The sequence below is a fragment of the Phacochoerus africanus genome, chromosome 15, assembly GCF_016906955.1.
Source record: "Phacochoerus africanus isolate WHEZ1 chromosome 15, ROS_Pafr_v1, whole genome shotgun sequence".
Taxonomy (NCBI): Eukaryota; Metazoa; Chordata; class Mammalia; order Artiodactyla; family Suidae; genus Phacochoerus; species Phacochoerus africanus.
Genome location: NC_062558.1, coordinates 3376436 through 3664793, shown reverse-complemented (window position 1 = coordinate 3664793; position 288358 = coordinate 3376436). Strand labels below are relative to the sequence as shown.

At 40.9% G+C, this 288358-nt stretch overlaps 1 protein-coding gene across 3 annotated transcripts; it reads right to left on the bottom strand.

Moving 5' to 3' along the window:
* Positions 1-63994: 63994 nt before the first annotated feature.
* Positions 63995-264472, bottom strand: LOC125116656 (contactin-associated protein-like 3). 3 transcript variants are annotated; one of them, XM_047762091.1, is made up of 24 exons: positions 264265-264472; positions 228089-228199; positions 214018-214211; positions 173813-173960; positions 159878-160081; positions 158995-159170; positions 157349-157492; positions 153090-153351; positions 146416-146562; positions 138167-138338; positions 127351-127457; positions 123521-123640; positions 108059-108256; positions 104483-104639; positions 98121-98248; positions 89357-89527; positions 87904-88122; positions 84769-85008; positions 83537-83767; positions 82131-82264; positions 80656-80743; positions 69419-69649; positions 69108-69179; positions 63995-65674 (listed from the first exon to the last, which is right to left on the bottom strand). In XM_047762091.1, exons 1-24 carry the CDS (start codon positions 264347-264349, stop codon positions 65481-65483), a joined length of 3933 nt encoding a protein of 1310 aa, XP_047618047.1. In that variant the 5' UTR covers positions 264350-264472; the 3' UTR covers positions 63995-65480. The 3 variants fall into 3 exon arrangements, with proteins under 3 accessions (XP_047618047.1, XP_047618045.1, XP_047618046.1); XM_047762089.1 differs by lacking the exon at positions 69108-69179 and having other exon boundaries at positions 69419-69652; XM_047762090.1 differs by lacking the exon at positions 69108-69179.
* Positions 264473-288358: the final 23886 nt, after the last annotated feature.

Sequence of the window (288358 nt, the reverse complement as noted above, 5' to 3'; positions counted from 1 at the left end):
GAGCCATGACAGGAACTCCCTAGGGTTCAATTCTTTAAAAATCTCTCTCTCCTTAACTAAGACTCTACAGCTGCCTCCTTCCTATTTCAGCCTTTATATGCTCCTTTTTAAGGAATTGTTTAGGCCTTTTCGTACAGTGCTTTTTCATACCACCCATGGTAGACAGACATCCTTTAAATGTATTCTTATGCATACTCTGCTTCAGATTTAAATATCCACGACATCAAACCCCACCTAAGTGATGACAGTCTGACAAAGGTAAGGCAGATCTATAAACCTGGTCTATGACAGCTACAGAAGTAGCCTATTAATTTATCTTTCCGTTTTCTAGGATTCAGTGCAAAGAGGAAGGGGTCCTAGCCACTAGGCTAACCTATGAGGTGATCAGATCCCCAGATGTGGTACCAGGTTCTTGGTTCGTTCTCAAATAAATACTGTCCACAAAGGCCTCACAGAGTAGACCCTGAGGATGATGCCAAGCAATATTTTAAACAGCAAAAAGGTGTATTCATGGAGTTGCTCCTTGAAAAACCCCTCAAAGGTAAATGATGATAATAATGCAAAAGTGTGTTTCAGAAAAAGCTCTTCTCAGAGTTTCCCCTGTGGCTCAGCAGGTTAAGAACCTGACGGAGCGTTCTTTGAGCATGGCGGTTTGATCACTGGCCTCACTCAGTGGGTTAGGGATCTGGTGTTGCCAAAAGCTGAGACATGGTTGCAGATGTGGCTCAGATCCAGTGTTGCCATGGCTATGCACCAAGCCTGCAGCTGCAGCTCTGATTCCCTAGTTGGGGAACTTCCAGCAGGTGCATCTGTAAAAAGAGAAAAAAAAAAAAAAAAAGCTGTTCTCTGCTGGGGCAAAAGTGTGGTTTATACCTTGTTTACTTCATTCTGATAAAAGTGGCATTTAGGCTCACACTTTATCCAGCTAAATAAAAAAATAAATAAGTAGATCTAGAGAAAGTGAGGCATTAAGACTTCTGGAGACCAATCCTGAACCATCATTTTTCTTCAGTCAACTTTAATTTCGCTCAACAACAACAACAAAAGTGAGTTCAGAGTCAAGGGCCCTGAAAACAACTCGGCGTGGTGGAGGGGCCCATGTGACTCATCAGGTGGCCTATTCAGAGACAGACTCAGCTGGCTCTTATAAGAGGTGAATACCAGACAGGACTCAGACCCGGGCATGAGAGGCCTCTGAGAATCTGAAGGCAGAGCCAAGATTTTGTGCAAAAAAATAGTAAGCACAGAGTTGCTTCCCAGCAGTGTCACATGGGTGATTGGGAAGAGCAAGTTATGTGCCATAGAGCACAGCTGCCGTGTCCGTCTGACGAGAGGTGTATGAGTACAGGCAAACAAATGTACTTTTAGTTATGAGAATTTTTCATAAAACTTTATGGAAGCAATGAAACTTCTAGGTATATTGAGAATTAAATGCATGGAATCATTGCCTACATCAGACTTTAAATTTCAGAGGTCATAAAACACACCCACACACATAAGTAGACAGGACACACATACACAAAAGAAACAGAGCACTGCCAATTTTTTTGACCAAATAAGGCCAGAGAAGGCCTTTAAACACAAACACATGCCTCTATTTTTTAAATTTAATTCAATTTCATTTTTATTGAAGTGTAATTGATATACAAGATTATATTTGTTTCATCGTAGAGCATGGTGATTTTATCTTTTCATACATGATGGAAAGATCACCACCATAAGCCCTCTGTTACCATCCAAAGTTATAATATTATAATAATATTATAATATTATTGGGAGTTCCCATTGTGGCTCAGCAAAAACGAACCCGACTAGACTCCATGAGGATTCAGTTTCAATCCCTGGCCCCACTCAGTGGGTTAAGGATCTGGTGTTGCTGTGAGCTGTGGTGTAGTTTATAGATATGGCTCGGATCCCGCATTGCTGTGGCTGTGGCTGTGGCTGTGGCTGTGGCTGGCAGCTATAGCTCCAATTAGATCCCTAGCCTGGAAACTTCCACATGCCACGAGTATGGCCCTAAAGAGTTAAAAAAAAAGTATATAATATTATTGACTTTATTCTCTATGCTGGACATTGCACACTTGTGACTTATGTATTTTATAGCTGAACGCTTAAGCCTCTTAATACTTTTCACCTATTTCAACCCTCCCACCCATCCCTATTGCTACAACAACCACTAGTTTGTTCACTATCTACTAGTCTGTTTCTGTTTTGTTTTTTAATTATTTTTATTTTTATTTTATTTTGTCTTTTTAGGGCCACACCCACAGCACATGGAGGTTCCCAAGCTAGGGGTTGAATTGGAGCCCTAGCTGCCAGCCTACACCACGGCTCACGGCAATGCCAGATCTTTAACCCCCTGAGTGAAGCCAGGGATCAAACCTAAGTCCTCATGGATACTAGTCGGATTCATTTCCCCTGAGCCACGACGGGAACTCGTTTTGTTTTTTTAGATTCCTTATGTAAGTGAGGTCATGTGGTATTTTTCTTTGACTTATTTCACTCAGCCTGATACCCTCAAGATCCATCCATGTTGACATAAAAGGCAAGATTTCATTCATGCTAAGTTTGTTATGTATGAGTATATACACATATATATATATATGTACATATACTACATTTTCCTTTTTATTTTTCTTTGGCCACACCTGAGGCATGTGGAACCTGCACCACAACACTGACCCAGACTGCTGGAGTGACAGTGCCTGATCCTTAACTTTCTGCACTACAAGGCAACTCCTGTATCACCTTTTCTTTATCCATTTTTATTATCTATTGATGAACACTAAAGTTTCTTCCATAGCTTGGCTATCTTGAGTAATGCTGCTATGAGCTTTGGGAAGCATCTATCTTTTTGAATTAGTGTTTTTGTTTTCTGCAGCTAAGTATCCAGAAGTGGAATTGCTGGATCATATGATGATTCTCTTTTTAACAAACCTCCATATTGTTTTCCACCCTGGCTGTACCAATTTTACATTCCCACCAACAGGGCACAGCATTTTCTTTTCTCCACATCTTAGCCAATGCTTTTTATTTCTGCCTTTCTGTTAGTCATTCTAACAAGTGTAAGGTCATATACCAGTTGATTAGTGAAGATGAGCATCTTTGCCTGGGCTGCTGTCTACTTATACATTTTTGGAAATATATCTATTCAAGTTCTTTTCTCATTTTACTTTTTTTAAAATTTTATTTCGCTTGGAAAATAGGAATTTATTTTCTCATTGTTGGAAGTCCAAGACTGGAGACTGTCCAGGGCCCCCTCACACGTTTACCTATATACAACCCAGAAAGGAAGAGCAGAGACTATGCTGGACCACTTTGGAGGTGGTGGGGCATTACAGAAAAAAAAACTCCCTGCCTCTTTAAAAGGGAGATTAATCTACATACTACAACACAATAAAAAGTATAATTTTATTACAACCTGGGGTGAATTTGGAAAAGAACGCCAGTATTATCAATATAAATTCCAGACCGATCTTGATTGTGGTTGTGATTTCAGGGCAGTATCCATATGTCAACACCGATCAAGTTGTACATTTTACATATGTGCACTGTATTATCACATGTCAATTAAACCCCAATAAAACTATCAGAAACTAATCTCCGTCCTATTAAATCATCTGTAGAATTTGGGTTCATGGAATAGCCATAATATTTCTGAGGGTATTATGTTCTTGTCTGTATAGTAGAATAACGGTAATATATTGTGACTTGATTAAAACTTTATATATTTCAAACTATGCGTACCAGAATTTTTCTCCAAATTAGACAATTCTCTTCTTTCCAAAGTCAATGAGTAAGGCTTTTAAACTTTTTGTGCTGGAGTCAATAAGTATCATCACATCTCAAAGTGCTTTCATAGTATTTAAATTTATTTTCTGTTTAGGTACTTAAAAGTAGTTATGGAGTTCCCACTGTGGCACAGTGGGTTAAGAACCCAACTGCAGTGGCTCGAGTCACTTCAGAAGCAAGGGTTTGATCTCCAGCCCAGTGCAGTGGATTAAGGATCTGGCGTCACCACAGCTGTTGCATAGCTATCAGCTGCAGCTCAGGTTTAATCCCTAGCCGGGGAACTTCCATGTGCCATGAGTGCAGTCAAAAAAAAAAAAATTAGTTATTATTTCAAAATCAATAATAAGTTACAGAATAAGAAACAACACATTATCCAAATTCTGAGCAGAATCAAATTTCCCTCATTCCCTGGACTTATCCTGCAGCTACCGAGGCTCATGGTGACTTTAACTGGTTGACCTGAATAACTGATTAGCAGCTGGTTGCTCATTTAACAAATATTTAACAAACAGCAGTTATGGACAAGAGATTACAGCAGCAGAGCTGAAAACAGATCACTCTCTATTCTCCTTGATGATTCAGACATTAAAATGTAATCACACTAGTCCACATCTAAAGCTTGGAAGCCACCACTCCATCCTAGCAACAAATAAAAGTCTGGACAAACTACAAAATCAAAAACTCTTCTTGGATCTGTGAGAGGAGGACATGGGGCAGACTGCTGGCCCAAGACTGGTGAGACAGATAAATGCCAAAAAAAAAAAAAAACCCTGATACCTAGGTATATCATTTTCAAACTTCAGAAAATAAAAGATAAAGCAAAAATCCTGCAAGAAGCTAGAGGGGACACAATCACCTTACCTATAGAGGAACAAAGATAAGAAATATATCCAACTTCTCCTCAGAATCCATGCAAACAAGAAGAAAATGGAGTGAATAAAACCACTAAGAGAATAAAACCACCAACCTATAAGAACTCTTGACCCAGTGAAATAATCCTTTAACAGTGAAGGAAATAAAAAAAAAAAAGTGAAGGAAGTAACAAAGCCTTTTTCCAGACCAACAAAAATTGAGGGAATTTGTTGTGAGTAGACCTGCCTTGAAAAAAATATTAAAAGCAATTATTTAGGAGTTCCTGTCATGGCACAGCAGAAACGAAACCGACTTGGAACCATGAGGTTGTGGGCTCTATCCCTGGCCTCGCTCAGTGGGTTAAGGATCCGGTGTTGCTGTGGCTGTGGCGTTGCTGTGGCTGTGGCGTAGACCAGCAGCTAGAGCTCCAATTAGACCCCTAGCCTGGGAACCTCCATATGTCATGGGTGCGGCCCTAAAAAAGCAAAAGACAAAATAAATAAATAAATAAAATAAAGACCATTGAAGAATAAGGAATAAATGAAAGTAAAAATTATAGTGTTCTTTTTCCTAACTGATCAAACAGATACCAGTTTATTCAAAATAGTAATGCCAATGGGATGTTCAAATTTGTATGTTTATGGATATATATATATATATATACACACACACACATTTATATAAGTGAAATAAATAAAAGCAAGGATGCAGGGGATGGGAGGCAGGAGTTAAGGTTACTTTTTTGTTATAAGGTACTCACACTATGGTATAAATGTTATTTGTGAGTGCATTTGCATTAGCTCTAAATGCATCTTTTAAATTCTAAAAAAATGTAACATTCACTAAAATAAGGAAAAAATAATCTGACATGCTAAGAAAGGAGAGAAAATGGAAAAAGAAAGTGTGCAATTAAAACCTTAAAAGGCAGAGTAAGTTATGCCAACTGTTATCAAGGAAAAATACTTCAATAGTCAAGGGATTTTCTCTGAAGGTAGCTCAGACTAAATTATCCAGGCAGCCAGAGAAGAGCACGTCTGGAAGAGAAAGCTTGCTGGTAAAAATTTGGGGGTAAAAGTTTTGGTGGAATTTCAGGAAATAAAAGAGCAAATCCTGATAGATAAGAACTATAAGGTTTGTAGAAGCGTGATCGCTTAGTTGTCTCTGAAATCCTGCCATTTTTTTCTTCTCCATATAAGAAGCATGTGCATTTTATACACAAGTGGTTGTAACTTCGTTTGTCCTAAATCGCTGCCTGTTCGTCCTCAATACAGAGTGAGCTAGTAGATGTTACACAGTCGTCATTCCAAGACATGATTTGAATTAATAACTGGAGTTCTTAATAGTTAATAACTGAAGATAGAAAAGCACTTCATTGCCAGTTAGAGCTTCTGAGACTTAACGAATGAATTTCTAAAACTGCACCGTTGGAGTTCCCGTCGTGGCGCAGTGGCTCACGAATCCGACTAGGAACCATGAGGTTGCGGGTTCGGTCCCTGCCCTTGCTCAGTGGGTTAACGATCCGGCGTTGCCGTGAGCTGTGGTGTAGGTTGCAGACGCGGCTCGGATCCCGCGTTGCTGTGGCTCTGGCGTAGGCCGGTGGCTACAGCTCCATTCAACCCCTAGCCTGGGAACCTCCATATGCCGCGGGAGCGGCCCAAGAAATAGCAACAACAACAACAAAAGACAAAAAATAAAATAAAATAAAAAAAATAAAAAATAAAACTGCACCATACTTTACTCCTTCCTAGTAAATCTCTAAATAATTCTCTGGCTTACGGACACCCTGCTGTTACTTCCTCTATTTACAGCTGGCTGGCTGCACACTTCTTTAAAATGTCTTTCACTCATCTGATTCTTGAGTTATACTTATATCACTTCTTTCTTAAAAAAAACAAAAAAAAAAGTAGGAAAAAAGTGGAAATTGGTGATGGGTGAAATGTAAAGGGATCAGGATATGAGCTGGCTTTGGATTGCTCAGGAAGGTCTGATAAGCTTCCTTCAATTTGAGGGACCAGAAATGTGGGATACTGTCACACATTATAACTTCACAGGAAACACTAATGGAGCCAGTTTTGCTGGGGACAGCTTGACTCCATTGTTGTGGGCTGGACATTCAGCATTCTCTCTGCCAGTTCAAGGAAGAGCAGAACTCATGTATGAATGTGAAATTGCCTGCACGCCTAAACTGCTTTGACAGTTCAGTTTGAAAGCTGAATTGTTCAAAAACCGAATTCAGTCGTGAAGATTTGTTTCAGTGACAAGAACCCAAATAACGCATGTGAATGATTTTTTAGTAAAAGATTGAGTGGATTATATTTATATATTTTTTTCCCTAAAAAAGTCAATTTGAAAAGCAAAAATAAATAAATATATAAACAAAAAATAAAAAAGTCAATTTGATAAAATAAACTATAAAGAATATCTGAAATCTCTTTAACTTTAATATGAAATTTTTTTTTTTCTTTTTTATGGGTGCTCCTGTGGCATATGGAAGTTCCCAGGCGAGGGGTTGAATTGGAGCTGCAGCTGCAGGCCTATGCCCCAACCACAGCCACACCAGATCTGAGCCACATCTGCTACAGCAATGTCGGATCCTTAACCCACTGAGCGAGACCAGGGTTTGAACCTGCATCATCACAGACACTATGTCTGCTGAGCCGCAACGAGAACTGTAGAAGTTTTTTTTTTAATCGTCTGGCTTATGACTTTTTAAATCACAAGTGTTTTAGATAGTGTTTCGAAGAAAACATTTATTTCAGTTCGAGTTCTGTTTAAAAGGCTCCGCTAGCTTGGAATCTATCAAATGGGTTTTGAAGTTGCTTCAGACTAACAGACACAGGGCACAGGGCATGACAACAGCAATGAGGGGGTATGACTGAAGTGTTTCCTTTTTGGCCTCAGTCAAAGCCAAGGCTGACAGCTGCTCTGTCAAAAATCGAAATATTAGGATAAGAGTTTACAAACTCATCCTCTTCCAAGAGCACAGGCAGAAATATAAATGCAAAGACCCAACAGAACAGACTTACAGAAAATTTATCTTTTAGCAACAGATTATGCACTGTGTTAGCACAAGCTACAGCAATAATCAGGGCAGGATTTGTTACACTAAAGATTTCTTGTCTCCTAAATTAATGTATTGAAGGACATTTGTACGCATTATCTATTCCTGAGTAACAAATTGCCACAAATGCATAGGCTTAAGACAACGCATTTTTTGTTTTTTTCATCTCTTCGTTTCTGTTTGGCAGGAGTCTGAGCACAGCTTAGCGAGGCCCTCTGTGAGGCTGCAGTGAAGATGTGGGGCCAGGCATGTGGTCTCACCTGAATTCTGGACTGGGGAAGGCTCCTCTTTTGAGCTCTCTCAATTCGTTGGCAGAATTCATTCCTTGCAGTTATAGGAATTAAGAGCCCCAGTTTCTGGCTGACTGTCAGGTGTGAGGCCTTGGCTGGAGGTTGCTTCTGTTCCTTGGCATGTGGGTTCTCCAGCGAAACCGCCTGCTTCGTCGAAAACAGCAGGGGAGAGAGTGTGAGTCTGTTAGTGAGATGGTTTGCATCATATGCAGTGTAATTATATCAGTAATCACATATTCCCATCCCCTTTACCATATTCCATCAGAAGCAAGTCACACGCCTCCATCTCACTTAAGTGGGGAAGGGAGTTACACAATGAAACACCAGGAAGAGGAATTGTAGAAGCCACCTTTAGAGTAAAAACCAAAAAGGATTTTTTTAAGGGTAAGCATAGTCACTATTAAGATACATTAATCATGTAGAGTTACGCTGGTCAATATCTAGAGCTGTGCTGTCGAATACATTAAGCACTAGCTACATGTTACTGCCGACATTTAAATTTAACATAGACTCAGTTATCTGGCCGCACTAGTCACAGTTCAAGGGCTCACTAGCCAGGATCATGTTCAACAACATAGATCAAAAACATTTCCATCATCGTGGAAAGTCCTGTTGAGAAGCAGTGATATAGAGTGACTTTCAAGCTAGTTGCTTTGTTCATGACTGTTGATACATGACATTGGTTTCCACTAATTACAAAAATTCTTATTTTTTATGGAATATAATGCAGTTGTTTTTTGGGATTCAGAATAAAATTTTCTCCCTAATTTTGACATATAATTAAATCTAAAATGTTAAATATATTTTTAGTCAAACAAGATACTGCCAGCTGTGTATGGTTGATGTGTAGATAAAATCAATGTACATTTTATTTTATTTTTTTATTTATTTTATTTTATTTTTGTCTTTTTAGGGCCTCACCCACAGCATATGGAGGTTACCAGGCTAGGGGTCAAATCAGAGTTGTAGCTGCCAGCCTACGCCACAGCCAAGCGGGATCCAAGCCACACCTACAACCTACACCACAGCTCACAGCAACACTGGATCCTTAATCCACTGGGCAAGGCCAGGGATCGAACCCACGTCTTCATGGTTACTAGTTGGGTTCATTAACCGCTGATCCACAACAGGAACTCCTAAATGTACATTTTATGATGTTATAATTCCAAATAGATGAAGTTTAGTTCTCTTGATTTTCTATTCGTAGTGCAAATATATATAAACATATATTCAAAAATGTTCTTCTCACTCTCTCCCTCCTGTCCTCCTTTCCTCCTTCCTTTTCTTCCTTTCTTTTTGTCCTCCACCTCTACCTACAAAATATGTGTACAAGGCCTATGATAGGCCAGGTACTATTGTAGGTGTTCAGGACCTACCTGCACACAATGGGTGCATTCTAGTAACAATGACATACTCTCTTAAAAATAAACTCTTTTTTTATGGCCTCACCCATGGCATATGGAAGTTCCAAGGCCAGGGACTGAGTCTGAACTGCAGCTACAACCTACACCACAGCTGCAGCAACACTGGATCCTTTAACCCACTGACCCAGGCCAGGAATTGAACCCACATCTCTGCAGTCACTCAAGCCTCTGTGGTCAGATTCTTAATTGCCACAGTAACAACTACAAAAGTCAACTTTTTTGATAAAAGAATATGATAGGAGTTAGTTAATGAAACATAACAAAATGAAATTCCTTTTTTTTCCCCCTATGGCTTTGAGCTTGTCAGACATGCATGTCCAGCCTACGGGGTGACATCCTTCAGGGTTTTTTTGTTTTGTTTCTTTTTTTTTAGTGCCTCACATGCAGCATATCAAGTTTCCCAGGCTAGGGGTCTAATCGGAGCTGTAGCCACCGGCCTACGCCAGAGCCACAGCAACGCGGGATCCGAGCCGCATCTTGCAACCTACACCACAGCTCAAGGCAGCGCCAGATCCTTATCCCACTGGGCGAGGCCAGGGATTGAACCCACATCCTCTTGGATACTAGTCATAGGGGTTGTTTCTACTGAGCTGGGATGGGAACTCCCATAATTTCCATTTTTAATATGTTACCTGCAGCTAATGTAAATGCCCATCTGTTCCTCCCTGCTTACTCTGCAAACACCTCATCTGACTCAGTTCTGTGACCTCGGGGACCTCCTCCATCCTGTCACCTGTTCACTGTGTTTGAGGGCTTTTGTGTATGCAGATGAGCCAGTGGGATGAATGAGTACTGGTGCTGAGTAGACAGGGTTCCACCCCCTGAGCCTGAGCACCTTACTGAGCACCACATACAGCAGAAGGACAGGTGTGCTGCAGAGATGTAGTCACATCATTGGTTCCCATGAGTTTACTGTGCAGGAAACGTCTAGGACAGCTCTCCGTGTTCTGATTGCGTCCTGTACTTAACGCCGACTATTTCAGACCCAAGGGTAGAATAACAATGTGTGTTAAGACAGTTCCCACCACCAAGCAGTCACTTTCCTAACTTCCCAGTGTGATGTGTGATTGTGTAAGTTGATGTATTGAACACATTGAGGGTCTTTCTAGATATAAATGGTGCCTCTCGCTCCTTCTTCCTTTAACCTTCTCTACGTTTCAGTTTACTGAGGTTCAACCCTCCCACATCGATGGCCAGTGACCAGTGCCACAGCCTCGAGGCCCCATGTGAAAGGCTCCCCCTAGATCTGCTTCTGGCCACAGAGCCGTTGCCTCCCTTCATTTCAAAATTTCTGGGCCCCATTTTCCTGGATCATCGTAAAATAATTAACATGCTAATGACACAAAATAAACTGAATGGATAAGTCAGTGGTAACTAATAGCTTAAATGTCTACTCCTCTCAGAGAGTATTTGTGCTGTAGCAGCTGTCAGTCACTCTACTTCCAAATGCATTGTGCTGGGATTTTAGGCAGTATTGCAACTCTAGTCCATCTAATAATACTAACCGTGCAAACATCAAGCAGATCCACCACACAGACTCAGCTAACACATACTGTCAAAATCCCCCTGAAATAAAATGAGCTATTTTCCATAACGTCCATGAAGTTTGTGATGGGCTGTACTCACAAGATAAAAAGGTTACTGTTCAATGAATGCCAGTGTAAAGGATCAGAATTATAATGGAGTCTTTTTAAAAATCCACACTGAGTATTTATCTCTCAAATATTCACTTGCCTTGACATACCTCATAACTGACTGTAAGGCAAAGTATAAGAGGGTAATTGCTTGAGAAATAATTTAAGGAAAAATATGAAAGAAGTTCTGTTATCAGGGAAAAGGCTATTTGACAATTGGATTTGAGGAATCAGATATTTTTAATAAGCCCTTTATTCTATCACATTTGAAACATCTAGAAAAAATGTATCAGAGAAACCTAATTGCCCATGATCTGTATGTTTAGCCTTAGAAACTATCCTAATACAATGTGTTCCTTATATTTTGCTAAAATCAGAATATACATAGGGCTATTCATTCCCCAGAATAAACATTCATTGACTTAAATCAGCTATAAATCATCACTAGAGTTGACAACAGGTCAAATGTTAAGTGATTCAGTGACAGCAAATATGCTCTGATTCAAATGAATCATTTAGTTACATAATGATAGATCTGTTGTTCATAAATAAATTTCTATTGATGGATACAGCTGCCAAATGTAATTCAGCTGAAGTATTGTATAGAAACAAATGTATTTTCATTGATAAACTTATACTAGAATAATCAAAGTTAAGATAGACGATGGTTTCAAAGTTTGATTTTACTACATGTTTTAGAATATATATTTTATATACTATATATTATAATAAATATACATTCTGTATATATGTACATACTATATACATATATATTTATCTATAAAATTATATATGTAATATATACTGCTAACATAATTTTTTCAAAATATTTGCCCTAAATTTTGGAACACTAGTGTTCCATAAACGTCATTCAATATTGATTGAATGAATAAATTTCCAACTAGATTTAATTTGATACCAATACTAAAAAAATACTAATTCGATACCTTTATTTGACATCAATACTAAAAAGAGAGTACAAAAATGTAAACTTTCCATCTTTTATAGATGCAGATACAAAAAGTTTAAATAAAATATTGGCAAATCTGACTCAGGAATATATTAAAAGAATAACAATTGTCATTAAATGAGTTTTAGTCTAATAGTGTCAGGATTTTTCTAACACCTAGTGACCTAGCCGCAATTGAGTATAAATCATTGTGTTCTATTTTCCATGGCACTACCATGAAAAACTAAGCAATGCTCACCCCAACTCTCTCACCCTTTTGCCAACCCTCCCTCCTGTGGACTTTTCAGAACACAAGATAAATAAGCAATGAGATAACATGGCCTTTGAATCTACTTGGCCTCAATTTTGGAGACATCATGGAACTGTGGCAAACAGGGTAGTCTATTTTCCGTAAAGAGGGGAGCCACTGCTCAGAACAGTGCATTGTTGGCCTTGAGAAATGTTTATTTAGTTATCAAATAAATAGGACTATCATATTTAATAATAAATATAAAATTGGAGTTCCCATTGTGGCTCAGTGGAAATGAATCTGACTAGCACCCATGAGGATGCAGGTTCAATCCCTGGCCTGGCTCAGTGGGTTAAGGATCCGGCATTGCCATGAGCTGTGGTGCAGACGCAGCTCAGATCTGGTGTTCCTGTGGCTGTGGTGTAGGCCAGAGGCTGTAGATCCAATATGACCCCTAGCCTGGGAACCTCCATATGCTGCAGGTGCAGCCCTAAAAAGACAAAAGATAAAAAAAAAGGCAAATAATAATAATGATAAATATAAAATAATAAAACTAAGCCATATTTATTCATCAAATAAATATGATATTCACTGAGTGATTACCATAAAGTCAGTCACTGTCAAGATGTTGGGTAAACACTAATCGAAATAAAATTCTTGCTGCCTTGGAGCGAACCTTCCAGTGGAGAAGCTGGATGGTGAGTAGACACACAAGAAATGTCAGACGTCTACAGGTGCACAGGGGAGAGCCATGGGGGACGACAGCGCTGGGCTGAGCTTGCCATGGTTTTAAAAGACAGTTGGGGAAAACTTAATGGTAGGATAACCTTTGAGCAAAAGGGAGAACGAAGTGGGGGCATTGTACTTAGGATTTAGAATCAGTGCCTATTCAAGAAAGGCATAGAGTCCCAGTTTTTAGATTAAGTCTGCAAATACTTCGTTGGGCAAAGAATTTAAAAGCTATGCCTGGACAGAATTTATCACTCACACCACCATTTTCTAATTCCCCCCATAGTGAAGAAAAACCCACACTAAGGCTGGAGCCTGTGGGCTGTGAGCTTGTTCATCAGCAGCTCAGAGCTCTGACTCTCCAGAGCTCTTTGATTCTGAGTCTTTAGTAAAGTCATTACTCCGTCCATCTCTTCCTCTCAAAACTAACCGGATGAAAGCCTGCAATCATATTGTGCTAGGATTGTGTAACTAACAAGTATAATAAAAAAGGAATAGAAAAGGTGATTTTTAAAAAGGCATGGTAGAATGGATATCATCAAAAAGATCACAAATAACAAGTATTAGCAAGGACGTCAAGAAAAGGGAACACTTGTGCGCTTTTGGTGGGAATATAAATTTGTGTAGCCACAATGGCAAACAGCAAACAGTATGGAGGTCCCTTAAAAAATTAAAAACAGGAGTTCCCATCGTGGCGCAGTGGTTAACGAATCCAACTAGGAACCATGAGGTTGCGGGTTCGATCCCTACCCTTGCTCAGTGGGTTAAGGATCCGGCGTTGCCATGAGCTGTGGTGTAGGTCGCAGACGCAGCTCAATCCCGTGTTGCTGTGGCTCTGGTGTAGGCCGGTGGCTACAGCTCCGATTAGACCCCTAGCCTAGGAACACCATGTGCCGCGGGAGTGGCCCTAGGAAAGGTAAAAAACAAAAGAAAAAAAAATTAAAAACAAAACTACTATATGATCCAGCAATTTCACTTCTAGGTATTTTATCTGGTGAAAACCAAAACACTAGCTCAGCAAGAGATTTCTAACCCCATGTTAATTGCATTAACATTATTCACAATAGCCAAGATATGGAAACAACCTATCTGTGGATGGACGAATGGATGAAGAAATGTGGCATAGACATACAAGGAAATGTTACTTGTCCATAAAAAAGGATGAATTCTTGCCATTTACAACAGGATAAACAGGCCTCGAGGACATTTTGCTAAGTAAAATAAGTCAGACAGATAGACAAATACTGTTTTATCTCACTTATATGTGCAATCTAAAAGTAAACTAGGAGTTCCCGTTGTGATGCAGTGGAAACAAATCCAATTAGTATCCATGAGGATGCAGGTTCCATCCCTGGCCTCAATTAGTGGCTTGGCGATCTGGCATTGCCATGAGCTGTGGTGTAGGTCGCAGAGGCAGCTCAGATACGGCATTGCTGTGGCTGTGGTGTAGGCTGGCAGCTGTAGTTCCAATTTGATCCCTGGCCTGGGAACCTCCGTGTGCCATGGGTTCAGCCCTAAGGGAAAAAAAAAGGTAAACTAAACAAAACAACAACAACAACAAAAACGATTGCTTGTAGCTAGAAGCAGGGGCCGGGGTGGTAGGAAAATGGGTAAAAGTGGTCAAAGTTACAAAGTTTCAGTAATAAAATAAATATGTCATGGGGATGTAGTATAGAGCATGACGACTAAGGTGAAAATACTGCAAAAAGGAGGCATAATCTTCTTAGCAGAAATATTTACTTTGTTACTGAATGGAAAAGGGGATAAATCTCAAAGCAGTGTCCACATGTCTTCTAGCTCATCTGATAGACAAACTCCTCCTCTCACCCAGGGTTCCAAACCCTTTGAAGTGGAAAATGGAGAGAGAAGCTGGCATCAAAAGAACAGGCCAGTTAGGAAAAGGATGCTTTGGGTGAGACTAGAAAGACAGAAACATGAACTTCCCCGTGTTCTTATTCTTCTAAAGATCATGGCCAGTTCTTCCCAACAGCATCTGTCCTTGGCTGCTGCCCAATGTAAGATTCCATCCCAAAGGCCTGTCGTCCCCTCTCCTGACAGCATTAGACAGAAGAGCAGAAACCAATTTCCCTGGGACATTCCTGCCATGGCTCAGCGGTTAACAAACCCGACTAGTATCCATGAAGACAGGTTCGACTCCTGACTTCCCTCAATGATGAAGGATCCAGCATTGCTGTGTGCTGTAGTGTAGGCTGCAAACTCAGCTGAGATCCTACGTGGCTGTGGCTGTGGTATAGGCTGGCAGCTACAGCTCCGATTCGACCCCTAGCTTGGGAACCTCCATATGCTGTGGGTGCAGCCCTAAAAAAAAAAAAAAAAAAGAAGAAGAAGAAGAAAGAAAGAAAAGAAAAAGAAAAGAAATCAGTTTCTTTGGATGAGCCCATCATTACCTCATTTCACAATATGTCCCCACCAGGTTACTCTGAGCCAAAAGACCAAAGTCAGCAAATGCATTATCAGGCACATTTTAAAAATTTTTATTTATCTACCTATTTATTTATTTATTTATTTTTGCTTCTTAGAGCCACACCTGCGGCATATGGAAGTTCCCAGGCTAGGGGTTGAATCAGAGCTGTAGCCGCCGGCCTACACCACAGCCACAGCAACACCAGATCCTTAACCCACTGAATGAGGCCAGGGGTTGAACCTGCAACCCCATGGTTCCTAGTCGGATTGGTTAACCACTGAGCCACGACAGGAACTCCAGTTTTTTTCTATATAATAGCAAATAAAATACTTCCCCAGGGAAAAGTTTGATCATACCAAAGAAGATACAGTGCCTACTTAACTGACTCATCTTGGACAGTGTATTTAATTTCCCTCTGCCTCTGGGTCCTCATTTATAAAAATAGGAAACAAATATAAAACAATAGCCCACCCCATAGAATTATTATTAAGATAAGCAAACTGAAATACCTAATGTGTTTAGAACAACACCTAGGATATCTAGGCAACATCTCAGGAATCTTTACTATTCTTGGCAATTATATCTGTCCTCACATTGGAAGATAGAAGACCTCATACTGGCCTTGCCGTTTCTCTCACATGCCTACAGAAATCTAGAGAAGCTATCTGTTCATTGAGTCATGGATTTTTCATTTAGACAGGCTGATGTAAGTCATAGTGCCAGGGAACTGAAACCCTCCAGTTGGCAGAAAGGAGCAAGCATCTATAGGATGCTTTTATGAAGGCACAGGGCTGAAGGGTTAGGGAAGGCTGCTCTGAGACATGGCTGCTAAGCCAAGATCTGAGGGATAAGGAGGCTTTAATCCTGGAGAGGAGTGAATGGATGGCAGTTGGTGGAGAATTTTAAACCGAAAAGTTAACAGAGCATAGTTCTTATAGAGGAAGGGACGGAGAGTGGCTGAAGACTAGAAGGTGGCCCATGAGACTGAGATGCAAACTGAGGGTTCTGGAGAGGCACAAAACCCAGCCCCAGAGCACAGTGAACTGGTGGTCCATTGGCTATGAAGAGCTCTCAGAAGTGCCTCTGAGTTAGGGCACGTGTACATATTCTGTAGAGGTAAGAGGTTAGCTGAGCTGGGTGTTGGCTGTAAGACTTAATGAAAGAGGAAATCTGAGAAAGCAAGGTCTTAACTAAACAGAAAAAAAGAAATAGTGTATCTATTCCAAATCCTGACCATCAGGCACCAGGCAGGAAGCCAGTGCTCTGATATCTATTTATACAATGTATGCGTTATCATTTACATTGGTAAATTAAGTGATATGTTTGCCTTATTTCAAATCACTTAGTTTTATATTAGAGTGATATACTCATACCGCTTTGCTTATCAAACCAGAAAATTCATCATGCAAAGTCCATTTTTCATAGCACGTCTAAATCCTTTTCTCCAGGCAACCAGTCTGGTCCATGTTAATGCAATTCCTTTAAACATCACTGCCAAACTAGAAAATCAGAGCATGCCTTCAGGTGACATTGAGCACATCATGGTAATGTCTTTCTAAGATTATTTGTTTTTCACAAAGTTCAAAAACTTAATCCAAAAAATGTGTGTTATAGGACACTAAAGATGCTTATCTAAAATTGAACATAACAGTTGTCTATTTATCCAGTATGAAAGCCCAGGTTCTTTCCTTAAACAACTCTTGAATTTAAAAAAAAAGTGAGGGTTTAAGTTTCATATCAGATCCTGATATTAAATGTATTATGAATGTTGACACAGAGAATTGACTTTGTTCCATAATATCTCCAGGTGCAGGAATATGAATTTAAGGAAACAGGTGTTGGTAAGTTGGCATTTGGCATTTCTGAATTTTCCATATTTTCATTTTTCTGGAACTAACTTTCCAATACATCAAATTACTTTCTAATTAAAATTATAACCTAGATTATAAGTAATTGGTTCTGAGTTACAAATCTTCAGAATAAATCAACCCAGAACCAATGCTTTTATCCATAACAAATTCTTTATTTTTGCTTATTCACGAAGAAAAATTAATTAGGTATTAATTCCCATGGAACAATCATTAGAGAATGAGAAACATACCTAAAACATTAGTATGCAAAGAACATCCTAAACATTAGGAGGCAGACATTTTCCCCAGCATACTTCTTTCATCACTATGAGTGAGATAGGGTCTTAGGTATAAAGCAAGGAGAATGTTTTGTGTAAATTTATATTATTTTTATATTTTTTATTTTTTGCTTTTTAGGGCCACACCCATGGCATTGTAGAGGTTCCCAGGCTAGGGGTCCGATCAGAGCTGCAGCTGCAAGCCTACACCACCGCCACAGCAATGCCGGATCCTTCACCCCCTGAATGAAGCCAAAGATGGAACCTGCAACCTCATAGTTCCTAGTCGGATTTGTTTCCACTGCGCCACGATGGGAACGCCCTGTTTTGTGTAAATTTAAATGCAGCTATATTTCAAAATAATACAAATGTCTGCAGAAATACATGACAAATGGAATGACAGGGCAACAAAAGACATGCAAATTTCATTATATGCCCTGTATTCATAGCAGGGTATTGACATAAATATATCTAGAGTATGAATTTTTGATTATTTGGATATTGAGAGGTTAGGAAGAAATGTTCATTTTTTTTCTGTGATCCTAATGAAGTTGCTAAATACGAAATTATTGAAATTTCTGCAGTTTCCATTCAACAAATGAGAGAGAGGATTATAGGATAGATAGATAGAGAGAGAGAGAGATAGATAGAGAGATAGATAGGGAGATAGATAGGTAGATAGATAGATAGAGAGATAGATAGATAGAGAGATAGATAGATAGATAGATAGATAGATAGATAGATAGAGAGATAGATAGAGAGATAGAGAGATAGAGAGATAGAGAGATAGATAGATAGATAGATAGATAGATAGATAGATAGATAGATAGATAGATAGATAGATAGATAGATGATAGATAGATAGATAGAGAGATAGATAGATAAATGATGGACACATAGAGATTCCCTTTGGATGTGCATAGTCATCTTCGTCAAAGGTACGAAATGAAACTCTGTCGGCTAGCGCCACCTTGAACCAAGATCAATATACTGCTGGCCTGCGTTATTCTCCTTCCAACAGAGTGACCAACACAAGGCAAGGCAAAATGGGTAAGGGGCATCTGCAGTGCCCTTCAGAAGCTTTCCACGGCAACGCCGCTACTCAGCACGACTCACTTGTGAAAGATGCCTCCTCGGAGCCTACAAATCATCTTGGTGTATTGCTGTAGCTTTCTCTTCTTTTGAATGACCTAATGCCCTTTTTCGCAGTGGTCCCTCCCCTACAGATATCTCTCTGAGAGGATGTGCAGCAGGGATAGGTACCCTCCATATCTCTGGGTCCTCACTGGCCCCACAGTCCAGAGGGCCAGCAGGCGGGGAGACAGCCCCAGCCGTGGTCCACATGCATCTCCTCCACAGACACAGGCAGTCATGGACCTCAGCATTGTCTTCCTCAAGGCTCACCATGATGGGGCCTCTAAGAAGCAGGGTCGCCTGACAACCACTGCCATCAACTGCTCAGATCATAACACTGTCAACCTTCCTGGTGGCGGCTGACAATGTTCTGACCACCTGTGGGCCTGGAAACTGGTCATCTGAGCCTCTGCCCTGGTCAGGGTGAACTCCCGTCACTCTACGCCGCGTTACCATGGCATTTTCTTCCTATGTTTTCTTTCTCCTCACCCATCCCCATTCTTGTGCTTATTTAGACGTAAATTTACTTTTGAAGCGTGTGTTGTTTTGTGCATTTGTTTTGAAAAGCACTGAGTTGTATACAAGCCTCATTTAAAAAAAAAAAAGGTTTTGGATTGTGTTTTTAGGATTCATTTGCTTATTATTTCATACCCATAATTATTCCTTCAGCTATACTTGGTGGCATGCCAGAGTGTTGAGGGGCCCACCTGGGCTCCCTTCCTGGCCAGTTCAGTGGTGGTGACAATTCATTTAACCTCTCTGTACCAGTGGGTCTCTCCTTATAACACAGGAAGATACAGTGTTTTTAATGAGCTAATACGGGATTGTTACATTACCTGTATTATAATGTACACATGTATTATAATATTGTAATATACGTAAGATGCATATACATAATATACTAATAATATACATATATGCAGTGCCCACTCTATATTAAACATGGCGTACTTACTAGCAATTATCATTTCTTCTTTATTCTCTACAGAACCTATTTTACTTATTAACTCTGCTATTGAGTTGGCCCAAGGCTTCTCTGCAAAAAAAGAAGGGAGTGATGAAAATCTTTGTTATGTCTTCTGTGGGCCTTGAGACATAAATGCTGGGCTTCTATACTCAGCTGTGAGATTCTGGGATAGCGGAGTTGTTAAATACTCAGAGAACCTGACCAACTGATAACCTGTCCAGAGAGGCTGGACGAGGTCAGAGATTCATCAGCCATGCGTGGCAGTCCTTACCGCCCCACGTTCTTACCAACGTGTAACATTATTTGGCATTAATTACACTTTTACTTCCATTAAGATGGGGATGATTATTTGTAAATTTGGTCATTTTTCATATGCTTAATTTTCTCTTGAGTGCACCCTTCTATAAAATGCCTATTTATATGTTGTGCATCTTTTGGATTTTTCTGGTTAATGTGTAGGAATTCTTGGTATTAATCAGGTACTAGTTTTTGTCATGGAACAAGTTCTCTTGATCTAACACCTTTAAGTTTATTCAGCATGCCTTTCACTAAATAGGAGCTACAATTCTAATTACATTTTTTGATTCTGTTTAACCAGCGCATTGCGATCCTAATTCATGAATCTTTCCCCACCCAATACCATAAGGTTATGTTACCATGGTGTTTTCTTTACTTATTGTTCAGTTTTATTTGTACATTAAAAGTTTTAATAATTTTAAATTATGTTGGTGTATGTCTTGAGAGCTGCTGAAAGCTTCTAGCCACTACTAGTCACATTGTTTTTTCTCTAAAATGTTTAGAAAACATTTGTTTTTTCTTTTAAATTTTTTCTGAAAAGTTAATTTTGCACGTGTGGAAATTCAATCTTATCACTCTTGCTTTAGATTATTAAAAATCAACATACTTTACTTCTCTTCTGAAAACTCTTCAATTGCTAACAATGTCAGTGACGATAAAATCTGTACTCCCTACTGCGAACTTTAAGGTCACAGCATAAAAACCTCTGATCTTGTCGCCTACCATCTTCCTTATTGACGGGATACTCAAGTCTATTATCTGGTAAATATTTAATAAACACTCATGTAAAGATGAACAAATATAATGCTACGCTTTTCCTTCAGTTTCAGCTTTCCTCATTCTTATGGATGTATCAATTGAATATACAAAAACACGTCCTGATGTCCATGAACTAGGGTTGAACATATTTTGTTCTAGCTTGAAATGCACATCTGGTCTGATGCTTTAGTCTTGGTCCCTCCAGAGCACAACTGTGCTAAAGGGCAGATATTCCAGGGACGTATACCTCTTGCATAATAAGGATCGTGATCCTTTGGATCAGACACCCCTTTATAGGACAGGTGTACGTTTATACTTTCACATTTTTTTTTTTGTCTTTTTGCCATTTCTTGAGCCGCCCCACGGCACATGGAGGTTCCCAGGCCAGGGGTCGAATGGAAGCCGGAGCCGCCGGCTGACACCACAACCACAGCAACTCGGGATCCGAGCCGCCTTCTCGACCTACACCACAGCTCACGGCAACGCCAGACCCTCAACCCACTGAGCAAGGCCAGGGATCGAACCCGCAACCTCATGGTTCCTAGTCGGATTCGTTAACCACTGAGCCACGATGGGAACTCCAATACTTTTACACTTTTTAATCCAACCTGCACAAAGTTGCTAACTTTGGATTTTCTGTTTACCTAACTTGTGGAGGCTGAGATGACACATCAATTTTAGACAAGTAAAGTAATATGAGTTCATTTAGGGACTTCACTGTACAGCTGATGCCACTAAGATGCCACATATTCCTCAAAACGTGAGAAAAGTTTCTTAAGGTAGAACCTGAATTACTACCTTCTTGGAGTTCCTATTGTTAAATTTCACAATTGCCCTATTTCCTTCCAAGTCTGGGCTATAACATTTAATTAAATTGAGATGATTAAATTACATTAAACATCAAATAGTTTTCATTCAGATTATCTGCTGAGTTGGAAATAAAGTCTTTTCTACCCCACAGGTCATCAGAAAAAAGCAGAGGCATTTTTTTAAAATTAAAGACATTGATCTTTTATTCTTTTTCCTTAGGGGCATACCTGTGGCATATGGATGTTCCCAGGCTCAGGGTCAAATCAGAGCTGCAGCTGCCAGTTTACACCACAGACACAGCAACACTAGATCCAGGCCACATCTGTGACCTACGCTGCAGCTCACAGTAACACCAGATCCTCAACGCAATGAAGGATCAGACCCGCACCCTCGCAGACACTGTCGGGTTCTTAGCTCACTGAGCCATAATGGGAACTCTGACATTTTCCTTTTTACTTGTTTTTCTTTCCAGGATGCTTCTCGGAATTTGAAAAAAAAAAAAAAATTCAAGAAGTGTTATTTATCTTTATTGTTATATAATTAAATTCTGAAGATGTTTTGAAAAAACATAAAAATAATTAAGTGAAAGTTGTTATCACCACATCAAATTGGAGGAAGTGTGCACATTATCACACAATTGTTAAGCAATTAGTGGCTCAACCTAAGATCAATGCTTTCTTGAAAAATATAATTATACATCCAAATTATCATTTTCACTGCAAATTGGTTCCATGCTTATAAAGTATGGTTAATATCATAGTAATAAAAGTGATCAGTAATATATGGTGACAAGACCGATTCTGTGTGTTTATTTCCCTTGTCAAGTCAACCAGTAGTAACACTTCACTTTTTTTTTTTTTTGCACCACGTATGCATGTATGTATGTATGTATGTATTTTGCTTTTTAGGGCCACACCCAATGCATGTGGAGGTTCCCAGGCTAGGGGTCCAGTTGGAGCTGCAGCTGCCAGCCTACACCACAGCCACAGCAACATCAGATCCGAGCCACCTCTGCGACTTACACGACAGCTCACAGCAATGCCGGATCCTTAACCCACTGAATGAGGCCACGGACGGAACCTGAAACCTCATGGTTCCCAGTCGGATTTGTTTCCTCTGTGCCACAATAGGAACTCCTATTTACTTATTTTTTATTCAAGGGTATAATCAACCACATCTTAGTTATATCTGAATTCTTTTTGTTGTTGTCATTGTTGCTATTTCTTGGGCCGCTCCCGCGGCATATGGAGGTTCCCAGGCTAGGGGTCGAATCAGAGCTGCAGCCACCGGCCTACGCCAGAGCTACAGCAACGCGGGATCCGAGCCGCGTCTGCAACCTACACCACAGCTCACGGCAATGCCGGATCCTTAACCCACTGAGCAAGGGTAGGGACCGAACCCGCAACCTCATGGTTCCTAGTCGGATTCGTTAACCACTGGCCACAACGGGAACTCCTGAATTCTTATATATTCAGTCTCACTTACATTGAGTTAGAATCATCTGAAATTTATTCTCATATATGTTCATGTTTAATAATTGCCATGTTATTTTAAGACATGGCGATTTTCAAACATGTTATGTGATATGAAATAGTCTACATAGAAAAAGATCTTAACCGCAGGATAAATATTTATTTTTACATCATCCACAGAAAAACAGTTACTAAGAAGTTTTTAATCAAAAATCTAAAATTTTCTCCTTCCTTATTATTCCCTAATTTAGAATATGCATTAATATTTATACTGGCTTCATAAAACAACATATAGTCACATGCATTTAACATCTATTTAAAATGAGTCATTTCAGGAGTTCCCATTGTGGTGCAGTGGTTAACGAATCCGACTAGGAACCATGAGGTTGTGGGTTCAATCCCTGGCCTTGCTCAGTGGGTTAAGGATCCAGCATTGCTGTGAGCTGTGGTGTAGGTCGCAGATGCAGCTTGGATCCTGTGTTGCTGTGGCCCTGGCGTAGGCCGGTGGCTATGGCTCCGATTAGACCCCTAGCCTGGGAATCTCCATATGCCGTGGAAGCGGCCCTAGAAAAGGCAAAAAGACAAAAAAAAAAAGTCATTTCAAATTAAAATGAAAATTCATCAAAACAAATGAGTGGCACTAAAAAAAGGACAAAATTTATTTTCCTTATCTTGAATTTATAAAAATATTAAAGCCTTGAAGCAGGAGTTCCTGTCGTGGCTCAACAGAAACGAATCTGACTAGTATCCATGAGGACTCAGGTTCAGTCCCTGGCCTCGTTCAGTGGGTTAAGAATCCAGCGTTGTCTTGAACTGTGATGTAGGTCACAGACATGGCTCAGATCCTGCGTTGCTGAGGCTGTGGTGTAGGCCCCTGGCCTGGGGACTCTCTACGCCGCAGGTGTGGCCCTAAAACAACAACAACAACAAAAAAGGCTTGCAGCATATCCTGAAGTTTAATTTGAATTTCATTAAATGAAACAACTGTGCTATAAATAGAAATTACACGGTGTTGTTCAACAAACATGGTTGATCTCAAAAGGCATTTGGATATAGGTTTTTTCTTGGCCATTTCAATATTTATACACTACATTGGCTTTATTGATGTGAGACAAATACTCTTTATCCTCTTTTCTGAAACACATCTGTCCAGTTATGCACAAGTATATTTTATACATTGATTGATGAACACAGCCACTTTTGTTTACCTATAACTGTAAGGACTCACAACTAGAGTTTATATCGAGAGAATACACCAACTTAGGAAGTCATTATATCTAAGAGGAAGTACTTTATCTCCTATATAGGATAATTTCCTTTGTTCCAGGATAATTATTTTTTTATAAAAACGTAAAACATTGTTCTCCTAGAAATACAAAATGAGCGCGTGGCAGAGACTTTATTTAGTTCATTAATTAATAAGGGAGCCAGCGAGATATAATAACCAATTGGAAAAAGAACTAAAGAGCAGACAATGTAAGGAATATTAAGAATGCTGAAAGGAATTTGCTCAGTAATTGTAAAACTGGTGCCTCTACAGGAAGGGAAGGAAAATCAATGGCATTTCTACCAGACAATTCACTTGGGTGTCTATGAACAAGAATCATTTGCATTGCTATAAGTTATCTATAAGGCCCAGAGGGCATAATAGCTCAAAAGAATGAAAGAAGGAGATAACTCCAAAGGAGGTACTGTCAGGACACCCAATTCAAAGTCATTTACAATTTTCCTGACAGCTTGCTCTTGTAACTGTTAATCATCATGTTAATATAAACAAATTACATTGTCTGGCTGCTTAAAGAGGTGATTCGATTCCTAAGAAAAATATCACTCAAGTAAGTATGTTTTTTAAAAAGCCATGTCAGAAATACAAATATAAAGTTCTTTCAAAGAAATGCACATTCACTCATACAACTCAATAGCAAGAATACCCAAACAATCTGATTAAAAAGTGATCTGAATAGACTTCTTTCTGAAGAAGACATATAAATGGTCAGCAAGTAGATGAAAGGATGCTCAACGTCATTAGTCGTCAAGGGAATTCAAAACTACAGTGAGAGTAACCCCACGTCTATTAGTATAGCTGTTATCAAAAAGGCAAGAGATAGGAGTTCCCGTCGTGGCGCAGTGGTTAACGAATCCGACTAGGAACCATGAGGTTGCAGGTTCGATCCCTGCCCTTGCTCGTGGGTTAAGGATCCGGCGTTGCCGTGAGCTGTGGTGTAGGTCGCAGATGCGGCTCGGATCCCATGTTGCTGTGGCTCTGGCGTAGGCCGGTGGCTACAGCTCCGATTAGACCCCTAGCCTGGGAACCTCCATATGCCTCGGGAAGCGGCCCTAGAAAAGGCAAAAAGGCAAAAAGACAAAAAAAAAAAAAAGATAAGAGATAATAAGTATTGGTGAGGATGTGGGGAAAAGAGAACACTTGTGCACTGTTGCTGGGAACGTAAATTGGTATCGGCTACTATGGCAAATAGTTTGGAGGTTTCTCAAAGATGAAGACCAGAACCACCATATGACCTAGCAATTCTACTTCTGGGTGTTTATCTGAAGAAAATGAGAACACTGACTCAAAAAGATATCTACACCCAGGAGTTCCCCTCATGGCTGAGCAGTTAACCAACCTGACTAGTATCCATAAGGATTCGGGTTCGATCCCCGGCCTCGCTCAGTGGGTTAAGGATCCCGGGTTGCCCTGAGCTGTGGTGTAGGTCACAGACATGGCTCAGATCTGGCGTTGCTGTGGCTGTGGCGTAGACTGGCCGCTACAGCTCCGATTAGACCCCTAGGCTGGGAACCTGCATATGCTACAGGTGCGGCCCTAGAAAAGACAAAAAGACAAACACACACACAAAAAAACAGAACAGATATCTACACCCCTATATTAATTACAGTATTATTAACAATAGCCAGGATACAGAGTTCCCATCGTGGCACAGTGCTTAACGAATCTGACTAGGAACCATGAGGTTGCAGGTTCAATTCCTGGCCTTGCTCAGTGGGTTAAGGATCCAGCATTGCCGTGAGCTGTGGTGTAGGTTGCAGACACGGCTCGGATCCCACATTGCTGTGGCTCTGGCGTAGGCCAGTGGCTACAGCTCCGATTACACCCCTAGTCTGGGAACCTCCATACAAAGGCAAAAAAAAAAAAAAAAAAGCCAAGATGTGGAAGTAACCTAAGTGTTCATCAGCGGATGAATGGACAAAAAAATGTGATGTAATATATATATATTCCTATATAGTCATATAGATAGCATGTAAATATATTAAATAGAATATTTTCCAACCATAAAAAGAATGAAATCTCTCCATGTGTAGTAACAGGAGTAGATCTTGATGTCTTAGGCTAAGTGAAGTAAATCTGACAGAGAACGTCAAATACCATATGCTCTCACTTATATTTGGAATGCAAGAAAAAGAGCTCAAAGACACAGATTGGCAGTTGTCACAGGCTTTCTAATTTCAGCAGCTTGTTGTCCCTACGTGAAACGAAGGAACTTTCCTGAGCTGGAGGGAAAGTACACAGGTAGGAAATCTGTTGGGGTTACATTAGAGTAACAGGGAGAGGTTCTCAGGTATTTATTTTCTAAAATTCTTTCATTACCAAGATCATGGACATCAGAGATCATCTGAAGCTTGATGTCATCATCAGTGGTTTGGCACATTAACATCCACCAGACCTGGTCTGGATATCTTGGGAAAGTGGTCTCCTCAAATGCCATCTGCTTCAATTCTGGGAAATTTTTACTTTCAGGTCACCAGATGATGTACAGTGTTTGGTGCTTTCTTTAGGTGTGTCGTATGAAACCAAGCGTCTAGTCCCTGGAGTTTGGTAGCAAAGGGTTGGTTAGTGATACCTGAGAGGGCTCTTTCCAACAAGAGGTTGGAAAGGGTCTTTTTGGAGGTGTCTTTTCCGATGGACGAAATATCTAGGTTGCAAGGTATGATGCTTTCACCTTCTGAAATCACCCTGTGAAAAGATTGCTCTACCAAAACATGGTTATTTTTAACAGAGGCAACTGGCCTTTGCAATAATGGAGCATCTCTTCTTTTTATCAATTATGAGTCTAAAGAAGCAGAAGCCAAGGGCATTGGGTTGTCCTGTGACTATCTCAAAGGTGAGAGTTTGTGAGTTCCATAATGGGTGGATCTGAGATTAGAAGATCCAACAACAATGCTTCTGGCCAAGGTATTTGGAGGGCCTTTGGCTCAATTGGCAATTGAGTCTTAATAATGCCATTAGTGTGTTCAACTAAACCAGAGAATGGAGAATGAGAAGCACAGTGAAAGTGTTGCAAAACCTGCCAAATAGCACAGACTTGTTAAAGCACCTGGCCAGTACAATGAGTTCCTTGATCACTCAGAAGTTTAAGTGGTGTTCCTCAGGCAGGGATAATCTTTTCCAAAAAGGACTTTAGCTACAGAAGAGGCAGTAGACTGTCTGCAAGGGAAGGCTTCACTCTAGTGTGAAAGCAAGGAGTTCCAGTTGTGGCTCAATGGTAACAAACCCGACCAGTATCCATGAGCACACAGGTTCAATCCCTGGCCTTGCTCAGTGGGTAAAGGATCTGGCGTTGCTTTGAGCGGCGGTGTAAGTCAAAGATGTGGCTTGGAACTGGCATTGCTAAGGCTGTGGCATAGCCTGGCAGCTGCAGCTCCAATTCAACCCCTAGCCTGGGAACTTCCACATGCCTCAGGTAAGGCCCTAAAAAGACCTAAAACAAAAACAAACAAATAAAAAAAGAAAACATACAGATAATAGATATTTATAGCCACAAAAGAGAAGTTGTATGATATCCATCTGCCAAATTTCTAGGGGTCTAATGGTTCATTAGGCAGTTTAAAATATCCGAGAGCAGTACAAAAAGTTTTCCCTGGGTTGTATTTTGGACAAGTGGAACAAGTGAGATAGGCATTTATTCTGGCCTTGGTAACGTTTCCCTACCAAGGTAGATTCACAAATGCCATCAATTTATCACTAGACCAATGGTTTAATGCACGTGCAGTGGTGAGGAGTGGACATAGAGTCTCTGGTAGGACTAAGCTGTTTTTTGGCTGGAACCAGAGCTTTTTTCTTTCTTTCTTTCTTTTTTAATCAAACCAATAATCGCTGAATTTCCAATATTGTTTTTCCTTTTTCAAGGCCAATTGGGCTTCCAGAGCCAGTCTGTTAAAGTTATCAGTTGGGGAAACAACCTTTTGGGCCAAGAGAGAGATTGGCTGCCAAACTGCACTGCCCCAGCCGGATCATATAATATGTTATCAAGCTGGTCTTCTGGTTGTAATGCTAGACAACTTTCAGAATTTTGCCAATTATCAGTTTTCATTGAATGCTGAGCCTGGCCTTTATGATAAGCCTATGATCATCTGATATGAGAAACCAAGTTATTACTTAATGTTAAAAGAACAGATCCTGAGAAGTTGAGGGAAAGGGAGTAGGGAGAGTTTCAGAGAAAAGTCTGATGGGCATTCCTTTGTGGTGCAGTGGGTTGAGGACCCAGCATTGTCACGGCAACGACCTTTTTTTTTTTTTCTTTTTTAGGACTGCAACTGCGGCATATGGAAGTTCCCAGGCCAGTAGTCCAATCTGAGCTACAGCTGCCAACCTAAGCCACGGCTGCAGTAACATGGGATCCAAGCAGCATTTGCGACCTACACCATAGCTCACGGCAACACTGGATCCTTAACCCACTGAATGAGGCCAGGGATCGAACCTGTGTCTTCATGGATACGAGTCAGATTCATTTCCACTGAGCCACGACGGGAAATCCCCACTTCAACAACTTGAGTTGCGCTGCTGTGGCACAGGTTCATCCCTGGCCTGGGAATTTCCACATGCCAAGGGTGTGGCCAAAAAAAGAAACGAAACGAAACAAAACACATGGTGCTGGAGGAGAGCCTTAGACAGAGACATCGAGGAAGAGGAGCAGAAGCCTTCAGAAGCCATTTTATCTTTAATTATATGTAATCTTAAAATCTTATTTTGCAGAGAGGCAATTTTAGGCTTGATAACTTTTGAAAGGCTTTTTTGAAGGCATTGAAACAGGCATTCCATTCAGTTTGGGAAATTTGAGAGCTAAGGTTATTCAATTTGGTTTTTCAAAAAAGTAAGTTTAGGGATTTCAGAAGTTCCTCACAAAGACCTTTGATATTCTAAATCACCTTCGGTTAGGCTGGCCCATTTAGTTAGAAATGGATGGGAGGGAGGACTGTGAATTTCAAATATAAAAATCGGTCACGATCCCTGAAGGGGGCACACCCTCAAACTATTTATATTACTAGAATTTCACTTTTCAGAAGTTTTTTTCTCTAGAGTAAGAGAATAATTTTCAAGCAGCCTAAACAGCTCAAATAGCCCCAAAAGCCTTCAGGCCTAATACCAGTCAGTTTTCAAGGGAACAGTCTGATCCCAGAGGAGCCAGGCTGAAACTGCTCAGCACGGTTCCAATCAAATAGCCCCTGTTCCAAAGGGAACTGGCCCTAAGGCTGAACTGGCACAGTTCAGTAGAATAGCCCCTGTTCCCAAAGGAGTGGATTGAACTCCAGCCAGCTCCTGGAGGAACAGCCCATATTCCGAAAAGAATGGCCTGAAAGCTAGGCAGGTCCAGTTGGAATGACCCGATTTCAAAAATAAGGTCAAAGTACCAAATGAGTGCTCACAGATAGAGTAGGGCCTTAACCAGAGAGGAGAAAAAAAAAAAAAAAAACCATTAAAACATCCCAAATAAAACCCAGAGAGCTGCGAAATGCAGAGGGCAGAAGCTTGGATCCAGGAAAAAGGCTCAATGTGGGTACAGCACTTATTTGCTCACTGGCCTTGGAGTCTTTGAGGGTCTTCTCTGGATTCCTGTATGGGCCACCAAAATGTTTATCTATGACAAACCGACTTCCAGTTATTTTTCCAGGAAAAAAAAAAAAACAACTTAGGATCAACAAAGAGTTGCAGTTTGGGTTTGCAACCATTGCAAGCCATATGCAAGTCCCCAACAAAAATTAAGAAGGGGGGAAAGGAAGTTGGGAGGCTATAGTAAACAGAGTGCATTGGAGAAATTGAGAGTTCAAGGTCTGGTGGCTGAGGTGTGACCCTCTTTCACTGGCTGAGCTCTCGCAAGGCAAGAAGAGGAAGTATTTCTTCCTCCTGTTGGGCTCTACTTCATTGTAGGGTGTGAGAGCTCTCCCTTCTGGTCTCCAACTTTATTTTAATTGAGGTTTCGTTTTACTCATTTTTCACATTTTGCCTGGAGCTTTTTTTTTTAGCTGCACCCAGGGCAAGCAAAAATTCCTGGGCCAGGGATCAAACCAGAGCCATGTCAGTGAGAATGCTGAATGCCCAACTACTAGGCCACCAGGGAATCCCTGAAACTTTTGATTTTTTTCCTACTCTAAAGAGTTTTAGAGTTCCCGTTGTGGCTCAGTGGTTAACAAATCCGACTCAGAACCATGAGGTTGTGGGTTGGATCTCTGGCCTCGCTCAGTGGGTTAAGGATGTGGCGTTGCCGTGAGGTGTGGTGTAGGTCGCAGACATGGCTCAGATCCTGCGTTGCTGTGGCTGTGGTGTAGGCTGGCAGCAACATCTCTGATTAGACCCCTAGCCTGGGAACCTCCATATGCCACGGGTGTGGCCCTAGAAAAGACAAAAAGACAAAAAAAAGAGGGAGAGAGAGTTTCCATTCTGCTGCTGACTTTGAGTCTCTGCCGAGCACGAGTGTGGGTGGCTGACCTCCTTGAGCAAGCAAGCAAGCACTGAATAAATAGCTTTTTGTTGTTCTCACTGAGGTGATGAATCTGAGAGGAGTTTAAGAGACTTGTTTAGGTGTCTGCTTCTCTTTACCAGATGGCTTTCCTCTGTGCTGTCTGGGGCCATGTCTATTTACCTTGGCATTGTTAATGCTTCCCACATGCTAAGGCAGTGCTAAATAAATTTTTCTGAGTGATTGAATACACACAGGATGGAGAATCCAGAACTCTGTTTTCTTAAATCTTTTGGTTCCTGCACTAAAAGTAAAGAGACAATTGCCATTGGCCTGTTCTATCTAATGGAGGTAAAAGAAGATGAAAAGAAGAAGGAAGTAGAGAAGAGAAACTTTTGCTCCGAGAATGGAACAAATGGGAGGGGGCAATTACTGGGACTATTGCTGGAAGGGGGCGGGTGCTTTCCAGGGTGAGAGTGAGAGTGAGCTCTTGTCTAACACTCTGCAGTGAACTATCCAAGGAGATGAACATATTGGCAAAGCAAAAGCCCGAATCGGGAAGGGGTGCTCTGATGGAGAGCAGCAGGGTAAAGGAAACCAGGAGAATTGCTCTGCCTCCTGGCCCACAGTGTCAGGTTTTACGGTAATGAGGTTAGTTTTCAGGTTATCTCTGGCTGATCATCCTGCTCATGCTCATATCTGGCCCGACTCAGGGTCTTTCCCAGTAATGCACACATCTCAGTCTAGATGGATTCCAGCAGGAGGGTTTCTGGGAGGTTGGCGGGACAAATTATGGGCTGGTGTCTCTTCCCTCCTGTTGGCCCCTCCTGAATTCTCCTGGTTGTTTTTTCTGAGGCAGCACTGTGTTTCTTATCAGGATTTCCTGTTGTGAGACAACTCAAGCAAGCCATTATTATCGTGGCTGGTCGAGGTGGGCTGTTTCAGTCATTGGTTCCCTAACGTGATTGTGACTTTTTCTAGCTGGGCTACAGCTGAGGCAGATCCTAGTTTTATAGAGCCAGAAGCTTAAGCAGTTTGAGGTCCTCTGTGAGGCAGACAACAGAGATTTAGGTGCAAGCCTTGGAACAGGTTGGCACACATGGGAGCCTCAAGCGCAAGCTTCCCTAGCATCCAGGCGAATCTGTCTCTGGACCTGTTGATGGCAAAGGCGAACGGTGAAACTACAGTGTCCTTCCCAGCTGCCAACTTCAGTGTTAACTGTTACAATTTTAAGTTGAGTCAAACTCAGTTTAACTGAACTGAGGCATATTAAAACATTAAAAACTTTATTTGTGCAAATATCGATTTGAATCGGGCAGCATCCAATTTAGCAGACAAGAGAGCTGCTGCCAAGAGCGGTACACAATAGAAGACTTTTAAAGGCAGAAGAAAGTGGAAGCAAGGAATTTATAATAGACAAAAAAGCAGGTTGGCTATTGCAAGGTTATTTTCTTTAGGGGCTGGCAGAGGGCTGTGGGGCAGATGACCTAACTAGTACTGGCTAGGCAGTTCCTGATTGATTGGCTTAAGATTCCCTTTTGGGGAGAGCTAAAACTGTAATTAAGCTAAGTCTTGGTTTAGTGAGATGGGGCTTAGCATAAGCAACTCCATTTTGAGTCTGTTGTGGTTTTTTGTTTGTTTGTTTTTGTTTTTTGTCTTTTTGCCATTTCTTGGGCCGTTCCCAGGCTAGGGGTCGAAGCAGAGCTGTAGCTGCCGGCCTATGCCACAGCCACAGCAACGCCGCAGCAATGTGGGATCTGAGCCACGTCTGCGACCCACACCACAGCTCACGGCAATGCTGGATCCTTAACCCACTGAGCAAGGCCAGGGATCGAACCTGCAACCTCATGGTTCCTAGTCGGATTCATTAACCACTGAGCCACGATGAGAACTCCTTGAGTCTGTTGTGTTTTTAATGGAACACGGAGTGGCAATCCAGGATCCTGGTGAAAAAAATCTCTTCAGGTACAAGAGAAGCAGCCATACCATGAGCAGATGGCAATAAACCATTTGTTGGGCTCACTGGACTCCATTTCCAATGCTATATTTAGATTTAAACTCCCATAGTGCTTTTTTAAACAAAATTTTTTTTAGTAATCTGGACTGCTCATTATACTTTACAAAATGTCTTGCCAGGCAATATTCATAACTGTTCATGTGTTATCTCAAGTACAGAATATTCATCTGTGGTTTGGAGAGGAATATTAGAATAGAAAAAAGCATTGGGAAATTAATTTAAGCTCCTGTAAATCCCAATTCCTAACTTGTAATTGTTCTAGCCAGTCTTTTTAGTGTTTCTTCACCATTTATAATGAAAATTCTAGAGCTCAGCTGCAAGGTTGTCACTGCTTTGGGAGAGGTTTGCTTTTTCTTTGCATCAACTGGGTTGTTTAATTACAGTTTAAATAAAGCTCACAAACACAATTCTTTGGTCTGATAAAGGGATGGACATGAAGCCAGAATGCACGAAAAATAGAAAGAAGATGCCTTGTTTTGTTTACGGTTTTACCTCTTTTCATAATTGCTTAAGTCATAGTTATGAAAAATACAATCTAGGGGACTAGTAGAAATTAAGTTTACCCATTTCTGCATTAAACCTTTAAGCTGCAATGACTGAGATAAGGTTTCCTTTATTTTATTTCTATTTCCTTTTTTTTTGTTTTGTTGTTTTTTTTAGGGCTGTACCTGCCACATATGGAAGTTCCCAGGCTAGGGGACAAATCGGAGCTGTAGATGCCAGCTATACCACAGCCACAGCAACACCAAATCTGAGGCACGTCTTTGACCTACACCACAGCTCAAGTCAATGCTGGATCCTTAAACCACTGAGCCAGGCCAGGGATTGAACCAGAATCCTCATGAATGCTAGTAGGTTTTGTTGCTGCTGAGCCAAGTTGGGAACTCCTTTTTTTTTCTTTTTTTTTTTTTGCTTTAAGTTTTTTCATACCAGATTTTTTCACAATAACAAGTAAAAATAAAATAAAATAAAATAAACTAGAACTACTATGCTTATAATGAAGAGAAATTTCCCAAAGTCGTAATTTTCTACTCTCAGTTTTTCCAGCCAGATGTACCCATTATGGTAAAAATTTGTGCTTCATTGGAAAATTATGAGTTGTTGCGAGCTCAGCCTTCCAGGCAATGTGACTGATCCTGTGCTTACTCTGACCCTTTTATTGCCACTCAGCTATTTATCAATTCTTAAAGTTTTAGATATTATCACAATACTAAATTATTCTTGTCTATAGACAGGCAAATAAACTTTTTAAGGTGGAGGTTCAATGGATTGCCACATCGCAGTGAAGGGGAACAAAATATAGCACCCCCAAATATCCCTCTTTGGCATAAGTTCTATTTTGAGCTGATTATTTTCAAGAAACTGCAGACAGAAGAAAAGCTCTGAAAACTGAGTGAAAGTTACCCCTTTGTAAAAGGTATTTACCTTTATAAAGAAGATCTTTTCTATAAGAGGAAATGGCTCAATCTCCAGAAACTCTTACCCTGGCAGAAGGCTAGGACTTAAATCTGCATGACAACCATGCCCTCGTTTACTCTGCTTTTCCAGAAAACCTCCCTACTTGGCCTCCCCTCCCCAACATCACTTCTCTACCTTTAGTTGAAGATGACGTTTTAGGTGGTGGCTTGGACCATGTTGGGAAGTTACCTGTTCTGGACATCAACCATGTGTACACGTATTTTTAAATTTCTGGCTTTATTTTTTAATTTTTTTGTGGGGGGTGGGGTGGGGTGAAGGTGGGTGGGAGGAGATTTCAGGCAAGAACCTAGAAGAGTGGAAGGAAAATTATTATTTTTTTTTCTTCCCTAAAATGGAAAAGCCAGTTTCGCCTCCACTAGAATATTTATTTCAATATTCCTAACGCATAAAATGTTCATTTTGGAATTCTCCTTTGCACAAGTTGTCACATCGTCCTACTTTATTCTAACACATATTTATTTTGTGTTTTTACAAGATACATGATTTTGCCTTTTTTGCTTTTTTTTTGAAGATTGCCCTTTAAAACCGACACTGAGCAGGACCTTGGAGAAAACGTCAGGGTACCAAAGCCTTTCTGTGTCCCCCATTTCTTTGAAGGAGAAAGGCTTCAAAGGCCTCCCCTGAGTTCCAAAGGGCAGAGTCAGACATGATAGCGAGGGATGGAATGCAGAAACAAAGGAGGAGCATCAAGAAACAATAGTACAGTGATAAAGTACCTGCTTCCCCCTCAAGGAATACACACAACAATATCTTCAATTGTTCAAAGAAACTAAAGCCCAAACCATTGGAGGATGCTAACTTCACCTTTCTGTTCACAGCCCTGTTACCTCACTACCAGCCAATCAGAAGAACGTCACAGACCCTGCAGCCTTCCCCCCAAATTGTGTCCATAGAAACTCTCCCCAGACCCGTTGGAAGTTTGTTCAAGTCCTTTGAGCAAGTGCTGCCTGAATTGGGCCTCTGTCCGCCCGGTGCCGAATTGAAACACAGAGATAAGAGTTTTGGGTGAAAGAGAAAAACATAGCTTTACTGCTTTGCCAGGCAAAGGAGGGTCACAGCAGACTAATGCCCTAAAGACTGTGCCCCCCATTAGAAAGAATCAGGAGGAGTTTTATAGCAAAAAGGAGAAAAACAGGTTTTCGGGATAAGAATCAGCATTGGGGCAAATATGCATTCTTCTTTCTTTGGGGGACTCTTAGTCATCAAAGCTGGAGTCAGGAGATCTCTGTACGTTCATGACAGTGGCCTTCTGGGTTGTTGCCTAGAATAACCATACTGAAGAAAAGGGCGTAGTGATCAGAGATTATAACAAACGAGGAAAGTTCCTGAAAAACATCATGTGCTAATAATCTTTAACCCACAGGCAATTATACTCAAGGTGCCTAATCTTTAGCTTAAGGGTGATTGTGTTTAGGGTGAAATCAACGCAGGGAGAAGGACAAGGAAGGACTCTAAGCTGTTCAATTTTAAAGTATTCATTTCTAGGAGTTCCCGTCGTGGCACAGTGGTTAACGAATCCGACTAGAAACCACGAGGTTGCGGGTTCGCTCTCTGGCCTTGCTCAGTGGGTTGAGGATCTGGCATTGTCTGGACCTGTGGTGTAGGTTGCAGACTCGGCTATGGCGTCACTGTGGCTGTGGTGTAGGTCGGTGGCTACAGCTCCAATTGGACCCCAAGCCTGGGAACCTCCATATGCCACGGGTGCAGCCCCAGAAAAGACAAAAAAATAAAAAATTTAAAAATAAATACATAAATAAATAAAGTATTCATTTCTAAAAGAAGCATAAAGAATCTAACTTTTCTCTTAGGTGTGTAAGATGCCTGTGATAGGGATGGAGTAGGCAGAGGTAGTTGTAGAAGTCCCAATAAAGGATCTTGGACAGAGAGGGAAACCTAGGGGATGCTGGGAGATCACTGTAAGTTAATAAATTGCTCAAAAATCCATCAGAACCAGGCAGAATGAATTACTAGTGGAGAAATAAGCATTGCCTGGGGTTGTTGGGGGTGGGGGGGGTGAGGCCTGCATTCAGATTCAGACCCAGGGCAGGAGTGTGAGGACCTTCCTTCTGCGGATTTGAATACACTCCTCACCAGACACCAAGGAGGAGCTGCTACTCCCAGGAAGGAGGAGGCGGGCTTTTCCAACTCCCACTCCCCTTGGAGGATAAACCCCTAGCCCACTGGATCCTCAGGGCAGAGCTTCCTTGCCTGCCCGCTTGCATCACTCACAAATGCCCTACCCTAATACATCTATTTCTTGCCTATCACTTTGTCTCTCGCTGAATTCCTTCTGCACAGAGGCATGGAGAACCTGAACCTCAGTGAGTCCAGACACAGGGTGAATGATTCTAATTTAAACCCTTGGGATCAAGTTCCAATCTGGATTTAGGCTGGGTTTGAGTCCCAGCACCTGGGTTCAAGTCCCAGTGTGTGTTCTGGCTGGGTTCAGGTCTTTAATATGGTCAGTTTCACCTATATTATTATGTATATCCCTTGAGAGGGAACCAGGATGCTGCCCCAAGGCTGTGCTATTGTTGCTTGACTCTTTCTTCCTTCCCAGATCAGCAACTGTCTGAGCCTGTCCCTAGGAACTCAGGGAAGCTCATGGTGGCTGAATGAGGCCCATTTGCTAAGAATAAGAAATGGGGGACACAGAAAGGCTTTTGCACCCAGGAGCCCCACAAGGCTGTGATCAGTTTCACAAGGAGCACCTTGTTCTCCTTGCATGGCCTTTGCAATATAGTGGTTTGTTTGGCCTCACTGTGCATCAAGCACACAAATTTGTTTTCCACAACCAGACCGTGTTTGTCATATACTGTTTAGGTCTACGATTGATTACACATATAGCTTAAAATAATTTGTTTCTTTCACTATTTCATGCTTTTTTTTTTTTTCTTTAGATGGTATTTAATCTCTCCTAATGTTTGATATTTTAGTTCTTCTTTTTTTTTTTTTTTTTTGGTCTTTTTAGGGCTGCACATGTGGCATATGGCCGATCCCAGGCTAGGGGTCGAATTGGAGCCATAGCTGCCAGCCTATGCCACCACCACAGCAATGCAGGATCCGAGGCTTCTCTGTGGCCTAGCTTGTGGCAGTACCAGATCCTTAACCCACTGAGAGAGGCCAGGGATCAAACCCAAATCTTCATGGATACTATTTGGGTTTTTGATCCCCTGAGCCAGAATGGGAACTCCCTATTTTCTTTTTACTTTATTAGCCAGACTTAACCAAACTGAAGGATAAGGCCATGATTTTCTAGATTGCCAAGTCTGTCCAAGAATTTAGACAGAGCCCAAGGGACACACCCCCCGAATCACTTTGTTAGCAAAAACTATCAAATGTGGCTCCAGGAGGCCACCATGAATAACAAAAATGCTCTCAACACTCAGTAAAGTATTAGGGTTTAGAGGTGAGGTGGGGAGTTCTCTTGAGGTGCAGCAGGTTAAGGATCCAGAGTTGTCACTGCAGAACCGCCGTGGCTCAGGTTTGATCCCTGGCCGGGGGACCTCCCAAGTGTCTGGGGACCAGCCCTCTCCTCCCCCCAAAAGGGGGTTAGCTGGGAAGGAACACCATACCTCTCTTTGAGAGAAGCCAAATTCCTTACTGCACATTAAAACTGTTTATTTTTTATAACTTTAGATAATGAATATATCTGTTTTTCTCACCTCGAATCCTCTGGAGTCCCAGAACACGAGATGGAAAAGAACACTTGTAATTCCTTTCTTCTCTTTTTATCTCTCCATACATTCCAATTTCTTTCAGCTATATCTTAGATTTTAGTTAAAGTCTTTAAAACCTATTTTATAAGCATAGGGTATTTTTTTTTTCTGATCTAAACCAATTTATTAGTATTACAGCTGCATGTAAGCCTTCTTTCCTATAGAACGTCATCAAATACTTCTATGTCAATCCAAGGTCATGATTTCCAGGCTACTCAGAGAAAAATGCTTCTAGCACTAAAGTAAATTGGATTTTCTCATCTTCTACTACTTACTCAAAATTATGCTTCATTTTAATTTGCATCACATTTGGACCACTATTTTATTTTTCAGATTTTTTTTCCTCTGGAGTTGGTAATTGTTATTGTTTTTCTGTTGGTGACAAAGGTTACGGTGACTTCAACACATCATCAAAATCATTCAGCTTCTCCGCCCCATTTTCCGCTGTATATTATTGCTTTTTGTTGTTGTTGTTGTTCTTTTAAAGGCACTTTCGACGGAGGGCCCTGCTCATCTTTAAGTACCTCTGTTGTTTCAAAATTTTATGAGGATGTTGGGATATCAAGACAACAACAATCAGACGTGGGAATTTTTCCGTTCATTCCTCTGGGAGGAGATAGGGAAGGGTAGAGGGTCATTTGTGGTTAGCACAATTTCTCAGTTCACAAAAAGAGTGGGAATTCCTCAACTTTATGGGTATCCAGAGTATAAGTCTTTGCTAGGTTTAACATTGTCATTGCTATTGACTGAAATAAAAACACACAACATGAGAGCTGTGAGTTTCAGTTTAATTGCGGGATTTCCTGAGGACAATATCCCAGGAGACAGCCTCTCAGGTAACTGAAGAACAGCTCCAAAGGGATGAGGGGGAGGTCAGCCTAGGTATGGTTTTGGAGAAGGGGGTATGTGCCATCAAGCACACATCTCTGTAGAAGGTTGCTGCTAGTCACAGGGCACAGGTATCTTAGTTAAAGAGCTTAGTGTTTTGCTAAGTATAGGAAGCTGCAAGGAACTGAGTTCATAAAATGTTCTCCTGAAAATATCAAAGGCCTATTCTGCCACTTTTCCCAGAGCACAGCGCCTCATCCCTGATCTTCATCCTGAACTCCTTTCCCGATGTACCGAAGGTCAGTGACTGCGGTTGATAATGACTCATCCTTGCAGAGCTGGCTGGCTAGTGTCACGCCTTAGTTGGCACCTCTTATATTGGTCTCATATTTTCCAGTTTGGCCTTTTATTGTTTTTTGTTTTTTTTTTGAAAATGAGAGGACTTAGGCAATTAATCAACTTTATCTTCCATGTTAACTAGTGAATTCATGTTAAAGTTTTTTTTCCTGAGAAATAGAATGTACACACACACACACACACACACACGTATAACTAGGTCACTTTGCTGTACATCAGAAATTGACAGGACTTTGTAAATCAACTATAATAGAAAAAATAAAATAGTTGGAGTTTCCATTGTGACTCAGTGGAAACGAATCTGACTAGGAACCATGAGGTTTCGGGTTCGATCTCTGGCCTCACTCAGTGGGTTAAGGATCTGGTGTTGCTCTGGCTGGGGTGGTGTAGGTCGCAGACGTGGCTCAGATCCTGCATTGCTGTGGTTGTGGTGTAGGCTGGTGGCTACGGCTCCAATTGGACCCCTAGCCTGGGAACCTCCAAATGCCTTGGGTGTGGCCCTAAAAAGAAAAAGAAAGAAAGAAAGAAAGAAAGAAAGAAAGAAAGAAAGAAAGAAAGAAAGAAAGAAAGAAAGAAAGAAAAAAAGAAAGAAGAAAAATATTAAATAAGTAAATAAAAAGAAAAATATTTTCCAAGTGCAATTTTAATTTCTAATTATTTTCATTTTTCATATCTTGTATGGTAAGGGTTTTATAGATGCCATGGTTCCTTGAATCAATTTGGGGACACGCATTAGAATTTTTAATAACACAATTCTCTGTGTTGCTTCAATTATTGATCTTTCCTTAGGGAATTTGGGGTTTTTTTTCCCCCTACCTTTGTATTTCCCTTTCATATTTTCTGCATATATCTGATAATCTCTGGTTATACATTTATATATTTTAATCAAGGACTGGATATCAAATTGACTAGAGAGGTACTGAAGATACATTTGCCCAGAGCCTCATAAGATTGATATGCTGGAGAGGGCTGATGCAGATAATGGGAAGACATGGTCCCTAAACCCCCTACAGAGTTGCCACTAAGTGATTATAAGACAGATGGCCAGGGTTCCTTGCTGTGCTGAAGGGAAACTGTTTCCCCAAGAATCCTTTCTCCTAGTTATTAATCTGCCTGGAAACCCTGTTAATAGAGGTCGGACATAGCCATAATAAGGCTTGCTTTCACTTCTCTGAGATATGACTTCTTAGGAAGCACTGCACCTGAAAACCAAGACTATTTACCCAGCCCACTTACTGCCTATATTAACATGGTTTCACTACTCCACTGCCTTCAACAATGTAGTTCCAAGAAACTCTTGACCAGGGTGATAAAAGTTGCAATGAGCTCTATTTTCATCTCAAGAACTTGCTGAATCACCCACTGACCCACTGCAACTGACACTGACAGCACTAATGGCTGGAATCTAGCCAAAACACAGCCTGGGACTTGAACCTACATGCTGAGACTCGAACCCAGCCAAAACCAAGGTTGGAACTTGAACCCATGTGCTGGGACTCAAACCCAGCCTAACCCCAGATTGGGACTTAAACCCAGGTGCTGGGACTCAAACCCAGCCTAAATCCAGATTGGAACTTGATCCCAAGGGTTTAAATTAGAATCATTCACCCTGTGTCTGGACTCACTGAGGTTCAGGTTCTCCATGCCTCTGTGCAGAAGGAATTCAGCGAGAGACAAAGTGATAGGCAAGAAATAGATGTATTAGGGTAGGGCATTTGTGAGTGATGCAAGCGGGCAGGCAAGGAAGCTCTGCCCTGAGGATCCAGTGGGCTAGGGGTTTATCCTCCAAGGGGAGTGGGAGTTGGAAAAGCCCGCCTCTTCCTTCCTGGGAGTAGAGCTCCTCCTTGGTGTCTGGTGAGGAGTGTATTCAAATCCGCAGAGGGGAGGTCCTCACACTCCTGCCCTGGGTCTGAATCTGGATGCAGGCCTCATCCCCCCCCACCCCCAACAACCCCAGGCAATGCTTATTTCTCCACTAGTCAATTCATTCTGCCTGGTTCTGATGGATTTTTGAGCAATTTATTAACTTACGGTGATCTCCCAGCATCCCCTAGGTTTCCCTCTCTACCCAAGATCCTTTATTGGGACTTCTACAACTACCTCTGCCTACTCCATCCCTATCACAACTGTGCTGCAAATTCTGGATGCAGGTGCCCTCTAGGTCACATTCATCACTGTGCTGCCTTTTATGCTGTGGAAACTTCCAGGGATTTCATCAACTGCTCTGGACCTGCTGATCATGTGTGTGTTGTCGCTAACAGTTTAGCTTCTCTTGGCCTAACCCAGATTTCTGATGACTGGTAATAATATTATTCAAGTGTTGCAAGAGTTTTCCTAAAAAGTCTCATTAATCCGGATTGCATTCAATAGGCATACTATAAATTATTTATAAGAATGGCTAATATTTGGGAGCTTAATTAGAAATTACAGTCCTTTACAACCCACACTCCAGGAGTAGAGAAAGAATTTAAGATGTTGGAATACAAATCATTCATTAGAAAGTAAAGTAGGCCAAGCTGTAATTAACACAGCCAATTGAGTGCATTCCATAACTCATGACCCAGTCCAATAGCTAACAAGGGCAGTTATGCTATTTAGAAATGTATATGTTATCTCCTAAATCTGAGTTTATTGTTTAGCTACTGCTTTCCCTGACCCAAATAATTCAAATTTGATAGTGCTCTGTAAGTAAAAAATAGCACTAAACAGAAACTATAAAAAAAAAAACTCATTAATTCATAAATTCCCACACTTTTTGAAGCCTGACTAATAAGGAAACACTTTAAACTTTGTTATACCGACATAAAGAATGAGTCTATCAACAACAAAAAGTGTATTTTATTTACTGCATCAAAGATGATATTGCAGAAGGAGTGGAGAGCACAACACAACGTAGTGGGAAGACCCTGAGCTCATCTCCTTCCGTGGGCACAGCAAAACTACAACTATTTACCAAAAATTATCGATGAGAACAACCTGAAGACTAGCAGAAGGAAACCGTAGAAAGGAGGAGCTACAACCAGATGGGTAGGAGGGGCAGATACACAATAAGTTGAGATCCATAACCCCAGGTAGGCAACAAATTGGAGAATAATTCTATTGCAAAGGTTCTCCCCAAAGAGTAAAGGCTCCAAACAGGAGAACCCTCCAGGCCTAGTACTGGTTTGTTCTGAGGGCGATCATCTTCGCCTGCCCACCTCTTGGCTTTGGCATTGCTGTTTGCACAGCTTCCAAGGGCTTTCACCAGCTCTCTGGCCAGATGGAGTGAGGAGAATCTCTGCCCTGGGGCTATGACTCAGCGTCTTGCTTGGGTAGGAGCAAACCAAGCTCCAGGGCTGCCAAAAAAAAAAAAAAAAAAAAACCCTAGTTTGAGGACACAAAGCAGGCAGATCCACACCCGCATGAGTTCTCTGGCCAGAGCCCGCCACCATGTTGTTCCTGCAGATCAGCAAAGCCATTTGTTGGGATTACTACGTGGGCACTGAAGATATGGACTCAGTTGACCAAGATCCATGTGCTGGTTGTTGTAAACCCCTCCCCTCCTTTTCTGTCATAGTGAGAGTCCTGGTGGTTGAGTGCTACAGATGCCCTGCAATTCCAGAGACCAGGGTAAGGACTCCCGGGGAGCAACCCATAATCCTGGGGGTGCTGGTTATCTGCCCCAGGCTTTGGTTTTCCATTAGAGGAAAAACAGGCTCAGGAGAAAACACCCCTCCTAGGGGTGCTGCCCTGTCCTGTGAGGGGAAATGCAGGCAGTGTTCCTCTTAAATTTCTTTTCTTTTTTTTTTTTTTTTTTGTCTTGCAATGCCAGATCCTTAACCCCCTGAGCAAGGCCAGGGATCGAACCCACAACCTCATGGTTCCTAGTCAGGTTCGTTAACCACTGCGCCATGAAGGGAACTCCCCTCTTAACTTTCTAACATGGTCTGCCCTGATCTCTGTGTTGCAGGGCAGGGGGTGCTTCAGCTGCATTCCCAGGTTCTAGGATTCTCTCAGTCATATCTTGCTCGTGAATCGTTGTTAGCTGATCTTCTTGCAAAGAGGGAGTAAAATCAGGAGTGACCTCTGTATCCATCTTGGTGACATCACTCCTCCTGGCAGTTATTAAAGATCACTTTCCAAAAAGGAGAAAATCCTGACTCTCATAGCCATATAAAATAAACACGCCTTAACAATTCTGTTTAAGGAGTTCCCATTGTGGCTCAGCACACCAAGAACCCAACGTAGTATCCGTGAGGATGTGGGTTCGATCTCGGGCCTTGCTCAGTAGGTTAAGGATCTGGCCTTGCCACAAGCTGTGGCATAGGTTGCAGATGCTGCTCAGATCTGCTGTTGCTGCAGCTGTGGTGTAGGCCAGCAGCTGTAGCTCTGATTTGACCCTTGGCCCGATAACATCCATATGTCGCAGGTGCAGCCATTAAAAAAAAGTTTTTGTTTGTTTAGTTCGTTAATTAAATGAAAGAACCAAGCAGAAGGCACAAATGGAGGCCAAAATGTTTTTTCGTAAAGGGTCCAATAGAACTCATTCGCACATCTCTAAACAAGAATTATTCTGCGTTGGTGACAATTACCTACAACTTGCGAGTTTGTAAAATAGCATCTGTAAAGTCAGCATCAGATTATTCAGAAAGTTGTATCATGCAGGCAGTGAGCACTTTCCCGGTGAGATACACATTTTCCCTACACAGCCCACATCAGAGAAATGCTCATGAGTGAACCTAATTAGGATACCATGTGGAATCCGATGCCCTCTGTACTGCCTTTCCTCCTATATCCCTCAGCTGAGGTCTCAGCAGGTGGCCAGTGCAGCAGTGAGCAGGTGTGATGTTGAGTGGATCTTGTCTGCCAGCCCACCGTGCTTTCAAGATGACAGGCTGGTGCCTGCAGGGTATGAAGCCATCCACAGAGACCCTCCAAAATCTATGAAAATCTCCTGGGGTTCCTTTAGATTACAGATGTTTGAGCAATCCCAGATGGCACATGAGAAGAGCTTTTGCTTGTAGGTCTGGTCACTGCTATGGAAGAAAATTCTCATTCTCTTCAATATCAATCTCTCGAAGGAAGGCACCATGCAGTTCCTCTCAGCAAAATATCCTCATGCTGAATAAAGAAAGCTACAGATAGGATTTCAGTGTGCAGAGGCCAGCAGTAGCAATGTACCCACGTGTATGCACAGTATAGCTATAAACTCTGCAGAAGATCAGGTAGGAGGTGTCCACAGGCATGCAGACCACATGATGGCCTTACAATGCAAAGTCATTTCATTCCCCCAAGAGCTTATCGCCGATGTCAAGTCCCACATTCGGAAGACATATTATAAGATTAAAAAACATCAGAATAGGAGTTCCCGTTGTGTCTCAGTGGTTTAAGAACCCGATGTTGTCTCTGTGAAGATGCAAGTTCAATCCCTGGCCTTGCTCAGTGGGATAATGATCTGGTGTGGCTGTGGCTGTGGCATATGCTTGCAACTGCAGCTTCAATTTGATGCCTAGCCTGGGAACTTCCATATGCCATAGGCATGGACTTAAAACATTTATTAACTCATTAATACCAAAAATAAAAAAAACCCTAGAAACTCAGAATAATTAACACATGTTCTGTAGAGAAAAAGGGTTAAGATTGTGCTTTACTTACTCTCCAGTCCTGAGTTGCTAATTATTCTGCACATGTTAAAACCAAGAAATAGAAGAGATGCATGACAGCATGCCTTTGTCTGGATACCTACTGTGTTTTTAGAAGAAAATAAAATAATGTTCGACTGATGATTAGGAAAGTTTCTGAAAGTCTTCCAACAGAAGAGCTTTGTTCTAAATAAGCAGTGTTTTGTGACCAGGAAATTGATCACACAAACCTAGGTTTAAACGATTTTAAACCCAGTATATAAACGAGTCCAACTCAATACTATTGAGGTCTAAAAATGTAAAGTGGCCATTCCTTTGATGGTGGTCAGGGTCACAGCCACATGGACACAATCTGATTTGCAAGAGAAAAATGGTGATTATAAAGCATATTTGACAGACCTAATTTAAAATGTAAATTCCCTACAGGTGACTGTGAGACACTGAGTTGGAGGGAAGGGAACCAAAGCAACTTTCTCCTGTATATGAGCAAAAAGAAATGAATTGGCATCATTTCAAAAACAAAGGGCAGGAGATATTTTTACACAGTGGATGGGCAGCTTTGCATTACCAAAGACCTGCCCCCTTTTGCCTCTCCCTCCCTGACTTGGATAACTAAGGATCCATCAGAAAAAAATGCAGATAGGAGTTCCTATTGTGCTTCTGTGGGTTAAGAACCTGACCAGTGTCCATGGGGATCTGACTTCAATCCCTGGCCTCACTCAGTGTGTTAAGGATCCAGCGCTAACGTAAGCTGCAGCACAGCAGCATCACAGATCGGCTCGAATCTGGCATTGCTGTGGCCGGGATGTAGGCCAGCAGCCTCGGATCTGATTTGACTCCTGGCCTGGGAACTTCCATATGCTGCAAGTGTGACCCTAAAAAGAAAAAAAAAAAACGCATATAGACCTCAGTTCCAGCTCCCTTCTCCCTTTCAGGGTGACATGGACTTATAAAATCACCAGCAGCATAAAGATTCTAAAGAATTCTTGCAGAACAGATGACAGTAAGAAAAGGACACCAGGTATTTTGAAAGAGAACATAGGCAAAACATTCTCTAATATCAACCTTACAAATGTTTTCTCAGGTCAAGTCTCTCAAAGCAACAAAAGTAAAAGCAAAAATAAACCAGTGGGACCTAATCAAACTGACAAGCTTTTGCACAGCAAAGGAAACCATAAAAAAAAAAAAAGACAACTTATAGAATGGGAGAAAATAGTTTCAAATGATGCACTGACAAGGGCTTAATCTCTAAAATATACAAACAACTTATACAACTCAACAGCAAAAAAGCCAACAACCCACTTGAAAAATGGGGAAAAATGGGCAAAAGACCTCAATAGACATTTCAACAAAGAAGATATACAGATGGCCAACAAGCACATGAAAAAATGCTCCACATCCCTGATTATTAGAGAAATGCGAATCAAAACTACTCTGAGGTACCACCTCACACATATCAGAATGGCCATCATTAATAAGTCCACAAATAACAAATGCTGGAGGGGATGTGAAGAAAAGGGAACCCTCCTGCACTGTTGGTGGCAATGTAAGCTGGTACAACCACTATGGAAAACAGTAAGGAGGTACCTCAGAAAACTATACATAGAAGTACCATATGACCCAGCAATATACCCAGACAAAACTTTCCTTGATAAAGACACATGCACCCGCATGTTCACTGCAGCACTATTCACAATAGCTAAGACATGGAAACAACCTAAATGTCCATCAGCAGATCAATGGATTAAGAAGATGTGGTATATATACACAATGGAATATGACTCAGCCATAAACAAGAACAAAATAATGCCATTTGCAGCAACATGGTTGGAACCAGAGACTCTCATACTAAGTGAAGTTAAGTTAGAAAGAGAAAGATAAATACCATATGATTTCACTTATATCTGGAATCTAACATAGGGCACAAAAGTACCTTTCCACAGAAAAGAAAATCATGGACATGGAGAACAGACTTGTGGTTGCCAAGAGGGAGGAGGAGGGAGTGGGAGGGACTGAGAATTTGGGGTTAACAGATGCAAACTATAGCCCTTGGAATGGATAAGCAATGAGATCCTACTGTGTAGCACTGGGAACTATGGCTGGTCACTTGTGATGGAGCATGATAATGTGAGAAAAAGGAATATATACATGTATGTGCGACTGGGTCACCTTGCTGTGCAGCAGAAAATTGCCAGACCACTGTAAATCAGCTATAATGGAAAAAATAAAAATCATTATAAAAAAAGAATTGTATAAATAAAGATGGAAGTAATTATTGGAGGTTGTCAAGCTTCCTGGTCTGCTTTCTGGTTCTTTTTCCACATTTCTGCTCATCCTCCTGTGCTTCATTTCAGATGGTTTCCATATCTCTTAAGCAACATTATTGTCATATGGGTTTTCAGTAGTTTGGTGAGCATAGGATCCTTCCAGATCATGCCCTGGAAAGCCCACCCTGGACACCATAGGGATCTTTCAGCAACCTGGGGTTTTAATAGCCACTAACCTGGATCGATATGTTATGAATGCATAGAATTATTGCTATTTTAAAAAAATCATACCTGCTGTAATGCCTTGAATTCAAGCTATGTTCCACTGTATTTTGTCTGCATCCTTCATTCAGCCTAAAACTATCTCTTGATTCTACTACTACAATGAACTATAATTGCCTATTTCTGTTTCCCCGTATAGTTCTTCAAGAATTGAACTCCCACCAAATACAAATTTATTAAGATATGTGCTTGAGGGTATAAAGTAATGAATTCTATTTCACAGACTCTGCTCATTTACCTCTAAAAATATTCTTTGAACGAGAACATGAATCGTTCCTAGAGTAAAGATCAGGAGTAACCCTAATATATAATATAATCTGTGCTGAATCAGATGCCAGTTGATGTTAACTAACAGGTAATATGAAAGGCCAAAGATATCATAAAATTAAACCCAACAGAGGAAATGCACTTTTCCTATTAATTAGGAAAACATCAATCTTTTCAATGGTAGTGGCAGAGCATTTTTATCAAGATCACAAATGGTCAGAAACCAGAACAAAAGCAGCTTGGGAAAGTACTGCAGGAGGATTACTGACCCTGTCCAACCACAAAACACAGTGGAACCCACGTTTCCTAAGCACTAGACTGAGGACTTTGGCAAACGGCTCACCCAGGAACAAAATCGCAAAATACCAGCCAGCTATTTCAATTCAACTCTTTTTGAACTCTGAACATTAACCAAGGCTCGGAACAAACTGAAAACCGCCTATCCAACAGAAACCACTACCCTTGGGTAAGATAATGATATTTGGAAAGTTTTAACTCCCATCCTCCCCATTCCCTCTCCCCAGCTCAGTGCCATGATAGTCATTGACGATGGAGAGGATTGATCTATGGAGCTTCATTTAGAGCATCCTCAAAGGCACAATTAATTTTTTTCTCTAAATGTTCAGCTTTATGGAAAATCTCTATGTCTAGGCATTTGAGACTATTTGGTTAAAGTCAGAGCTTAGATCAAAAAGGAGAGGGAAGGAAAGGAGAATATGTCCTATCCTCAGCATATTTCCAAAACTAGAATAATCTTTTAGAAATATTGCAGCTGCTGAAGTCCATCATTTGGTTGAGGCCTACAAAAGCCTAAAGGTTTAAAAGAACTTTTAAAGGAGGTTCTGGAAAAGATGATACTAGTAAGAACTATTAAAAATGCCATATATTCCTGGGTATCTAAAAAGGTGGTTATAGGTACAATACTATCTGCATGCTCATTAGAGACCTGGAAAAGGAGAAAAAATAGTCACTCGACATTGAGACACTGCACAACCAGGATGTGAAAGCTGAGGCAGCCTTGTAAGCTACTTGAAGTTTGAAGATAAGCCTTCTCCCATAGATACCCTTGGCAAAGAGTGGAACACATACAAATAAGGAATTTAAGGAAATCTTGTATATCTTTGACTGACCAATAAATTATACTAACCAGAAGATGCCCCAAGGAATCTAATAGGGCCACACCCACGGCATATGGAAGTTCCCAGGCTAGGGGTCCAATCGGAGCTGTAGCCACTGGCCTACTCCACAGCCACAGCAATAATAGATCCAAGCCACATATGTGATCTACACCAGAGCTCATGGCAACGCCAGATCCTTAACACACTGAGCGAGGCCAAGGATCAAACCCTCACATCCTTATGGATGCTAGTTGTGTTTGTTAACTGCTGAGCCATGATAGGAACTCCCAAAAACTTTTAAAAAGTGAGATGAGAACTCAGTGGCCACACAGTCCAGGGACTATAGAATCTGGATAATTAGCCCAGAAAAGTATCTAGATAAATAAGCATTAATGAGAGAAACAATAACAATAACAACAGAAACCTTGCACCAATAAGAAATTTAGGGACTAATAAAGGGTCTGATACTAGACTCATTACAAAATATTACCTACAAGTTGAGTTTAAAACAAAAATTTATGGGATATGTAAATAAACCGGTAAACAATCAGCAACAGAAAGTCTCCTGATATGACCTAGTTGTTGGAACTAATAGATAGAAATTTTCAATCAGCTATTATAAATATATCCAAAGAATATAAACCAAGCAAACCACATCTAAAGGATTGAAGGAAATTATGATAATGTCTCAAAAAGTTGAGAACTCAATAAGGAAACAAATTATAAATAATAATGAATGGAAATTCTCACTACAATTAATAACTCACTAGAAAAATTTAATAATGGATTTGAACTGGAAGCAGAAAGAATTATTGAATTTAAAGATAGGTCAAGTGAGGAGTTCCCTTCGTGGCACACTGGTTAAGGAATCCGACTAGGAACCATAGGTTGCGGGTTCGATCCCTGGCCTTGTTCAGTGGGTTAAGGATCCGGTGTTGCTGTGAGCTGTGGTGTAGGTTGCAGACGCAGCTTGGATCCTGCATTGCTGTGGCTCTGGCATAGGCTGGCAGCTACAGCTCCGATTTGACCCCTGGCCTGGGAACCTCCATATGCTGTGGGAGCAGCCCAAGAAATGGCAAAAAGACCAAAAAAAAAAAAAAGATAGGTCAAGTGAGATTATTCAGTCTAAGGAGCTGAAAGAAGAAAGAATGAATGAAAATGAACAGAGCCTCGAAGAGATTTGGGATCCCATTAAGTATACCAATCTTTGTGTAATAAGAATTCTAGCAAGAGAAAAAAAAAGGTACAGAAAAAAATTATTAAAGAAATAATGACTAAACACTCATTAAATTTTATTTAAAAAAAATCTATAAATCCAAGAAGCTTAACAAATTCCAAATAGAATAAACGCTAAAAGATTTACACATAGGCATAGAATAGTTAAATTTATTTGTTCAAAACTGCTTATTGAAGCTTTTTAATGATAGCTGACTTGAGAGACGCGATTAAGATGGTGGAATAGAAGGATTGAAGCTCAACTTCTCCCTAAAAACAACAAAATTTACAACCAAATGCTGAGCAATCTTCAACCAAATGAACTGGAAACTTTCAAAAAGATATCCTACTCCAGAAGAAAAAGAGGAGGCCACATCAAGAGGTAGGAGGGGCAATTATGTCATATAAGCAACCCCACACCTCCTGGGTGGGAAACCCTATGGACTGGAAAGTAACCATTTCACAAAGACTCGCTAACAGGAGTGAGGGTTCTGAGCCCCACATCAAACTCCCAAGCATGGGAATCTAGCACTGGGAGAAAGAGCCCCCAGAGCATCTGGCATTGAAGGCCAGTGGGGCTTGTGCACAGGAGCTACAATTACAGCAATGGACAGATCATCCAGACAGAAAATCAATAAGGAAACACAGGCCCTGAATGAAGCATTAAACCAGATGGACTTAATAGATATTTATAGGACATTCCATCCAAAAGCAACAGAACACACATTCTTCTCTAAGATTGATCACATCCTGGGTTACAAATCAAACCTTGGTAACTTTAAAAAAATTGAAATCATATTGAGCATCTTTTCTGATCTCAACACTATATGACTGGAAATCAACAAGAAAAAAACAGCAAAAAACACAAACATGTGGAGACTCAACAACATGCTACTAAACAACCAATGGCTCCCTGAAGAAATCAAAGAGGAAATTAAAAAATACCTAGAAGCAAATGACAACAAAGATACGACACTCCAAAACCTATGGGATGCAGCAAAAGCTGTTCTAAGAGGAGAGTTTAGAGCAGTACAAGCCACCTCAGGAAACAAGAAAAAGCCCAAATAAACAAGCTAACTTTACATCTAAAGCAGCTTGAGAGAGAGAACAGACAAGACCTAAAGTTAGTAGAAGGAAAGAAATCATAAAGATCAGAGCAGAAATCAATGAAATAGAAACAAAGACCATAGAAAAGATCAATGAAACGAAAAGGTGGTTCTTTGAAAAGATCAACAAAATTGATAAACCCCTAGCCAGACTTATCAAGCAAAAAAGAGAGAGGACTCAAATCAATACAATTAGAAATGAAAAAGGAGAAGTAACAGCGGACATTCCAGAAATACAAAGGATCATAAGAGACTACTATATGCAACTATATGCCAATAAAATGGAAAACCTAGAAGAAATGGACAAATTTTTAAAGTACAATCTTCCAAGACTAAACCAAGACGAAATAGAAAAGATGAATGGACCCATCACAAGAACTGAAATGGAAACTGGGATTAAAATGCTTCCAACAAACAAAAGTCCAGGACCAGATAGCTTCACAGGCAAATTCTATCAAACATTTAGAGAAGAGCTAACACCTCTCCTTCTCAAATTATTCCAAAAAATTGCAGAGGAAGGGATACTCCCAAACTCATTTTATGAGGCCACCATCACCCTGATACCAAAACCAGACAAAGATACCACAAAAAAAGAAAACTACAGGCGAATTTCACTGATGAACATAGATACAAAAATCCTCAACAAAATACTAGCAAACTGCATCCAACAATACATAAAAAGGATTGTACATCATGATCAAGTGGGATTTATCCCAGGGATGCAGGTGTTCTTTAATATCCACAAATCCACCAGTGTGATACACCACATTAACAACCTGAAGAATAAAAACCATATGATCCTCTCAATAGATGCAGAAAAAGCCTTTGACAAAATCCAACACTTATTTCTGATTAAAAACCCTTCCAAAAATGGGTATAGAGGGAACCTATCTCGACACAATAAAGGCCATATATGACAAACCCACAGCGAACATCATACTCAATGATGAAAAGCTGAAGGAATTCCCACTGAGATCAGGAACAAGACAAGGATGTCTGCTCTTGCCACTACTATTTAACATAGTTTTGGAAGTCCTAGCCATGGCAATCAGAGAAGTAAAAGAGATAAGAGGAATCCAAATTGGAAAGGAAGAAGTAAAACTATCACTATTTGCAGATGACATGATCCTATACCTAGAGAATCCTAAAGACTCTACCAGAAAACTGTTAGAGCTCATCCATGAATTTGGTGAAGTCACAGGATACAAAATTAATACACAGAAATTGACTGCATTTCTATATACTAATAATGAAAGATCAGAAAGAGAAATTAGGGTAGCAATCCCATTTACCATCACATCCAAAAGAATAAAATGACCTACCCAAAGAGAAAAAAGACCTGTGCTCTGAAAACTATAAGACACTGATGAAAGAAATCAAAGATGACACAAATAGATGGAAAGATATACCATGCTCGTGCATTGGAAGAGTTAATATGATCAAAATGACTATACTACCCAAGGCAATCTACAGATTCAATGCAATCCCTATCCAATTACCAAGGACATTTTTCACAGAACTTGAACAAAATATTTTCAAGTTTGTTTGGAAGCACAAAAGACCCAGAATAGCCAAAGACATCCTGAAAAAGAAAAATGGAGCTGGAGGAATCAGGCTCCCGGACTTCAGACTATACTACAAAACAGCAATCATCAAAACTGCATGGTACTGGCACAAAGACAGAAATATAGATCAGTGGAACAGGATAGAAAGCCCAGAATTAAACCCACACACCTACAGCCAAGTCATCTATGACCAAGGAGGCAAGAATAGGCAATGGAGAAAGGACAGCTTGTTCAATAAGTGGTGCTGGGCAAACTGGACAGCCACATGGAAAACAATGAAATTAGAACACTCCCTAACACCATACACAAAAATAAACTCAAAATGGATGAAAGACCTAGGTATAAGACCAGACACTATCAAACTCCTAGAGGAAAACACAGGCCAAACCCTCTCTGACATAAACAACAGCAACATCTTCTCAGATCCACCTCTTAGAGTATTGACAATAAAAACAAAAATAAACAAATGGGACCTAATCAAACTTCAAAGTTTCTGCACAGCAAAGAAAACCCTAAACAAAATGAAAAGACAATCCACAGAATGGGAGAACATCTTTGCAAGTGAATCAGCTGACAAGGGATTCATCTCCAAAATTTATGAACATCTTCTACAGCTCCATACCAAAAAAAACGAAAACTCCATCAAAAAAATGGGCAGAAGATCTAAACAGACAGTTCACCAAAGAAGACATACAGATGGGCAAAAAACACATGAAAAGATGTTCAACATCACTCATTATTAGGGAAATGCAAATCAAAACCACCATGAGATACCACCTTAAACCAGCCAGAATGGCCATCATCAAAAAGTCTGCAAACAGTAAGTGCTGGAGAGGGTGTGGAGAAAAAGGAACCCTAGTACACTGTTGGTGGGATTGTAAATTGGTGCAACCACTGTGGAAAGCAGTATGGAGATTCCTCAGGAAACTAAACATAGAACTACCATTTGACCCAGCAATCCCACTCCTGGGCATCTATCCAGAGAAAACCACGACTCGCAAAGACACATGTACTCCGATGTTCATTGCAGCACTATTTTCACTAGCCAAGACATGCAAACAACCTAAATGTCCATCAACAGAGGAGTGGATCCAGAAGATGTGGTACATATACACAATGGAATATTACTCAGCCATTAAAAGGAATGAAATACCGGCATTTTTAGCAACATGGATGGACCTAGAAATTGTCATGCTAAGTGAAGTCAGTCAGACAATGAGACACCAACAAATGCTTTCACTGATATGTGAAATCTGAAAAAAGGGCACAATGAACTTCTTTCAGAACAGATACTGACTCACAGACTTTGAAAAACTAATGGTTTCCAAAGGTTAGGGGGTGGGAGGATGTGCTTGGGTTGTGGGGTGGAATTCCTATAAAATTGGATTGTGATGATCATTGTACAACTATAAATGTAATAAATTCATTGAGTAATAAAAAAGGGGGGAAAATGATAGCTAATTTGACATCTTTGTCAGATAATTCTAACATCTCTGCCACTTTGGTCTTGGGATCCATTGATTGTTTTTTCTCATTATTTGGGTTCTTCCCTCATTCTTGGTATGATGAATGATTTTGTACTGAAACTGAATATTTTGGGTGCTGTATTATAAGAATCTGGATCTTCGTTATACCTCCTGTTTTAGCTTATTTGAACACTGGTCCTGTAGAGGAATTGAATACTAGCTGAGTTCTGCCAGTGGAGTAGAAGTGCTACCACTTGGCCTCATTTGACCCCCCATGAGAGATCCTTGTTACTTGTAGGTAGGGAAAGGTGTTTTGACTCAGCACGAGGGCCTCTATGATAACTCCCTGGATGGGACAGAGAGAAGTGTCCTGTAACTTCCCCTCTATGGCCTCCAACAACACTGCTAGGAGGGAAGGTTGACCTTGTTACCACAGGCGGGTAGGAAAAGTCCTATCAACCTGGCCTTTTCTTCCATACCCCTGTAAAGACACATTATTGCTGCTTGGTGATGGTGAAAATCCAGTCCCCCATGTGCTTTCCATGACACCATGTGGTGGAGATAAGAATCCTGAATGCTTCACCCTCCTCCTTCTTGGATATAATGATGGTAGTAAGTATCATTACAATGGGGTAATTCATTATAGCTCTATGAGGATGGAAGTCTAGGATCCCCATTTGACCTTTGATAGCATGTGTGAAAATGAGACTACGGGTTTTCTGTGATGATGTCTGGAGTAGAACAGTTATTGTCTAAAAGTTTTTTACTTTGTAGGCTGCCCCTTTCTGGGCCCTTTGGCTAGAAAGAGCAGGCTTTCGTGTGTGTGTGTGTGTGTGTGTGTGTGTGTGTGTGTGTGTGTTTTAATTGCAGTAAAAAAAAAAAAAACCCACACAACATAAAATTTCCTATCATAACCATTTTTATGTGTCCCACTCAGATTCAGTAGTGTTGGGAAACAGATATCCAGAACTTTTCATCTTGCAAAATTGAAACTTGGTACCCATCAAACAACTCCCTATGTCGCTCCCCCCAAGCCCATGGTAGCCACTATTCTAATTTCTGTTTCTATGTATTTGAATACTTTTGATATCTCATATACATGCAAGAATACAGTATTCGTCTTTTTGTGACTGGCTTATATCATTTAGCATAATGTCCTCAAGATTTATCCATGTTGTAACATATGACAGAATCTTGCAATGACACCAAGCTTTTGAAAAGATTAAGAAATTTGACACATTTTTAGCTAGATTAAGAAAAAAAACCAGAGGCCTCAAATAAATAAAATCAGAAATGAAAGCGAGAACATCACAACCAATGCCAAACATAAAAAAGAATATAAGAGGACACCACAAAAAGTTGCACGCCAACAAATTGGGTACCATAGAAGAAATGGAATGATTCCTAGAAGTCATAATTTACCAAGACTGAACCATGATGAACTAGAGATTCTACACAGACCAATAATAGTAAGGAGACTAAATCAGTAATCAAAAACCTCTCAAACAAGAAAAGCTCAGGACCAGATGGCATTGTTGGAGAATTCTACCAAACAATTAAAGAAGAATTACCACTAATCCTTTTGAAACTCTTTCAAAAAATCGACAGGAGGGAACACTTCCAAGCTCAATCCACAAGGCCAGTGTTAGTGTGATACCAACGCCAAAGAAAGAAACTACAAGAGAAGAAAATTACAGACAAATATCCCTGACGACCCTCAACAAAATATTAGCAACCAGAATTCAACAGTATATTCAGAGGATTATACACCTTGACCAGGGAAATTTTATTCCTGGAATACCAGAATGATTTAACATATGAAAATCAATTAGTATAATATATATTATCAGGATGAAGGACAAAAATCACATGATCAAAAATCACATGCAAAAAAAAAGCACTGACAAGATTCAGCAACCTTTCCTTGGCTACAGCCTTCAGCCAGCTTCCATCTAAACCTGTCTTAAATTATTTTTGTCTGGCTTCACTGTCATGAATATGCCTCTTTGCCCTGAAATACTTTGTGTTACATCGGAAATAATTGTTCTTTGAATAAGTATAGAAACTGAGTCCACCAGGACTTAGAATTTTTGTGAAAAGATTTTTGACTACTGATGTCTTGGGTCCTCCTTGTGCTTGGGACATTTTATCTAAGAGGAAGGGGTCACACAGCCCCAAGCCCTCTGTAACACCCAATGCTCAGGTGGGCAGAGAGACTCAGATAGCCTTTGCAGAAATGCCATGGGTGACTCTCGGCTCCTGAGCCCTTTAAGGCCTTAAAAAAAGAATTGCTGGATAGTTAGAGTTGTTAGTGGCCACCTGTCTACACCTAAATACAAAGGGCTCAACCCAGAATATTGAGATAATTTTCTCCCAACTGTGCTCTCTTGCCTCACTGCTGGTGTTCTAATTTTTTTTATTTTTATTTTTTTAGCTGCTCTGTGGGATATGGAGTTCCCAGGCCAGGGATCAGATCCAAGCCATAGTTGCAACTTATGTCACAGCTGCGGCAATGTCAGATCCTTAACCCACTGTACCAGGGGATGGAAATTGTGTCCTAGTGCTCCCAAGATGCTGCCCATCTCACTGTGTCACAGCAGGAACTCCACCATGGGTCTTCCAAACCAGAGTCTCTCTTTTCCAATCACGTCCTTACTCTCCTCCCTAACAATATTTGAACCTAGAACAAATTAGGTTGAACCATGTGTAATTACCATGTTATTAATATTAATAGCTTATCTGAATATTAATAGATTCACCATCTTTTATATTTTTCTTCTTAGGGCTGCATCTGCAGCATATGAAATTCCTGAGCTAGAAGGCAAGTCAGAACTACCACTGCAGGCCTATGCCACAGTCATGGCAACACCAGGTATGAGCTGCACCTGCTACCTATCCCCCAGCTTATGGGAAAGCTGGATCCTTAACCCACTGAGGCCAGGGATCAAACCCACATCCTCACAGAGACAGCGTTGGGTTCTTAACCTACTAAGCCACAATAGGAACTCTCATTCACCATCTTATTGACGTATGTTATTCAGTCTCTTTAAAAATCCTATGAGAACATCAGTATTATTGTTATTATTATGTCTATTCAATTCTTACTCCAGGGAGTTCCCATAGTAGCGCAGTGGAAATGAAACCGACTAGGAACCATGAGGTTGTGGGTTCGATCCCTGGCCTCGCTCAGTGGGTTAAGGATCCGGTGTTGCCGTGAGCTGTGGTGTAGGTCACAGACATGGCTTGGATCTGGTGGCGTTGTGGCTGTGGTATAGGCTGGCAGAAACAGCTCCAATTAGACCCCTAGCCTGGGAACCTCCATATGCTGCGGGTGCAGCCCTAAAAGGACAAGAGACAAAAAAAAAAATCTTACTTCAGTTTATCCACATATTAAACTCTTGTGCACTTCATTCCTTCTTGCATCTCACACCCTCCAACTGCTAGGAATGCCTTCATTGTGCATATGTTACACATCCTTTGGTGCCACCACATGAGATTAGTTAAATTTAAAGTAAAGAACATTAAACAAAAGTAAAATTCAGTCCCTCAGTCAGAGTAGCCACATATCACGTGCTCAAAAGCCACCTGTGGCTGGTAATTACTTTTCTGTCCTCATAGACATTTCTACTGGGCAGTGCTGCTTTGAAATTTCCTTAATGAGACTCAATGGGACAGATTTGCTCATTTTTTTGTTTATCCAAAATATCTCTACTTTGCCCTCCTTTTTCAAAATCTTCTGAGTATAGAATTCTAGGTTGAATACATGCATTTGCATAGAAGAGAAAGGCTGGTGCTTCTAAAATCATGCAGCTTAAAAATGTGATCCTGGTGTATAGCCCCAGGATGTGGGAGGCCAACAGGGGACCCTCACATGTCCCTGCTCCTTTAACTGAGCTTCTCCTGAGGTGAAGGACCACATCTGGTACTTCTATTACTTCTCTATACTCATAGGTATAATGGCCCAAATGTGCCCAGCATGGAGATAAAATGGCTATTAACTAGTTACTTTCAGTGGAGGCAATTTCTTCCATGGGGCCTAAAATATTTTGAATCGACAGCTTATTTGGAAAAAATTGCCAAATAATGATTTTAATTTCCATTTCATCTTACTTAATATATATGAGATCCTCAAAGTATCAATTGACTCAACCGAAGCAGTAAATTAGAATAGCACGTACTGTGGGCTAAGGGCTGTGCTAAGCCCTTCACATGGATTGGCTGAGTTAGCTTTTTGTTAGAAAAATGTATGAGCATAGTTAGACTTAAACGGAGACTATTACTTTGAATTCATTACCTTCTAGGATTCTTTCCAACCTTGTCTATATAAAGTGGCTTCATAATCCCCCTTTCCAGCAGAATGCATGAGAGAGAATCTCTCGTACCCTGCTGTTTCTATTTGCATTCCCAATCCTTTACTAAATGGAAAGAGGACTCCTTGAGGGTAGCTAATGTCACATCTTCAAACAGAGAAAAGCAAGATGTTAGGGAACATCAAGTTCCTAACAGAAAGAAAGAATTGTTAAAAAAAAAAAAAAGTCTGGAATAATTCTGGAAGAACAAGGGAGTCAGATGACACCATTTGACTCAATTTGATCAGCCAAGAGAGAATACCAATTATCATAGTAATTATAGATCTTTGAAACAAGTTGAGACTGTGAAGATCCATTAAGTGAAAGCTTAATGTAATGGAGATAAAGTACAGTTGTTATTCGAAATTATTTTAGAAATAATTCTAATTAGAATTAGATTACTTATAAATGAATTTTCTGCTTAATTTAGTTTGTCTCTGTATTCTTATAGGCTTATGTGTAAACGGGGAAAAAGACTGAATAAATGGAATTATGGTGAGTTTTTTAAAAGAGTAACTTCTGTCCCCAAAACACAAAAATCACATAAAATATCCAAATAGATATCCAGTCAAATAGCATGGCAAAATAATGAATTCATAGTCTATTCACGGAACATGGAAGATGAAGCCTGTTCATGTCCCGGCCAAGATTTCTTGGCTGGCGGCTGAAAGCTTGGCCCCTGGCTGGTCTGAGAGGTTGTACTTTTATTCTAGGTGGAGCAAACTGTTAAATTCCCTAGAAGTATGAAGATAAGTATGGCAAAGTAGAAACATTGAAAACAACACAAATAAACATAAATCACACTATCGATGGTTTTGTAATAAGTTGGGCATAAATTTTACAAAAAGTTTTGTAACCAACTTCCTAATATGAGTGTTCTTTTTTCTGTTTTTAAGACTGTTTCAAAAAATTCAGGAGAAACTGACATATTAAGCATTCTAGCTAATAAATTTTAAGGTAATTTGATGATGATTTTAGTTAGCCTGAGTGTATTTATAAAGCTAACTTTTTAAAAGTAAATTTATGTATAAAGCTAACATTTCCAAGCTAATTTGTATATTGTGGAAGTATGTAGATGTTCAAAAAAATTCCATTTGATAGATTCATACATGCTTAAAATATTGAGCATTAAAGAAAACAACAGTATTTCTATATACACATTAACATTCTAGGAAACATTCAAAATACAAATCTGGCACCAGTACGTATAATGGCGTGTGTGTGTGTGTGTGTGTGTGTGTGTGTATGTGTGTGTGTGTGTGTGCATGTGTCTATGTGTGTGAGTGTGTGTGTGTGTGTGTGTGTGTGTGTGTTTTCCTAGGCAGGAGAATTTGAATTCCGCATTTTTTGAACATATAAATCATATCTTCAAAGATTGAAACAAAAGCGAAATGTAGCCATAGATTATATTTCTTACTGCAGAAAATGGGAACAAGTCAACTGTTGGACATGTCTGGACTTGCATTCCACTGTGTCTGTCAGTAATTATCATTGTGACACTTATCTAAACCACCAAGGCCGCTGTGCTGTGCTGCAGGTGTCTGATCTGTAAAGAAGGGGATAATTACATGTATCTTATCTCACTGGTTTAAGAATTAAAGTCAAAGATTAGTGAGGCAGGAGTTCCCCTTGTGGCGCAGCAGAAAAGAATCCTACTAGTAACCAGGAGGTTACAGGTTCAACCCCTGGCCTTGCTCTGTGGGTTAAGGATCCAGCCTTGCTGTGAGCTGTGGTGTAGGTCGCAGAGGCGGCCACGTTACTGTGGCTGTGGGAAAGATGGCAAATGTGGCTCTGATTCAACCCCTAGCCTGGGAAACTCCATTTGCCTGGATGTGGCCCTAAAATATATATTCGTGAAGCAAAGTACTATTTTAAGAAATTCCTTACATGTTAGGTAGATTATAAAATTTCATCTTTTTCAAGTATTTTTTATTGAGGAATAGTGGATTCACATTGTTGTATTAGTTTCAGGTGTATAGCAAAGTGATTCAGTTATTCATATTTTTTTCAGATTATTTTCCCTTATAGGTTATTATAAAATATTGAGTATATCTCCCTGTGCCGTACAGCAGAGCCTTGTTGTGATCTGTTATATATATCGTACCGTGTTTATGTTAATCCCAAACTCCTAATTTTGTTTTTCAAATCTAAGGGCGAGTTTAGGAGCATTTGTATTTACACGGTAAATGATAAACTCTGAATCCAGCCTCTCATCCTTTTACCACCAATAATGACACAATAAAGTGAATATGTATCATTTTTCAGTCGTAATCAAAGAAAAGCAAATGTATTGCATTCCTGATAATTCTGTGGCAGGTTTCATAGGAAGCAGCACTTTTAGTTTATTTTCCCAGCAATATGATTTATGTATGATAAATCCTGCCACACATCTTGGTAACACATGCCTATCTTCCTAAAACACCACCCAAACTTCTACTCACACCACATATTAGTAGCTGATATTCTGATGAAACGTTCAGCAGTAACTTTAGCAGGAGCTGCACCCATGAGGACTTGTGTAGAAAAACAAGGCTCAAGCAATCTGACTTATCTATTAAATTTAACTAATAAACAGTGGAGAAGCAACTCAGACTCACTTAGAAGGCCTATATAGGGAAACGACTGGATGGCGGGATATTTAGTGCTCCTGCCAATAGACAATCTCCGTGATTCTGAGATTAAGAATTTTTTTTAAAAATAAAAATGTGATTTTTCCTCTCCAAACTTAAACCTGCTAAACCAGTGGCTCTGAATACTTCATTCTCTCAAAAAGTAGTGATAGTCATAAACAGGCTTGGGTAGCCCAAAGATCTATCGATAATAACATTTCTTATTCAGCTGAAGTAGTAAGTTGTTTCCAAGGTGCACAAAATCTGCGAATGTCCCTCAACCTGGAAATGTGTCCCTAGGCTCTGGTGGGGCTGTGGGTACATGTATACCAATCCCCTTCCCTCTCCACTTTATGTGCAGCCTATTTCATGTCTATCACTTCCTTTGTCATTCTTTCTTCCACATTGCCACTCCTCAGGATCCAGACTTGGAAAAAGGAAATGAGACCGCCAGGAATCATTGAAGGCACTCCTTCAACATTTGAGGGAGGAGTTGCCAATGTGGCTCAGTGGAAACGAAGCTGACTAGGATCCATGAGGACACAGGTTCGATCCCTGACCTCGCTCAGTGGGTTAAGGATCTGGCGTTGCTGTGGCTGTGGTATAGGCCGGCAACTACATTCACGATTCAGCCCCTAGCCTGGGAACCTCCATGTGCCGCAGGAGTGGCCCTAGAAAAGGCAAAAAGACAAAAAAAAAAATTAAGGGACTCCTTAAACATTTTACTTATTTATTCATGTCTTTTTTTAAAAGGTCACATCTGGAAGTTCCCAGGACAGGGGTCAAATAGGAGCTGTAGCCATCAGCCTAAGTAAGCCACAGCCACAGCAAAGCCAGATCTAAAACCCATGTGCAGCCTGCACCACAGCTCAAGGCAATGCCAGATCCTTAACCCACTGAGCAAGGCCAGGGATGGAACCTGCATCCTCATGGATACCAGTCAGGTTCATTACTGTTGAGCCACCCCGTTTTTATTTTTTTTGTCTTTTTTAGGACCCCACCCACAGCATATGGAAGTTCCCAGAAAAGGGGTTGAATCAGAGCTGTAGCTACCAGCCTACACCACAGCTCACAGCAACACCGGTTCCTTAACCCACTAAGCGGGGCACCGGGGGTAAAATCCTTGTCCTCATGGATACTAGTCTTCCTTACTGCTGAGCCACAGGAGGAACTCTGTCCTTAAACATTTTTAATATGTGATTTGCAAAACAGTAGATTAAGCAACCCAATAAACATGCTTTTACCTATGTGCATTTCATCCCCTTTGTTTAAAGAACAGTTTGATAATCCAGTTGCATAGTCTGATCTAATTTCTACTAGATGAAAAACTGCTACAATCATATTTGTCTCCTTTCAAGGCAAGGACCCTGAACTTCATATTTTAAAAATCTATTGAACCCAATTATCTATCAAATGTTCTATAGGAAAGAAAGTGGAAAAAAAAATGGAGAAGTAGTGGTTATTTAGGCAAACAGAAATTATGTGCCCCAAGATGGTTTTCCACCTTATCAAATGATACTGAGGAGGTAGCTGGGGGAAGGGTTCACTTAATGCGGTCGACAGAAATCCCTAACAGCTCGTCCCAATAATGTGTGTTAATTATATGCTATTTCTTTTCTTTTCGAAAATAAAACTTGAGGAATTATTATCTTTGAACTTTTATTTGGTAAAAGGATGCTATTTGCAACAGGAATATGTATTTAATTAGTGCTCTAGAAACCCAACTCTCTAGGGAAAATCATGTTTATCCACTTTTAAGTAGATAGGAAACATTCAGCAAATAACTAACTGATAAACGACTGTTCTCTGGCAAAGCTTTAAGTGTCTGTATTTATAGGTATTTTAACTTAGAGTAATCAGTAAATATCAACAGCTTTGTGCTTCACTTGTAGGAAATTTAAATCCCATCATAAATAATATTAACCGTTCATAGTATTTCCTATACATACAGTAGAGACAAAGTAATTACACACCAATCCAGAATGTATACATTTGCACATTTTTTAATATTTTACGGGAAAACCAATATTATTGCATAATTCAAATTTCATTCAACTTCTCTTAAAAATATTTTCCTAATTTCATTCCAAAGAGTTATTTTATTAACAAACCAGCAGGAAAAGTTTACAAATCAGTCAGGGAAAGTGGATGGTGCATCACTGAGACTTGGTAAAAATATTCTTCATTTTACCTTTAGAAAAGAGAGCAGTGGCTATCACTACCTATAAATCTGTAAAATCTTAGCTACCAAAGTGATGCATTCTTTTGGGACATAAGATGATCACTTATTAAAGGTGCAGTGATTCAATGATGTTTACACTCAGTTGTGCATTTAGTGGAGCCCATAACTTTTGCGTTGAATCTTTCCCCAAACTGCACAGACCTTTGGGAAAAACTACATGTATCATTTATCTGAGTAGGTCCTTCATATATTGCTATATTGAGATCCTAAACTTTTTCTCATCCTCACTCATTTGAAGAAACAACAGTATAGATACATTATGATAGCAGATGGCTTTAAAGTGGCCTCTATGATCTCAGCCTGCTGGCTCAAGTCCTTCTATAATCCCTCCCCTTGGATATAGGTGGGACCTGTGATTGTTTCTAACCAAAAGATTAGAGCAAATAATGACAGGATGTCATGCCCATGATCACATACATTATGTAAGATTCCCTCTTGCCAGCAGCCTTGCTCTAGAATTTCTCTCTCCTCTGGTAGCCTTGAGAAGCAAGCTTCCATAAATCCTCCAGCACTAAGGAATGGAAGGCTATCAATAATCATGGGAGCAAGGAGGCCAAACACTCCCCAGCTGAGTTTCCAGATGAGAACACGGCCCTGGCAGACACCAGATAGCAATCTTGCAGAAGTCTCAGTGAACCCATGCCCAGTTCCAGTCCCACAGAAACTGTGAGATAGAAAATGTGCATTGTATTAAGTCCCTTAATTCCTGGTCATTTGGAACACCTTCTAGAAAATGAATACAAAACCATATGAAAAAAAATTTTCAAAAAGTAATATAGAGGGTATCTTTTCCCATTCTTTGAAAAAAAAAAAAACATAGCAAAGTAGGTATACACTCAAAGGTAAGAGGCAGATTAAATGCATATAATGCCAAGTGGTCTCACTGTGGTGGAAGCAAGTACCTGGCAGACACATGGAGGGTGGGATGTGGAGAGGGCAGCATATGTTTATTAGAATTGGCTTTTCAGAGCAAGTGGTGACTTTGTGCAATCACCTAACGATCACTGCCACAAAAGTTCTTGAATCAATTCCATGATTAATATGATTTTTTTTTGTTCTCTTAATATTCAAATATACCCTACTTAAAATGGACTAGTTAATCTTGGGTGCTCTCTATGAGAAACTGATCTCAAGATCCTAAAATTGTGACTGGAATGACAGATTTAGTTCAGATCACATAACCTGTAGCTTCCCTTAGCATAAGCATCCCTCTGCTGATAGTCCAAACAGTACCTAGGCAAGAGGGTACCTCAGAGAAGTTTCGCCTAGATGAGCTCAACATTTAGAAATGAAAATGGAGCGATTTCGTTCAAAATGGGACGTCTTCCCTAATAAATGAACAGTCACAGGAAATCAAAGGTTTGTTGTTTTAACAGTCAGATAAAAAAACCCACAGAACTACAAAGAAAAGCAACCTAATCCCCCATATATACAGGAAATAAATTTAGGATTATATTTCATTCAGATATGGATGGAGGATACATTTTAAATGTTAAATTCGGAGTTTATACATGGGCAGTTAGAAAAGAGACATTTTTGTGAGATCAGTCATACCATTTACAAAGAGTATAATGACAAATTACAAAGACAAATATGCAAATTATTCCAGACTGAAATCCTTTTCACATTTTTTCACCTATGAATTTTCTTTTCTGTGACTGAACTTCATACTAGAATTTCATAGCTGACATTCCACGCTCATTTTCTCACTAAAAAATATCAAAACTGATTTAAAAGAGACAAATAGTAAAAAACAATCAGGCAAAAAATTGGGTTTTTTTTTTAGGTTTCTAATGCATGTTTGGCCACTGAGTGCTGGTTCACGGGAATATGGAAATGTAGCTGAAGGTCATCTGAGAAGCACGTCCTGGTTTATAAATGCCAGTGGTGGATTGATAAAGGAAGCATAACGGAGGTTCCCATGTAACATAAAACATTGGCATCCAACTTTGACTTTTATAAACTTTCACGTTGAATTTTTAAGAGAGTAGGGCCATAGCTCAGATCCTTGTTCTCACTTAAATCCCAAAGTAATTATGCAAAATACATTTCAATTTCAGAAGATCAGGTCAGAACAGTCAGAAACTGCCAGACTGTGATTAATGAGCACACCTAAGTCACTGTTACATAAATAGATCAAGAAGGAGCACTGAGCAGAGCCTCCAGCAACCATGCTGAGCAAGCTCACAGGGCTGCACACCAACCGTCTCTCCCAGGAGGTGGAGAAGGGAATTTCATCCACTGGGAGCCGCTGGCTTAGCAAGAAAGTCACATCATCATCATAGTAATAAGTAAGCCACCACTGCTGATCAGAAGAAATATTCTTTCTGGCTTTCATTCACTGTACTTTGCATGTTGAGCTCACTTTTCAGAGCAGTCTCAGCGTTGTCTCCAGTTTGGGGAATATTTGACTCATTTTTTTGGTACAGCCATCTCTGTTGATAAACACGTATAGCAATAGCAGTAATGCAGAGCAAGATAAATATCACAACTGCTATCACACCTAGAGAGAAAGGGAAGTCCAAAGTCAGATTATCAACTGCAAATGTCAGCCTAACAAGAATTTACTCGAGCATTATTTATCATCAGAAAATTTGGAACCAAGTGGTATTATAACCTTAAATTTACTTTTAAATCCAGAAAACTTGAGACACAGTAGTTTTATTCTTTAATCCTAAGGACATATCGTGACTGAATCTTAATTAATGCCTTCACACTTAAATGCAGAAACACAAATGGGGCCTCTTAGGTCATGTCCACACTTCATGCTAATGAGCATGCAGGGTTTTATTATTTTAAAAGTATAAAGTGTATAGCCCCATCGCAGAATAATTAAATGCTTACGTGTGAGCATTTTAACGAAAAGTTTATTACATTTTAATACAGGTCTATCATTGCACTACAGTATCTATATACTGTGGTTATTTATAGTGATATGTGATACGTAGTATCTGTATCTGTGGTTGTATTTGTATGAGACCAAGTCTTAAGCGATTGCTGCCTCTGTGGGGTCCACACCCCTTGTGTGAACCTCTTATGACCTGCTTTAACCTGGGCTGGATAGGATCAGATTCTCTTGGTAGGAGGCCCAGGTATCAGCATTATTTTAAAAGCTCCTCAGCTTGTTTTAATGCACCTTGGGGGTTGAAACTGTCAGGCTAAGCCATAGAAATGCTTACTCAAGCTATATCACGTTAGCAAAGAATGAATATCTAACCCATTCTGAAACAAATAGGCAAAGAGAAGCAGTCCCTAGTGAGTATAGTTTTAAGACGATTGACATAGGTAATATATCCAATTAACAAATGTTAGCAAACACATGTTACTGCTGAGCTATGTAAATCAAAATTTGTATTGTTGAAATGCGACGTTCTTCATTATGCTCTGGGACAGACATAAGCAAGTGTAATGGAGCCCGGCAAACTCAAAGCATGGTTGAGCATAACTGGTCACAGAGATTCCTGAGCACATGCTTTCAGGAACCCAGACCCCTCCTAAACTGGGAGGAGGTAGCATATGTATTATTTTGCAAATATTCTTAAATATTCATAGGTAGAACATTCGTTACTTTCAATATATTTTGGATCTCACTTGGGAACAAACAACAGAGCTACATTAATTATTTTTGAGTTATAGGATTTTGCTTTAAGACCTATATCATATCCAATTTTGGTGTCAAAGGGCAGGAACTCTCAATAGCAGTGATCAGGCCACTTGATTATATGATGACTATCACCATTACACTGACCCACCTACGCATCCAGGATTTTCTGTATATGACTGATCCACTTGTTTGTTTGTTTGTTTGTTTGTTTTGGCTAGGCCCATGACATGTGGGAGTCCGCAAGCCAGAGATGGACTGTCAAAGCAGTGACAAGCCCCTTGCAGTAACAACACTGGATCCTTAACCCACTGTGCCACAAGAGAATTCTGTGATTGGTCACTTGAACTCTAGCTTGTTTTTGTTTGGTGAGGTTTGATGGGATCCTAGGATAACCCCCTATCCGAAGGGAGTGAGGTAATTTGAATAATGCATCTGATGCCTTCCAGAGCCTTCATATCAGCAATGCCAGTGTAAATGTGTTTTTGACAGGTGCTCCTGGTTTGCCTGTGTCTTTATGTACACATCTGTCTTTTTCTCTGGCCATCCATCTGCCCATCTGTAATATAGATCCCTTGGCAAGAAACCCTGTGTGATGTAGGGTTTACCAAGTTTGAATATTTTTAAGTTAATTCTCCTTTCCTGTAACACTGCCTTTGTTTGCAAGAAGAGAAAATAATAATGCAAAATGCAGAACACAGAGAAATCCACCTGTTGGGATAATCTTTTAAATGGAGGAAATATTTTACATAAGGGTGCAGTCTGTGAGCAGTTAGAAAAAAGTCCAATTTCTGAAATAATACTGGAAGTCTACATACTTGGTAGCTGACAAACCATGTAGCAACCAGCCACCACAGACGGAAGACAGGTTCAAGTGAATTGTGGGATCCAGTAAACTGAGTCATTCTGTCCCTAAGACCTTTGGCTCTCATTCTCCATCCCATGTTTTAGGAACCAAACAAGATTTCCTAGGGGAATGACACTGGAGCAATTTACTTTGTACATCTTGCTGATGATATTTGGCAAAAGCAATAAAACTCCAAAGACCACATCTTTGTTCTATCATCAATTTCATTATTACCTTTGCTCTCTCTAATTAAAGGGCACCAATGATGGCATTTTGCAAAATTTTGAACTTGGATTCCTATTTTGTCAATATTAATCACATTTAAGTTGATTTACTTTCACTTAGCTTTGATGTTATAGCAAAGTCTTCTCATTAAAAATAAATTAGAATGATTTAGGATGAAGACTTAATTTAAATTTTAACAGAAAAGTTATTCCTTTTAGATATGCATTACAAATAACACATATGAGTTTTGTTCTTGGAGTTGTAAAATGGAGGTCATATTCCTTACTCATTATAAAAATAAAAACAGTTGAAATAAAAATGGAAACATTAACATTCTCACACAGGTTTGGTCAGCACTTTAAAATGTCTGAATACTTTCCCAACTGCCTGGAAAAAAATGGGTGTCTGGATGAATTCAGGCGAAATGAACAGATCCTATATGAGCAAGTTTGCAGGGGTGGTGAACAGTGGACACCCAGTCCTATCACCCAGCTCTAGGACTGATTGCCTCCTTTGGGGCTACCAAAAAGTGGAAAGTAGTTTACTGCTACTCACCGAGCAGAATTTGCAAATGACTCACATTTCAAAAATCTAATTAAACAAATTAAAACATTTTTTGAATGATAAGAAGGGAGAATTGAATATTAACTTTTTGAGTCAGACCTGGATAAATTTTGTTTCAGAGGACGTACTGTCAGATATTTAAGATGCAATTACTTTTACTTCTTCAAATATACATGTAGATACATATATAAAAACTGATTTATTTAATGGGTGGATATATATGTACATCCATAAATAAGTTAAGCCTGATAGCAGACACAGTTTTACATCTTTATGTTTAGGAAAATGACATTTTGCATGTGTAGGTGCTTCTCCCAATACGTTTTTTCAGTTTTTTTTCAAAATGTTTTGGCCTAATGGACTGAGAGGTCCATGGCTATTTTAAATTGAAGAAGTAGAGTAAATGCATCTTGAATATGTGTGTATCCTGAGAGATACTAGTGGCCATTTTCAAATGAAAAGCCTCTTATTATTGTGTAGTTTGGCTATCATCCTTTAAAAAGTGTTCCAGTGGAGCCATGGGTTCCTGCTCCCAACATCTTCAAAGGAGCTGAATTGGGTACAATTACATCAAGAACATGAGCAAACGCATGTGGCCTGTCATCGACCTCGCAATCAGCATGGATTCTCATGGATGGGTTTTGGATTTGCTAACAGTGACACCAACGCCAAGGACGAGGTCCTCTGTGGCCCTGTTACCTCCGATGACCGCGGAGTCACTTCTGTCCACATTAACTAAGGGTTCTCCCTCATCTGTCGGTCCAGAACGACCTACAGTAGAAAAAGGGAGAATGACAGAGAGAAAAGAAGGACGTTTGAGAAATCCACAGACATTTGAAAGAAGAGCAGACAGTGCAGGGATAAAAACGAACTTGAAACGAAAAGCACAGAATGGAAAGACCAGGGAATGGAAAGGTTGAACGAACAGAGGGCTTTTGGAAACCTCGTGGATGGAGAAGTGGTGGAAGAACGCGGGCGACGAGCGCGACCACGGGCAGAGGGCCACGCACCTGCACCGCCTGCGAGCGGGCGGGTGGCTTCCCGCGCTGGGGCTCCCGGCCCTGTCCCCTCCGCGCAGCGGGACGCCACGGCCAAGTGTCCTCGGATGGTGACCGGAACAGGGCCGCCCGGGAGCAGCGCCGCCTTCAGCGGGGCAGCGGGGCCAAAGCGCACAGCAGAGAGGCAGCCAGTGAAGCCGCTCACGCCGGCCCGTAGCGTATCCGGGTCCGCGCCTGGGGGCTCTGCTGGCAAAGAAGCAGGACACACCGTTAGGGGTGACAGACGAGGATGCAGGAAGAGCCTGCCATCCGCAGGGCAATGGTGAACCGATGAGCTGAACCTCCTTCCGAACCCTTAGTTCCCCCTTCCTTAGGCAAGACAGCCAGAGCTGGTACCTGCGGTTGATGCCCTGCAGGTGCTCACTCTGCATGTGAGCCAATTTAAGCTTCCTTGGATGCAGTCAAGGGTACAGACGAATGAAATCCTCTGCCACTGCATTTTTCAAAAAAATTTTTAACAGGATTTGTGGCCAATAATCTAGGTGGTTACAGTGAAATGTCTCCTGGGTTGGGGGAACAGCAGCGTTCTGGGAACCCCTTCTGCAGTTACCTGTTTAATCCGGCTGACGTTTTTGAGCCTCTCAATGACCAACCTCCCTGTTCCTCACTTCACAAAGATGGTCTCTGTCCCCGTTCTGTAAATCGAGGCTTGCCCCCACCAACCCCATCTTGATCCCCTCCCTCTCCCCAAACTGACAGAGGTTGGTTATTCAGACTGAAGAAGAGCAACAACTGACACAGAAAAGCAAGACATCAATTCGTTCATTTCAGCGATGATAACATCCTGCAGTGAGTGCATTTGCTCAGTGGGCATGAAATCTGACACAGGGTCCTTAGTTGTAGATTTGATGTTGAAACGTGTCAGTCAGGGAAGCCTCCATGTTCCCCACGCAGGAAACCATGTCAATAGGAGGCCCCTTTGGCATCTGCTGTCAAACTTCCTCCCACTTCACCCTGTGTGTAGACAGGCTCATTGCCTCTTTTTCTAACAATCATAAAGAGCTACCAAGAATTTACCATATGGCTCCCATAGGCTGGGCATTGTGCTAAGTGATGTACAGAGGTTATTTTTTTAATGCTCAAAACATAGCACTGTGGGTACTTTTATTCCTACTTGAAGTTAATAACATGGTTTAGTAAATTAAAGTCACTCAAGAAGGGGAGACTTGGATCCTGGCTGGTTGTAGTAATCCCTTTTTCACCAGGATACTGTCTCTTATGTTGATACCTTTTGGATAGGCTCATAAATGCTCACAAGTAAACCAGGGTCATTATATCATTACTATATTATATGTATTATTATATCATGATATTATACTTTCTTCCTTAATGAATGCACATGCCTTCCATGGAATAAGTGTTCTGGCTGGCAAAATAGCCATCTTTAAGTCCACCCTGAGAATCTCTGCTCTGACCCAGTTCGTTGTGAAGCTGCAGTCACACTCTTAGAGGACAACCTATATTTCTTTCGAGTTTGAGTTTTTCAGGGGCACTGCTTTTTTGTCTCCCTTTCCTGATAATCTAAATAATAATAAATAGTTATGACTGGACATGTATCATCTGGTACATACACGCTAGATGCTGTGAAAAATAAAGGTGGTGGTGTTATAAAAATTAAAAAAGAATGAGGATTTAGAGCAGGATTTGCCTGGTGCTTCAGTTACAGAAGGTCTGTCTCCTTGGATCATCTGCCTCTCTCACGCAACACATGGAAAGCTCCTAGAGGGCAGTATCCCTGTCTTCTGCACTTAGCTTAGTGTCTGTTACACAGGATACATGCAATATAGATTTTGTAACCAAAGAATACTTTCAGTCTCATTACTACCCTTCTGTGGACAGTGTGCCTGTTGAACTTTATTTTATTTTATTTTATGTTTTTGGCCATGTGCACGGCATGTGGAAGTTCCCAGACCAGGGATCGAACCCACACCACAGTAGTGACTCAAGCCATAGCAGTGACGATACCAGATGCTTAACGGCTAGGCCACCAGGAACTCCCCAGATTTTTGAAAATGTGGCATTCTCAAAGTGTGAGCTGAGAAATTCAGAGAACCTACCTTGTGTTAAAAGAGTACTCGAATTGGCTCCAACTAAGAATGCACATGCATAGTTGGCTGTCATCTTATGCCACTGAGTTTTGCTGAATGTCACGGTAACTGAACACATACTTATTGTCGCTAAAATTAACCAACATGCCCTGTAGCTTCTATTTGAAGGGGGGCAAAATATGCCACCCACAAGGATGCCACTTTGGCAGAAGGATTAGTTACTTGAAAAACAGCAAGGAGAAGAAGGACACTGACCTCATTTTGTTCCTGAAAGCAGGAGATAAAACTCCCATGAAAAAGCTGCCTTCTCTGTACCAGGAGGAAAAATACATTTTTATGACCAGAGATGGGGAATCCAGCCCAGAGAAATCTGCACATACAAACTTTGTTAAAATAACCCCTATCTTCCTTAAGTTTCCTCCTGCATTTAACTTACTTTTTCACAACGACTGCTCTTTGTTCAGCCTATACTATAAATACTTGGGCCCATCTGCTTCTTGGGTTTTTATTTTCCTATAGGGGCTCCCATGTACATTTAAAAATCTCTGTTTTTCTCCTATTAATCCTTTTTATTTTAATTTAAGACCCTAAGGGAGGAGAGGTCAAGTTTTCCCTCCCCTACAAATTCATGGGGTGAATTTTTTTTTTGTCTTTTTTTTTGAGGGGGGACACTCGCAGCACATGGAGGTTCCCAGGCTACTGGTCGAATCAGAGCTGCAGCTGCTGGCCCATGCCACAGTCACAGCCACAGCCACAGCAATTCAGGATCCAAGCCAATTCTGTGACCTACACCACAGCTCATGGCAATGACAGGTCCTTAACCCACTGAGTGAGGCCAGGGATGGAACCTGTGTCCTCTGTTTCCGCTGAGCCACAACGGGAACTCTTGGGGTGAATTTCTTGAACCTTATTAACTTTTTTCCTACTAAACTTCATCTCTTTCTTTCAGCCTGTCATTCCTGAAGGCCAAATATTTTATATCCTTCTTTCTTGTGACATGGAAAAGAGCTTTACCTTCAGGAAAAAAATAGCCTGACTTTGTGATTTTTACCACATGTGTTGGGAGTTGCTTGGGCTTACAAAAATTCTGTTCATGGTTTCAAAGTTGCAAAAGTAAATGTTTGTTATGTAAAAGACCTCTAAAAACAACTAAAGTTGGGGGCATGCATTTGCATTCCTATAATCATAATAAACATCTTTCTGACATATACACCTATCTTGGCCAAGTTGATTATATGAGACATCAAAGAGCTTTATGCATGAGGAATTTCAGGTAGATTCTTAAGTACACTGAAGAAAAATGAGCTTAAAGCAACCTAACTGAAGGATTATCAATTAAAAGCGTACTTTAAAAACAGCATTACTTTTTAAATTTTGCATTCAGACATTTGTGTAATAACCTATATGGGAAAAGAATCTGAAAAGGAACAGATATATGTGTATGTATAATGGATTTACTTTGTTGTACACCTGGAACTAACACAACTTTCTGAGTTAACTATCCTCCAATAAAATTCATTTTTAAAAATAAATAAATTTTTAAAAAAGAAAGGCACCCTGTATACTTGAGAGAATATCAAGAAGAAATAAAATGGGAAACACTGCAGTGGTAACATAGGACTTTTGCAAGGCTAAAATACTGGGGAAAAAATTGAAGGTAAAATAAATTTTTGGCTGTTGGAGACTTGTGGTTGCCAAGCAGGAGGGGGAGGGAGTGGGATGGACTGGGAGCTTGGGGTTAATCGAAGCAAACTATTGCCTTTGGAGTGGATGAGCAATGAGATCCTGCTGTATAACACGGGAACTACATCCAGTCACTTATGATGGAACATGATGGAGGATAATGTGAGAAAAAGAATATGTGTGTGTGTATATATATATATATATATATATGTATATATATATATATATGTGTGTGTGTGTGTGTGTGTTTGTGTGACTGGGTCACTTTGCTGTATAGTAGAAAATTAACAGAACACTGTAAACCAGCTATAATGGAAAAAATAAAAATCTTTTAAAAAATAAAAATAATTTAAAATTCTTGGCTCACAAATGCCACACACACACAAAAAAATTTGCTGTTGGGCAAAAAGAGGTACTAGATAATACTCATTTTCCTTGTTAAAGTCTGACATGAGCACTACTAAGCAAAGCTAATAGAAGGAATCTAGGGCAGACGTTTATCGCAATGAATTAGACCAATTTTGCGGAATTTATTATTTAAAGATAACCTAGCTTTAAAGGTCATCTTCATGTCTGTAGATAGCAGTATTACTAAAGAGAGAAAAATCAGTAGTATATTGTATTGCATCATATTTTCTTATAGTTCAAGAGTCTATATTTCATATTTATACATATATGTGGGTTTGTGGGTGTGAATGTGAATGGGTGGCTTTGTATGTACCCAAATAGTCTATCATTAATGTGTAGCTCTAACTACATTATGCACATAGGTGTGGGTATAAGTCTACATTGGAAGGTTTGGTGCTCACAGTTTCCTGTCACTTTTCCATTCCGAGGTCATGGTTTTGACTCATTTTTTCACTGCAGTAATTCTCTAATACTTTCTTCAGAGGGGATGCTTGGTTAATATGTAATCTCAATCCTTCCTTGTTTCCCAAAATGTCTTTTTAACCTTGTCAGATTAATTATATATTAAATGCTTGCAAGCATTCTTCTTAGCAGTATAACTACATATCATTCTATCATTTTAATCCTATTGTTGTAAATGAGAAATAGGATGCTGATGCCAATATCATTATTTTTCGTTGTAGCAACTTCTGTCTAGAAAGTCTGGAAGATGTTCCCCTTTGGTTTTGTAATTCAGTGATTTTCCCACAATTTCCCCAGATCTTTCTTTTCTCATCAGAATCCATGAATGCTTTTTCTTTTTCTTTTGAGGACCACACCAGTGGCACATGGAAGTTCCTAGGCTAGGGGTTGAATTGGAGCTGCATCTGCCAGCCTACGCCACAGCCACGGCAATGCCAGATCCAAGCTGCATCTTCTAAGGCCACAACTTGTGGCAACACCGGATCCTTAACCCTCTGAGGGAGGCCAGGAATCGAACCTGCATTCTCACAGACACTGTGTTGTGTTCTTACCCCAATGAGCCACAACAGGAACTCCTTAATGAATGCTTTAAATCTGCAGCTCGGGTTTTCCTTTAGCTCAGAGAAAAAAAAAATTTTTTTAATATGTAATTATTATCTTTGTTTCTCCAGTTATTAGCATTAAGTTTCCTAGATCTAACTTCCAAATCCTTTTTATTTTCCCTCCTAATTTCTATCTCGTAATCTTTTTGCTCTGTGGTTTGAGACATTTCATCTACATGATACTCCATGCCACTACTTAAGGATAATCACCGATGATTCTCTAATTCTCTCCTTTGGATCACCCACTGAAATTGTGAAAGTCGTATTTATTGTAATTCCCTGAGTTTGTGTTTGTGTCTGTGCCTGTGATTTTATTAAAATCTCCTTGAGTGCCAAGTTTCATCCTAGTTGTTTTCTGCCTTCAAGAGCTCTGTTTTAATGAGGGGAATTTTATTTGTTGATGTTTTCTTCTCCCCCGCAACCCCTCGCCCCAGTTCTTGCGTTTAGATTTCCTTAGAAGTGGCATAATTATTTACCTATTTATTTATTGGTACTGCTTATTGGGACTCCATGGTTGGGCATTTTCTATGATATAAAGGATATATATTTTCAATTCTTTTGAGTATATATCTAGGGGTGGACTTTCCGGGTCATTTGGTAACTATGTTTAATGTTTTAAGGACCTGCCAAACTTTTTCTAGAGCAGCTGAACAGTTTTACATTCTCACCAGCAATTCACAGGAGTTCCAATTTCTCCATATCCTCTATAACACTTGTTACTGTCTGTCTGTTTTTGGTCACAGCCATCCTATTGGATATAAAATATCTTTTGGTTTTGATCTGCAATTCCGTGATGAATACTGATTTTGAACATCTTCTCTTGGTTGTCATTTGTGTATCTTCTTTGAAGAAATGTCTACTCAGATTCTTTGGCCATTTTTAAGTTATTCATTTTATTGTTTAGTTGTAAGAGTTCTTTATATATTCTCTATAAATGTCCCTTATCAGATACATAACTGGCAAATATTTTCCTCATTTTCTGGGTTGTCTTTTCACTGTCTTCATAGCGTCCTTTGAATTACAGAGGCTTTTAACTTTTGATGTGGTCCAATTTATTTTTCTTTGCTGCTTGTGCTTTTGAGAATCCATGATCTAACCCAAGACTTTTGAGAAACATTTTCTAAGAAACCGTTGCCTAATCAATGGTCACAAAGAGTTTCAATTTTGTTTCTTTCTTCTTCTTCTTTTTTTTTTTTTTTTTTTGGTCTTTTTGGGGCTGCACCTGTGACATACGGAGGTTCCCAGGCTAGGGTTCTAATCAGAGCTACAGCTGATGGCCTACACCACAGCCACAGCAACACCAGATCCGAGACACATCTGCGACCTATACCACAGTTCAGGGCAACACTGGATCCTTAACCTTCTGAGCAAGGCCAGGGATCGAACCTGAAAGCTCATGGTTCCTAGTTGGATTCGTTTCTGCTGCACCACAATAGGAACTCCTATGTTTCGTTTTAAGAGTTTTATTTTAGCTCCCACATTTAGGTCTATCCTCCATTTTGAATTAATTTTTGTATATGGTGACTTTTAAGCTTGTGGATATCCAATTGGGCCAGCACCATTTGTTGAAGAGATTATTTTTTCTCCACTGAATGGCCTGACACCAGTGTTAAAAAGCAACTGACCATAAATATACTTTACATTTTGACTCTTAATCTATTCAATCTATTCCAATCTATGTCTATCTTTATGCCAATATTACATAGTCATGATTACTTACTGGGGCTTTGTACTAAGTTTTGAAATCATGAAGGGTGAGACTGCCAACTTTGCTCTTCTTTTCAAGATTGTTTTGTCTATTTGGAGCCTGTTCCATTTCCATATGCATCTTGAGATCGGCTTGTTAATTTTTGTAAAAAAAGGCCATTTGAATTTGATAGGAATTGTGCTGAATCTATAGATCAGCTTTGGGAGCATTGCCATCTTAGCACCATGGAGTCTTTCAATTCATGAACAGAGATGTCTTTCCATTTATGTAGGTCTTCCATAATTGCTGCCCACAGTATTTTGTGGTTTTCGGTGTACGTCTTGCACTTCTCTTGTTAACGTTACTATAGAAGTATTTGGTTCTTTTTGATACTTTTGTAAATAGAATTCATTCTTCATGTATTCTCATATTGCTCATCGCTAGTTTATGCAAATATAATAAATTACTGTGCGTTCATCTTGTATCCTTGCCAAAACTGTTTATTAGATCTAATAGCATTTATTCATGGATATCTTATGAAATCATGTCCTTTATAAATATAGGTAACTTTCCTTTTTTTAATCTGGATACTTTTTATTCTTTTCTTTGCTTATTAATATCTCCAGTTTAAACCTGCTCTAAAATCTTGAACGAAAATGGTGAAAGTAGGCATCCTTATCTTGCAGCTGATCTTAGGGGATGACTTCTATTATTTCACCATGAAGTGTGATATTAGCTTTGGGTTTTTGGCAGATGCTCTTTTCCACATGAGGAAGTTTCTTTTCATTCCTGATTTGTTCAGTGTTTTTATTATGAATGCATGTCGGATTTTTTCCAAATGCTTTTTCTGTGTCTACTGGGATGATCATGTGGTTTTTGTCCATTAGTCTATTTTTAAAAAAACTTCACTGAAGTATAGCTTATTTACAATGTTGTGTTGATTTCTGCTCTACAGCAAAGTGATTCAGTTATACTTTTTCATATTCTTTTCCATTATGGTTTATCACAGGATACTAAATATAGTTCTTTGTGCTACTAAGTAGGGCCTTGTTGTTTATCCATCCTATATATAATAGTTTGCATCTGCTAAGCCCAAACTCCCAACTTACCTTTATTCCATCAATATGGTGTATTACATTGATTTTTACCTGGACGACCTTTAAATTCCTGGGATAAATCTTACTTGGTCAGGGCATATAATAATTTTTATATGTTATTGGATTAGATCTGCTAATGTTTTGTTGTGATTTTTTGCATTTACATTCATATTCCTGAAATTCTATAAACTTTTTGTGTCTTCTATGTAAATTTCTTCTAAGTGAGATAAATTCTGAGGCATAGCATAGAAAATACTAATATATGTCACATAAGTCAATGGAGTTTTTAATACCAAAATTCTAGTCTCTCCATGCAGATCTCAGTAGATAATTTCCATAAATAATTCACTACTCAGTTCTCATATATGGAGCTTCATTTCAACATATAATCCTTTAATGGATTTCTTTTCCCAAACAAATAATTAGCCTACTAAGGTTTATTCACATGACTGTATTGATTTGAACTATATTCAACCCATTGTATTCTCCAAGCAGAAAGAAACATCTTTAGTCTGCATACTTCTAAAACAGATTTTTTTGTTTTGTTTTCATATTTTAGGTTTGTTATTTTGATTTTTTTTAAATGCACAAAACCTAAAACCAACAGACTACCAATTATAGAAAAGTCTTTAGAAAAATAAAAGTTAGCAAAAATTGGGGCACCTTCCTTGGTGGTTGTATTTTAAATCTCTCAGACCTTGGACCTATAAACCTTATCAGAGGTAAAACTACATAGAACATGAGAAATCTAAATATTTACATGTAAAGTGGGATTACACTGAAATTATTTTATAGTAACTGGAAAAACTTAACCTGAGTGATCATCATTAATAAGATCATTGAAGAATGGGAAGAATAAGAGCATGTTAATTGGAAGACGATGTTGAAACTTTTTTCAAAGCACATTAGGATAAATAATAATAATGATTAATTAGATTGGTCACGGACTCTATTTTATTGCTTATATTTTATATTATAGCACAAATACTTTGAGGGCAGGTACAGTAGCCGATGAAGTTTCAGCACATATGAGGGACCACCAAATTTTTTTTTTTCTTTTTTGGCCACACGTACATTACATGGAAGTTCCTGGGCTAGGGATCAAATCTGAGCCAGAGCTGTGACCTACGTCACAGCTACAACAATGCCAGATCATTAACCCACTGAGCCATAGCTGAAACTCTAGGCACCACCAAAAATTTTGGAATGAATGGATAACTCAGTGAGTTAAAATAGCTAACAAGAAATAGGTACTGGATAACTTGCTATAGTTTGGGACAACTCTCTTTGGAAAATTAAAGGTTACTTTTTGGCCAATCTATTGGTCTATTTTCCTATAAGTTAGTAAAGGGAAGTTCTCCTTATTCTCCCCAAATCTGAATAGAATATTGTAGTCCTCTTACACTCAGTAACTGATCTGAAAGTGGCAGCAGAACTAAAACAGAAGCCATCCTAAAATAAAGCTATCCAAAACATGAAAAGTTTTATTAGTCTTTGATCAAGAGACATACCTCTAGGTACAGAAGAAATGAATATTTATAATTGTATTGGATTCAATTGCTTCAGACTATAAACTTCATTGCTGAATTTCAACTTTAATTTTTATGGCCTGAGAGAGATGCTTTTGAACATATCATTCTTAAAATAAAAACATTAATATCTTCAATTCCGTGCTATTGTCCTCTGTAGAGTAACTCAAAAGAAAATTTAAAAATCGATATAATAAAATTATTTTACTTTTTAATTAAAACAATCCCCTTCATATATAATGTAGTGATTAAATCAGTTTCCACAATCTACTGCCTATGCCTTTATAGATCATAAAGTCGAAGCTAAATGTCTTTAAGAGATCCCTTTGTCAATTTCACACTTATAGACGGCAACTTTCTACTTTGGTCTTGTGAAGTTGTGTGTGGTCTGTGTTTGTTTTGTTTATTGATCACATCTGATCTCAAGGCTGGGGAAAGAATGCAAAAAGACATCTATTCTGGCCATGGAGCAGGGATCAGCTAGAACCATCCCTCTACTCACAGACTGCGCCCACTCTACAGAAGTACAGCTCTCATTCTGCTCAAACCAAGGATCACTTGGGCCAGAGAGCAGAGCACCCTTGGAGGGCACTAGAATTCATAACATTTCCTCTGTCTGAAAAATAAGAAGTTATCATTTCACTGCCCATCATCTGTTTGAATGATAGTGACCTAAAGACATGATAGTTTTAATAGTTACTATGCGTCTTGATACATTTTGAACATTCATGTGCCTTCTCTAGCACTCCCAAGTTTGTGATGTCATCTATACATGGGGTAGAAAGAAAGAACCAAAATGTTCAAGGTACAAATGACTGAACAGCTGATAAAGTTTCCATCGATTATTTAGGACAAAACAGAGCCCTATGAGTAACAAGCACCAGAGCAGGAATAATACACGTGCCACAAGAAAATTTCTCCTAAATAACATTTAAATATCAATAAAACATACAGTTTATATGTAATAAAAAAAAAAGAAATACCCTTCACGATTTGTTTTTATTTCAATGTAACTCTTGGTGACAAGGGGGAAAAAGGCATAGAGAGTTTGATGTCTAAATAGTAAAGTATGCTTTTACTTTGGCATTTTTATGGAGAATAACTGGCAGCCAGAAAGGATGTCTGTGGGATATTTAGGCTGTGATTTTCTGAGAGTAGCTGGGAGCAATAAACACATTTCATCTCAGCCCACAGGCAAGGTAGAGTCCAGGCCACAGCCCAAAGCTTATTCCTTTGCAAAGAGAAAATAAACAGCCTTTTCTCATCTTTTCTTAAACATCAATCTAGATTTACATCTAGATTTATCATTAAGTGATTTCTGCATTTGACCCCTGATTACTATAGAATTTGTGAACTTGATGTCTGCTTTGATTTTGTCTTTTGTGAACTGTTAGAAAAATGTCACGTTTCATTATGCTTGATTGCTGAGTGAGAGGGTAAGTGTGGAGGCATTTTCAAGGAACGCCCCTGTTCAACTCCAGGCAACACTTCCTCGTGATTATATATGCACTTAGACAAGAGTACAAGCTTCTACCTTGATTGTCACTCACGGGGAAATCATGAATATGTCAAGAAGCTTTTTAGAGCAGGATGAATGCTTCCTGTGTTTGCAGAGTGGCACTTCTGATCCATGTCATGGGGCAGAGGGGGTGGGGGGACCCTTTTCCACTTACCTAAAATTGTCCCCAATATAAGGGATTTGACAGCATTGAATTCCGTCCCCGAAGACAGGATGACTTGTCTCCTTGCATTTTGGTTCACCTATTAAATGTTCCACATGATGCAAACATCAAAATGATGAGCAATTTTGATGGTAAGGGGATGGAAATCAAAGGGAGACCAAGAAAAATGATAAAAAAAATAAGCTATATGTTCATGCTATCACAAATGTTAAAGGAGAAACTGCCTTTTATTATTATTATTATTATCATTATTATTTTTGGCTTTCTAGGGCTGCACCCTCTGGCATATGGAGGTTCCCAGGCTAAGGGTCTGATCAGAGGTGAAGCTGCCAGCCTACGCCACAGCCACAGCAACCCCACATCCAAGCTGCGTCTGTGACCTACACCACAGCTCATGGCAACACTGGATCCTCAACCCACTGAGCGAGGCCAGAAAACGAACCTGCAACCTCATGGTTCCTAGTCGGATTCGTTTCCACCGAGTCACGACGGGAACTCCTAAGAAAACTGTTTTATAAACACTTTTTATAATATCTCAAATTCCACTTCACCCATTGCCCATCCCTTTCCCCTACATCTGTCTTCATGATTTAAGTATCTATAATTGGTACAATCCACAAAGAGATGCAATAGCTATTTTGAACCTCCAAGTTTTTACTTATTTAGAAAGGGAATTTGTAATATGAGCAGAAAAATGTATTATTCATACAGATTAGATATAAAAGATGATTCTTCAAAACTCAGTGACAATGCATAATTGAAGCACTCTGAGGTTTTTCAAAATGCATTCCCACTTTAAGCAAGATCTTGCTTTTTCCTTGTGTTTACATTTCTGTAGCATTTGTTCTTTTGTTATCCAGTGGGAATAGGTTCCCACTGGAATATCTCCAGGAGCCACTAGGACCAACTAGACAATATTTCCCAACCAAATAAAGCAAATCCAATGAAGACAGTTTGGTATTTTATTTTATTTTTGTCTCTTTGCCTTTTCTAGGGCCGTTTCCGTGGCATATGGAGGTTCCCAGGCTAGGGGTCCAATCGGAGCTATAGCCACCGGCCTACGCCAGAGCCACAGCAACGTGGGATCCGAGCCGCGTCTGCAACCTACATACACCACAGCTCACGACAACCCCGGATCCTTAACCCACTGAGCAAGGGCAGGAATCGAACCCGCAACCTCACGGTTCCTAGTCGGATTCGTTAACCACTGAGCCACCACGGGAACAGTGTGGTATTTTAAATGGTTAAAGATTAATAATAACTGTGACAGGTTGCTAAACACACAAACTTTGCTAAACAAAACAAACACTTTGACTACATTTCCTGTCCTAGGAAGACTCCTGGAAGAACAGTGCTGAATGTGTATCTCTCTTACTGGAATTTATTATCAAATTTTTGCTCTAGATCTTACTTTCTGAGCATCATAATTTGAATCACTGTTGCTGTTGCTGAATTTACCAGCTTACCTTGACAAAGACCACTGCTGCTTCTCTGTTAATTGTCACCTGATGGAGCTGCCCATCTGCCAGATTTTTAAGACCAAAGTTTAAAACATCAGGTTCTTGGTGTCTGTCAAGCTTATACCTGATCTGCAAACTTCCTAAAGAAGAAGAAAATGACATTTTCAACTACAATAGAACTTTATACAGTCAATGCAGGTTCTAAGGTAACTGCATTGACTTTTTAAAAAATTATTAAGTTTTTTTAATTTATTTTTTTAATTTAATACCATGTGAATCTATGGAACATTTACTTGAGCACAACAATAGTTCCTTTTCCTGGACTAGTAATCATTTATGTGCTGTTCTGGGGCCAAAGTCAGAATCAAATTGCTCAGTTTTAAAATCAAGACCATGTGATGTTTCTCCAAGTTCTTCCATTTTCCTTAACCAGAGGACAAAGTCTAAGTGAAGCTTATGAAAATGCCAAGCTAGGCTGGAAGTTAATTATTCATGTGGTATTCATATTAGCAAATGGTAAAACCTCAAGCTATACTGCAGTAACATTCAGTTTCTATAAGCAGAACTTCTTTTAATGGGACTTCTTTTAATGCATTTTAGTGTATCACTGATATTCCCATAAGTAATCTTTTTTTTGCACAACCAGAAATGTTCGCCAATGTTTCTGCCATAATCAAGAAGCAGCAAAAGGAGAGAAGCGATCTGCTACAATATCCAAATCTTCATAGGCACCCACTGCTCTCCTTCAAAGATGCACCCTCTAGCCGGTAACTCTGATACTACCTGTACCAGATTATCAGTCAGAGATCAGAGGAATCTTTTCCAGAAGTTAAGTTTCTCCCTTGATTCTCTGGGAAACAAGGTTAAAGCTTGGTTCTGTTTTCCAACTGGGAAAGCCTTGATACTGTTTCCTAACCGGTGGTCATGGGCAGGTAACTCGTATCTCCCTTTTCTTTGGCTGCAGACAGGACATGACTGACTTCCCAACCACTGATGGGTGAGAACAATCATACTGATCTGTGCTCACGAAATTGGCTTTTACATAGTTTAATGCACTTCCTCACTTCCAAGGAGGAGGATGTATTTGCCATGTAAAAAGCTGAGAGATCATCTTTCAAAATGAACTGAAGTACTAATTTATTCATGTGCAGAAGGCAAGACCCCTTCATGATAACAAGAAGCCCAGCTGAACATAAAAGTGGGAAGAAAGCCGCCTAAATTTCATCACTGAAATGTTAACTTGAGTGAGAAACACTTGGGGTTATAATGAAAAATAAACCAGCCCTAATAACATGAGAGTTACAGCGCATGCACTGCCTTTCCTGGTTTGTAGTTTAGCACTGGAAGGGCCCTCACATTAAGATCCTAATTTTCCAAGTCAGTCTTCGTGCTCTTGCGGTGAAGACACTCACCATTCGGGGCGAGGATAACTGAAAGGTATTCCTCCTGGAAGGAACTCACATAGAGCAGTAAACTGGGCGTCGCTGTGGTCCGGAAGCTCAGGGTGACCGTTTCTCTAGTCGGTGTCAGATCCTCATGAGATAAGACTGAAAAGGAGCTGGAGTTCTTATCGAAGGTGTGATTGTAACGCTCTTGAAAATTGTAGATAACTGAGGAGCCAGTTCCAAAATAGGCAGAAACCTCTGGAATGACATGCAAATTTTGTTATATTAGCAACAGGTAAGCATATGCGTCTTGTTTGATGCACCTTTATGTATATTTAAAGAACATCTCTAATCTTTCAATATCTCAAAAGAGAAAAAATGGTATTCTTTGGTTTTTTTTTAATTAAAAATTTTAAGATTAAAAACAAAAAAGTGTAAACAAAAAGTTTTGTTTTTGTTTTTTGTCTTTTAGGGCCACACCCATGGCATACGGAGGTTCCCAGGCTAGGGGTCCAATTGGAGCTATAGCCACTGGCCTTCGCCACAGCCACAGCAACACCAGATCCAAGCTGCGTCTGCGATCTACACCACAGCTCATGGCAATGCTGGATCCTTAACCCACTGAGTGAGGCCAGGGATCAAACCTGTATCCTCATGGATGCTAGTCAAATTCTTTTCTGCTGAGCCGCTCATAAAAAGGCATGCCCATAAAAAGATAATTAACCTTTCCATATTCCTGTAACTCAGAACTGGGTAACCATATTTTATTATTGCCCCTGGGAGTTCCCTGGTGGCTCAGTGGGTTAAGGATCTGCTACTGTCACTGCAGTTGCTCCTGTGGTGTAAGTTCGATCCCTGGGTCAGAACTTATGTGTGCCTGCGGGGGCAACCAAAAAAAAAGTGTTAAAAAGTATTTTATTATTGTCTCCAAAAGGCCTCATCATAGATTTATAGAAGATTAAATGTCCATTGGAAAAATACAGTTAAAAGTTATTGCTCTCCTTGAGATGTCGCATTGATGACCCTCTGAGAAAGTCACAGAGGAGGACATCAGCTCTAACAGAAGCAAAGACTTCTCAAGAAAACAAGCACACCTCCTCCCAAGTGAAATGGAGGCATTCAGAACAAAAACAATTTTATTTCAGTGAATTATACAGAATCCCCTTGTCCTCTCTTTCCAGCATCAAATGCCAGAAACAGTCTCCATAGTTCTCAAGAGTCCCACACTTCCTCTGTGTCCTGCTCTCTGTCCCACTCACCATTCTCGCAGAAGGGCCCATCATATGCAGAGAAGGTGCAGTCACAAGTGATCCCTCTGTGCTCTTCTCTGCACCTCCCTCCATTGCGACACAGGTGTCCGTAGCTGCTGCAGTGTCCTGGACAACCTGGCTGCACTCCTGGCGTCATCGTGGCTCTTTCCTCCAGATCCAGGGCCAGCCCATTCAACTGCAGAGACCGCATGCATCCCAGAAAACCTCTCTGTCTGCCGGCTGTTCCACCTACGAAGCAAACACTGCAAATGCCAACATGATCCTGGGTGTCAGTCTGACATTTCCTCCCCACTTCGAACCAAGGCCAATTGGAATAACAACAAAAAAGGGAACTGTTCGTGAATATAATCCTGAAAACAAAAGCTATGGTCAAGGGTTAAGAATCATCAAACGACACGACACTGAATAAACCATCAACAAAAATATTTTTAAGGTGAACTTGATAAATATTTATTCTAAAAATACTTCTTTCAGTTATATTGGAAAAGACATCTTTTTACATTTGTTCCTTCCTTAAAGAGCAAAATAAAAACCACTGATCCTTTTAAAAGTTTAAATTCATAAACAAGGACATGCATGATAAATGCTTTATAGTTGAAAATCTTTGCAATGTAATATACATTATAAATTTGAAATATATAAATGCGTATATGTATTTTATATAATGTATAACGAATGTGTATATATTTTCATAATATATGCATCTAATGTATAATACATTACAAATTTATATATTTGTATAATATATATTACAAATTTATATAAATTTATATATGTATTGAAATTTTAACACATATGCATACAAATTACATATATATGCATATAAATTATAACATATATGAATAATTATAACATGAATAATTATAACATATATGAATAATTATAACGTGTATATATTTGTACGTGTATATATATAAAATGCTAATTCTTATATATATATATATAATACTAATTATTACTTAGAAGAAGTCTCAGTAATAAAGCTGTGAAAAGGAATTGAGGCAAGAACAAAGAAAGAGAAGGCAGAAGGGGTAAAACCAAAATTTAAGACCTCAGGCCTTCCTTACTCCATCCTGCTGGCTCTGAGTTCAGGTGGTATAACATAAACTAAATAATATATACCTCTCTATTTTTCTATCTAATTTTTCACGTTAGCCTAATAAACATGGGAGCTCATTAGTCACTTGGAGTGCTTGCTAAAAACAGATATTAGATTCATTCCAAAAGATTCTGATTCAGTGTGCCTGGGATAGGTATGCCAAATCTGAATTTTCAACTTACTCCTCAGGTTTTAGAAACATTATCTTAGTGGGAACACTACTTCCAGGTAGATTTCCATGCATGCTTTGCTCCTAAAAATTCCACTAATTAATCCTCAGGATTATAAATTAGAAAATAAAATTGTTTAATTTGATTCACAGTTCGATAACGCAAAGTGAAGCCTCGACTCAGTAAGAAGTAGCTGTGCCTGAAGCTGGGTTTTATGGTGCCATGGGCTGTAGACACACACACACACACACGCGCGCGCTTAAATTCACTGAACAACATTAGTCCCTGGGCACTGCTGTAGGTATCTCTTGGCAAAGCAAAGTGTGTGCTAATTTGTGATTTATATCAGTTTTTAATTGGACCGTGTCCTTATTTACTTTAAAATATGTGAGAAAAGACCAAGTGAGAGCTACTTTGTTAATCTTCTTAGTTTCCAAATTAGAATAGAGTTGTTTAAAAAGTAATGTAGCAAAACTTATTCCTCCCTTTGGGAAAAACAAACAATAATAAAGAATAAGCAAGTAAATTAGAGGAGAGACTCCTGCTATCTAAAGCTTTAAAGAACAGAGAGTGAGACAAATGAGCCAGCCCTGGTTCTAAACATGGCATTTGCAATAAGAGAGCAGCACAAGGTGGAGATCAGGACGGAAAGGAACCAGGTGCTGGGCTGGGGAAAGTCCTGCAGCGCAGAGTCACATGAGGCTACCTTTGCCTCCCTGGTCAGCTGTGATCTGCTTTTGAGGGGACACTGGAGGATCTTGTCATAATTACAAGGCTGGTTCTCTATCTACACTGAGAAGTAAAATAAGAGAAGCAGATAAAATTTGCACATGGTCTTATAAGTAGATGGATAAGAAGTGAAACAAACATAAATTGTCCATGGTATTGAGGGCAAGCTTTGGGATCAGTCCAGCACGGCTTGGATTTCCCTATGGTTGGGTTTCTGTGGCCAAGTCACTTGATCTCTCTGAGCCTCCATTATCTCATCTGTAAATTGGGTACAATAATTGATGGAAAATATACTAACACCAAGTGAACTCTTGGTACATGGTGTCTGTGTGGCTGAACCACACTGACTCCATGTGTCAGCTCCATCTTAGGCCAGCCGTCCCACTCCCTTTCCTTCCTCTCAAGGAATGCACCCAAGCCAGATAATCAACTTTTACCCTCCCCTTCTGCTGACAGAAAAACGAAAGAATGCTTTTGGCTGATGCCGATGGTCACCAGATCCTCCTGGGAGAGGAAAAAATCCCAGTTCCCCACAGTGCATGATGTGCTGCTCACTTGATAGATTCTATTTTTAGCTTTGACCCCTTGAAGTCCCCCTGCACCCCTTTCTATGCCTCAAAGCACAGCTGCAAATGCCTCTGGATCAATATCCACCTGATCCTGCCTGGGTGGAAGTTACGCACAATAAAACTTCATAATTGCACTTTATGGAGTTTTCAATATCTCTGCCTCCAACCATTGCTATTATCGCTACTTTTTAAAAATATATATTTTATTTTTATTAGGGTACAGTTGATTTATATAGTGTCATTTTCTGTTGTACAACATAATGACCCAGTCATATATATGCATTCTTTTTCTCATAATACCTTCCATCATGTTCTATCCCAAGAGACTGGATATAGTTCTCTGTGCTGCCCAGTAGGACCTCATTGCTTATCCACGTTAAATGTGATAGTTGCATCTACCCCCAAACTCCTTGTCCATCACACTCCCTCCCCCCTTCCCCCTGGCAATCACAATTTGTCCCCTATCATCATACTTTGCAGTGATGCACATGACATTACTTCGATTTCTCTTGGTGCACCTCTGCACTCACAGCACAGCTCAGTTAGAAGCACTCACCCACGAAGAGCTGGCTGTTGAGCTGCAAGCGGGCATGCCCATCCGCTGGGGCGGGCTGGGTCTGGCGGGGGAGCTGATCCACTTGAAGGGATGCTTCTTTAATGTTCCGCTCTGCCTTCACGTGATGCCACCGATTGTCATTAAAGGGAGTGGGGGATGGCACCGTGACCTCACAAGGCCCATTCCCCACATCAAAAGAAAAGGTCACTTCTGCAGGGGCTGGAAATAAAGACGGAAGAAGTGCTCAAGTTCATTCACAGGGGAGAAAATTTAGTCTTGAGTAGACCAGAAAAAAGCACAATGACATGCTCCTTAGGAAAGGAGACCGTGATTTAAGGCAGACAAATGTCACTAGGAGGTGGTTAGGGGCAGGGGAATAAATCTGAATCTGGAGAAAGAAAAGCAAAGCTGATTTTAACATATTTCTCCCCAGAGTTTACTATTCATCTTGCTAAGCCCTAAGCAATTGAGGTATTTACCTATAGAAAGAAAACTAATGTTTGAGCTGATTTCATACCTATAAGTGAGTTTATTTAAAGGTGGTTTAAATCTTCATTTTTTTTTTTCCCCTTTTTCGGCATATAGAGTTTCCTAGACTAGGGGTCAAATCCGAGCTGCAACTGCTGGCCTACGCCACAGCCATAGCAACACCAGATCCGAGCCGTGTCTGTGACCTATACCACAGCTCACAGCAACACTGGATCCTTAACCCATTGAGCAAGGCCAGAGACTGAACTCACGTCCTCAGGGATACTAGTCAGTTGTCACCACTGAGCCGCAACAGGAACTCTAAATCTTTATATGGTTTTAGAAGAACTATGTGAAATTCAGATTCAGTAAGAAATTAAGCTTTGCCTACATAAGAAAGCAATATGACTAGTCAGTTAAAACACAAAATTTTGTGATTTAGTAAACAGTTGTTTCATCCGCTTGGCATAATACCATGATTGCACATAGAACTAAGACAGCTAGGAATTGTATAGACAGACTGGTGTGTATTTCATGAATCACTGTTTAACTTTCTATTAAAAATAATTATTTAAAATTATTGACTTTTAGGAGTTCCCATCGTAGCACAGCAGAAACGAATCCAAATAGGAACCATCAGGTTTTGGGTTCAATCCCTGGCCTCGCTCAGTGGGTTAAGGATCCGGTGTTGTTGTGAGCTGTGCCGTAGGTTGCAGACATGGCTCAGATCTGGTGTTGCTGTGGCTGTGGCGCAGGCCAGCAACTGCAGCTCCAGTTAGACCCCTAGCCTGGGAACCTCCATATGCCACGGATGCGGCCCTGAAAAGCAACAAACAAACAAAAAATAAAATCATTGACTTTTAGCTTTTAATAAAGAAATTCAGTTGACAAAGGAAGCATGGCAATAAATCAGGGATTAGGTTACTAAAGAGGTTATTGCTAATTACTGAGTACCCAGTGGCTTGGTCCAGAGTGAGCCCCTCACCTCGTAGCTCTAGCCTGATGAAGTCTGTGATCCCCAGGTTCTCTACAAACACCCCTGAAGAAGCTGTGGTCTTAAAAAAGAAAGACACGTCAGCACTAAGCTCTCCTCGGAATGTAGGGAAATGAAGATATGACGTCTCAGTATTGAAGGAAGCTGAATTCCAAAATGAATCTGTTTACAAAAAGAAAAAAGAAAAAAAGACAGTAAAAATAACAATGCAACAAAACAAGTATCAATTACATTTTATATTTCTAGCACTTTAATCACTCAGTGCATTATCTATACAAGCGTTCATTTGGGGCTGCTTCTGGACAGATAACCGTGACCTCAATGTCCAAATAGTGATTCCTTTGAAGATGAAAAATCTTGACATAGCTACAATTGAGTGGAGAGAGATTCACTTTGGAAATGGCCTTCAAATTTTTTTTTTTAAACAGTATTGTTGTTTAAATTATCATGGAGTGAAATTGATTCTTGGGGAACACTCAGTTTTATAAACTTTAATACTTGCTTGAATTTATGTAACCATCACCAAAATCAGGATAAACAATGGTTTCATAACCCCCCCCATTCCCTCTTGCTATATCCTTATAGCACACCATCCACCCACCCCGAAGTCCTGGCAATCATGAACTAGTCTCTGTCCCTATATAGTTTTGCCTTTTCCAAATAGCCCATAGACAGAGTCAAGCCGTATGCAGTCCTTAGAGATCGGCTTCTTTCACTCAACAAAAACTTTGAGATTCATTTAAGTTGTTGTGTGTTGACATCTGTTCCTTTTTACTGCTCTGTAATATCCCATCACATGGATGTGTCACGATTTGTCTACATTCGTCAACTCTACTCTCTAGAGTTGTTTCTAGATTTTGGCCCATTATAAATAGAGCTGTACAAACATTTGCATAAAGATTTTTGGGTAAACATATGTTATCATTTTTCTAGGGTAAATTCCTGGGAGTATAATTCCTGGTAAGAATATTTTTAATTTCATAAGATACTGCCAAACTGTTTTCCAGACTGGCTATATCATTTTTAATTCCCATCAACAATGTACAAGTGATATAGTTGGTTCATATCTTCACTGGCATTTGGTATTGTTAGTATTTTTTTTTTCATTTTAGCAATCCAAATTGGCGTATAATAGTACCTCATTGTAGTTATAATTTGCCTTCCCTAATAGCTAGTGATGTTGAACATTTTTTATAGTGTTTATTTGTCATTCTTCCTCTTTAGTGAAGTACGATTATCTTGGGAGAACTGACATTTTTCCTATGTTGAGTGGTCCAGAGTCTTCCAATGCATTAACATAGTATATCTCCCATTTATTTAGATTTTTAAAATTCCTTTCTTCAGTATTTAGTCATTGTTTTGGTTTATAGATCTTATACATTTTTGTTAGATATATACCTAAGTATGATATTCTTTGGTTGAAAATGATATTGTCTTGTAAATTTTGGTTTTCAACTGCACGTTGCTAGCATCTATGATTAATTTGCCTGTGTTGAACTCATATCTGTAATCTTAATGAGCTCACTTATAAGATCTAGTAGAGTTTTTTTGTTTTTGACACATTCCTTGAGGTTTTTCTATGTAGATAACCATATGCATATCTGTGAATAGTTTACTTTCTTGCTTTCCAGTCTGTATGCATTTGTTTTCTTTCTTATATTATTTCCTTGGCTAGGACTTCCTGCATGATAAAAGTTATTGAATAGGAAAAAAAAAATAGTTGAATACAAGTGATGAGGTTGGATAGCCTATCTTGGGGGAAAACATTCAGTTTTTCACCAATAATTATGATGCTAGCTGTTTTGTATAGATACTATCTTACTAGGCTGAAGAATTTCCCTTTTGTACCTAGTCTGCTAACAATTTTATTATAAATGTTATTCTGGTATAAATTATCATGTTGAATCTGTTATTATAATAATTCAAATTATAATGTTCATATTAATTGATATAGAAAAAGCATCTGGCATTGCCTTTCTTCCTTAGACTGTTAATATGGTAGAGTACATTGATCATTTTCCAAATACTGACTCAGCCTTGCATCCTGGGATAAGCTGCAGCTGGTGGTGATATCTTCTTTTAAATATTCCTGGATTATTTCCTAAAGTTTTGTTGAGGATTTTTGCATCTATGTTGGTGATAACATTACTGCTATTTATCATTTTTTGCCCTTTTTTGGTCTAGTTTGGATATCAGCGCAATGATCTCCTTGAAATGCTGGAAAGAAATTCCTTCTCTATTTTCTGAAAGAGACTCTGTAGATATGATATTTGGTATTTGGTAGAGTTCACTATTGAGACCATCATGGTCCAGATTGCTTTTACAGAAAGTTTCTAATTATAAATATATTCCATTAATACTATTAGATCCACAAACAGTTGTATGTTTCATCCTGTGTGTTTGTTAGTGATTTTCAAGGAATTGGCCCATTACATCTATATTATAGAGTTATATCTATAGAGTTGTTTATGATGTACCTTTATTATACTGTTGATATCTGAGGAGCCTCTAGTGTTACCCTAACTCTCATTTCTCATATTGGTAATTTTTATCTTTTTTTTTTTTTGGATAGTTTTGTTAGAGGTTTATCAGTTTTATTAATCTTTTTAAAAATCATTTTTTTGTTTTTAATAGATCTTTACGTGTTCCGCTTGTAATTTAATTGCTTTCTATTCTTATCCTTACTATTTCCTCCTTTCTGCTTGCTTTAGGTTTATTTTTCTCTTCTATTTCTAATTCCTTTTGGTGAAAGCTTATATTACTGAATTGAGATCTTTTTTCTTTCATATCCCTATAAATATCCCTCAAAGCACTGCTATAACTGCGTATCACCAACTTTGAAATGGTACATTTTCATTGTCATTTGTGTCAATATATTTTATCTATCTATTGAGACCGTGTTTAATTCAGGTATAATTTAACAGTTTGGTGTTTAATTTTTAAGTGCTGGGAAACTTTCTCGCTATCTTTGTTATTTATTTCTAATTTAGTTATGTCAGAGAATGGATTTTGTAAGATTTAAATTATGTAATATCGTCTAAAGTTTGTTTTACGGCGCAGAACAGACTGTATCTGAGTTGAAGATTCAAGTATATTTGAAAAGAATGTATATTCTAATGTCGGTATGCATTCTATAAATATCATTAGATTCAGTTGGTTTCTGGTGATGTTCAGGTCTTCTATGTCCTTGCTGATTTTCCTGCTATTAATTCCATAAGTTAATGAAAGGAGTACTGGTCTCTTTAATTATAATTATGGATTTTTCTATTTCTTCCTTCGGTCCTGTCAATTATTGCTTTGTGTTTTTTGAAGCTCAGTTATTAGCATAAACATTTAAGATTCTTTCTTAGGTCTTCTTGTTCCTTTAAAAAATATTTATAAATATTTATTCCTGGAGTTCCCGTCATGGCTCAGTGGTTAACGAATGCGACTAAGAACCATGAGGCTGTGGGTTTGATCCCTGGCCTCGCTCAGCGGGTTAAGGATCCTGCGTTGCTTTGGCTGTGGTGTACCTCTACCCTGGGAACCTCCATATGCTGCGGGTGCAGCCCTAGAAAAGGCAAAAAGACAAAAAAAAAATTATTCTTTTTTTTGGCTTCCAAGCAAAATTTTTAATATAGAAAGTCCAGTTGTCTTTAAATTTGTGTTTTTGTAGTATATAGTTTTCCCCATCATTTTCTTTTATTATGTCATTATATTTGAATTTCTTGTACACAGAATATAGCTGAGTCAAAACAATCTGCCTTTTAACTGGTTAATTTAGATCACATATTAAATATGAATGTTGATATACTAGGTCTATCATTTTATTATTTTTTTCCTCATTTGTTCTCTCTTTTTTTTTTCTTGTTCCCCCCTTTCTGTCTCTTTTTGGATTATTTAAACATTTTTTTTCAGCATTCTATTTGTATTTGTCTATTGGTTCTTTTAGGGACTACTACATATACATAACTTTCTCAGTCTGCTTAGAATCTGTGTTTTAACCACTTCAAGTGATTTGTAAAAACCTTGGCAACAATTTTGTCCCTTTACTTACTCCTGTTTACATTGTCATTTCCATATGATTACATCTATATGAAACAAAAACCCTGTGAAATAGCGTTGTATTTTTTGCTTTCAATCCTCAGATATATTTAGAATAACTCAAACGAAAAATAATTTATTAAGTTTACCCTGGCATTTATCTAATGCTGATTTTTTATTTCTGAAAATCCAGATGTCCTTCTGATATCACTTTCTTTCTATCCAAGAAACGTCCTCTCGAAATTCTTTTAAAGGATGACTTCTAGCAATGAATGCTTTTAGTTTTGAGGTTTTTTCGAACTTTACTGACTCCTAAAGGACATTTTTTGCTGCATATAGAATTCTGGACTAACAATTCTTTACTTTGGGCACTTAGCTACTCCCATCTTTCTGACAAGAAACTCAGTGTCATTTGAATCATGTTCCCCTATAGGCAGTGCATCATTATTTTCTCCGGCTGGTTTCAAAATTTTTCTCATTGTCTTTAGTTCTCAGCAGTTTGATTATGATATGTCTAGACGTGAATTTCTTTGTGTTTATCCTGTTTCAGTTTCATTCAACTTCTCAAGTCTCTCTTTTGCCAAACTTAAAAAGTTTCCAGCCATTATTTTTTCAAATATTTTTTTCAACATCCACATTCTTCCCTCCCTTCCTCTGGAAATTTAATTACATGAATGTTATATCTTTTATTATTAACCAACAGGTCCCTGAAGCCCTGTTCATTTTTTTTTCCCAATTTTCTTTCTTTCTCTTAAACTGGATAATTTCTATTTAGCTTCAAGGTCATTGACTGTTTCATCTCAGATCTGCCAGTTAGTCTATCCAGTGCATTTTTTTATTTCTGTTACTGCACTTCTTAGTTCTAAAGTTTCCATTTAGCTCTCCTTTATATATCCTATTTCTTTGCTGAAATGCTCTCCTTTTTCTACTTGTTTCAAAAGCATTTATTATCACTTGTTAGGGTTTTTTTGTGCAATACCTGTTTTAAAGTCTTTATCAGATAATTCTAACCCTGTGTCATTGGTATCTGTTGATTACTTTTTCTCATGCAAATTTAGCTTTTGCTGGTTCTTTATATGCAAAGTAATTTTGGATTATTTCCTAGATATTTAAAATATGATGTTAACAAATTCTGGGCTTTGTTTAAATTCAAGGATCATACTGATATTTTTCTTATTTTGCAGGCAGCTGGCTTGGTTAGGATCTGGCGATGTATTCCAGCCTGCCTTCTGTGGGCTCTGAGGGCTGTCCAGTTTTCGAGCATCTGCAGTACTATTCAGATCTGCCTCACCTTTGCACCACTCAGTGGCCAGTCTGAGTTCTGGGCTGCAGCCTCTTAGTTCAGTTCTCAACTTCTTTGGTCTATAATTAGGACCAGATCCAGGCATGCATAGTTCTGAGGTGAACCCAGGACTTTATAAACAACTTAGGACATCACTTTCCTGAAGGCTTCCCTCTCTGTGCTCTTCCAGGTACTTGTCAGTTCCCTGGGGCTCCCTTTCCAATAATACAACCAGAAAACTGAGGCTCTGTGTAGCCTGCTTTATTGTGCTCTCTTATGCACTTCTGCATCTGTATCCATGTCTGTTGCCAAGTGATGAGTGAACAGAGAAAGAAAACAGAAGTAACATGAGTCTGTCACTGTCTTAGAGCCAGGGCTGTCCTGTCCAGTGCAGAAGACCTCTTTTCTCAGAGCTCTGGCTCCTGCAGGCTTCAGAGGCAGCCTCCGCCACTACTGCCACGGGGCTACCTGGGAACTGAGACCTCAGCAAACAGAGATAAGGGGAAAAAGAGTTTCCTGTGCCCTTGGACGGTTAGGAGTTCCATATTCCCTCCTCCATGCAGGACATAGAGAGCTTCTCCTGGATTTCTTTCCATCTGTGACCCAGTGGCTGAGATGCTGGAGGGAAATGAAATGGTGAATTTTGCTTTCTATTCCCCGCTGCTCTTCACTTTTCAGAGTCCTGAGATAATTGTTTCACACATTCTATCTAGGTCTTAGGAGTGGATTCAGTAAGAGAGATGGGGTGGGTTGTACCTACTTCATCTTATCCAGGAGCAGAACTGGGGTTTGCATTTTTATGTCATGAGTGAGAAAAACAACTCTGCATACTATTATCAGTAGTCAAGGCACGTTCATAGGCTCTCTACATTTTGACTGTCCACCTCCCAGTATTTTTACTATCTGAAATAGGAAACTCTTACTTTTTTCAGTAGTAAGGTTCAGAAATGCCAGGATCCCCTTATACCGCGATATCTCCTATGAGGCCCCAGGGAGGGCTGTGGTTTTACAGGACCCAGTTCAGTCCTGCCTGGCTTCGAGGGCAGCATGGTTACTGTGACCCTAGAGGACATTGCACTTTGGCCTCTCCTCTGAGATGAGTGCCACTGAAGAGTTTGGAGGCAGAAGGCTGAGGTGATCCCTCTGGCTATCGTGTGGAGTATCAGCTATGGTAGCAGGTAGGCCAGTGATGGGTCCACAACAAAAAGCCTGGCAAAGCGATAATGGAGGTAAATTCTAGAACCATTTTTCAAGTGAGAAGCAATCAGATTTGCCAATGAATTCGATATTGGTTACGATAGAAAAGAGAAATTCTGGAGTTCCCGTCATGGCTCAGCAGAAACAAATCTGACTAGCACCCGTGAGGACACAGGTTCGATCCCTGGCTTTGCTCAGTGGGTTAAGGATCCAGCGCTGTCCTGAGCTGTGGTGTAGGTCGCAGATGAAGCTCGGATCTGCTGTGGCTGTGGCGTAGGCCAGCAGCTACAGCTCTGATTCGACCCTTAGCCTGGGAATGTCCATATGCCACAGGTGCGGCCCTACAAATATTTAAAAGAGAGAGAGAGAGAGAGAAAGTTCTGAGTGAACATAATGTCTTCAGTCTAAGGAGCAACAGCGAAAATGGAGTTGCCATGTACTGAGTTGAGAAAGGTTGTTATGGAAATATTTTTTCTTTTTCTCCCTCCTTCACCCCTCCCTCCCCTCTTCCCTTTTTACTTTCACTTTCTTTCTATATCTTTCTTCTTTCAGCCCTTTACTTTCTTCTTTCTTTTCGTTCTTTCTTTCTTTCTTCTTTCTTTCTTTCTTCGTATCTTTCTTTCCTTCCTTCCTCCCTCCCTCCCCCCCTCCCTCCTTCCTTCCTTCCTTCCTTTCTTTCTTTCTTTCTGACAAGTTGAGTTTAAAATGCCAGTGGGAATGAAGAAGCACAGAATAGGAGTTCCCGTGGTGGCGCAGTGATTCACGAATCCGACTAGGAACCATGAGGTTGCGGGTTCGGTCCCTGCCCTTGCTCAGTGGGTTAAAGATCCGGCGTTGCCGTGAGCTGTGGTGTAGGTCTCAGACGCGGCTCGGATCCCGCGTTGCTGTGGCTCTGGTGTAGGCCAGTGGCTACAGCTCCGATTCGACCCCTAGCCTGGGAACCTCCATATGCTGCGGGAGCGGCCCAAGAAATAGCAACAACAACAACAACAACAAAAGACAAAAAAAAAAAAAGAAGAAGCACAGCATAGCCCGTGGGATGCAGGAAGTGGTGAGTTCAGAAAGACTGGGTGCAGGCGTGGACGTGGACGTCATTGCCATCAATGTTGTATTTAAAGCGATGAGACGACGTGGAAAGATCACCAATGGAGAGCAGGGAGGAGAAAAGCTGGAGAATCGTCTTGGAGGAATCGCTACATTATCCTACTGACAAGATGAAGGAAGACTGGGCAGAGCGGGGAGAGGAAAACCAGAATTTTGTGATATGCTGGCCACCAAGTAAAGAAAGTGAATGAAAGAAGAATGAATCATGCAAGGAACCCAAAGTTGCTGACAGGTCAGTTCAGATGATATCTGAGAGTAACAACTGGATTTAGCAACCCTGAGGTCTCACTGGTGACCTGGAAAGAGCAGGTTCCGGGGAGCAATGGAGAAGGCCTGATATTCAAGGGTAGCTAGAAAGAGGGAAATTAAAAATAGAGTCTACCGTAGCTCCTTTTGTGGCTCAGTGGAAACGAACCCGACTAGTATCCATGAGGACATGGGTTTGATCCCTGGCCTCATGCAGTGGGTTAAAGATCTAGCCTTGCCTCTAGCTTCGATGTAGGTCACAGACATGGCTCAGATCCCACATTGCTGTGGCTGTGACACAGGCTGGCAGCTACAGCTCCAATTTGACCCCTAGCCTGGAAACGTCCATATGCTGAGGGTTCGGCCTTAAAAGACACACACACACACACACACACACAATAGAGCCTACATATGTTATTTCAGTTATTTTAGGCACATGACAGATACTCAAGAAATCCAGAAGCATTTGGAAGGGTAAGTAGGGTTAGGTGCATTGAGGCTTCCTGTGTAAATATTGAGAAGGCATTAATGAATGGGTACACTTGATGGGGTCTGTCTTCTCATTTTCTCATTATCTTACAGCACTGATTATCAGGCATCTCAACACTCAACAGAGTGCCTTATGCTTAATAGGTAAATATTACACCTTTGCTGAATAAGTGATAAGATATTTCAGATCATTCCATGCATCTTTGCAGCAGTAATGTAAATGCTACATAAGAGACATACAATCTAAAGGTGATTTATTTTTTCTCAATTACATTAATAATATAGACTTATTTTATTACGATAATATGTTCCTCATAAAGTATAGATCATCAGTATAGACAGGCACCTAGATTTCTCATAAGATACTGACATGTGTTAGTAGGCATCAAGACATCTCATTTTGCCACTACTTACTGTCCCCTGAGCAGAGCAGAGGCCCCAGTGTATAAGCCACTTCAGAATATGGTCGGCCTGTGTCTCTCATCACAACCTGAGTGACCGGTAGGTGCTCCTTACGGGAAAGGATTACTGTGTCGCTGGTCCTAGAAAACAAATACAACCGTCTTAATATTATTCTGAATAACACACAGAATAGTAACAGTCTTGTATTGCACTTTAAAGAGGTATTAAGCTAAATTCATAAATATGTAACAAGGAAATCAAAGGACTCCTCTGAACACTTACAAACATAGTCATAAACTGAACGAGGTCATCTGAGAACCAGACACCATTATTCATCTATGTGACCACAGAGAAGAAAGAAGGCAAGTGCAAAGTCATGTCATGGGTACAGACATGAAATTACTTATCAATGCAATTAAGCAGGTCACTGCTCTTTCCAATTCAGCCACTGTGTAATACTTAGATGCAGAACGTTGGCAAGAGCAGTCTGCCTTCCAAAAAAAAAGAAGAAGAAAGAAAAAGAAAAAAGACAAAACACCTCACTGACAAGATTTAGGTTTTCAGTTCTCAGACTTGTTTGTTTTTTTTTTTACTGAAGTTTCAGAAATCCCTATGGTGGTTATGAGGCATTTCCTTCTTCAATGAAACCATTAATTTACTATCAAAATCAAGCCAAAATACTGATTCAAAATCATGATGAAGATATGATACAATACACTCCTCAAATTAACAAATGGGAACATGCACATGGGAAAGTGTCTTGTTAATGACTCTGTCACCATCCATTCATTCAACAAACTCGTCACACATCTTCTATGTGCCAGAGCCTGTGTGTTGGGGACATAAACATAAAACCAACCATCGACGTCCCCCAAAAGTTTAGTGGATGTTATAAATAATAGCAATAACGACTATAATACTAGCATGTAAGTGATTATTCGGGGAACAATACAATAAAGTACTAGAACAGGAGCCAAGACCTGGTGGGTAAGTTGGCTGGATGTTGTACCACCAACATCCTCTCTGGACAAAGTAGGAAGGTTTTCCTACGTTCTGTAAATTGCTCATGTTTTAATTGTATACTTCAATTATGTGTGTATTTCTGGTTAATGAACAAATAATACTGTGTCTAATTTATTGTTCTTTGTAGAACCTAGTAAGTTCTAATTTCTAACAGTTATAAAGCCACTTTTCACTCCTGTATATACAAGCTGAAACATTTGAAACTGCCACTTGTGCAGGTCCAAAAATTAGCTGTTTCACATGGCTCAACCTAACAACATTGCTGCAAACAAAACAAAACAAAACAAAAACCCCCCTAACTTAATAGTTAATCATGCCAATTCTGTCAGGCATCAAAATATTCTTTTAAGTTAGAAAATGGGAAGTTATTAAATTTTAATTTTGTTTAAAAATGTGAACACAGTGACTGGCAGGGCATGTGGTAAGATATGAAAAATATGAACTAAATACCCTGAAATGTAAGCAGTGATTTTTAAAAATCAGATTGCTTCCAAAAATCAGACTCATTTAAACAACATGGCTTTATCTGGTGAAGCCCCTGCGATTCCTGAGGATGGAAGCACGTAGGCAGATCATCTCAAATATATGACACTTGGGTTTGCTGGGAACAGTGGTCACAAGCTAGACGGTGCCACTACATCACGGGGCAGTGCCAGTCTGGAAATTTATTTTGTGGTAAATGTGGGGATAACATACCAAATTAATCCTGGTATTAAATATCAGTAAATGTTACAAATAAATATTTTAATTCCCGTGATTACTATTTTGGTAGAATCTCTGAGAGGAAAAATCTAAGTGTTTCATGGAGAATCTTTGAATTTTAAAGTAGCTTTTAAAAGCTCCATTTTTTAATGTAGGAAAAAGCTGCACTTCAATTCCGTTCTTAACATCGACAATGCATCCAAGAGCCCTGAAAAAAAACTTTAAAAAATTATAACGCACATAATGTAAAATAAAAGTCTTTTTTCATTCTGTTGCTTGCAAAGTACCTTCCTGAATATGAGAGGATTTTAAACAATTCTTGTCTTAAAATTCTTTATTAGTACAGGTCATTCCCAATTGCTCATGCTATATGCAAGGCATTATATACCATGGTCACCCAAATCATTCAAAATTGCCTAATTTATAGCTATGTCTGTTTTCCTCGTGCTTCTCAGCCCCCCCACACACACCAAATTTGCAAAAATTGCATCTCTAGGCATGAAAATTTCTCACAACGGTTTTAAACACTCAGTAAGAGAACTTCCAAATTCATCTTTTTTTGTTTCCAGTTTCAAATTATCTAGAAATTATTGTTTGTCGTTTATCAGTAGATACTTTTGAGGTATAACAGAGCTTTACCTATTTTGAGTTGGGAAAACTGCAGGAGAGAAATATTGGGTCATTTTTAAGTTTTAAAATTGTTTGGGAGAAAGAGGGACTGGTGACAACATAAATTCCATCACCCAGAATGATGTATTTTGAAAACTCCCAGGCTCTTTATTGGGTTTTGTTGTTCTGTTTGCTCACCCCTTTGTCAAACCCCCTCTGCATGAGTAACTGTGGCGTCATAAAACATCTGTGTTTCTGGCTGGGCAGGTCTCTCAACTTTGTTTCTATCTTCAGAATCATCTTAGCTATTCGTGAACTATTCCTTCCCAAATAAACTTTAGAACCAGTGTGTCACCATCCAAAAAGATAAACAAATGTTAGCCTGTGCTTGGAATTAAGTGGATCCAAGACAATAATTTGGAGGAGAGAGACTTAGTTTTCCTATTTGTGGCAGTAGTGCAAGGTCTCCACTTATTTAGGTCTTCTTGCATTTTCAAAAGAAAGTTTTATGGTCTCTTTTCCATAAAAGTCTTGCATATTTTTGTTATCTTTATTCTAAGGTACTATACTCTGACGTTTTAGAAATTAGTTTTTCTAGTATTTTCTTATGGTAACACAGTCTTGATAAGAGCAGCTATTCTCATATTCAGTAAGTAGCTTTACAACACTCTTTAATTTCAATAATATTTCTCTATACTTTCTTAGTTTTCTTAGTTGACAATCATATTTTCTGGGTAATGTAATCTTTATTTCCTTTTCAATCGTTCCAATCTTTCCAACTATAGTTTTGAATTGCCTCATATATATATATATATATATATTTTTTTAACTTTCTATTACTCATTTCTAACCTAATTGCATTGTATTCAGAGAAACTGTCCATATGCTAACAACTGCTGTTAAATTTTTTGAGTTTCAGTTTATGGAACATTGGGAAAATCAGTTTGCAGAAATGCAGCGTGTGTACTTGAGAAAACTGTATTCTGTAAGTTTATTTGTTCAACAAATCATTTATTTCACTTGAAAATATCCTATATCCTAATTTTTGTTCACTTGACTTACCAACTACTAACAGATGTTTAAACTTCTTATCATGGTTGATTTGTGAATTTCTTCTTTTAGTATTGTCAATTTTTTTTCCATATACATTTTGAGTCATTTTTATTAGATATGTACAAGTTTAGGATTGTTTGTTTTCTCAGGTGAAATTAAAAACTATCATTGTATAGTAATACTAATCGTTGTCTATATTAAAAACTTTAAAATTTACCTGACTTTTGTGTATATTTGCCTGATAAATTTTTTTTTTATCATTTTGCTTTCAATATGTTGAGGTGTACAAAAAAATACAATTGCTTTAATTCAATATGACATCTGGATTTAAATGGATACTTTGGCATGTATATTGTGCATGATTACTCACAGATTTTTATCTTATGCTATATTTGTTTTTGCTTCCTCTTCTTTTTAAAATCTCATTTCCTATCACTTTTGTATTAACAAAGTTTTAGAGACCCCATTTTTCCTTTCTCCCCTCTACTGATTTGATAATTACATGCTTTGTTTTTATTCTTTAGAGGTTACACTTAACACTGTAACATATATACTTTACATGGTATAATTATAATAAACATTTACAAAGCAAGTTTTAAATTTCAGTACTTTTACTTCTAAACATTCTTTTAGTTTTTTTGTAAACTGCAATCATCCATGCTAATAGGATCTGATTGCTTTTCTCTTGTTTCAACTCCATGCATACAGTTATATGTTATCAGTGTCTAGTATTTACCTCTGTGATGTTTGAACCTCTGTGTTTACCGTTCTTTTTTTTTTTTTGATATTTCTTCCTGCATCTGAGACCTTCTAAGATTGCTTTTTTTCGTTCTGAAAACGATCCTCTTGTGGAGTCTGCTGGTGGTAAATTTCTTCAGTGTCTGGTTGTTTGACTCTTCGTTTTATTCTACTTTTTAAAATATCAGCTGGGTCAGCACTGGGAGTTTGACAGTTACTTATTTCTGCACTGTGAGGGGCGTGTCCTGCCCTCTGTGGTCGGGTTCTACGCAGTTTAGGAAGGTCATCGGGCTGGCTGTCTTTCCTTGTAAGGATCTTCCTTTTACCTCTGCTGCTTTTATTTATTTATTATTTATTTACTTATTTTGTCTTTTTTTGCCTTTTTTAGGGTCGCTCCCGCAGCATGCTATGGCCGTTCCCAAGCTAGGGGTCGAATGGGAGCTGTAGCCGCTGGGCTACACCAGAGCCACAGCAACTCAGGATCCAAGCCGCATCTGCAACCTACACCACAGCTCACGGCAACGCCTGATCCTTAACCCACTGAGCAAGGGCAGGGACCGAACCCGCAACCTCATGGTTCCTAGTCGGATTCCTTAACCACCGTGCCACGACGGGAACTCCATATCTCTGCTGCTTTTAACATTCTCTTTAGTATTCTTTGATTTCACCATGGTGTGTCCGGATATGGAATTACTTGTTTTCATCCTGTTTGGTATTCTAATGTTTTCTCAAATCTAGGAATTTCTCAGCTACCTGAATATTGCCTCTTCTAAATTGCTACAATTCCTCTCTTCTGAAATGTTAATCAGACACACATTCAGTCTTTTTCACATGACTCCTCCAGGTCGCCGCTTTCCAAACACCCATTTTGCTTTTCCCTGTTTTATACCTTCTGTGTCATGTATTTACACATATTTTCCATTTCACCAGTTTTCTCATCACGTGTGTCTCATATCTGATCCAACAAGTCTTAAACTGGATGATGTCGTCACTGGATAATATTTGCATGTCTAAACATTTCTTTGATTCTTTTGTAAGCCATAATTACCTTCGTTAATAGGATCTGATTGCTTTCTCATGTTTCAATTCCAGTTTTGATGTTTCAAACAGCTCACGTATTTATCGTACATTTTTAATGTATCTATTATCTGAGATTTTTAGACAGCTCTTTATGGTGGCTTCTGCCTCCCACTTCTGTCCTCCAGTGTTGTATAACCCTGGATTATACATGTTCGGTGGCATTTTACCTGTGAGAATCCGTTGAGGCAGGGGAGGGCAGATCTTCTGTAAGAATCTCGAGCAATCCTACAATGAGCCATTGATGTGGCCAACCTCTGGGCATGCTAACGTAATTCAAGGACCATCCCAGTTATAGAAATTTGGGCTCCAAATCTGTGTGAGAGCAAGTCTGTAGACATGGGTTTTCAGGGAGCTATTTTTTTCTAGAGTGCCGACTGGAAGGCGTGTCCTCATCTACCTTTTCTTTGGATTTTTAGCCTTCTGAGACCTCCAGCTGCATGGTGAGTTCTGTGTATCCCCTTTCATAGGCTCAAGGTATTGTCTGGTTTCCCCTATGTGATTATTTAAGAAAACAACTGGAAATTAGGAAGGTCACCAAACAAGCCTGGGTCAGCCTTGGGGTGGTTGCTTTATTAACTGTATCAACAGTAATAAGTCTGATGTTTCACTTTCAATGACTAGGAAACATTAATCTGGTATTCCTGTTTTGTCTTATTAGAAAAACACAATGGACATGGTTAGTTATTCACAGATAAACAGAAAGAGCTACCTAACAGTTTAGGCTTCCAAATAATTATGTCATAGGCATCAAAGTTTATACTTTTACTTGCTAGGGAATACTTTATTTTTATTTTTATTTTTTTGTCTTTTGTCATTTTAGGGCCACACCCACGGCATATGGAGGTTCCCAGGCTAGGGATCTAATCAGAGCTGTAGCTGCCGGCCTACACCACAGCCACAGCAACGACAGATCCGAGCCACTTCTGCAACCTATAGCACAGCTCACGGCAACGCCGGATCCTTAACCCACTGAGTGAGGCCAGGGATCGAACCCGCAACCTCATGGTTCCTCATCATTTCCGCCGCGCCACAACAGGAACTCCGCTAGGGAATACTTTAATGTATTCCGTTTATTTACTGTTGTGTCCAATGTCTGCCTAAGGTACATTGTTCAAGCAATAAAAAAAAAAAAAATTACAGTTTGCACAGGGAAATTATATGGAAATCACCATTCATTCCGGTCAGCATCACAGTTGCAGTAATATTGAGAATCAATGCAGTTCCCCTCTAATCCACAAGTACATTTTTGAGCATCAGGCAGAGAACCTCCCCAGTAAGTGTGTGTTTCATTGGTTCTTCCAACCCACCAGCTCACTGGGGTTCCATCTGAAAGACAAGTATGAGAAAGGTGACACCTACTTTGCCCCCCACTGCCTGCCTCCCCAATATAGTTCCTTTACTCCCCTCTGTTTAAAACATAGAAAGACTATTTTAGAAGTGAGCATATTTTAACTCAGCAATAGGATCACTTTTCAGAGGACATCCAGCTGTTTAAAATATATATTTGAATGTCAAGACTTACGTTGTCATCATATTTCTTTTATTAGAAAATAAGCAAGTAGGAACTAACTCATTCAAGCATGATATTTACATATTTCTCTTGAGGACTCCAATCACATAATTTCTTTGGAAAGAGCATTCAAGAAAGAACTGTCATCAAAATAAAAACCAGAGTAATTTATACACTGAATCTGAAATCTCTTTGAGATCTTAAAATGCCATTGAAAAAATTTCATTTTATTATGTGAAAATAAACACATTGGTACTTCTTAGCCTGTCTTAAAAGTTTTCTTGGAGACATATGCTGCTTTCTCACACCAAATAGGTTGCTCTGTATTTGGAAACTAAAGAAATGGCACTGAGAAGCCTTCTTCAGGCCTGAGCTGAGTCTTTGATTTGGAACAACTCCCAGACAACAACAGCTCAGCTCTTGAATGCAACTCCCTCCTCAGTGCAATACATAATTAAGTGACCGGGCCAGAGGCTGCCTCAACTCTGCAGGTCTGCTCATGTCTGCCAAAGATGCTGCTGAGACCCTGGTGCATTTTACAGGACATCTGGGAGGGGTGATCAGAGAAGATGGAACTCGGGGGAGGGGAGAGGGGAAACAGTCCCTACGAAACAGAGAATCGGGGCAGGAGGGGAAACAGAAGTGACAGCAAATCAATTGGCTCTGCAAAGGTCCCTATTCGTTGTCACATGCTCTTTCAAACTCTTAAGTTGTCGCCAACAGGTCACCACCGAGAACCTGAAACCGCATCTCCCTAACTTACAACCGCCATTGCTCATTAAGGCTCCCTGTTCAATGAGACTTTGGCTTCTGCCTCCAACCTCTCAGCTTGTAAAGACACGGACTGCGTTTATTACCACCCATCGCAGCCCAGTGGGTGAGGCATATGCCAAGAAATCAATATCGACCATCTTTTTTTTTTAATATGTTGAAAACTTATCTCTGGGTGGGGGGTGGAAGATCTTTTTAGCTTCATATTTAATAGATATATGAGGTGTTTTTCAAAATTCCATTTTAAACATGGACGTATTCAACATGTGCTTCCATAGACTGAAGCACAAAAATTATACACAAATGCACCACTGCATGCCTCCTTTTTTCTCTATAAGCTAAGAACCATCAGGTGTTGTTAAAGGAACAGAATGCATGTGGCTCAATTCAAGATTCCTTTGGGTAACTCAGAGAATTTGCATAAGAAATGATTAAGAATAACATGAAGAAGAACTCGAGGCTGAAATGAAAAGCAGCAGGAGAAAGAGGGATGACCAGGCTGCCTGGCTCCACTTCCTCAATTACTTTAGCCCGTGCTTCACTGTCCTCTCCAGCCACAGCTACCATCCTCAGTGACCTCAAGCATTCACAGTGTGGTGACTAAAGAGTCAAGGCTTACTGTCATCTAACTTCATCTTTAGCCACCTGTAATCATGGGCCCTGATGCTGTCTAACAGACACCTTAGAGATGCTGAAGGAAAAATGTTCCAGGACCCTAGTGAGATCTTGGGCTCACTGCTCCCCGCGCAAGCCCTCTTGGAAACCAAAACCAATGCTCTACCCCATAAAATTCCTAAGCTACTTGTTTCCCATATTGAGTCCCTTGGTGCTGTTCTCACACTGCAACCATCTCATGAGGGACCCAAGAGAAGGCTTTGTTGTTTTCACGCCCTCCACCCAAGAGCAGCATCAAAGCTCCACGTGCCCATTTGTGTTTATTGATAATACTGAGCAAATCGGTGCAACAACTTTAAGGTGTATCAGACTGCATTCTTTGCCTACCTCATCTCTACCTTAATTAAGCACTCCTGGAAATATATAGGTCTGTATTGAATTTGCTTAAATTTAGTTCATACTAAAAATTCGCCAGTTGCAGCATACATGAAATGCAAATAACTAGAGCATGCAACGGTAGTGAATTCTCTCATTTTGTGTCTTTAGCGGGTGCCTGTCAAGTTTAAAAGTCTTTTCTCTTGTCATCTTTTCCCCTAGCCCCAATGAAATACTTGCATTAAATATTTGTTTTTGTTGTTGTTGCTGCTGCTTTATGTATTTATATTGAAGGGCTAACAACTGAGTAACCCCATGCAAATCAATAGGCAGATACTGGACCTTCATGTGGGAATCCTTTGCTGCTCTGGGTGGTGTCCAGATTCTGGAATATACTATATTCTAGTATGTATGAGTTTGCTCCCTGACTCACTGGGTGGTTTTGTTTTATGACTTTGTTAGTGGTTGGTTCCAATACTACTCTGTCTTTGCCTTGTTTTCCCAGGTTAGACAACCCATAATACTAACTTATTCTCTTGGAGGCAGCTTTCTCATTCTCCTGGGAACATACAGTTTTAGTTCAGTGAGCCATTTTGCAGCAATCAACTATTAGTAAGTACTAACCCTCTTGCACTAACCACAAACTCAATAAACTGGAGAGGTGCAAATAAGTAGTATTTATTTCATGCAATTTATAGACACGGTGCAATTAAGACCTGGCAAGGTGAGTGCCTTAGCTCTAAAGACTCGGAAAGATAAAATGATTTCCCAAGTCCCATAACTGCTGAGGGACAGGCTAGGGGCTTGAACTCAGAGGACCTGCCTCCTGCCCTCTGCTCACTCCATTCCCCAGATGCCTGATCAGAGAAGGGTCAGGCCAGCCTCCAGAAAAACCAAGCGGTTTCATGAAGGCAGTGAGGTTGCACATTCCAACAAAATGAGATATTTCAAAGGAGGAAAATACAAGAGCAAAAGAGAAAGGTTTAAAAGTAGAAATGATATGAAAAATAAGCTCTCAGCAGCTATGCTGCATGAAAGAGCCAATGATACCAACATTGTTCCCTAATATATAGTTAGCCAAGACACGAATGGGGCTCAGTCTAGGAGGAATCTTGGGGAATAATTACTTCCAGATAACAAAGCCACGTTGTTGTTAGTGATCTTTCCTAAGATAAAACAGAATTAAGATGTCACTGCCCTTCATGGCGGACGAGCACCGAGCATCCCAGGGACTTCTAAAGGAGGCTTTTACTGCTCAGTTGCCCGGTTGAGTGTGGAGAGAAACTTCAGATCATCTGGGGCTTTGAGCAAAGAGCAACACATTGACTTTGCTCTTTGCTAAAAAGAAAAGTATCCCTGTCATTTCCAGATTGACCTGGGCACTCTGGGCACAGAGTCCCATGCATGTGTGGCCCTGGCCATTGTGACACGTGGCAACTATAGCTTGTGATGTCTGATTACTCTGACTACTCACCGTGGGAGGTTGAAGGCCTTGACCTCTTGCAGTGGAAAGTCAGCTGCTGTTGGCAATGGTCTGCATGGTCAATTATGGCCTGGAGCTGGTCCATGCTGGCTGTGTACTTGAAAACCACAGGACGAGGGCTTTCTCCATTCCAGCTTTTGACCCTGACCAAATGGGAGCCATTGTGCTGCACTGAGGTCCATGTGGTGTCTTGTGGGCAGAAAAGGGGTAGAGAGAGAGAAAGGAGACTGTGATGAGGATGGAATCATTAAACATAAATAGGAAAGTCAGAAGCATCTTTTCTTTGAGTGAAGGATTTTATTTTTGTCACCACCATATCTCTTTGAAATTAGAATCGACACGAGTGGAATTCTTACAATGTTAACAATAGGGATTCTCTTTACTGAAATTTGCATTACCATGATTACAGTCAACGTTGTCGGGAGGCCAGTTTTTTAAATTCTGTGGTATAATACTCAAAGTTATGAATAGAACATTTTGGGTATTATTATTTTTCTTTTCATTACTATAAGCAGAAAGCCAAAGGTTATTGTGTAAATATTTACCTTTTTAATAAGTATATTCCTCAATCTGGTGGAGTATCTTTTCCTCTGATAATCAAAGGAATGTGTAAAAGACATTTTTAAGGAATAAGAGGCTCACGTGATCATGCAAAATAATAGAAAATAAATATTTGGGGGAGTTCCCATGGTGGCTCAGTGGAAGCAAATGTGACTGGCATCCATGAGGACGCAGGTTCGATCTCTGGCCTCACTCAGTGGGTTAAGGATCTAGCGTTGCCGTGAGCTGTGGTGTAGGTTGCAGACGAGGCTCGGATCCTGAGTTGCTGTGGCTGTGGTGTAGGTTGGTGGCTACAGCTCTGATTCGACCTCAGCCTGGGAGCCTCCATATGCGGAGGGTGCAGCCCGAAAAAGAAGAAAGAAAAGAAAGACAGAAAGAAAGAAAGAGAAAAATATTTTTAACAAAAATTGACTAATAATGTGTTAGCAACTCATTCAGAGACCAGCACTAAAAGACACAGTGCCTTGGAGTATCTAGCATGACTATTCCTGGCAGTAACCATAGCTACACAAATGAGTGCTGGAAAATTCTTGCATATTTCTGTGACATCGATTACCTATATCTTTAAAGAGATTTTGAAAAACACACACTGCACATTGTTTATAACAGAAGAAAAACACCTTGACTGTTTTTATCTTCCCCGAAATACACCTCCCACCATGAAGGTATAAAAGCTCCCACAGTATAAAAGGTCCATGGATCAGAGGCTAAAAGGCTGAGTTCCAGGTGCTTTAATGCAACTATACTTACAAGGTCAAGTCACATCTCTTCCTCTGTAATGTGCATTTGATAAAACGATCAGTCTCCGCATTAACTTTCCATAGTACAGGGGCAGGAAATAGTCACGTGGAGTTTAGTTTTAGTTTTTTTAAAGAGCTCATACACGAGCAATATTCAAAAATCAAAACAATGCTACAAGGAACCCCCTGTGAAGGTCCTACCCCTGTCCTGCCCTGGGAATTTGGGTCTGGGGCACATCCAACAGCCATACTCGAGAAGTTCTAACTGTCAAAGACACTCAGAGATCCAGGGAAAAAAACCTCCAAGGGTCACAGGAAAAACTCTGGATCAAAGCCTATAGAAAAAAAAATTATAAAATATGCAAAAACTAGCAAGAACAGGAACAAACTGTGAGTCAGCATGACTAATACAGTTTTACATTCAATTAGGAAAAAAGACTTAACAGATCACCTGCCTCTCTCTGCTCACTAAAGGGGGTTGTGAGGGTTCCTGCAGCAACCTGAATTCCACAGATTTTTTTTTTCCTCTCTTAATCATGTTTTCACTAGACATGTTCTATTTCAACATTTTCATGGAAAATTACTTAAATGGGCCTGATTATTTTTTGTCATTGCCTACTCCCATTCACCCTTGGGGCTCCTTCCATCAAATGAAATGCAGGGAAAAAGGAGCCATGCAGAAGATGGTGTTAGGCTTGGGAGTTCATCCATTATAATGCCATTGTGACATTTATTTTCATGACTTAGAGCACAAAGAAAAATGATGTGCCTGAAGCGTTCCTGTAAGGCTAGTGGTCAGTATGATAGATTTATGGGCTTGCATGGCTAAGGTGCAATAACAGAAATCTTTTCAAGTGGAGAGAAGAGGAAGGTTAGAAAGAACCTCAAAACTGGACTTCTGAAAAAAAAGAATGCTTTATATGATTGCCCTATCTAGAAATAGTATGTGGAAGATCCCAACGAAGACACATTATGTTTCCCTAATATCCCACAGGATATCATTTTCATAGCTTTCAAAACTATGATTAAGAAAGAACTTTCTGAGGCGTTCCCGTTGTGGCTCAGCAGTAAGGAACCCAACTAGTATCCATGAGAATGCAGGTGTGATCCCTGGCCTCATTCAGTGGGTTAAGGATCTGGCGTTGCCATGACTTGAGGTATAGGTTGCAGATGCGGCTTGGATCTGGCATTGCTGTGGCTGTGGCTATAGCTGGCAGGTGCAGTTTCAATTCGACACCTAGCCTGGGAACTTCAATGTGCTGCAGGAGCAGCCCTAAAAAGTAGGAAAAAAAAAAGAGAGAGAGAGAGAGAGAAAGAACTTTTTGAGATGCAACATAATCTGAACTTCCAAGCAGGAGGAGACAGACAGGAATTTGAGTGACCAGCATGATGGAAAAATACTTAGCTATTATTCGCTCTAGTCTGAAGCACGATTTTGGAGCTGAGGAAATTATTTTTAATAGTGGACAGATTTCAACAGGATTTTTCAACTAACATGGAATTAGACCCCATCAGATCCTATTTCTTCAACTCACTGGAGCCTTTCCTCTACACACAAGCAGGGAAATCACTTGCGCAGTAAAATGAACCTGTAGCCAAGGTTTGGTAAGCAGTCTATAAGTGACACTGACTTACCGTATCACATGACATCCCCGAGTTTCTGTTTATTTTGCCAAATTATATCCACTTTGCAAGGGGCAACACTTCCTTGACTTACTATAAACTGTGTAACAGCTGCTGAACTATACAGGGAGTCTTTTATAGGAAAATGGGTAGCTGAATGGAAAAAGAAATACCTTTATTTTACATGTTCAAGTAAATGTAAATTGCAAGCATATCTGCTATGCTCATTTCCATCTCTCTGAGGGGGTAAAAAAACCAGAAAAAGACTTTATCACCAAAAAAACCTAATGCCTTTATAGTTGGTGGACCCATCATCACTCATGATCTGGGAATCGACCCCGAGGAAAGTTAGGGCAAAAATCTCTTCTCCTACAGATGCCTGAAATGAAGTCCAACCTGTGTCCAGACACCGCCTCTTGGGAAATGAAGCCAGCTGCCTCCATTTCTTCTGATGGGAATAAGGTGCATGTTCTTATTCCCAGAAGTCTCGGGAGGCAATATGCCAGATGATTAAACTTGCCATATCTATCTCCAGATAAATAACGGGTGAAGAAGATGCATGCACGATGATTAATAAGGGCAGATCAACGTCAATGCTGGCAGCCATTCCTTAATCATCAAAGATGGTCTGACTAGTCCAAAAGAGACCCAAGACAGCCTTCTCAGAGCTTCTCCCAGCGTGTGAACCACCCAGAGGGAAACACCATCACAACTGGTGTTACCTGTCATCCAGCCTAACTCTCTCGTCACACAGATAAGAAAATGGGAGCCTAGAACATCTCACTGGCCCAACTTCATGAAACCATGTAACTTTGCCATACATTTCTTTTTCTTTGCACCTGCAGCAGATAGAGGTTCCCAGGCTAGGGGTCTAGTCAGAGCTGCAGCTGCTGACCTACACCACAGCGCACAGCCACACAGGATCCGAGTTGTGTCTCCGACCTACAGAGGAGCTCGTGGTAGTGCTGGATCCTTAACCTACAGAGTGGGGTCAGGGATCAAACCCGAGTCCTCAAGGATCCTAGCAGGGTTCATTACCACTGAGCCACAATGGGAACTCCTGCCACACATTTCTAAGCAACACAAGTGTGAGTGGCTGAGCCTTGTGAGTAGGCAAAGTTCTCACAGGCTGCTGAGGTCCATAATCTTCCCGGAGTGTCTTATGCGCAGCTGAGCCCTCCCCTACATTTCCAGTGGAAAAACTCCAGAAGAAAAAAGACGTAGGTCACGGACGTTTCTGTGCCCATCGTGTTGGTAATGGCCAACTGCACTGCTCTGAATGTCCAGTGGGTGCCCTGAGGAAGGCAGTGGTCTGCACTTACCTAGCCCTGCCCTGGATCTCAGAGGCACCAGGCCCTGCCCTGTCATCTGTTTGCCAAGGCCAAGGAGGACTGGGTGCGTGTGTTTTACTGCAGGAGAGAGATGACAGCTCTGGGCAGATGGCCTCCAGGGCCTGGAAGGGTCCGAGGTGGTACTGGTCCTGGCCTTACACCTGTGGGTCCTTCCTGATGAATATTTGCGAGAGGGTCCTCATAAGGGCAGCCCTTCTTGGCACAATTCTGGGGCCTTGAGGTTTTTCATGATGTACCTTAATTTTGTTTTCTTTTTATGGCCACATATGGAAGTTTCAGGGCTAGGGGTCAAATTGGAGTGCAGCTGCAGGCCTACACCACAGCCACCCTGCTGGGTATAAGCCATATCTGTGACCTACACAGTAGCTTGAGGCAATGCCAGATCCTTAACCCACTGAGTGAGGACAGGGATGGAACCCACATCCTCGCAGACACTATGTCAGGTTCTTAAACTGCTGAGTCATGGCAGGAACTGCCTGTTTAAAAAACTACATTTAAGGAGTTCCCATTGTGGCTCAGTGGTAAGGAACCTAACTAGTATCCACGAGGACGTGGGTTCGATCCCTGGCCTCGCTCAGTGGGTTAAGGATCTGGTGTTGCCGTGAGCTGTGGTGCAGGTCACAGATGCGGCACGGATCTGGCATTGCTGTGGTATAGGTTGGCAGCTGCAGCTCTGATTCGACCCCTAGCCTGGGGGCTTCCATATGCCATGGGTGCGGGCTTTAAAAAAATAATTAAAGTAAATTAAATTTAAAAAAATAAAAATAAAAAAACTGCCTTTAGTAGCTGAGGGAAGCTGGCTAGAATAACGTCCCTTCAGTGGGGGCAGAAAGGGTTCCTCTGGGCAAAAACCAGTATAAAAGAGATGCAGGCTCATGGTGTATGATAATCATCAAAGAGCAGCTCTTCTTTCTTTTTTCTTAGAAATCCTACATTTTGACATTAGAGAATTTTGTAAGAAGCATTAGTTCCAAACAAAACTTGCCACACGTGGTAAATGTACAGCGACGTCATGCTTCCTGCCAAATCCCAGTTTTTCTACTGCAAAGCTGAGAACAACGAAATCACAACTCTTTCTAAGCAAAGAAAATATATGTCGCAACAGTTGTGTATTTGTTCATGAAAGAAACGCTCCGATCCACACTCACTGTCTTTCTGACACATTTCCAACAAGTGCTGATATCTACTTAAAATAGCAAATGCAAAACATATCATATTCATAACATTTCCAGTTAGTTGAATTAACATCTGTCTACCTCACTGGTCTGAAGGTCTATGAAAGCAGTTAATTTTCCTTTCATTCCTCAAACACAGCATAGTGCCTGGAAGTTTGTAGTACAAAGTAAATGTGTAGAATGATTGAATGAAGGCATGAATCGAATAAATAACTGAAAAGGGAGCTGTTTGATTACGCCAAGGTAGGAGTTCTAGCAAGAGCGGAGTGAAAGAAAGAAATTCTATACAAATATACAAATGTAAAACACCTGTCTGGGTCTATCTGTACCCATCTATAGAGGAATTTTTTTTTTAAATAACATGAGTTATGTGTAAGACAGTTGGGCTGATTGTCCTTTACTAAACCACAGTGCTGGAGGCCCTACACAACTTGTGATGCAGGAAAAAAGGGTGTTTAAGAAACATGATTGCTTGGTTTGCATAAAGGTAAGTGACTCAGTGAAAATAGTAAGTGCTGGATTATTAATTTGCTGAGTCAATAAATCAAGATCTGAGTGGAGTGGGGTGTTCATCACCAAGCCTCCAGGTGATTCTTTTTTTTTTCCTTTTTTTTTTTTTGGCGTTTTAGGGCCACACCTGCAGCATATGGAGGTTCCCAGGCTAGGGGTCAAATCGGAGCTGTAGTTGCCAGCCACAGCCACAGCAATGCTGGATTCTTAATCCACTGAGCAAGGCCAGGGCTCAAACCTTCATCCTCATGAATATTAGTCGGGTTTGTTACCTCTGAGCCAGGATGGAAACTCCTCCAGGTGATGTTTATGGACCGGAAGTTGAGTCACTGCTCTGGCTGTAACCCATCTTCTGCCTGTGACAATTATTCTCACAATGCACTGAGAACCAGTTTCTGAAGCCCACAACTATGAAAATAGAAAACAACCAACCTACATTTAGGGTGGGCACAAACAGCCCTATCTGTCTCAGCTGGAAAAGTCACTGGTGTTCCTCATTTTGTCCTCGAGAAATTATGTTCTATTTCTTCTTTTTAGAAAGGGACTAGATCTGGCAACAAATTTCACAAGCAGTCCATTCAATATGGTTTACCTTTTCGTCTTTGTTTTGGTTGTGTCTGTACTAATGGTACTAAAATGCATGCAGAGTATGTCTTAGTACTGCATGTTTGAAGGCTATTATCAAAGATATAATTTTAGCCATTGGTTTAGAATTTCATTTTTTCAATCTATTTTTCCAAGTGTTAGTATTTGTGTTTTGTAATTAGAGAATGCTTAATTGTCCACAGGCATCATAGCATCACATAGAAGGCAAAATTGTCATAGTGGACCTATGTCAGGTTGGGAGAAAAGAATTAGGACTCTAAGATCTTCCTCTATCAATAAGTAGATTTGTCAAAGGGGACCTTATATGACCTTTGGGACCATTTAGCTGTAACTCTGGTTCATTCCTTGGGTTTTTGCTAGGAGTCATCTGAATGTTTTTAATTTTTGATTAAATACGTTGCTGGAAATATTCATTGGCCTTTGGATTGGCCTGTATGGTTCTTTGTCTTTAGCACCTTGCTTTCCCTATGACTTTGAGTTTATTAAAAGTCCTTTAATATTACTTGGAAATTTTCACTGAAGTATTTTAATTCCTGCTCTTCATTCTGTTTGTGTATGTGTGTAAGTCCCATGATCCACGTAATGTTCCACCTCAATCATAATTTTGGAACATTATCTCAACAATGTTGAGAATCCAACAACATGTAAAACAGATCACACACCACCACCAAGTAGGATTCACCCCAGGTTCACAAGGATGGTTCAACGTATGCAAATCAATCAACGTCATACACCACATTAACAAGAGAAAAGTCAAAAACCACATGATCATCTCAATAGATGCAGAAAAAGCATCTGACAAAGTCCAACATCCATTCATGATCAAAACTCTTACCAAAGTGGGTATAGAGGGAACATACCTTAACACAATAAAAGCCATGTATGACAAACCCACAGCAAATATAATACTCAATGCAGAAAAGCAGAAAGCCTTCTCACTAAAATCTGGAACAAGACAAGGATGCCCACTCTCACCACTGTTATTCAACATAGTGCTGGAAGTCCTAGCCACAGCAATCAGACAAACAAAAGAAATAAAAGGTATCCAAATTGGAAGAGAAGAGGTAAAATTGTCACTGTATGCAGATGACATGATACTACATATAGAAAACCCTAAGGACTCAGCCCAAAAACTACTCAAACTGATCAACAAATTCAGCAAAGTAGCAGGATATAAGATTAACATTCAGAAACCAGTCACATTTCTGTATATTAACAGTGAAATATTAGAAAGGAATAAAAAATACAATACCTTTTAAAATTGCACCCCAATAAATCAAACACCTGGGGACAAACTTGACCAAGGAGGTGAAAGACTTATATGCTGAGAACCATAAAACATTAATCAAGGAAATTAAAGAGGATGCAAAGAAATTCCATGTTCCTGGGTTGGAAAAATTAATATTGTAAAAAAGACCATACTACCCAAAGCAACCTACAGATTCAATGCAATCCCTATCAAATTACCCAGGACATTTTTCACAGAACTAGAACAAACAATCCAAACATTTATATGAAACCACAAAAGACCCAGAATTGCCAAAGCAATTCTGAGACACAAAAACCAAGCAGGAGGCATAACTCTCCCAGACTTCAAGCAATATTACGAAGCCACAGTAATCAAGACGGTGTGGTACTGGTACCAAAACAGACAGACCAATGAAACAAAATAGAGAACCCAGAAATAAACCCAGACACCTATGGTCAATTAATGTTCAACAAAGGAGGCAAGAATATTCAATGGGAAAGACAGTTGTTTCAGCAAGTGGTATTGGGAAAACAGGACAGCTGCATGTAAATCAACGAAACTGGAACACACCTTCACACCATGCACAAAAATAAACTCAAAATGGCTTAAAGACTGAAATGTAAGACAAGACACCATCAAACTCCTAGAAGAGAACACAGGCAACACATTCTCTGATACCAACCTTACAAATGTTTTCTCAGGTCAGCCTCCCAAAGGAACAGAAATAAAAGCGAAAATAAACCAATGGGACCTAATCAAACTGACAAGCTTCTACACAGCAAAGGAAACCAAAAAGAAAACAAAAAGACAACTTACAGAATGGGAGAAAATAGTTCCAAACGATGCAACAGACAAGGGCTTAATCTCTAAAATATACAAACAACTTATACAACTGAACAGCAAAAAAACCCAACAATCTAATTGAAAAATGGGCAAAAGACTTGAATAGATATTTCTCCAAAGAAGATATACAGATGGCCAACAAGCACATGAAAAAATGCTCAACATCCCTGATTATTAGACAAATGCAAATCAAAACTACCATGAGACACCACCTCACACCAGTCAGAATGGCCATCATTAATAAGTTCACAAATAACAAATGCTGGAGGGGGTGTGGAGAAAAGGGAACCCTCCTGCACTGTTGGTGGCAATATAAGCTGGTACAACCACTATGGAGAACAGTATGGAGGTACCTTAGAAATCTATACAAAGAACGACCATATGACCCAGCAATCCCACTCTTGGGCATGTCTGGACAAAACTTTCCTTGATAAAGACACATGCACCCGTATGTTCACTGCAGCACTATTCACAATAGCCAAGACACGGAAACAACCTAAATGTCCATTGATAGATGGTTGGATTAAGAAGATGTGGTATATATACACAATGGAATATGACTCGGTCATAAAAAAAACAAAATAATGCCATTCGCAGCAACATGGTTGGAACTAGAGACTCTCATACTAAGTAAGTCAGAAAGAGAAAGACAAATACCATATGATTTCTCTTATATCTAGAATCTAATAAATGGCAAAAATGAACCTTTCCACAGAAAAGAAAATCATGGACATGGAGAACAGACTTGTGGTTGCCAAGAGGGAGGAGGAGGGAGTGGGAGGGACTGAGAATTTGGGGTTAACAGATGCAAACTATAGCCTTTGGAATGGATAAGCAATGAGATCCTACTGTATAGCACTGGGAACTATGTCTGGTCACTTGTGATGGAGCATGATAATGTGAGAAAAAGGAATATATACATGTATGTGCGACTGGGTCACATTGCTGTGCAGCAGAAAATTGCCAGACCACTGTAAATCAGCTATAATGGAAAAAATAAAAATCATTATAAAAAAATAAAAAAATAAATTGCCCACAATTCAGACAACAAAAAATAATAATAATTTTGGAACATTAGAACATTTATCTTTTCACATAGAACAAGAATATATCAATCTCAGGAGTTTTATTTTAGAGTGAGGCAACTATAAACTTCTCTAAAAACTTAATTACCCAAAAGGCACTGAGACACAATAATCTGTACTTCATGTTAGTTCATTTCCAACATAATATAAAGACATGAATAGGTATTAAGTGTTCTTTGATAATAAAAATTTATACATCAATCAATCACTAAATTGTTAGCAATGTTTTTCATGAATCCCTAAACACACACACACACACACACACACACACACGCACACGCTTTAAAGCTCTTAAAACATTCCACGATTAAGTTAGAGAGTTCAGAAGATATTTAATTTACAGAATTAATGTCTTACACTTTATCTTAATATATGTGAACAATTTCTGTTGCATTTGTGGGTGCATCAGAGCCACAAGAACTCAGTGATGGATCATTAAGCCTCACCCACAGCAACCTATATAAATAGGAACAAGAGGATAATTGCTGGGACCGTGAAATGAAGAGTTGCACCAAAATTTTACATCTGCATTGGTTTTAATTCTCCATTCTGTGATGCCCTCGGCTCCTTTTCCATTTTAATTTTTTTTGAAGGTAGCATAGGCTGTGCACACTAAAATCAAAGATCCTTAGCTTCATGACAGTGGTTTCTAAACCTTCATATAAAAATCTCCAGAGAAGTTTAATAAAATACAGCCTCTCCTGAGATGCTGCCCCAAAATCTGTCTGCAGAACGCAGAGCTGACCCTCTGGGGATACGTGTGTGGGGACAAGAAGAGGCCCTATGCTATGGGACAGTGTCCACTAGTGACAGTAAAGCAAACGGAAACCTGCTGGTCAGGTTATACGTGTAAAGATACACCCAAACGGGAGTTCCCGTCGTGGCGCAGTGGCTAACGAATCCGACTAGGAACCATGAGGTTGCGGGTTCGGTCCCTGCCCTTGCTCACTGGGTGAACGATCCGGCGTTGCCGTGAGCTGCGGTGTAGGTTGCAGATGCAGCTTCGATCCCGCATTGCTGTGGCTCTGGCGTAGGCCGGTGGCTAAGCTACAGCTCCGATTCAACCCCTAGCCTGGGAACCTCCATATGCCGCAGGAGCGGCCCAAGAAATAGCAAAAAGACAAAAAAAAGAAAAAAAAAAGATACACCCAAACTGTGTGTGTGTGTGTGTGTGTATTTTTCTTTTTATGGGCGCACCCAAGGCATATGAAAGTTACCAGGCCAGGGGTCGAATTGAAGCTGCAGCTGTGGCGCATGCCACAGCCATAATACCAGATCCAAGTCACACCTGTGAATTATGATGCAGCTTGTGGCAACAATGGATCCTTAACCCACTGACAGAGGCCAGGGATCAAACTCGCATCCTCACAGAGACAACAGTGGGTCCTCAACCCACTGAGCCACAGCACAAGCTCCCCCAAATTAGATTTTTAAGAGTTTGTATTGCCAACCATAATATACCCTCCCAACAGGCTTTAAGAAGATATACTTGTTTTTATAACCACTACTACTAAACGGCTTTATAATCACTACTTAACTAAACGGCTAATAGCCCAAATTTCCCCTATTCCCAGCTTGAATCTTGGTCTTCCCTTTCAGACATGATCCTCCCCAAGAATTGTCCAATTCCACCTTCCTTCCAGGGCTCAGATTCAAACACAGGAGCCCTGCCTGATGCCCCTCTTTCTCTCAGCCCACATCCAGTCCACTGGTTCTAACTCAACCTTTCTCCCCTCCTCCTCTGCTCCCACTCTGCTCCATGCCACCATCATCTTGGCTCAATTAAGCCAAACAATGTCCTAACTGGTCTTCTTGCTTCCTCTCGGTGTGCCATGATGGCGCGCATCCTGGACTGGCCCTTTCCAGCTACAGGACTTGAGGAAAGGCCACCTTCTGGTCCTTCCGCTCGAGTCTGTCCAACGCACCAGGCTCCCCGTGGCTCCAGGCCTTCTGCAACTTGCCTCCTCCCTCTGTTTGAAGGCTCCACTTCAGGGTTTTTCAGGGCTGCTTCTTTGATGTGGTTGGCTGCTGGGTAGTCTTGCAATTGAATCCTTTCCTCATCCCTTGATTTAAAATTGTAACCCACCCTTCCATAGTCTGTGCCCCTGTTCCCTGCTTTGCTATGCCTCACGGCACCCTCAAGCCTCCCAACATGCCACATGTTCAACTGGCTGTTGTCAATGGTCTGGGTCCCCACCCCAGGAAGGGCTCCCCACCAGAGGAGGGAGGTGTTCAGCTTCACTCTTCACCGTGGCTGCAGCCATGCTTGGCACAGAGCAGGCACTGAGTGCATGTGTGTTCAATGTCCTAAGAAGCTTTTTTGCAAATCCTCATTTTTGTGCCTTTACTTAGCCATTTCTTCAGGTCACCCCGGGGAAGGAAATGATTCTCTTCCTCAGCAGACAGGGGTTAAGGCCATCACATGTACAAATGGACCAGGAGGGTTAATGAGCAGATTTTGCCTTTTCCCTCCCTTATTTAGAGCCTCTTTCTCATTTCTAAAATATGAAAAATCTGCTTACATATCATCAGGTATTATCCTGAGTTAACTGAAATTAAAAGCTGATCATCTGTTTTTACCATTTTTTGCATTTTGATAACTATACTTCTCTCTAGGAGTGGGTGCCAAGGTTCACTCTGAAAAGGTAACAAAAACTGCATGGAATCAAAACACATTAGCCATTGTATCAAATTAGTATTGAAACAAAATGCCTTTGAGACAGTTATACATTCCAAATGGGTTTTATAAATATGCACAACTAAAGCCTCATGGAGGAGTTCCTGTCGTGGCGCAGTGGTTGACGAATCCGACTGGGAACCATGAGGTTTCAGGTTCGGTCCCTGCCCTTGCTCAGTGGGTTAAGGATCTGGCGTTGCCGTGAGCTGTGGTGTAGGTTGCAGACGCGGCTCGGATCCCGCGTTGCTGTGGCTCTGGCGTAGGCCGGTGGCTACAGCTCCGATTCGACCCCTAGCCTGGGAACCTCCATATGCCGCGGGAGCGGCCCAAGAAATAGCAACAACAACAACAACAACAACAAAGACAAAAGACAAAAAAAATAAATAAAAAAAAAATAAAGCCTCATGGAGAAGCCTAGATCACGTGTTCACTCTGATGACTAAAATGTTTTTCTTTTATTAAAACCATAAACTGCATCGGCTCTCAGTTACTTCTCCTGGCAGCAAGTATCTCTTTTCATATACTTGACCTTGGCCTTACCAAACCTGCCAACAGTTAATCATCAACGAAAGAACTTTAGTCATTGAAATCTCTTGGAACGTGCCAGTGGGGATCATTTTCACCTTTCTAGGAATCTTGGAATTTTTCAGCATATATGGAAATTGGCTCCTAGGATTGAACCCAGATAACATGTATATAAAAATCCTTATCTTGCCCTAGACTTCTGTGGTAACCTAACTGATGAAAGGAAAAAACATATTATTATTATTTTTTCCTGCTTTTTTAAGGCTGCGCCTGTGGCACATGGAACACATAGAAGTTCCCAGGCTAGGGGTCGAACTGGAGCTGCACCTGCCAGCCCAAGCCACAACAACAGCAATGCAGGATCTGAGCCACATCTGTGACCTACACCACAGCTCATGGTGATGGCGGACCCTTAACCCACTGAGCGAGGCCAGGGATTGAACCTGCAAGCTCATGGATGCTGGATGGGCTCATAACCCGCTGAGCCACAGCAGGAACTCCTGGGATGCTAGCATCTTTAGTTAGCTTTCTTTGTTCTTGGCCTTCACTTGCGTCATGGTGATGAAAGCAAATTAAAGCATAAATTGAATACTTTGTTATAAAATACCGCATTCCAGTGTATCTAGAAAGATCCTGTTGGCTGATTGATCACCATTTCACACATCTTTTGGTGAAGGTTAAGTCAATGTATTTAACTCTGTCATCACACTGCAATCTTTTGGTCAGTATATATGGTAAAATGTTCACTCCAAAGCCCAAAACAGCCATACTTGTATCCAGTGCAACAGTCTCCAAGTTCTTACATTTTCTATACCAACTTCAGGAGTAGTTGAGGGCTGGATGATACATTTGGCCGAATTCAGATCAAACCCTACAATTAACCACTGCAGAAATGCTCAAACTTTGTTTCATGTATGAAATGATAGTAGGTAGAAAACTTGCCCCAAGATTGTAAGCTACTCACAAGAGTACCTTTGTGGCTCAGCTGTTAACAAACCCGATGAGGATCCAAGAAGGTGCAGGTTCAACCCCTGGCCTCGCTCAGTGGGGTTGAGGATCTGGCGTTGCCATGAGCTGTGGTGTAGGTCATGGACTCGGCTTGGATCTGGCATTGCTGTGGCTGTGAGCTGTGTCTGGCAGCTGCAGCTTTGATTTGACCTCTAGCCTGGGAACTTCCATATGCTGTGGCCCTTAAAAAAAAAAAAAAGATTGTAAGCTGCTCACAAGCCACTATCATAAATCTACCCATAGCCACAGGTGCAGCCCTAAAAAGACAAAAAAAAAAAAAGAAAAAAGAAAATTACTCATAAATAATTCTCTCCTTGCGGAAATTGCAGCCCTGTTAGAGTGACATGTAGCCAATATTATAGACAAATCAAATTATAACTAAATCATCGTCTCCTTAGAACCATCTACAGTGGATTTTTTCTTTCTGAACATTGTCTTAGAATTTGCAGAGTCAAACTCTCTGACTGGTTGTTGTAGTAACGATTATGTTGACACTGCTAGAATTTTCTGAAGGAAGTTTGTTCTCTTTCTATTGGTGAAACATTGCATGACCATGGAGGAAGTTATGGGTACAGACGCACATAGATACAGGTACAGATGAGGTATAAAGAGTTTGTATCGATTCCATCAGAGCACTTGTCATTCATAACAGAGGGTGCTTTGGTCTTTTGCGCTCCTATGCTTGTAGGCAGAAACATGAAATTTAAAAGAAGGAAATACTTTTTGACATGATGTCATAAACAAGTTCTTTAATACATCATTGGGTTTCCGAGCAAAATGAAATATTATTTATACAGTTGGACATGAACATGCCATTACCTGAAGTGTATACACTTTAGAAACATTTATTATCGCCTAGAAAAACTCATGTGATTAAAGATTCAAAAGCATACAAGTGAATGTGTTCATCAACTTAAAAAGTGAATATTCTCCTTGGCCTTTTTTCTTTGTTTAGGGTCACACCTACAGCACATGGAAGTTCCCCAGGCTAGGGGTTGAATCAGACCTGTAGCTGAGGCCTATACCACAGCCACAGCAATGCCATATCCAAGCCACATCTGTGACCTATGCTCTGTTTGTGACAACACCAGGTCCTGAACCCAAGGAGCAGGGCCAAGGATGGAACCTGCATCCTCACAGACGCTATGTTGTGTTCTTAACCCGCTGATCCACAGTGGGGACTCCAGCCCTTGGCATTTATTGACATGAACTAAGAAATAAAGTTTATCCTTTTTCTGTTTTAGAGTAATAAGCAAAGATTTATTGTTAACGTTGCACAAAGAAAGAACATTTCCAGGAAATAAGAACATAACTTTTAATTACCACCTCTTAACTACTTTAGAACATAATGTTCGATACTTCTGGGCCATCACATTATAATCAACATGCACATCAAAATAAAGCTGCCACTAGGTAAACTCTGCTTTCCCCATCTGGGTTTCACACATAGCAAGTACCTCCCTGAGTTTCACTGTCATAAAAAAAGTTTATTAGCATACCTGTCATGTTGCAATATACAAGGGACACTCCCAGGGGGCCACTTCCGTCTGAATCGATGTAGTAGAGGCCTGAGGAGTTTCCTCTGTGCCTGTGGGCTTCACAGGACTGCTCGTAGAGAGCTGCAAAGAACACAGATCTCACACAGGGGCTATGACGGGGTGAATCCCTCCACGTTGTTAATTAAGTGACACTTCCCCAGGTGACACTCATTCTGCAATTGGTCTCAGGGACATTTTCTGTAGAGGAGTGCTCCCCTTTTTCAATCAGGGAATGTGAAGATTCCGAAGCACAGAGTGAAAGATTGTAGGAGGTAACTCTGTGGGACGCGTGGATCTGAATCCTGCAGGTGCTAGAAATCCAGGATTCTTTTCAAAATCCTGGTAACTGGATCTACTCTAGTCCAACTCTTTTCTTTGCTTCTTAATGTCTCAGCAGCATCTGAAGTACACTGGCATCACCTCTCTAAACGATCTGTGATTATCTAATAATCACGTGATTTTTTAAATTACGCAGTAATGATACTCTTTGTTTACTTAAGACAACGTACATGTGAAATGTGTTTTTTCCCGTGAGACGGATTTCACAAATCGGCAACTCTTCTTCCTTCAGGTTTTGAAGTTTGTTTTAAAAAGAAACCGCCTCAAATGCTTTGCAAATAACTATTCAAGAAAATTTAAATTCAAATAAATATATATATATGTATGACATGACTCTTTGTAGTTTCAATTCATCCTCATTCAAAATTGAGTTTTTTTTATATGTACAATAAATATTTGCTATGTACTAGGCAAGTCATTAATATCTGTGGATGATGGACAGTTAATATTCAGAGTATATTCAAATCAGTGATCATCGGAGTAACAGTCTGGCCAGCATGTCACATGCGTGTCACTCGCTGCCTTGACAGGAAATCCCTTGGGAAACCTGAAAAGCTAATGGCTGTGGAGACAGAAGTGCAACTTTGATTCTGGCACAGTGTTGGACTAGATCTTTAAGCCACTCTAACCATCAGATTTAGCATCTATACAGATGGACTCCAGCAGGGCTTAGGCAAAAATCCACAAATGGAGTGATCCTAGTAAAATATGGCTTTATGCCCTTCCCCAATGACTGGGTTATCTGAATTTCTAACTTTGAAATGCTTATGAAAAACCCGGAGAGGGGCCAAGGGACTGTTTGTCTCTCATCTCACAGAACAAGAAGATTAAGGGCATGCTCTCGTCCAGAGATGTTATAAAGGGACACATCCTTTTGTTAAATACGGCCAAGCGTCACATACGTCAAATTAGATGGCCCCAAATCAATGGCTATTACCCTCTATACTGATGGACACAGACAATATAGATTGCTTTTCCGCCGTGCTTGTGTTTTTGGCCACTCATGTTTACGTTTCTATAAATACGTAACATGCTCATAACTGCCTAGAAAAGTGTCTAGAGGGATACATGTGCATTGAGAACAATAGCTGTGCTTGGACTGGGGCTGGAACTGCCTCGGAAATAAGAAAAAGGAGGAATGACTGGGAGAAAGCTTGCGTTCAACAAGAAGGTATGGGTGTGTTAATTGTTTACTTCGACCTAAAAATAAGGGCCTTGTGATGACTTACTGTTGATTTGACAATATCTTCATCTTCCTGTAGTTTACCAGTTCAAGAATCCTGATAAAGTCAGTTCAATTATTAGACCAAATCATGGGCCACAAGGGAAGGACTCGCCAGACATATAACTGACACACATCTGTTAGTTTCAAAATCAGAGTTGTTTGGAAAGATGTTAAGATCACAGTCACTGATAACACATGAGTCACATTCCTTCATCATTAATATTCAGCAGGTACTTCTTCGTACAAGACACCTTGCCGACTGTGAAGGAGAACACTCTAAGGAAGAGAGCAGCCCCTGCCTCACTGTGACTTGGCCAAGTCACTTAGCCTGAGGTTTCCCAGACATCCAGCTCTTGTCAAATGGAGAGCTGCCCCAGCCAAGGTCCTGGCAAATTCTTACCTCACAATAGTGTAGTAAAGAGAGTTGCAGGTGGGATTGCTCTGGTTGAACTTATGGGTGTTTAGGGCATCAATCACCTCCTTCTTCCAAGAGGCTTTGGGACCCTCTCTGGAACCCCTGAGCTGGGGATCCAAGGCTCTCAGACCAACCCCAACACCAGCTTCCCTGGGATTCGGTTCCCAAAAGGACGATTTATATCAGTCTATGCTGTCTTTCTCCGGTACTTTATACGGAAATAAAATTAAATAATTCACAGGGAGAAGAGTTCATTTTTCTTTTCTTTATTTTTCTTTTTCTTTTTTTTTTGTCTTTTTAGGGCTGCACCTGCAGCATATGGAGGTTCCCAGGCTAGGGGTCTAATCAGAGCTACAGCTGCCAGCCTACACCACAGCCACAGCAACTCGGGATCCAAGCCGCATCTGTAACCTATATCACAGCTCAGGGCAACGCAGGATCCTTAACCCATTGAGTGAGGCCAGGGATTGAACCTGCATCCTCATGGGTGCTAATCAGATTCATTGTCGCTGCGCCACATTGGGAACTCCTGGGAGCAGAGTTCTTAAAAGTACAATGTATTCTCCCAATAGGAGGGACTGACCATGGTGAGATGAGTGAATTTTCATATCATGCTCTATCATTCTCTCTCTCTTCCAGAGAGAGGGAAGCTAAAAGAGAAGGGATTCAGAAGTGTCAGTAATGACACTCAAATAAGGAAAAACTAAAAGTAAAACATAAATAAGAGCCAATAATTAGAAAACCAAGGGCATTCCAGGGCCTCTGCCATAAGCGCCAGGTAGCTTATGGATTCATAGTCAATAAAGGTTTGTTAGCTTTAAAGTTGAGAGAATAATCCTTTGGAAAAGAGACTGGTGTTCTAGACAGAAGAAACACCACGGAGAGGCGATGAAGAGCGTAACCTTGAGCAAACGACTTAGCCTCTCTCCTTCTTCAAGTATAAAAAGGTAGATAATAATAAATTTATCTCCTGGAGTTGCTTTGAGGATTAAAGGAGTTGAAACATGCAGAGAACTAGAATCATGAGGGTATGGGGTAAGTTCCCAGTATATTTCCCATCACCATCATCATCAAAGAACACTGAGATTGCAAGAGACCCGAGCATTTACCTGGCTTTTCACTGATGTCTAGAAACCCTACCATGCTAGCTTCCATCCTGTGTTCCTACTAAGAATGTCCTTTCTTTGTTGTTTTTGTTTTCATCAGGAGCATATGGAGGTTCCGGGCTCAGTGTTGAATTGGAGCTACAGCTACACCACAGCCACAGCAACTCGAGATCCAAGCTGAGTCTGGGACTCACACCACAGCTCATGGCAATGCCGGATCCTTAATCCACTGAGCGAGGCCAGGGATGGAACCCACATCCTCATGGATGCTAGTTGGATTTGTTTCCACTGTACCACAATGGGAACTCCTGAGACTCTTCTTATTTGGTTTTATAAAGATCGAGAATCTGGTAACTCGTCTTTTTTTACTTTGGTGGATGGGACTTGAGAGCCAAAATTGGGTCCAACTCAGAACATGCATTCTAGATTTAATTTTTACTTTTGACTATATTTTACTTCTTATATTTATTTTCCCTTGCCTGCTATGTTTTCCTGACCTCCTTGATAGTAGGTATTTCTATAAGCAGGCTTAGCATCATTGGAAATAAAACCAATTAAAAATAAACCAGACAAAAATTAGTATCTAAAATAATTATTTTTCATTGTTGCTCTTCAGCAACACACACATACACGAAATAATGGAAAGGATAACAGAACTATATGGAAGTCAGAACGTAAAGGAGAAGGAGTGAAGCGTGAGGCTTACAGGAATGGCAGGTTGCACCCGTGTAACCAGTGCGTGCGCAGTCGCAGGAGAAGGTGTCCCAGGATTGGGAACATTCACCCCCGTGTTCACAATAGCTGGGCAAACACCTAGAAGAAGACAGACACATCACCACTTCCCACATTTGGTCACGATCGAGGTGTGCATCTTAATATTAAAATGCTGTCATGCAAGACAGAGAATGACAGTGAGTTGCCCAGAAAAACTTCAACATGAACAAACATTGCTGGGTTTGTCAGCAAGACTTTCCAAACACAATGTCAACCATAGACTAAGAAATCCATTCGGTGACACCAATTGTCATGTATTTGTGACAGATACATTTTCTACACATCTCATCACATAAGAAAATGTGCCTGCTTTTTCACCACTAAAGCACCATTCATTTCATCCATGAGCAGGGATATGAACTGCTCGCAATGGCCGCAGAGAGTACATTTCCCATCCTTGCTTCCATGTCCTTGCAATGGGATCTGTAGATGTTTCCATCAAGAGGTAAGCGTACTTTTCCACGTGAATCTAGGTCGGGCATGTGACATGCTTTGATCAATTGGACATTAGCAAACTGACACAGCAGAGGCTAGAAAAGTGCTTGTTCTCGTGCTGATTTTTGACTCCTAAAAGCACCAACATATGAAGAAAGCCGAACTTCTTCATGTGACCTAGCCGCCCCTGTTGGTTTAAACCACAGAACAAGGGAGCAAAGTGACTGTAAATCATCCTGCAGCCAGCTGACCCCCTAGGCCACCACAGATGCATGAGAGAGCTCAGCAGCACACAAAAACTCCTAGATAAATAAACAATTGTTTGTAGCCAGTAAGTTTTAAGGATAATTTATTGCGCAGCCAAAGCTAACTCATGTATGTACGCCACATTATAATATATTTCCATGATGACTTAGTACATAAGAAAAATCTTTTAAAGAGAAGGAAGGAAGGAGGGAAAAAGGAAAAAAATCTTTCTTTTTTTTTCTTTTTTTCTTTTTAGGGATGCACCTGCAGCATACGGAAGTTCCCAGGCTAGGGGTCGAATGGGAGCTACAGCTGCCGGCCAGCGCCACAGCCACAGCAACGAGGGATCCAAGCCATGTCTGCAACCTACACCACAGCTCACAGCAACACTGGATCCTTAACCCACTGAGCAAGGCCAGGGATCAAACTCGAATCCTCATGGATCCTAGTCAGGTTCATTAACCACTGAGCCACAAAGGGAACTCTATCACAGCATCAGGAGTTTTGAATATTATCCCCTTTAGGTTAGACTGATGATATCTTTAGGAATTAGATTGAGAGAGATCACTTAGGACTGAGGCCTTAAATGCTGTTTTTTTTCTCATGTTATTCAAAAATGACAGAATCACTCAGGTAAATCAAAAAACCACTTATGTACCATAGGGACTGTTACATCTCACATTATAATTGAAAAAGCAACTTCAATGTTTGTTTATGAGACTAAAATTTTTCACTGAAAGAATGTGACTTAATTTTATCAAAAATAAATGCTACCCTCAACAAAATAATATCAAACTGAACCCAAAAAGGCATTAAAAATATATACAACATAATTAAGTAGAATTTATTCCAGATGTAGACGCTTGCTCCAAAATTTTTTTTAAAAAATTGAAAATTAATTAACATATCACATAAACAAATTAAAGAAGAAAACCATATGGTCACAGCAACGGATATAGAAAAAGTATTTTCCAAAATCTAACACCAACTCATGATTTTAAAAGAAGCCCTAAGCAAACTAGTAATAGAGAAGAACTGCCTCAACTTGATCTAAGAAAAAAACAAAAACCCGAAAACCTTATATAACGCTATAGCAATATTATATATCATGGTGAGAAATTAGATGTTCTTCCCTAAGTATGGGAACAAAGTAAGCATTTGTGCTCCACTCCTACTCAAACAATATACTCTCAGCTAATGCCACAAGACAGGAAAGAGATAAAAGGTACATAGGTTGGGAAAGAAGAATTAAAACTATTTCTGTGCCAGATGACCTAGTTGTCTATGTAGAAATTCCCGAATAATCAACAGAAAACTTCTGGAACTAATAAGTGATGATAACAAGGCTGCAGGATAATTTCTTATAAATGGACAATGAACAATGGAACACACAACTCTTACACTAGCACCCCCTAAAAGAGAATATTTAGGTATAAACCTAATAAAACATACACAAGATCTATATGAGAAAAATTACATACACAAGAGCTATATGATGAAAAATACCAAAGAAAATTAAAAGAAGTATGGATATTCCATGTTCATGGATAGTAAGACTCAAAATTATCAAGACTTCAGATCTTTCCAATATGACCTATAGATGCTAGGTAATCTCATTCAAAATCCCACTTGCAGTTACTTTGTGGATATCAACAAGCTGATTCTAAAGTTTATATTGAGAGGCAAAACATCCAGCAAAATATTGAAGAAGAAAAATAATCAAAAGGCTGACACTACCCAACTTCAACATGAAGCTACAGTACTCAAGACAGTGTGGCACTGGCACAATAAAAAAAAAAGATTAATGGCATAGACTAGAAAGCCTAGAAACAAATCCACACAAATGTAGGCAACTTAGCTTTGACAAAGAAGTAAAAGCAGTTCACTGGGGAAAGGACAGTCTTTTCAACAAATACTGCTAAAACAATTGGGTCTCCACATGCAATGAAGAAAGAAAGAAAACAGAAGTAGACCTTACATCTTTCACAAAAATTGATAACTTTCTGGCGAAACAGGGAAGGGAGAAGATAAAGGGGAACTTTCTGCACTTTCTGCAAACCTAAAACTGCTCTAAAAAAATAAAATGTATTAATTAAAAATGTTAGGAGTTCCCGTCACGGTGCAGTGGTTAACGAATCCGACTAGGAACCATGGGGTTGCGGGTTTGATCCCTGGCCTTGCTCAGTGGGTTAAGGATCCAGCGTTGCTGTGAGCTGTGGTGTACGTCGCAGACGCGGCTCAGATCCTGCATTGCTGTGGCTCTGGCACAGGCCGGTGGCTACAGCTCCGATTCGACCCCTAGCCTGAGAACCTCCATATACCGCAGGGGCGGCCCTAGAAAAGGCAAAAAGACAAAAACAAAAACAAAAAAAGTTATTGCAAGGGGCTCAATCAGTACATGCACATCTATAAAAAAAACCTAAAATTCATTCAAAATCGCATCTCATAGAAAGAACGTGTGTGTGTACTTGTGTAGATTTAGAAGTCCCTAAATTTACACTTAATTTTATATAAATGCCATATTCGTTTTCTACCACTGCCATAAAAAACTACCACAAACTGGATTGAGAACAAGAGAGATTCACAGGAATGGTAAGATCTTTGCTTAGAAGACAGCACAGGGTGAACACACAGAGAAGCACAGACAGCAACATACACATCCTTTTCATTCCACCTGCTCCCCCACAGTGACTGATCCACAAATCCGAAAAGGTAAAACAAACAACATTAAAAGTAGGAAAGACGAAAGATGAAAGGGAGCATCTGGCTCTGTTATGACGATTTTTCTCCTCTAATACTGCATGAATTATACTCTCAGACACTGAAATTCTGGTAGAAGTAACCAAAGAACTATTTTGGCTTTCTTGGAAAAAATATGGAAGATCTCAGCTGTCAGTAAGAACTGGAAATAGGTGAACACATTTACTTTTTTTTTTTTTTTAAAGGATATTTAAGAGAATGTTTTGAAATTCTTCTTGGAAAGGCTTATTCTTCATCTCTGACAAATTTCAGAACAGTTTGTCAATTTTAAGACTGTGAATTTCAAAATCAGTTTGTGCCCATGGGGTTCATATGTGGAAGAAACTTGTTTATCTTTCTGAAGAGGCTTACTAGGTGAATGCACAGGATGGGGTACACAAACCTTCCTAGTTAGCAAGTTACATTAAAGACTGAAGGACGAGACAGGATAAAACATAACAGAGATCAATATAAGCCTTAACATTTACTTCTAAAATGACTCCATACATTTTTTTCTTTTCTTTTTTTGGCTTTTTAAGGCCCGCACCTGCAGCATATGGAAGTTCCCAGGCTAGTGGTAGAACTGGAGCTACAGCTGCCGGCCTGCACCACAGTCATGGCAACGTGGGATCCAAGCCACGTCTGCAACCTAAACCGTAGCTCACGGCAGCACTGGATCCTTAACCCACTGAGCAAGGCCAGGGACCGAACCCGCATCCTAATGGATACTAGTCAGGTTCGCTACTGCTGAGTCACGATGGGAACTCCTAACTCCATACATATTTCTAAACCTAAACTAATTCTACTCGGTTTCAGTTGCTCCCTGTAATTACGATGCATGTCTTATATCTGGTCACGAATTTTTGCCAAAGTTGTACCAAAGCCAAGCTCAAGAAGTTAAATATAGAGCAAAACCATGAGGTGGGAGCTTTGATCTCAGGCATCCTTCCTTCCCTCAGCAGAGGTGGGCCCTCAGCTCACTTCTGGACACACTGAAGCTGTGACTTCTCTGGGACTGTTGGTCCCTCTATAGAGCTGGCAAGGTGGAGCCATCCAGCACTTTGGAGTGAAGATGGGGCAAGTCCATGCTTCAAAATGCACAACAATGAGGAGGTGGTGACCCTCCCAGCTCTGGCATGAAAATCCTTTCCCCAGCTCTGTCCCTGGCCTTGGGCCACCGAGGAGCTATGAAGGAGAGGTGGGATGGGATGGGATGGGAGTCAGAGTCCCCACAGAGACGCAGGAAGGGAGCAGGGAAGATGGAAGCTGCGGACCTGAGTCTGGGCTATCTAAGGACCCATTAAGGAGGAACAAAGGGAGGCACGCCATGATCCAACCTCCTCCATCCTGACCCTCTGTATATGGCGAGGTCAGACATGGCCATTGAACAGAGTTCTAAAAATAGAGATTGAGGAAGAAGTTTGGGGAGGTCATCCCAACTTGTTCAATAATGTAGAAAAAGAAGGTAACATCAACTTAAAGTCAAGTGCCTGGGTCCTGGCGAGGTCACACTGCCGTTCTCATGATGCAGTGGACGCTCTAAATATTGCCACACAAAAGCCTTTTGCATTTGCGGGAGTTACTATTCCATTACCCACTGGAGCTCAATGCCCTTTGCTCTCCAGGAGTCAAAGGAACGAGAAACTGTGGGTTACTTCCAGTTTATAGCAGTTACTTTGCCTTTGCTATTTGGAAGAGAGATGTTGGAAAGAAGCCCAATTTCTTTCAAAAGGACACTCACGAACATCCTCCTGCTGGGCCCTGCAAGTTAGAAGGGAAGAAGCTGGACTGTGTGTCAATAACTAGCAAGCGGGCTTCTTGGGAAAGTAGAAAGATGGGATTATGGGACAGGCCAACCTGCACCCCACTAGCCCCTCTATTAATGACTGCTGTGGACCTGGAAGGATCAAGTGTGGACAAGAAGGATCAGATGGAGGTAGCAGATGTAGTAAGGAAAATGAAAAGGTCAGCGTGCCCTTGCGAGGGTGTCTGCCTGCACATCTGTACCTGTCGTACCTAACTTGACTCCAGTTCTACCGCCATAAAGACCTGGGATGGGTGGGGAGCCATGAGCCCAGCACAATGGCTCTGCTTACACAGAGAGGAGGTGGGTTCAGTTTGTACCAGTTTCCATGAGAGGGGAGGGTCTGGCTCCTACACACCCTGAATGGGCTGGATCCCTTCTAGATTTAGGGAGATGTTGACCTGAGCTGATGGAAAGCAAACAGGATTAGGGTAGTGCTTAATATCCTGACTTCTAAAATATTGCTAGGAGAGACTTTAACCTGGAGGAGAGATGATTCAGGCAAGCCCTCAGGTCCATGGAAGGCTATGAGTGGTAGAGGGTGTGCAGGCAGAGAAGCAAAGACAAACTCAGATTAGTAGGTAGAAATCCAGTTGCCATAGATGACAGTGGCAAACCACTGGTGAATGGGCAAAGGTCTTCTTCCCCAAAGATAACGTAGAAACAGGACCTTCTTCTCCACAATGAGGGGAAAAAAGAGATCCCTGCTTTGAGATGAAAGCTCAAATAGAGGTATGTGTGGGGTCTTTTCAACTTTTAGATTCTTTGCTTCAATGATCCTCAGGATGTCTTAAGATTTATAAAGAACCTCTTGAACCCAGCCCTCCGAAAACTGTGCTTCTCCTCCATCACTGTTCCATTGAGTGATACAACCTGTACCTACATGTCCAAGCCAGGACCTGGGGATTATCCTGCTGCCTCCTTCTCCATTACACCACAGCCAGACAGCAAGTCTCCTTGTGATTCTACTGACTTACAAATCATCCGCATGTTGCTATTTCCTAGTTCAGGCCATCATCCTTTCTCACAAGGTAAGTAGCCCTTTTCCTGGCCTGCCGGCTTCTGATCACTCACACCCTAACTCTTTGCCCCCCACACCCGAATCATCTTCCACTTGTGGTCAGCGTCTTGCTTAAACACACAAGTGACTTCCTAGCCTCCAGCTCTTCAGCGATTCCCCAGAGAACCTTAAATCAATGCCCACACTTCTAGTTGGCTGCCATGTCTCTGCAGTGTAGAGCCCCACCCAGGTAGGCATTCCACCTCTTGCCACTCCTGCTCCTTCTCCTCAAACTCAGAATTTCTACACCAGCCATCCTGTCTGATGGGCTGATTCATTGCTGCCCTTTGGCTTGGGTGTTAGCTGATCTTTCCTTAGACCCCCAGCCTCTCTCCCTTGATGACTAACCCACCTCTCAGCCCAGTTTAGGTATCTCTTCTTCTCTCACCTTGTCACAACACAAATTAGGTGGGCCTCCCACAAGATCCCCACAACCCCCACAACTTCCATTTGGCTCTGTTTACTAGGCTATAGCAGGAATGAACAAACTTTCTATAAAGAGACTCTGCAGGACATAACTCTGTCACAACTACTGAACATACGCAAATCAGTGGGAATGGCCCTGTCCCAATAAAATGTTATTTGGAAAGCAAGCAATGGCTGGTGGCTTGTGACTCTGAGTCTGTGGAGCCCTAGTCTATAGCAAAGTCACAGAGGATCTGGAGTGGTGGTATTTCAAATTGTGTTGCATAGAACCCCGTGGGGCTGAAAGGGTAGCCTGACCCCAGGAAGGGCCCCTTTACCCTTCATTTAAACAAAGCAGCTTCTGGTCTTTCTTTTTGAAACATTGGAACTCTCTAAAATCACACTTGAATAGATGCCATACTGTTTAATAAGATGAAAATTGTTCCGTGAACAAGAATATCACAGGTTACCTAAAAATGTTTTGGGACATTTTCATAAACAAGAATTCTGTGATAATTAATTTTCTTCTAAATGTGTTCTTTTCTACATATATATATCTTTACATACATATATATCTACATATATATATTTTGTACATGTATATATCTCTACATATCTTTTAAAAAGGTATATGATGCACAATGGTTTATTTAGCATCTAGAAGATTAACGTTGGGGCAAAGGCAGTGGAAGTGGGAAAAGTGACCCCGTTAGTAGAGCCCACGGCTTGGCGTGCTCCAGACGGCATTCATGTGAGCCTAAAAGGAATTTGAAAAGGGCTATGTAACCTGAGTTATACGACCTGAAATCCTGATGTCCAAAATCCAAATGTAATCATGATTCCTCTTTGCTGTCCCCTCGCCCTAGCCTTGTGCCAAAGGACTGGGCCGCCTTCCCTGTGAAGTACCATCAGAGCCACGGGGAGACAGACTGCCACACACATGACTCCTCCTGTGGCTCAGGAAGGTTTCCTAAGTACTCCTCGGATTTCAAAAATCTTTTCAGCATTTGCAGTATCATGAATTATTAATTCCTGTGCCTGATGGATATAAGTTATAAAACGAGCTGCATTTTAATAATAAATCTCAGCTTCACCTGAGCTCACTGGGACTTGCCCTGGGCAGGCAGAGTGGTGGGCTGGGCAAGTGGCCAGGCGCAGTGCACAGTGCCCAAAGAGAGCCCAGGCGTGGCTGTCTGCTTTGCCACATTTTTAAGCGAATCTATTTCATGGTGCATTGGACACACCATGGGTAGATATGGACTAAAGGGCTGATGAAAAATAAGCATTTTTAGTATTAAGAATATTGGAGAGGAAGGACATGTCTTTAGATGTTGAACCATACAAAATTACAATTAGTGACTCACATAGGCCATCCAAAGTGCCAACAGCTATTTCCATCTCTACTTACAGAGTTGCCATGAACCGCAGTTTTATAGAAAAGAACCCCATAGACGTCCCCATAGATTGGTGCATATATATATATCTGAAAGTCTTCTTTTTTTTTTCTGTCTTTTTAGAGTCACAGCTGTCGCATATGAAGTCCCCAGGTTAAGGGTCGAACTGGAGCTACAGCTTCCAGCCTACGCCACAGCCACAGCAACGCCAGATCCAAGCCACATCTGCAATCTACACCACAGCTCATGGCAATGCTGGATCCTTAACCCACTGAGCGAGGCCAGGGATAGGACCTGCATCCTCATGGATACCAGTCAGATTTGTTTCTGCTGCATCATGACAGGAACTCCTGAAAATCTTAAAATGTGACAAGGAAAAATTTTCTGTTTCTATTTTGTAGACACACACACATATACATCTTTTCTTTTCTTTTCTTTTCTTTTCTTTTTTTTTTGGGTAGAAAAAGCTTTATGCACAAAGGAGCAATGTTTATGTAAGATAAGTATTGTGATTATGACATACATTGTGGAGGAATTCTCCAGGCACTAAAATCACTTTCTGTGAGCTTCACGACTGAAGTGACAACCGGGCCACTGGCAGAGAGCTGTGACCTCCAACCTTCCCAACTCACTAACAGCCACTCCACGCATGAGGGGTGCACTCTGCCTCCAAAAGGACATCTTAACCTTCTCTCAACACCAAGACTCAGGATTCCAGAGGTGGCTGCAGGTATAACTTACAGATGATGTTTTAGGTTCCATGCCAAAAGAATATTTCAAAATCTGAAAATTAGGAGTGAGAGTAATCTCTAAATTCTTTGAACCTTTTTTCTTTCCCCTTTACAAATGAATAGAATGTGAACATATGGACATGGACATTTGCATTAAAGAAACCAAGTTCTTGCAGGTCAATATTTTACATAGTGGGAATGCTAATCTTCTAATACATTGGTAAGCTGCATTGCAACTGTGAGTTAATTGGACATGGCATGGAATTTCGATTAATGGTAAATTTGGAACAGATTTACTCCACAAAGTATTCTGTGCGGTATGAACTTGGGAAAGGTGCTCCATGTATGGATGTGTGAAGATGTCTGGAGTGTGGAAATTTATTCAACACAAACATAATGCACACCTACCACAGAGAAGTCAGCTATACCAGGCACAGGAAAAAAAAAACGACTTGAATATGTGATGGTTAAGCCATCTCTTTTAGCCAACATTACTTAAAGGTCAGATAGCATGATGAACAAGATAACTGGAGCAAAGTTGCAATGCTTAGCAATTTTAATATGCTATTGTTTTTAAAGCTTTGTCTTTCTTATCTTCCTCAGTGAATTGGTGCTATTGCTCAGTATGTGTTAACTCAATTCTCTCCACTCTATTTTTTTTCTTTGCAGTGCCACTTAAAAAAATGTATTACAGTTGATTTTAAAATGTCCTGTCAATTTCTGCTGTACAGCAAAGTGACCCAGTCATACATCTATACATACTCTCTTTCTCATATTAACTTTCATCATGTTCCATCACAAGTGATTGGACAAAGTTCCCTATGTTGTACAGCAGGACTTCATTGCTTATCTATTCTAAATGTAAAAGTGTGCATCTATTAACCTCAAACTCCCAGTCCAACCTACTCCCTTCCCTCTCCCCCCTGCCCCTTGGCAACCACAAGCCTACTGTCCATGTCTGTGAGACTGTTTCTATTCTATAGAAAGGTTTGTTTGTGTCATATTTTAGATTCCACACATAAGGGATATCATATGGTATTTGTCTTTCTCTTTCTCGCTTATTTCACTTAGTATGAGAATCTCTAGTTCCAGCCATGTTGCTGCAAATGGCATTATCTTGTTCTTTTTTATGGCTGAGTAGTATTCCATTGTGTATGTGTACCACATCTTCTTAATCTACTCATCTGTCAATGGACATTTAGGTTGTTTCCTTGTCTTAGCTATTGCAAACAGAGCTGCTGAGAACATAGGAGTGCGTGTATCTTTTTGAATGAAAGTTTTGTCTGGATATAAACCCAAGAGTGGGATTGCTTGGTCATATGGTAGTTCTATATTTAGTTTTTCTGAGGACCCTCCATACTGTTTTCCATAATGGTTTCACCAATTTACATTCCCACCAACAGTGCAAAAGGGTTCTGTATAACTTCTTTGGATAAATCCACTGTTCATTGTGTTTACATCACTAGAAATCCCCAAAGCCTCAACCTTTTTCAAAGGAAGAGTTATTTTTCATTTTTCCTGTAAAAGAGGGAGTGTGGGGTGAATGCAGCTGACCACACAAGATTCTGATTTCTGGGTCCTGGATGATGTCTTTAGAATGTTCTAACCTATTTTGTGCAATCTTATAATTTTTTAAAGGATTTATACTCATCAAAAATTACAGCAGCATCAATAGTATTCTGTACGAATCGAGTAGCTTGGAGGCCCACACAAGGAAAATTCATGACAGTGTGTCTGTTAAGAAGATATCAAATGAAAGAGCAATTGTTTGAAGTTTGTCATTTTTGTTGTCAATGTAGATATAATTTTTCCTTATGGAATGGATATCAGGAATGGAGAAGGGGTAAGAAGATGCTCTTTTCCAGCTGCTTATTTGTTTTTAATCAACTGTCAAAAAAACTGATAACAGGCATGCTGACATGAGATCACCCTACCTGTCTGTGAGGCCACAGGTGTCTATCTGGAGGTCACGGAAACTCCCCAGCGCCCCCTGCTGTACTGAGATGGGATCCACCGCTTTGTCACCAATGGAGATGAGCCTCAAGCAGCCTTGAAATCCACCCAGGGGATTTGCACAACCAGGACCAGAGCTGTTGTCAGGACAGCCTGAACGAACATGGAAACGCACACAGGAGAGAGAAAAAAAAAACAGCTATGACAAAAATATGGCATGGTATTTCTCATATGCAAAAATTGCTGCTTTCCCTTATTTGCAGACACCAAAGGATTAGACTTCTATACCATTTGAGAAGGTCATATTACCCATGGATGGGGTAGTGGAGAGCTGACAAGAGCCAAATTTGTTAGTATCGCTTAAGTGTAAAAGCAATAACGAAAGCCAGGCTTATGGAGAGATGAGAGGAAGGGAAGATGTGAAATCCAACAGTTATTGAACATTTAATTTAAGCAAAGTTTGATTTCCTTTTTGAAAGCATACTCAAGAAATCACTCCATTTAGCATAATGTTAACTTAGATGAATAAGAGCATGTGATAGTAGGATCAGAAAAAAAGTTACAGGCAGAATAGCACTGGCTAAATTTAAAGTGTTGGAAAAATAATTTTAAATTGAGAACTGGCTTGAATATCCTACCTTTATCAAAATGAGGGTAACTACCTGTTCTTTATGTGCATGTGTATATGCATGCCCAGGCCCGTTTTAAAACAAATTTGATAATACCTGGACTATGAAATCTAATACCAATTTCTATTTGCTTTTCTAATTTAAAAAAATAGGCACTTTGTCAAAAATCTTTCAACATTAGCACTCACAGGTTAACAAATATGATATGGCATTGCCAAGAATGGAGAAAAATTAGCAACCCGAGTATTCTATTTAAAAAAGAAATGGGCTTTGGTTATTTTCCACAATGAATTAAATTTTACAAACTCTGCTCCAGTCATTAATTGGTTTGTCATAAATCACAAGCTACCATTCCTATTTAGTAGTTTTAGCTTATCCTCCTGGGCTTTCCAAGATGACAGTGTTCTTATAATGATTCTGAGCAAGGACATGGCTTTGAAATCAAAATCAAAGCAAACGGGATGCGGGCGGGGGCGGGGGGGGGGGTGGTTCAGTGCCGTCCCACCCTCTCCTGAGTTGTCCCTTAAGGAATCACAGGTTCTTAGATTTGCATAATGCAAGATTAGCAAGGTAGATGAGTAAGGCGAACGTTAAGGAGAGAGGATGCAGTTATTGTGAAATGCTTCTGAAAAAGGCAACAACTTGGGGAAATCTGTAGTAGGAAGCACAGACCCCATTCTTCCCTCCTGTTCAAGACTGAAGCTCTCCCCAGCAACAAAAGTGCCCAAGGATGCAATGGCGATACAGTGGCTAAGATCCATTTTCTCAACTGGGCCCTCCCTGAAGGGCAACCCAGCTTCCAGAGGCTTCTGTTGCAACTGTATTTGTTCCTTTGCCTCCCCCAGTTGCTCTTTCAACTCTCCAGGTGTTGTTTACAAGTATTACCCCCCCACCCCCGAACACCCACATGCAAATCTCCCATGCAGAGGCAGCCTCCTAGGGAACCCAACCTACAGCCCGACATAGAACACCAGCTCCAAGCATTTACTAAATCGAATGCTTTATTTTCATCTGCCAATATCAAAGCAGCACAGCACTTTTAATAATTAACATTGTTTCGATTCAAAAAACACTGTCAAGTAAATGTTATGTTTCACATGAAAGGTACCTATTTTATTTATGCTTTGCCTTATGAAATTGTGTTTCATTCATATCATTTCCATAACTGCTTTAACTTTTTAGATACAGGGTCATAATTATTCATCTTTTTTGTGTTGTATTTTCCAGTCATTTAAATATTCAGGAATTCTTGTGTTAATATTGACAGCCTTGAGGTGTGAGGTGATTTTATAAGATTCTTATTTTTTTTAATCAAATGGAGTAAGTAGTGTTATCAACTCAAGATTTCTCTCATTGTGCTTATGCGTTTCTCATTCATCTCTCATACTTTTATCTGGAAATCGCTGGCATACTTTCAAAGAGCAAGAACTGAAGAAGATAGAGCCTCTTCTTGTTCCTGCCTAATGGATGCTAGCTTTCTTCCTAAGGATTTTCATAAAATACATTTAGTTTATCTTTTCTTTCAGTGACTGTGGCTTTAATGCTTTGTATGTCTGACAGAGAGAATTCAAAACAAGTCAAGCCCTGCATCAGGTTGAAACCATGAAAGGCCCAATGAAATCTCATAAATAAACCTCAAAGAGACTTTGACATTTCAAATTTAATGTTATATCATAAAGAACTGTTAAACTTTACAGCTTTCCTTAACCATCGTCCCGTCTTATGGGAAAATGCACAAATGTTAATTCGTACAAGAATTTCTGAAGGGTTGGATATATTTGGAAGAAACTTGGTGTGTCTTTACACCTTATTGGTGACTTCTACTTACAGTAACTTAGTGACTAAGAATGGCAGGATAAAACATAGGAAATTTTAAGTCAATAAATAGTTTTATGGAATCACTATTATTCCTTTTCTGTTTTCTTCTTTCTCTTCAGATCACAAGCCTCAAATTCGTCCAAAATGAAATGTAGTATCTAACTATATCTGTTAGCACACACAAAAAAGACCACATCCAGTGGTCACAAGGAAACCTTTCTGATTGTGGATCTTTAAAGAAGGCAAGCTCGAGCCCCTGAGTGCTCCCTTCTCCAGTTTTGAGAGGTCAGGAAGCAAGGGTCCCACAGCCCCTGACAAGCTCAGGCCAGGAGACACCCCTTTATCCATGGGGATGGTCTGAAGCCCCGGTGGTAAAATGGCAGAGGGCCATTCATCGGTAACCTGACTTGAGGCGGGGAGTGAAGTAGACAGTGAATACTTATGCTAAATTAATGGAAGAGATCCATCATGATTGAGGGACTCAGAAGTACCTCTGAGGGTGACAGATAAATTGTCACTTATGTCAGTGCACCAGATGGGTCCTCAGACAAGACATTAGACTTGTCATAGGCTCCCTGGCCTGCCAATGTTTCACAGTAAAACACTCAGGGGATCCTGAACATAATTTAGTATTCCCCAGCTCTGTAGTCCGAGTGTGATATTGAATAGTACAAACCTTCCATAAAAGGGAATTTATCAAGAGCTTGCCTTTCCACTACCCTTAATATCAGGCACGAAAAATCTGTGCACAATACACTATAATGAAACTGCTCTTGGAAGACCAATTTACAAAAAAAGCTCAGACTAAGAAAAGATAGAAAAGGAAGAAGGAACACCTAGACCACAAAGTTCTGATGAGATGCTTAAGAAATGCCACTACTGGAGGTCCTGGAGGTTTTGGTGTGGGACCGTGGGTTAAGAGTCCAACTGCAGCAGCTTGGGTCACTGCAGAAGCATGGGTTCAATCCCTGGCTGAGCGTAGTGGATTAAAGGATCCCACATTGACGTAGCTGCAGTGTACTGCACAGCTGCAGCTCAGATTCATTCAATCCCTGCCCAGGAACTTCTGTATGCCACAGTTTCGGCCATAAAATAAAATTTAAAAAGAAAGAAAAAAGAGAAGAAATACTGCTATTTTATAGGTGGGCTCCTCTCACGGTAAGAAAACCAGGCTCTGAGACTTCCAGGCCAAAACAAAATAAGAGATTTCCAGGTGGCCAGAGAGCCCTGGCTTATGCCTCCTGTCCTGTAATATTCATTGAGATCATCTCCTTCATTTGCCAAAGTGTTCTGGTTTGGACAATGAACTGTATGTTCACTCTAACTGTAATAGCAAGACAGGCCAGTCTGCTTTCACGGTAAAGCATCACAACAAATTCGGTTGACCATATCATGGTAATTGAAAACTTGCAGCTGAATGTCCATCAGGAAGAACAGTAATGGGAAAGAAAACTAGTTAAGGAGATCTCAGTACCTGGGGTATTTTTTTTCCTTCAAAAATATCAAATATCTTTAATTGGCTTTCTCCTAGACGACCCAGAATCCCTTACTTTACTAGTCCAAATATTGCTACAGAGCATGGTTTGGATAAAGTTCATTTCCATGTCAACATCATTCATATTCTGGTACAGAGAGACATCAGTCAAGAAGATAATAACCAGGATTTCCCATCGCGGCACAGCAGAAAATTTGACTAGTATCCATGAGGACACGGGTTCAATCCCTGGCCTCACTCGGTGGGTTAAGGATCCGGCATTGCTGTGAGCTCTGGTGTAGGTCACAGCTGTGGCTCAGATGTGACGTTGCTGTGGCTGTGTGTAGGCCAGAGGCTACAGCTCAGATTCAACCCCTAGCCTGGGAACGTCCACATGCCACGGATGTGGGCCCCCCTCAAAAAAAAGAAAAAGAAGATACATAAACACTGACACGAGCTACACTTTGGATTGAATTAATTACCTAGATATAGGGTTTTCAAGGTGGAGCTTCTCCTTGAACTGTAGCTGACCTATCCTACTTTACCCAGAACAGAAATGGAAAGTCCAATGGATTATGGAGACAAAAGGGCCCTGAACAAGAGTTTCTCTACCTGCACATACACTTGTGAATATAGGGAGTTCCCATTGTGGTGCAGTGGAAATGAATCCGACTAGTAACCATGAGGTTGCAGGTTCGATCCCTACCTTTACTCAGTGGGTTAAGGATCCAGCGTTGCTGTGAGCTGTGGTGCAGGTCACAGTCGTGGCTTGGATCCCACATTGTTGTGGCTCTGGTGTAGGCCGGTGGCTACAACGGCTACAGGTCCGATTCGACCCCTAGCCTGGGAACTTCCATATGCTGCCAGTGTGGCCCTAAAAAGACAAACAAACAAAAAAGAACAGCAACAACAAAGAACAAAACAAAACAAAAATACCAACAAACTTGTGACTATAGTAAATCTACTGAGAACCAGAACTTCATGTCCATTGAATGTCCATGTCCGTGTCCTAGATCTGCCTCTCCTGGTTTTCTTTCAGTATAAATAATCCACCTTTTTATTTACCATCACTAACTTACTGTGTTCTGTTTTTGTTTGTCTGTTTTAGTCTGGCAAAGGCTTTACTTGCCTTTGTAAAAGAGTATACGCTCTTTCTCTAGGGAAAAAAAAAAAGATGCTGTTATGTTGGTATAAGATGTACAGACGACTAAGTTAGTTTGAGTCCGTGGCTGAAACTGTCCTGTAGGAATCAACTGGATATTTATAGCTACGCATAGAGGGGTCACTCTAAATTTATACATTAGTTAGAAATAATGTGCTGTGACTGCAAGCTCTATTTTTGCCACTCAGTGCCACCACATAATTACATTAGAAAAATAGGAAAGCTGTAGTGAAAAATGTAGTCATTATACTCTCTCATGGGATGTTTAAACTTTGCAGTTCCACTCATGTTAGGGACACTGTTTCTCATGGGGAACTACATTAACAGGACAATTTTCTTGCACATCAATGCAATTTTATGAAAATACATAAGAAAGGCCTATTATGCCTTTTTCAACACATTGCCTCTGATCTCTAGGGTCCTTTCATAGATATTAGTGGAGCAGAGGCTGGATCTACCTATGCAGCCAATGTGAGTACTGTGAGTTCTTGAGCATTCATTCAACTTAATCACTGGAACATGTCACTCAAACCACAGTCCTATCGTTGCACAAGATTGACTTATAGATTAGAAAAGTCTGATAGTTTGCGCGTAAGGAACATTTAAAAATCACTGGCAAGATGATTCTTAGCAGCTGCACAAGAATATTTATAGTACTTTTTATAATAACAAAAAGATGGGAACTATCCAAATGCCTATCGACATAAAATGGAATGGTGAAACTGTTGAGTAAAACATGATATAATAGGCATCAAAAACCATATAGCCATGAAAATTAATTAACTTTAGCTATTCCTATCCAAATGGCTGGATCTCAAAAACTAAAGTAGGACAAAAAAAAAAAAAAAAGCATGTCACAGAAGAATGCATGCAGTATTGTCCTATCTATAAAATTAAAAGTAAGCCAACACAAGACAATTTATTGTTTAAAGTCACCTCCATAGATGATCAATTATAAAGAAAAGCAGCACAAAGACTGGCTTATAAAAAGCAGGATAATACTGGCGTTCCCGCGGTGGTGCAGGGGGTTAAGAATCCGACTGCAGCGGCTCAGGTTGCTGCAGAGGTGTGGGGAACAGAACTGCCGATGCTGCAGTGTAGGGTGCAGCTGCAGCCATTAAAAAAAGAAAAAAAAATCAGGGTAGCAGGGTAATACTTAACTGAGGGAATGAGAGTCTGGAGGAATAAGAGATGTTTCGAAAGTACTGTAGTGGTTATTTTTGAAAAGGAGAGGATGCATTGACATATATTCTTTTAAGAAACATTAGCAGTCTTTTTAAAATGAGTAGATATGATCTATTTCATAGGAACAACTGACTCATAATCATATCGGCATGTAAATGTTTATGGAAAGTACCTCCTCTCCTGTAGCTGTGCATCCACATTCTGAGCATGTAGAATGTTCAAATCAGAAAGATGATTCTGTGATTTGAAAAGCATTTTTTTTTTGCTTTTTAATACATAACATTACAAGTATTTTATTTCGTGTCATTAAACACTACACAGATTGTTCTTTCTATTTCTTTTAGCGCTTCAAAATCTTTTACCTTTTAAATTACAGCTCTTGGATAAATTCTTTATTTAGTTTTGAAGGAATTTGTTCCTCTCCAGACTATAAAATCCATCATAAGTGTAAAGGTTTAAGAAATTATCTGGGTCAGAAATGTGTCACATTTAGCAAGCAAAGGAAAGCAAACAATCTGATCTTTTAATGCTGCTGGCACTATTCTACCTTTCACAGTAAAGGTTGCTTTAGGGGATGTGAAAGATTAAACAACTTGATTCATGGTTTGTGTGCTTATGGTCGATTTTTAAGGGAGAATTTTTTATTTTCTTGTTGGGCTATCAAGCTATCTCCACCATGATTCCAAAGGTATTTGAGAAAGAAACAAGTATAAAATGCAAAACAGCAATAATATCAGAGAGGGCTTCAAGCCACAATTAGAAAAAAAAAAGTCTTCCTATTGACAACTCTAAGCTGGATTTTTCACTTGAATGACCCAGGGATGGAGATTATTACTCTGAGAAGTTCCCCCTCCCCACAGGAAAGGAGCCTGGATGGAAAAAGAGCCTGGATGAACTCAATCAAGATCTGCTAAGCAGGCAAACACCCATTTACTACAGTCCTGGGGAGAAAGCCTAATGCTGTCTTTATTAAAAATCTATCGCTAAGAGATTGGATATAGTTCCCTGTGCTGTACAGTAGGACCTATCTCTTGGGGTAGCACAGGATGGAAGATAATATGAGAAAAAGAATGTGTATATATATATATATATATATATATGACTGGGCCACTTTTCTGTATAGCAGATATCGACACAACCCTGTAAGTCAACTATAATAAAAAAAAACTATCACTAAGCAATGAGTGAAATATTAATAGCTATTCATCTCTTCCTCTGTTGTCTATAATGATGCCCTTCTGCATAGGCAGTAGGAATAAAATAGTTCTTAAATTTCGAAGTGCAGCAGACCACCTGGGGGTCTTGGTGAAATACAAATTCTGGGTTAGGTGTCCTCCTCTGGGGTGGTGCATCTGCATTTCCAAGAGGCATCCAGGTGATGCTGAGGCTACTGGTCCATGGACCACACTTTGAGGAATCAGGCTCCAGGCAGAAGAGAAGTTGACAGAGGAATATCCACATGCAGCAATAAAGCTGGCACATAAAATCTGAAGGAAAGGTTATAAGGGTCATTTGGCTTTAGGAAAATTCCCTCTAGTACGGCATTAAAGGTAAGAAATACAGAGTAATGACCCCTAATGTTGTCTGCACATTGAATCATTCAAAAAGCATTTGAGAAACCTTTTGTCCAGGCCTTGGGACCAGTTAAGTCAGAATTTCTGGGGAATGAAGCCAGGCATCAGCATTTTGAAGCTTTACAGGTGCTGTAACGTGCAGCCATAGTTGAAAACAAGTGCTAAATTTAACATCCATCCTACTGTATATAATTTTAAAGAAGTCTACCAGTTGGTAGACTTGCATTTTAGACCATGATTTATTACCTTTGTTCATACGACATTCCCAATGACTATTAACTGAAAGAGAAAAATCACTCTTTTTCATTTAACAACATGGGTTAAAAGGCAGGAGCTGGAAAGATAAAGATGGTTTGATTGCCAATATAGCCCAGTTCCTTTCACTTACCCCCCAAATAATAGGTGTCGCCTGACTCAACTGGCCCACGTAGGGAGTGAGCCGTGGAGGCTGCCTCACCATCCACCATCACACTTAGATGACTCCCTTTTGCAGCTAAGGACACAGAATGCCACTGCCCATCATTTAATCTGGCACCTGGAAGTAAACAAAATGGGTTAAAAGAGATTTCTATAAGCCCTACAGATGCCTCTAAACAGGGCAAATACTTGAAACCAATATGATGCATATCTAGGACCACTTGTCACAGACCATCAAGAACATATCTGAAATCCACCCAGGTCTTTTAGCTGGCTGAACAATGGAGAATGCACCACAGAGAGACAAAGAGAGGCGTAGGGTAGAGGTGGGCTTGGCTGGGGGCCTCTAAGCAGGTAGGTAGGTCATGCAGTAAGCTGGACATGCTTAAGGAGAGGAAGGTGCCACCCACGTCAACAGAAGAGGGGACTGTTTTGTAAATTTTCTGGTTGCAGACGTCTTGCATCTGATCCATCACAGTCAATGGACTGGCCTGTCTGGTATTTGTTTAGGTTCTAACAAAAGCTGTTACATTCAGTTGGGAATATTATGGCCTCTAAGCACTTTGCCAGGAGTGTATTTCACTTTCTCATCACTCAACTTAGTAAAGGGCAGGTAGAAAAGAAGAGAAGAGCAAGAAAGAAAACAGAATGAAAGGGATAAAGAAGAAACAAGAGTGCATTGCCCAAACATTCTGCCTTGGAAAATGCAGCATTGGTTATTCCAGGCCTAAGGCCTTAATAGAATAAGATGCCTACGAGTGACCCTCAATAATCATGAAATGATAAAATATTTCCAATAACATGGCCTTGGGCATATTCATTCTCATGTGGTTTATTAAGAGTTTGAGATGTTGAAAGGTAGAGGCATTTTCCAAAAATCTAAGATATAAACATAAAAACATTTTCTTACTTTTGTGTATTGTCATTATCTATAATAATCTTGGTAGACTATTTAGAAAAAATATATATGTGTATATGCGACTGGGTCACCTTGCTGTACAGTAGAAAATTGACACAACACTGTAAACCAGCTACAAGGGAAAAAAAGAAAAAATATATGTTGGCAGTCTTTAAAAATACTAACTGAAGTCATAATAAGACATGAAAATTAAAAAAACAAAATGTAAAGTTAGAAAAGTACTGCATTAAAGTGTGTATATGTGTGGGGGTACATACACGAGCATTGTATAAACAAGCAAAAGAGTGGCAGAAAATGTTGCTAAATACTAACCTTAATTTTTTCATAAAGGAGTTGTTTTATTCATTTTATATCCCTTATACATTTTCTGTTTTTTCCAAAGTGGATACAGTATATTCAAGCTATTGTTACATTACATTATTATTTTTAAAAACTCTTAACTGTGCCTTCAAAAGTAGTCACTGTCTCTTGATCTATGAGGTGAAATATCTGTATTTTTTTCTTCAAGTAATGGGGTTGAGAATGGTCAACTGGTTGAATTACTGACCAGCTACCAACTGCGCATGACACTAGCATCTCCCAGACTTACCAGTGGGGTCTCCTACTGGATGAAAACCCAATGCTATGTCATGCAAATAAATCAATAAGCAGTAAGCGTCCCAGTCCACTCACCAAATCTGGGTTAGCTAGCTTCTACTAGGTTATTTCACGGACACAAATAACTGCTACGTTTCAATGAGTAAACAGCCAGGCTTTGTTTCTTGCTGTGGCCCTAGGCCCACTGGGTCAACGTCCTCTGTGCTCCAGGCATCTATTCAAGCAGGACCAAGATGAATACATGGCCCCATTTCTGTTTCGCAGCTGAGAGAAAACAGCCCTTGGCAGAAAGTTGAAGCTTCTACTCAGATGTGGCACATGTGCCTTCTGCTTTCATTTCACTGGTACAATGTATCATTTGGCCAAGGATAAAGGACATGTCCCCTCCACAGGAGGTCATGGCAGTTCTCATAGCAGCCCCCTGAGATGCATGTTTCAATTAAGGGAGGTGGGGAATAATTGGAATCCTTAGAAACTATCTTGGTTAACAAGGAAGGGGGTCATAAAGAAATACTTGTGCTCGTTGAAAAACGAGTTGACAACTGGATTTTTTGGGATGCCATGCCTGAGCATGCTAGTGAGCCTGTGTTACTATACTCTAATCATCTTCAAGAATGTCCTGAAATGTTTAAGTAATGTATGTTACAAATGACAAACATACAGACTGTTTACAGTTCTATAAGATTCAAAGTCAATCTGTGGGAATTAGAAGTTACGTTAGAGCCCAGTGAAAATGTTGGCCCCAAAGCAAATATGGTCATATTTCTGGTAGAAAGTTAACCAGTCCTATCTAATTTAATATTATATTTTGGTATTTATTGTCCAATTGACCATATACATCCATGTCCCTCAAATGCTTGTCAAACCAGGTTTTTCCTTTCTTTCCTTCCTTCCTTCCTCCTTCTTTCCTTCCTTCCTTCCTTCTTTCTTTTTGTCTTTTTAGGGCTGCATCTGCAGCATATGGAGGTTCCCAGGATAGGGGTCAAATCAGAGCTGCAGCTGCTGGCCTGCACCACAGCCACAGTAACACTGGATTCAAGTTGCGTCAGCAACCTACACCACAGCTCACAGCAACACTGCATCCTTAACCCACTGAGAGAGGCCAGGGATTGAACCTGCGTCCTCATGCATACTAGTCAGGTTCATTACCACTGAGCCACAACGGGAACACCAGCTTTTTCCTTTCTGCTTGATCTCTCATGAGTAACTTTGACATGGGCTTAAGATTCACCTGAGGGTGTGCCCGACATGACCCAGAAGGTCAAAGATCCGGCTGTAAAAACAGTATAACTTTGTTTTCCTCACATCTATTAAACATTAGTTTTGATACTTTCCAACACTTTCTCACTTTCGGGGAGGGGATAGTTTTAACGTCACAAGGTTACTACAGCTCCTCGCCCTGTGCACATGTGCAGATAATAGAAATGCTAGACTCTTGCTTTGTGTTTTATGTATTTATGAAGCCAGAACATTTTCAGACTCAACACTAGTTCATGAAAGATAATGAGAAAAGCTAAGACCCAAAATATGGAGGATTTAGCTTAGACACTTAAAACACATATTATGAGACTGAACCTAAAGTAGAGTTTTGAAAGAAGTGCTGTAATCCTAGAGCTAAAGAGAATGAACAATAACAACAAAAAAATTTTTTTTTGTCTTTTTGTTGTTGTTGTTGTTGTTGCTATTTCTTGGGCCGCTCCCGCGGCATATGGAGGTTCCCAGGCTAGGGGTCGAATCGGAGCTGCAGCCACCGGCCTACGCCAGAGCCACAGCAACGCGGGATCCGAGCCGCTTCTGCGACCTACACCACAGCTCACGGCAGCGCCGGATCGTTAACCCACTGAGCAAGGGCAGGGACCGAACCCGCCACCTCATGGTTCCTAGTCGGATTCGTTAACCACTGCGCCACGACGGGAACTCCAACAACAAAAATTTTAAATGGTCCTCCCCATCTTATCATTTAGGGGTTCTCTTAAAGGTTACATAGTGTATCTGTCCCAATGATTACCACATCCACTTAAAATCTGACATTAAAACACAGTATTTAGTTTGATTTGGTGAAGAATTTCTCCCTTCCTCCCCCTCTCTACCTGCCTACCTACCTATCTATCTACAGACAGAAATATTGCATGGGAGAACTTGCAGAAAACACTCCAGAATATCTCCTTGAATTGGTGATCGATGTCATTCTCCATATAATACGAGACTGTGCTTAGTAAAATTTGTCATTCTAACTTAAAAATAAGATGTGAGCATTTACATTCATTTTCTACATCTCTGCATCATAATTCTCATCCTTCGTTCTTCTCCAGTGGGGTTTCAACCTGTCCCACTCCTGACGAAAGGACAGCCTGTTTCCTATTGTCAAAGGATGGGTGGAGACCAGAGAGCAGCTTTTGTATTTTTGATGCGTGCTACGATGAAGAGGATGCTGGTTCTCCCACACCTCTCCAGCCCCTCAGAAGGCCTCAGTCTGGGGGATGCCATGGTTCTGGGACTAGTGATGAAATATGAGTAATTAAAAGTTGTGAGTTATAACGGATTAACAGGGCTGTGCTAAGGGTTTATAAGCGTTATAGCCCTGGGTTCTCCCCATAACTCATGTGAGTGTCATTTTAAAGATCAGGACCCTGAGGCTTCAGGAGAACAAGCAGCCTTATCAAAGGAGCAGGGGCGGATCTGGAAGCTTGCATGGGACAGAGGTCCTCTTACACACCCCTTTCATTTGCTTAACTCAGTTTCTTCTAATGACAGAGGATAATGACTGTCTGTAGAAGTAGAGACAATTTAGCCAAGTGTGGAACTGTGTCCCTTCTTTCATAAAGAGAACATCGAGAGTTCCCTGGTGGCTCAGTGGGTTAAGGACCTGGCATTGTCACTGCCATGGCTCAGGTCATTAACTGTGGTGTGGGTTCGATCCCCGACCTGGGAATTTCCTCGTGCCTTAAGCAAGGTCCAAAAAAAAAAAAAAATGAGGGAACTCCATCAGTGAACACACACACTCCTTTTCTCCCCCCTGCCCCCCGCCCCCGTTGCTTCCACTTTTCCTCTCTTTCCACGACCCCCTCCCTTGGCCCAGCCCTAGAGACACACATGCACTAGATTATACACTTTTGGTACATATCTCCACTTCTTCAGAAATATCTCGAGGCAACTATTAGGAATAATTATCTAAAACCTGGAAATTGGCTAAGAGGTATCTTTTCGATGCCATGCAATGAAATTTGTTTCAACTGGGTAAACTGTTGGGTACTTGATACAAGATTTAAAATGAAAAGAAACGCAGCTTGCTTATTTTTCATCTATTTCAAATGCATAAAAGATTCTCCTTCAAAGACTACTAAAGCAAGGATCAAGAGAAATTTACCTTTGGTGTGCTTCTGAAAAATACCACATTACACTGCAAAATCTTAAAAATTGGAACAATAAAAAAATTATGTAATGTTTTGGTGTCAGCTTACCAAAAATTCAACAATTAATACATGTGTGTGTTGGGAGGAAGGGCAGTGTGTACCCACATTGAAACAACAGTAAAAAGCTATCTCTTTTAGTTCATATTACATGTTAATTATAAAGTTGCACAAACCAAAATTTAGACAATTTACTGAATCTGAGTCGACACTATCAACTCAGTTCGTTTGATGCTGACATTTTTTTATTTATATAAAGAAAGGAAAACTTAATTTCCATTACCAGCTTTTTTTTTTTTTAATTTTATGGCCATATCTGGGCATATAGAAGTTCCTGGGGCAGGGATTGAATCTGAGAAGCAGCAGTGGCAACGACAGATCCTTTAACCCACTGCACCAGGCTGGGGATCGAGCCTGCACCTCCACAGAGAGCCAAGCCACTGCAGTTGGGTTCTTAACCCACTGTGCCACAACAGGACTTCTTCATCCCCAGCTTTTTAGTCTGAAACTAATAACCACAGGTCAGGAAGACATTCCTTCCATATTCATCATGAGCCTGCCTAGGTTTTACTTTGTATCTGTTTCAAATGCAAAGCAATCCCTGAAGTTCAAAAATAACATGACTCTAGAAGTTGAGTCTAGAAATAAACAGAATCTTTTTGGAAAACTACAGCAGAACACATCCACCCAGTTGTAAGAAGCCTTATCAATCAATCAATCAATCAATCAATAAAGAGCCCCCAAAGAAAGCACTGGCCCTGAGAAGAGGGGAAAATAATAATATTTTGAAAATCAGTATGTGTTCAAAGAAACCTGTTTTTCTCAAGACTACTTAGGATTAGGCTGATGTCTTCCGGCATTTCAGTTTACTGCTAGTTACTAACTATAAACTTATAAATAATCTTTTTTTCCTCTTTTTCTTTTTTTCCTTTCTTTACATTGAAGTTTCGTTGATTTACAATGCTGTGTCAGTTTCGGGTATACAACAGTGATTCAGTTTTACACGCATATACATGTGTGTACAAATATGTATGTGTATATATATACACACACACACACACATATATATTCTTTTTCAGATTCTTTTCCCTTATAGGCTATTACAAAATGTGAAGTATAGTTCCCAGTGCTCTACAGTAAATCCTTGTTGCTTATCTATTTTGTACACAGTAGTGTCCGTTAATCCCATGCTCCTAATTTTCCCCTCCCCCTCCCCTTTCCCCCCTTGGTAACCATAAGTTTATAATCATTTTTATTTTATTTTATTTTATTTTCCCACTGTATAGCAAGGAGGTCAAGTTATCCTTACATGCATACATTTTTTTCCCCCACCCTTTGTTCTGTTGCAACATGAGTATCTAGACATGGTTCTCAATGCTACTCAGCAGGATCTCCTTGTAAATCTATTCTAAATTGTGTCTGATAACCCCAAGCTCCTGATCCCTCCCACTCCCTCCCTTTCCCATCACAAGTCTATATAATCATTTATTTTTTTAAACTTTTTTGATAATTATGCTGCGCTATAGGTAAACATCTGTCACACCAATTGACCCACCAATGGCCTGACGTTCTTTCAAAAGAAAAAGGAATCTAGTTCCCTCTAGTAGGATTATGAATATCTTACAGATTCCGTTGTTCATTTACATTAGAGAGTGCCAGCCTTTGGCTACATTAAGGAGGTATGGTCATGGCAAATACTGAAGGGAGGATGTTTATTACCTGCTGTGACGTCCCTCGCTGGATGTCCAGGCTGGGACAGATTCAGCTTGAGTTTTCCATCATTAAGAACTAGGATGAGAGCCCCTGACCTGTCCTGAAACTGACTGGTCAGCAACAGCCCTGCTCTGTTCCATGTTCGAAACTGGAACACGACAGACACTTTGTCCTCGCCGGAGGTGCCTGGCAGAGCCAAGTAACTCCTGGGGCTCAGGAAAGTCACGGGGACAGTTTGAGGGTGTGAGCAAGAGAAGGACACATTTCCCTGTGAAGACAGTGAAAGTGGTGTTAGGAAGGCACAAGAGGGATGTTTCCATTTCATTGACAACAGATTTTCCAAGACGTGCAAAATTTCTTGGCAAGGGTCTAGCAAAGGCGGACATTAAAAATTAGGCTTTCCCATCAACCTTAAACCCGAATTTATCTAACAGGTCCTTCCAAGCAAAGCACTGTTCAGCAGGGCAAATTTATTTCAGAGTCTCTTGGGAACTGTCCGTCTCCTCCATTTTTTAGCATGTGCAAAGGAGTCCTGGGCCACATCTTCCCAAGCCTTGTGCTGGGTGCGGGATACCACAGCACAAGAGAACGTTTTCTTCCCGATGGTGTCTGACGCTATTATCATTGCGAGGGCCAGCACCAAAGATCACCTCCTTCAAGAGCTTTCCTGTACTTGCTGGGTTATGTGAATGTGATTATGAGAGTGTCACTCAGGTGACAGGTGCATCTTACTCTAGGTGGAAGATGGGCTTCTTCGTGTCTGAAGAAAAGGACATGGCCGGGCTGCTCGTGCCATAGCAGGGTGGCCTCTTCTTGGAAGCTCCCATAGACCAAGTCACACAGTGGGGGTCACCCAACCCTAAGGTCTGACCTGCTTAGCAGGCTGTTTTACTTTTCTTTTCTTTCTTTTTTTTTTTTTTGCATTTTAGGGCGGCACCCGTGGTATATGGAGGTTCCCCAGGCTAGGGGTCTAATCAGAGCTGTAGCCGCCAGTCTATGCCAGAGCCACAGCAACGCCAGATCTGAGAGCCGCATCTGCAACCTATACCACAGCTCACGGCAACGCCGGATCCTTAACCCACTGAGCAAGGCCAGGGATAGAACCCACAACCTCATGGTTCCTAGTCGGATTCGTCAACCACTGAGCCAAGACGGGAACTCTAGGAAAAGCTATCTTTAATCGTAGTGTTTGGATGGGAAGGACTTGAAGTAATTCCAATTAAGCTCTCTACAAGAATTGTTCCTGGGACTGAAAATTTTTCAGATGGAAAATTTTGCAGATGGAAGAATACATGCCGAAATACTGCCCTTCCTCTCTAAAATATATCATGCAAAGAAAAACAGAGAGGTGCAACTCAACTTACCAAAGAGCAAAGCATACTATAAAGTCACCGTAATCAAGTCACTGTGCTGTGCATACAGGGATAGACAGAGAAGTGGAACAGATCTGACAATATATGTAAAGTTAGTATGTAATGAAAGTTATGATTCAACCATGTGGGACAAAGGTGGGGTTAGTTACTAAATAGCATAGGAACATGGAGTCTTCCTGTGCTGCAGCAGGTTAAGGATTCGGCATTGTCACTGCAGTGGCTTGGGAACATACACGTGCTGCTGTGTGCGGCCAAAAAAATGGTGTAGGAACAAATGGATATCCATCAAGCAGAATACAGAAATGAATCCTATGACAGATAAAGAATAAATTTCAGGAGTTCCCGTCATGGTGCAGCAGAAATGAATTCCACTAGGAACCATGATGTTGTGGGTTCAATCCCTGGCCTCGCTCACTGGGTTAAGGATCCGGCGTTGCCATGAGCTGTGGTGTAGGTCAAAGATGCGGCTCAGATCTGGTATTGCTGTGGCTGTGGCGTAGGCCGGCAGCTGTAGCTCTGATTAGACCCCTAGCCTGGGAACCTCCATATGCCGTGGGTGCGGCCCTAAAAATACAAAAAAAAAAAGAATAAATTTCAGACAATCAAAGACATAATTAAAAAATAAATATTTTGTCAGAGAATATGACCAGGCACCTATGACATTGTTTTAGGTTTTTGTGCAAGTAGGTATTTAGGTATTGTTTTAGTGCAGGTGATAGTAGTTTAGTTTGGGAAAGAAAGGATGATGAGACAGAGGCATCTGACACGTATGTTGAATTGAATTCAATATATTTATCAAATGCTATCCACCACCAATGTAGCAATAAGCTTCATTGTTGTAGAATATCTGAAGGAGATTATATAAAGATCGGCTATGCAAAAATACTTGGGGAAATAAATATTCTTGATGCTTAGGATGGCTACAATTTTATATATTTAAATTCACAAATACCCTTTGTATTTCTTACATACAGTAAAATCTCATATACATATATATATAGAGAGAGAGAGAAAACAAAAAAATAAAAATAATTTATAAATAAATAAATAAAACTAAAAATTCTTACAGAAAATCCATGAGACCATATATAGGTTACAGGTTTTAGAGACATTCCAAAGCTGTAAAGCAATATATACACATATTGACAACACACATATAAAAACTTTTACATAGTCAACATATCATGTAATTTTTAATATAAAATTGATAGGCGTTCCCTTCGTGGCTCAGTGAGTTAAGAATCCGACTAGTGTCCATGAGGATGCAGGTTCGATCCCTGGCCTTGCTCAGTGAGTTAAGGATCCAGCATGCTGAGAGCTGTGGTATAGATCGCAGACTTGGCTTGGACCCATGTTGCTATGGCTGTGGTGCAGGCCAGCAGCTGCAGCTCCAATTTGACCCCTAGGCTAGGAAATTCCATGTGCCACAGGGGCAGCCCTGAAAAGCAAAAAAAAAAAAAAATTGATAAACCTGAAAAAATAGATGGACAGTGAATGACAAAGGGTTATCTACCAAATATAAAACTCTCTTATGACAAAAAATTTTAAAAATTAAAATAAGAAAAAGAATAAGAATGGACAATGATCAGAAAAGCAAGTCCAACTGGATAAGAAACAGGTGAAAAGAATGTGAATTCACCAGTGGTCACAGAACCGTGAAGTAACAATGACATAGTAGTTTACATGCATTAAGCTGGCAAAAGTCTAAGCAAGAGGTGTGTGATGTGTGTGGCTGGCTGAGATGTGATGGAAGGGCTCTCTCACAGATTCCTGGTGGAAAGCGTCATGTGACAGTGTTTTGGAAAGCAACCCAACATAGCCATTAAAATGTAAAATTGCATAAAACTGCTGACCAAGACATTCTACTTCTAGAACTTTATTCCATCGAAATGAAAGCCCCCAGCATCTGAAAATAGATGTGTGATTTTTAACCTATAGTGAGTTTAAAAAAAAAGCAGAGATAAAGCAGATGCTTTGAGTAGGAAATGCCCAGATAAATAGTACACCTTCGTAAGGGAAAGTGACAGAGACATTGTAACACAGAACTATTCTTGATAATGGAAAAGAATTTCCACAAGCTATTCCTGAGTCAGAAAATCATGATGGAGAAAAGCTTATATAAACAATTCAATTTTTGTACACAATGCCAGATGTGGAGGCATATATATTCATAAATACATGTGTGAGTGTGAGTCTACTTATCTAAAGGGGGTTCCATTGTTATGGAAGCAAACAAGCAAGGATAAATGCCAGCTTAGCAACATCCCAGATTAATGGAGGGACTGAAACCAGGTGGAGAGGAGAAAGAGGGAAGGAAGAAGAGAAAAGACCTTGTAGTTGAAAAGGCCTTTCTGTGAGAACACTTTAATATCTTTATGAAATTATTCATCTGTTTGCACACCTATATAAAAATTAAACCAAATACAAACTAAAAAGTACAGTAGGCTCTCCATCTCGCAGAGTTCTGCATCCCTATATTCCACCAACCAGGAAAATATCTTGGGAAAAAAAAAAAATCCTGAAAGTTCCAAAAAGCAAAACTTGAATTTGCCCTGCACCAGCAACTATTCACATATCATTTGCATTGTATCTACAACTATTTACATAGCATTTACATAGTGTTAGGTACTATAAGTAATCTAGAGTTGATTTAAAACATATAGGAGGATGTGGGTTATATGTAAATACTATGCCATTTTATACTAGGGACTTGAGTATCCTCAGATTTTGGTCCAAGAGAGGTCCTAGAACCAATCGCCCAAGGATACCCAGGGATAACTACACAAGTGATTTTTATCTTCCCTGCCCTCAGGGGACGTATATTTTAAAGCTGAATCAACCAAACAAATTACGGGTCCCTTTTTTCTTAAACTTGCACATACTCTTTCTTACCATGATGAGGATTTGTGGTTTGTGTTTCTTGGACAAATCAATGATATCCACTCCATTATAATAGAGATTTTCGAAGCAGCCATGAAAGTTTTTACGTGGGAACACCACTGATTTTCTATGTCCAGGAATCCCTCCAAAGCTGATCTTAGAAAGAAAAAAATGACATAAATAATAGTGTTTAATGATTTTCTGGTTATCTGCCTAAACACATATGATTAGCAGGCATAGTGATGATTGTTTCAAATCTATTTGGCTTTGTTTACATGATCATGTTGATTTCAAATGAGGTTTTAAATGCACATTCACCAATGCTTTATTTATTACATCTAAAGAGGTTAAATACTCTTCTTACAATTTGCTACTCATATGGCTCTGTCATTTTTGTTAATGGGGAATACTGCATCTTTACGTCCACGATAAATCTTGATTTGTGTGACAATCCAGTCTACTGTGACAATATTGTACTTTATAAACCAGACTGTAGAGTCCTGATTTTGACCATGACTGTGGTAGGTTAGAATAATAAAGCCATTGAGAATATCATTCAAGACCAGAATCTCCAGCTAGTCTCTGCTGCTGAGGACACTCAGACCAAACGGATGCTGAGATTTGGTTTGCTGGCAAAATTAGCAAATGTAGCATTTCCATGTAGATTAGACACAATAGGCAACATGCCGCAAATACTGTTAGGCTTTTAAAAATCCCAAGAAACACTCTTCTGAGCTGTGTGCATTTGGCTCTCTTCTTACTTAAAAAATCAGGTTGGAATGTATGCTGATTCATTCTCTAAGTTAGAGAGCTAATTCTGTTTAGGATTGCCCTAAAACACAAAGAAATCTCCCATGCAATATTCACAGCCAAACATGATATAAAACAGAAAAACTGCAAAACAGATGCACTTAAAAGTGTTCCTCAGGGGAGTTTCTGTCATAGCTCAGAAGGTAATGAACCCGACTAGAATCCAGGAGAACACAGGTTCAATCCCTGGCCTCCCTCAGTGGGTTAAGGATCTGGTGTTGCCGTGAGCTGTGGTGAAGGTTGCAGATGTGGCTTGGATCCTGTGTTGCTGTGGCTGTGCCTGTGGTCAGCAGCTGCAGCTCTGATTCGACCCCTAGCCTGGGAACTTCCATATGCTGCCGGGTAAGCTCTAAAAAGACAAAAAATAAATAAATAAAATGTTCCCCAGGAGTTCCCTGGTGGACTTGTGGTTAAGGATCTGGTGTTGTCATTGCTGTGGCTCAAGTTCAAACCCTGGTCTAGGAACAGATGCCAAAAAAAAAAAAAAAGTTCGTATTTCCTAAATTTAATGACTATTTACTCTCATGTGAAGACTAACATCTGCAAAGGATGTCTTAATAGTACAAGCATATATCTCCCACTGTATGACTAGCGTCCACAGGAAATATTTTATCAGAATTCTGAATTAAGAGAACAGAGAATTTCTCTAGAAGGTTACATTGCATTTAAATGATAAAAATCTGTAATACTTAAAAAGTCATTTTCAGGAGTTCCCCGTGGCTCAGCTGATTAAGGATCTGGTGTTGTCACTGCAGCGGCTCAGGTCACTGCTGGGGTGCGGGTTCGACCCCTGGCCCAGGAACTTCCACATGCCATGGGTGCGGCCAAAAAAAAAGTCATTTTCACACCTCATAATCAAGATCCAAATAGCTGGACCCTCCCTTCGCCTGGAAATGATGAGTATGCATGTCCACAGTGAAATTGACGTCTGTGTTGAGCAGCTCAATGAGGACGGAATGCCAGTGCTGGTCATCCAGCAGGCTGCCCAGTGTGAGGGCATCAGGGGAGGGCTGGTTAGCATCGCCTGAAAAGAGAGGAAGAAGAAGCGCACCATTGCATGCAGTTCAACGTCATGATTTCTCTTTGGAGGTTCAGCATTTCTCACAACTACCCTTTCCTTATATCCTTTTTAGCCCCAAACCTGTTCAGCTGCTTTTCTCTCAACCTTAAATACAATCCTCCTTTGATCTGGTGTAACACCTTCTATCTTTTGCTTTTGTTTTTTTTTTTTTTAATTATTACTCACTGAATGTTCATTTTTCTTGAAATCACTTTCTTCCTAGGACCTCATTCATAGGACTACTTCAAAACTCTACACTAAGCCACTCTAGTCTTTATATTATCAGTTTATTTGTTAAGCATCGACCACTGATGTTAGACAATTATCAAGCTATAAGACTTTTAACACAAAAGTTTGTATGTATACAAGTATGTATGTATACATGCTTTTTACGGAAAAGCATGTACGTGTACTCAAGATACATACATGCTATGCTTCTTAAACCTCATAATCAAGATCCAAATAGCTGGACCCTCCCTGTAGGGCAACCATGGTCCCATCTGCCTGGACAATTCCAGTCTTCAGAGTAATTATTTATAGGGTCTGCTCTCTTTCTCAAAAGCGTTCTGGTTTCAGGATTCAATTAGTGACTCAACTGTAAAATAAAGCCATCCCAAGAAGATATTCTCATCTACACAGTATTTTCAAAAACACCACCTTGTACTTCTTACCTGAATTAAGGAATAAGATGAGCTTTCCTTTAACTAACTCCAGGGTGATGTGTTTGCCATTTTGTCCTTCTCTGTGCAGCAGAATACCATTGTTCTCTCTGGTTTTAAATTTCAGAGAAATAACATCTTGGTCTGGATTCATGGATTTCTCATGAAATGTGTACAACAAGGCACTTTTCCCATCAAAATTCACCATCTCAGATCCTACAGGGGAAGACATTAAAAAGTGGTCTAAGTATAACATATTCTTAATCGTGCATTGAAATGTGTATGACAACACACCCATATGCATACACAGTATATCTCTGGATTGCTGAACATGGGGGAAGAAAAACGACCGCCAATTTTCCCTTGATACGGGGAGTCGATATACCTAAACTCCACAGTTTGCCTTTTCTGACCCTTTATCCAAAAAGTATCATCTAGAAATATTTCTGTGGATTAATTCCAATTGCTCTCATCTTTTATTGGCCTATTTTTATCCTGTGAAAAATGAAAAAAGGAGTTGAAGGTGAAGTCAATCTCCCCTGAATCCAATTTCCCTGTATATTTAACAATCATTCAACATTTCCGTTTTTCTGAAAAGTTGTAATAGTTCTGACACACTGGCGAGAGGTAAAATGCCACTGTCACTCAATGTAAGTGGCTTAATTGTTTCTGAACCAGCATCTTGGACTTTAATTCTCACATAAGTGGTCACTATAATATAGTTTTGTCTGGCCGTGAAGGACACCTGTAAAGACACCAGATATACTAAATACTACTGTAAACTCACAAGTAAAAGGAAATGATTGTGCCTTAATAATATATTTGTGTCATAGACGAAGGTCCAAGAGAAAGCTGCTAAAGTATAAAGATGATGTCTTTCAAGCCAATGATAGATGTTTACTTAATTTCACAAAAAGTTGTGGCTAATGTATGCTTGCATTTTATTCAGATGAACTAAAATGTTTACAGAAAATCCTTCGTGTTCACAACTTAATAAAAGAAGCACCCCTTTTATGTAGCTACCTTTTGAAAATTCAGAAGTTTGATTCACAGATATTGTGTAAAATACATAAACCCCCATACTCCATCTATAAATCCTATAAGCAAGCAATCACTCTTTGCTGCATAATTAAATAAACATGCCTGATAAAAACATAACTTTGTCAAATTCAAACGATGTCCCTTAGAGTATGAGATGGCAATAAACTAATGACAACTTGATAACAAAGAATTTAAATGCGTTCACTTTTTGGAATATTCTTCTGTTTCATTGAAGTAGAGTTGATTCACAAGGTTGTGATAACTTCTGCTGTACCACAAAGCGATTCGGTTATACATGTACACACATCCTTTCTCTTTCAGATTCTTTTCCCACATAGATGATCACAGAATACTGGGTAGAGTTCCCTGTGCTATACAGCAGGCCCCTGTTGACCAATCATTCCATATACCTCAGTATGCATATGCCAGTCCCAAACCTCTAGTCCATCCCTCCCCCCCCACCTGTCCCCTTTGATAACCATAAGTTTTACAAAGTCTGTGAGTCTGTTTCTGTTCTGCAAATAAGTTCACTTGTATTCTTTTTTTAAGATTTCACTTATAAGTAATACATGATGTTTGTCTTTCACCGTCTAACTTCGCATAGTATGGAAGTTTCTAGGTGCACGTTTTTGCAGTCCAGTTTAACTATGCCACTGAAAGGCAATGATAATCATTAAGGCTTATTTTTGCAGTTAGCTAATAATTTTTTTTTCCGTAAATGATTTTGCCAGGATTATTCGGATCAGCTTGTGTCCTCATCTTCCCTGTTGCTGCTACTGCTTTGTAACCAGCAACACTAATCTTCTAGAGATCAGAATCTCCTGGAGAGTTTGTTAAGCATGAATGGCTGGGCCCCCTCTCAGAGTTTCTGTCTAACCAGGTGAGGGTGGGAACTGAGAATCTGTATTGCTACCAAGGCCCTGAGTTTTATTGATGCTGCTGGTCTCTGACCGTATTTCAAGAACCACTGCTCTAAAGCACCTGAATTATATTTTCTGGAACATTCCCCTCAGGCAAAATGGAGTAGTGAAAAATTTATTAGGTGATAGAAACACAAAAGTATGGCTTTAAAACTCTTTTGTCCTAATGTTTTGACTTTCTTTCTAATGGATCGCTAACACTGTACCTAGAACAATTAACCACATGTTAGTCATCAAATTATATCTTATGAGACAGATTCCACATGTATTTTGACAGGTTTTTTTTAAGCCTAAAGTGACTAAATTATAATATAGATATGGAGCAAACTGAGTATTAGCAGAACCCTTTAAAAATAAAACATCTTATAACAGTCCTGAGAATTTAACTAAAGTCTTAAATGACAGTAAACTTAAGCTCTTGTGTTCCTGTCATGGTGCAGCAGAAACAAATCTGACTAGGAACCATGAGGTTGCAGGTTCCATCCCTGGCCTCGCTTAGTGGGTTAAGGATCTGGCATTGTTGTGGTTGTGAAGTAGGCTGGCAGCTGCAGCTCCTATTAGATCCCTAGCCTGGGAACCCCCATATGCTGCAGATGTGGCCCTAAAAAGCAATAAATAAATAAATACATAAATAAATAAATAAAAAGAAAAAAAGCTTAAGCTCAATGTAAGACCTTAAACAACATAGATAAAATTCAGAAATTGCTTTTAGACGTTCAGAATGGTGAGCTGCTCCTTCCCTTCATCTGAAATCATCCACATCACTCTGCAGCCTGTTATGGTACCGTCCCACGTGCTAATTTTTTAAAGATTTGTTAGAAATAAGCTGGAAAACAAAGAATAGGTGGCTGGGAGCCCACGTACCTGCAAAGCCTAAAATATCTGTTGGCTGGTCCTTTTCAGGAGAAGTTTGCCACGCCCTACTCTGCAGAACCATCCAGGGATGGTTACTGTGCCTGGTTCCTGACCACTGAGCCATAGGAATGGGCTCACAACCAGACATGCTTCAATCCTTCTTTAATTTAAAAATTGAAAACCCTATTTTATATAGGAAATCACAAATTTCATTATTTTTGTTGACCTTCCTATTGCATAACTCAATACACTTTGTGACTATTATTGATATATATTTTATAAAGTAAAGAATGGGTCAATATTTCACCTCCTGGCTATATATTTCTGTGTAGAATATAAAAGATTAGTTTTTAACACAGACCATCTTCCATAGCTTCAAATTCTGCTTTGGCAAAAATAATTAATGACAGTAACAATAATAATAATAATACAGTTTTGTTATTAAAGGATCATTTTCTTTCCATCTTCCCTCTCCCCCACTGCCAACCTAATTTCCAGCCATTCCACAGGTACAGCTCATGTTCAGTTGCTATTGATATAGCATCTGCTAAATATCACACACTCTGCTGGATGCCAGGATAAAACAGAACTGGATAGACATGGCCCAGCCCTCCCAGAGCTGACAGTACTTCCCTCACTTTCTCACTTTTACTACCATGAAAAAAAACACATTGCACCTGTAATATCCCAACGTCTTACTGTGGGTTGCTAGGAAACTACAGTGACAAGGGAACAGCATACAGCTTAAGACAGGAATAGGAGAAAGACAGCTCCTTGATGAAAGTGTTTGGAAAGAAAGAATGCAAAGAAGCAAGTAATCTAATGATTGTACCATCACCAAACACACTTCACACAAAACTGACAAATAGGTACCAGAAAGCTAGCGACCATGGTTCCAAAAATGGGCTACTCTGTTAATCAAGAAGCCCTCCAGGTAAGGCCACACCATAAATAAGAATACACATAATCACAATATGATTTATAACAAGACTATTTAGACTGGAAACTCAATTATAGGCTTCATCAAAGAGAATTCATTTTATAAAATGTCATGTACTAATAAATGTTCATACATCAACCTGAATATTTGAAAACAAATTGTAAGTCAGTAAACATATTTTTTAATTTAGTGCTCAATACTCAAACATGATTTGTAAAAGCAATGGATTATAAAATGCAAATTTTTTAAAAATAGTCACATTTTAGGATGGAGAGTACTTTGCTCAGTCATTCAGCAGCAGTGAGCTCTCCAAGTATGAATGGGGGAGAGCCCACGTCTCCCCGCCTCCCACTGGCAGTCCCCCTTGGGCTTAAGCTCCACTAAGCAGCAGCTCCCTTGACGCACTTATTGTTGATCGTGGTGTGACCAGAGAAGACAATTTTCAAGTCTCAGTACTTCCTGGTCATGAATGTTTAGGTGACTTTGTTTCCTCCAGTCTATCACCATAAGATTTTTGCTAGTGGACCATTGTAAGAGCAAATAAAAATTTTTAAGTTCACAATGAATACAAATCTTGCACTATATTTATGTGAATGAAAACACCAAAAATGTATTAAATCAGCACTTAGCATCATGTTTATCTTCTATGAGAAACCTTCATGAAAAAAAATTTCGTATGTAATTCAACTACTTAAATAATTAACTCATGGGACTGTACAGTAACAGAATGCAGCACGATGTGGATGATTTCAGAGGAAGGCAAGGAGCTAACATTCCAGACTTCTATTTGACACAGAAGTCACTTATTATTCATGGAAATAGGAAGTAATAGTTTCCTTATCATGACTTCAGAAATTATATTCCAGAAAGAGTCAATGCGATACTTTGTTGAAAGTAAGAAGCATTTCCCCAATTTTAAGACACTTTAACTTACAATCCTCAGTTTGATTAACTAAGATTACACTTCGATAATTGCATCACTAACAATATCATTAAAGAACACCCCACACATACTTGCCAATTAGGGAAGAAAATCCTTTTTACTAGTAGTGAGACTCAATTTGTGCTGATATATTTACAGCCTCTGGATCTGGTCCCACCAACAGCCCTTCATAACACAGAGGAGCAGCTCAGAGAAAGGACTGTGAAGTTGTCCTGTAAGGGTTTGAATTCTGGTTCCAAAGCAGAAAAACTTAACCTCTCTGTGCCTCAGGTTCCTCACCTATAAAAGGATAAAGAAGCCTCTCCTTCTCAGCACTAGTATGAGTGCTACACAATTTAATATCTGGACAGTGTGCACAGCAGTGTCTGAAATACGGTAAGCCCTCAATGGACACTGGCTACCTCATTACTATTAGAGCACAGGGCAAAGGCAAGGAGGTGCAACCACAGTTAAAACTGCATTTACAACTTCTGCTTCCGACCAAGATGGAGTAACAAGTGCCAGATTTACTGTCCCGCTCAAAGCAATCAAAAATAAAACAAAACAACGACAACAAAACCCAACAACAACAAAAAAGGAAATAACAGAAAACGATACTTTTTAAGATATTTGACATCTCAGGGAGGGGATGGACTGGGAGTTTGGCGCTACTGGATGCAAACTACTACATTTAGAATGGATAGGCAGGAGTTCCCGTCATGGCTCAGTGTTTAATGAATCCAACTAGTTATCCATGAGGACAAGGGTTCAATCCCTGGCCTTCCTCAGTGGGTTAAGGATCCTGTGTTGCCATGAGCTGTGGTGTAGGTAGCAGATGCAGCTCAGATCTGGCATTGCTGTGGCTGTGACATAGGCCAACAGCTACAGCTCCAATTCAACCCTAGCCTGGGAACCTCCATATGCCACAGGTGTGGCCCCAAAAAGACAAAAGATTAATAAATAAATAAATAAATAAATAAATAAATAAAATAGAATGGACAAGTAATGAGATCCTATTATATAACACAGGGAACTACATCCAACTCTTGTGATAAAAGATGATGGAAGATAACAGAAGAAAAAGAGAGTTCCCGTCATGGCTCAGTGGTTAACGAATCCGACTAGGAACCACGAGGTTGCAGTTCAATCCCTGGCCTTGCTCAGTGGGTTGAGGATCCGGTGTTACCATGAGCTGTGGTGTAGGAAACAGACACAGCTCAGATCCTGCATTGACTGCTGTGGCTCTGGCACAGGCCAGTGGCTATAGCTCTGATTCGACTCTTAGCCTGGGAAACTCCATATGTCATGGGCGCGGCCCTAGAAAAGACAAAAATACATATATTTTATATATATATTTTACATATCTATCTAATATATAATATATCTCAGGATAGTGATGCCTGAGAGGAGAGACAAGATGACCCCCACCACTGCTTGGGGCACTGCCAAGCAAGAAGGAAGAACTGGGGCAAAATTCAGCACATTCTCTGAGTAGAGGAGACGAAGTCAAGAGTCTGGTAAGAATAAAGCATCTGGAATCCACAGGCAGAATGTGGAAAGAAGAAAGATGAACAGAGAACACTGCGGACCCTGCAACGCAGCACTTGAGTATTCAGCAAAGAACTGATCGATACATGCCATAAGGAAACTCATCAAGGCTGGGAAAAGAACTGTCTGAAAGGATTACTAGGGAAATAGTGCCAACATGCCCATGAGGTGGGGAACAGTGCCCATTCTTATCATGCAGGCTGGAAACCTCATAATTCACTGACCTTGGGCAGAGTACTCAGCAGGGTCTAACCTCACTAGGAATCCCTGGACTACACACTACTCTGTTATGGGCTAACAAATTTCAAAAGCAAGACCTAAAAGGTTCAAGTCCCTTCAATTCAATGTGTCCTTGAACTAAGGTCAAGCACATAAGAATATAAAAATATCCAACAAGGTAAAAATCAAAATGTCTGGTTAAAAATTTCCAGGCATACAAAAAAGTTGGAAGTAGTACCCATATTGAGAGAAAAAAAATCAATTGAAACTTATAGAGAATTGACACAGGCAAGATAATTAGAAAAGAAAGACATTAAGGTAGTTATTATAACAGTCATCCAGGAGTTCCTGTCGTGGTGCAGTGGTTAACAAATCTGACTAGGAACCATGAGGTTGCAGGTTCGATCCCTGGCCTTGCTCAGTGGGTTAAGGATCTGGCGTTGCCGTGAGCTGTGGTGTAGGTCGCAGACGCAGCTCCTATCCCGCGTTGCTGTGGCTCTGGCGTAGGCGGGTGGCTACAGCTCCGATTGGACCCCTAGCCTGGGAACCTCCATATGCCACGGGAAGCGGCCCTAGAAAGGGTAAAAAGACAAAAATAAAAAATAAAAATAGAAATAAACAGTCATCCATACGCTCAAAAAGTCAAGTAGATACCAGGAAAAGTGAAAATTTCAGTGTCCACGTTGAATGGGATTACTGGCAGATTAAACACTCAGAAGAAGAGATTAGTGAACTTGAAGATAGCAACAGAAACATTCCAAAATGAAATAAAGAAAAAAATAATAATTTAAGAAAATAAATAGAACTTTAGGAAAGTGTGTGACAAAATAAATCAAGCAGCCTAATGTACACTTTAACTAATAGATAGCAATAAAGTCCCTTAAGCAGAAGAAAGCTGGGGGAGGTTAGAAAAATGCTTTAAGAAGCAATGGCTGAAACTTTCTAAATCTGATGAAAACTATAACATACCAATCCAAATAACCCAACAATCTCCAAATACAAGAACAGAATAAAACAAAATTGAAGTACATCAGAAACAAATAGCTCAACAGCTCAAAAGCAGGTAAGGAAAAAAAGACATGTCATGCTCATAGAAACACAGATACAGATGGCTGCATATTTCTCACCAGAAAGAACACAAGTAGAAAAAAATAGCAGAGCAACATCTTGAAAGTATTATATGAAAAAAATGTCACCCTATAAGTTTCCACTGAGTGAAAATAACTTAACAAAAATGAAGGTGAAAGAACTTTTTTCAGACGTGCAAAAGCTGAAAGAATTTCTCACTGGCAGATCCACACTACAAGCAATGTTTAAAAGAAGTCTATGAGGGAGTTAACGAATCCAACTAGGAACCATGAGGTTGTGGGTTCGATCCCTGGCCTTGCTCAGTGAGTTAAGGATCCGGCATTGCCGTGAGCTGTCGTGTAGGTTACAGACATGGCTCGGGTCCCACGTTGCTGTGGCTGTGGCTGTGGTGTAGGCGGGTGGCTACAGCTCCCATTGGACCCCTAGCCTGGGAACCTCCATATGCCACGGGAGCGGCCCAAGAAATGGCAAAAAGACCAAAAAAAAAAAAAAGTCTATGAGGCAGAAGGAGAAAGATACATGGAAATATGGATCAATACAAAAGCATGAAGAACACGAGAATTTAATATGGAAATTATTACCTAGATTTTAAGTGCCTTTTAAAAATAACTCAAAGGGTGAGACTTCTAAAATGGCCAAGTGAGATGCCTGGCAAATCCTACCTCCCAATAGCAATGATAAAACTGGGGAAAAAAGTCAAAAATAAAAACTCAAGGACACTGGAACCTGACCACAAATATACGGAATATCTAGAAGCATATATTCCGGAAAATCTATTGGAACTCAATAAGAAGAGTGGGAACCTGTGTTCTTTTAGCCAGAGGCTGCTCCACCCCTAAGCCCTTGGCACCAAACTTCTACCAGGGCTGGGAAGCAGAGCACACGAAAAGTTCCATCCCTAGGGGCACTGTCAACAATAGCTGTCTCAGTGACAAGCAAGAGCGCCAACACTGCAGCAATTCAAGGCTGGCTGGAGCAAAGCATCGATGGACTGACCAGCCAGCCACATAACAAATTTAGAGGAAACCACAGGGACCAAATTTAGACCAGTGATCAGGAAATACAACTCTGAAGGGAGACATTTAATCGATGACCTGAATGATGGGAGGTAGACAGACTGGGCGAAAAACTTGGAAAGAAGCATTTTAAGCCAAGTAAACCGCTCATACAAAGAAAAGAGTTCACTGGTGAACCTGGGTTTGCATTACATGGGTAAGTTGAGTTGGAGAGATTTGAAATGGCTTAGGGTGTAATTTGGGGATAGCATACTTAGAATTTGATATTCTTTAGATGCGTAGGGACATGGATCTATCAAAGATGTATCAAACATGTAGCCCACGTTTCTAGTGTAAATTCCTGGTGAATGATGTAATCATTTACCAAGACAGGGAAAACGAGAGGAAGAGTAGGCTTGGAGGGGTTGGGGGTGAAGCCAGGTTAGGAGAGCAGTTTGGACTCATTAAGTTCTAAGTACTTATGAGAAAGCAGTAATTACTGATAAGAGATTGCTTCTGTTTTCCTAATAATTGGTCCTATTGTCCACCTCTCAGATTTTTTCAAACATCACAGGTCATTTCAGGCTTAAAATTCTGGTAACAAATTACAACATTTTAAATGCATAGAAGCAGGAGTTTCCAGTGGCTCAGTGTGAACAAATCTGACTAGTAGGTCGCAGATGTGGTTTGGATCACAGCTGAGTTGCTGTGGCTGTGGTATAGGCTGGCAGCTGTAGCTCCTATTTGACCCCTAGCCTGGGAACCTGCATATGCCATGGGTGCAGCCCTAAAAAGACAAAAAAAAAAAAAAGAAAGAAATTAAATACATTGAAATAACATTAAACAAATGCCTATTATATACAAAAAATGAGAGACTGTTCTGTTTCATCTGATTTTAGGGGAGTACTATCTTTCTTTTTTTGCTTTTTAGGGCCTCACCTGCAGCATATGGAGGTTCCCAGGGTAGGGGTCTAATCCAAGCTACAGCTGCTGGCCTACGCCACAGCCACAGCGCGCCATATCTGAGTGGTATCTGTGACCTACACCACAGCTCACAGCAATGCCAGATCCTTAACCCACTGAGCAAGGCCAGGGATCGAACCCAAAACCTCATGGTTCCTAGTCGGATTTGTTTCCACTGCGCCATGACAGGAACTCCAGATTTTAGGGTTAATATTATCTTAACTTTAACATTTTCCTACTTAATATTTAAAAAAAAAAAAAAAACACGAGGCTATATTATTAAAGTTTAGAGAAATTTATCATTTTTACCCTTAGATAAAAATCTATCTTCAATTCATAGTTGGATATAAACCGAAGGTAAGAAACCCATTCTCAAATTTAGCTGGTCTACAAAGAATAGACATTTGCCCTCACCTGCACTGGCCCCTTAGCACCTGGAGGACAGAAATTGTGCCTTATTCATTTTACTCAGCCTTGCATGGGATAAAAGTTCTGGAAATAGGTGTTGAATTGAACTAATACCTTTTCTAATCTAGTTTGACTATTTTCTACTTTCTCCATAATTGAAATGGATAAGAGAGATCAGCAGTCTCTCCTATGACTAAAGACCATGTTAGCTTCCAGAGTTTTTCCTCATCACAGTGATGACTTCCACTTTCATCCTACGTTCTTCTATTCCTACTCATGCATTTTCTGACCTGACATCTACTTACAGTAGAAAATACTGAACAGAAAGGAAGTTCCATCTGCATGCTTTTCTCTCAATAGTCTCTTTAAAGGCTTCAGAATACACAGGCTTTATTTCTATAAATGGTTGACAACAGGCTTATAAGTATTGACACATGTTGAAGTTGTTCCCTAAAATCTACATTTTTTTCAATGCAACCGCTAATGTCTTTTTTAAAGAAACCAAGGCAGAAGGTGACCCTGAATGTGGGATGGGTTTCTTGGGTGAGCCCCACCTCCAGAACCACCCCTTGTCTGTAGGGTTACCAAAGAGGAAATGATAGTATTGCTATTCAACAGATCACTGCACCCTCGCCATCCCTATCCCATTGGAACCCTTTTTTAAAGTAAATACAAGATTTTAAAACAGGCAATTACATGTTCTATTTCCTTCTCCTCGTCCCTCCTAACCCACTTGATTTCCAATGCCTGAGTTGATGCAGGACTAGGGGGAGGACGGGCAGACCCCCATGGGGCTCACCGTTTTGGGCCTATCTCCTCCACCTTCCTAATAATTCATGCATACCTTCTCTCCTTTCTTCCCTTGTCCTTTCTTCCCCTCCTTCCTTTTCTCTCTTAGTCAAAAAATGAACACAGTGATAAACATATTGTTACATTCCAACAATGAAGCTAAAACAACACAACACGACAAGAAAGGTGCGAGATGACAGAGGAACACGCGAGAGTGACACTGAGCGTGACCATGGGAGAGTCAACGTAGATGGCAGCAAAGAAGGACTAGAAGGGACCCAAAAGATGAATAACGACCTTATTCAAGCAACAAGGGTGGATCTGGGGGGAACCATCCAGGTGTCTATGGCTCTTCAGAGACCTGTGTTGAGGAAGTCAACTCAGAATTGAACAGACAGGCTGTAAATGCTGAAAACTTGAGAAAGTGCATGAAAAATCAAAGAGGGATCTTTTTAAGTGGAATACAAAGCCTAGAACAAGCCCATAGGGAATGCGGACACTGGGGGATGGAACTGCCAAGAAGGGAATGTGAGGAACCTTGGGGCAGACACTTGGCCTTGGGGTGCAGGTCATCAGGGATGCTAAGGCGACCCCACACGCTCCATTTCTCCTCTAGAAATAGGGGAAGGGCTTTTCAGATAGTGAAAATGTATATCCCAGGCCGGGAAGCTGTGAAAATATGCAATGTTTACAGGAATAGCAAATGTCATTGTAAATGAAATGTGAAAAGATGAAACTGAAAAGAGAAGTTGCATCTATGAGATATTATATGCCAAGATAAGCAATTTGGACATGCTCTCAATGTCAACAGAGCAGTGAAAATATAAGTGGAAAAAAAAAAAAGATAATAATGATCATTTTGAGCTATAAACCATATCACATGAAGTTACTGCCAAAAATAAAAATGCAGAGTGCTATGCTTGAATAGTTATTAATGAGAAGAATGAAGACAAAAAGAGCCACTACTATTAAGGGATGTATTTTGTGTTGTTTTACAAATAGTGGTGATTATTTTCCGTTTGCATTTTTATGCTAGGAGCCCCCTGTGCCCCAACAGCTGGTGTTTGTTGAATCTAGGACGCATGCAGGTTCCATGACAGCTGCACTGCCAACTGGCCCTTTCGGGGATCAGGTACACAGCTTTGATCTTCCTGGTACCGACCTCTAACCCAAGAAACCAGAGTAATATCTTCTCACAAAGAACATCAAGCTAACGGCAAATCCCCATCAAAGAGCATGTTCTGCTTTGAAGTCAGTAAACCTGAAGTTGTTTCCAGAGCAATGGGGGAAGGAAAAGCTAATTTCATGGGATCAAAGAGAAACTCTCAATATCAGGCATCCTCGCGATTGCAGCAGTGAGCATACCTACAGATCCCAGAAACAAAAGGACGGAAGGAAATGGCCAAAGGGAAGAGGGGGGAAAGACTGATGGCCTTGCCACACCACCTATGCTAAGTGTGCTGGGGACCCATAAACACTAGGGGGCAAGGCAGGGTTAGGAAACAGAGCAAAAGTGGAATATTAGGAAGAGGAATGAAACCAAGGCAGAAGGTGACCCTGAATGTGGGATGGGTTTCTTGGGTGAGCCCCACCTCCAGAACCACCCCTTGTCTGTAGGGTTACCAAAGAGGAAATGATAGTATTGCTATTCAATAAATCACTGCACCCTCGCCATCCCTATCCCATTAGAACCCTAAATTCCTGCTCCCACAATTTATATATACCATTCCCTCCTACAAGCATCCTCCCTACCTCCTCACTCACCACTCCGGCCCTTTACGTTGAAAACTGACTGCCTTTTGTTTTCCAGCCCAACCGACTAACCACTCTATTCCCCTTGCCCCGTGTTCCTGTGTTCCTGTTACTCGGTTTTATATTTGTTTTGTACCATTTTATGACTTCTCATAAAATCCTGACAAAGAAATAAATAATTTTAGAAGGTTCCCCCACATCCAACACAGTGCTCTGCAAATAAATAAATTTATATATGACAAGTGAGGGAATGAAGAAATGAGTGACTGAACAGTATGTCAGTTATGAAAACAAAATTAAGACAAAAAGAACAATAGTTTTAAGCCCTAGATCCAATATGTAGTAACTCTTACAAACATAATTTCTCCAAGGTTCAGTTTTTTCCTTCTCTGAAGCCGTGAGGTTACTGCTGTACTGAATTCATTTGGTTGGTCTGGGAGTTAAATGAGAAAAGGTCTATAGGAGGTGAGATCTGACACATTAAATACCCTCGTATAAGGAAGACCTCATTGTAACACTTTCCTGCAAAGCTAATGCTCCGATCAGGTATGGAGTAAGTTATGATCAAAAACCCAAGATGCTCACATCCAACTTATTCTCCAGTTTTCTAGAAGGTTATCTTAATTTTTTTTTTCATTTTGTGTTAATAAATACTAGCATATTCGAATTTTCAAAAAGGCAGCTGAAGAGTTGATTCCCCATATATTTCATCTAATGCTTTTATGCTTGTGTTTTATGCTCACATTGGCTGCCTGGTTTTTCATTGTTGTTTGTTTGTTTGTTTGTCTTTTTAGGGCCGCACCCGCGGCATATGGAGGTTCCCAGGCTGGGAGCCAAATGGGAGCTGTAGCTGCCAGCCTACACCACAGCCACAGCAACTCGGGATCCGAGCCATGTCTGCGACCTACACCACAGCTCATGGCAACACCAGATGCTTAACCCCCTGAGCGAGGCCAGGGATGGAACCCGTATCCTCATGGATCCTAGTTGGGTTCGTTAACCGCTGAGCCATGAAGGCTGCCTGTTTTTTGTTGTTTACTTTTATCATCAGTGGAGAGGAGAGGGAAGAATAATACATAAATGATGATTGAAAGAAGATTCTATAGTGATGCAGTAGAGGGAGAAGTGAACCCTCTTGGAGTTTGGAGAACTCGAGACACCAGCAATCACCTGTGTCCCCAACACAAGTGTCATCCCAGTGTCGACAACCACCCATCACAATAAATGACTGTTGCTGATCTGAACTTTGCTAATCTTGTGACAGGCCCACTATAAAACAGGTACTTTGCTGACCTCTGAGAATGCAAGATTCCAAGGCTCAGATGAGGCCCATCTTTGAATTCAACTATAAAATAACTATAATTGCATCAAGACTTCCCATAAAGCCAGGTCACCATGCACACAGAGATACTTAAAAGGCTGAACAAATCAAGTTCAGTTTTCAACTTGGCGTTTAGAACCCGTCACTCCGTCACTGATTTCGGTCGGGGGCTAAACACCACTTACTGTATGCACATCCGTACACTTCAATCCGCATCCCAATCCGGCCCTTGGGGTTCCAGGTTAAGGGGAGGAAGCGCACAAATCTGGCTTCAAAGGGAGGCTGGAGTCTGTAGTGCACCACACTGTCTGCATTTGTGTTTCCTGGAAAACCCTGGGAGAAAAATGGAGACAGGGATCAATACATCGGCAGAACATCATCTTGAATGGATGTGGGTTACAGGTACAACTGAATCGCTTTGTCGTCACAACCTTTTGTGTCAACTGTACTTCAATAAAGCTCTCAAAAAAGAATATCATCTTCTTGTCACCTCACACGCTAATGAGGGATCAATGCTTCCCTTTGGTAATATGCAAATGACTGCCTGCTGTAGAGAAAGTCTGCTAACCTTTAAGGGGAATGTGACAACCTCTCTTCAATGCCTAGGTTAATCAGCATCCTCTAAATTTTCCTTATTTGCATGGTAGTTTAAATTTCAATGGCACCTTTACACCATCCAGAAACTGCTACTTTTGATGGCTTGCTTTTAGAAAGTTACTCATCCTCTAAATCATTTACTTCCTAATCTCCAGGCAGTCAAGACACTCACAAGCAACCTCATGTCCACGGCAATCAAGCACAAGGGTAACTTGTAAGATTTGCAATAAGAATCCTAGAGCTGGGAGTTCCTGTCGTGGCTCAGCGGTAATGAACTTGACTAGGACCCATGATGACGCAGGTTCAATCCCTAGCCTCACACAGTGGGTTAAGGATCTAGTGTTGCCGTGAGCTGTGCTGAAGGTCGAAGATGCGGCTCGGATCGAGCCGCCTTGCTGCGGCTTTAGCGTAGGCCAGCAGCTATAGCTCTGATTCCACCCCAAGCTTGGGAACTTCCATATGCTGCGTGTGCGGCCCTAAAAAGCAAAAAATAAAAGAGTCCTAGACCCTGGAATTTGAGAGCTAGGTGGAACCTGGACAGTGTTCTACTTCAAAAGCCTTAACCTATAAGTGCAAAACTCAAGCCTAAGAATGTGAAAAGACTCTGGAGCAATAGATAACTATTATCCAGCATGGCCAGGACTAGATCTGGGGCTTTGGGTTTCAATCCTAGTGTTCATTTTGTATTGTCAGACTGCCCCAAGTTATCACATTTAGGGGGTGGTTGGGGAAAACACACCAACACCAAATGCCACAAAAGAGAGGTGTGCTTTCTTAGCTGCACTATCTGGCTTCATGCAAGAGGGCCCAACACAAGAGCAAAGGAACTTGTTATAAGGACAGTGACTTCTTTCTCATTTTCTTTTTCATGTAAATATCAAGTAGAGAAACCCAAAAGTAGACGATGTTGCAGTAACACACTGATTATAGATATGTTAGTAACGATTTAATCAGTTTTTAAAAGGTCATACTTATATATATGAGAAAAATTAACAAAATCCAGCACAAGCTCCGACACACAGGGAGTGCAATTCTATGCAGCCTCTCCATCTTGGCAAATCTCTTTTGAACAGTGTTTACTGAAGCGTTCTGTACTTTTACATGGAAAAGAAAATGAAGGTTGGGAAATGAATTTGATTACCCCTTATTAACAAATCCACACCCTGCTCACCCCTCCTGTCTTGCCAACCGTAGTAAACAACAATACATCGATACCCAGGAAGTTTTGGGATGAGTTGACAACCCATTTGTAAACAAGTCCTTTTGTCCCTGCCTCCAAAGTCCATCCAAATGCAGGGCTCCTCTCTCTCTCCACCCAATCCTTGGGACCTGCTGTAGCCTCCTATGGACCAGAACTTCCACCAGCAATTTCTGCCCTTGTGCCACAGGGTCAAGCTTCTGCATTTGAAACTCTATACCCCTTTTTTAAAACTGTTTCTTATTGATTCTTCATCAGATTCTTCTTAACCAACTTTCCAGGTGGTTGATGCTACAGAGAAGCCATAACAATGCAAGGTGTTCCTAACTGTAACAGAGCATCTTAACAGAAAATGCTGCCCCATCCAAGGATGTGACCAGTTTATGCTCTGAAAATGAATAAGGGCTCTCAGGTATGTGTGTTTCTTTTAAAATCTGTTGTAAAAAAAATGTTAAACCTAGTTAAATGCCACCAATTTTTGGGAACCCACACTCAACGCATAAAATGTACTATTATTTGGGGCTAGGTCACCTTCAAGTTCTGCACTCTTTGATCTCACAAAGTTTATTAACCAGAAGTCAAAGGGTCTCCACTTAATAGTAATAAATGAAGGTCCTCCACTTAACGGTAATAAAATTAGGGAACAAAAGGAGCCGACACTTCTTTTGGCCACATCCACAGCATGTGGAAGTTCCAGGGCCAGGTATCGGACCTGTGCTATGGTAGCATGACAGTGCTGGATCCTTAACCCACTGAGGCACCAGGGAATGCTGGACTGACACTTCTTATGTCCCCTCCCACTAGAGGGACAAACTCACCTACCTGACATGCAGTTAATACAAACAGCCAGATATAATCCTGCAGCACAAGAGCAAGACTTTTCTTAGTTCAGCCAAGAATGATACCTGCCTAGTTATTTGGCCTTGTGAAACAACCAGAGCAAGCCACGCCAAATTAGTAATCAAGTCTGTGAACCAAGGAGTTCCCGTTGTGGCACAGTGGTTAACGAATCCAACTAGGAACCATGAGGTTGCGGGTTCGATCCCTGGCCTTGCTCAGTGGGTTAAGGATCCGGAGTTGCGGTGAGCTGTGGTACAGGTCACAGACACGGCTCGGATCTGGCATTGCTGTGGCTCTGGCGTAGGCCAGTGGCTACAGCTCCAATTCAACACCTAGCCTGGGAACCTCCATATGTCGCGGGAGCGGCCTAGAAAAGGCAAAAAGACAAAAAAAAAGTTTGTGAACCAAGACCAGGGACATTTCCTTGGTACAAAGGGATGGGGAGTTCCCATTGTGGCTCAGGTGTAACGAATCCAACTAGTATTCATGAGGACACAGGTTTGATCCCTGGCCTTGCTCAGTGGGTTAAGGATCTGGCATTGCCGTGAGCTAAGGTGTAGGTCACAGATATGACTTGGATCTGGCATTGCTGTGGTTGTGGTGTAGGCTGGCAGCCGCAGCTCCAATGTGACCCCTGGCCTGGGAACTTCCATACGCCTTGGGTGCAGCCCTGAAAAAAAACACAGATGGAACTAAGAAAACGGAAAATTCAAATGTAATGAGAGCGCACATCCTAGACATTGTAAAACTTCTTTTTGGCTAATGAGTAAAACGCAAACGTGGAGGCACTTAATCATTTCTCTTCAATTAAAGTGACATCTTTGGCCTGCATCATCCTTTCTTTCGATAGTTAACAACCATAAACTCTTTTCACTGCCCCCATACCCCATAGAGGAATTCAAGAATGTTCACCTCCCCCATTATATTTGATCCCAGGCTGATATAGGTAGAAGCAAGATTTTCTCAGCCCCACCCCTGCCTAGGATATGGTCTTAAGCTGTTACTACCTGCCACAAGCCACAGTTCCTTCATCTACAAAACCAGTTGGGTAAAACCAAACTCTAAAGGTTGGAGTCCTGATAAAATGAGATAATGTCTGAAAAGTAACCCACCCACTGCCACCTGGAAGTAAAAGCTCCAGGAATGGCAGCCACTGTGATTGTGGGTTGTAGGTGACGGGTTTTTGTTTTTGTTTTTGTTTTGGCATTTTAGGGTCACACCTGCGCAATATGGAGGCTCCCAGGCTAGGGGTCCAATCGGAGCTACAGCTGTTGGCCCACACCACAGCCACAGCAATGCCAGGTCCAAGCCACATCTGTGACCTACACCAGAGGTCACAGCAACACCGGATCCTTAACCCACTGAGCAAAGCCAGGGATCGAACCCGAAACCTCGTGGTTCCTAGTCAGATTCGTTTCCACTGTGCCATGATGGGAAATCCTGTAGCTGATGTTTTGATTACTGTCCATGCATTTGGCAGAGACAGCTCACCTGTCAGACTCTGCATTCCATTCTTTACATTTTATCTCAAGTTCAATGGCTAAGACATCCAGATAAAGAGTCAGAAGAGGAACACTGGCTCTTACATTCATTGCAATTCCAATATCAGGAGTAAAATTACTATTTATTTTAATGGGGCTGGCAAAAATTGTAAACCTCAGCATAAACTATGTGATGAAATTATTTCCTGGGAATGATACTTAAATTGTTTTATTTACCTTATATTGTATTGCTTCTTTCTGAAGTTCTCTGTTTATTAAATATAAACTGAAAACTGTGCTTCGGCATGATGACAATGCCCTACAGCAGAAGGAATTTCTCTGTTTGTTTAAATGAATTTAAGACAGAGTACTATTTAAGAAATATTTCAAGGGAGAATAATCGATGTTAACAGTCGATGAATAGAGGAGACAAAGACACTCTCGTCAACCTCTGAGATCTGTGTATAAAATGAAGCATTCATTCTATGTGATTTAAATTTTATTCAAATATTTGGAATATATGCACATGTGTCTACCTAAATGGACGCATATGTGATTATCTTAATTCATTCTAATTTTAAGAAATTACACATGGAAATCACAGAGACTCACCTACAGGAGTGAAAGTTCTGAACCCCACATCAAACTCCCAAGTGGGGGGATCTGGTACTGGGAGAAAGAGCCCCTGGTGTATCTGGCATTGAAGGCCAGTGGGACTTGTGCACAGGAGCTCCACGGGACTAAGGGAAATGGAGACCCCATTCTTAAAAGGCACACACAGACTTTTAAGGGTCCCAGGGCAAAGCAAAGTCTCCATAGGAATCTGGGTCAAACCTGACTGCAGTTCTTAGAGGACCTCCTGGGAAAACAGAGGTGAATGTGGCTTGTTGTGAGGGAAGGACATTGAAGGCAAAGCTCTCTGGAATATTCATCAGCATGCCTTTCTCTGGAGCTGGCCATTTTGGGAAAATCCAGCCCCACCCATCAGTGCTGGGAAGCCCCAGGGCAAACAACAATCCAGGTGGGATCACAGCCCCGCCCCTCAGTAAACAGGCTGCCTAAAGACCCCTCAGGCCACACAGCTGCCTCTAATCCCACCCAGAGACAAAGCCCCACCCACCAGTGGGCAGGCATCAGCCCCTCCCATCAGGAAGCCTACAGCAAGCCCTATACCAACTTCAGCCACAAGGGGGGCAGACACCAGAAGTAAGACAGGCTACAACTCTATTATCTCTAAAAGATCACCACACCAAAAACCTATAAAAATGAAAAGACAGAGGACTATAACTCAGATGAGGGAGAAAGGAAAAGCCCCAGAAAATCAGCTAAGTGATCAGGAGATTCTTAACCTCTAGGAAAAAGACTTTAGATTGTTGATGCAAGACATTGGAAATAAACTGGAGGCAAAGATGGATAACTTACAGGAAACACTGACCAAAGAGATGCAAGATATAAAACTTAAACAAGAAGAGATGCAAAATACAATAACTGAAATAAAAAATTCACTAGAAGCAGCTAACAGCAGAATACAGGAGGCAGAAGAACAAATAAGCGAGGTGGAGGACAGATTAGTGGAAATTATGGATGCAGAACAGAAAAGAGAAAAAGGATTGAAAACAAATGAAGAGAGTCTCCGAGAACTCTGGGACAACATTAAATATACCAACATCCATATTATGGGGGTGCCAGAAGAAGAGAGAGAGAAGGGGACAGAAAAAATATTCCAAGAGATAATAGCCAAAAGCTTCCCTAACATGGAAAAGGAACCACTCACTCAAATCCAGGAAGTGCAACGAGTAACAAATAAAATAAACCCAAGGAGGAATACACTGAGACACATATTAATCAAACTAACCAAAATTAAAGACAAAGAGAAAATCTTGAAAGCAGCTAGGGAAAAGAAACAAGTAACATACAAGGGAACCCCAATAAGGTTATCAGCAGATTTTTCAGCAGAAACTCTGCAGGCCAGAAGGGAGTGGCATGATATACTTCATGTGATGAAAGGGGAAAAAACCTCCAACCAAGAAGACTACCCAGCAAGGCTCTCATTCTGATCTGAAGGAGAAATCAAAAGCTTCACAGGTAAGCAAAAGCTAAGAGAATTCAGCAACACGAAACCAGCCTTACAACAAATACTAAAGGAACTTCTCTAGGCAGAAAAGAAAAGACAGCAACAGGAAACAAAAATACCACAAATGACGAGGCTCACCAGTAAAGGTATATATGCAATAAAGATACGAAATCATCCATGCACAATTATGCCACCAAAATCAGAAATCATCTGAAGAGGTGGGTACAAATACAGAACACTGGAGACGCACTTGCAATTATGAGACCAACAACTTAAAACAATCTTATATATATATATAGACTCATATCAAAACTTCTGAATAACTGCAAACCAAAAATCTACAATTGATACACAAACAAATAAGAAAAAATCAACTCAAATACAACACTAAAGATAGTCATCAAACCACAAGAAGAGAGAACAAGAGAAGAAAGAAAAAAGAGCAACAAAAACAAATCCAAAGCAATTAATAAAATGGCAATAAGAACATACATACCAATAATTACCTTAAATGTTAATGGACTAAATGCCCCAACTGAAGGACACAGACTGGCTGAATGGATACAAAAACGAGACCCATATATATGCTGTCTTCAAGAGACCCACTTCACTTCTAGGGACACATACAAATTGAAAGTGAGAGGATGGAAGAAAATATTTCATGCAACCAGGGATCAAAAGAAAGCTGGAGTAGCAATACTCATATCAGACCAATAGGCTTTAAAATTAAGAATATTTTAAGGGACAAGGAAGGTCACTACATAATGATCAAAGGATCAATCCAACATAGGCTCACCACAATATATAAGGCAACTGCTAAAACTTTAAAAGGACAAATCAACAATAACACAATAATAGTGGGGGACTATAACACCCCACTTACAGCAAAGGACAGATTATCCAGACAGAAAATCAATAAGGAAACACAGGCCCTGAATGAAGCAAGAGACCAGATGGACTTAATAGATATTTATAGGACATTGCATCCAAAAGCAACAGAATACACATTCTTCTCAAGGGCACATGGAACATTCTCTAAGATTGATCACATCCTGGGCTACAAATCCAACCTTAGTAACTTTAAGAAAATTGAAGTCATATCAAGCATCTTTTCCAACCACAATGCTATATGACTGGAAGTCAACAGCAAGAAAAAACCTGCAAAAAACACAAAAACATGGAGACTCAACATGTGCTACTAAACAACCAATGGATCACTGAAGAAATCAAAGAGGAAATTTAAAAATGCCCAGAAGCAAATGACAACAAAGATACAACACTCCAAAACCTATGGGATGCAGCAAAAGCTATTCTAAGAGGAAAGTTTATAGCAATACAAGCCCACCTCAGGAAACAAGAAAAAGCTCAAATAAACAAGCTAATTTTACATCAAAAGCAGCTAGAGAGGAAAGTTTATAGAAATACAAGCCCACTTCAGGAAACAAGAAAAAGCTCAAATAAACAAGCTAATTTTACATCTAAAGCAGACAAGACCTAAAGTTAGTAGAAGGAAAGAAATCATAAAGATCAGAGCAGAAATCAATGAAATAGAAATGAAGAAAACCATAGTAAAGATCAATGAAAAGAAATTCATGATTTTTGTCCTATATAGAACTATCAATAGCTTCTTTGGATACAAATAAATGATGCATTTCCTTAAGGATACAGAAATTAAATGAAATAAGTTTGGTGCAGGAGGGATCTCTCCTAGCATGCCACTCTGACGTTTGGGGCTTATAACTGAAAAGATCTCATATTTTTTTAACTATGCTAATGTTTATCTTTTAAAAACATGGAATAATCTATTATTTGGATTATATAATTTTGCTTTGGTGTTTCCAGAACAGATATAAGTGTACAGGCCAAGCACAGAATGTCAGAAACAAAGGCCCACTCTTGCCTTGCTCCAATAAGTGGAAAAAAAAAAAAAATTGAAGCTCAGAGGAATAGGAAGAAAAGCCCTCCATGGAAAAGGGAATGCTCCCACGTTGTTGGTGGGAATGTAAATTGTTGCAGCCACTATGGAAACCAGTATAGAGGTTCCTCAAAAAACAAAAAATAGAGTTGCCATATGATCCAGCAGCCCTATGTTCATAGCATCACAATTATATATGCAGCCAAGACATAGAAATGACCTAAATGTTGAACAACAGATGAATGGATATAGAAGATGTGGCACATATACACAATGGAATATTACTCAGCCATTAAAAAGAATGAAATAATGCCATTTATAGCAACATGGATGGCTATAGAGACTATTATACTAAGTGAAATAAGTCAGCTAGAGAAAGACAAATACCATATCATATCACTTATGTGTGGAATCTAAAATAAGACAAAAATGAACATACCTAGGAATCAAAAGCAACTCACAGACATAGAGAAGAGATTTGTGGTTGCCAAGAAGGAGGGAAGTGGGGGAGAATTGGGAGTTTGTGACTAGCGGAGACAAACTATTATACATAGAATGGATAAACAACAAGGTCCTACTGTACAGGCACAGGGAACTATAATCAATACCCTGTGATAAACCATAATGGAAAAGAATATGAAAAAAATGATATTATGTGTATAACTGAATCACTGTGTTGTACACCTGAAATTAACACAACATTGTAAATCGAATATACTTCAATAAAATTTTTAAAAATGAAAAGGTTAAATAACTACAATTTTTTTTTTTAAAAAGTCCTCCATGGAAGCCTTATAGCCACTGATGCTTCTGCAGCTGCCCTCGTTTTAGGATCAAAGTTTCCACAGTGAACAAGGTCATCCCATATAGAGAGAACCAGTGACAACCAGCTTCCACAAAATCCATCTCCATCCTGTTACCTACATGATGTTGGGGAAGTCAGCATTTTTTTTAATGTATAAAGTAGGAACAAGACTCTCTATCTTGGCATTTCGATGAGTTAGTGTAAGGAATTTTATAGGCTGATAATCTAACCATTTCCTTTACAGCATTCCTCTCTGTTATCTATCACAGAATGAAAAAACAAACCAACACAACTCTCCCCACTCTTGATCCCCAGAACCACCTTAGTTTGATGTGGACTCAATATTCAACAGCTTAAGGGCATCATAATTGGAAGTTTTATCCCATATGAAGAATAAACATTGTTTGATAAAGTGATTCAGTTTCCACAAGCATGTTCTTTAGCTGCAGGTGAAAGTGACTGGAGTCTGAGGAGTGGGGTCCAACTCACACACTACAAATGTGTTTCTAAGATAATTTATTTAGAAATTGATGCCATTTCTGAACAGTTGCCAAGTCCCCATTTAGCGTGTTTAGCAATCACATTAGCATCATCTAAACAATCACCAGAAAGGATCAGCATGAGGCTCATGTAGGTTAACGTGAGTTATCTCTGGTGTAACATGAATCATCACAATTCTGTGTTGCCTCGCCTTCAAGAGGTTCATTATACATTTATTATTTTAAGTTTGAAATATTTGTGTCTTAAGAAAGACTTGCATCAAGTCTTTATTTCACAATGTGCGAGGTACTGCTTATAAAAACAAGTCTCAATATTAAAAATAAAGATGAAGTCTCTACTCTGTGCCATTAGGAAATCAGAGAGTCATAACTCAAGCCCACTGTTAATTGTCATTTACCACCTCTCAAAGAAGTGGTAAAATGTTGGGATCAAGGGGTGCACAGGAATCCCCAAGTTCAAGGTCTGGCCCTTTTAATTGCTGGACCATAATGGTCTTAGACAAAACAACTTATCTCCCCAATTCTCAGCTGCTTCACGAGTCATGTGGAAATAATAATAATATTTTGTCCCCATTATTTCCAGTGGCTCGCAGACCATGAAAAAGTACATTAAAATTATTTCCTGCAAATCAGACCATGTACAAAGTTGTACTCAAATGCATTAAAGCAAATGTTCTTATAAATTATTTTTAATATTTTCTTGAACTGCAAATACTGTAACATTTATACATGAATAAAATTAAGGAAAGTGTCCTACTTTCCCTTTAGTTTGATCAAGTGGACTGAAAACTCAGTAACACGGTTTGTGATGCCAAATATGTGACCTGGAGTGAGTCACACGCACTCTTGAGACCTTAGTATATCCAGAGGGGGTCCTTTGTACCAAGTGAATTCTAAAGTTTTCCCTTGTGCAGAGAAGTCTTCCTCAACAGTGTTCCAGAAAGTAAAAGAACAATCTCTCCTTAGCTTGATTAAAATAAGCAAACATCTCGAGTTCCCACTGAGGCTCAGTAAGTTAAGAACCTGACTAGTATCCATGAGGATGAGGTTTGAATTCCTGGCCTCACTCAGTGGGTTAAGGATCCAGGGTTGCTGCAAGCTGTGGTGTAGTTCAAAGAAGCGGCTTGGATCTGGCATTGCTGTGGCTGTAACTATAGCGTAGGCCTGCAGGTGTAGCTCCATTTCAACCCCTAGCCTGGGAACTTTCATATGCCGCAGGTGTGGCCCTAAAAAGAAAAAAATTAAAATAAAATAAGCAAACATCTACCTAAAGTGCACTTAAAATATCTGCTTTCCAGGCATTTATGCAAAATATTCTGCCATGAAAATCTCAACTTGTGGTCAAGGTCTTAGAAAAAGTATGCACTTAACCAGCATTTCCGGTTTGGGTTGATGGTCCCTTGGTGGAAGCAAGTCACATGAGTCAAAAACAAAAAGAGACAAACCTTTCAATGTGTCCTGCCACATTCTTTTTTTTTGTCTCTTTTTGTCTTTTCTAGGGCTGCACCCCTGGCATATGCAGGTTCCCAGGCTAGGGGTCTAATCGGAGCTGTAGCACCGGCCTACACCAGAGCCACAGCAACGCCAGATCCAAGCTGCATCTGCGACCTACACCACAGCTCTTGGCAACACCGGATCCTTAACCCACTGAGCGAGGCCAGGGATTGAACCCACAGCCTCATGGTTCCTAGTCCCATTCGCTAACCACTGAGCCATGACGGGAACTCCAAGACTGTTATTTTGAAATCGGTGTATGGTTGTTGAAAACAAGGCTATGACACTGCAAATAAAGTTATGGGTAGTTCTATACATGGACAGAATTTATTTTTGAAAAATGAATTAGCTTCCAATATTTGAAGAGAATCACAAAAGAATGAAATGAAGTGTAGTTACTGTTATAAGAAATGCCTCAAATGAGTATTGAGTAGTGTGCATATTCTATTAGCCACCTCAAGGAATTAAATATATTAATTAAGCTGAAGAAATTAAATAAAGCACTTAACTCGGAGTCTCGACGGTTTTGAGACTATTGTGAGAAGAGCACTAACCCAGCAGCCTCCTGTATATGTTGAAAACAGTAATATATAAATTGGGTGATATGTACAAAATTGCACACAAGATTAGAAGTTCCATTGACTTAAAGTGATACCTATAGGTGTTTATATACCAACATTAAAATATTGAAATGCCAACATTAAAATAACTTCAGATGGTTGAGAATTCCTTTAACTGACTGTTATGGGCTGAACTGCGTGCCCTCAAAATTCATAAGTTAAAGCCCTGTCCCCAGTACCCCAGAATGGGTCTGTACTTGAAGAAAAGGTCTCTAAAGAGATGATTAAGGTAAAATGAGGCCCTTAGAGGGTCCTGACCCAATCTGACTGGGGCATCTACTAGAAGAGGAAATCTGGGCACAGAGAGGCACCGGGGTATGTGAACACAGAGGAAGGACCATGCAAAGACACAGCGAGAAGGCAGCCGTCTGCAAGCCAGGGAGAGAGGCCTCGGAAGGAACCAACCCTGCCAACCCCTTGATCTGGATTTCTAGCCACCAGAACTGTGAGACAATAGATTTCTATTATTACGGGGTTTGGGGTGTTGTTGTTGTTGTTGTTGTTTTAGGGCCACACCTGTGGCATACGGAACTTCCTGGGCTATGGGGTCAAATCGGAGCTGCAGCTGCCACAGCAAATAGGATCCAGGCTGCATCTGCGCCCTATGTCACAGCTTTCAGCAAAACCAGATACTTACCCACTGAGGAAGGCCAGGGATTGAACCCACATTTTCATGGATACTAGTTGGGTTCTTAACCCACTGCGCCACAACAGGAACTCCAGACTTCTATGGTTTAAGCCACCCACCTGTGGTATTTTGCTATGGAAGCCTGAGCAAAATAATAATCTTAGCTTCTAGATGGGCCTGTGGTGGTCTGGCTGCGTGACTCTGGTCAGTGAGTGCCTTATGGTTCTAAGGAGCCACAATTCTTTAGACTCATGACCCTCAGGCTCTCACAGAGTTCAGGTGCCGTGTCAGTGCCTTGTTAGTCACCACGGTCGAAGTCTGCCTTATTTCCAGAGAGGTTGAAATTTCTTCCGAGACCACCCCAGACCACTCTAATTCTGGCAAGTAGAAGGACAGTGAGCAGTACTGTTGCAGGTCAGGAATTCTTCCAGTTTAAATGCGTCTGCCAGTTGAAGTCCAGGAACAGCATGTATTGAGAAGGACCAGAAGGGTGCCTCCTCATTAACTGACAACTGTTTTTTGTTTTTTGTTTTTTGTTTTTTTAGGGCCACACTTGCGGCATATGGAAGTTCCCAGGCTAGGGTTGTATTGGAGTCGTAGCTGCCAGCCTACACCACAACCACAGCAATATGAGATCTGAGCCACGTCTGCCACCTACACCACAGTTTGCAGCAATGCCTGATCCTCAACCCACTGAATGAGGCCAGGGGTCAATCAAACCCATGTCCGCATGGATACTAGTCGGGTTCGTTAACTGCTGAGCCATGACGGGAACTCCCTTAACTGACCATTGCTGACCACATTACACACAGTCCCTGCTTGAAAGACGCTTGTGAATTGACTCAATTTTCAGGCCCAGTTGGCCATATCTAGGCCTTTCTATTCTCTCTAGTGCAGGCTCCTTGCTCTGCCCCCATGGACAGGGCTGGTTCAGAGATGCCATCTACAAGCTCATCACTCTTAAAGACTCGGGATAATTTCCCAGTGCTGGACATCACTTGTTTTTGAAATGTGACAGACAGAATGCCTGGCCAGGAAGTGCCCATTTCTTAGCTAATGAATGAAGAGGGGCCTTGGCTGTACCCTCCTGGGGTGCAGAACCTCCAGAGCTTCAGAAGGACTAGGTGTGTTCTGCCCAACTCTTCACAGAACCATGCCAATTTTTTCATGTAAGAAACTAAGGGTGTTAAACCAGACCATTGTATTTAAATACTTGACTGAGATTGAAGGAAAACTACAAGGTAGGAAAGACTGAGGAAACTTGGAGAAGAGACTTGTGGCTGCCTGATGGGAGGGGGAGGGAGCGGGAGGGATCGGGAGCTTGGGCTTAGACACAACTTAGCATAGATTTACAAGGAGATCCTGCTGAACAGCATTGAGAACTTTGTCTAGATACTCATGTTGCAACAGAACAAAGGGTGGGGGGAAAAATGTAATTGTAATATATACATGTAAGGATAACCTGACCCCCTTGCTGTACAGTGGGAAAATAAAAAAATTTAAAAATAAATAAATAAATTTAGGAAAAAAAAAAAAAAAGAAAGAAATCAGAAACAAAAGAGAAATCCATGGGCCTGTGCAGAACAGTGAGAACATAACAGGCCTGAGATGCCATCCAGAGCAAGGTCTACTGAACAGGTTGGCCCTTGGCTGGTGTCTAGGAACCTGGATTCTGGAAGGGCTCTCACTATCCCCAGAAATGCTAAGAGTGGCTCATTGTTGCCTAAGCTATTTGTACAAACAATGGGTTTGATGCTTAACATTTGCTTTCTTTCTGGAATCCAGGATTTTGACATGTGCCAGGAGCGGATGTCCATATGAGAGTGCCCCCACACAGACCCTGGAAACCTCAGCTCAGGCCAGCTTCCCTGGCTGGCAGCATTTCACACAGGGTGTCCTCAGGGCTGGTAGACAGAAGCGTGTCTTTGTGATTCCACTGGGACAGGACTCTTGGGCGCTTTCTCCTGTTTCCTCCAGACGCTGCTCCATGCGCCTTTCCCTTTGTTGACTGTGCTTTATATTGTTTCACTGTAATAAATCACAACTGTAAGCACAGCCCTATGCTGAGTCCTGTGAGTCCTCCTAGTGAATCATGGAGCCTGGGGGCCTTGGGGGCCCCGATACAGGACCAATCAAGAACTACCAGAGGCAAAGAACCCAGAGCAGAAGGCAGCCTGGAGATGTGTTCTATAGGACACAAATGACCCCCATCAGAACGTTACAGAGTAAGCACTTAACACAGCATCCCTCCTTTCCACCTGCCACAGGTGAACCTTTCGTGCTAACAGGAGATCTCCTCTGCATTTGCACACTTTCAAATAACAACCACGGCCACAGAAAGACTGAGGACACAATAGGCTTGTAAATGCCAAGGACTGTAGGTCTGTCCAGATCTGATGGCTAATACCATCTAACCAAACATTTGGGGGGGGAGTTACCCTTTTCCAGAGGGGCTGCACTTTTGGTTCTCTAATGACTTGCCGCTTCTGATCTGGGAAGAGTGGGGGAATAAAAATAAAGATGAGGAGAGAGCATGTGAGTAGGATGGCACTCCCTGTATTTAGATAACGAATAGCCATCATATTATGCACATTTGATGCTGGGGATGCCAGAGGTTTCTGAGGGAGTTTTTAATAGGCTAGTATTACAGGGTCACTTTCTTTAAACCAGTTCCACTTAAGCTGCATTGCATCTTCCTACATGTTTGTTTCTTCCATTCTAATTTCCTTCCAAACCATGAGATTGACAAACCAGGTTACAATAACATGAACACAGTGGTACATAGGAGGGAGTTGGGAGTTTGCCCTTATTTGAGGAATTCTGAAATAGGGGTTCCTGGGGGTAGCAGTTCTACACCAAAGTTTTGCACACCACTAATTAATTACTTCTTAACTGTACGAAAGAGATGTTTTTCAATGTATCTTTCCAAGTAGTATCAGATGGTATTTTACCACGAGGCAGCAAAAGATCCTAAGTTTCCAAAATTTAGTGACATTTACATTAACTGACCAAATTTTTGGGCTAGCTTTAGATACAACCAAGAGAGAGCGGAAAAAAAAAAAAAAACCCACATGATCAAATTATTCATGAACTAACAATGATACTGATGTCATGTGTTGGTGGAGTGCTTCCCATCAATGGAGCCCCGAGCCCAGCACTTTGCTTATTAGATCATCTCACTTAATTTTCTCAATGGCACCATCACACATCTCTTAAATATGAATTCAACCAATCCGATTGGTTCAAATGCAAAGGAGAGTTCACGGACACTTCCTGGTTTGTAAAGAAAATCGCTTGTTATCACTTCTCTTTGTTATTATTTCATAGGCATTTGGCTGAAGTTTTCAAAGAAAATTCCCCATTTTAGTATAATAGGCCTTCCCATGTTTTTATCACTGAGTCTTAGTACAAAAATTTCAGAAATGCAAATATAATATACCATAAGGTAATATAATATATTCTTTACATATAAATAAAAGCAAAGATTTATCTCATGCATGAAAATCCTAGAAAAGCAAGACAGCAGAATTAACAGTTGAAACAAGGCACCTGATTTCTACAGCCTAACGGACATGAATAAAGCTCTATAGAAGATGAACTATAAAGATTTACATGATGAACTGCATCAAATTTATAATCATGGGGCAACCACGAGATGTTATTTGAAATATACCAGAAATGGTCAGTGTCTCTCAACATACCCCTTCTACTCCTCCCCTGTTGTGTCTAAGGGGCTACTGAAATATTGATTTGCTGTGATTCTCAAAGACTTTTCAGTCTTAAGAAGTGTCTTTCTGAAATAGAACTACCCTTGTATGGCATTCTTTTAAGTCAGGTTCTCTCATCCATTTACTCATCCAATATTATTGAACCACTGTTGCCAGCAGGCACCATCTAAGGCTTTGCAGAGGATGGAAGAAGGAGGCAGAACTTTCCTAGGAGAGCTTACATTTTCACCTCCTTTCTTCTTACCTGACAGTAACTGATGCAGAAAGATGGGGGGAAATGTTGATGTCGGAGCCAATAAGAGGGAAATGACAGAACACATTCTTTGACTGCCTAACTATTCTGCCCTGGGCTGGTTCTCTGGGCAGAACATAAAGCATGTGGAAAGACTGTGCCAGGGTAAGTGGTTTCTACATGGACTATTTCTAAGATAGTGCTGTGCTCTGACAATTTCTCACTTTTATTGTATAACTGTCTCTGCTCTGAGTACATTTCAGAGAAAAATCTTAAGTGAGCATTCAAGTAAAGCAATAAAAATGTACTGCAGTGTGATCAAGTGGGTATTTTAGCGATTTATAATTACGCCTCTAACATATAAAATGCTCCACACTTCACAAGTTGGGCTTGTTAGGAGGCAGATAAATTCATGAATGTGTTCAGTCTCTATTATGTTTCTATCCTGGGCTATTTTTCTTCAAGATTTTTTTAATATCTGCTTATTAGGTGATTTTAAGAAAAATACTTTGACTACTCCTTTTCATTTAAAATATGTACTTCGGTAGTGTAGGAATATGGCCTCAGACACAGCTCAGATCTGGTGTTGCTGTGGCTGTGGCATAGGCCAGCAGCTGCAGCTCCGACTCCACCCCTAGCCTGGAAACTTCCATATGCTGCAGGTGTGGAAAAAGAAAAGAAAAAAAAATACTATAGGAATATTGAAAGTGACGTAACTGTGGTAGGTGTCCTGATAATCAGGATGGCATTTTCAGTTCCATGCCTGTTTCTAGAAGGTTCAATTAAGCACAGAGGAGCAGCTGACCTTGCTGCTTCTGTGTGGGCTCTGCCTGTCCCATTCCTCAGCCTGCCTGTCATCCTCCATGCACTGGCAGGCAACTCACAGGCCCCTTGGGGTCTGTGTCCTGGCTTCTAAGCTGGGCCCATGAGGACAGCCCTGGGGACCATAGGAGATGCCCACAGGGCCCTCCCTCAGCCCAGGGGAGCCATGAGGGACACTGAGGGCAGTGAAAACCCTTAGCACTGCTGCCCCCCAGGCTTCTTCCCCAGAGGCAGTGCTGGATGCTAGGACACTGAGGTCCTAAGGACCTTCTGTCCACGTGTGTCAAACATATAAACTTAGTGAGGCTGTGATGGGTTTGTGGAGAAAATCAAACCTTTTTTTTTTTTTAAGACAGAAGAACTAACTTAGAGTTCCTGACCTATTGCAGTTCCAACTTTTTTTTTTTTATTATTATTTCTTTAAACTTTCACTTTTCTGTGCAAAATAAGAGGTGATACAGTTGCTCTGACTACCCTCACCATGGAGGGAAGATTGTGAGTGTTTTATGTATGATGAAAAACCGTATAAGAATCCCATGGCCAAGGATTTGTAGGATGAGGTGAGAGAGAATGAAAACAGTGACAGAAGGAACCAGACTTGAAAGATGAGATTTTTTTCTTTTTTGGTCTTTTTGTCGTTTCTAGGGCCACACCCACTGCATACAGAGGTTTCCAGGCTAGAAATCAGAGCTAATCGGAGCTGCAGCTGCCGGCCTATGCCAGAGCCACAGCCACTCGGGATCCGAGCCGAATCTATGACCTACACCACAGCACATGGCAACGCCGGATCCTTAACCCACTGAGTGAGGTCCAGGGATCGAACCCGCAACCACATGGTTCCTAGTTGGATTCGTTAACCACTGAGCCTTGACGGGAACTCCTCTTTTCTTTTTTTCTTTTTTTGTCCTACCCCTTGCTTGTGGAACTTCCCAGGTCAGTGATGGAACCTGTGCCACAGCAGAAACCTAAGCTGCTACAGTGACCACACTGGATTCTTAACCCACTGCCTGCACCACAAGAGAACTGAATTGTCCTTTTCCTTTAAATAATAATACATGTGGGGAGTTTCCGTTGTGGCGCAGTGGAGGCAGATCTGACTGGGAGCCATGGGGTTTCAGGTTCGATCCCTGGCATTGCTCAGTGGGTTGAGGATCCAGAGCTGCCATGAGCTGTGGTGTAGGTCAGCAGCTGTAGCTCCGATTGGACCCCTAGCCTGGGAGCCTCCATATGCCACAGGTGCAGTCCTCAAAAGACCAGGAAAAAAAAAAATGCACTAAGGAATTTGGAAGTACCAGGTACAGAGCCCAGAGGACACCATGGAAACCACAGCGGGATGGCCAGTGTTTCAATGTCTCATCACCATTAACAAATAAGAAGCCAATTTTTGGGAGTCCCCTGGTGGTTCAGCAGGTTAAGGATCTGGTGTTGTCACTGATGTGGCACTGGTTCCATCCCTGGTCCGGGAACTTCCACACACTCCCCCCCCAAAAATGATAAAGGACCAATTTCCTCTCCTTAACTTTCCAGAGAAGGTCGCACTGTATATTTTGGAACTTTACTGATCAATAATAAAGTCTTGTTTCTTTCACTTGGGGAAGGAAAATAAGGTTGAAAATAAGAATAAAGGGTTAAGATGACTGGACTATACATTTTTTAAACTTCCTATTTTTCTGTGGCCTCAACATCCCCACAAGCTCCCACCCAAGGCACCAGGTGCACCAGTGTGCTCAGGCTGGTTCCTGCCCACAAGATGTCCTTTTGTCTTCCCCTGACCTTGACCTAGGCATTCCATGAAACAATGAAATCTCCTAAAGCCTTTGTGCTTCACCCAGACTTGTCCAGAGGTCCTCCCTCTCTCTCTCGGCTCCCCACCTGCTAGGTGGCCACCACCTGGTGAGGTGGGCCCTGTCTCCCTGTCTAGGACCTATGAGTGTAATAAACCCTTTCATTTCTTTCGCAGAAATACTGCAGTGATCCTTACAGACCTGACAAGGAAGACTTACTCCCCCAGTTAGAACACAATGATCCTGGCAGCAAAGGGAATTTTAATTCCAACTACATGCAGTTTGGGAAAGCCATATGAGTTCCTCCACAGACTTTCTAGAAGGTTCTGTTGGCTCCTAGATATATCTAATAAGCTCTAAGAGATCCCATTTCCTGGACCTTGGCTCATACTAACTCAGTTTCTCAGGCCCCGTCTTTATTTTAATCTCCCCATTGACCTTCGCGCTCATGGCCATCAGCCATAGTTTACGACTAATAAAATCCTATTGTGTAAAACGCACTAGAGTGAGGACTCTGCACAACAAGTGATTTAGGCAGAAGAAGCCACCCTTATCCTTTCTCTACATTCTTTTAACATATTAAATAATTTGGTAAAACATGAATTACACGATGTCAGAGATGTCATTCATGCACAGGTGGATATGCCGTTAAAACTGTGCACATGTCGCTCAGATTGTTTAGTGCTTACAATTTATCTTTTTAAGAGACTTTTTTTTTTTTTTGTCTTTTCAAGGGCCATATCCAGGCTAGGGGCCTAATTGGAGCTGTAGCCACCGGCCTACGCCAGAGCCACAGCAACGCCAGATCCGAGCTGTATCTGCAACCTACACCACAGCTCATGGCAATGCTGGATCCTTAACCCACTGAGCGAGTCCAGGGATGGCAACCCACAACCTCATGGTTCCTGGTAGGATTCGTTAACCACTGCGCCACGACGGGAACCCTGAAGAGACACTTTTAATAGATGCAGATTTTTGCCTTTGGAGTGGATTAGCAATGAGATCTTGCTGTATAGCACTGGACACTATGTCTGGTCACTTATGGTGAAGCATGATAATGTGGGAAAAAAAGAATGTATACATGTATGTGTAACTGGGTCACCTTGCTGTACAGTAGAAAATTGAGAGAACACTGTAAACTAGCTATAATGGAAAAAAATAAAAATCATTTTAAAAAGACATTTTTGTGCCAAGTGAATGTAATTCAACATATATAATTTTGGTGTGTGTTACTAAAAGGACAATCATCCTTCCCACTATTATTGTTTTTATTAATATGAAAAGAGTTAGTTTGGCCTTTACTTGAATGTGATTTTTAAATCTCACTTTACTAAATTAGATGAGCTACAGAACTATGATACTTTTATATCATAGTATCAGCAGTTCAGAAATCAATGCAGCTTCAATTTCAACCTGCACCCAAAGCGTATCATATTATCCTGGGGGCTGTAAAAAATTGCCTGTGGATGTATTAACCATATGCTTATCTTATAGACAACTTTTCAGTCTTAGAATGAATGGTTTCGTGAATTAAAAACTTATATTCTGCAAAATTGCATAGTGGTCCTTGCCTTTAAACATTACCCTGCGATTTGGTATTAGGAATAATGAGGAAAAAGTCTGTATCTGCCCCCTCAACAAATGGTGAAACTATAACATGCTTTATACACCGTGAATCACTTCTTTTAAGGAAGTTATCTACTGAGGTGGCAGCTGTTTATACCTGGAAACGTAGTAAATATTTCGCTCACAGAATTTAGGAAAACTGACTGGAATCAGCCAAGACCAGTGGGACGGAGCTGTGCGTTCAGGGACACTCAGGCTGGTGACACAGGGACCAAAGCTAGCACCAGGGGGCTCCTGAACTGATGGGGTTCTGCAGGGAACTGCAACAAATACATTTATTTGCTGGGTAATGGGGCAACACTCAGAGGAGGAGGAGCAGTAGATTTGAAATTGTAATAACAAGGAATTGAAACTGTTGCCATGAGAGGAGGGGCATTTCCGGGCATTTCCTGGCAAAGACCAGGGTGTGGAAGGACAAGGAGGATGCTGGATGGAACTTGGCTGCAGTTCAAGAAACAGGATGGCGGGAAGAGAAGAGTGTGGGGAGCTGGGCCAGGGCCCCTCGCAGTGTCAAACTAAGGAAGGGAGACACAGCCCCCAGGCAAGGGGGTACCCAGGGAGGTTTGGGAGGGGGGATGCGCCCACCTTCTCTGGGGGAAGATGACACCCAAGGTGGGAGGAAGGCTGGCAGATTTGCTTCAGAACACAGAATAGCCATCTATTGTTATAGGACTATCAGAAATGAAGCAAATTAATAAAGAGTAGTGAAAAAATAGAGATTGCTTCATTTGGAATGAGACAGAGCCTTGGCTGGTGCTACATACACATGCAGGTTCATCTCTCTCCCAGGGGCACAGTCAGATTTGGTTTGGTTTTCTCTCCTTTCTAAGCAGTCACAGTGCAATCAGGGTAGGGCTAGAATTCCCAGGAGCAGTGACTCTGTTCCCCAAGGGAGGGACAGTGAGCAGGGTCTCACTCTTTGCAAGAACACAGCTCATCAAGGCTCTTAAGGAGGAGGGCGGGTGCCCTGCAGAGCCTTCCCAGGCCCTGAGTCCTTGTCCTTCTCCAGCCTGAGGTCAGAGAGGTGAATTGTCCCTCCTCTGGGGACAGCCCTGCCTTCCCTTCCTCAGGAGTCTCTCTTGGGTCCCTGAGAGGCTGCTCTGGGCCAGCTCCCTGTGGGCTCTTCCCAGCATTTGCCAGTAGCCTCTGTGCTGGTGCTTATTAGGGCCATTGGGCTGGTAGGACTTTACCCACAGGAATGTGTCATTTAGTGGAAGCCATGAGGTGGCATCACTCAGCCCAGTTTGTTAGGATCACATGTAGGTGGCCCTCAGGAAACCTCTGACAGAAATTGCTGAGTGTAGTTCTCCAGAAATGAGCCTAGAGGGAGCAGACATTGGAGCAGGGAAGAGCTTGGGAATTTACAGAGACAATGACAGAGGGACACCGGATAAGACAGGGGTGAGTGGGTCAACAGGGAGACATTTGATGACGTCATTAAAGGGAGCATGGAGTCAACAATGGTTTTCAACTGTGATAATTTTTATGAAATCAAATCCTGTTTGGACACATATTTCCTGTACGGATTGGAGGCCACCTTAGAAACTGGCATGTTTTTATATTTCAATACTTCTGTCACTTCCTAAGCAAGTATTGGCCTGAGAATATTGTCGGTAGCCTTTAATTTTTGTGGGGTGTCCAGGCATGTGGTGTTCCATTTTCAGCAACATCTGGAGAGATTGACACCAGCCTCAGAAGAGGGAGCAGAGCTGTATTTGAGGGGAAGCATCTCCAGTTACACAAGGGCAACTGGTTCTCTGTAAAAAGTGATACTAGCCACATGCAGTTTAAAAGGCCCTTTTCCTTTTTTTCTTTTTCTTTTTCTTTTTTTTTTCTTTTTTTTTAGGGCCGCACCTGCAGCATATGGAGGGTCCCAGGCTAGGAGTCAAATCAGAGTTGCAGCTGCCGGCCTACGCCACAGCCACAGCAATGCTAAATCTGAGCAGTGTCTGCGACCTACACCACAGCTCAAGGCAACACTGGATCCTTAACACACTGAGTGTGCCCAGGGATCCAACGTGCATCCTCACGGATGCTAGACAAGTGCATAACCCACTTGAGCCACGATGGGAACTCTAATTTCTCCAATTAAACTAAAACTGTCTCTTGCCCTTCTCCTCTGTTCCCCACTGACAGCCTCCGGAATCATCCTCTTCAGGGCCCCGCAATTTCATTTCTGGATATATACCCCCCAAAAATAGAAAGTAGGGTCTCAGGGAGATATTTGTACACTCATGTTCTCAGCAGCATCATCCACCACAGCAAAAGGTGTAAACAATCCAAATATCTACTAATAGATGAATGGGATTTTTTTTGTTTGTTTTGTTTCAGTTTTTTGCCTTTTCTAGGGCTGTTCCCACGGCATGTGGAGGTTCCCAGGCTAGGGGTCGAATCGGAGCTGTAGCCGCCGGCCTACGCCAGAGCCACAGCAACATGGGATCCGAGCCGCATCTGTAACCTACATCACAGCTCACAGCAATGCCAGGATCCTTAACCCACTGAGCAAGGCCAGGATCGAACCCGCAACCTCATGATTCCTAGTCGGATTCATTAACCACTGCGCCATGACGGGAACTCCAGATGAATAGATTTTTAAAAATCTGGTATATACATACAATGGAATATTCTGCTAAAATGAAGAAATTCTGAAACACGCCGTAGCATGGATGAACTGTAAAGACATTACATTAAGTGAAATAAGCTAGTTACAAAGGGACAAACATTTTATGATGCCACTTACATGAGGTATCTAGAGCAGTCAAATTTACAAAGATGGAAAGTAAAATGGTGATTGTCAGAGTCTGAAGAAAGAGAGGAATTAGGGATTAGTTCTTGATGGCCAGCAAGTTTCATTTTGGGAAGATGAAAAAAGTTCTGGTGGATAGACTTGGAGAACATTGTGCTAAATGAAATATGTTGGACAGAGAAAGACAAACACTGTATGATATCACTTATATGTGGAACCTAAAACATACAACAGACTAGTAAAAATAACAAATAAACAAAAAAAAAGCAGGCTCACAGATATAGAGAACAAACTAGGGATTACCAGTGGGAAGGGCAATATAGGGCTGGGGGGGGGGAGGTACAAACTATTGGGTGTAAGATAGTCCACAAGGATGTATTGTACAATGTGGAGAATACAGCCAATATTTTGTAAGAAATGTAAATGGAGTGTAATCTTTAAAAACCGTAAAAAAGCCAGACACATACATTCAGTAAATATTAGTTATTTTACCTCTCTTAAAAAATTCTGAAGATGGATAGTGGTGGTGATAATGACACAGTAATGTGAATGTACTTAATGCCACTTAAAATACTTAAAATGGGCAATTGTTTGGTATCGTTTATAACAAGAAAGATGTAAACAAAATAAAAGGTGCGTTTTCATTCGTGTAAATGTTGTCAATGAGACCCCAACTGATTTCAACTGAGAAACACAAAGTTTATTGCATTTAAACACCCATGGTAATGGGGAACTCCACTCACCCCAGTCCTGGTGCAGATTTCCTAGACCCTTGGGGTGACTGCTGCCTCCCTCTTCCCCAATTTCATGCCAGTGACACAAAACTCATTGCCATGACACCTCATTTGGAGTCACACAGTGGCATGACACATGGCATAATTTCTCATTTCTTACCAGGCCATGTATTCATCACCTACCTCACCCCGTAAGAGTCTCAAAATGCCCACTATTTTATCTGGCTGTTAGCAGCACTAACACCTTTTTTGTTTTAAGGTAATGAACTCCGAATCATTAATCCAAATCAAGAGCTGCTTAGAAGACATTTAAAATACATTTTGATACAGAGAAAACCATAATTCCAAAAGATATCTGCACCCCAATGTTCACTGTGGCACTATTTACAATACCCAAGACATGGAAGCAACCTAAATGTCCATGGACAGAGGAATGGAGAAAGAAGATGTGGAATATATATACATACTAGCCACAAAAAAGAATGAAACAATGCCATTAGCAGCAACATCGATGGACCTAGACATTATCATACTAAGTGAAGTCAGACAGTGAAAGACAAACATCATACGATATGATTTATATGCGAAACCTAAAAAAGGATACAAATGAACCTATCTGAAGAACAGAAAGAGACTCAGAAACTTTGAAAAATTTCTGGTTACCAAAGGGGACAGGTAGCGGAGGAGGAAGGGATGGACTGGGGGTTTGGGGCTGAGATATATGGAATGATTGGCCAAGGAGGACCTGCGGTATAACACAGAGACCTCTACCCAATATTCTGTGATCATCTAAGTGGAAAAAGAATGTGAAAGAGAATGGATGTGTGTACACATGTGACTGAATCACTTTGTTGTACAGCAGAAATTATCACAAGCTTGTGAATCAACAACATTTCAACAAAGTTTTAAAAGTTTTGAAAAAAATAAAAAGATGAAAGATGGACAGTAACATACCCATGACGCACTGGAAATAAAAGCATCCACATCCTCCCACTACTTTGATTTGGATGATTACATTACCCAGCTACAATCAGCCAGTTCTAAGTGAAACGGCTTCGCACTGAAAATGGGCAACAGAACGACTGCTGGAAGATTGTCTGTTCGGCAGCCTCCCCACAATTTTTTAGGGAATGCAGTGTAGTAAACAGATCATCTCAGGAAGCTGCCAAATAAACAAAGTAGGTGTGAGAGCAACAAAATCAGGCCTCAGCAAATGACATAAAATGGCATGAACAAGAAGAAAGTGGTGCCTGGAGAAAGAAAAAAAAAAAAGTATTACTTGAAAGTAATAAAGTAGAAATTCAGAGAAAAAAAGCAGAAAGCAAAACCCAAATGAGCTCGACTGCGAAATAAGCGTAAATGAGAAAATAAATTAAAATGAAATTTGAAAATAACCTAGAAACTTATTAATACAGAGAACTCAATCCAGTCAATTTGAGTGCTCCAGGCTCCAACCAGGAGACAGATAATGTGAGGCCTGAGCTATCAAGTTAACTTGCTTCTAATCCACAGGTGACAGCTGAGCCAGGACCCTTCCCTGTGGGCCTCCCATCTGCATTCTCTTTTCATCCTTCCTTCCCTTCCCTGGGTGACTCTTTGTCTAGGGTAGTTCTTTCTTTAGGACCAGGCATTGGGTTCACACTGATTTAGGGAATAATGCATCCTGAGGGCTTCCTATGACTGGGGCTTCAGAGTGAAAGGACCAATAAAAGACAAAGACTCCGAGGAAAAAAAAAAAGGGGGGGGGGATGCTCAGAGAGGTTGTCTCCAGACATTAGTGCAGAAAAGATTTGTTCTGCATCTCATTTCCCTGTACCAAGATGCCCCAGGTCCTGAGCTGAGCACGTCCATATCCCTTTAAGAGGCAAGGAATGTGTTTTGTTCAACACCAAACTCCTCATCCCTGGCTTTTAAAGTGAGCAGGAACATCTGTGCCTAGGCTAGATCTCACTCCCAGTAGGAGACAGAATTCACAGAGGCACCAAATCCAGGATCTTTGTTTCTCTGTGGAACCCTGAACAAAGATGACAGATCCCTAAGAACAGACAGCAGGAAAGCCACATCACACAGACTTCCACTCAGGATCCTGAGGTCAACAATTCGCCACGCCTTTTCTGACCACTGTCCTTGGGCACACGCTCACCTCTTAAACCCAATCCTCGGGTGACCCAGATTTGCCACTGCCACACCAAGCACACAATCATGTTGTCACGTTTTCCTCCTACCCGTCCTCTCACACTTTCTTCTGTATGCCCTGGGAATCTACCTCATTAGAGGTAATTAATAATAATAATGATGATGATGATGAAAAGGAAAACAAAGGGCTACTTCAATCATATCTTAGAATATTTCAGAGAAAGACAGAAATTGACCAGTGTCTAACTCTGAACTTCAGTGTCTTTGTCTGAAAAATGAAGACACTCTTTGAGAAAGAGTAACATGATATGATGCGCCTGAAATGCTTAAAACCATGCCTGGCTCACAATAAACACTCAGTAAATGTGAGCTACCAGCCTCTGTTCTTCACCTCGATTCAAACTGTAGCCTCCCTTTCTAGATCCCACACCTCATTTTTCCCGTACTATTTCCCAAGGGGTCCAAAAGCATTTCTTGCCTTTCTTTCTTTCTTTCTTCCTTTCTTTTTTTTTCCCTTCTTTCTTTCTTTTTTCTTTTTTTTTTTTTTTTTTGCTTTTTAGGGCCGTACTCACGGCATATGGAGGTTCCCAGGCTAGGGGTCTACTCGGAGCTACAGCTACCAGCCTACACCACAGCCACAGCAACACACGATCTGAGCCCTGTCTGCGACCTACACCACAGCTCACGGTAACGCCAGATCCTTAACCCACTGAGCGAGGTCAGGGATCAAACCCACATCCTCATGGTTCCTAGTCGGATTCGTTTCCACTGCTCCACAACAGGAACTCCAATTTCTTATCAGTTTCTTGTCAATTCCAGATTAATCCTCTTCCTGCCTTACCAAAAAAAAAAAAAAAAAAAAAAAAAAAGTGCACAACAACCCAAAGGAGAAACTGCCTATTTTCCTTTTCCATAAACATCATTTGATGACCTCTGTCCTTCCCAGCCACTGTCATGTTGAGCTGTGTTGGAGTCTAACTCCAGACCTGTGAATGGGAGTTTATTTGGAAATCTGGTCTTTGCAGATGTCATAAAGTTAAGATGAGGTCATGAGGGTGGGCCCTAATTCAATATAACCTGGACCTTTTTAAGAGGAGAGACACACACATGGAGGAAGGGGAAAGAGACCTGGAGGCAGAGACAGGAGTGATCACCTAGAAGCCAAAGAACTCCAAGCATTCCTGACAGCAACGGGTTAAGAGAACAACCAGGAAGAGATTCTCCAGAGACCCTTGCCCCGCCCATGCCCCGCCAAGACATCGATTTTGGACTTCTAGCCTCCAAAATATGAGAAAATAAAAGTCCTGTCATTTTAAGCTGCCCATTTTCTAGCAGCCCTAAGAAACAAATACAGGGATAGACCTAATTCCTTCCTGTTTAAAGGTGCCCAGAAGTGTTTGACAGGCAGGTTTTTCAAAAGACCCTGGATAATACTGTCAGGTTCCTTAAATAATTGATTAATTAATTAATTGACTGATTAAATCTAAGGATAGAAAACTCATAGGCAATGTAATTCATTAACCATTTCACGTATTATCATTTGGAGATGTACAGATGAAAAAGTATCGCCACAGTAATTTTGCATTCCGATCTGAGGATATTTTTTGGTAACTCAAATTTTCTTATAGTATATAGGAGATTTTCCTATGTCTGAATTTTCCCTCAGCGGGAACTTTAGCTAATAAAGCTTTTGCAGCAGCATACACAAGAGCTCCCCAAGGATCTCTTTTGATTGCTCATGTAATTTTTCTCTTCTCTCTCTTTTTAAAAAAGAAAGATCTTGAATCATTAAAATAGTCAAAGCTCTGAAAGGAAGAGAAGCCACTCAGGTTGAATGATGAAGAACATTAAAAAACACAAAAGAGAACACAGGAGTTCAAATCCCAATAAGCTCCATTTGCCTAAGGCGCATCTAACGTGATTTATTTTGAATGTCTCTCTGTTGGCCATAGATGTGGTGTGAGGCTAAGTTCCCCTACTTCCATTACCTGCCCCTCTTCTTTCTTGCTCACAGCCCCTTCGAGAAAAACGCCCTGACTTTGGACTCTTTTTCAAAACTTGTCTTCCTTAGCTCTTAACTGATCCCTCCTCAGGGACACAGTGAAAGGTGGATTATGCCAATAAAATAAGCAAAAAGGTTCAAGCATTGCTCAAGATAATCAGAAGTATATGGCAGGAAGAGTCATGTGCTTCAGGTCTGGAGCCCACCTTATAGGTGTTTTCCCAGCATGCACTCCTGACCATGAACACAAACTTCTGTAATATAATTCCAGAGACCACATGTCCTTTTATACTCAATTTCCTTCCATTGCAATCGTACTTAGCTGTATCATCTATAAGTACATATTAGGAGTATGTTCACTGTGGAAATGGAAACTTAATTACCTGAAGGAAATTGAAGTCTAAATCCCCATTTGAGCTGAAAATCTCAAATAAGTAATTAGCATATTTTAATATTTTTATGTTTAAAAAAAGGCAGTATACATAGCACCATTTCTAACAACTAGCATATAGAGCTTATATTTGACATAATTAACATCAAAGGTATAATTTGGGGGAAAAGATCACCACAAAAGCACCATGTAAAAGAAGACAACTGAAAGTGTTCCAAATACTAGCATGGAGAGACTGCGTAACACCAACGCGTAGTTCATAGTCATGCAGAAGAACATCTGGGAAACAGTGTAATAAGGAAAACAAATCTGACTATATTAGATCTGTTTCTTTTACTTTAACCTTTATCTTCTATTGCTATTGTTTCCAGTTAAGAATGTTGCCTATAGCCTGAAATATACAGGATAGTCCATTCTCAAGGCTCTGACCTTTTAGGGTATAACACTTTTACATTCATATAGAGATCAAAAGTTGCAGAACAGAGAATAACTTTTATCTTGTTAGAGGCTTACAGGAACATCATGACCTGACCTACGTGGACAGCTGCAAGAACAAAGGAACACTACGCCAAGAAGTTTGCAACAACCAACCACACCCCTCTGTCACCTTGCCTTTCAAAACGCTTTGTGAAACACTTCAAGGAGTTTAGGGTTTGGAGAGCATAAGTCCCCTGTCTCCTTGCATGGCCCTGCAGTACACCTTTCTCTGTTCTAGACGCCAGTGTTTCAGTATCGTTTGGCCTCATTGTTTGTCTGGCACATGAACTTGCTTTCAGTAACAAGGGCACCATCTTGGAAGCGGTTCACATGGCACATATGGCTTAGTAAATAGTGGGTCAGTTTCCCACGAGCCTCCCTAAGTGTTACAGGTGATCCAAAGGATCCAGGATAGATGATACTGCTTTCAGTGGGATGCTTTAGAGAATAAGAGCACCAATCTCGGGGGATTCACTGCTCTTACAGTGAGAAGATGCAAACCTGTTCCTTATCTGGGAGAGGCGGCCCATCATCTCTTAGGGTTGCCATTTCTCAAACGCACGCTGAGAAGTGGCCTAGATAAAATGCAGCCAGAGTCTTGCATTTTTAGCCTACTCATCAAGAGAACACAGTCACTCATGGTCCATGTGGATTGTGTCTCCCCACATAACTTAAGGGTATTTCAGTGTGTACAGGAACAAATAAAAACACCATATAGGTAAAGACGAAGAAAAACTGGAAATGTAAAATGGTGCAGCCACGATCAAAAACAATATGAAGATTCCTCAAAAAAAAGTAAAAATGGAATTGCCATAAGTTCCAGCAATTCCCCTTTTGGGTATATGTCCAAAACAGTTGAAAGCAAGATTGTGAATAGATATTTGTACACCGATGCTTATCACAGCAATTATTCACAACAGACAAGAGATGGAAACAACCCAGGTATCCATAGGTGACTACCTAGACATCTTCATCCATTCAAGCTGGCATTACAGATATGGCAGACTGGGTGATATGAGCAACAGAAATGTATTGCTCACAGTTCTGGAGGTTGAAAGTCTGAGAGCAGGGTGCCAATAAGGTTGGGGGGGGGGCCTTGTGGGTCTCAGAGTTTCCTTGCATCCTCATATGCTGGAAGGGGGTGAAGATCTCTCTGGAGCCTCTTTATAAACCACTAAGTCCTTTCTTAGTGGAAGACACAGGCATATCCCCAAAGCCCCACCTACTAATACTATCACCTTAAGGGGTTAGTATTTCAACATATGCATTCTGGTGGCATATAAATATTCAGACCACAGCTCTAGATAAACAAAATCTGGAATATATGTGCAATACAATACTATGTAGCTCTAGAAAGGGGGAAATTCTGTCATGTGCTATATAATATGGATAAACCTCGAGGACGTTATGCTATATAAAATAAACCATCACTAAATGGCAAATGCTGTATGATTCCACTAATATGAAGTATTTAAAATAGTTAACATTGGAGTTCCCAGTGTGGCTCAGCAGAAACGAACCTGACTAGTATCCATGAAGACACAGGTTTGATCCCTGGCTTCGTTCAGTGGGTTAAAGATCCAGCGTTGCTATGAGCTGTGACGCAGATCGCACAGGCAGCTCAGATCCGACATTGCTGTGGCTGTGGTGTAGGTTGGCAGCTATAGTTCCAAACAGACCCCTAGCCCAGCAACCTCCATATGCCATGGGGGCCTAAACACACACACACACACACACACACACACACACACACACAAATAGTCAAAAATCATTGAGACAGATAGATAGTAGAGAGGTGGTTGCCAAGAGCTGGAGGAGTGAGGAAGGAAATTTGTGTTTAGTGGGCCTGAGTTTGTTTTATAAGATGAGCAAGTTCTAGAGATCTATTCTGTAATAACATGAATGTACTTAACACTACTAAACTGTACACTTAAAAATGGTAAGGATGGTAAATGTAACGTTATGCCTTTTACCACAATTTTAAAAACTTTTTTGAATTTCTTTTTTTTTTTCTTTAATCCTTTTAAAACCTGGTATTTAGTTGAACAGCAACACATGCATGTAATTTAAAAATAGCATTCATTGCACATTCGTTGTAGATCTTTACCCAGAGGGGGGAATGCAATTAATAATTTATTGTGTATACTTCCAGAAATTGTCTCTATATATTTACATGCACCTATATGTACATGTTCCTCTTGGAAACTGTTAATGGAAACTCAATACATGCATCACTTCTATTGCTGTAAAAATGTTTCTTAAAGCTCATTATTAGTAAATGTATTGGATAATGCTGTACACATGAAACTTAAATGTTTTAAACCAGTGTGACCTCAAACAGATTAATGAATTAATCGTTTTCAAAGGAATGAATTCCATAGAATACTCCATAAAATGGAGAGTATCCTGATTTACTCATGCATTTATCTACGGCTAGAAAACTGGACCATGACCAGAAGCGATGCGCTTAATTTCCATACAGGCACGTTCTGTGCACCTCTGAGGGTTCCTGTGGGACTAATTCCTACAAGTGGAATTGCTACTTGGTGTAGACCATACAGTGAGGGGACTTAAAAGCCTTGCTCCTTTCGGATTGCCATCTACAGAGCTCCAAATGATGGATGCTTTTGAACACTTTTACTTACTTTTATAGAAATCATCTTCCAAGACCTCATGCCATGTTATGCTCCTATTAACACTATCTGAAAATACCTGCTTTCCATCCTGTGTCATTTCGTTCATCTCCAACATGAATCCCCTCTACTGTGGTGAGGTGGTTCAAGACTGCTGGGGTTCAAATCCTTGGGACACCTCTCACCAGCTCCGAGATTTGAGGCTAGTGAACTTGAACTCTTTTTGCCTTATCAGTAAACTGGGCTGTTATGAGGATGTTTAATAAATACGTATAAAGCATATGGAATAGAGCCTGGCATTAAGCACTCAGTACTCATTGGCTTAATTTTTTTTTTCTTTTTCTTTTCTTTTGGGCTGTACCCACAGCAAGTAGAAGATCCTGGGTCAGGAATCGAAACAGCACCACAGCAGCAATCTAAGCCACTGCAGTGAAAATGTTAGATCCTCAACCCACTGTGCCACAAGGAACTCCTAACATTTTTCTTTAAATCGATTCTCTTCTTAACTGTGGCTTTATGCTAAGTGGTATGTAATAATATCATAGATCAGATTGCAATATTTATGTTTTATTCTGAGAGTCATCAAATTAACTGCATAAATTTAAAACAAAAAGAAAGTAAGTTTTTCGAGGACATAATCTGAAAAGCACTGTCCTAGGCAAGAGTATTAACAAATGTTTTTGTGGAGTTCAAGGGTGAGAGGTTACACCGTATCACACTGATGCTGTAATTTGCATTTTTCATACTGGATCCTTACATCACAACTTAAATAGATACAAAAAGGATTAAACCAAATGGCTGTGTGCTTTTGTAAATAGTTTTATTGGAACCCTGGCACACTGGTTCATTTGCATATTACCTGTGGCTACTTTTCACACAATAGCAGAGTTGAGTAGTCACAACAGACTGAGTGGTCTACAAAACCGAAAATATTTATTATCTGTGCCTTTAAAGAGAAGTTGGCTGTGCCCTGGTCTAAACCAATATATCTCTCAGTCTGAGATCTTTAAATATGCTTGGATGGCATCCAGCTTCTCAACTTGTGCCTTAACGTGCCTTAACTGCTCTGAAAGTTGGAGGTTTGCTGATCAAAAATTCTCATCCTCTCAGAGTTTTGAGACTGTGATATTAATATTCTTTAAAAATATACTCAAATCTTGTCATCCTCTTTTGCAAATTTTTTAAATTCATGATCGTTTTTGTCTATGCAAATTTATAAAATGTGGTCTGCATCAAAGACAGAAAATTGTTCTCACTGCAAGGGGCAGGGAAATGCACAGTGCATAAACCATAGGAGTTATCAAGGGCTGTGCACACAGGGGTGTGCTAACACTCCACCTCTACTGTGGGCCATTTTCTCAAGACCCCAATTAGGCTGGCCCCAGACCACTTGAACCTTTTATGTCAAAACCGTAGACCCAGTAAATTACCCCTGAAAAGCCTGAAGTACACTCCATAGTTGTGCATTCTGTATATTTACATTATGTGTGCTGGTTGTGGAATATGCAGAGTTTGGCTCCCATTCCCTATCAGACCCACTATTACCATAATAGCATTCTATGAAGCTGGGCTGTCTGCATTGCAATCACTAGGAAGAATTTCCATCAGATCCTTCCTGGTGTGGACACTTCCCGAGGTGCCCTGCTTTCCACCGTCCTGAAACATGAAACATGATTCAGCAACATGTCTTTCCATTGAATGTGTTGCCTGAGCACCTTTTTTGTAAGAATTTAATTTTTCCATCATTTACTTTTCCTGCTTTAAAAAAAAGAATATTTTTTGGAGTTCCCATCGTGGTGCAGTGGTTAACGAATCCGACTAGGAACCATGAGGTTGCGGGTTCGATCCCTGGCCTTGCTCAGTGGGTTAAGGATCCGGTGTTGCCATGAGCTGTGGTGTAGGTCACAAATGCAGCTTGGATCCCGAGTTGCTATAGCTCTGGCGTAGGCCGGCGGCTATAGCTCCGATTCGACCCCTAGCCTGGGAACCTCTATATGCCACAGGAGCAGCCCAAGAAATGTCAAAAAAGACAAAAAAAAAAAAAAAGAATATTTTTGTGTTCTCCCAAATAAATAAAAAATCTGCTTATAAAGCTGTTTCCCCCACAACTCTGCCATATGCTGTTCCTATTACTGTTTAAGATGTACCTTTTCCAAAAAAATATATCCTAATTTCCATATGTTTCTAATAATACCACCTCATTCTATGAAAAGTAAAGTTGCAATGTATAGGAGCATGGAGAAGGATAGTTTGGGATGAATAAAAAGCACAGCAATAAAAGTATGAAATGTTATTCTGAGGGAACAAATAGTGTTAGAATAGGGCCATGTAGTTGGAAGTAAGAAAATTAAACAACAAAGAAGAAAGGTTTTGGAACCTCAGAGCTGGATTAAAATCTCAGCTCCCAGATACTGTTTATTAGCCTGATAGTCCAAAAGTTACTTTCCTCAGTTTCAAGGCTGATGATATCTGCTCCAGGGCTGTAATGAAGATGGGCGATAACATGCCTGACACTATGCTTGGCACAGAGTATACCCCTAAACATGGTAGCTATGAATTAATAGAAGTTAACCCAAGGAGGGGAGTTTCGGACTGGGAGTTTGGGACTGGCATATGTACACGGTAGTATATGGAATGCCTGGCCAACCGGTATAGCACAGGGAACTCTACCCAGTATTTTGTTATAATCTGTATGAGAAAAGAATCTGAAAAAGCCCAGATGTGTGTACATGTATAACTGAACCATTTGTTGTACAGCGGAAATTATCACAACACTGTAAATCAACTATACTTCAATAAAAATTTTTTTTAAAAAGAAACAAATTGGGAGTTCCCATTGTGGCTTAGTGCATAACAAAACTAACTAGCATCCATGAGGTTGCAGCTTTGACCACTGGCTTCCCTCTGTGGGTTAAGGATCTGGCATTGCCATGAGCTGCAGCGTAGGTCGCAGATGTGGCTTGGATCCCATGTTGCTGTGGCTGTGGTGTAGGCCAGAAGCTGCAACTCTGATTTGACCCCTAGCCTGGGAACCTCTATATGCTGCAGGTGCAACCCTAAAAAAAAAGAAGGAAGAAAGAAGGAAGGAAGGAAGGAAGGAAGGAAGTAAGGAGGAAGGAAGGAAGGAGAGGAAGGAAGGAAGGAAGGAAAGACGAAGGAAGTCAAGAGAAAGAAACGGAAGGAAGAAGGAAAGAGGAAGGACAGGAAGGAAGGAAAAAAACAAAGAAGAAAAAAGCCCCCTCCCTCCTCCTCCCTCCAGAAAGAAAGAAAGACAGGCAGAAGCCCACCTCCCCCGAAGAAATCCCGAAGCCCGGAAGGAAGACAGAAGAAAGGTGCAATTGTAATATGTTATTTATCTTGCTATATATTTAAAATTCCACTTGCCACCACATCCCTCCCTCCCAAAGTGATAACACATGGCAATTCAAATGAGCAAAATCATTACTTTTGCAAAGCAATGAAGTAGGGTACAGAGGATACAGGGATAAACAAGCCATAGTTGCTGACTCCAGAATTGATGTGAAATAGGCAAGAGATGAATAAATATAGAAAAAGAGAAGTAGTATGTGAGAGATGAAAATGAAAAGCCCTAGGAGTAGAAAAAGAAGGGAGTGTCTAGGCAATTTTTGTACAGAGCGAAGGGGATTTGAGTGAAGTTTTTCGGGTTGGGGGGGGGGGTTCAACAGATGAAAGAAAGGATGTCCCAACACCCTCTGAAAGCAGGGACCCCTGGCCAGAGGCAACTGTTACCGGCTCTTGGGCCTCCAGGATCCCATCAGTTACTTTGTGGTTGCAGCTCAGAAGACTCATTCACTTTTCTGCCTCAACCTTTTCAGCTGCTCTTAGAGTTTTCTACAGATTAAATCCAATGGTTATCTCTGCTGTCACTGAGACCTGCAATGAAGGGCAAATGGGATCACCTCTCCCTTGGGTTCAATAGGGCATCATCCTTGTAAAACATTGTAGAAAAAAGTATTAAACCTCTTGGTACATTGAGACTTGGTGCTGAAAGCTTCCCATCACACAAGCAGCATCCCATGATTGCCTAAGCTTTAACTCAACTACCCATCCAGTTTGAGGTCTGAGAAGAGCATCTTTTCCTTAACTAAATCTAACAACTCCTTTTGAGAAATTGGAACAGGCCTGGCACTCTGGGGAGATCTATCCTGACCTAATGGCTCTCAGAGCCCAGGAAGGGGAGACGCGAACACAAAATCCAATTGTGGTCCACAATGGTAAGTTCAATCAACAATTTGTCCATGGTACAAAGTCGCCGCCTCAAGGGATCAATGCACTTGGCATGATGAGGTGGATGGTTAGAAGGGAGAGGGCCGTGTCCCCAGCAAGGCCAGCTACACAGAGGAGATCGATACAGAATCTCTGGAGCGTTTCTCCCATTCTGCTCAAAAGCAACCAATTTCAGAGCCAAACTTGAAATCGATGAGCCTGGAGAGCATACGATTCAGACAGCCACGGCAGACCCTGCACACGTCCTTCTCTACAAACTCCTACATGATGTGGGGCTTGGCTCTGTTGAGTCATCAACTCATGAGCAGTAAATGTATGAACCTAGACCTGAAATAAAACCAACAGATATTTAAATGACGGAATTAGCAAGAATCTCTGTCAAATAAATTTCTGCTCCTTCCACTCCACTCCCCGCCCTCACAGAGCTTCACACTTAGCAGAGCCTCTGCTTCCTTACATTCAAACCCTCCTCCTTATCTCTGAGTCCAGTTTTCTTATTATGATTTGACACTGTTCTGATCCCTCTTTACTTTGAAACTACACTCAGTCACCTACGATCTTTCTATTTATACCAAGTGACCACAGTTGTTTTAAATCTGAATCCAATATTCTTTATTACGTTTTTTTTATTCTGCAATAATTCAAGCATGCCCCCCCCCCGGCAAAAAAAAACAGATACACATGGACAGACAATCTAGATTTAACAAGGTAAATGTTATGCCATCTGTGCATCCATTCCTTCTCTTAAATAAATAAATCAGTGCAGATATAACACACAACCTCAACCTAACCCTCAGGCTTCCAATATTTCCTTGTCTTTTCTTTCATCCCATCCATATCTTTGGGATCACCTTTGTTGCTCTCTTAGAATTCCAGGAGGTTGTTGTGAACCTTTCAATACAATACTAATTAGTCTCATTAATTAGTCTACTTGGTTTTCTAGGTTGGAAATTACCCAAAGAAGAACAAAGTTTCAAAAGATTTACCGTGCCTATTTTATTCTCATTTAAGGACTGACTGGTACATATTTTTTCAAGCCAAAAGAAATCTATTAAATAGAATTATTCATGCTAGAACTTACATTTATTTCAAGTAATTTCTTTTATTTTTCTCAGAGTTATTATGCCAGCTTATCTTAGAAAATAAGATAAAACAAGGCCCTTTTTCACACAAAGGGCCTGCATTGGAGGAAAAATCCACTTAAATTCTAAGTTGTCAAGGCATTCTGAATAACAACTCCCATCTAAAATTCACAAGAGATATAACTTCTGAATTAGAGTTCTGATGAAGTTTTTTTAATTTTTTTCCAGTGGCCACACCCACAGCGTATGGAAGTTCCGTGGGCCAGGGACTGAATCCAAGCCACAGCTGAGACCCTGAGACCTACGCTGCAGCTGTGGCAATGCTGGACGCTTTAACCCACTGCACCAGGCTGGGGATGGAATGGAACCCACACCTCCACAGTGACTCAAGCTGCTGTAGTCGGATTCTTAACCCTCTGTGCCACAGTGGGAACTCCTGATGAGTTTTCAATATAAAGAATAAACCCCTAATGAATGCAGAGTGTATAGATTCAGGAAATATTACAGTTCTTACAGGAAGGACTAACGTTAACCACTTGGTTGATATTTATTGATAACAATGAGAAGTCACCTAGGCTTCACACCACCAGGTTGGTGATGTCAGGGAGAAAGACGGTGTCCTGCAGCCAAAGGGCAAGGAACTCAAAAATAAGAGAGAAAGAAAACATCTACACGGGACCTTCAAGGACCACTTAGCTGAGACCAAGGGCTACAGAGAAGCACAGAACAGGGAGCTCAAAAAAAAAAACATCCTGCCAGAAGGTAGATCCCACTCATTCATTAATTCGGCAGATATTTACCAATTTTCTGCTCAAACTCAGGCACCGTGAAGTGCTGGGGATGCAGGCAGGGAAGGCAGAGTCTCTATTTAAGCCCACTCGGGAGAATGGGAAGCAGACCGTTTCACCAGTCTTGACTGTATGATAAGATGGACAGGCTTGAGGGGGGCTTCTGTCCTCACAAGCATGGTCTAGGGTTAATAACACCACAGTTCTTAACCCCACTTCCCCAGGGCTCTAAACCTTAAACAAAATGTCAGAAGGTGATGCTTAGATATGGTTTCCCTCCAACCTGCTTAAAAGCAGTTCTCAATCCAATGGAGTCAAAGGGAGCAAACATATAAAGCTAAGAATAAGCAGGAATTAACTGTTTGTTACCTTATTTTGAAAAACACTATTTCCCCCCTGAACAAAGTTTCTTTATATAAGTAGATGCATCGTTCAACTTTAACTGACTTTTTCTTAAGTAATGTTGCTCTTTCTTTCTTTCTTTCTTTGCTTTTTTTAGGGCCGCAGCCACAGCACATGCAGGTTCCCAGGCTAGGGGTCAAATCGCAGCTACAGTTGCTTACACCACAGCCACAGCAATGCAGGACTGGAGCCACGTCTGCGACCTATACCACAGCTCACAGCAACGCCAGATCCTTAAACCCACTGAGCGAGGTCAAGGATCGAACCCGCAACCTCATGGTTCCTAGTTGGATTCGTTTCCGCTGCACCACGACAGGAACTCCCCACCCTGACTTGGACTTGGTGTTCTTAGAATAAGCACAACATTAATATCTACTTCTGAGCACAGCGGGGCAACTGCTTTTTTTGGAAACTGTGTCAGCCAGCCCTAAAATCACTCGCAAGTTCCCTCCCATTTTGTTCAATTAGCATGAGGTAACTAACTAGTTCTTCTTGATTCAATTTACATCAACATTTATTGACAAACTGAGAAAAGCTCCAGAGATTAATAGTAATAATAATAAGTAGACCACAATCTATTAAGTTATAGTAAGTAACAGAGTTCTAAGGAGATTCAAATAAGAACAATTTGTTTACCCAAAGAATACTATCACTCTGTTGCCTTATAGGCATTCTTTTTTTTTTTTTGTCTTTTTGCTGTTTCTTGGGCCGCTCCCGCGGCCTATGGAGGTTCCCAGGCTAGGTAGGGGTCGAATCGGAGCTGTAGCTGCCAGCCTACGCCAGAGCCACAGCAACGCGGGATCCGAGCCGCGTCTGCGAACTACACCACAGCTCACGGCAACGCCAGATCGTCAACCCACTGAGCAAGGGCAGGGACTGAACCCGCAACCTCATGGTTCCTAGTCGGATTCGTTAACCACTGCGCCATGACGGGAACTCTCTTATAGGCATTCTATGAGCTAAAACATTACCATTTTTTAGCTGACTCTTTTCCTCTTATAATGACAATTAAGAAAAAAAAATTTAATTACACATCCTTAGCCTAAATTAAATGGAAGATATACTGTATATTTTTTATTTTGATAAAATACACGTAACATGAAGTTTACCCCTTTAGCCATTTTTAAGCGTACAATTCTATAACATTAACATTCACGTTGTTGTGCAACCGTCACTACTCTCCATCTTCAGAACTTTCAACTTCGCTTTTGTTTGTTCGTTTGCTTGCTTTTTAGGGCCACACCCACAGCATATGGAGGTTCCCAGGCTAGGGATCTGATAGGAGCTGTAGCCACCGGCCTATGCTACAGCGACAGCAACGCTGGATCCGAGCCGCATCTGCGACCTACACCACAGCTCACGGCAACACCGGATCCTTGACCCACTGAGCAAGGCCAGGGATGCGAACCCGCAACCTCATGGTTCTTAGTCGGATTTGTCTCCGCTGAGCCAGAACGGGAACTCCAGAACTTTCAACTTCTCAAACTGACACTCGGTCTCCCTTAAACAACACTCACGGTCCATTCCTCCCTCCCCCCAGCTCCTGGCAGCCATCTAAATTTTATCTTTAATAACAAGAACAAAGTAATTTCTTCTCCACCTGACAAGTCTCCAGGCCACCTCCTCCACTAGCTGTCCCATCAGCCAGCTGCAAACCCTGTACAGATCTTTACAACACTCTACTCTTAGAGTTTCTCATTCACAGCAGACCATGATCTTTAAATAACATGAAATGCTAACTCTATAATGGATTGCATATATTTAAATATTCAAAAAGTGAAACCAACAAAATGTAATTCTCCTAAAAGGAACATGGATATGTAATCAGAAGCAGAAACCATGTCACTGACGTAAATTAATTTAAAGTAGTTCTGATTCCAAAAGATCCTAGGGACCCATGGCCCATGAATTACAAGAGGTGCCATGGTACCCAAGTTCCTTGTGGAGCAGGAACTCAACGCATTCCTCACTGAGTCCCCTATAGAAAGACCATCTATTACATCTAGTTCTAAATGTTCAGGGTCCTTCAGAAATTTCACTCTGTCGGAGGCCCTAGAGAAAATGAATTTGCTTTACTAAAAAGTGCTGAGGCAATACAAACCTCTGTGTTTGTTATTAAACACAAATAAAGTAGTTTGTATGTGACATTTACTCCTCATTGAAAGGAATAATGGGAAGACATTTTCAATATTTCACTACATTATATAAAACTTGTTTTTTACTCCTTTCAAAAATTATACATGGACAGTATATTCTGGAATATTGCATGGGGCTCCCATTTGATGGAAACATTTTCAAGTAATTTAGGAGGCTCTATTTTCATACTTGATCTGATAAATTTGTAGTAACATGTAGCAACGGACATCATTCATACTCTGACAGATTTCTTTTCAATCAATGCACATACCCAGATGCTTTCTTCTCGCCGATATTGCTTCCAGTTCCTCCCACCGTCACTGAACATCAGAAGGTAGCTGGTCACCCAGTCAGAGCTCCCATATCCTCCCTGGGTGGCCACAGCTGTGACCTCCATCCTCTCTCCAAGGTCAATCTGCAGCCACTGGTATTTGTTTGATACAAGTGGAGACCAGCCACCAGCTCCTTTACAGTGAATAGAAATAAGAAAAACAATAAAGAGAGAGAAATCTTTGCAATCTGTATTAACCTGTAAGAATGAGACATTAAAAAAAAACTATGAAAATCAGAGTTTCAAACTTAGCATTACATAATGCCTCGTAATCACAGACACATACACATGCACACACATACACACATACAAAACAAAAACACAGGTCAAGCATAAATGGATGAAGCCTATATTAACTATTTTGTTTCTTAGCTCATATCTCTTGACTGTTTAGTGTCCAGGGGTCCCACTAAGAGAAAGTGCTATCACATCAGTGCTTGGAACTAATATCTTTATTGGCTTTATAGCTGACTTTCCCTTTGCTATACATAAAGGAAAATATTCAACTAGAAAACCTTAATTCTGGAAATACAGTGCTGAATGCTGGAATACCAAAGATGGCTATGGCATAGTTCTACACTCAAGCTGCTTAGAGACGCATAGAAGCAGCAGATATTTCAGACTAATTTGAAATGCAGTGTGGGAGTGGTGGAGGTGGAAGTGATTTCTGTGGAGGGAGGGACAGTTCTAACAGGGCAGTAGGGGAGTTTCCGTTGTGGTGCAGTGGAAATGGATCTAGTATCCATGAGGATGCGGGTTCAATCCCTGTTGTCATTTAGTGGGTCAGGGATCCAGCGTTGCCATGAAAGGTGGTATAGGTTGCAGAGCCCATGTCGCTGTAGCTATGGTGTAGACTTGCAGCTGTAGCTCGGATTCAACCCCTAGCCTGGGAACTTCCATATGCCATGTGTGCAGCCTTAAAAACTAAAAAAACAAAAACAAAAAAGCCAAAAAAATATTATACAAACAAATAATAAAAGGGCAGTGTGTGACAGGGATGGCGGTGAGAGAGAACAAAGGGAAACTGACTGGTAAGGCGTTTCTCAGGTATTCAAGACAACAGGTGCAGAGTAGAAATTACTGTGCTTTCTTTTATCCAGTGCCTGTGAGAAATGAAAGAATTAGGGATACCTGAGAGTGTTTTGCTCTTACAGATTAATAGAAACATGCATTTTGAATTTGGATTTAGATGTCATATTACATTTTCTGAATTTACATTAGTATGCAGTATAAAAATTGGAAATAAGTTTGGAATGCATTGCGGAGCTGATATTTGGCTAATTAGCCATGTCTAGAAAAAATAGTGCCATGTAAACAATCCCTAACATGAAAAAACTAGTTTAAAAAATTTTCCCCATTGTTCTGACACCTAATATTGAAACTGACAGCACTAATGGACTAAACCCAGCCTAAACCCAGTTTGGGACTTGAACCCATGTGCTGGGACTCAAACCCAGCCTAAACCCAGATTGGGACTTGAACCCAAGGTTGTAAATTGGAATCCCTCACCCTGTGTCTGGACTCACTGAGGTTCAGGTTCTCCATGCCTCTGTGCAGAAGGAATTCAGCGAGAGACAAAGTGATAGGCAAGAAATAGATGTATTAGGGTAGGGCATTTGTGAGAGATGCAAGCGGGCAGGCAAGGAAGCTCTGTCCCCAGAATCCTGTGGGCTAAGGGTTTATCCTCCAAGGGGAGTGGGATTTGGAAAAGCCTGCTCTTCCTTTCTGGGAGCAGCAGCTCCTCCTTGGGATCTGGTGAGGAGTGTATTCAAATCCGCAGAGGGGAGGTCCTCACACTCCCGCCCGGGGTCTGAATCTGGATGCAGGCCTCACCCATCCCCCAATTCTCACACCTCCACTAGTCCCACAAGCCTGCCTTGTTCTGATGGCTTTTTTTTTTTTGTCTTTTTGCCATTTCAAGGGCAGCTCCCTCGGCATGTGGAGGTTCCCAGGCTAGGGATCTAATCAGAGCTGTAGCTGGCAGCCTACGCCAGAGCCACAGCAACACGGGATCCGAGCCGCATCTGCAACCTACACCACAGCTCACGGCAACGCTGGATCTTAACCCACTGAGCAAGGCCGGGGATCGAACCCGCAACCTCACGGTTCCTAGTCGGATTCGTTAACCACTGAGCCACGATGGGAACTCCATGATGGCTTTTTTGAGCAATTTATTAACTTACAGTGATCTCCCGAAGTCCCCTAGATTTCTTTCTCTATCTATAATCCTTTACTGGGACTTCTACAACCACCTGTGCCTACTCCATCCCTATCAATATGAGGCTCTCATAATAAGGTCTCATAATTTAGACAAGATTTATCACTTTCTTATTAGGAGCTATTATTGAAATCCACACTCTGTTTACTAAAGCGATTATGACCAAGCAGATGTCAGGAGGTGTGTGACGCGGTTACAAGTTAGCTGGAAGGGAAGTGGGAGTGAGGCATTTACATCAGGGTATGGAGGTGTCACTAGCAAGTGGGCACATCTGTTGCTTCACTATGTCCTGCATTAATTGCACTACATGTATAACCTTTAAAATCTAAAGCTTACAATTTCTTTAAAAGCCAGATTCTTTCTAAGAGTTCCTCATTTCCTGTGGGATACCTCTGTGCAACTATTCCAAATTTTCCTCTCAAGGTACCACCAACACAATATTTTTTCTTTGATGCAGAATCTTAAATATGCTACAATTTGATCGTTCAGCAAAGTATTTTTTTAACTTTTTATTTTGAAATAATTTTCAAATTCCAAGACTTGCAAAGATGGAATAGGGAATTTCTGTCTACTTTTTCTTATTTGAGATTTTATATTAGAAGTGCTCACTATGGTTAAATTACATTTAGTTCTAAGTATAACAAATCACTCTTACTGGAAAAAAATACTTGGAAATTTTTATATCAAAAATAGAGTTGGGTAAAACTGCCAGGTATTTATCTTTTTTATTTTATTTTTTGTCTTTTTGCCATTTCTTGGGCCACTCCCTCGGCATATGGAGGTTCCCAGGCTAGGGGTCGAATCGGAGCTGTAGCCACCGGCCTACGCCACAGCCACAGCCACGCGGGATCCGAGCCTCGTCTGCGACCCACACCGCAGCTCACAGCAACGCCGGATCCTTAACCCACTAAGCAAGGCCAGGGATCGAACCCACAACCTCTTGGTTCCTAGTCGGATTCGCTAACCACGGCGCCATGATGGGAACTCCCAGGTATTTCAAAAGACGTCTTCATTTCAAGGACTGGGGGGACTTGAAGTGCCTTGTAGGAATTGGGGATATGGATAGAGCAGGTATATGCTACAGAAAGCTTTGGTTGCTAAAATACCACCCTGAGTTTGATTAGAAGGGAGTAGGTCTGGCTTCTCAGGGAAAAATCACTACTTAACAGTGTCAGGCTCTCAGGAAAAACTACACCATCATCAGGCCTTGGCAGGCTTTATCTTAAAAGAAGTGGTTTGGCCATGTAGGCACTGGAAAATTTCTATCAACTTTTTACCCAGTGTCTTCGAATCTTAGTATCAGACATCATCATGGTACTTTGATCAAAACTAGGATATTAACACTGGCACAATGTTAACAAGATAACAAAATGACAAACTTTGGATGCCTCAAGTTTTTCCAGTAACTCCTTTTTTCTCTTCCAGGACTCTACCCAAGATCCCACATTTAGTCACCGTGTCTTGGCATCGTCCAACCCACGACAGATTCTCAGTCTTTCTTCATCCTTAATAACAACGTGGGTCATCCTTCAACACCTTCCTGCCTACTTCTACTGATTTGTGTAAAGGTCCCACCTAATGTTTGCTGAGTGGGAAATTCTTCTGTGTTCTAGCTAAGGGTCCCAAGTAACATTACTCTGCAACTGCTTGTAATTTACATCATTGCCAAAAGCACTCAAAAATTAGGTGTTGGCGTTTAGCTGATCATTTAAATGTAGAGGATCAACATTTAACATTTTATATGAATCAGTTTAAACCTCTGAGAAACTGCTAAACGCCCTATATTCTGGCTCATATTCATTAGGAGTAAAGTTCTAAAGAACGTAATGATGAAGCAATTTTTTTTTTTTAACATTTCATTACCTTTCTCTTATTTTTCATCTCTCTTGAAGCCAAGAGGTATCTTTAACGTGGGGCCCCATATGTACAGAAGCACAACAGAGTAAAAAAGTATCAGTGAGTTTCCAACAGGTTGTCTTGGAACCAGCCTCTCCCACAGATGCAACTACATCTCTGTCAACCAGCCTCTACCATCTGCAGGTAATCGACCTTGAATATTTCACATTCCTTACCTGTGGTGAAGAGGTGCTACTTGTATGCAAATTAAGCTATTTGATTAAGTAGGTACTCTGATAAAGTAATGAAACTTCAGAATCCCCTGGGCTACAGGGCAATTCATTTCAGCAGGATAACACAGCCACAGGGTAATCCCCAGACCCCTGCAGGGCAATGATGTGAGTTACTGCAAATCTGCTCCTGCACGGAGTCCACCCAGGTATATGCTTCTTTTTCTAATGACTGGAAAGAGTAGGAAATACACATGCACAACCTGAGGACTGTTTAGTGACCAGTAAGAGAGACTACTGGTCTGTCATGGAAAACAAAACAAAATACAGTAAAGCAACCTTACACTGGATGCGCTTGAGTGTGCGCTTGAGTATAGCTGCCCCACGAGCCAGCAGCACAGAGCAGTGGTTCTTAAACCGATCCGCCCACATTACTAAATGCTGGCAAATCTTCAGTAAACTCAATGTGGGAACCACACCCCCTGAAATAGAATCCAGAGGTTTGTAATTACTCTTCAGGAGGCTCCAGTGCTTAACAGCTAACTACAAGAAAGTCACTTGCCTCCCCCTACCCCCACCCTAACCCAGTTCTGCTGCTGCCCACACGATAGATGGTGGTTCTCCACTGTCACCCTCCCCTCTTCTGCCTCAGCCCCTTAGCTGAAGAAACCGTCACACTTTTATACAAAGGAAAACTATAATCCAGAGGGTCCAACTTGCATAGAACAAGTTCCAGAGCTTAGGACACTGAACACAAAACATCTCTCCCACTCCTAAGCAAGGTATGCTTTGCTTTAAGGCTGCAATGAGAATGCAACAAAATATATTAGAGTATCTAGTTCTTTTCCTCCCCTAAATGGTCAACAGTCATTGTGAAAGAGGGATCACATCAAGGCTTTGCAGTGTCAATGAAAATAATCAATAAACAATCAGTAATAAGAACAGAAAGGAGTTTTACTGGGGCCAAACTGAGGATGATCCTGGAAGCCCCCTGCCCAATTGCTCTGAGAAGCTGCTCCAGAGAGGCAGGGTTTTCAGTGCAGCTTTATTTCTGTCAAGGATACATTTCTTCAAGTTTAAAAAAAACAAAACAAAAAAACGTGCAGCACATACACCTCGAGTCAGCATGGCCTTGGTACCTAGGAAGGGAGTCTTAGTCTTATCATCAAAGGAGAACGGGCATTGGCGTCCCAGGAAGAGAGGCATTTAATCTTTATTTTTAACAGGGTCATTCTTTATTTCTGGTCAATTTGCCCTGCTCTTTAATAATTAAAGTGGCTGGACAATGCATATTTGATAAGCCACAAACAGGCTTTTTTAGTTAATACAAAATGCAAGTTAACTCATGGATAAGCTGGAATGACTTCCCTATATTTCTTTTTTTTATTTACTCAATGAATTTTATTACATTCATAGTTGTACAATGATCATCACAACCCAATTTTATAGCATTTCCATCCCAAACCCTCAGTGCATCTCCCTACCCCCCAACCTGTCTCATTTGGAAGCCATAAATTTTTCAGTCTGTGAGTCAGTATCTGTTCTGCAAAGAAGTTCATTGTGCCCTTTTTTTTAGATTCCACATGTAAGTGACAGAATTTGATGTTGGTGTCTCACCATCTGACTGACTTCACCTAGCATGATAATTTCTAGGTCCATCCATGTTGCTGCAAATGCTGTTATTTCATTCCTTTTAATGGCTGAGTAATATTCCATTGTGTATATGTACCACATCTTCTTGATCCACTCCTCTGTGATGGACATTTAGGTTGTTTCCATGTCATGGCTATTGTATATGGTGCTGCAATGATTCCCTACATTTCAATATGTGAAAGTTTCTTTTATCAGCAGTGATTGCATTACTGATTGCCCTGTTGCCTGCCACTTTATACTAAAGGAGAGAAAATGCATAAATCCAAAACTTGCCATAAGCATGTGATGCACTGACCACCATCCCACATGTTCCAAGGGTTACCTCACAATTCCTCCTCGAGCCAGTAAGTGGGACAGGCATTCTAGTCTCTGCTTTGCAGACAAGGGAAAAAACTATCATTTTAGGTTCTAGGGAGGATATTTTATTAAAGCTTAATGGCCTTTTCATTCTCTGCTCCGCTTATGAACATATCCACGTGATTTATCAGTTATTCAGTATTGTTGGCTTATCAATAACCAACATATTGGCAGATATCTTGGAAGGTTTCTGTCTCTAGTTATTCCTGGGTGATGGCTTCCCCGACCTTTAATAGGCTCAGACACAGGCAGGGACTCGTGTCCTTGGGGAGAGGAAAGGTTGAACAGGAAACTCTCAGCTGGGGCCTTAATTACTCTGGCCACTGATCAAGCTGACAATGACTCCTGCTGCTGGTGGCCACAGGGCACGCACTGTCATAAACAGTGTCATCAGCTTGGTGCAGAGAGGGAAATTACCCTGAGGTGAAAAGGAAAACCAGCTCATGCCTTCTTCAAGTTTCAACAAGATCCACAGCAGAAAGATACCGAGGAAGCAAAGACAGGTGGGTTAATTTGAAGTGAAGAGACCCACCCATCTCCAAGGCATCTGTATGTCAAGAAAATAAATGGCTAAGTTGAAAGGGTCACCAAGGGAAGTTTCCCTCCAAAATCTTTCTTACATTGTCTCAAATGGGATCTCATCAAGCGGTGTGTGTTTCTTTTCTCACTTACACGCATCTTAACTCACAGAAGATGCCTTACAGATTCCAGGTGGGGCTGGGTGAGTGGGGGAGGGGGAGAGAAGCAGGTGCTCATCGTTCTTTCTCTCTGTAGGACGTTCCCAGGAAAGGGGGACCAGGGGGCAGGCAAGCCCTGGGGATGTTCCCTGACCATCGAGCTCAGAGATCTCTGGGCCTTACACATTGACATCTTTGTCAAAACCCCATCTATGATGCTAAGGGGAATTTGAGCATTTGCTCGAGATCTGACTTCTTACGAAGTAATTCCAGTGATTTGCATATATCATTTCTGGATATCAGGATGTAAAAAATGTGGGGAGTTCCCGCCGTGGCACAGTGGTAAGGAACCCAACTTGTATCCATGAGGATATGGGTTCGATCCCTGACCTTGCTCAATGGGTTAAGGATCTGACATTGCAGTGAGCTGTGGTGTAGGTCGCAGACGTGGCTTGGATCTGACGTTGTTGTGGCTGTGGTGTAGGTCATGCAGCTCCAATTCGACCCTTAGCCTGGGAACCTCCATATGCCATGGATTCGGTCCTAAAAAGACAAACAAACAAACAAAAAATGCAGAAATCCCATCTCTGGACCTATCTAGGTAACCTCTGATTCCCTTTCTGCTCTGCTTCCTGCAATCTGCTAGTAGCCTGAGAAAGAGAACAGGCAGTTTTCCCAAAAGTGCATCCATAAGGGGAAAAAAAAAAAATCACACACAACTGCCTCATTGCAAAACAGATTCCTCTCCTAAATGCCTTATAATGCCTTTATAAACAGACAATTCAAAATTAAATGAAAAGTAAGTGTATTATGGTTAATTTGCGATTTGCCTTAAATGCGGGTAATATCAGGTCGGGGCGGGGAAGGAGTGGAAGCACCTTGTGACTGTTTACTTGTGACTCCCTGATGTCCTGTGCCGCAGCATCCCCAGGGACAACTTTTAATGCCCTTGGCATTGAACATTCATCTCTGCAGCTCTTTCCGCATAAAATAAACAAACATCCTGTGGTACTGTGCATTTTGTTCTGCTTCCCTCATATACACTCCTGACCAAGCTTTAAAGAAACATGCAGCAGAGAGGCATTCAGATCTGAGTTGATCTTGGGCTTTTCAGTTCTCATTTGTTTGAAGTTCTGTACAGACAAGTCGATAAGATGATTTCATTCATTTCCCACCTTAGAAGTAACAACCAGAATTGTCCAGCAACAGCCTATAAACAATCTGAACATGCAGTAAATACCTCATTCATGACTGAATAAAATGTATGACTCAGGAGTTCCCGTCATGGCGCAGTGGTTAACGAATCCGACTAGGAACCATGAGGTTGCGGGTTCGGTCCCTGCCCTTGCTCAGTGGGTGAACGATCCGGCGTTGCCGTGAGCTGTGGTGTAGGTTGCAGACGCGGCTCGGATCCCGAGTTGCTGTGGCTCTGGCGTAGGCCGGTGGCTATAGCTCCGATTGGACCCCTAGCCTGGGAACCTCCATATGCCGCGGGAGCGGCCCAAGAAATAGCAACAACAACAACAACAACAAAAAAGACAAAAGACAAAAAAAAAATGTATGACTCAGCTTATTTGTTCATATCCCTTGCAATCTTCCTGTTGACAAGAGGTAGAGCTCAGAGATCTGGTCTAATTCTATAAAAGCCTCCTTGTGCATCTTTTGGAGGCCCCCTGAGTTATTCAGAAGAGAAGTGATTCCAGATCATCCTTGAGGCGAGCCAGAATAAGCAGCCCCTCCCTCTGATGTGGAGAGAACAGTGGAGGGAGATGGTACCCAGAAAGGGTAGGCCAGGTACCCCACCCACATCTGCCCCCACCACTTCCCACACACATGTGGTTCCGTCCCTAAGGCAATAGCTCCTTCCTCTTTTTAATTAAATATAATGTTGGATCATGTCAGGAAATGCAAAGGTGAGAGGCTCAGAAACAAAACTGAGGGAACTAAATTATCCATCCAAAGGTGAATGCTCATTCAGCCAGAAGCCTCTGTGAAAAAACAACAACAAAAAAATGCTGTGGGATGATAAAACTTACATTTTCTTTAGGGATATTATGTAGCTGAATTCACTGTAATTTGTAAGCGTGCTGTGAGAGCCTTGGATTAAAAAGAGATATGCACAGGTGACCTGTTATATAAAATAGAGTAGTACAATGAGAACCCAGAAAGGATGAGGTCTAAGCATCACACAATGCAAATACTACTCTCAAAGGAGGTTTTGTTTTGTTTTGGGGGGAAGCATTCATCCCCAGAAAAGTGTCGCACTATTATGTGTCAGAAAAAAGCTTGCTTCACTGGACGTCCTTGGAGGAAACATGACAACAAGGAAAGATGCCCCTGCAAAGATCACAGGACAGAGAGAACAAGGAATCCCTGAACTACCACCTTCCCAGCAGCCCCTCGTCCAGGAAGCTCCATATTCATTTTCAGAGCAAAGGCGGAGCAGCTGACCATAGGGCTCACTGAGAGGATCCACTGGCCTTTGTCATTGGCTATGGTCTTCCTGGACCAGCAACTGTGTCACAAGTTAAAACAGCAGTTCAGGACTCCTGAGTGCTTTGATTTTAACATAGGATCCATGCATCATGCATGGTGTGAGGTGCCTCGTAAAAGGCTGCTCATTGAATCTCACCCTTTGGTATCCTACAAAAGGTCACCTCACTGGGTACATCTTTCATCAGTGGCCCCAAACAGGCAAAAGGGAATATCCCTACAAGAGGCAAGGCAATTGCATTGTATGGGTAATCCTGGAAAGCACTATGAGGTGATGGAACGAAATACATCCCCATAGGGATGCCAATAATATTTATTAAAAAGTGAAGTAAGAGAGTTCCTGTTGTGGCTCAGCGGTAATGAAACCAACTAGTATCCATGGGGGTGCTGGTTTGATCTCTGGACTTGTTCAGTGGGTTAAAGGATACAGCATTGCCATGAGCTGTGGTGTAGGTCACAGACGTGGCTTGGATCCTAGCCTGGGAACCTCCACATGCCGCAGGTATGGCCCTAAAAAGCAGAAAAAAAAAGTGAAGGAAAGAAAGACATCCTGGTGTTTGCCAAGGATACATGCTGTGAAATAGATAACTTTCATGAACATTTGTGTATATTATGCATGATATAAAAAGTGAATTACTTTGAAAAGGAACAGAGTAGAATTTGTTAGACAACTATTTCAGAATTGCACAGTGATGAGAAGGGCTTCCACATACCTTTAGGGAGAAACTGGATATTTCCTCAGGAGATTTTTGAGATGTAAAAAACAAAAACAAAGTCATTTTTATAGCATGTTCTTCTTTAGAACAATCAGATTTCAGCAATCTTGATTTTGTATGAGAAATATTAGGTGACTTGTAATTTGAAAAAAAATCAATTTAATATTGATGGAACCAAAATCAGCCAATATGAATAGTCAAATCCAATTTGACTGCAAAGATGTAAAGTTTCAAGAAATGTACGTTCATCTAACGGTATCAATTTTCTTGAGCAGGTATATGAATAAATGTATGTGTCGGTGTTTTTACTCTTTAAACTCTATCCATTTTGAAAAATTACTCATTCAGGCATTTCTAGCAGTTTATGTTTGCTGGTATAAAAAGGTAAGGTGTATGACGTCCATATGGACACTTTGTTAAATGTATTATCTCGAACCCAAACTCAGACTTCAAAATGGAAATGCTAGAGGAACCAGACTGGAGAATTCAAAAGCAAACACCAGAAGCTCTTCGTCCAATATTGAGTAATGAATTGACCCATTGCCATCTCTACAATAGCCTACACTTCCATTAGGGACTTCACAGAAAACACCAACAAACAGGTGGTGACACTCTCAGGAATCATGGTTTTCAAATCTCCTGGGCCCCATTTCTCCACTTGGACTCTGCCTGTCCCTAGAAACACCTGGATCTCCCCTGACTTCTCTGCCCATCCCTCTCAATAGCCTTCATAGTTCTCTTTATGGCAGTCTTTCCTAAGAAATACTTTATTACTTTTCATAAATTAATAGAAAACAAAATAAATATACAAATAAAATGCAGAAGTAAAAAACACAGAAAATAGAAAACATGAAATGTGCCATATATTCTTATCAATTAATATTTGCCATGTGTTAAATCAGTGAAGTACTTTCAAATCATAAAATGCCTTAAATTTTGAATTATTTGGCTTTGAGGGTTTATAAAGTGGCTCAAATATATATATATATAATATATACACAAATATATATACATACATACATGACAAATTTTGTATAGACAATTTTCTTACCACCTTTAGGTATCAGATAGATGCAGTGATCAGCTATTGCGTATAAAATTCACAGAAGCAGCTGTGATATTTGAGACACTTCTAAGTCTTTTGTTTTGTTTTGTTTTGCTTTGTTTTGTTTCTTTTTACAGTCACACTGGCAGCGTATGGAAACCCAGGCCAGGAATCTAAATAGAGCCACAGCTGAGGGCTATGCCACAGCCACAGCCATAGCAACATCAGTTCCAAGCCACATCTGCAAACTACACCACAGCTTGCAGCAATATCAGATCCTCAACCCTCTGAACAAGGCCGGAGATTGAACTTACATCCTCATAGAGACAACGTCATGTCCTCAACCCCCTGAGCTACAATGGGACATTTCCAATTCTTAATGAAAGTTTTGGAAGCTCAGTGACTGCTGGGCAAAATAAGAAACCAGGAAAGTAAAACAGCACCTTCTTTAAGACCTTCAAATACCATAGCATGGACCAAGAAAATTTTAACCATATAATCAGGGAGTCTAACATGATTTTCATCACTAGATCATACACAAAGTATTCAAAAAGGCTAAAGTTACTATATATAAAGAATTGTCATCATTACACTCATCCATACTTTGTACTATGCACTTTTGATACGATAATAATCTAACCTAAAGTGAACTAATACTTTTTTTTTGTCTTTTGTCTTTTTAGGGCTGCACCTGCGGCATATGGAGGTTTCCAGGCTAGGGGTCAAATCGGAGCTGTGGCTGCCAGCCTACACCAGAGCCACAGCAACTCAGGATCTGAGCAGTGTCTGCGACCTACACCACAGCTCATGGGAATGCCGGATCCTTAACCCACTGAGCGAGGCCAGGGATGGAATCCCGCTTCCTCGTGGTTCCTAGTCGGATTCGTATCCACTGCACCACGATGGGAACTAATACGTTCTCCAGCCTTTACCAAGGCAAAAGAAATGTCAGGAAAGGCTCTGGGATGCTTCTTTTAAGAGAAAAGGCACATAGATAACCCTTCAGAAGGAGTATTGATAAATTGTACTTTCTAAAGCAAGTATTAGAAACGGGACTGAAATCAGGTGGGAATACCTAGGAAGATTTAGTGAAATGAGCACTATATCCAGTCAACAACCTTTAAAAAAAAAAAATCTCATCCATTGATTTTCACTCTCTTAAAATAGTTAATACAAATTTGCAAATAGAGTAGTTTGACTATAAAGGATACGCTTTATACTTACCATTTTATGATGAAGGCTTATCCTATTCTGAGCTATTAATTTTTAATTAAATATAATGGCAATAAGTTCATCTTAAACTTCAGGATTTTCCCTTCTAATGTTTAGAAACTTCCCAGTGCCACCATCCTGACAGCACTGGAGGTTTGACTCATAAAGATATTCTGCACATGCAAATTAGAAACACAGCACACAAGCCCCTGGGGCTTCTTCAAACTGATTGAATATGGTGCTTATTGAGTTTTTACCATTTCAGGGCAACCACTGGAAAGTTTAGATGTTAAGCTGATATTAGAGTAACCATCAGACCAAAAATGGGTAATTTGATCATTTAATTAATCTCACTGAAATCTGGTTTCAGTGAATATATTTTCACTGAGATGCTAAAAAGGATTATTACGCGTGCTTTGAGAAGTAAATATCTGGCCATGAAATGCTTCTTCCTGAGAAAACACCATGAAGGTGGACAATTAATGGACATACACTCCCACCCTGAGCTCACTGAATTTCCACTCTTGTGTCCTTACTCTTTGCTACTGATCTATTGCATCACTTGCTAGGTTTCCACAGTCGATTTTTTTGGGGGGGGCTATTTTAGGGTCCCACTGGCAGCATATGGAGGTTCCCAGGCCAGGGGTCGAATCCAAGCTGTAGCCGCCGCCCTATGCGGGATCCGAGCCGCATCTGCGACCCACACCACAGCTCAGGGCAACGCTGGATCCTTACCCCACTGAGAGGGGGCAGGGATTGAACCCGCACCCTCATGGATACTAGTCGGGCTCGTTAACCACTGAGCCACGACAGGAACTCCGAACACGGTTAATTTTAATGTTTACTTTCGGAATTAATCTTTCATAAAAAATTCATCCATCCCTTTAAAAAGTAGTGAAACACTCGCAGTGTATGTATTCACATCTTTAATCCATCGACTTATTATTTGTGCAAGAGAAAAGGTAATTTACTCAAACACACTCCCTCCAGTAGCAAGCACGGATTAATATCTCTCCAAAAGCTAAGTCATTAACTCCCTTCCCATTGACAGGAAGGGAGTCTTTATTTTCAGTAGCAGCCTTCACCTGGTCTCCTTCCAGATGGCATCACTTTCCCATCATACCCCTCAGCACCTTCACGTCTCAACAGATGTCATGCAGTGTCCTGTCCAGTCTTCCCAGTGGCTGCAACCCTGGCTCCTTCATGTGTTGTTCTAGTTAATTCATAAACAGCACACTTGACTAGTCACCCTTCTGTAGCCTGTTCTAAAACTAAACAGGGGTGACAACATTGGAAATAATTTACACTCCAATAATCCCCTTCTCATAAATCTCACTGATGATCATTTGCTGGCCATTAATAAAGATGGAAGATACCAAAGTGAACAAAAAAACCCGATGCTAAGCCAGAGGAAAGCTAGCAAAGGATGATATGATGAACCTGCTGCTTTCTTCAACTTCAATAAATTCCATATAATTAATTTTTGAGCTCTAAGAATGAATATGAACTAAGAATGGAAATAATTCTCTCTGTGAAAGAATCATGATGGATTTAGAAGACAGTTGCAGACTCACCATCTCTGCGATTAAGACTGGCAAAGCCAGGGCCATGGCTGCTGGACAGCTCTGAGGAGCTGCTGAAGGAAGCCCGGGGCAAGGCAGACGCCAGAGGGGCATCACAGTTATCTGGGGGGAAAAACACCACGTTCAGGTTAAAACACTGATTAAAGCTTTTCTGTCTTCTTCTCTCGTCTCCTCTTCCTTCCCTTTTTCTTGCCCTTCCTTCTTATTTCCCTCGAACCCTCCCTCCTTTTCTTCCTTATTTCCCTTCTTTTTCGTTAACAGGCTAGGAATATGCTAGAGACCACAGCAAACATCAGTTTGCCCAGGTAAATGTTGAACAACAGGCTTTAAGGAAAATAAAAACCCTGACTGGTAGCATATGCCACTTTTCGTGGCGTAAATATTCACATTGTGACCAATGTAAAGCTATCGACACGATGCCATTGACTATAAAGTTGCAAAGAGACAGGGACACATCACATCATTTTACTTTCACCACACAAATAAGACATGTAAACAACCTTAAAAACCTTAAGACACCATAACATAAAGTAGGGACTGGTGAGTTTTCAGAGTTTATTATTCATGTTTTTAACTTGATTACTTAATAATGCTTTAATTGTAATATAATTTAATTTTAAATAATGACTCGGTTTTCATGCAAAATTCATGAAAAGTTAATGACTGGCTCTGGCTAGATGCTAAAAATTGGTTTCAGCACATCACTCCTCAATGGGAAAATATTAAAAGTATGTCCTTAAAAATCAGAGAGAACGCTGTAAGGGCACCACTATGTCTATTGAACTTGGCACTGAAAGTTAATTTAAAATTAAAAGCACAAAATGTGGAGAAGAAAAGCAACTGTTAACATTTCCAGATGATATGATTATATAGGTAGAAATTCGGAAATAACTTAATAGTCCATCATACAAAAGCTGATTATATTTCTAAACTTATCCATAGTTAGAAAATAAATTAAATAGAATAGCAAATAGCAACAAAGCATATAAAGTATCTAAGAATGAGTCAAAAATTTATAAGACATTTATGGAGATAATTATTAAAATTTTATTGAAAGACATTAAAGGAAAATTACATAAATTCAGATCGGAATAACAGCAAATAGGAAGAACAGTGTTTTTAAGGTATCGGTTTTCCCTAGTTTGATCCAAAGATTCATTAGAAGTCCAGTCAAAAGCCCAGGAGGGTTTGTCATAGAACTTGAAGCAATGAACCACATGGCTCAAGGTTCTTCTTAATTTATTTTATTTTAATTTTTTTTGCTTTTTAGGGCCACACCCTCAGCATATGGAAGTTCCCAGGCTAGGGGTCCAATAGGAGCTGTAGCCACCATCCATAGCCACAGCAATGAGGGATCCAAGCCACATCTTCAACCTACACCAGAGCTCACAGCAATGCCAGATCCTTAACCCACTGAGAGAGGCCAGGGATTAAACCTGCAACCTCACAGTTCCTAGTCCAATTCATGTCCGCTGCACCACAATGGGAACTCTGGCTTGGAGTTCTTAACATGGGGTACAGATAAGATTTAGGGGTTCTGTTGAGAGGAGGAGAAAAAAATGACATCTTCATTCTCACTAACCTCTTGCTAAAATTCAGCATATTCTTCCATCATGAATAGAGACAAACTATACCATACTCAGTAGTTCTTTTGCATTTGTTATCAACATAAATTGAAGATACTTTAATAGCAATCTTTGTTGTCACAGATATCCAGAAATATCTTTTATGATCCTCTTATAATATTATTTATTAAACTCACCACTAGATCTTGTTATTTAATGTGCTGAAAAACTAAGATGACATTACATTACAATTTCTAATACATATATATATATATTTTGCTTTTTAGGGCCACACCCATGGCATATGAAGGTTCCCAGGCTAGGGGTCCTATTGGAGCTATAGCTGCTGGCCTACACCGCAGCCACAGCAACATCAGATCCAAGCCGCATCTGTGACCTACGCCACAGCGACATGACATGTCATGACATGTCATGACATGTCAGCTCATGTCATGCCGGATCCTTAACCCATTGAGCGAGGCCAGGGATGGAACCCGAAACCTCATGTTCCTAGTCAGATTCATTTCTGCTGCGCCATGAGAGGAACTCCCAATTTCTCATATACTGATATAGCATTTCAATATAACTTCTACTTTGCAGCCTGATGTATGCATTTTAGGCATGTACAAGCCCCTGAAAAGGAGTCACAGGCTTCAGCCATGTGCCAGAGGGGTCTGTGGCACAAGAGCAAAGAAGCACCCGCAGTGAAAGTGTGCACTGCAAGTACAAAGTTGCTGAGATAGTACTGGGGCATTCTTAGCATTTCAGAAAACTCCAGAAGAAAAGGTTTATCCACAGTCCATTAACTGCACCAACTCGAGTGTCAAAATGACAATTTCTCGGAGGCAAGAGCCTGCTGAGCAGACCGGGCCTGCATCATTCCCATGCAGCTAGACTCTAACTTAACCCCCGGAGTCGCATAGCTAGGTGAGGGCAAGTCAAGATTATCTCCATCAGCTGTTCAACTTGGGAAGCCTGCTCCTTTCCCAGCCTCCACCCCAGCCTGGCTCTCTTTCCAAGTCTCCCCAGACACTCCCCGCTCAGTGCTCTCTGCTCACACCTTTCTCCTCTCACCATTTTGGGGGGCTTTCCTTACAGGGCTGGAAACTGAAGGAGGATCAAACACAGATTCTGGAGCCAGGTTGCGGGTGGATATAGCATTCACCAAGTTGCCTGCTCTTGGGATATCACCTACCCTCCCGAAGCCTCAGTTATCTCATCTGTACAAAGGGGTCTCACAATTAACAGGATTTCTATGAGGATTCAAAGGGTTTGCTTTCAACACTTTCACTCTGGTAGAACAAGTCATCACATGAGCGTCCTCAAAATCTTCTATAAAGGAATTCCCGCTGTGACACAGCAGAAGAGAATCCACCTAGTATCCATGAGGATGTGGGTTTGATCCCTGGCCTCTCTCAGTGGGTGGGGGATCCAGCTGTGGTGTGTCAAAAGTGTCAAAGACCTGGCTCAAATCTGGCTTTGCTGTGGCTGTGGTGTAGGCCGGCAGCTGCAACTCCAATTCAACCCCTACCCTGGGAACTTCCATATGCAGCTCCGATTCAACCCCTAGCCTAGGAACTTCCAGAGGCCACAGGTACAGCCCTAAAAAGAAAAAAATATATATATATATATGTTCTATGAGGACATTTTCCCCACAGAGAGACATAGAAGGCAGCATGCAAAGTTGTAGGCTCCTTTTTTATTAGTTCTTCCAAAGAAAGCCTATGAATCTTGGTCTTTAAAAAAAAAAAAAAAAAGACTAGGAAGTAATAGCTTTTATATTGTACGCTTTTCTTTTAAGGAACAATTTCATAAAAGCTTTTTTCAAGGATACTTTTCTTTATAACCCTAACTTGGAGGCTTCAAAAACAGTTGTTCCAATTTACTTCCACACAGTCAAATCTGAGAATGCGTGTGGTCAAAAATGAGGTAACCACATCCCACAAGGGCTTGGAGGAGAGTGGCTCTGTATTTGGACAGTGTTTTCCGTGCATTCACTGTGTTTCTAACTAAACTACATTCTTGCAGGGTGAAGACTTAGATGTCATCCAAAATCTCCACTAACCATTATTTTCAAATGGAAATGTCTATTTTTTTAAAGTACAGTTGCTTTACAATGTTGTACTAATTTCTGCTGCACAGCAACGTGACGCAGTCATGCATATATATATACATTCTTTTTCTCACACTATCTTCCCTTATGGTCTATCCAAGGAGATTGGATAGAGTTCCCTGTGCTATACAGTAGGACCTCATTGCTTATCTATTTTTTTTTTTTTTGTCTTTTTGCTATTTCTTTGGGCCTCTCCCGCGGCATATGGAGGTTCCCAGGCTAGGGGTCCAATCGGAGCTGCGGAGCCACAGCAATGCGGGATCCAAGCCGCGTCTGCAACCTACACCACGGCTCACGGCAACGCCGGATCGTTAACCCACTGAGCAAGGCCAGGGATCGAACCCGCAACCTCATGGTTCCTAGTCAGATTCGTTAACCCCTGCGCCACGAGGGGAACTCCCGCTTATCTATTTTAAAGGTAATGGTTTGCATCGACTAACCCCAGACTCCCAGTTTACCCTGCTCCCTCCCCGACCCCCCTCGGCAACCACAAGTCTGTTCTCTGAGTCTGCTGTTTTGTAGATAGGTTCGTTTGTGCCGTATTTTAAATTCCACCTATCAGCGATACTACATGGCATTTGTCTTTCTCTTTCTGACTCACTTAGTATGAGAATCTCTAGTTGCATCCATGTTGCTGCAAAGGGCATTATGCAATGTCTATGCTTTATACTGTGATCCCTGAAGCCAAAATTGTTAAGACCCAATTTAGTTTTTTTCTCACAGCATTACTAAACATTTGACTTCCACTATTATTCTTATCAATAATCTGATAAATACCATTTCTTAATGCTTTAAGCTATCAGAATTATTTATAAACAAAACTGTTTTTAACCAATGAGATGGCAAACCAATTGAAAAGAGCAACTACCTACCACTTAGGAAAATGAGTACAAGTAATAAGCTTATACGAATTCACAAATGAGAATAACTAACATTACAGTTAAATAGGCTAAGACAATTTTATGTCTCTTTGTAAGAACCACTTATATTAATATGAAATGAGTCTATGAAATAATCTCAATTTTGAAATGCACTTAACTCCTTTAGAAGTTCAAATGCATTCAAGGTTAGGTTCTTAGAGAAGCTTAGAAATTCTAAAGGGAAACCCATAATCCATTGTAATGTGTTTTACAGAAAAAACAAACACACCATAATTGTTCATGATTTATATATGATTCAGACCAGAGTGCTAGAACATCCTTGGGTGCATGCTCATATAATAAATTCATATTTATGAAATACTCAAACCTTGTCTCAGTATCTGTTCCTATGGTAAAGTCATTTTAATCAATAGCTTATTGTCTGTCTTGCCAACAGAGCAGTGTTATACTGAAATTATAGAACAATATTACAATATTTCAGCTTCTATTTTTTTAAAGTTATATACATATATATTTTTTTCCCTCCGGGTAAAATATTAGAAATTCGGAAGTCCCACAGTTGAGGAACACATAGTTGGCTTAATCCTCTTAATCTAACACTATCTGAGCGTTTTCCAGACTCTTGACCTCCTCTTAAAACTACTAAAATCTACCCCTCTCCACAAATAAAGTTCCAGACAGACCTCTTTGGATTACTACAGCACATTGGTAATACATTTGTTCTTTGTTCCTTTAGAACTTTCAAATCCAGTTTATACAAAACTGTATATAAGTGGTATGCATTATGTTCTGAACTAGATTAAAAATGCCTCCGCGCAGAAAATGTGTGCTTGTTTGTTGCTGGTTGTTCACCCCTCAACATGCCATGATGAACTCCAGTCCCTGGAATGGAAAGGAGCGTGTGGTATAAACTTCCCTGGAGCTGAACTCCTGGTGCTACGTGCTCCTCCCAAGTGGGCAGCTTGAGGGCCCAAATTGTTGTGACGTTCAAGGCCCACAGCAAGGCCCCTCAGGCTCCGGGCCAGCAAGATGCAGAAGTGGACTCAACAGGACCTAAAGCCACCTAGGAATCATTTCCCCATCAAGAGGAGTGAGGGCTGGAGCTAGCCTGTGGCTCCAATAGCCACTGTTCCTGGTGGTCCATCCATGCCTCTGAGAACTTGATAAACAACAGTGTCCTCCCCTTGCTATTCCCAAGGCATGAGCTCACACCACATAAGTGGAGTTCCATCTTCGTATAGATTCCCAAGCAATGTCTTCAGCACTTTGGACTCCAGTTCTGAACTTGGTCAACTGTTCTGGAGGCACTTGCCAGTTTCTAGACCCCAGCTACACATACAGTGGACAGGTGGTGGTGACCCCCTGGCATCTACAGGCCATTCTAAGCTCATGATCCTGGCATATAGGACATTCTAGGGACTCTTGCATAATTCTCCAGCTCCATCTCATCTGCTACTGCCCACCTGCTCCAGAAAATGTGTGCTACGGCAGGGTCCTGGTGTGTTCATATCCACTACTGCCCCATGTCTACACTTGGCACCGCTGTGCATGCCATGAGCTTGAACAACTGCGCTAGACCCAGTCATTTAATTTCATGACCCTCAATACCCAGCCTGATAGGCTATGGCCTAGTGGACAGCAGAGGCGATTTCTAATTTCTTGTTCTTCCAATAAGATGCACTCTAATAGTAGAACACAGTTGTATCTTTGCCAAAACAAAATCAGAAAGACCACATTTCTGGCTAATTTATTTAATTCACACAACCATAGAGTTTATGCCTAGGCATTAGCAGAATCCAAAGGAAAGCACTTTTATCTCTACTCTTAGGCTTCTTTTATTTATTCATTTATTTATTTATTTTTATTTTTATTTCCGTTTTTTAGGGTTGCACCCATGGCCTGTGGAAGTTCCCAGGCTAGAGGTCGAATCAGAGCTACAGCTGTCGACCTATACCACAGCCACACCAACGCAGGATCCAAGCCATGTCTGTGATCCACACCAGAGCTCATGACAATGCCAGATCCTTAACCCACTGGGCAAGGCTAGGGATCGAACCCACTCCTCATAGATACTAGTTGGATTGGTTTCTACTAAGCCACAGCAGGAACTCCCTACTCTTAGGCTTCTTTTAACAGATAGATCTAGACCTGAATGTTGCCTGTAAAATTATTCTTCAATGGTGAAGGCTTCACTTCTCTAAATCAAATGGTAACACTATAAGTACAGTTTGTCTTCAATTTTAGTGGTATATATTCAAAACATTCATTGTTCTTATAATTAAATTATATTTCTGGTTTCATTTAGCCAAGTGGTTTCATACTGTTAGTGTTTCCTTTTTTATAAAACGCCTTACACTTCTTCTTTTTCTTTTTTTTTTTTGGTCTTTTTGTCTTTTCTAGGGCCATACCCAGAGCATATGGAGGTTCCCAGGCTAGAGGTCCAATTGGAGCTGTAGCTACCAGCCTACACTAGAGCCACAGCAACTTGGTATCCGAGCCGTGTCTGTGACTTATACCACAGCTCACCGCAATGCTGGATCCTTAACCCATTACGTGAGGCCAGGGGCCGATCCCGCAACCTCATGGTTCCTAGTCAGATTTGTTAACCACTGAGCCACGATGGGAACTCTGCCTTACACTTTTTTTGAGAAAAATTTAAATTTTAAAATAGTACATTCCAAATTCTGACACCCAAGTAGCAGAGAATATTTAGCTAGGCAAATACTTTTAATCAAAAAAAAAAAAAAAAGAGTTGTCTGCCTAATGATCTGGTTTTGATCTCTCAGAAAATCTGCAACTCAGATACAAAAAATCAGTTTTTGAAAAGCCTTCCTCTCAGAGCTGAAATCAATGAATTTGAAAACAGGAAAGCAATGGAGAAAAATCAATGAAACCAAAATTTGATTCTTTGAAAAGATCAGTAAAACTGATAAGCCTTTAGCTAGGTTAGCTTAGGGAAAAAAAAAAAAGAGAGAGAGAGACTAGAAATTTCATTTCTCTGAAATGAAAGAGAGGACATCACTACAGATCCTATGGACATTAACAGGATAAAAAAGGAATAATATGAATAACTCAATACTCACAAACTTGGCAATCCAGATGAAATGGACCAATTCCTTGAAAAATACAATCTATATCTATTAAAGAATTTGAATCAATTACCCAAATAATTATTTTAATAATATAATAATAACCTTCCAAAACAGAAAGCACTAAGTTCAGATGGCTTCACTGGTGAATTCCATCAGACATTTAAGGAAGAAATCAGGCCATGCCTCTATAACCCATTTTAGAAGATAGAAGCATAGGAAATGTTTTCTAACTCATTCTACAAGGCCAACATTACCATAATACCCAAACCAGTCACAGATATTACAAGAAACCTACAGACCAATATCTCTCATGAACATAAATGCAAAATCTCAACAAATTAGCAATCAAATCCATCAATGTATAAGTAGAATTCTATGTTGCAAAAAGGAGGAATTTGTCCCAAGTATGCAAGGCTGGTTCAACATTGAAAAAAAAAAATCAATGTATGTTTTCCATCACATCAACAAGCTAAAGACAAAAGATCATTTGATCATATCAACACATGTAGAGAAGCATCTGACAAAATCCAACACCCCATCATAATAAAGAAAAACCTCTTATTAAATTAAGAGTAGAAGTGAAGTTCCTCAGCTTAATAAAGAATAGCTACAAAAAAACTTGTAGCTAACACCACACTTAACAGTGAGAAAACAGAAGCCTTCCCGGTTAAGATCAAGAACTAGGAGTTCCCGTCGTGGCGCAGTGGTTAACGAATCCAACTAGGAACCATGAGGCTGCGGGTTCGATCCCTGCCCTTGCTCAGTGGGTTAGGGATCCGGCGTTACCGTGAGCTGTGGTGTAGGTTGCAGACGCGGCTTGGATCCCGAGTTGCTGTGGCTCTGGCGTAGGCTGGCAGCTACAGTTCCGATTGGACCCCTAGCCTGGGAACCTCCATATGCCACAGGAGCAGCCCAAAGAAATAGCAAAAAGATTAAAAAAAAAAAAAAAAAAAAAAGAACTAAGCAAAGACTTTCCCTCTCACCACTCATTTTCCATATCCTTCTGGAAGTATTAGTTAATGAAATTAGTCAAGAAAAGAAAATAAAAGAGGTACATACTGGGAAGGAAAAAAATCTTTCTTTGTTCATAAATGACAAGATTATCTAAGCAAAAAAATCTGAAAGAATAGAAAAAAAACTCATTAAAGTAATAGGTGATTATAGCAAAGTCACAGGACATAAGGTTAATATACAAAAATCAACTGTTTTTCTATGTACCAGCAATGAACAAGTGGAATTAGAGATTTAAAACAATACCATCTACATTAGCACCTAAAATATGAAATACTTAGGTATAAATCTAACAAAAAATGTATAAGATCTATACATGGAAAACTACAAAACTCTGATGAGTGAAATCATCAGAAGAACTAAATAAATGGGGAGAGACTCCATGTTGGATAGTTATACTTGATATTGTCAAGATTTCAGTTTTTCCCAATTTGATCTATAGATTCACGGCAATACCAAAGTTCCAGCAAGTTATGTTGTTGATATCAACAGACTGATTCTAAAGTTTAAGTGAAGAGTCAAAAGACCCAGAAGAGCCAACACATTATTGAAGAAGAACAAAATTGTAGGAACTACACTACCTAATTTCAAGACTTGCTGTAAAACTTCAGTAATCAAGACAATGTAGTACGAAAAAGGAACTGCAAATTCGTGAAACAGCAGAGAAAGTCCAGAAGGAGGCCTACACACATACAATCAACTGATCTTTGACAAAAGAGCAAAAGCAATATAGTAGAGCAAAGACAATCCTTTCAACAAATGGCGCTTGAACAAATGGACTTCCATAAACAAAAACATGAATCTAGACACCCATCACAAAAATTAGTTTGAAATGGATCACAGATCTAAATGTAAAGCACAAAACTATAAAACTCCTTGATGCTATAGGAGAAAATCTAGATGAATTTACATTTGGTGTTATAAACATAACACCAGAGACACAACCCATGAGGAAAAGAATTAATGACCCAAATTTACTAAAATTAAAAATGTCTTCTCTGCCAAAGACAATGTCAAGAGAATAAAAACACAAGCCACACATTGTGAGAAAATATTTGCCAAAGACGCATTTGATAATGGACTTATTAGCCAAAACACACAAAGAAAACTTGCACTCAACAATAAGAACACAACTCCATTTTTTAAAAAATGGTCCAAAGGTGACTTTAACAGACACCTCACCCAAAATATACAGAGGACAAATAAACGTATGGAAAGATATTCCACACTATATGGCTCCAAAGAAATGCAAAAACAAAAATGAGATAGCAATACGCACCAAGGAAAATGGCCCAAATCTGGAACAGTAGTAACACCAAATGCTGGTGAGGTTGTGAAGCAGGAAAAACTCTCACCTATTGCTGGTGGGAATGCAGAATGGTGCAGCCTTTTCGGAAGATACAAAGCTAAACATACAATCCAACAACCTGCTCTTTAGTATTTACCCAAAAGGGTTGAAAACGTATGTCTACCAAAAACATGCACAAAAATGTTTATAGAAGCTTTATTTATTAAATTCCCAACACCTGCAAGCAACCAAGGCATTAGTAGGGAATGGATAAACTGTGGTACATCCATATAGTGGAATATTAGTCATAACAATAAATGATCCATCAAGCCATGAAAAAACACAGAAGAAACTTCAATGTATATTACGGAGTGAAAGAAGCCAATCTTAAAAGGCTGCATATATATGATTCTAGTTATATGGCATTTTGGAAAAAGCAAAATTATAGAGCCATTAAAAAGATCAGTGGTTACCAGGGTTTAGGTGGAAGAGGGGAATGAATGGGAGGAGCTTGGGGATTTTTAGAGCAGTACAGCTACTCTGTATAATAATATAATGCTGGATACATGTCATTATACATTTATCCAAACCTACAGAATGTACAACACCAAGAGTGAATCATAAACTATAGATTTTGGGTGATTATCATGTGTCAGCCGTAAAAAAATGCATCAGTCCGGTGAAGGATACTGGTAATAGAGGAGGTTAAGCATGTGTAGAGGGAGGGCATACGTGGGAAATCTCTGTACTTTCTGTCCAATTTTAACGTAAACCTAAAACCGCTCTAAAAAATATATTTATATTTATTTTTAAAGGGAGAGAGGCTTTCTCTTTATCAACAACCCTGAGAATTTGCTTAAAAATAAAGGCTATGATTTAAATAGGAGATAACCTTTCAGTTGTTTTTCTTTCCCAGGTATCTGCTTAGGAGCCGATTTGTGAAATTTAGCTCTTGGCCTGATGACTGAAAGAATCAAGTCCATTCCTTCATGGGTTTAAAATTGTGCAAGATTGTGTGACTCTACCATCATGCACAGGAATCGAATATTTGGGGGGAGAACGGTTTCATTTTTTTCATGGGTAGTTCTGCCTCAGCACTCTAAGGAGACAAGGATTTAAACCTGTTTGAAAGGCAAATTTGAATTCGCCCAGGTATTATTCACCTATAGCCACTGAAAAATTTATATGCAGCAAAAAGAATAGATTCCCAATTACGGGAGTGGTTCTAAAATTACAACTAGTGCCAGTTTAATGAATCATCCTGCTTCTCTTATAGGATCGGCACATTAAAAAGAAGAAGAAAGAGAAATAAGAAGAAGGAGAAGAATCACTGTCTTCTTCAACTTTTATCACAGTGCCTGGCACATGGTAGGCATTTGGCGAGTGTTTGCAGAATTAAATTAATCACAAGTCTAAGAGCAACTTTCTTAAATCTCAATATCTAAGTTACATTTCCACCCTAACATATATTGAGCTTAAAACATTGAAACAGCCAAGTTCGACCTAACAGAAAAATCATGCAATCTTAATTTCCAGGCTGGGTGTGGGATAGGAATGTGATCGTGGGACCAGGAAGATACAGATAGAGAAGAGGGGGTTCTCACTAAAAGGAAGGGATTGCCCATGAAGCCTTCATTTCAGAAGACACCCTTGTTTCTGCTTCCACAGGGCATGGCAATAAAAGTCAACGACCCACCCCACTCAGATATTTTTTCAGAAAGAATTCATAAATGGAAAGGTTAGAACATGTCTGCATTAGAAGAAAGTAACCTCTCTGGATTTATCAAGATTATATATTTCTGTGCAATACAATTCAAGGAAGAAATAGACACTGCGGTTTTTCAGACACTGATACCCAAGGACACAGGGATACTGATGCCCATCCCTGCCCCCAAAATGCTGATATCATGAGTGTCTGACTTGGAGCACCACCAAACCAAACCATTTGAGATACATTTTTTTTCTTATTTTTGTCTTTTCAGGGCTGCACCCCGTGGAATATGGAGGTTCCCAGGGTAGGGGTCCAATCGGAGCTATAGCCAGTGGCCTACACCGCAGCCACAGCAACACCAGATCAGAGCCTCGTCTGCAAACTATACCATAGCTCACGGCAACGCCAGATCCTTAACCCACTGAGCAAGGCCAGGGATCAAACCCGCAACCTCATGGTTCCTAGTCGGATTCATTTCTGCTGCGTCACGACGGGGACTCCTATTTGAGATACAATTAGTGATATTTGTGTATTTAAGCTAGACGCACTCTGTTCTTCAGAGAAGTAAATGTATACCACAGAAGCTGTGGGATCTTTGCCAACCTGGACTGTGTGAGGAGAGACCCTGACCATGGCCACCAAGCGTGCGTATGAAACAGCAGTTTTCACATGAGCAGCCCTGGTATCTGTATTTTGTTCTGTGGTTGTTATTTAAACCATAACTGAAGCATGTTGACATACTTTCAACAATCTGAAACCCTATTAAGCTAGTCTCTGGAAAGATGCACTTGGAAAGCTCAGCTGTTGACTCAGATAAGTATTGCTATCACTTTAAATGTTTAGTTTTAAAAGATTTTAACTATCCATAGATCATTAACTGAGGAACTGCCTTGCTTGCATATAAATCTGAAGTATCCATTTAAGGGGCCAAAGCTAATAATCCACAGCTCTACCCAAGTGTTAAAATAGTCACAGAGCAATCAAGAAGACAATTTTGGAGTGACGTCAGCATCATGGTGGTATGAGTCATTCCTGTTTTCCTTCTCCTTTGCTTTACAATGAATCTATACAACATCCATAGCCATAATTTTTTAAAAAAGGATTTTTGCACAACAGGACATCTAAGAAATCCATCGGTGTACCAAAAGTAGGACTGGATCATGGAGTAGGTAGCAGAACGAGGGAAGTGGTGGCAGAACTGGTGGCAGGAGGTGAAAAGGACCTGGCTGTTCTGGAAGCAAGCCAGCACAACCTTTCTGGCAGAGGAAGTGGAGGATGAAAGCAGCGAGTGGAAGTCTGCTTAGCCATGTATGCCCCAAATGGAGGAACTAATTTCTCTTTGAGGAGACATTGCTGTGAATGGGAAGAGGGAAAGGAAGTGTAAATAGACAAAGGGAACTGAAGGGAAGTGTCTCCTGCTGTCTGTCCCTGGAGACAAGAGGACCACCCAAGGACCTCTGGGGCTCCACCCCAGAGGATATCTCTACCAGGCCATGGGCACCCACAAAGCCACAAGTGCTAAATACATACCTCCTTCCAAACACCCTTCGCTTTTTTTTTTTTTTTTTTAATTGGCAACAGCCAGTCAATTCTGGTAAGAGAAACCAAAAACTTATGCCAGAGCACCACCTTCTGGAAAATAAAAGGAAGGCTCCTACCTACCAACCTGTTGAATACCCAAAGTTATATTTAAAAAAATGTTGCTTACTCCAAATGTGTCAGCAGAGGCACTTTTCATCAAACACCATGAAAAGTCATGATAATACAGTATCACAAAAAGAAAATGACAATTTTCCAGCAGCCAAACTCACAGGCATGGAATATTATAATCTAACTGATAAAGAATTTTAAAATAACTTTTAGGAAGAAATACAATAAGCTACAAGAAAACTCAGAAAGGCAATATAATAATCTTAAAAATAAAAATAAGAAACAGATTAAAGAAAGATATTCAAAGAAAGAGATTAAAAATCTCAAAAAGAACCAGACAAAAATTCTGGAGCTGAAGAACTCAATAAATGAAATAAAGAATGTATAACAATGCATTGAAAATAGAGCAGATCAGATGGAAGAGAGAATTAGCGAGCTCAAGGACAGAAGTATAGAAATAACTCAGGTGGAAGAGGAGAGAGGACTGAGATTTTTAGAAAGAAAACCATATGAGAACTGTCTGATTCTTTTGAAAAGGCCAGCAGAAGAATGATGAGAATTCCAGAAGAATAAGGCAGGAGGATGAGGGCAGAGTTTATAAATAATACGAAGTAATAAGAAAATAAATAATAAGAAATAATACCTGAGAAATTCCCACACCTGGGGAAGGACTGAATATACAAATTCATGAAGGTGTTAGAATATCTTGTTATCTCATCACAAAAAGACCTTCTGCAAGACACATTTTAATGAAGCTGTCAAAAGTCAAATATAAATAAACAATTTTAAAGGCAGTCAGGAAAAAAAGGTATCAACCTACAAAGGTACCCCCATTAGATTTCCAGCAATACTCTATCCGAAAAAGTTATTCGTCAGATATGAAGAAGAAATAAAGCTTTTCCAAGAAAAACTGAAGCTGAGACAGTTTACCACCACTATACCTGTCTTACAAGGAATTAGAATATTGTTTTAAATAATTAGAACAATATACCAAACCCTTAAGTACAATATAAAGATTAAAGGAAAAGAGCATTAAAAATGGCTATAGATACCACAATTTGGTAATGAAAACTCAGTATAAAAAGGGACAATTTCTGACATTAAAAATATAAAAGGGGAGGAGTAAAAAGAAGCCTTTATAGATGAATGAAGATAAACTGGCATCAGCAAAAAAGGGGCTATTTTATCTATGGAGTGTTTTATGTAAACCTCATGTTAACCACAAAGCAAAAATCCAGAACAGAGACATAAACATTCAAAAGGGGGGGTGGTGAGCAAATCACCACTGAAAACCACCAACTTACAGAAGCAGACAGAAACAGCAGAAAAAAGAAACAATGGAGCAACAGAATAAGCAGGAGGCCAAAGGTAAAATGGCAGCGGTAAATTCTTATGTATCAATCATCACCCTAAATGTAAACAGATTGAACTCACCAATCAAAAGGCAGAGTGGATGGATGGATGGCTGAAAAAAACAAGGCCCAACCATATGCTCCTTACAAGAGGCTCGTTTCAGTTCTAAACACATATAGGCCCAATGTGAAAAGATGAAAGATGATATTCCAAGCAAATAGAGATGAAAAGAAGGTGGGCATAGCCATACTAGTATCAGACAAAAGAGACTTCAAACCAAAACAGGTAAGAAGAGACAAAGAAGGTTATGATACAATGATAAAGGAGCCAATACATCATGAAGATATAACAGTAATAAATATCAATGTTCCCCAAACCTGAGCACTGAAATGTATAAATATTTAATAACAGATATTAAGAGAGAAAGAGACAATAAGAGCATAATTATAGGGGACCTCAATACTCCCCTATCAGTAATGGGTAAATCATCCTGACAGAAAATCAACAAAGAAACATTGGACTTGAACCATACCCTGGGACAAATGGAGTTAATAGACATACATAGATGGTTCTATCCGACAGTGGCAGAATACACATTCCTCAGGCTAGATCGTATGATAAGTCACAAAACAAACCTTAGAAAGTTCAAGACAACTGAAATCATACCAATTATCCTCTGATAACTGACTGCAGTGATATGAAACTAGAAATCCACAACCAGAGGAAAATGGGAATATTTACAAATATGTAGAAACTTAACAACACACTTCTAAACAACCACTGGGTCAAAGAAGAAATCATAAAATAAGTAAAAAATATCTCAAAACTAAAATGAAAACACAACATATCAAATATTATGGCATGCAGCAAAAGTAGTTCTAATAGAAAAGCTTATAGCAATAAACACATTAAGAAATTAGAAAAACCCAAATAAATGGCCTAACTTTATACCTCAAGGGATTAGAAAAAAAAAAAGAAAAGAAAAACTTAAGCCCAAAGCTAGCAGAACAAAGGAAACAATGAGTTTAGGTATGAAAATAAAATAGAAACTAGAAAAACAACAGAAAGGATCAAAGAAACTAGAAGCTGCTTATGCAAAAAGATAAACATTGAAAAACCTTTAGCTATACTATGAAAAAAGTCAAATAAATAAAATTTCTAAATGAAAGAGAAGATATTACAAGTGATATTACAGAAATGCATAGAATCATATTACTCTGAACAACTACATGCCAATGAATTACACAACCTAAAGGAAAGGGATACATTTCTAGAAACACACAACCTACCACGGCTGAATCAGGAAGAAACAGAAAATATGAAAAGACCAATGAGTAAAGAGATTGAAATAGCAATTTAAAAATCTCAACACAGAAAACTATAGGACCAGATGACTTCCCTGAAGAAGCCTATTAAACATTTAAAGAAGAAGTAGCACCAATTCTCCTCAAACCTTTTCAAAATATTGCGGAGAAGAAAACACTTCCAAAATCACTGTATGATACCAAAACCAGAAAAGGACAGCACAAGAAAAGTAAACTATAGAGCAATGTCCCCAATGAACATAGACGCAAACATTCTCAAATGTACCTGCAAACTAAATTCAAGAGCACACCAAAAGAATTATTCACAAGAACCAAGTAGAATTATCCCTAAGACATAAGCAAGAATGGTCCAACATATGCACATCAATAAATACAATACATCACATCAATAAAAGGAAAATCACATAATCATTTCAATAGAGAAAGAAAAGGCATTTGACATAAAACAACATCCTTTCATGATAAAAATCCTTAACAGACTGACTATAGAAGGCCATATATGACACACCTATGGCAAAATTATACTCAGTGGAGACAAATAGAAAGTGTTTCCTCTGAGATCAGGAACAAGGCAAGAATGCCCACTTCACTAGTCTTATTAAATATAGTACTGAAAGTATTAGCTAGCATAATTAGGCAAGTCGAATTAGGCAAAATCCAAATCAGAAATGAAGAAAATGTCATTATTTGATAACGACATGATCAATATATAGAAAGTCCCAAAGAATCATCAAGAAAAAATTGTAGAAATTAATCAATAAATTTGTAAAATGGCAGGATAAAAAGTCAAAATACAGAAATAAGTTTCATTCTTTTACACTACTGATGATGTATATGAGAAAGAAAGAAAACCACCCCATTCACCATAGCATCAAAACCAAAAAAATACCTAGGAATAAATTTAACCAAGGAAGTGAAAGATCTGTACAATTAAAACTACCCCACTGCTGAAATAAATGAAAGAAGGCACAAGCAAATGGAAAGACATAAACAAAATCAAAGATATTGAAGACACAAATGTTCATAGATCCAAAGAATTAATACTGCTAAAATATCTAAAGCACTATGGAGTTCCCATTGTGGCTCAGTGGTTAACGAATCCAACTAGGAACCATGAGGTTGCAGGTTCAATCCCTGGCCTCACTCAGTGGGTTAAGGATCCAGCATTGCTGCAAGCTGGGACGTAGATCACAGATAGGGCTCGGATCCAGCATTGCTATAGCTCTTGTGTAGGCCTGCACCTACAGCTCCAATTCAACCCCTAGCCTGGGAACTTCCAAATGCTGCAGGTGCAGCTGTAAAAGTTTAAAAAAAAAAAAAATCCTAGAAGAAAATGTTAGGGAAGAAGTTTACTATATTGGTCTCAGCAATAATTTTAGGGGCATGATGCCAAAACAACAAAAGAAAAAAAAAATCAATACATAGGACTACATCAAACTCAGAAGCTTCTACGCATAAAAAGACAGAATTACCCTGTGCTATATAGTAAGTCCTTGTTACACTATTCAGTGCAGTGTAATAACCTATATGGGGCAAGAATCTGAAAAGTAATGAATCTATGTATATGTACAACTGATTTACTCTGACATACACCTGAAACTAACACAACTTTCTAAGTCCACTCTACTCCAATGAAATTTATTAATATATATATATATTTTGTCTTTTAGGGCCGCACCTGTAGCTTATGGAGGTTCCCAGGCTAGGGGTCAAATCGGAGCTGTGGCCGCCGGCATACGCCACAGCCACAGCAACACAGGATCCGAGCCGCGTCTGCGACCTACACCACAGCTCACAGCAAGGCCGGATCCTTAACCCATTGAGTGAGGCCAGGGATCGAACCCACATCCTCATGGATGCTAGTCAGGTTCATTAACTGCTGAGCCACAACAGGAACTCCCAAGATTTCTTTTAAAAAGAGAATTAATCAACAAAATGAAAAGAGAACAGACAGAATGGGAGAAAATTTTTGCATACGGTATATTGAATAAGTGGTTAATAACAAAAATACATAAAGAAATCAGTCAACTCAACAACAAAAAACGATCTTGTTAAAAAAATGGGAAGAAGGAGTAAACAGACGTTTCCCCAAAAAAGGACATCAAAATGGCCAAAAGACACATAAAAAGATGTTCAATATCAGTAATTATAGGCAACTACAAATCAAAATCACAATGATACATCACTCACACCTGTTAGAATGGCTGTCATTAAGAAGACAAGGAACAACAGATGCTGGTGAGGATTTGGTGTAAAGGGAACCCTTACACACTGTTGGTGAGAATGCAAATTATTCCAACACTATGGAAGTTCATCAAAAAATTAAAAGTAGATCTACTGTATAATCCAGTAATTCCACTTCTGAGTACATACCCAAAGAAAATGAAAATAGGATTTCGACAAATACATGCACTCCCATGTTTATCACAGTAGCCAAGATACAGAAACAGCCCAAAAGACCATCGATGGATGAATGGATAAAACATATGTGGTACATATACACAATGGAATATTATTTGGCCATGAGAAAGGAAGCTATCCTCCCATTTGCTCCAAGATGATGCTAAGAGATTATCAGAAAAAGACGAGTAGTATACGATGTCACTATATGCAAAATCTAAAAAAGTTAAACCTGTAAAACACAGAAAATAAAATGATAGTTACTGGGGATGGGGACAGGAATAAGAGTGACGGTGTTTATCGATACAAACTTGTAACAAGTAGTAAATAAACCATAATGACCTAATGAATACTATAATGAATATAGACAATAAAACTGTAATTATAGAATTATGTAATGGAATATCACTGCTTTAGCAATCATAATATATAAATGTATCAAAATAACACATTGTACACCTTAAACATACACAAGGTTGCCTGTCAAATGCATCCAATAAAAAAGTATGCAGTTTTGGAGTTCCCATTGTGGCACGGTGGTTAACGAATCCGACTAGGAACCATGAGGTTGCGGGTTGGGTCCCTGCCCTTGCTCAGTGGGTTGACGATCCGGCGTTGCCGTGAGCTGTGGTGTAGGTTGCAGACGCGGCTCGGATCCCGCGTTGCTGTGGCTCTGGCGTAGGCCGGTGGCCTGATTCGACCCCTAGCCTGGGAACCTCCATATGCCACGGGTGCGGCCCAAGAAATAACAACAACAACAAAAGACAAAAAAAAAAGTATGCAGTTTTATATTTTTCTGTTCATATACTGTTCACATGAACTACTAAAATACTAAAATACTATAATCATAAATCACATAGTTCCTTCCATAAATGTTGCTTCTATATAAGCTGCTTCACCAAGCAAGTGCTTAAGAAGTATTTCTTCAGTGAATAAATAGTCTATCTTAAAACTTTAGATGCATTTTTTATCCTGCGAGTTTCTTAATTTTCTCTCCTGAAAATTGGAGACAAAATTATGTATTTCCCTCTGTATTATATGACTGTGGAACAATTTAAAACTGCTGCACAATTTTTTAAAAAACTTGTGATGAAAGGGTTTAGATGTTCATTTGAATTTATAGGAATGTTTCTTCTAAAAGTCCATGTGACTTTAAAAATTTACACAATTTAACTAAAAAAAATTCTATACTATCATATTTGATTCATAAATATTATAACACTTGTTAACTTTTTAAGACAAAACTTAGGTTATACAAGAATTTTTTACATGATATTTGGTAATTTGGGCATTTTCCTTTTTTTTTTTTTTTTTTGGCTGTGTGCATGGCATGTGGAAGTTCCCAGGCCAGGGACTGGACTCACACCACAGCAGCAATGCAAGCCACTGCCGTGACAATGCTGGATCCTTAATCAGCTGCACCACAGAAGAATTTCAATTCAGGCATTTTCATCAGAAAAAAAAGTTAAATAACTAACATATTCCAAAGCTAACAATTCACTGCCTTATAGTAGAATGAGAAAACAGAATACACATTTTTGCGAAAAAAAATGTGTATTTGGTGCTTTGAATAATCAACTGAGGAGTTCCTACTGTGGTGCATCGGAAAGATGCGAGTTCAATTCCTGGCCTTGCTTGGTGGGTCAGGGACCCAGCATTGCCATGAACTGTGGTGTAGGTCGCAGAGGCAGCTCCCATCTGGCGTTGCTGTGGCTATGGCATAGGCCAGCAGCTGCAGCTCCAATTTGACCTCTAGCCCAGGAACCTCCACATGCCACGGGTGTGGCCCTAAAAAGCAAAAAAAAAAAAAAATCAATTGGGGGTTTCAAAAAGCTTCTCTGACTACTAATAAAAATTCATTCACGTGCTTTGTTGTGTAATTTGTATATTCGTTCCCTCTGTTCCTCTACCCGCACCCTCCTCCCACTCTCTCATCTTACTCCTTCTTCTCTTCCTTCTTTTCTCCAAGAATTTCAACAGGCGACATTTGTCAAAAAGAGGTCCTCAACTAATGGCAGCAAGCACCATCAATCTATTCAAACCACAAGTATTTGTAAAAGACCCCTTCATAAAATACTATTTTTCTCATTTTATTGGAAGGGGGAGTAACAAGACAGTAATTTCTTTGTAGAGCTCCAAGAATGTATACAAAACAGATAGGGGAGAAATTTTTTTATATTATAGAATTTGGATTCAAATGACACTTAAAGGTTTAATACAATTACTTCCTAATAAATATTCTCTGGTTTAAGCCACTGAGGTATACTGTCATAATACAGTACTGTCAATGTAATGTTTACTTCAAAATTATTTAAATTTAAATAGCGACAGTTCACTGAAAACTCATCTCTCTGCCCAAAAAATTTCCATAAAAAATCATTTTGTTTAATTGTTCATGTTTATTCAAAAGTATAGCCCACTGCTGTTACACAAGCGGAAAATTCAATCATTTTAGGAAGTTGTGTGTACATACATTTATCAAGTAAATGCAGAATCAGATTACTATCGAATAAAGCAGTGCATCCTTAGATATCACATTAGATACATGTATAAAGATAAAACATCTATATGATATTCTTTTCTACAGGTGCAACTCAACATTTCTTTAAAAATTTATCTGAAAAGGGTGTCTTCTTATATGTTTATCTCTACTAACCTTTCAAGCTGTGCTGGTATACTATACTCATGTCAAACAGAAGGCAAAATGTTTTAATTCAATAGTACATAGAAATTCACAGAATTTTCTGAATTATATCAGGTATGGAAATTCTTTTCTTTCATAAACCTGAATATATCTATACCATATAAAAGACTACATATAAGCATTATATAAAACTTAGAACTTAAAATTAATTTATGAAATATACAATCTGGAGTTCCCTTGTGGCACAACAGGTAAGGATCCAGCATTGTCACTGCAGCAGCATGTGTCGCTGCTATATGGCTCGGGTTTGATCCCTGGCCCAGGAACTTCACATGTTTCTAGTGCAGCCAAAAAAAAAAAAAAAAAAAGATACAAATCTGCTAATCTCAAAGGAATTTCTATTTTTATGGAAAATGCATTATAAAATCCAATTTGCATTCTATTTAAAAATCTGAGAAATAGCCAAATGTTTAATCACTCACAGAAAAATGCTGGTTTCAGTTTATCAGTCAGCAACAATAATGGTTGAAACATTCTAAGTATATTAGTAAGATGTTAAAAGCATGAATTAAATTGTGCCACAGCAATCCACCCAGGGCCTATTCATCATGCTTTACTGCTACCATGGATAAGGTCCCGCAGGCCATAAAAAAAAAAGTAGATTACGCTAAAAAAAAAAAAATCCACATGCATAAATAAACTCATTCACCCATTCTAAAGTACAAACATACTTTCTTTGTTTAACCAAGAATACTCTCAATATCAGATGAAAAAGCACTGAATAAATAAATATGCAATCATATTAAAACATGAAACAGAAAAGATGACTTTTTTTTGAAGAGGAAAATTAGTTTCATGATTTTTGAACAGCATACCAAATAACACATTTATCTTCTACTGATCATCCTATTTGTAACACAATACTTAATCTCAATTTTTAAACAATGTCTAAGGTTAAATTTTACTTATTTCTCAAAGAAGAGAGGTTTTATGCTCCCTCTTGATCCTCTCCACACAGGTGTTACTTAGATTTAGATAATAGTTTCTAGTTAAAAAGTTATTTTCCTTCAGAACTTGATTCCTACATTTCTTTTTACTTCTCGTATTACTGCTCTGCTGAAGTCAAACTATTTCCATTTCTTTACAGCAAATCAGTTAATATCATTATTTTTGGTGGTTTAAAATGTGCCCATATTTCTAGGTGTGGCTTTTTTTTAATTATTGTTTTCCATTCATTTAATTCAGCACATGAGCTTTCATATTTGTGTCACCTTATGAATCTGACTAGTATCCACAAAGACGCAGGTTCAATCCCTGGCCCCGCTCAGTGGGTTAAGGATCCAGCATTGCCATGAGCTGTGGTGTAGGTTGCAGATGTGGCTGATCCTGCATTGTGGTGGCTGTGGTGTAGGCTGGCAGCTGCAGCTCCAATTAGACCCCTAGCCTGGGAACTTCCACATGCCACCACTGTGGCCCTAAAAAAGGGCAAAACAAAAAACAAACAAAAATATCTGACAATCTGTATTGATGGTCAGATACTATACGTCTTAGAAGACTCCATAAAAAAACAGCCAGATAACAAGAAATATATGTTTCAGAGGCATATGGTCTTGATGTGGGGAGTCCTTCTCAGTTAATGGAAAAATATATAAAACTGAAAGAACTTAAAGGTGCTGATGACAAGTTAATCCAAACACCTAAATCTGAAAATCTTTATAATTCAGAGACATATGATATTACAGAAAGCCAAAACACGTCAATGTACTGTTAGAGTATCCGATCCTGCATCATAGGCTTCTTTTAATGTTCTTATTTTGTAATACTGTCTTAATCTCACACTATTAGAAATGACACTTTGGATATTGGAAATAGCCAGTAAAAATGCCTTTCCCTAAAATTGCTCATCTGGTTAGTCTGCCCAAAGTCATGAACCAAAGTGGCATTTCTGATTTTACACTTGAGGTTAACAGGAGTAATGATATTGGCTAAAATTCACTGAGGACTTACTATATTCCAGGCATTATTTACATATATGAATTAATCTTCATAAGAGGTCTATGAGATGGGTTGTGGTTATTATTTATATTTTTAGAGATGAGGAACCTGAGACACAAAAAGTTAAGGAAATTACCCCAGATCACACAGCCGGCACTAACTTCTTATAGAAGCAGAATTCCAACCCAAACACCCCTCTCACAGCCACTCCACTGCCTGTCTGAAAGTGTGATTCATTACATTAGCACATTTAGTTGAATTTTATGGCTTTATGCTATTTGAAAGAGTGCTATTGGAATCATCTTCATATGTGTACCTCCACTGGGTCCCTTCTGCATAATTCTGAAAAGAGAAAAAAAATTTCATTTGGAAATAGAGATATTCTTTAAGTGATAGCATGTGCATGTTGTCATGGCCTTGAGCGAGTGAGTCAGAAAAATTCCCAAAGATGATGATGTGGTTGGCAATTATGACCAACCACAAACAGACTCACAAATCCCCCAGCCTGGGGAGACAGGGGCAGGGAGGGAGGCAGAGGCAGTCAGGTCTGAGGGCACAACAGGAGTTTCCTCTTGACCTTGCAGGTTCCTAGACACAGAGTCCACGGCTACCACTCCCAGAGGGGGCTCTGACCCAAATGAATTTAGCCTCATGGGTCCAGGGAAAGAACTGGACACCTACGCCAGTGTGCAATGGCCACTTGTCCACCTGCATATCCTCTGCCCGGAGGTGCAGCCAGCCTTCCCCACCTGGACTAGATGTTGCTTCAAGCATCAACTAGGCTTGTGGAAAATGTCAATTACATCCTGGTTCCAGGCACCTCTATTTCGGACCCTGAATATGGAGCCTGGCTCAGATCAAACTTGATCAAGATCTCCCCAGATACGGTCCTCTTATCTAATAACACCTACAGGAAGGCCTCCTCTTTGCAGTTTGTTGGTCTTTGTTAGTCCTATGACACCTAGTGTTTTCAACCTCTCCCTCACGGCTTCCTAGCAATTCTTTAGAATAGGCACCTTGATTTTTATTAAAGCCTTGGGACAGAAATGATGTCAGGCGTTTTGTTACTGAAGTAAAATAAAACATTCCAAATCAGCCAATAGATCCTTCCACGAACAAATCAGCTGGCTGGGAGAGAGTTCAAGGAAGGCCACTCACGTGAAAAGTCCCTTTTTATTGGGCCACCTAAAAAAATGATTATAAAATGCCCAGTGGGACACCCACAGGTCCTCCAAATACTTTCAAGATAACGTATTTCAAATATATTAATTCCTTCATTTATTTGGTATTTACTAAGTACCATCGACAGAGCACTGCAGGGACAAAGAAGCATGATTCTGTTTTCAGGAAGTTTAAAATCTAATTAAGGAGAAAGACACATAACCAACCATCTGTTATACGAAGCAGATGAGAGCCTGAAAGCTAGTACTTTTCATAATAGATGTTAAACTAACTACCTAAGTGGATGGTGCATCTTGCTTTCCTGTCCACGTGGTGCAGACAGAACACCCAGGCAAGGATCAAGCTGCAATCACTTCCTGGCTCCATCCCTGGTCTGGAGAAGGCCACACCCTACCCCCGTCACAGTTGCTGGGTAAGAACAGTCACAACACAGCTGACATAGTGAAAGTCAGATCTGGGGATCTTCCTGGATGTTTTGGGAAAGAGAATCATCCACTTTTTTTCTTACCCAACAAATATGTCTTAAGAACACACCACCTGGGAGTTCCCGTCGTGGTGCAGTGGAAACGAATCCGACTAGGAACCATGAGGTGGCGGGTTCGATCCCTCGCCTCCCTCAGTGGGTTAAGGATCCAGCGTTGCTGTGGCTGTGGTGTAGGCCAGCAGTTGTAGCTCTGATTGGACCCCTAGCCTGGGAACCGCCATATCCTGCGGGTGCGGCCCTAAAACCAAGAAAAATAAATTTAAAAAATTAGAATACAGCATCTGCCAGAACCACACCTGTGCTCTGGGGATTAAGGGATGGGAAAAACAAGAAAAAAGAAAAAGGAAATGTCTGCTTTCTTGGAGCTCAGCATGAGGGAATAAACAAATAAGGTTGTGCTTCATGCTTCAGGTTGATAAAAGCCAAAGTCCAAACAGAGGAAAGCATTTTCTCTGTTACTGTGACTGGACAGGTTGACCTTGGTCATGGAGCTGCCAGGCAGATTGTTATCGGGGCATTAAGCCAACGCAAGGAAGACAGAGCTGAATGATGAAGAGAAGCTGACCCGATGGCATTGCCTCACTGGATCTAACCTTGCCTGAAATGAAATGCTGTGAACCGACAATTTCTCCTTTTAAGTCCCTTGCCAACACTCCAATCATTGACACTCTTTAACATTTGTTATTCCAGGAGTTCCCGTCGTGGCTCAGTGGTTAACGAATCCGACTGGGAACCATGAGGTTGTGGGTTCGATTCCTGGCCTTGATCAGTGAGTTGAGGATCCGGCGTTGCCGTGAGCTGTGGTGTAGGTTGCAGACGAGGCTCGGATCCCGAGTTTCTGTGACTCTGGCGTAGGCCGGTGGCTACAGCTCCACTTTGACCCCTAGCCTGAGAACCTCCATATGCCGCGGGAGCAGCCCTAGAAATGGCAAAAAGACAAAATAAATAAATAAATAATAAAACATTTCTTATTACTCCACATATACTCAAAGAACCATTAAGTCCTGTTCTTTGGGTGCAGGGTCCTTTCTTCATTCTCACTGCCATCCTCCCACTTCATTCCCTCCTACACCTGGGAAAGGGACTGACAGTGGAAGACCTCAGATGGGGATGGAGCCCACAGGACACAGTGAAGGAGGAAGGGCACCTCCCTGGTCGGCCAAATCCTTGCGGTCATTCAGCATCACAGTCAAGGAGTTCCTATCGTGACTCAACGGAAACAAATCTGACTGGCATCCATGAGGACGCAGGTTCGATCCCTGGCCTTGCTTAGTGGGTTAAGGATCTGCCGTTACCATGAGCTGTGGTGCAGGTTGCAGACACGGCTCAGATCCTGCGTTGCTGTGGCTGTCGTGTAGGCCAGTGGCTACAGCTCTGATTCGACCCCTAGCCTGGGGATCTCCATATGCCACGGGTGCAGCCCTAAAAAGACAAAAAAAAAAAAAAAACAGCATCACAGTCATCGTCCAGCCAAGAAAACGGAGGAAGCTGCTCATGGATTCTCTGGGTCTGTGGATGCTGGAGGGTTGGGGAGGGAAGGCTTGGGTGGCGGGGAGCAACCCAGCTTCATCCCTCGAGAACTGGGACTATGATGAATAGTACAACACATGTCCTTCTCATATTCAAATGCACGCTCGCCTTCCCACTCCGCTTGCTTCACCTTGCAACAATATTCATGAGGAAAAGGATCCTTTTCTAGCCAAACACGCAGCCTGTCTTCCAACAAGTGAATCCTATCACCTATAAGAAGAACAAGGGCTGCCGCACCACAGTGATGCAAATCTCCCAAAGATCAGGTTTATGGGTTTCTGACAGTAGATCCGTAGTTCATCATAACAAAGATAATAAATTATTATGATCGAAAACTTTCTCACAATCTGGAAAATCAACAATTTGTTTCTTAACCTTGTTCAAAATAGACCATTTGACTTTCTTTAATAGGTATGTGACTCTGAGATCTGTCCATGCTACTGTATTCTATGCCTGAAAATAATTTTTTCGGAAATGTTCCTTGTAACTTTAAGAAAGCAAAGAGTAATTTGGTGTTTGCTCCTTTAAATTCTCTTAAACATACCTCAACTCAACTCTATTCAACACATCCTCCTTCAGCACCCCCCCTTTTTAGCCCCTTGCACACGATAGAAAAGGATGTGCTCTGAAATGTCAAGGCTCACAGATTTTCTTATCAGAACTTCCATGAATCAACACAAACAACATTGCAGAGAAGCCCAAGAAACACACAGAGCAGCTCACTAGCTCGGTGACATTACATAGCTATTTATATTTTCTCTGTATGTTGTATTACTTTTTTGTTTTTGTTTTTGTTTTTTGCTTTTTAGGGCCGTGCCCATGGTATACAGATGTTACCAGGCTAGGGGTGGAATCTGAGCTACTGCTGCCAGCCTATGCTACAGCCATAGCAACGCAGGATCCAAGCTGCACCTGTGACCTACACCACAGCTCAGGGCAACGCTGGATCCTTAACCCAATGAGCGAGGCCAGGGATCGAACCCGCAACCTCATGGTTCCTAGTCAGATTCGTTTCCACTGCGTCACGATGGGAATACTTTTAATATAGCAATGTCCTTGTTCTCAAGTGTCTAAACATCAAAGACACAGCAGATATAAAGCTATATGACAGATCCTTAATTTTGATAATCTCCAAAGATTTGAACAATATGTCTATAGACATATTGTTTTTATTAAGCCAGCCAAATCTGAGACCTTAAAACAGTTAACAGTTCTTAAAATATTTTCTTCCATAATAGAAGTTTTGATTAAAATGGCTTTCCTTGACCTGAATCAAATTACTGAATTATTTCCTCATGCTAATTGGATTCCCTTTATTGTATCTACTGACCTTTAAATCAAAATCCTACCAGCCATTCCTAAGTACTATATTAACAGGAACCAGAATCTGGAAAGGCCTCAGAGGCAGGTTAAGTGTTGCCCGTTCTGATGGTGGCTGCATACCAATACCCTAGAACAAAAAATCACCTCAGGCCTGCCACGGCAGGAGTTTCCACTGGGGTTCAACTGGGGTCAGCGCAGGTGTCCTTGTATTTCTTGATTGCTCAAATGCCCAGAAATCCAAACTAGAGAATATCCATTTTGCATAGTAGCAAAGACAAAAAAGCTCAATCCCACATAACTGGATTGTCACCTAATCCAGGACATGCCTCTCTTCTAACTGTAGACAATCGTTTTTCATTCATTCAGCGACTCTCGATGCCCAACCAGCCTCCTCCCAGGGACACAACATATGTGCACACAAACAATGATGATTCTGTCACCTCTCCTACCAATTCAACCCCTCCTCAAACTCCTCAAAATAGGACATTGAGCTTAACTTTATCAAGCCCTTTGGTTGCCTGAGGATTTATATACGTGAAAGTAAACAACGAATTACAGCCTTGAGAACTGCAGGAGGTACCTGATTTTATGTCTCAAGACATCAAGGCATTCTTGCATTCATCCAAGCAGTAAATTCACTGCTTGTTCCTAAACTCCGGAGAAATCTTCCACTGGGTCTTGAACACCCCAAGTAATGAACTGATACTGAATGCAGCATGTCCCTTAGGTCTAAGCCACAGCGTTAAGTGGCTACCGAGGTTATTGAAACTGCCACAGATTCTAAACAAGGCTCACCAGCCCTGTCCTTCCACAGTGGTCCAGCGTACATGGGACATAAAAACTCCTTCTCCACAGGGGACAACCACTAATGCAAGTAAAGGAACCACAAGTGATACGGTACCTGAAAGGCACATCTCAATAAAACTTAGGAACATGCAAATGTAAATATCTGATTTACCATTTACCATAACCCTAAAATGAACCATCTGAAAATACCACAATTGCCAGTTTAAAAAAAGCAAACTTTGTTTATGTTTCTTTCTACGAGTCACCTATAACTGACACACCCTCCATGAGTACCTTATCCTGAAGTACTATGGAGTAAAAAACAATAAAAACTGCAAGAGTTCTGGTTGCTCAGCAGGTTAAGATGCTGACTAGTATCCATGAGGATGCCGGCACAATCCCTGGTCTCGCTCAGTGGGTTAAGGATCCAGCGTTGCCGTGAACTGAGGTATAGGTCGAAGCAGCAGCTCAGATCTGACCTTGCTGTGGCTGAGGCATTGGCAGGTAGCTGCAGCTCCGATTCAACCTCTAGCCTTGGAACTTCCATATGCTGCAGGTGCAGCCCTAAAAAGACCAAAAAAAAAAAAAAGCTGCAATCCAAATAAGAAATATCATTTTTTTATTTGTAATTAACAATCTTGGAAGGAGCTTCTTTTTTAATCAATCCATCAAATAGGTATGTGTTTAAATAAAAAGTATACAATTTCTAATTTTAAACTACTTAAAATATCAAATGTTTTATGCTTCAATTATACTTCATACCAGTACATGGAAAATACCCATTATGTAGAAACTAAGGGGGATATTTTTCCTTTTGAATGAGAACCAGACTCCCTGTTTTGTTGAAAAGTAAAGTTTCCAGTGAGCCAGAAAGGAAATTTACTGTAAAGCAACAACCAAACTAAGCACTTACATTATCACACAACCTTATGTGTATTCCTACCAGTTAGGTACAATCTTTGTTTCAAAGCATTATTTTCAAAAAGTGAAAAACAAAACACACATATGGAACAAATGCATGCCAGAGATTTATAAACTCATTAATGACTGACCTAGTAAAAGAGCATTTTGAGAAACCAGGAATTGACATGCATTTATAAAAAAACATTAGAATGAGATTGCTACTTCACATAAAAACTGACCAATGTCCTACCAGGCAATCTGGGAAAAAAAAAAAAAAAAAAAGTCAATTTCAGTGTCTAAACACTAATCAAATAGTTAAAAACCAAGTCAGACTTGGGCGTATTTCTAGATCATATGGGCCAAGTCATCAATGTTCCTGCCCAATGTCAAAAGGTCACACTGTCATACCCTTGTTTTGCAGTACTTACGAGTTGTGTTAGCACATAGAATTTCGCCTTACGCCATAGAACTCGAACTAGAAAAAAAAGGTATGATATTTGGAAGGAACATGTTACATATGGTCTAATACCTTTCAGAAACAGGCAAACCTAAATAATATAGTTGTTAAAAGTTATTCAATGTGAAGCAACAGGCACCTCGAGTGATCAGCATCACGGCAGGCCACAGGTGGCAGGTGGAGTGAGGGAATTTCAGGAGCTACTCCAAAGAACTTTGTATGTTGAAGCCAAGCCTTCAAAGGCTCTAAGAAAGTGGGGAGAAGATCCAGAGGTTAAGTTCATATTTGTTTTTTCAGGATTAGAATTAGAATTACTGGTACACCCAGGCTCTATTCATCCCAAATTGTTTGAGCTCGTTTATACTGTTATATTCAAATTCTGATTTTGATTTAATGGAAAAAATTCAACTTAAAATTTGCTCAGTTAACTGAGATTGTGGTTAGTGAACATGTCCTTTTATTTAGTACTTTTGAATGATTATTTTTCCCCCAAATAAGCTCCAAGAAGCAGATTTTGTTGAGCTCCAGTCTTCTCCCCAGAACACACTTTCAGGGTTGGGAGGGTCACCGATAATGTGTCTTTAGAATCATTTTGTTTATCTATTTGCGTAAAGAGTCTCCCCAAATTGCACACGTTTCAGGGCCCCCAAAACCCAGCTCTATCCTTGCCTGTCACTATGTGTTGGTAGTCACTTGGACTTTATAAGTTTTTTTGGACAAAGAAATGTCATTTTCTCTAAGTTTTCAAAAATACCCTGACCTCAGTATTGCTGGGAAGTTTATTCAGATATGATTTTTTTGAGGTTTAACTGTTCAAAATTTTTAAAAATAGACTTTTAATTAATTTATTTGTGTTTTATTAATGTATAGGTGATTTCAAACATGACTTTTTTAAAAGGTCTGTTTACTAGTCTGTTGAAGGGTCTTTCCAGAAAGTCCAAGTTCCAGTGCTTATTAAAGCACTTCTCTCTATGTTCTATGCTCATTTTTTCTCCAACACGTTTCCCTGCATCACAAATGGATTCCCTGGTTCGTGCACCTGCTCCAGGGGCACATCCTCTGACAGGCTTCCTTCCTAAACCAGGAACATATTACATATGGTCTACTGCCTTTCAGAAATAGGCAGACATAAATAATTCAACCTACATATGCAACCGAAATACTGACATTTTCTTTTTTCTTTTCTTTTTTTCTTTCTACAGACACATCCATGACATATGGAAGTTCCCAGGCTAGGGGTCAAATCAGAGCTGCAGCTGCAGCCTACACCACAGCCACAGCAACACCAGATCCAAGCCACATCTGCAACCTACACCACAGCTGGTACCAATGCCACTGTGTAAGGCCAGGGGTTGAATCTTCATCCAGGGACATTGCTGAGTCCTTAACCCGCTAAGCTACAAAGGGAGTTTCATTTTTTTTTTCTGACATTTTCTTATTCAGATTATATATCCCTTCTTCACCTCCAAAGATCTGAAAATTCATAAAGAAATAACAGATTCACGGGGATAATCCTGAGCACAGAACTTACTCTAGACAAACACTAAACACACTATTGAGGCAAAGAGAAGCCTGAACCAATGAAATCATCAGCAGGATTTTAGTCCATATTAACCAAAGTGAAAAATTCTTTATGGACCATATTGTCTTAGCTCAAATGGCATTACTTGAGTTTGATTATGTGCTCACTTAGCAATAAAGTATACTAATGATACTTAGCAAACAATTACAAAATCTGTGTCCATTGAAATGACAAGATTTTTTGAAAAACAAAATACTTGAGAAGAGACATATAATAAACACACTATTAGACATTCACTTAAATTCATGTGATTTTATACTTCTTAGAGGTTGTAACATTAATGTTCAGTTCCTCCATTTTGCATGCATATATTTTTATACTAAATCCTTAAGGTTAATCATGTTATTGGGTTAGGATAATTTATATACCACAAGTGTTTCACTATGATACAATACTATGCATATAATTTTTATTTTAGAAGAATAATATTGTGTGATAATTTCTCATAGAGGGCTATACTAATAAGCTTTCATTAAAAATGATAGAGTAACACTTTAGCACATAAGGAAGTCAGTGCTCCAATGAAAAAGAAGGTTCAAATCTAATACAGATCTTCAAATTGAGGTGGTAAGATATGTATTGCCTAGATCAAGCATTATGTATTAAATGAGGTTATGGGTTTGTTTCCATTGTTGGCCAATAAAAGGAGTTTGATCTGCACCCCAAACCACAGGCAGAGACCTATCACTCCTAGAACAGTGATTCAAACTCTATGCTCCACCTGTCATGGGCCAGAAATATCTTTTTTTTTTTTTCCTTGCAACATGAATTGCACTTTTGACAGAGGAAGGAAACAAAAGGAAGCATCTAGAGAAAATTACAAGTATTGAGATTTAACAAAGTGGGAATGAGTGGGTCATACTCACTAAATTGAATCCCTGGGTCTACAAATGACATCATTTATATCAAATATCACCATCGATGGCTGAAATGTCTAACACAGGCTTCAGTCCTTCTTTTCAGTGGCGAGTGGGGATGGGGAGGACAGCAGCTACTAGCCATAGCCTGCACTTTACTTATATGAGGAAAACAATTCAGCGGAAAATTAACTTCCAATTGTGTTGTTCCTAAACCAAAAAAGAGTGAACATGCAATCCAGGAGACAGATTTACAACACTAAATATGCAATCAAAATCCTGACATCTCTTGGGAGTTCCCATTGTGGCTTGGCCGGTCATGAACCAAACTAGTATCCATGAGGAAGCGGATTCCATCCCTGGCCTCGTTCAGTGGGTTAAGGATCCAGCACTGCTGTGGGCTGAGGCATAGGTTGCAGACATGGCTCAGATCCAGTGTTGCCATGGCGTGGCATAAGCTGGCAGCTGCAGCTCCAACTCAACCCCTAGCCTGGGAACCTCCATGTGCCACAGGTGCAGCCCTAAAACAAACCAAACAAACAAACAAAAAAAAAAAACTTCTTATACAAATTATATCTCTTCTTCCTCCTCAAAGACCTGAAAATTTTGTAAAGAAATAGTAAGTTCACAGGGATTATCCTAGAGCAGAAAGCTACTGGCTTCTTTCATTTGTGGTTCATGGTAGGAAGCAAGCAAGCCATCCACTGTCTCCACAACTTCTAGACAACAGGACACTAGCCTGGGATCTATCTCCTAACTTTCCTCTTGAGTTCCACCAAAGAGAACAGCTCCATTAGAATTACACTCTCACCTTGACTAAATACAAAGGGTTCTAGAAGGGAGAACCAAGTGGTGGTTCACAATCTTTAAAGATCAGGTCCTAGGCCATATTTTGGTCCTAGGCCATTCAACTTGCTTCATCTTCAGAAAGACAGAGAATATAGAGAAGAAGAAGAAGAAGAAGAAAAAAAAAGCCTATGCTTTTGGCCATTTAGAAACATGACTCTCCTTGTGCAGAGGCCTCCAGACTCAAAATTTTCCATTAATTACAAAGATTCATGTCAAAACCAGTGTGATCTCTGAGATGTCAAATGGTTCACACAAGTCCTGTATCTTGAGAGAATATGTCATATCAGAACCTCACCCAGGCAGACCCCTCAACCCCCATCTGACTGATTGACTATTGAAAACTAACTGTAAATCTAGTAAAAATGTCACTGGATCCTTTGGGGGGAAAGATCTTTATCTTTTTAAAAGTTATGTGCAGTTCTCATTATTTTCTTATTGGGGCTTAAGAATATTTCATATTTGTTAGTTTTAAAGTCTAATCTGAAAGGATCATTTGAATTCTTAAAATACTCCTTAGGAAAAAAATGGTGAGCCAGAGAAAAGTTGATTAATGCTGATATTCATGATTTCTTGCTCATAGCCTCGAATCCATCCTGCTGGCAAAATTCCTCTTTAGAATTTCTCAAATGATGAGGCAGGACTAAAAAAAAAAATCCTTCTACCTTGACGTAAGTAATAAGTTTCAAATATATCTTTGAAATACCTTGATTATATAGACATAGACGCATGTAAACAAACACCTCCCAAATAGCCAAGAGTTAAGGAAAAACCCAATTGATCAAATTAGCTAATGTAGCCTATAATGAGATTCATTCACCATTACTTCTACTGCTGCAAACGATACTGTCAAAGGAGACTGCCAAGAAATTTTCAAATGCATTTTGTGTGGCATCTATGCATCCAGTCTGCAGTCATTTAAATACATACTTGACACTTGGACAACTATAAGAGCCGTCTTAGTGGAGATCTTGAACTCGACTCTAGTATCTAAAATGTTCTTAGCAATGCATACCTACACAGGTACTTTCACCTTACTGAACTTTTAATAGGAGTACTAAATGGATCTAAATAGAGGCTGAAAAGTGAAAGCTAGCATTGTCATTTGAAGAGTCAGCCAGAGACCCAGACTGACTGAGCTTAAAGACACATCCAATTCAGACAAGAATATCTGCATGGATATTCAGACACAGAGCATCTCAGAGCATGTGACTCCTACAAAGGACGGTCAGTGCGTAGGACCTGATAGCTCTGGGCACTTCAGGAAATAAAATACAAACAGAAAATAAAGAAATATCAAAACAACTTGCCTTGATAATATTCTGTAATCACAACTAAGGAAACAAAAAAGGCAGCATAACACTCTGCTTCCCTTATAAGGGAAGGATTTTCAGAGCTACGTTTCCTTTAAGTAAGAGTGACCTCCAGTGACTTTTCAGTTGCACCTCAGTGTACTATGTTAAATTATTCTCCAATTCTTTTATACTACCAAACCATTTAGTACTAGCCATTTTTAGCTTCTGAGCAAAGTGACAAATGCTCTACTGCAGGACCTAAGGATTTTACGTAAATGCCCCATTTCAACTAATTCATGGAAGTTGTGCACAAAGCTAAATTAAAAATTGTGTCTGAAACACAGGGCAGTATTAGCTTAGAGGAGACTCAGGCTCATTTTTAGGAGTGACACTCACACAATAAATGAGCTAATACTAAGTTATGACCACACAAAATCATCACAGCCTCAGGGCATATATGGATGAATGTGTGAAAGGGTTACTTCATTTGTATGAAATGCTTTTCACTTGAGCACAAACTTCCTGGTGATGGCAGAGTCCCCCCACCGACCTACTCCCACCCCCACCCCCACCCCCACCCCCACCCCTGCACCAGCCAAATCTGGATACCCAGCAGCAAGGTGAGTTCCTAAACATGCCTAACACTTTCTTGAAATGCATACCAGCTTGCCCTACTCCCTACAACCTGATTTTTCAAAAATTCGTAAAGGGGATGGAGTGGGAAGGGAGTGCAAGGGGGGCAGGGGGCGGGACGTTCATAAAACCCTGCAAGGAAAGAAAAGCCTTGTGATGGAGATTTCAATCTAAATAACACTTGGAAAACTTTTTTCTGATTTCCAAATTAAAATGCCCTGAGGTCTGCTTAATCCACTTGGCTAGCGTCTTTAGATCAGACTCATAGTGCTAGCCCAGAATTGAGAGGTTATTCTGTCCTCACTGAACCAACAAAATCAGAAACAACAGCATACCAGAAAAGACAAGCAGGTACACTTGCAAATAAATCTGAATGGCAAGTTATGTTTTTCCTTTAAGCAAAACCCATCTACTTTTTTAAACATTTATTTTATTGAGGGATAGTTGATTTAACAATGTTGTGTTAATTTCTGCTCTACAGCAAAGTGATTCCGATATATATAATATATGCTCTATATATTCTTTATCAGATTATTTTCCATTATGGTTTATTACTGAGTATTGAATATAGTTCCCTGTGCTATACGGTGGGACCTTATTATTTATCTATTTTATATATAGTTTGCATTTGCAAATCCCAAACTCCCAAAAGCCCTCTCTACTTTGGAGGGGTCTATTCTTCACCGTAATTTTGGGGACTATGCAGATTACCCGTCTGGGGTCTGCTGCCGAGCCCGCGCTGGCAGCGCCTGAGTTCTGGGTACGCGATTCCGCAGAGCGCCAACTGCAAACATCTACGCTAATGCAGGACCCGGCCAGGTCAGCCAGGGACTTCCTTTCTGACATAATTCCTACAAAATACATTTACACTAAAAAGAAATAAATGACCACATTGGCATGCTCCTCTCTCCTCATCCCACGTTATTCTCTCTCAGGTCTCTATATCAATATTCTCATGCTAATTTTAGGTTTTACTAGAACTTGAGCTTTCTCAATGACTATTCAAAACAACACAGGATTCAGCTCACAGACAAAAAGAAAAAAAAAAAGTCAAAACAGGCTTTGTGTATTCTAGACTTGACAAGTGGAAAAACCATTCCAAACCATCCTACCCAAGCGTTGGGACTTTCCGATGTTTTTAAAATGCCTCATTTTCAGAAACATGCCAGCGATTCCATTTGTAAAAATCAGTTATTAAACACACACACACCCCGAAATTCTATGTCGTTAGTGTAAGTTTTAAAAGATTTGCTGTACTCACAAGTATTGCCTGCTGCTAATGTGCTCCAGGGCTGAGCAGACAAAAGAGCGAGCATCCTGAGAAAGGCTCCCGCGACAGGGTCCATGTTCACAGTCTCCTGGGCTCCCCCACCCCAAAACCCAAGGTGTCCAGGCAGCTGCTCCGAGCTGGAGTCTGCCGGATCCCTCCCTCTCAGGGTCGCCAGCGCTCCCTCCTCCTCGCCCTGCGAACCCGCGCAACCGGCAGGGCGGGAGCCCCAACCCACAGCCACACCCCCACACCAACCGCCCACCCGTTCCAGCCGCGCTAAGAGCTCCGCGCGGCCCCGGGCGCCTCTGGCGGTGGCGGGCGGAAGTGCGAGTCAGATCGGGGAAGGCGGTCACCCTGCGCTCCTGCAGTTGCTGGGAGGACGCTCTGGATCCGCGGTCCTAGTTCCTTCACCTGCCGTTTTCCCACTCTCGACAGATGAGCCGTTTAGTGAACTTTCGGGTGAGGAGACCGAGCTTTACCGCGGTGATGATGCTTGAGCATTAGCACTGATGCTAGGAAAAGTGTGATCATTCTTTTTTTTTTTTTTGGTTGAATAGAAATTAGACCAAGTAACTAGTTAGGTTTGAAGAAAATATTTGCATGCCTTGAAAACTGTTGTTAAAAAGACTGTTTCTGTTTTCGCAACCCGTTTAATGATTCACATTAAAAAAAAAAACACCCTAAAGAACATTATGATGCAGATCATTTCAAAATATGTGTGTATCAAATCATCACATTGTACATCCTAAACTTACACAGTATTATATGTCAAACTATGTATCAATAAAAGTGGAAAAAATTTAAAAATTAAGAAATTATTGAAAAAACCAACCACACTTCTGCTATAATGCCAGCATTTTCTTATGTATATTTCTACATAATAAGAGATTTGAGAGTTATTGTCAGCAGATACATAAAATTATACACTGGCATCCTGGGAGAAGGAATATTTCTCCAAATATCATCACAGGAGAAGTCACCTAAGGTTAAGTAGGTAAATGGAATGCATTTAATTGATGAAGAGTTTGAATCAATGTCTGTGTATGGTATGTGTGTTGCTTTCCATTCAAATTCTTTAAAGGCGATTCCCAAAAGGGACTTATTGGAAAATGGTGGAATATAAAAGAAAAGCCCTCTCAAATAAATAATGAAAGGAAAGTTTTCAGAGCATGTAGATAGAAGTTTGATGGTATATGGAGGAAGGATTTCAAGATCCATGACTTTGAAATAAGTTGCCAGTTTGGTGGCGCCCTCTATTTCCTAAAGAGTCTACCAGCAGATGTCAATGAAGGAGTCATGAACATGGCATCACTAGGATTCAATATTCTCCTAAAACTGTGACCAGACCCATGACAAATATGCTGAGACTTGGGAACAGGCTTCAGGCATTCTGGCACCATCCAAAGTAATCAGAATATTAGAGGAACTTTAACCTTTAGCAGGGCCCCACCTGCGTGAGAACAAATCAGAAAAGGTGTTTTTAATTCTATTCTACAAGTCTAGGAAAAAAAAAGAAAAAGGAATAGTTTACTAAGGTCTCAGAGATTACAAGTGCTAAGAATTTGACCAAAAAATATGATTTCTGATCCTAAATTTCCAGCATTCTCCACTCTTACTGCTTCTGGGAATCAGGAACACTTCCCACCCCCATCCATCAGTTGTCCTGGGGAAACACTGGGAGTGAAATGAGAGTGCATTTAGAACCTTGACAAAAAGCCACAGGCAGTAGAATGACCTTCATTCATTAGTCAGCTATTTTTTCTAGTGCCTACTATATATAGAACCTGAATATTTTATTTCTAATTTTTTAAAGCAAATATAAACTGATAATTTACATTGTCTAATATTTTTAAAAGCCTATATACTGAACAGTCTGTGTGTGTGTCTGTGTATAATCTAAATAAATGGTCACAGCATGCCTTTGAAGTAAGTGTTACTATACCCATTTCATGCATAGACAGACTAGCCTCAGAGTTTAACAGATGTGTCCAGAGTCACAAAACTAGCCAGACTTGGAAGCCAGGTCACCTGAGCTCTGAAGCCCCTTCTCATGAGTCCTTAGTTCTCTGAAATAAAAAAAAAAAAAAAAAAAAAAGCTGTCTCCTGTGAAAACTCTGTGTTTGACTGGGAAAAATCTATCTAAAATGGGTTAGTAGGCACCTCAGTAATTGATATCAATTAAAACCGAAAAGGATTGGAGTTCCCATCATAGCTCAGAGGAAACAAATCTGACTAGCATCCACGAGGATGCAGTTTCAATTCCTGGCACTGCCATGAGCTGTGGTGTACGTCAAAGATGCGGTTCAGATCTGGCATTGCTGTGGCTATGGTAGGCTAGTGGCTACAGTTCCAATTCGACCCCTAGTTGGGAACCTCCATATGCCAAGAGTGCAGCCCTAAAAAGACAAAAAAGGGGGGGGATGATGTTGGTAAATTACTTGAGCAGGCATTAAAGATGGATTGTCACAAGTCAGAGACGAAACACAGCACTCAAGGGGTTGAGACTTGTGGACAGATACCCTTGTGCAGTGTACAGCACTGACAGCTGGATAGATGTCAGCACTGGGGACATTGCATGACCTTCCTAGACAAGAGCAACCCCAGGTGAAGAGGGTTGAAGAAACCATGCAAAACAGCACCCAAAGCAGGGACTTGCTAGCAGACAGCTAATATGACTTCTGGTTTCACCCTTTTCTGGCTGCCTTCTTTCGTTTGTGGCTTTGTGCTTTACTTTTCTTATTCATAAAGTGGTAATGACAGCCAGTCATAGAACCATTATGAAATTACAGATATGAAACCCCCACAAAGGGCTGGTACCTGCGAAGCATTCCATGCACCAGCAACAGGGGTGCCCTGGGAACTGGTACCCGCCTGTGAGACCTCTTGACAGCTGCTTACACCTGTAAGCCCCAGCTTCATCATCTGTTTCATAATTTAATAGTATTCTCACCAGCATGGGGATGATCTAAGGGTTACAGGAGAAAATGTATGTCATGTGCTTAACACCATGCCAATCCCAGGGCACTACATTAGGCAGGCTGATGCTGGAGTTCTGGGCTCAGAGGAGAAAGAATGCGTGACACAAACACCCACCTGAGCCTCCAAGCTACACCCCCCCCCCAGGTCAGGGACAGTCTGCCACATTCCCTGACCCGTTTCCACAGCCCTTTGCTTTTTTATATAAGAAAGATGATAAAAATATGTAGATACAGTCTTGCACATTTTTGTGATAACTGAAACCCCACAAATCATGTGTGTGTGTGTGTGTGTGTGTGTGTGTGTGTATGCATGGTTTACACCAAACACAAAAGAGAACTTGAAATCAGCATGAGTCACGAATAAAAGGCAAGAAATCAACTGCCGATATTCAGATCCTATACCCCTGGGGAGAGTCCGTGTACTCAGAGGCTTTCGTCTGCCCCTGAGAAGAGGAAGAATCAACACACCCCACCCGAATGATGTCCTTTGTCAAGGCTCCCCATAGATCAAAACATGACTCCATTCATGTTTCTTCTTCATTCAGCAATTTTCTCCCTATAAATTATTTCTGCATGTTTTATTTAAATCCGGGAATACAGTTAACTTTACTCGCGTAATGGGAACAGATTTGTCATTAAATCCTCTGAAAGTTAGAATACTGTGAATAAAATATAATAGTATTTCTATTAGGAGTAATTTTTCCTGTAAGCCCCCAGGCAACAAATCCTGGAGAACAATTATGGAGGGACAGACTCCAGCAAGAATAAATGTCACATGCGTGATATAGAATACACACAGCACAGCATCTGTGCAGGTTCTCTCTGACGAGCTGTGTTCTCTATAATTAGTCCTTGGAAGCCCAGGTTTTAACAACCAAAGGATTATGCATCTAATTACATAAATCTTAGCTACAGGAATAGTCAACCTCATACTGTTACCCGAAAAACTGGCTTCACCTCTTGGTGGGTGTCGAGCCAAAAACAGAACCTAGGCAAAAAGCTAGAGAAGGAAGAATTTATTACTTGCAGCAAGTAAGGAGAACACGGGATCTCTCCCAAAGCAGTGTCTCCCCAAAGAGCAAAACTGGGGACGTTTTAAGCTAAGGGTACATGTATATATATATACATGAAGGCACTTGGGAGGTCACAGAGTCCAAACTTTAGTTGACTGACATCTCCAGGGTCGGAAAAGGTCAACAACCTTACCCTGCTTAGGTTTCAGTAGAGCCTAGGTTGAGGGCTTCAGGCTCATCTTCACCACTGAAACAGAACTGAGAGTCTTTACAACTGATACATTGTCTTTGCTCTTGTTCTGTCTCTTGCCTGATAACAATCTGCATTCTTCTGTTTCTTAAAATTATTACTTCCCGAGACCTATTGGAGGGCAAGCACTGTGGGTGGGCTTAGATCACAAAATGGCTTAGGACGAAAATGGCTTCTCTTAGGAGTTCTTGTTGTGGCTCCGGGGTAATGAACTTGACTAGTATCCATGAGGACTCCAGTTCGACCCCTGGCCTTGCTCAGTGGGTTAAAGGATCAGGCGTTGCCATGAGCTGTGGTGTGGGCCACAGATGCGGCTCCCATCCCGTGTGGCTGTGGTGTAGGCCAGCAGCCACAGCTCCAGTTTGACCCACAGCCTGGGAACCTCCATATGCGGCGAGTGCAGCCCTAAAAAGACCAAAAAAAAGGCTTCACTTACATCAAGAAAGGCATCCCAGGTTCTCTTTCTCCCCCCCCCCCACAACGTCCCCCCCCACACACACACACACATTATCTGCTTACAATATGTCTTTCCGATTCAGCCCACTTCAACCCAGTGGGATTTCAGAGGAATGGCACAGGTATCTAAGACAAAGCAAACTACAACTAAGAACTGGAAGCATAAAAGCAATACTGCATGGCATTTCCAAAAGTGCTTAATAAACATTTCACATGATTGCACATAGATAAACACTTTTCCTGACATTCTGGCACAAATGGAATCAGAGAGCCTTAAAATTAAAATGAAGTACAGAGTCAGCTGGCCAGAGTTCCACCCAATTCAAGCACCAGAGCCTCCAATATCGTCTTGCACCTGTCCACTGATGGCAGTAGCTGGGGCAGAAGCATACATGCAGGGAGAAGGGAGGTTCTACAACTTCCTTCAATCATGTCACAAGGAAGGATAACTTCACAGAATCAACTACATGAGTGTCCAGGAAAAAAAAAAATTTCCGTTTTATTTTATTTTATTTTTTTGTCTTTGGTTTTTTAGGGCCACACTCGCACTTATGGAGGTTCCCAGGTTAGGGGTCAAGTAGGAGCTGTAGCTGCTGGCCTACACCACAACCATAGCAACTGGGGATCCAAGCAGCACCTGCAACCTACACCTCAGCTCACGGCAAGGAAAGATCCTTGACCCACTGAGCGAGGCCAGGGATCGAGTCAGCACCCTTATGGATACTAGTTGGGTTTGTTAACCATGGAACCACAGCAGAAACTCCCTTTTAAAAATTTTTTATTAACGTATCTTGTACCTTTTAAACAAAATTTCCAATCTTATAAAAGAGATAAAAGGTAAGTGAACTTTTCTTTACTCTTTGGGTGGTACGAAGAAGGAGGCAGAGCTAAATATATCCTAAAAAATTTCTGTTTTAATTTAAAATTAAACTCAACATCTGGTTTTAACATAAGAATTTTTTACTGAGGTATAAATGACATAGAACACTCTATTAGTTTCAGGCATACAATTCAACGATTTGATATTTGTGTATATGAAATGATCATCACAGTAAGTCTACTTACCCATCACCATATATAGTCACAGAATATTTTTTTCTTTTTCGCTGTAATGAAACATTCTTCAGTTACTTTCGTCAATGTCTTATGCTTTTCAGTGTACAAGTCTTTCACCTCTATGGTTAAATTTATTTGTAGGTATTTTATTCTTTTGATGTACTTATAATGGGATTTTCTTAATTTCCTATTCTTTTTTTTTTTTTTGCCTTTTTGACATTTCTTGGGCCGCTCCCGCAGCATATGGAGATTCCCAAGCTAGGGGTTGAATTGGAGCTGTAGCTGCTGGCCTACGCCAGAGCCACAGCAATGTGGGATCCGAGCTGCGTCTGCAACCTGCACCACAGCTCAGGGCAACGCCGGATCCTTAACCCACTGAGCAAGGCCACGGATCGAACCCGCCACCTCATGGTTCCTAGTCGGATTCGTTAACCACTGAGCCACGATAGAAACTCCTTTAATTTCTTTTTCTAATAGTTCATCATTAATATGTAAAAAGGCAACCAATTTCTGTATATTCATTTTGTATTCTGCAAATTTACTGAAGTTGTTTATTAGTTCTAACAGTTTTTTTGGTGGAGTCTTTAGGGCTTTTATAGGTAATATCATGTCATTACAAATAGTGACAATTTCACTTCTTCCTTTCCAGCTAGATGCCTTTGTTTTCTTTGTCTTGCCTAATCACTCTGACTAGGACGTCTAATACAATATTGAGTAAAAGTGGCAAGAGTGAGCCTCCTTCTCTTCTTGCAGATCTTAGAGGAAAAGGCTTCATTAAGTATGATGTCATCCATAGGCTTGTCATATACGGCCTTTATTGTGTTATACTCAATTTGATTTTACTGCAAATAATTGAATCTAAAATAAACTATAAACATTTTAATGACGACCATCAAAAGTCTTTTTTAAATGAAAGCAAAACTGAGTTCCCATTGTGGCTCAGTGGTAACAAACCCAACTAGTATCCATGAGGATGCGGGTTTGATCCCTGGCCTTGCTCAGTGGGTTAAGAATCCAGCATTGCCATGAGCTGTAGGGTAGGTTACAGATGTGGCTCAGACCTGGCCTTGGTGGGGCTATGGCATAAGTCTGCAGCTGAAGCTGTGATTCGGCCCCTAGCCTGGGAACTTTCATATGCCATGGGTGCTGCCCTAAAAAGACACACACAAAAAAACCCCAAACCCCAAACTGAGAACTTGTAATAGTGTGATATGATTCAAAAATTACCCTCTTAAGGGATAAGTTCATTCCATAATTTCAGTGGGTTTTTTTTGTTGTTGTTTGTTTTGCTTTTTGGGTTTTTTTAGGCTGCAGTACTGATGAATGAAGTGCTTCCAACATGGAGAAATCTGGAAAACACACTGAGTGAAAGTAGCCAGTCATAAAGGACCATATATTATATGAGCTTATTGATATGAAATGTACAAAAGGACAAATCTATAGAGACAGAAAGTAGATAAGTGTTTGCTGAGGACTGTGGGGCATGGGAAACTTGTAAGCTAAAGGAAGAAAGATTTCTTTTTTGGAGAAATAAGAATATCCTAAAATTGATTGTGGAGACCAATGCACAATTTTCTGAATGTACAATAAATAATTGAGTTGGGCACATCACATATATGAATTGTAGAGCAGGTGAATTCTATCTCGAAGTTGTTTTTTAAAAAGCAGTCAGAAACTCTAGCAAAACATGGAATCCATTGATAGCTACTTTACTACAATTATTCCAGATAGAACTCTAACTGGAAAACCAGAGTTAATAACCATAAGCGGCAACATCAGGTAGTTATTGCCATAATAATGCTGTGAATCAACTGCAAATCTCGGTGGCCAACACTTCGGTACTGAACTCAGGCGTCTTGGGACCTCACTCTTGACTCAGCAGGTGTTCTGTTCTCCTGCTCCCCTGTCTTGGGGAGCTGCTGTCTGCTGATTGAGAATGTTCCTGTCTGGGATGACTGGACTTAGGTCTCACTGTACAGCCAACAAGCCCAGGTACCTCTTACAACAGGGACACAGAAGCAAGAGAAGAAGCAGAAATAGACAAGTCTGAATTTCTTCATGTGTCACATCAGCTAGCGTTCCATTGACCAAAGCAAATCTCATGGACTTCCTTAGAGTCAAGGGTCAGGAGAACAGATTCTGCCTCTTTAGTAGAGGGAACTGAAAAGCCATGTGGCAGAGAGGGTGAATCCAGGAGGGTGAAAAATGTGGAACACTGAGGCCTCCTCAGTCTCTGCCTAGCACAGGGTATTTGCAGTGGAAAAAATCAGAAATGAAATATTTCCTATCTTAGTTCCCATCGAGGCTCAGTGATTAACGGGTCCGACTAGGAACCATGAGGTTGTGGGTTCGATCCCTCACCTCACTCAGTGGGTTAAGGATCCGGCACTACCGTGAGCTTGGTGTACGTCGAAGATGCTGCTCAGATCTGGCATTGCTGCGGCTGTGGGCTGCGGCGTAGGGCAGCGGCTACAGCTCTGATTAGACCCCTAGCCTGGGAACCTCCACATGCCGCAGGTACAGCCCTAGAAAAGAAAAAAAAAAAAAAAAATCCTATCTTCCAGCTTCGCTTTCTCTTTATTTTCACTTAAAATCGTATCAGAAACTTTGAAACGTCTTGCTTTCTTTTGGTTTCATCTTGATTTAGATAATAGAAACATTTAACATTTTTGTAATTTAGTTCAAATAATGGCTGCATGATTCAAGCAGATTTAAAAGCAAATAGCATCTAATTTATAACAGCAAATTCTGGTGTAAATGTCACTGGATGATACTGGGAGGCTGTGACATGAACTTGATGACTTGCTTTTTAATTATGGGAAATTTTGGCTTTTGCGAATATAACTACTTTTAAAAATGCTTGTCTAGATGTCCTTGCCTTATCACAGAAATACCTGCTTGTATCTACAAATATAATTGGCATAGAGAAGTGTTCATAACAACCTCCCGCAGACACACAAACACACACACACACACTCCCATTGCTCTATTGCTATGTCATCAACATAACCGATAATAACTGCCTTTCTTCATGTCCACACACACATTTATAGGATTAGGCTCATTTTCTTTGTATTGTAATTACAATGTCATGTTATTCTGCAACGTGCACTCCCAAGTTAAAATTTTGCACTTGCATTTTTCATTTTCAGAGAGTGGTTTCACTTGTGGAAAATGAAATCCTATTTTTGCCTGTCAGTCTAAAACCACTCTGAATCCTAAATTGGTATCCTATGGTAAACCTTTAGACCTCTTTATTTGTTGTAACATTGTCTACAGGGTGGACTATATTAGTTACATTAATTACGTAACAAAAGCCCACCTTAATAAATTCAGTATGTTTTTAATCAACAGGCATAAATCCCAAGAAAGAAAGGACGATATCATTATAAAGAACAAAAGGAAGTGGCATTGGTGTTTTGGGGGAGGTTGTTTGTGTTTGTTTTATGAATGATTTAAAAGAGTGCCTTGAAATGGGAATCTAAAGATGCTCCTGTATTTGGAGGCTTCAGTCATTGTACCTGCCAGGAAATAGACCAGAGTGTTGCCTCTCACTTACTGCCCCCTTTCGTGTGTTTCAATTACAGGGAAGGTTAATGGTGCTGAACAGCTGATGTTTGAAGGCACCTTTCATTATCTTCCACGTCAGGAAGTCCCCCGAGCCCATTGCCTTCCCTCAGTGTTTATGGGGAAAGACACAGGGTTCTCTCACACACCAGAGAACATGAGAAGTGACTTCTCACAGCCTAGCAGAACTCTGCCAATGTTTTCCGGAAAACAATCCTGACCCTTTCAGATCCAGCCTGGAAGGCAACTTGAACTTAATACAAACATCGTTTTTTTTTTTTTTTCTTTTTAGGGCCGTACCTGTGGCATATGGGTGTTCCCAGGCTAGGGGTCGAGATGGCGCTGCAGCTGCCAGCCTACACCATAGCCACAGCAATAGCAACAAGGGATTGATCATAGCCTAGGCCACTAAATAAGTCTTGATCAATTTAAGAGGACCAAAATTACATCAAGCATCTTTTTCAACCACAATGATATGAAAATAAAAATCAATCACAAGAAGAAAATCGAAAAATTGACAAAAATGTGAAAAGTAAACTACACGCTACTGAATGACCTGCGAGTCAAAGAAGAAATAAGATAAATTAAAAATACACTGAAACAAATTAAAATGGAAATACAACATATTGAAACTGTGACATGAAGAAAAACCAGGTCTAAGAAGGAAGTTCACAGCAAAAACTGCCTACCTCAAAAAAGAAAAATAATCTCAAATAAATTAGCTTAACATTACACCTCAAGGAACTAGAAAAAGAGAAACAAATGAACCTGAATCACAAGATTAGTAGATGGAAGAAAATAAGAAAGATTAGAGCAGAAATAAATAAAATAGAGACTAAAAAGATAACAGAAAATATCAGTAAAACCAAAAGCTTGTTCTTTAAAAAAATAAATAAAACTGACAACCCTTTAGCTAGACTCATTTAAAAAAAAAAAAGAGGACTCAAACAAAATCAGAAATTAAAGGAGTGATATAACAACTGATACCACAGAATACAAAGGATAATTTGATTACCATGAACAATTATATGCCTATAAATTTGACGACCTAGAGTAAATGAATAAATTCCTAGAAACATACATCTTACCAATACTAAAACATAAAGAATCAGAAAGCCTGAATGGACTGCTTACCAGTAATGAAACTGAATCAATAATCAAAAAACAAAAGTTGTGGCAGGCAGCTTTACCTGGTGAATTCTACCAAACATTCAAAAAAGAATACCAATACTTCTCAAACGCATCAAAAAAATATATAATAATAATAACAACAATAATAGTAATAATAATAATAATAATAATAGGAGTTCCCGTTGCGGCTCAGCAGAAACAAATCTGACTAGTATCCATGAGGATGCTGGTTCAATCCCTGACCTCGCTCTTTGGGTTAAGGATCTGGCATTGCCATGAGCTGTGGTGTAGGTCACAGATGCAGCTCAGATCTAGTGTTGCTATGGCTGTGGTATAGGCCAGCAGCAACAGCTCTGATTCAACCTCTTGCCTGGGAACTTTCATATGCCATGGGTACAGCCCTAAAAAAAGAGACACACACACAAAACAAAATAGAAGAGGGATTACTTCCAAATGTATATTATGAGACGAGCATTACCCTGATACCAAAAGGAGACGACGACAGCAAAAGGGAAAAAACGCAGTCCTATATCACTGATAAACATAGATGCAAAAAGCCCCAACAAACTGAATCAGAAAGAAACAGACAATCTGAACAGACTGATTACTAGTAGTGTAATTGGAATAGTAATCAAAAATCCAAAGTTGCCACAATATATTACCCAAAATTTGTAGCGTTCAATAGTAAGTTGTAAGACATGAAAAGAAACAAGAAAATGTGTCCATGCTATGGTGGAAAAAAAAAATCAATAGAAACTGTAAGTATTCCCAGACATCATGTTTATCAAACAAAGAATGCAAATCAGCTACTTTGAGTTACGGTTAAAGAACTAAAGTTGGCCTCCTCCACCTTAACTCGCTAATTGACTCCAGTCACTAGTTATCCCCCCCGAAGAAGCTTGTTTATGCTCTAGTTTGGTGACTGCCACCTGATGGTTGGGTCCCTGAACTACCTGGCTCTGATAGCCACCAGGGTTTGTATTCACCAGTCCCATAGAACAGTGGCAAACAAAGAAGTAGTTTTTACCCTGGGCTCAGAGCAGAAGGTGAAGATGGAAACACATCTTTTGGTCCTTTCCTGAAAATGGTCTGTTTGCAAACTTTATTTATGTATTTATGTATTTTTGTCTTTTTAGGGCCACATCCACGGCATATGGAGGTTCCCAGGCTAGGGGTTGAATCAGAGTTGCAGCTGCTGGCCCATGTCACAGCACAGCAACGCCAGATCAGAGCCACATCTGTGACCTACACTGCAGCCCACGGCAACGCTGGATCCTATTTGCATACTTTACAACTTACTGCAAGTATCAGGTTTGTCATTCAACATCCTTCGGTGACATGACTGAGAGCCCCTCAAGAAGCTAAAGAATCCTGGACCTATCCCATGCCCCCTTCCTCAAGCCTACCTCAAGTTGCTAGTATGCCCCTGCAAGAAGTTTGTCCCCATATGTCCCCAGCTTTTGTGGCTACTGTCCAAGGAACAGGTCACTAGACCCACTGACTTTAATAGTCAGGGGGGCTTGCTTTCATGAGTCCCACAGAACGGTAACAAACAAAGAGGCTATTCTTAATGAGCACAGGAATAACCCTTCCTACCTCCTCACAACCATACAAATACAGAAGGAACAGGCAAAATTGTTACTCTTCCAATGTATTCCTGGAAGGAGCCTAAATACACACGTTCCCAGCTTCCAACCAACCTGCATCCAGGTGCTAACTGTGACCCTTCCTTTGGGGACACTGATGAGCCCTGGTACATCCTCAACTACTGAGCGGTCCCAAGAACAAAGAATGTGGCTTGAACAATCACAAAGGTTTGGGAGAGAATCAAGAAAACAAGCTGGGCTGGTTGACAAATTTCATCTTCTACGTGAAACCACTCAGTCACAACTGGGAGAACTGGCTATTTTATCTGAAGTGCAAATAAATAAATAAATAAACAAGCAAACAAAAAACACAGAGAGTGAAGGAAAAGTAAGAAAACTGAGGATTTTGTTCCAAACAAAATAAAAAGATTAAAGCTCCAGAAACAGACTTTATTGTTATGGAGAGAAGTGATTTACCTGATACAGAGTTTAAAGTGATAGTTATAAAGATACTCACCAAGGTCAGGAGAAGAATGCATGAACAAAGCAGAAATTTCCATGAAGAGATAGAAATATTAAAAAAAAAAAAAAGAAAGAAATCACAGACCTGAGGAACACAACATTTAAACTAAAAAAATTGATAGAGGGGTTCAACAACAGACTAGTGGAAGAAAGAATTGGCAAACCTGAGGACAAAACAGTGAAATTCACCTAATCAGAGAAAAAGCAAAAAGAGAAAAGAATGAAAAATAGTGAAGAGAGTAAGGACCTCAACTATGGGACACCATCAAGTGGACCAATGATACGCATCATAGGGGGATTCCAGGAGGCAAAGAGTCAGAGAAAGGGGCAATAAGTATATTCAAAGAAACAATACCCAACAAAGTTGTCCCTCAGAATTAAAGGAGAGAGAATTTTCCAGACAAGCAAAAGCTAGAAGAGTTTATCACCGCTAGATCAACATTACAAGAAATGTTAAAGGGAGTTCCACAGCTGAAGTGAAAAGATGCTAATTAGTAAAAGAAAAATATATCAAAATATAAAACTCATTGGGACAGGTAAATATACAGTTAAATTCACAATGCTCTAATATTGTAATAGTGGTGAGTAAAGCATTTATAACATGTCACTTATAACTCAATATATCACTTACAATTCCAGTATGAAGGTCAAAAAGATAATAGTATTAAAAGTAACTGTAACTACAAAAAGAACTAAAAGGAAGCCATGTTTAAAGAATTAGATGAAGGTATTACAATAGTAAGTCAACAAATAGAGAAACTCAATGAAGAGATACAAATTATTTTTTTTTAAAAGGAACCAAATGTAAATTCTGGGCTTGTAAACTACAATAACTGAAATGAAAAATGGCTTAAAAGTGTTCAACAGCACATTTGAGATGGCAGAAGAAAGAATCTGTTAACTGGAAGATGGAGTAATAGAAATTAATTCAATGTAAGAAACAATAGGAGTTTTAGGGGGAAAAATGAGCTATGGGACACCATAAGCACATCAACATACGTGGAAAGAAAGGAGAGAAAAACAGAGGAAGAAAAAATACTTGCAGACATAATGGCTAAAAAGTTACCAAATTCAATAGAAAACATTAATACACCAAATCAAAGTTCACTTCTAATAAAATAAAAGAAAGCACATACACTCTACAACACATCATAGTCAAACTGTGGAACCACAAAAGAAAAATCTCTAAAGAAGCAAGAGAGAAACTGTTCTTCATGTATGAGGGACCCGCATAAAATTAATCACAGACTTCTACTCAGCAACAATAGAAGGAGGGCTGCCAGAGGATATACACAAAGAGGGGGAAAAAATTATCAACCAAGAATTCCATGGCTAGAAAATCTATCCTTTAAAAAAGCGAGCAGGATAAAAATATTCCCAGATAATCAAAAGACTGGGAGAGTTTTCTGTTAGCAGTCCAAGTGGTAACAATTACCAAAGGAAGACATTTGAACAGAAAAATAAACAAACCTGATTCTTAGATTTGAAAACACTGGATTGATTTGTTGAAGGATGTGTGTATATCCATACTGAATGTTCCAAAAGCTGTGAGGGCAGTTTCTTGATTTCAGAAACAAAGGATGCTGGAAGCTTATGAAACGTTTACTTTGAAGATCTATCTCACTTCCTTCTATGCTTTATAACTTTGTAAATTTTGAATAACTGTTAATTTAATATTTAAGTCCCCACAGCTGAATGGAGGGAGGGTTAACTGAATTTTTAAAAGATGTAATGCTTTCGAGATTCACATGGAGAAAGAAGTATGAAAAAAAATGTGAATTCTATCTCTGGGTTGAGGCGGGGCGCAAGCATACATGGAAAATATGGAGTCATACTAGGGCATCTTGAGAGTAAAATTTCCTGGAAATTAACCAAACTTCCAGAGACGACTCCAGATTTTTAAAAGCTGTTGATGGAGCTCCAGGAGAGATCTCAAAAGAACCAAGTAGTATCTGAGATCCAGGTGGAGTTCATAGAAAAATGACTAATGTCTGTCTCTAACATGGTGAGAAAGTGGTATTAACAGGCTCGGAGAAGGGTGGGTGAGTGGAGCTATAGGGCTGGGAGGTTAGGGAGGGGCCCTGGTTGACTAGGGAGGGGCCTCCTCCTCTGTTGCCCCCACCCCGCCCGCAGGGGCCCTTTGTGACCAGATCAAGCTCTGTGATGTCGGCCTGGGTATATAGCCCCGAGGACGCTCCCTGCACTCAGTCACCTAAGAACAGCAGTATGATTCAGACAGTGAAGAATTCTCTTACTTATATGAAAAATGCTTTCAATATCTGGGTGAATTCCAGTGCCAGATCCTTGGCAATTGAAACCATCCTCGCCTTCCTGTGTGGACTGGGGCTCTATGTCCTATTACTTCCCCTCCTCCAGAGTAATCCATCCTTACCGCCACCTAGGAGAAACATCAGGAGGGTAAGGAATCCCCAGGCACATGAGACTCTTTCCTCTTTCCTATTATTTTCCCTTTTTTCTGAAGCCACTAGAGAGACTCCTGACATGGGAAAGAATGGGACATCTATTCTCAGGAAACAACACACACCATCCCTCTAGGGACAAGCCAGGCCCGACAGGGGATAGAGTGGGCACTGGGATTTCTGGCCAAAGATCTCAGACCAGGTGTCCCAGGAGGGGAGAGGGCTCCAGGGCTAGTCCCAAATTCAGTGACGAGTGGCCAAGGACTGGATACTAAGAGTTCAATCTCAGCCACAGGTCAAGCCCCCGAGCACTGGTTCACTGACGACGAACAAGGGTCTTGAACTAGGCCTGAACCGAGGGCAGTGCTGAGGCCCTGGGAGCCTCTGAGCGGGAGCTCAAGTGGGGCCCCGGCCTCGGGGAGCAGACCTACCTGACAGAGCTCTGAGAAGGTGTGTTTCTTGAGCAGAGGAACAGAGACGGAAGAAATCCAGAGTAGATCTCACATAATAAATCCCTCACTGTGTTCTTCAAGGAAGGAACAGAAAATATTTGTATCTGCCCTAAAAATGAGTGAAAGAAAAGAAAAACCACTGTTAGTTAAAAGTAGAAAGCCCTATTATGCCTGGACATGGAGGGTCAGATGCTTGTCTAGAGAAGGGAGAGTGAGAGGAACCAGCCCTGCCTTTTTTCTGTCTCTCAGCCTCCAATGGAGCCAAGGGGGAGGAGGAGGAATAGGAAGAAAAACAATGCCTTGAAAGGTAAGCTTCCGCGTTCAGCCCTGTGTTCCCATCTCTCTCGGCCCTGAAGGCCCAGCTCCATGGTCTCTGAGGATGCCAGTGGCAGGGCATGTCCCTCAGGAAACAGAACCCTCAGGGAGGTTCCTGGGAAGGAGATCAGAACACAGATTTTTCCCAGATTCCTCCCAGATTCCATGTGCGTAATGAAGCTGTGAGGGGCCTGGGAAAGGGTGTGACTCAGCAGGGCATGTGGGCTGTGTTGGACCACTAGTGGATTGGAACTATTAGACTAATCATTACTATTATTGGCACTATTGGACTAATAATGCCTGGTGGGACCTCCAGCTTGGACGGAGAACAAGATGTTTCACATGGCCGGGATTCCTCTGTGAGGTCTCCCTGCCCCCTTCCCGCCCCCCCACCCCCAACCCGGGGTGGTTGCAAGGGCAGAAAGAGGTAACAGATATGGAAGCACTTTGCAAATGATAAACCCATTTGTGAGCTTCTCCATCACTGTCAGGATTCGTGTGGCCTTGGATGCTGGTGCTTGGGCTCCAGTCTCCCAAAAGTGTCCCCTAAAGGGACCAGCCTCCTGTGAAACCCTCATGCCCCTGCCTTCACCACCATGACCCAGTGTCCTGATTTCCAGCCTGCAGAGACTGCCTGGAAGAGCTGAAAGAGGTTCGGGGCCTAATTTCACATCTGCAGAGGTAAAAAATCTCTCTCTCCTGGGTTCTCCTTCCTTCCAGAGCCCAGGGTGTGACCCCAGGGCTGCAGGAAGCCTGGGGCTGACCTGGGAGGGGGAGCCATGGCAGCGGGGTTCAGCTCAAACCCCAAGGCGAGGGACAGCAGGTGCATTGTGAAGTCAACATGGGGGTGTGGGGGGGAGCGGGCGTGGCTGCATATGCCCACCCCTGCCTGGCCTGCCCAGCCCTCTGGCCCCATTGGTTCCTGGCTGCAGCTTGTGCCTCTTGTCTCCTGCAGTCACGTGGGGAGGTTCACTAACAATGGCAGATTTCATCAGCTCTCCTGTCAAGACCCCCCTGGCGAGGTATGCCAAGCAGCGCCCACTGGAGCCCAGCAGCCATGCAGGGGGCCTGCAGAAGAGGCTGCTCCTGTCATGTCCCAGGCTTCTCTGGCCAAGTGGCCTCCACATCAGGCCTCTACCCTTTCCTTAGGCTCAAAGACCTCCACCATTTCCGTCCACTCACGTTCATCCCTGAGTGCCTCTCAACCACCAGAGCCCCTCCTTCCCCTGGACAGCCCTTCACCCCAGCCACTTGCTCCTTCCTCTTCCCCACCGCACCCCCCTGAGGCAGGCACCTGCCCTCCACCTCTGACAGCCTCCTCTGGCCCACCACCACCAGACTCCGCTCCGAGTCTCAATCAGCATGACCCCAAGGCACTCCCACTCGGCACCATCCCACGCAGCTCGTCTCCGCTCGCCTCTTGGAGACCAGCCGTCTCAGGCAGTGGCCGCTCAAACTGTCCTATTTCAGCCCTGTCTTGGTGGCAGATGGCTGCCAAAGCCTGGAGCCTCTCCACCTTGACACGGTTTGAGTCCCAGCAAGAGCACCTTCCCCATCACCCACCAGAGACCCCTTTCTGGGTAGACACCTCAAACAGACAGGTAGAGGCTGCTAGCCTCTCTTTTGTCAACCCGAATGTCAAGAAGCTTCTGGAAATATTAATTACCAAGAGAGTAGAACTGAAAATTTGGAAGAAAAAAGAAAAGGAGGAGGGGTCAGACTACCACCTGAATTCTTTGGGGAACACGTTCAAGTCCCTAGGTGGCCAGCAGGACAGCAAGGGTCAGCAACATTTCTGGAGCATAAAAGGCAAACCAGACCAGCTGCTTGGTTCTGAGATGCCGCCACATCCTGCCTGTTTAGGGGACCATTTACAGAAGAAATGCAGTCAGTTCTTCTGGGGTCTCCCCTTTCTGCACAGTGAGTCTCTGGTGGCGACTCTCACAGTAGCTGGTTCCCCTCTGGAGTTACCTCCTGTGTTATTCAATGAATGCTCTACGGCCAAACCACTTGAAATTCAAACTAAAGTAACTTCACATCCATCATTGGCTCAGCCCTTGCCCCATCCTGGGGCCCGGGCTCGACCTCAACTTTTGCCTCCAACCATGCCACAACGCCAATCCCCACCACTGGCTAACATGGAGACCCAGGCCCGACCCCCACCCTTTACTCCAACCATGCCACAATGTCACCCCCCACCTCTGGCTAGCATAAAGATCCAGGCCCGACCCCAACCCTTGACTGCAACCATGCCACCACGCCAATCCCCACCACTGGCTAACATGGACATCCAGGCCCGACCCCAAACTGTGACTGCAACCATGCCACCACGCCAATCCCCACCACTGGCTAACATGGACATCCAGGCCCGACCCCAAACTGTGACTGCAACCATGCCACAACGCCAATCCCCACCACTGGCTAACATGGACATCCAGGCCCGACCCCAAACTGTGACTGCAACCATGCCACAACGCCAATCCCCACCACTGGCTAGCATGGAGATCCAGGCCCGACCCCAAACTGTGACTGCAACCATGCCACAACGCCAATCCCCACCACTGGCTAGCATGGAGATCCAGTCCCGACCCCAAATCTTTACTCTAACCATGCCACAACGTCAACCTCCACCACTGGCTAATATGGACATCCAGGCCCGACCCCAAACTGTGACTGCAACCATGCCACAACGCCAACCTCCACCACTGGCTAACATGGACATCCAGGCCCGACCCCAAACTTTGACTGCAACCATGCCACAACGTCAACCTCCACCACTGGCTAGCATGGACATCCAGGCCCGACCCCAAACTTTGACTGCAACCATGCCACAACACCAATCCCCACCACTGGCTTACATGGACATCCAGGCCCGACCCCAAACTGTGACTGCAACCATGCCACAACGCCAATCCCCACCACTGGCTAGCATGGACATCCAGGCCCGACCCCAAACTTTGACTGCAACCATGCCACAACGCCAATCCCCACTACTGGCTAACATGGAGATCCAGGCCCGACCCCAAACTGTGACTGCAACCATGCCACAACGCCAATCCCCACCACTGGCTAACATGGACATCCAGGCCCGACCCCAAACTGTGACTGCAACCATGCCACAACGCCAATCCCCACCACTGGCTAGCATGGAGATCCAGGCCCGACCCCAAACTGTGACTGCAACCATGCCACAACGCCAATCCCCACCACTGGCTAGCATGGAGATCCAGCCACGACCCCAAATTTTGACTGCAACCATGCCACAATGCCAATCCCCACCACTGGCTTACATGGACATCCAGGCACGACCCCAAATCTTTACTCTAACCATGCCACAACGTCAACCTCCACCACTGGCTAGCATGGACATCCAGGCCCGACCCCAAACTGTGACTGCAACCACGCCACAACGTCAACCTCCACCACTGGCTAATATAGAGATCCAGGCACAACCCCAAACTTTGACTCCAAACATGTCCCAATTTCACCCCCCACCTCTGGCTCACATGAAGACTGAGGACCAACCCCAACCCTTAACTCCAACCATACGCCAATGTCAACCCTCACCTCTGGCTCAGTTCCAGAACCAGGCCCGACCCCAACCTTTGATTCCAATGATGTCCCATTTACAACCCCCACTGGCTCACATGGAGACCCAATCCATACCCTTGATTCCAACCATGCCTCAGTGTCAGCCCCCACATCTGGCTCATATGGAGACACAGGCTCAACCCCAAACCTTGACTCCAATCATGTCCCAGTTTCAATGCCCACTGGTTCACGTGGAAATCCCGGCCCAACCCCAGCCCCAACCCTTACCTCCAACCATATCTAAATGTCAACCCTCATCTCTGGCTCAGTTGGACACCTCTGCCCATCTCACACCCTCTCTCCAAAACATACCATCTTCTTCTCAACCCCAGGTTAGATACAGTGAAGTATCTTTCCCTACAGTCCAAGATGAATCACAATCTTTCATCCCAAATGCAATCCGAAGTCTAGAATGTCATTTTTTGAAAAAGCAACTAGAAAAAGGGAAGACCTTACCCTCCTTGGTTAAAAAATCTCAGCAAGTCTTTAACCAAGTTCTTCCCAATATTTCCCAAGACAACAAGGCTCCCCAGGCCTACAGCCCTGTCTCTGTCCCTCCTAGGGCTTTGATCAGCCCTGAGGTTCGGGAGAAATTAGAACAACACCTTTTGAAAAGATTCATGCAGCAACAAAGCGGTCTGCCCTATAGAATCCAAGTGTCTCAGAAATTGATGCAGTCTCAGGACAAGCCCCCAGGACCTTGTCAGACACAGGGCAAGAAAGGACCCTCAAGGCCCTCTGCATTTGTGGGCGAAAGCAACCAAAGTGCACAGAAGATGGGGTTCAGGTGCTCAGCAAGTATCCCAGCAGGAAGAGACCTGGGCCAAGATGTAGGGCAAAGTGTAGGGAAGATCCTAAAAGACCTGTACATGACCTCAGCTAGCCCTTTGATGGTTACAAGAGTGAAGACTGAGTCGGTAAGAGGCTTGGGCCTAGACGACAATCATCCAGAAAAAACCCTAGGAGTCTTTTTGGGCAGGAAGGCCGAGCAAATCTGCAAGGGTCAGATCCCTATGGACGTTCATCATTCCAGGCTTGCTGCCAACCGTGTCCATGACTTTCCTGGAAAGTCCAATGTTTATAAAGGAACAATACATCCAAACTCTTCCCGGGTTCAGGAACCCTACCTGATTGTCTCCCATGAATCTTTTGTCCTCAATCCAAGCATTCAGCAGGTGCTAGAAGCACATACTCTCAAGTTTCGGATGAAGCACAATTGGGGCCTACTCCTGAAGGTCCTGAAGTTCATAAATCTCTTGAAGTTGAAAAAGGCTCACCCCATAGCCCTTCCAGGGTCCAATTGGAAAGTCAACTGCAAATCTGAGTTACAGTCTAAAGCCCAGCTAAGCAAAATCTTAGAAAAACCTCCTGAGCCACACCTGAGAGAGGAAAGAACAACAGACTCTGTTTCCATCCTGGTGAGTCCCCTCCCTGCCCCCTCCCCTGAGAGTAAGGAAATCCAGGGGGCCCCAGATGTGCCCCCACCTGGCAATGTCCCTAAACCTGCAGAGGCTCCTCTGCCTGAACAGAAGCTCCTGCCACCTCCTCAGACCCCCACATCCAACTTCGTGAGCAGAATCTGGCACAGTGAATCTGTCATGAGGGTTGGGAAAGGCAGCCTGGAGAACCTAGAGCCCAGTCCCCATCCAGCAACGGCTGGGAATGAGCCCAGGGAGGAGGCTGGGAGACGGCCCTCCCTAGACTCCTGCTCTAGCGTGACAGTAGTGGACCTCGATGCAGAGCCCCCGTCTTTGGGGGAGAGTGATCCTGCTTGGAGACGTGCTTTGAAATCTAGTGTGACAGTCAACTCCCACATCTTTAATGTCAATCCGAAGAGCTCGAGGTCTCCAGGATCCGATAAAAGCGCCGCATCCCGTGCCAAGTCTGGTGCCCCAAGTCCGGGAGACCAATACATTGATACATGGTTTCGTAAGCTGGAGTTCCAAGGGTTCCCAAACTCGCAGAAGCAGGCTCCAGATGTGCTGCTTCAAGACTGTGAAACCGGTGTACTTCTCGAAGACTGCACCGCTCATATGCTTCTTAAAGACTATCACCCGGATATGTACCAGGCCGAAGACATCTTGACTTCTCAGGAGTCTCTGTCTTGTTCCCCAACTTTGTCCAGTGGAGACACTTCCATTTCCCAGCAGCTCTACGACCGCGGATCGAGTGGAGGGAGCAGCCAGGGGCAGCAGGAGCCCCTGAGATGGAAGGCCCAATACAAGAGCCCAAGTAAGAAGTTTGTCATCACCTCTGAGAGAGAAAATTATAGGAGACCCAAACTAGGACAGCACAGAAAAGGGTTGGCAGAACGGAGGGCCTACCAGGCCCATGAGAGAAGCCACCCTGCCCAGAGAAAGGAATCCGTAGAGTCCCTAAAAAGCAGGTCCCTCCAGTTAATGCTGAAGAAGGGACAGACTCCTTCAGAAAGCCACTTCCGAAAAAGAATGAAGCGCATTCTGCAGTGGATTTTCCCTAACAAAGACAAAGAACCACAAGCCCCCCCACCAAAAGACAAGCCTGCCGTAGCTGCTGCCCAGAGCCAGGGACGGGTCAAAAGCAGACTGTTTATGGATAGCGGGGAGGCGGAGGCTCAGGCCCTCATGACTGCCGTCGGCCGAATCCTAGAGGAGAAGGTGGCACTTCACCACGGACCTCATGCCTCGAGGTTAAATTGGTACAAAGGAGAACTCCAGGTGCCTTTAGGTCCGCATTACTGCTACCATAGATACCTCTCCTACGAAGAGCAAAGGAGAGTGATGAGAGGTACACCCTGTGATCATCAAGTCACCCCCAAGGGCCACAGCTGTCCCAACAGGAGTGAGTGGACCCATCACAGGGACAGCAAGCGGGCCTTCTCACATAGGGAGCAAGGGCCTCCAGGCACACCCTACTGGTATGGACCAAGAGTGACCAGTGTCCCAGGCCGCCCCCTCCACTGTCCAAGGCACTGTCTCCTTGGGAAATACACCACTTCCCTTCAATCAGAACAGGCTTATCAGAGCTTCCCTGGTAGGACCACTTTCCACCAAGGAAAAATGCACACCGTGCAGAGAAAAACTTATTTCTCTCACGTAAGCACATCCTCCGTGTGCTAACAACTTCTTCCTACCAGAGTTTTTCGTGTTTCCCAAAATAAACGTGGTTTTTTTTTTTCTCCTGAGAGGTGGTGGTTTCTGTCTGTGCCTGCAGGGGGAAGGGATGGGGTCAGGGTCCCCTTTTCCCAGGTGCCTGCTTTGGCTTCCAGAAGGGACAGGGCCATAGAGGGAGGCTGGCTCCAGCATGGAATACCTGCCCCCAGTTCCCTCGTTGCACCTTGAAGCTCCCCTAATAATACCAGCTTTACAGAAGCAAGCAACAGCACTCAGGACATGGCAGGGCAACTCAGCCTGTAAGACTTCCCCCCACGCCAGCATCTGGCTCAGCCGTCCTCTCCTGATTTCTGTCTACCTTGAACTTGTGCAGGTGTAGGGGACGGGCGTGGGTGGCAGAGGCTGAAATTCCCCTCAGGCTCCACCAAATGTCAGAGACCAGTTCCCATGTCAGAATAAGGAGGGCATTTGGGGGCAGCGCTGGGGTGGGGGGAGCCTGGCCCCCCAGGCCTTGGTGGGGAGAGATGACCTCTGCCCGGGAAGCCTCTCCTCTGGCTGAGAGAGCTGGGGGGGAGATGGCCCGGGAGGTCACACTCCTTCTGCCTTTCTCAGGCTCTGGAGCAGCAGCAAGGATGAGGACCAGGCAGTCCCAGCTGTGAGGGTGCAGGGGGAGGGCGGGGGACACTGAGGCCGCTGAGGGCCTGTCCCCTCCTCCTGCTCACAGTGCCCACATCCCCTGGGGACAAGCAGGGCCATGACCGTGTGTGCTGTCACCTCACCACCTGGCAGAGGACACTGTGCCCCAGGCTGGGATGCCAGGAAGGAGGCAAGTGACAGAGGTGCCCAGGCTGGGATGCAGCAAGGCGCAGTGACCAAGGAGCCCCTGGCATCTCACCATGTCTCTGGCCCAGAGGGGAGAAGTTGGGCGCCCGATGGCTCTTGGTGGCCCTACCCCAGAGCCTCCCGGTTTCTCCAGCTCCCAGAGCCCAGAGGAAGGACGCCTGAAGCTCCTTCACGGAGGTGGGGGTTGGGAGGCTCATGGAGGCAGCAGAGCCTCAACAGGGCGTGTCACTTCCCCGCCACGATCTCATCAGCTTTCACGGGATGGGCAGCTCAGGACAGACCCGCATTCTGGACCTTTACCTACATGTGCGACTCTAGGAGGCTCCCAGGGGACAGGTGGGACTTAAAAGTCCCAGGGACTGTCCTGGGGTCCTAGCAACTGTCACCTGGCAGCAGCCTTGCTCACTCCAGAGCCCCAAGGGGGAAGGGCCAGCAGACAGGACTTGTCACACGGTAGGGGGGAAGTGACCTGCAGAGGGCACATGGGTTCCCCTCCCCCACCATCCACATGGGAAGCTGGGGGACCAGGGCAGTTCTCTAGAGCCATCGGTGCTTTGTGTCACGGTCACTCCCACGGTGGATGAGCCTTCCCCAGGAGGGGACCTGATCTAGGTGACAGCAGGAAGGGCCCTGCCCCATGCCTGTCAAGACCCAATTTGTGGGCCCAGGACCCAGGGGGCAGGGGAGACCGGGCACAAGTTTCTTTCTGGAGCCAGGTCCTGCCTCAGGGCCCCATCCTCAAGGGTGGGCACAGCAGTGATGGCGCAGTCCGGACCAGAGGAGGGGCCGGAACCCAGAGCAGAGCGCACCCTC

Coding starts and splice junctions, on each gene's coding strand:
- LOC125116656 (XM_047762091.1), bottom strand. CDS start 264,349: ATGGACCCTGTCGCGGGAGCCTTTCTCAGGATGCTCGCTCTTTTGTCT. Junction 160,082..173,812: donor AGTGTACGGATGTGCATACA/GTAAGTGGTGTT, acceptor CTTCCCCTGTAG/GATCTGAGATGGTGAATTTT. Junction 98,249..104,482: donor GATGCTGACCGGAATGAATG/GTGATTTCCATA, acceptor TTTGTTTTCTAG/GACCAGCGACACAGTAATCC.